A 240,193-nucleotide genomic window follows, 5' to 3' on the forward strand; every position below is an offset into this window, starting at 1 on the left:
GATTTGGTCCGGCCTTGACTTGTGGAGTCTGCACATTCTCCCTGTGTCTGCACGGGTTTCCTCCTGGTGCTCCAGTTTCCTCCCAAAGTTCAAAGATGTGCCGGTTAGGTGGATTGGCTATGTTAAATTGCCCCTTAGTGTCCCAAGGATAGGGGGATTAGTGAGGTAAATGCTTAGTGTTACAGGGAGATGGTACAGGCGAGTTACTTCGTCAGGGAGTTAGTGCAGACTCGATAGGCCGAATGGCCTCCTTCTGCACTGTAAGGGTTCTAGGATTCCTTGTTCACCTTACCAAATTTGCATAATGGTAATTAGATCTAAACCATTTATCTGTAATTGCTCCGAGTTCATCTGTCTTATTGCAGAAAAAAGATCCTTTAATTTCATTTTTTAAAATTGAATTGCCTGCAATGTCCTTGTTTACTGGTGCACAACTTTTGTTAAACTGTCTCCTCCTGACCCACTGTTCTGATGCGCCGATCTCTCTTTAGATCTTCCTTGCTCCCCCGATTAGTTTAAAGCCCTGTCTACAAAGCTTGTTATCCAATTGGTCAGGACATTGATCCCAGTCCAGTTCAATGCAATAGCCCACTCTGCCGAGTTTTAATGCCAAAACTTCATGAATTGAAATGCCTTTTTCCCAGCCCACGCTGAACCAAAATGTAATAGAGGTTGAAGGAAGAGAGAGATCTGGAAAAAAGAATAAAAGGAAAATCAGGGAGGGTGGAAGGTGGGAGAAACTAAATTGACAAAAGAATTGATGATGTATCTTGGCAATATGTGAACAGGATGGTGAACAGAGGGATAGAAACCGTGCGTCAGTGCAGACTTGATGGGCTGAAGGGCCTATTCTTTATGTAGGGCCAAAGGGACGAAGAAACAAGAAATTGTCTCAAGGTGTGCATGGCTGATATTGAGCTGTCCGAAAGCAAAAATGAATAAGTGGAAGGGATTGAGCATTGCTCCTTGCAAGTTCCCTCCAGGTACAATGTGAAAGATAACCAAGTACAACTCTATTAAGAAAACCACATGGTACAATAGAGACAGAGATAACAACAGGAAATGCTGGATGTTCAGCAGGTCAGGCAGCACCTATGCAGAAAGAAGCAGAGTTAGAATCATAGAACCCTACAGTGCAGAAAGAGGCCCTTCAGCCCATCGAGTCTGCACCGTTAATTGTTCAGGATAGTGATAAGTTCGAGTATTTTCAACATTTTCTGTTTTTGTTTCAGATTTCCAGCATTTACAGTAGTTGGCTTTTGATCTGTAAATGAATTAGGAGAAATGCTGAACTCATCACCGTAATTAATAAATTTAATTCAAAGATTGACAAAGGTTATGGTTGGGCAAAGGGAGAAGGCAGCAATTAGATTAATAAATAAAAGCAAATTACTGCGGATGCTGAAATCTGGAACAAAAACAGAAAATGCTGGAAAATCTCAGCAGGTCTGACAGTATCTGTGGAGTTTCAAGTCAGGATGAAACATTAGGTTAAGAGAAATGAAGGTGTTGCAACACTGGAAGGGGTAAGAGATGAAGATAAATGAATTTAAAAAGGCACAAACCCAAGAATGAGATTTTTAAAGATATTGGAGGAGCAGGAATAAAATATGGTCAGCACGGTGTCCGAACGGACTCTGCGCAGGATAAATTCTGTGGTAACCTAAAGTTTAGGAGGACAAAGAAACAGAGATTGCCCAAGAGAGCTCTGGAAAAAGCAAGTCAGCCTGTGACAGGGAAGACAGGAATGATAGTTCCACAAATTTGTGCAAGGCTGAAGGCAATGTTAAAGATGTGAAAGTACACTAGTCTTTGACATAACGGAATTGTCACTGGGTGAGTAAATCCAGAGACCCAGGATAATGTTCTGGGGATCTGGGTTCAAATTCCCACCACGGAAGATGTAGAAATTTAAATCAATTAAAAAATCCTGGAAGTAAAAGCCTAATGATGACTGTGAATTGATTGTTATAAAAATCCATCTGGTTCACTAATATCCTTCAGAGAAGGAAATCTGCCGTCTTTACCAGGTCTGGCCTACATAGAATCATAGAACCCTACAGTGCAGAAAGAGGCCCTTCAGCCCATCAAGTCTGCACCGTTAATTGTTCAGGATAATGATAAGTTCGAGTATTTTCAACATTTTCTGTTTTTGTTTCAGATTTCCAGCATTTACAGTAGTTGGCTTTTGATCTGTAAATGAGTTAGGAGAAATGCTGAACTCATCACCGTAATTAATAAATTTAATTCAAAGATTGACAAAGGTTGTGGTTGGGCAAAGGGAGAGGTCCGTGGATAGGTTTATGGATGGAAAAGGTTTGGTTTAGGTTAGAGGGTCATTGCTTTTTAACTGGTTGGCGCAACATCGTGGGCCGAAGGGCCTGTTCTGCGCTGTAATGTTCTATGTTCTACATGTGACTCCTGACCCACAGCAATTTGGTTGACTTTTAACTGTCCCTCAGTTCAAGGGCGACTAGAGATGGACAATAAATGTTGGCCAGCCAACAACACCCTCGTCCCACAAATGAAAACAAAACATTGTATAAAGGCAGATGGTCTAATTAATGAAATGAACATTGCCCACCCCATCCAATTTCTAAACTTCTGACAAAACATCAAGGAGACTTGAGATAAAAGTAAGAGAAATTAAGACATGTCTCTCATATATGACATCAGCACACATGGAAGCACAGTGGTTAGCATTACTGTCTCAGCGCCAGGGGCCCAGGTTTGATTCCCAGCTTGGGACAATGTCTGTGGAGGCTGCACATTCTCCCCATGTCTCTGTGGGTTTCCTCCAGGTGCTGCGGTTTCCTCTCTCAGTCTGAAAGATGTGGTTGGGTGCTTTGGCAGAAGTTATAGCTGGGGGAAAGGTAATTATGAGGCGAGATTTAGGATACATAGGTTGGAGTAGGAAACTGCAGGGACTGGGAACATCTGAAATGTGGAGCTTATTCAAGGAGCAGCAACTGCGAGTCCTTGATAAATATGTACCGGTCAGGAAGACTTGGTTAAGATACACACTTGCTTGCCCTGCCCATAAAGGTCCCAGATCACCTGTACAGGATTGCCAAAGATCACCAGCCTGAGGACAAGAAAGGCAAATAACTGGCGCTGAATATTCATCGCTGACCACAAAATCCAGGTCAATATTTTTCAAAAGGTTCCCTTAAAAATTTCTCAAGGCTCATTGACCCAACTCACCTCACATCCCTGTTCTTTCCCCTTAACCGGCCTCTCCCCTTCAAGTTTCAACTAGTTCTCTTTTGAAAGTTCTTATAGAACTGTATTCATGCATACCAGATCATAACTTGCTGCATGCAAAATTCTCATCATCATCTGAAATCTGTGCCATCTGTGTATGAATTCTCTTTATCCTATCAAAAGGAATAAGATTGACTATCTCAATTTAATCACTACCCTTGTTATTTTGAGAAAAAGAAAACATTCCCAGATTATAAACACTTTTAAAATCAAGAAAATGGGAAATCATTCAAGAAATACAACATTTTAGAATATCTACAAGCTAACCCTATCCCATAAGTTTTATTTTATACAGATCTTTTCTGCATTCTAGCTATGACTGTAATACTACATTCTGCACTCTTTCCTTTCCTTCTCCCTGGTATATTTTATGAACAGTATGCTTTGTATAGCACACAAGAAACAACACTTTTTACTGTACCCCAGTACACGCAACAACAATCAAATCAAATCCTTCTCCCCTATGTACTCTATGAACAGTATGCTCTATCTGTATAATGCACAAGAAACAATACTTTTCACTGTGTCCCAATACACGTGACAATAATCAATCAAATAAAATGTGTATACGGTTTGCTTATCTTCATCTCGATATCTTTTGTTTTCTTTTCATTTCCTCCTGAGAATATCTCAGCCCTCTCCAAACACCAAGATGCTTTCCAGCAATCCTGTTTCTGGATCAGCCAACCTTTCATTTCTGATGATGCAATTTTATCTGCAGTGCACACAACTGTTCCATTCTTAAAGACCACAGTAACGCTTATGTCTGAAAAGTTTTTATTTTGTTTTCATTACTCCTGAACATTCCTTCAAGCCGTAACGCTCCAGGTGATGCACGTGTCGAGTGCTCAGGTCAGATTAACAAAATTTTAGGTTCTAAATTACAATTTTGTCGAGCCTTCAGAGACAGAATTGGAAAAATACTAAAGAAGTCAGAGTAACATCCACACATATAATGGAGATACCATTTCCATGCAATGGCAGGCAAGATGTAAAAAGCCACCCAAAAATCGTCACACATTTATACACCAAATTAATTTGTTATCAGAAAAAGTACTATGTAATAAATCTGTACATCCAAATAAATTTGGGTTCTACGCCTAAAGTTACATTATAAGGTTATATACATTTATTACCCCCTTTCATATTATCTTAAGTAAAGCCTTCATTCCCACCGCAACAGAAAACAAGACTAAGCTGCAAGACTAACTCTTGGAGAGAAGGAAAAGAAAAACAAGAAAATCAGTTTATACGCCCAATTAAAATATTTCACTTAGAGCTTTCTAATAAAAACCATCAACAGATCACCAGCCTTTCAAACTGTACACTCGGGTTTTTTTTTGTATGCTAACTACCGTGAAGTTCAGTGCAGACAATCATCTCTGTCCCTAAGTCTTCACTCTTTGGATGGACTAAAGCCGAGAACTAATTTATAACTTGTATCTCAGACTTGATGTACAGAAATTGAATTGGTCCAATTATAATCACAACTGATGCTCCTCCTATTACTGAAGATAATATATAAACTGTGTCAGATTTACAAATTAAAATAAATGCAATAAGCTCCCATTGATAAAGTACAAAAAAACATAGCAGGTTTGTGAGCAACAGTCCCAGAAACTCAAATGCTCAGCTAGTCTACAGTTACCTTCCTGATCTGTTTGGAAAGGTAACCGTCTCAGAATGGAGGCTCAATTAACTTTTATCTAGTCAGGTTTTCCCCTCCTCAATGGAACAAATGATATTAAATAAACTGTTTGTCCTCTTCATTGAAGAGAGCTAGTCTATTCTTCATTAATAAGCTATGTTTTATGTGGGAAGATTAGCACTGTATTGTAGTAATGCTTACTGCATATAATCCAAGCTTTTGCTGAACAGTTGGTTAAAGCAGTCAATATGAGCTCAGGATCAAGGGAAACAGATGTTGCTTTAAGCTTCCATGAATGGAACCCACACTTTACCCAGTGTTAACCCAATGTCTTCTTGCAGTTTAAACTGTGCAAGTTCCAGCCTAATGAACAAAAAGCAGTAAGTGATCCTCAGCTCCCTGGGTCTCTGGCCTTCGTTAGTCAATTTTCACATTGGTGTAGATCTTTCGGACAAAGGCACTTGTTCCCATATAACCAACAGCACCTGGAAGAAAAGAACATGCTGTTACAGGGTGAGTATCTACTTATCTGTAGGATCTGTATAATAGTGAAGAATCTGCCTGTTCTTTCATATTTACTATAAATCAGAACTGACGCAAATTAAAGTAAAAACTGGAACCTTGTTGATAATTTATTCATTTTGGGGTCACTGAGTACATTGCTTATTTTGGTTTGGATACTGATATTCAATTACTGGCAATGTAAAATGGTTTTGCATCACTAACAATGTACGGTGCCACACAAGAGGTTATACTGCGACTCAGTTTGGGGGTAATATATGAGGGCCAGGAAAAAAAATCATTTAATCCTATGAGTCTGTTCTACGATTCCCATACTATACCATCTCTGGTGAACAAAAATCTATTAATCTTAATGGCCCTGCATCAATTGCTGTTTGCAGAAGAGAGATGTAAAATTCTAATGCCCTTGTGTGTAGAAATGTTTGCTATTTTCCTAACTCTAATTTTCACTGTCTGCCCCCTCATCCTAAACTCCCCACAGGGAGGGATAGTTCCTATCGACTCTATCCATCTCCAATATATGTGTGGTGCCCAAAGCTGATCTCAGTACTCCAGATGTTATCCAAGGAATCTTGAAGTATGACTTCCACCCCCATGTATTCCATTCATCTAGATATAAAGGCCAGCAGGCCATTTTTTAAAATTATTCTTGTTACCGGTTTGTGACATTTTAATGATCTACTTGGACTCCCAATCTCTTTGATATTCACCAAGCCAGGCAATTTCCACAGTAACTAAATGGAACTACCTGAGCTCTCCACTGAATTGTATCAGGGGCCAGTCTTCAATGATGTAAGTCACTAATTAGGGTGCACCACAGCCGCAGCACAGGTTCCTGGCAAGGACCCAGTTGTGCCAATTTGCCGCACAAAGGCCTTGATCACTGTGGAAGCGATTGAGTGCTCAATGGTGGCAGGTTGAAGCTGGGAGGGTGGGCTGTGGGACCTGTGATGAGAAAGTGTTTTTAAATGATGGTATGTTGGTTCCATTCCATAAGACTATACGAAATAGAAACATGAGGCCATTTAGCCCCTTGAATTTTTTGAAGATGTGACTAAACACATTGATGAAGGAAGAGCTGTAGATGTGGTTTATATGGACTTCAGCAAGGCATTTGATAAGGTGCTCCATGCAAGGCTTATTGAGAAAGTGAGGGGGCATGGGATCCAAGGGGACATTGCTTTGTGGACCCTGAACTGGCCTGCCCACAGAAGAGTCATATTTTGCACAGAGGTTGGTCACCAGTGGAGTGCCCCAGGGATCTGTTCTGGGGCCCTTACTCTTTGTGATTTTTATAAATGACCTGGATGAGGAAGTGGAGGGATGGGTTGGTAAGTTTGTTGATGACACAAAGGGTGGACGTGTTGTGGATTGTGTGGAGGGATGTCAGAAGTTGCAGCGAGACATTGATAGGATGCAAGACTGGGCGGAGAAGTGGCAGATGGAGTTCAACCCAGATAAGTGTGAAGTGGTTCATTCTGGCAGGTCAAATAGGATGGCAGAATATAATATTCATGGTTGGACTCTTGGCAGTGTGGAAGACTAGAAGGATCTTGGGGTCCGAATTCATAGGATGCTCAAAGCATCTGCGCAGGTTGAAGCTGTGGTTAAGGCGGCGTGTGGTGTACTGGCCTTCATCAATCGAGGAATTGAGTTTAGGAGTCGAGAGATAATGTTGCAGCTATATAGGACCCTGGTCAGACCCCATTTGGAGTACTGTGCTCAGTTCTGGTCGCCTCATTACAGGAAGGATGTGGAAGCCATTGCAGAGGAGATTTACAAGGATGTTGCCTGGATTGGGGAGCATGCCTTATAAGGATAGTTGAGGGAGCGCAGCCTTTTCTCCTTGGAGAGACGAAGGATGAGAGGTGACCTGTTAGAGGTGTATAACATGTTGAGAGTATTGATCGAGTGGATAGTCAGAGGCTTTTTCCCAGGACTGATATGGTCGCCACAAGAGGACACTGGTTTAAGGTGCTGGGGCGTAGGTACAGAGGAAATGTCAGGAGTAAGTTTTTCACTCAGAGCGGTGGGTGAGTGGAGTGGGCTGCCGGCAACGATGGTGGAGGCGGATTCAATAGGGTCTTTTAAGAGACTTTTAGATAAGTACGTGGAACTTAAGAAAGAGGGTTTATAGGGAAGCCTAGTAATCTCTAAGATAGGGACATGTTCGGCACAACTTTGTGGGCCGAAGGGCCTGTATTGTGCTGTAATTTTTCTATGTTCTAGAATTCCCAGCTTTTGACCTGCTCTTGCAGTCACAATGTGTGTGTGGCTGGTCTGGCTCAGTTTCTCATTGGTAATCCATAAGATGTCGATCACGGGGGAATCAGCAATGACAATGCCATTGAATGTCAGGGGACGAGTAGATTCTCACTGGACATAGTCATTGCTGGCATTTGGAGAAGCAAAGCTTGATTAGGGATAGTCAGCATCGCTGATTCAGAGGCAGGTAATGTCGAACAAATCAGATCGAATTCTTTTTGTGATGACCAGGTACGTAGACAAGGATAGTGCAGTTGATGTAGTTTATATATCTATATGGATTTCAGCAAAGCTTTTGATGAAATCCCACATGGGAGACTTATAAAGACGGCAAACGCAAATGGGACACAGGGTAATTTGTTAAAGTGGATTCAAAATTGGCTCAGTTTTAGGAGCTTTCGAGGTTAAGCTCTTCTTCAGGTGAATGGAGAGTTCTGGCCTCAGACAGAGCATATAAAGCACAGACAATCTTTACACCTAACCCGCTGTTCAAGTCCGACAGTGGCCGTAAAGATTCGCATTCTAATCAGTGTTCTGTAAACTGTCTGTGCTTTATATGCTCTGTCTGAGGCCAGAACTCTCCATTCACCTGAAGAAGAGCTTAACCTTGAAAGCTTGTGAGTTTACCATCTAATAAATCGGTTGGACTTAAACCTGGTGTTGTCAGACTTTTTACTGTATTTACCCCATTCCAACGCCGGCATATCCAGGTCAGTTTTAGGAGACAGAAGTTAATAACAGAAGGCTGTTTTAGTGACTGGCTTCCTGTCACTAGTGGTGTACCACAGGGATCTGTATTGGGTCCTTATTTTTCATCATTTATAGAAATAACACAAATGACGACGTGCAGGTAGGACTAGTAAGTTTGGGGATGACACAAAGATTAGATGGTGATTAACAGTGAGGCGTAGTGAGAAGATATAACAGAATGGTCAAATGGGCAGGTAAGTGGCAGGTGGAATTTAACCCAAAAAACTGTGAGGTGATACACTTTGGAAAGAGTAATTTGACAAGGAAATACTCAATGAATGGTGGGTCACCAGGAAGTTCTATGGAACAAAGGGGCCTTTGCATGTTTGTCCACAGACTGCTGAAGGGGTAGGACATGTTCGTAGGCTGGTGAAAAACGCATACGGTACACTTGCCATTATCAATCGAGGCATACATTACAAAAGCAGGGAATTCATGTTGGAGTTGTGTAGAACTTTGGTGGGGTCACGGCTGGAGTACTGTGTGCAGTTCTGGTTGCCACATTATCAGAACGATGTGATTGCATTAGAGGGGGTGCAGAGGAGATTCACCGGGATGCTGCCTGAGATGGAACATTTAAATTATGAAGAGACGGCGGATAGGCTTGGGCTGTTTTTGTTGGAGCAGAGAATGAGCGGCGACCTGATCGAGGTGTACAAGATTATAAGTGGCATGGACAGAGTGGATAAGGAACAGCTGTTCCCCTAAGTTGTAGGGGAGATACAGGCTCCAAGTGAGGGGCAGGAGGTTTAGGGAGGTTGTAAAGAAAAACTTTTCTTTTACCCAGAGAGTAGTGACTGTCAGAAATATGCTGTCTGGGAGGGCGGTAGAAGCGGGATGCCTCACATCCTTTAAAAAGGACCTGGATGAGCACTTGCCATTAGGTGGGAGTTCAGGCACTTCTAATGTGTCCGTGCAGTCAATGGGCCAAAGAGCCTCTTCTGTGGTGTACGATTCTATGATTGTGTGGTGTGAATGTTACTTGCAACTTAGCAGCCGAAGCCTGAACGTTACCCAGTTCGGCTCAGCCAAGCTCTTCGTGAATGGCGAATAGTGTTTGAATGGTCCTATAATCTACTCCTGCTCCTATTTCTCTGAACAGAAGGATCTAGGGATTGAATGACATTATCCCCACATTACAGGAAGGATGTGGAGGCTTTGGAGAGGGTGCAGAGGAGGTTTACCAGGATGTTGCCTGGTATGGAGGGGAGGTCCTATGAGGAGAGGCTGAGGGATTTGGGGTTGTTTTCGCTGGAAAGAAGGCGGCTAAGAGGGGATCTTATTGAAACATATAAGATGATTAGAGGTTTAGATAGGGTGGATAGTGATAGCCTTTTTCCTCTGATGGAGAAATCTAGCACGAGGGGGCATGGCTTTAAATTAAGGGGGGGTAGTTATAGGACGGATGTCAGGGGTAGGTTCTTTACCCAGAGGGTGGTGAGGGATTGGAATGCCCTGCCTGCTGCAGTTGTAAATGCGCCTAGTTTGGGGGCGTTTAAGAGATCCATGGATAGGTTTATGGACGAAAAGGGATTGGTTTAGGTTAGTGGGTCATTGTTTTGTAACTGGTCGGCGCAACATCGTGGGCCGAAGGGCCTGTTCTGCGCTGTAATGTTCTATGTTCTATCCACAGAATTAAGTGCACTCCCAGGGAATTAAGTCATAATAAAAATTAATAGCATTTTGGTATAATAAATGGAGACAAAAAAGGTAAGGAAGGACAGCAGTCTGGGAACAGTGGTCACAATTCAGTAAGCTTTAAGGTACTGATGGATAAGGATAAGTGCAGTCCTTCCTCGGGTGAAGGTGCTAAATTGGGGGAAGGCTAATTACAACAATATTAGGCAAGAACTGAATAATGTAGACTGGGGGCAGATGTTTGAGGGCAAATCAACATCTAGCACGTGGGAGGCTTTCAAAACTACGTTGATAGGAATTCAGAATCAGCATATTCCTGTAAGGATGAAGGATAAGTATAACAAGTTTCGGGAACCTTTGATAACGAGAGATGTTGTGAGCCTACTCAAAAAGAAAAGGGAAGCATTTGCCAAGGCTAGGAACTCACGAAGCAAGTGTGGAATACAAGAAAAGTGGAAAGAAACTTAAGCAAGGAGTAAGGAAAGCTAATAAGGGTCACAAAAAGTCATTGGCCAACAGCATTAGGGAAAAGGAGGGAATCTACATGTGGAGCCAGAAAAAATGGGTGAGATATTAAATGAGTACTTTCTGTCAAGATTCACCAAAGGGAAGGACTTGGTGGATGATGAATCTGGGAAATGTGTGGATAGTTTGAGTCATGTTGAGATCAAAAAGGAGATGGTATTGGGAGTCTTGAGAAACATTAAGGTAGGCAAATCCCCAGGGCCTGGTAGGATGTACCCCAGAATACTGAGGTGCAAGCAGTAAGTTGGTGGGGCCTTGGGAGAAATCTTTGTATCCTCACTGGCTATAGGGGAGGTTCCAGAGGATTGGAGAACAGCCAATGTTGTTCCTTTGTTTAAGGAAGGTAGCAAGAACAATCCAGGTAATTACAGGCCAGTAAGCCTTACATCACTGGTAGGAAATTATTGGATTCTTCAAAACAGGCCTTACTCCCACTTGGAAACAAGTATTATCAAGAGACAACATGGTTTGTGAAGGGGAAGTTGTGTCTGACTAACTTGATCAAATTTTTCGAGGAAGTGGCAAAGATGATTTATGAGAGTAGGGCAGTGGATGTTGTCTACATGGATTTCAGTAAGGCCACTGACAAGGTCCCTTATGGCAGACTGGTACAGAAGGTGAAGTCGCACGGCATCAGAGGTGAGCTGGCAAGGTGGATACAGAACTGGCTCAGTCAGAGCTAGAAGACAGAGGGTAGCAGTGGAAGGCTGTGACTAGTGACATTCCTCAGCAATCAGTGCTGGAATCTTTGCTGTTTGTAATATATATACATATATACACATATTTTATTTATAAATGTATATAAAAATGATTTGGAGGAAAATGTAACTGGTTTGATTAGTAAGTTTGTGGATGACAAAGGTTGGCAGGATTGCAGATGGTGATGAGGACTGTTGGAGGATACAGCAGGATATAGATCGGTTGGAGACTTGGGCTGAGAGATGGCGTTTAATCTGAACAAATATGAGGTAATGCATTTTGGAAGGTCTAACACAGATGGTAAATATATAATTAATGGCAGAATCCTTAAGAGTATTGATAGGCAAAGGGATCTGCGTTTACAGGTATATAGGTCATTGAGAGTGGCACCACAGGGGAGAAGGTAGTTAAGAAGGCATATGGCATGCTTGCCTTCATCGGCTGGGGCATTGAGTTTAAAAATTGGCAAGTCATGTTGTAGCTTTATAGAACCTTAGTTAGGCCGTACTTGGAATATAATGTTCGATTCTAGTCGCCACACTACCAGAAGGATGTAGAAGCTTTGGAGAGGGTACAGAAAAATTTATCAGGATTTTGCTTAGCTTGGAAGGCATGAGCTACGAGGAGAGGTTGGAGAAACTTGGTTTGTTCTCACTGGAACGACGGAGGTTGAGGGGCGATCTGATAGAAGTCGACAAGCTTATGAGGGGCGTGGACAGAGTAGATAGTCAGAAGCTTTTTCCCCAGGGTGGAAGAGTCAATTACTAGGCAGCGTAGGTTTAGGGTCCGAGGGACAAGGGATAAAGGAGATGTACAAGGCAAGTATTTTACACAGAGGGTGGTGGATGCCTAGAACTTGCTGTGAGAGAGTAGGGGAAGCAGATACGATAGTGACTTTTAAGGGACACTGGGCAAATACATGAAAAGATGGGAATTGAGGGACATGGTACTCAAAGGTAGAAGGTTTTAGTTCACATGGGCAGTATGGTTGGTGCAGGCTTGGAGGGCCGAAGGGCCTTTCCTGTGCTATAATTTTCTTTGTTTTTTTATAGTTGAGGCTTGATGCAAGATAGTGGCACTGTTTCCAGAGGAGCTGAAACAGCCAGAAGATTTAATGTCACTTCAATAAAAACCATCCAAAATTTTCAGAAGTAATACAGAATGACTATTTCCTCTGATTGATGAGAGGGCTTAGGAAAAGTTTCTTTACACAGAAGTTTTATTGGAACATGGGATACATTGCTGTGTAGAATGTTTGAGGCTGAGATAACTGATTGAAGGACAGGTAGTTATGGAGCTATAGGAGAAGTGGGAGAATGGCAATACTCTTGCAAACAGTCAACACTAACACAATAGATTGAAAGGCTTTTCGTCAGTGCTGTAAACACCTTTGTACAGATTACAGCCCTCCCCAAGCCTTTTGGGTGAACAGTTTCCACTGATCCTACAGAAAACTTTCACATAGGTTCCAATACTTTGAAATGCTAATTGCCCAATAAAAAACTGAACTATATAGCTCCTTTCATTACTTCAGAACGTCCCAAAATAGAGCCAATTAAGAACTTTTTTTGAAGTGTAATTGCTGTTGTAATATAGGAAAATGCAGTTAATTTGTGTACAATGGGTTCCCAGAAACAGCAATCGCCAAGTAACACATTTTGTGTGTTATTTGAAGGATAGATACTGGCCAGATCACTGGGGAGAACATAAGAACATAAGAAATAAGAGCCATCTAGCCCTTCGAGCCTGCCCCGCCATTCAATAAGATCATGGCTGATCTGAAGTGGATCAGTTCCACTTTCCTGCTTTCTCCCCATACGCCTCTGCTCTTCCTTCAAACTGTGCCACCTGCAGACAGGGCCTCAAACCTGGTTTAATATTCATCTGAAAGATGGCACCTCTTAACAATGCTGCACTCTCTCAGTACTGCAGTGGAATGTCAGCCTTGGCTAAGTACTCTGGAGTGAGACTTGAACTCATAACACTGACACAGACACAGACACAGAATTTCCACCTCTTTCACTGAAGGTGCTAGCTTTTTGCTTTGGTGATGACAGGCCCACTTCACCATGTATGAGACAGGGCATTTGCTGTCAGTGTGTAAATTTAACCTGCTGTCACTGATATGCCCACTTCCCGATGTGAATTGTTGCCTAAATGCCTTACTTCAAAGATGGAAGCTAATACCACGCTAAGGGAGAGGGTAGAGAACACATTAACTAATGACACCTACAATAAAGATAGCAGAGAAACTGGGACATGTTTCATCGGAAAAAGAGGCAGAGACCTTTACAGCCTTTAAAATGTCTAATAAATATCTGCAGCAGATAAGTATGGGTATGGGACATAATGACACTAGTTTTCTATTTTTCCAACAGATATAACAGTCCGGGCAATCTAATGGACCCGTAACAAATTATGGCAAGTAAAAGTTATATTGATTTTGCAGCTCCTGACTTAATAGGAATGTGAATGAAGTACAGTTTTACATTTAGAGAAAGTGTTTTTAAACTCTATCTATCCCATCACATAAATAAAGTAATGTTTATTGCTAAATCTGGGACATTCACTGAAAGCAAACCCTGGATGATAATTCTAGAAAGCTTCACGTTTTAATTCTAAACTAAAGCCGTTTTGCCAATAAACAAATTCAAGTGCCGAGTTTAAACTGAATTTAAACTGGTAGCTCTGGATTTATCATCTATCTGCCTTCTGGCACTTTGACGAACCTTGATCCGTGCATTTCCATTTCACTTACCACACATGATCCCAAGTGCAGTGCTGAATACTGCCATGTATCCAAAGTAGAACGCTGTTTGAAACAGTCCATACATTCTGTTGTGGCAAGAAAGTAAGAGAGGTAAGTAGCACACAAATACATCATTTCAAGCACGTCATTTATTTTGATCAATGTAATGGAGTTGGGTTCTATTTTTCATCCTGGCCACAGTGCTAGCAAGTGATCAGTCTCTATCATAAATTGCAGAGCAAGTCCTGTCTGCAGAATTCCTTTCTGCAAAAGCCTGAGTTTACCATCTCCCACACAACTCATCCTGTGCAGTGAAGGAAAACTCACATTTCAGAAACAAATTAGGAGCAATGGTGTCCATTAATCCCCAAGAGGAAAGTGAAAAATCGCCAATCCTATTTTCAGACAGGACCCTTAAAGCCAGTATACAGAGGTATTGGCTGGATTTAACCTCAGGTCCCACAGGTTCAAAGGTCTGTGACACCTTCACCCTGCCTCAGCTCATTTGTTACCATAAAACATTCAACTGTGGCTTTGCTAGACTTGACTATAGTCCTGGCCAGCCTCCCACGTTGTGTCCTCTGTAAATTTGACACGATCCAGAACTCTATGCAAGTTAAGGCAAAGGCAACAAAGTCCCATTCACTCATCACCCTTGTCTTCACTGGCCTACAGCAGTTCCACACCATAATTTTAAAACTCTTATCCTTGTTCTCAACCTCCTGCATGTCCTCTCCCTTTCTATTTGCCTCTTTTTTTCTTAGCCCCTTAATAATCCTCAGGTATCTATGCTTCTCTAATTATGGGGCCAGATTTTACTAATTGGAGGCTCAGGGCTGGATCCTGATGTAAAACGGATCTGAGCCCGGAAGCCCCGTTCCAGCACGCCCATATGCTTTTTGTCAGCTCCGGTCCGGTCTGCGCTGTGGGCGGGGCTTAGTGCTGCCAGAACGATCGGAGCTCTGAACTGCGCAAAAATCTGAAATAGCGTGCCTGGGCATGAAAAACAAAAACAGCGAAAGAGACGGCGGGGGGGGGGGGGGTTGTGTTTTTGGAAGGATGAGCTGCAATCAGACCCCCCTGGGAGGCAGGGTCCCCCCCACCCCCAGGGAGGCAGGCTCCCCCTTTGGCAGAGCACAGCCCCGACCTACCTGGAAGCTGCTCTTTCTCCATCAACCTTCTGACCTGTACTTGACGTGGAGATGCTGGTGTTGGACTGGGATAAGCACAGTAAGAAGTCTCTCAACAGCAGATTAAAGTCCTGTTGGAGTTTAACCTGGTGTTGTGAGACTTCTTACTGCACACGTTGGACAACTTGCAACACCTTCCTGGCCTTCCACTGCCGTCTGCCGGAGGAGGGGGGGGGCGGGCTCAGATGGATCTTAGGTTGTGTGTGTGTGCGTGCGTGTGTGTGTGGGGGGTGGAGGAGAGTGGAGATTCTCTGACAGACGCCAGTGGAAGGCCAGGAAGGTGTTGCAAGTTGTCCAACGTGTGCAGTAAGAAGTCTCACAACACCAGGTTAAACTCCAACAGGACTTTAATCTGGTGTTGTGAGACTTCTTACTGTGCTTATCCCAGTCCAACGTCGGCATCTCCACATCGAGTGCAGGTCAGAAGGATGGTGGAGGGACAGCAGCAATCCAGGTAGGTTGGGGGGTGTGCGCCGCCAAGGTGAGGCCTGCCTCCTGGGGGGGGGGGGGGGGGGGGGGTCCTGACCGTTGGAGGGGTGCTCTGACAAGGGGGGGGTCTGCCTCCCAGGGGGTTCAGATTGCACGGGGTGGTTAGCAGAGGATCTGCGGAGGATGTTCGAGGAAGATAGGCTTCGGAGGTTCCCCTGCAGCATAGGAATCCGCCTTCGGAATTTTATTCTGCAGGTTGGTAACAGTGAGGATCCAGAATGGATCCAAAGATAGTAATAGAACATATAGAACATAGAACACTACAGCACAAACAGGCCCTTCGGCCCATGAGTTGCGCCGATCACATCAACACCTACCAACCTACAGACCTATCTATAACCCTCAATCTCATTAAACCCCATATACTCATCCAGAAGTCTTTTAAAAGACCCCAGCGAGTTTGCCTCCACCACCACTGACGGCAGCCGATTCCATTCACTCACCACCCTCTGAGTGAAAAACTTACCCCTAACATCACTTCTGAACTTCCCTCCCTGCACCTTAAATCTGTGTCCTCTCGTAGCAACCATTTCAACCCGGGGAAATAGCCTCTGAGAGTCCACCCTATCTATTCCTCTCAACATTTTGTAAACTTCTATCAGGTCGCCTCTCAACCTTCGTCTCTCCAGGGAAAAGAGTCCCAGCTCCCTCAACCTAACTTCATAAGGCATGCCTCCCAGTCCAGGCAACATCCTTGTAAATCTCCTCTGTACCCTCTCAATAGCTTCTACATCTTTCCTATAGTGAGGCGACCAGAACTGCGCACAATACTCCAAATGAGGCCTGACAAGGGTCTTATAAAGTTGCAGCATTACCTCCCGACTCCTAAACTCAATGTGGGGTTTGGCAGCAGAGTTGGGCACGTGGTTCATTAAGTCGATTTAAATGCATGCTAATTTATCTGGATCCATGCCAAAATCGGGTGCCTGTAAAGGCGCGATCAGCTCGGTTTCAGGTGCAGATCACGTTGCAGGCCCAACGCCTGAAGTTATCGCGATTTTGCACCCAGAAATGGGCACGAATTTTTGGTAAAATCGGGCCCCGATCTCTAGCACATCCCTATTTTCAATCACACCATCACTGGTGACAAACTCTGGAACTACTTTTCTAGCCCTCCTTGGGCTCTCCTCCCTCCTTTAAGATGCTCATTAGGTCGCCTGTCCTAATATCTCCTTGCGACTCAGCGTCAAATTTTGCTTTATAAAGCTCCTTGGTAAATTTAATTATGTTAAAGGCTCTAGAAGTTCCCGTTCTTCCACTGTACGTGCCACTTACTTAGAAAAAACAGCGGCGTACTTTAGAGGAGTTGAATAATAGGATATACAGAGCCTAGGTTAACTTAATAAAACTGCTCATTCAATTATTTACTCAAACTTTGTATTAAATACTTCAAAATATGAGAGAACGTGGGCGACCTTTTTGACATAGCGGTTAAATAGAAAATATAATTGCTTACTTTGTTTTGAAGAAATAGTAGTAGAACGAATACATGTAAACATAGACTGCAGTGGATGCAGCAGAAAGGAAGCTTGTCCATTGCCTGCAAAACAGCAAAATATTTGTTTAAAAATGACTCATTAAGAAAGAATTGATGGCTAACATGCTTTCGAGAATGAAAATGTCAAGCACAATACAAGTTTTAAAGTGAAAATGTGCTCATCTCAGAGCTTATTTTGAGAAAACAGTGCCACAATTGTATTAAGCCAGCCGTTATTTAATAATGTAAAATGGTGTCCAAATTCTGATAGCCGTGCCTGTCTTGTCTTAGAAACAGATCTTTGTGCATTAGGTTTTTGTTCTGAATGAAAAGCTCCAACTAATTCAAAAGCAGAGTCACATGGCAAAGGTCTGACCCCACTCTGTACGGGGCTCTTTACTGCAATTGGCTGTGGGAAGGAGGTGAATGGTTCAAGGTTGATGCTGTTGCAATGAAAGTCAAAGAACGTTTATCATACAAAATGCCAGCTTTTAATCAAAGCTACCACAATGTCAGCTCCTCTGGCCATCAGGTTGTTCTAATCTAAGCTCTGAGCAGGGCACTTGACACAAATAAGAGTGAAACTAAACCCATATTATTACAGGTTGAGGTAACTGCGTCAGGAAATGGGCATTTCATGTATAAGACCAGGGTTCCCAATCTACAGCAGTAACGAACCTGCGATGCAGCACGAGGGGTGAGCACGGGACAAGGCTGCACTATAAAGCCTTCACAGTTTGAAAGCCTGATGAAATGCACTATTCATCTGGACAACCTTTGGCTGTGAAACTGCATCCTTCAGAGGGTGAGCAAGGGGAGACAGGCTCTGTTTCTTTTTCCAGCATGGCTTATTCTCATGGTAGGATTCACTTGTGTGGGGAGCAGGTTGCAGGCTTGAGCAGAATAAACTTTTGCCAAAGTTTAAACAGATGGACAAGAGCTCTTAAACTTACCACCTGTAGTCTTCAGCATTGAGCAGGAAATAAGTGCAGACGATGGTCACACAGACTGTCACGATGCAGAGAATAACCAGGACAAGCATCATAAAGCCATATACATAATAAATCTTGTAAGCCCAAAAAGAAGTGAAGATGAAGTACCTAAAGACAGAAAACTCAACATGAATGTTCCCTCTCAATTAATCTGGCCAAGTGCAGGGGCAATACTTGTAATTACTGTTCACAAATCTGTTCTCCCACGCCATAATAATATTAAATGACACACCAGGTTTTCTACTTGTTTTCCACAGTGGAACTCATCAAGTTGATTCATGCACTGCGGTGATCAATTTTGTAATTGGTATCAAATATGGTACAATTTTACAAGTAAATCTTTAATATTGAGACATCTGTCAGCTCACAGCAATTGCCCCTGATGGGTCTGTGTCCTTCAGTATTCCTGGCTGTGGGACGGTAACACAGTAGTTATGTTACTTGGCCAATTCTGGTTCTGACTAAAGGTTAACTGTCAACCTGAAAGGGTAACTGTTTCCCGCTTCGCAGATGCTGCCAGATCTGTCAAGTATTCCAGCATTTTCTGTTTTAATGATAAAAATCCAGAAGTTTGGATTGATGATTTGAACATAAAGTTAATTGACACCTTGATTTTAAAACTCTCATCCTTGTTCCTCCTTACTTTTACTCTTCTCCAGCCCCACAGCTCTCAGATATATCTGCGCTCATCCAATGCTGGCCTCTTGCATATCCCTGATTTTAATCGCTCCATCACTGGTGGCTGTGCCTTCAGCTGCCTTGGCACTAGGTTCTCAAATTCTCTCAGTCCACCTTTGATTCTCTCTCCCTCTTTTCTCCTTTAAGAGGCTCTATAAAACCTCTCTCCTTGACCAAACTTTTGACAGTACATCTGAATCTTGCCTAATGTGGCTTGGCGTCTAATTTATATCACCGTGAAGTGCCTCAGGACATTTTATTAATGTAAAGGTGCCTTAGAAACATAAGCAGTAATTGTCACATCCCACCAAAGCAGTTGGCCGCAAGTTCAGTCGTTTAAATAAATCTGGGGTAAAAACCTAACATCAGCAACAGTGACCATGAAACAACTGGAAAGTCATAAAATACCCACCTGGTTCACTGAGTGTTCTCTGAAATGACCTCGAAAGTCACTCCATTGTATTAAACTGCAGTGAAAAAGCCTCATAAAATTGGACAGATCATCTGGTTTCGACACAAGTGTTGGACACTACAAAAGAACACTTGGTCCAACTGTGACTTCAGTGTACCTTTAAAAAGGTGTTTTTTAAAAATCATGCACTCTGCAGTTGTAAGCAAACCTTTTCAGTTTGTTTTTCTCATTGTTGCCTGGCTGTCTACAAGAGTCTTTTTATTGCTGCTCAAACAGCGGATTGTTTATATTTACTGGGACGTTTATGCCTCTGCATTGTTAGGAGACAAAATGGTTGGTATGTCAAACGGAAGTTCTGTTTTTATTTTCAGTTTGGATCTGCAGGTGAGTTTTAGTTTTAGAAGAGGCATCAAGCTGAAAAGGAGTCTCTCTCTCTCCCTGGTTTTGGAAATTCTGCTCGTTAGCTGAAAGCAAGGACTTGCCTTTCTGAAGGGGGGAATTGACTGTTGGTGGCTCGCCTAGAGTTTCTGGTGTTTTGGGAAGCTGTTCTGACTAACCTGTTCTGAGACTATCCAGAGAACTGCAAACTTCATCCAAAGGTCTCTATTTCAGTATCACACGAGCATTGGTCTTTGCTGTGTTAAACCTGTGGAAAGGGTCCTTTGTCTACAGGATTGGTTTGAATGGAACACATTAGATATGTTTGTTGAGGTACATTATTGTGGTTTTGTTTGTAATTACTAACAGTGATTGTTAATTTTCTTACTACACATGTTAACTATATTTTTAAATAAACTCTGTTTGATAAAGGCACCCTAGTGGATCATTTGAACCATACCTGAGGTGAAACATATTATGCTTATCCTAGCCAAATTCAAAATGCAAAACTTATAATCCAGGCAGGCTCCATAAAACACTGGAGTTTCTGAACCGAACCATAACACTGACTCTGCAGAGTTCTCTCAGATTCATAGAGTGGTTGCAGAACAGAAAAAGGCCGTTCAGCCTGCTGCTTCTGTACTGACACTTGAGGAAGTAACTCACCTTGAGCCACTCCCTTGCCTGTTCCCCATAGCCCTGGAGTAATTTTGCATTGCATATAGTAACCCAATTCGTTTTTGCAAGCCTCGACTGGCCCTGCCTCCACCATGCACGCGCACACGCAGGTGGTGGATCCAGATTTTTCTCATGTCACCATTGCTTCTTTTACCAATTACCTCAAAGCTGTGCTCTCTGGTTGGCAATCCTTCCACCAGTGGGAATAGTTTCTTCTTATCTACTCTCCAGACTCCCCAGTGATTTTGAATACCTTTGTCAAATTTCCTCACAATCCCCATTTCTTCAAGGAGAACAGCTCCAACTTTTTCAATCTTTCTAGGTGTCAACCCTTCCTGAATCCATTCTCATGAATCTCTTCCATGCCTCGATCACACCTTCACATCCTTCCTAAAGTGTGATCCCCAGAACTGGACACAATTGCAAGTATGCAAGTATAACAGCTTTCTGGCTTTTGGGAATGCTTCTACTGATACGGCCTAGGATGCCTCATTAATATCTGGGGATCTGTGCCAAAACTGAAACATCTGTCATACAGACTGGTCAAGCATCAGCTTAACAGTCATACCCACAGAAAGAAACTCTTCAGCTAACATTTCAGATGTCATCAACATCCTTGGGTATATATTATTATCCTGTCTCACTAGCAGGACAGATCTACCAGAAGTCGCAGCATAGTGGTGTAGAGTCAGGGGGCAGTGGCACTTGGAAATCCTCAGCATTCCCATGAAGTCTCATGTTGTCAAGTCAAACACCGACAAGTAACCTCCTGATTGCTACTACAACTCTGTCCTCAATTGATGACTCAGTACTCTATCTTGCTGAATACCAATGGCAAGAGCACAGATTGGTGAGTTCAATGTTTGTCACTAAGTATGGCTCGGAGCAGCTGAAAGACATATTTGCCAGGCTGGGACCAGAAAGGGGGAAGAAATCTACTTAACTGTATGCAGTTCTGGTCATCATATTATACATCCTTTACAAAGAAACTAGATGAGCACTTGGCACATCATAACATTCAGGGCTATGGGGCAAATGCTGGCAGATGGCAGTTCAAGTGTTTCTCATGTGTCATGCAAACTCAATGGGCTGATGACCTCTTCTGCACTAATTCTATGAACAACTGCATCCTTACCAATCTACCTGTCACAGATGTGCCGCCAAGATAGCAATGATAGGAGTGACTACTGCAGTGCTTGTGGAAACGACGTCCACCATTACGTTGTGTGGCATTACCACTGTGTTAACTTGATAGTTTCAGAACAGATCTTATTGTTCAAAACTGGGCATCCATGTGCCATCAGCATCAGAATTATATTCCATCACAACCTGTAACCTTCATCCTTCCTTCATCTGACGAAGGAGTAATGCTCCAAAAGCTTGTGATTTCAAATAAACCTATAATCTGATGTTGTGTGACCTCTCATCCTACCCACTCCAATCCAACACTGACATCTTCACATCATATTCCATCATCCTAAGTGGACATATCCACAGATGACTGTAGTGTATTCGCAATTCCTCAGAAAATGAAGCAATCTGTGCCCCAATGCAGCAAGACATTGGACAATATTCAGGTAAGTAACATTTGTGCCACATGCAGGTGGGACAATGATCAGTCCAATGAGAAAAGTATCTAACCAACTCCCTTGACATTCAATGGCATGACCATCGCTAAATTCCTATCCTTGGCAAGCACCACTAAACAGAAACAAAGCCAGTCACACAAATTCTGCAGTCCCTTGGTTCCAACTGCATCCATTCCATAGCCAGGGACATGCCACCGCCCCCACCCACCCAAAGGCTGAATCTACACTGCACATGTTTAAACAAAATTGGTACAAAACAAGTTTTTATTTGACAACAAGACAGGCTCTGTGGAGTGGGGGACTTAATGTATTGAGTCCAATATGACACTTCTTCAGAACGCATCAAAAAAAGTTTTAGAATTTTCCCAAATGCTCCAATGCATTGCAATTTAGAACTCATTACATTACTGCAGCCAACATTAAATTATTTCAATGACAGCATGAAAATTTTACTTGAATTATAACAAATACACTTAAACCTGGGTTATTTCTACACAAGAACTTTAAACTGTAGAACACTGATTTGTTAAACTGCTGGCAGAGGTTTAGGTGCGGCAATGAATGGAGATAATTATCACACTGCTACAGTGAATGCACAGATTGTATTCCCTATATCTGTCGCAATGCATTGAATCCCAACAACACTACAAGTACTTCAGATAAACAGTCTTAGTAAGACACCTCACGACTTTCAGATCGCAACGAAATATACTTAAGACAGGGTGGATGTGGAAAATGCTGAAAATACTCAGTGCAGGCAGCATTTTCCCAAAGAAACAGAATTAATCTTTCAGCTTGATGACCCTTTGTCAGAACCAGTGCCGTCAGACCGACTGAACATTTGCAACACCTGCAGTATTTTGCTTTGCTGAACAGATATTTTCTTCTCTCCAAAAAATTAGATTTAAGCAGCTGAAAGTGAAGTACCCACCTTTCTTTTTGAGGCCATTTCATGAATGTCACTTGTGTTTATGATCGATAGAAGGATTAGATGGGAAATGAGGAAGACCATTTTCACACAGAGGAGTGGTAGCGGGTGGGGGTCTAGAACACTCTGCCTGAAGGGGCAGCAGAGGCACAAACCCTTAACTCATTTTAAAAATATCTGGATTAGCGCCTCAGGTGTTGTAACCTGCAGGGTTACAAACCAACGCTGGAAAGAAAGATTAGGCTGTATGGGGAAGGAATCGTCTTTTGGAAGGGCAGAATGATCTCCTTCTGTGCTCTAGCTTTTGCTGCATTTTCTAAAATGTTGAAGTATCTGACGAGAGGATAAGGGAGTGATGGTGTGCAGGTTGCTCCTTAGGACAGCCAGCACTGACACAATGGGCTGAATAACCTTCGTCGGCGCTGTAAAATTCTATTCTATGATACATTATGGAGCATCAATGTAAGTTATGAATTCAGCCTTGAACCACACAATACAATGTGAACCTGTGTTGAGGCAGAATGAAGAGCGCACAGCACGAAGAAACTTACATTTCAATAAAAATAGATCCAAAAGGCAGGATTCCACCCAAGCATACAATAACAGCAGGCTCCATGAACCTGCAACACAAGATCAAAATTAGAAATAGTCAGCTTAATACAACAAGTCAAAAGCATCATCTGTGGATGCAGCATTGTCCAAAAGAGATTCTAACTGTGAAGAGGCCTTTTAATTTGGTTTTGTGAGCTAGCTTCCTCTGCACAGCAAGGTCAAAAGGTTAACAACTTCTACCCTTCCAACAACAGAGGAAAGAGCCTGTTTTCATCCCGCTGAAGGAAATTGTGAATTGCCTTTTTACCCCCCCGGAGAGCACTCAAATAGAGCTGGATAAACACGGTATTCCACAGACCACTAAGCATTTATACAAGGCGCATTAAAAATGTTAAATTACTAGCTTAAGCACCTTGTTGAATGCTAGTGAGGATTGCAGGCAAAATGGACACTAAGTACTTCCCAGTGATGTGATAGCGGCAACTACATGAGCAAGCCTTCTAAAGAATGAAGATTAAAGTCAGGCGGTGAAGTGGGAGGAGGTAGGGGGTGGGGAAGAGAAGAGGGGACCATAATGTCTGAAATTATTAAATGTCTTGAACTTCCTACCCAATTCTGAAACCACTTTTCTCATTGCCTTTCTTTTTGGAGCTACTTTAATCTTCTCATTTTCCCTGCCTGAGATAACCTTTGAATCATTTTGCAATTCTTAACCTTGCAAACTTCATTTAAAAAAAAATCGAAACTGTTAACCTCCAACTGTATTGTGACAGTTCGTGTTCTGGACTCTCGGTTTCTTGCAGTTCCCTATCCTTCCTTGTTCTCAAGGGTATGCTAGTTTAGTGATTATGGTTTCTGAACCAGCAAGAGTGGGGTCATGAGTTCAAGTCATGGCAAATTGTGAATCTGAATTTGATAAATTGCCTCTCAGCACCCTGTGAAGTGGCCTGGCAAGCTACTCTGCAGTAAAGACACAACAACAATAAATGCAGTCCTGACTGCATCACAAGGATAAAGTAAAATTATTCAGTCTTAGCACGCCAGTGTTTGAGAAGGATCTAAATTCAAACATTAACCAATCTTTTCGAGATAAAGGACCAACATTTAAATAGTGTCCTTCACAATTTCAGGACATTCCAAAGTACTTCACGTAAAGCAGTTTTAAACAGTCACAGAGATAAACAATTTGCCCACACAGCAAGCTCCCACAAACAACCAATATTAACCCATCACCTGTGATTGTAATGACTTAGACCTTGGTGCATAGGACACAATTTCAAAGTTTGCCGACAAAATGAAACTTTGAAGCATTATGAATAATGGAGAGGATACGTAGAACTTTGAAAGGGCATAGACAAGTTGATGGAATAGATGGAACATGGTAGATAAAATTCAATGCAGGGAAGTAAGAAGTGGTTCATTTTGGTGGGAACATCATGGAGACGTAATATAAAATAAAAGGTACAACTCTAAAGGAGCAGAGAAATCTGGGTATATATGTACATAAGTCATTGAGGGTGGCTGGACAGGTTGAGAGAGCAGTTAATAAAGCAAGCAGAATCCCTGGACTTTATTAAGAGGACCATAGAGTACAAGAGTAAGGAGGAGATGCTGAGACAAGGCAGAGGTTTAGCTTCAACTGAAGTTTCCAGGCTGGGTGCCGTACTTTGGATGTGAAGGCGTTGGAGAGAGTGAAGGAAAGGTTCACAAGAATTGTTCTAGGGATAAGGGGTTTCAGTTATGTAGATAGACTGGAGAGGTTGACACTGACTTCCCTGGAGAAGGCTGAGAGAATTTTTGACAGAGGTAGTCAAAATCACAAGGTGCCTGGACAGAGTAGATAGGGGAGTGACTACTCCTACTGGTGAATCAAGAACGAGGGGGCACAGATTGAAGGTAATCGGCAAAAAAAGCAATGCAGACACGGGGAAAAACTTTTTAACACAGCAAGTGGTTAGGGTCTGGAATGTGTCGCTCTGACAGTGCGGAGACAGTGAGTGGTTAGGGTCTGGAATGTGTCACTCTGACAGTGCGGAGACAGTGAGTGGTTAGGGTCTGGAATGTGTCACTCTGACAGTGCGGAGACAGTGAGTGGTTAGGGTCTGGAATGTGTCACTCTGACAGTGCGGAGACAGTGAGTGGTTAGGGTCTGGAATGTGTCACTCTGACAGTGCGGAGACAGTGAGTGGTTAGGGTCTGGAATGTGTCACTCTGACAGTGCAGAGACAGTGAGTGGTTAGGGTCTGGAATGTGTCACTCTGACAGTGCGGAGACAGTGAGTGGTTAGGGTCTGGAATGTGTCACTCTGACAGTGCGGAGACAGTGAGTGGTTAGAGTCTGGAATGTGTCACTCTGACAGTGCGGAGACAGTGAGTGGTTAGGATCTGGAATGTGTCACTCTGACAGTGCGGAGACAGTGAGTGGTTAGAGTCTGGAATGTGTCACTCTGACAGTGCGGAGACAGTGAGTGATTAGGATCTGGAATGTGTCACTCTGACAGTGCGGAGACAGTGAGTGGTTAGGGTCTGGAATGTGTCACTCTGACAGTGCAGAGACAGTGAGTGGTTAGGGTCTGGAATGTGCGCTATGACAGTGTGGAGACAGTGAGTGGTTAGGGTCTGGAATGTGTCACTCTGACAGTGCGGAGACAGTGAGTGGTTAGTGTCTGGAATGTGTCACTCTGACAGTGCGGAGACAGTGAGTGGTTAGAGTCTGGAATGTGTCACTCTGACAGTGCGGAGACAGTGAGTGGTTAGGGTCTGGAATGTGTCACTCTGACAGTGCGGAGACAGTGAGTGGTTAGTGTCTGGAATGTGTCACTCTGACAGTGTGGAGACAGTGAGTGGTTACGGTCTGGAATGTGTCACTGACAGTGCGGAGACAGTGAGTGGTTAGGGTCTGGAATGTGTCACTCTGACAGTGCGGAGACAGTGAGTGGTTAGAGTCTGGAATGTGTCACTCTGACAGTGCGGAGACAGTGAGTGGTTAGGGTCTGGAATGTGTCACTCTGACAGTGCGGAGACAGTGAGTGGTTAGGGTCTGGAATGTGTCACTGACAGTGCGGAGACAGTGAGTGGTTAGGGTCTGGAATGTGTCACTCTGACAGTGCGGAGACAGTGAGTGGTTAGAGTCTGGAATGTGTCACTCTGACAGTGCGGAGACAGTGAGTGGTTAGGGTCTGGAATGTGCACTATGACAGTGTGGAGACAGTGAGTGGTTAGAGTCTGGAATGTGTCACTCTGACAGTGCGGAGACAGTGAGTGGTTAGAGTCTGGAATGTGTCACTCTGACAGTGCGGAGACAGTGAGTGGTTAGGGTCTGGAATGTGTCACTCTGACAGTGCGGAGACAGCGAGTGGTTAGGGTCTGGAATGTGTGCTATGACAGTGTGGAGACAGTGAGTGGTTAGGTTCTGGAATGTGTGCTCTGAAAGTGCAGTGGAGACAGGCTCAAATGAGCCATTAAAGAGGAAATAGGATTACTTGAAAAAAATGTATGTATAGAGTTACGAGGAGAAGACAGGAGAATGGCACTTGGTGAATTGTGCCTTCAGAAAGTCGGTGCAAACAGATGGGCTGATTAGCCTCCTTGTGTCGCAACTGTTTCGTGATTCTGTGAATCGTGCTGATTGATGGATAAACATTGGAGAGAATAGCGGGAGAGCCTCTCTGCATTTCAAATGGCATTATGGGACCTTCTGCATCGACATGACAGGAGAGATTAAACTGGGTTTAACATCTGATCTGAAATGTGTCACTTCAGAAAGCTGCAGCATTCCCACAGTACGACACTGGGACTTCACTTGGTTTATGTGCACAAGCTTTGGGAGTGGAACTTGAAACCATAACCTTTGGTTGACACTTTCCAGGCACACAGTGACAGATGATAGGAAAAGACAAATCTACTTCCTTCGGACAACACTACAAGCTCCGTTCCCAAGCCACTGATTTCATTCCTTTCACTGGCATAAGGATGAATCAAATCATTTATAACCTTGGAGTGATACTGAACTTTCTGCCCTGTGTCCTCTCCATCATTAGGACCAGCTACTTAAACCTTCATAACACCCCATGTCCCCGCCTCTGCCAATCTGCTGCATAAATGCTCAATCTCACTGTTACCTCTGGACTGTTTTAACCACTTCCCATTTGTCCATCATTCCTGGACTCTGTGCCCTGCAGCAGCTGCCGATTAAATTATGCCTCATTTCAAAATCCTCATCTTTGTTTTCAAATCTCTCCTTGTTCCTGTATACCACACACAGGCAGCTGGAAAAATCACCACCTGGAAGCTCCAATTCAAGCTAAATCATAGAAATGCTGGAGTGCAGGGGTAGGCCAATCGGCCCATTGAGTTGGCACTGACTCTTTGGCAGAGTGCCATACCCAGACTCTCTGCCCACCCATTTACTACAGCTAAACTTCCTAGCCTACACATCTTGGAACACTTAAGCAGCCAATTCACCTAACCTACACATCTTTGGGCCATTTGCAACGAAGTTTAAAGTTTATTTATTAGTGTTCCAAGTAGGCTTACATTAACACTGCAATTAAGTCACTGTGAAATCCTCCAGCTGCCACACTCCAGCACCTTTTCATGCACACAGAGAATTTAGCATGGCCAAAGCACCTAACCTGCATGTCTTTTGAACTGTGGGAGAAAACCCACAGACAGTGACCCAAGCTGGGAATTGAACCTGGGTCCCTGGTGCAGTGCCAACCACTGTGCCAACCTGGATGAATTAACGGCACAAAAAAAGTAAAAAGGTATGAACTAACTGTCATTACAGGGACGTGGCTGAAGGGTGACCAAGGCTCGGAACTGAAAGTTCAAGGGCATTTAGGAAGAATAGGCAAAAAGGAAATCAGTACTCTAATAAGATGGAATCTTAGATTGGAAAATAATGAATCAGTTTGGATGGAGCTGGGGAACAGCAAAGAGCAGCAAATGTTTAGTAGGTAACCTTTGTATACATGGGCTTCAGTAAAGCCTTTGACAAGATACCTCATGGTAGACTGATAGAAAAGGTGAAATCACATGGGATCTGGCAAGATGGATGCAGAACAGGCTTGGTCATAGAAGACAGAAGGTAGCAGTAGAGGGGTGCTTTTCTGAATGGAAGGCAGTATTCCACAGGAATCAGTTCTGGCCCCTTTGTGTTCGTAGTATATGTAAAGGATTTGGAGGAAAATACAGCTGGTCTGATTAGTAAGTTCACAGATGACACAAAAATTTGGTGGAGTTGCGGATAGTGAGAAGGATTGTCAGAGGACACAGCAAGATATAGATCATTTGGAGACTTGGGTGCAGAAATGGCAGATGGAGTTTAATGCAGAAAAGAGAGAGATATTGTATTTTGGAAGGTCCAATGCATGTAGGAATTATACAGTAAATGGTAGAACCCTTAGGAGTATTGACATGCAGAGAGACCTGGGTGTACATTGCCACTTTCAGTGATTGGTAGACATGCATAAGATAGTCAAGAAGGCATATGGCATGTTTGCCTTCATCGGTCAGGGCACTGAGCATAAAAATCGGCAGGTCATGCTGCAACTGTACAGAACCTTAGTTAGGCCTCATTTAGAATATTGTATACAATTCTGGTCACCTCACAACTAGAAGGATGTGGATACTTTGGAGAGGTACAGAAGAGATTTACCAGGATGCTGCCTGGTCTTGGAGGGTATTGGTTACGAGAAGAGGTTGGATAAGCTTGATTTGTTCTCGCTGGAACAACAGAGGTTGAAGGGTGACCTGATAAGGTCTAGAAGATTATGAGTGGCATGGACAGAGTGGATAGTCAGATGCTCTTTCCTAGTGTAGAAAAATCAAGTACTAGGGGACATAGGTTTAAGGTACATGGGGAAAAATTAAGAGATGTGCGAGGCAAGTTTTTTTTTTATAAACTTAGAGAGGGTGAATGTCTAGAACACGTTGCCTCGCGAGGTGGTGGGAGCAGATATGATAGCAGCATTTAAGGGTATCTAGACAAATACGTGAATAGGACGTGAATGGAAGGATACGGACTCCGTAAATGCATACGGCTTTAGTTTAGGCAGGCATCATGATCAGCACAGACTTGGAGGGCCGAAGAGACTGTTCCTGTGCTTTACTGTTTTTTGTTTTGGTACACAAAGTTTGAAAGTGTAGTAGTGCAATCTGAAACTAGTGTTTTAATCTAAACATGGGAAATTATGAAGGCATGAGGGGCAAGTTGGCTGAGATGGATTGGGGAGTTACATTAATAAGTATGACATCAGACAGGCAATGGCTAGCATTTAAAGAGTACATGGTTTGCAACAAATTTACACGCCTGTAAGATACAAAAAGCCAGCAGGAAAGGTAATCCAACTAAGATTAACAAGTTAAAGATTCAATTAGATCTAAGGAAGAGGCATCTAAAGTTGCCAAAAAAGGTAGTAAGCCTGAGGACTGGGAGCATTTTAATATTCAGCAAACAAGATATTGATGGAGAAAATAGATTATGAAATTAAATTAGCGAACTTAAAACAGGCTGTATAAGCTCTTGTAGGTATGTAAAAAGGAAAAGGTTAATAAATTTGGGCCCACTACAGGCAGGGAATTTATAGTGGGGAATAAGGAAATGGAGGAGAGAATAAACAAACACTTATGTCTTCACAGAGGAAGATACAAAAATGCTCCCTGAATTATTGGGAGGCGCCAGGCTAAGGATCTTAAAAAATTAGTATGAGTGAAAAAGTAGTGCTGGGAAAATTAATGGGGCTGGAAGTTCGTAACATGTACGTGCAGAAGTAGGCCATTTGGCCCATCGAGTTTGCTCTGTCATTCAATGAGATCATGACTGATCTAATATGATAATCCTCAATTCCACTTGCCCACCATCTCCAAAACCCTCGATTTTGTTACTGATTAAAGATGTCTATCTCAGCCTTGAACATACTTAATGACTCAGCTGCCATAACCTGATGACCTACATCTAGAGTGTTTAAAGAGGTGGCTGTGGAGATGATAGACACATTGGTGAACATCTTTCAAAATAATATAGATTCTGGAACAGTGCCTTCAGATTGGAAATGTCAGCAATTAGATTCAGGGTAGCCTGACATCAGTGGTAGGGAAAATGAGTTTTGCTGAAAAGAAAGCCATTTTGTTGAAGCTTTTCATCTTGCACTCATCAGAACAACTTGCACTGTATTGACTTTAATGAGGCCCACAAAGTGGGCCTGTTAGAATATGAGCTCCCTGATTGAGGCAGTTATTGTTGTCCCTATCCAGGAGCCCTGCAATGATATGGAATATGGAGTGTCCAGGTAACCAGCACTCAATGGGTACACACTGTACTGGGAAGTACCTGCCTGAGTATCACTTACTATGGTGAATAAATCAGGATTTGGTGAATGGCCTTTTGAGAAGTATTTCACATGCCAATGAATTGTCCAGGTAAGTGTAAAATGAAAAGCTACGGAAAAAAAAGTCTAGTTTCCAAACGAGGGAAAACACTAGAATCTATTGTAACAGATGTGAAAACTAGACGTGTACAAGACAATTGTGAGATTGAACAGAGTCAATATGGATTTATGAAAGGGAAATCATGTTTGACAAACCTGTTGGGAGTTTTTTGGAGGATGTTACTAGCAGAATGCGTAAAGGAGAACCAGTGATTGTAATGCATTTGAATTTTCAGAGGATTTATGTATAGGTCTGATACAGGTTAGTAGTTAAACAAAATTAAAGCTTACAGGATTGGGGAAACATACAGGCATAGATTGAGGGTTGGTTAATGGCCAGAAAAGAGATAAAAGAGTCATCTTCAGATTGGCATGTTGTGCTACTGGGGTACCATAGGAACCAGTACAGGGGCCCCAACGATTCATGTTTGGATGTGGGGAGCAAACGTAGTATTTCCAAGTTTGCTGATCACACAAAACCTGTGAGGAGGATGGAAGGAGCCATCAAAGAGATTTGGACAGATAAGTGAGTGGGCAAGAACAGAATATAATGTGGATAAATACAAAGCTATTGATTTTGGAGGGAAAAACCAAATGGAAAGAGATTGGGAAGCATTGATGTCCAAACAACATTGGGTGCGCTGAATCAAAAAATGGGTGATGTGCTAGAGCCATTGGACATGGTTTCCCAGAATAAGAGGTAGGGCCATTTAGGAATGAGATCAGGAACTATTCCTTCAGTCACAGGGTGGTGAATCTTTGGAATTCTCTTCCCGACTGCTGTTGTGGTGGCTCCATCATTGAGTATGTTCAAAACACAGGGCAGTAAGTTTCTAGAGGCCAATGACATCAACAGATATGGCAATAGTGTGGGAAGATGGTGGTGAGATAGACAATCAGCCATCATTCAGTATCCTGGCACAGTAGGCTTGAATTAGCTTACTTCAGCTCAGTGATCCTGCAGTCCGATAGCTCTCAGATGTTTGCGCTCCTCCAACTCTTTTCACACCCCCATCTCCCCAATAAAATCCCCACGTTTCCAACTATCTCACCATTACAGAGTGTGCCTTCAGCTACCTGGGTCAGTGAGCTCTGTGGAATTCCCACCCTGAACCTCTCCCACCTCCTGAAAAATGCTTAGAATTATAGAATCCCTACAGTGCAGGTGGTGGTGATTGGGCCCATCGAGACTGCACCAGCTGTCCGACTGAACATCTGCAAATCCCCATAACCCACACATTTTGGAAACTAAGAGGCAATTTATCATGGCCAATCCACCTGACCTGCGCATCTTTTGACCATAGGAGGAAACCGGAGCACCCGTGGGAAACGCATGCAGACCCCCAAAGCCCGGTCCCTGATGCTTTAAGGCAGCAGTGTTAACCACTGTGCCATTGTGCCACTTCTCAAAATCTGCCTTTTTGACAAGGCTTTTGGTCAAGTCTCCTATCTTTTTTTGTGACTCTGTCAGTGTTTGATATCATTCTTTCAGTTAATTCAGTCAGTCAGTTAGGTCTAAGAAACTGGGAACGGAGAGAGCGTTGGAGGAATACAGAGAGAGTAGGAGGGATCTCAAAGGGGGAGTTAGGAGGGCAAAAAGGGGGCATGAAATGGCTTTGCAGGTAGGATTAAGGAAAATCCAAATGCGTTTTACTCCTATGTTAGGAACAAAAGGGTGGCTAGGGGAAAAATCAGTCCCCTCAGGGACAGAGTCCGAGGGAATGGGGGAGATCCTGAATGAATACTTTGCGTTGGTATTCATGAAGGAGAGAGGCTTGGTGTCTGGTACAGTCTTCGAGGGAGCTTTAGACCAATTGAAGGAACTACCAATTACGAGGGAGGAAGTGTTAGGGCTTTTAGGTAGCATTAAAACTGATAAATCTCCGGGGCCCGATGGCATTTATCCTAGGCTGCTTAGGAAGGCGAGAGATGAAATTGCTGGGCCTCTGACGCAAATCTTTGTCTCTTCTTTGGACACAGGTGAGGTCCCAGAGGACTGGAGGATAGTGAACGTGGTACCGTTGTTTAAAAAGGGTAGGAGGGATAACCCTAGTAACTACAGGCCGGTGAGTTTGACGTCAGTGGTAGGCAAGTTGATGCAGAGGATTCTTAGGGATAGGATGTATGAGCACTTAAAGCATTGCGATCTGATTAAGGATACGCAGCATGGCTTTGTCAAGGGGAAGTCTTGCCTTACGAATCTGGTAGAATTTTTTGAGGAGGTGACAAAAATGGTCGATGAAGGACGAGCCATTGATATCGTCTATATGGATTTCAGTAAGGCGTTTGACAAAGTCCCTCATGGTAGGTTGGCAGAAAAGATTAAGGCTCATGGGATACAAGGCCAGGTATCTAGATGGGTTGAGAACTGGCTTGCTAAGAGGAGACAGAGAGTAGTAGTGGAGGGGTCCTTTTCTAGCTGGAAGTCTGTCACTAGTGGTGTGCCACAGAGCTCAGTACTGGGACCTCTTCTTTATATATATATATATAGATATATAAATGACTTGGAAGAGGGAGTAAGTGGTGTGATCAGCAATTTGCAGATGACACTAAGATGGCTGGATTGGCAGGCAGTGAGGAGCAGTGTCTGGCAATACAACGGGATATTGATAGGCTGGTATATTGGGCAGATATATGGCAAATGGAGTTTAATCCGGATAAATGTGAGGTGATGCATTTTGTCCGGAATAATGTAGGGGGGGGGGAGTTATATGATAAAGGGTAAGCCTATAAAGAGTATCGAAACGCAGCGGGACCTGGGGGTGCAAGTGCATAAGTCTTTGAAGGTGGCAGTACAAGTGGAGAAGGCTGTGAAGAAAGCTTATGGTATGTTAGCCTTTATAGGAAGGGGTATAGGATATAAGAGCTGGAGTCTAATGTTGCAGTTGTATAGAACGTTGGTTAGGCCGCATTTGGAGTACTGCGTCCAGTTCTGGTCGCCTTACTACCGGAAGGACGTGGAGACTCTGGAGAGAGTGCAGAGGAGGTTTACCAGGATGTTGCCTGGTATGGAAGGACTGGGTTATGAGGAAAGATTGAGCAAATTGGGGCTCTTTTCCTTTGAAAGACGGCGACTGAGGGGGGATCTAATAGAGGTATATAAGATTATGAAGGGTATAGAATAAACAGAGGTAAGCTATTTCCTACGTCAGAGACACGCAGTATGAGGGGCCATAGGCTTAGGGTGAGGGGGTAGAGGTATAACACAGATATTAGAGGGAGGTTTTTCCACACAGAGGGTAGTGGGGATATGGAATGCTCTGCCAAGTAAGGTGGTGGAGGCAGGCATGCTGGAGTTGTTTAAGAGTAACTTAGACAGGCACATGAGTGGGTTGGAGATGGGAGGATATAGGAGATTGTTTTAAATAAGGTTCATTAGCATTGGGACGTCCCTGGTAATGTATAAGGATATGGAATGATACTAATGTTTTTCTCTTTTAATTCACAGGTTTTAAGTCGGTCCGTCTTGTTGTCCAACAAGGGGCATACACGCGATGGGTCGTACTTGGGTTGAATGTTCGAGAGTAGCCTAGTGCTTCATGTCGTTAGTGTGTGCTTAAACTGGACCAGATGCTGGGCAACACGACAGCTCAGTGACTATCACTGTTTGCTGTGCAGATACATGGATCTGGGCCAGTGTCTGTGGGAGTTTGCGCATCCTCCCTGTGCTTGCGTGGGTTTTCTCTGGGTGCTCCGGTTTCCTCCCACACCCCAAAGATGTGCTATTAGGCTGACTGGAGGTAATAAATTGTCCCTAAATTAGTTTCCCTCAATGTGGAATGCCATAAACAATACATAAGGGTCATGGGTGGAGGGGGGGGACTGGTAATGTTAAAATGGTGGCACGGGCTCGTTGGGCCAAAGGGCCTGTTTCCCGGGCTGTTTTTGTTCTTTGTTAATTCTCAGTCTAAATGTCGTAACATGAACACATTCTCATTGCTGTCTGCACTGACTACATTCTACTGGAATGCATGAGATTGACTCTAAACAGTTCAGCTGGTGCCACCAAGAAGCAGATCTCAATGATTCCCAAACTCATTTCAACAATACCAGGGATACTGCAACCTGCACAATTATTCAACTTGGAGCTTTCACATTCTACTTTTAAAAACTAAACTATACATAACACCAAAATATTTAATAGAATCTATGTACTCACCATTTCTTCTCTGGAATTGGACGCGGTACTGCATTAACACGACAAGGAAAGTTGGGCTGTCCTGACATATTTCTACCAAGAATAGTTCCCACCAGGTTCAGTGGAAGGATGACAAAAAAACAAATGCAGCACACAGCAACCTTTGAGAAGAAAAAAAGCACATTTTAAAAGTCAATTCAACTTCACTATGTATTTTGTTTATATTGTGTCGTTGAGATATTTTTGATAAATTGATGTGAATAGGATTGAAAATGATTGCATGCAGATAACGAGTGACTGATAAATACTATGCAGCACTTGCAAAGTCAGGACAGTACATAAAGATGGGATTGTTGGCTGAGAGTTTCCACCAACCAAGGTTATTCTGAACTTCCTTGTACACCGTTTAAATCATTAATGATCATCGTGGATTTGGTAAGATGGAAAAATGCAAATGTCAGAACACATAACATTAAAATATGAACAACCATAGCATCACAATGTCCACAGTGGATCCAGGAAAAGTACTTAGATTTAACTTTGAAGATGTAATATTAAATGGTATGCTTGGATTACTTTGGGTTGTCAAACGGTAAGCCAAAGTGAATATGAGTTAAGAAACATTTGACCTGAATGAAAGCTACTTAACTCTTTGTTATCAGCAATAAAAAACAAATGTCAAAAACCTCTAGTGCAACTGGGGGCGGCACGGTGGCACAATGGTTAGCACTGCTGCTTCACAGCGCCAGAGACCTGGGTTCGATTCCCAGCTTGGATCACTGTCTGTGTGGAGTTTGCGCGTTCTGTGTCTGCGTGGGTTTCCTCCGGGTGCTCCAGTTTCCTCCCACATTCTGAAAGACGTGCTGGTTAGATGCATTGACCTGAACAGGCACCGGACTGTGGCGACTAGGGGAATTACACAGTAACTTCACTGCAGTGTTAATGTAAGCCTACTTGTGACTAATAAATAAACTTTTACTTTTTACTTTACTTTTCAGTCCCCTTACTCGCAGTTGCGACTGAGATTAGAATGCATCCATGGCTCATCAAATTGTACGAGTTTGAGGCTAAGTGAAGCAATCTGACTCAAGGTCAGTTTGGCTTAATGAACAATGCAAGTCAGAACGACAACCTTACAGGCTTCCCTGCAATTCTGCTAAGCATGAGTTTAGCATTACAGCTTTGAGGATTATGCTATCACTAAGTTCTTTGTTTAGTAATGAAAGCAATTATATGCTTTATGATATTAGTAGGTTGTGTAAAATTAATCAGCTATGGCAGCAATCAGAGACAATTCCTCCTCTCGAGTGCTCTGGTTCCTTCTGCGTGATGTGCTTGGTTGCTTAACAATTTATGTAATGGCTTACACGGGGAGGACTGGTTATAAAATTTCTTCATCTTTCTTACTGCCTTAGTCTTATAATTTCTTCTTTTTCTAAATTCTCATTCTAAATCCAATTACTGCTTGGTTGGCATCGTAATTTTTATTCTGCCATCTGTACGACATAACTGCTGTTATCCCCAATCACTGCAGTCCTACGGAATGCAGCTTATCCTGAGTCCTCGGCCAAAATATTCCAACTTCGGTAAACACTAACAACACATCAATGTTCCTGACAGACTGTATAGTACTAAACATTTAAACTGTCAGCTCAATGATAAAACTGCAGATTGGAACCAAATCTTGAGCACCGAAATATTTATGCCTGACGCGGGGGCACCTTTAAGGCAGAAGTGATCTCCTGCTATGGATAGTTTTAGGCAGGGACAGATTGAGCCATTTGCTTGCCAGCACAGTGTCTCAGCCATTCTTGCATCTTCAGGCAGTTTTAAACACAGGAAAGAGGCACTATTTAGCCTTTTTCTTTACAACCCTGGCCTCTCAGGTTTTTATCCTCTCTTCTTCCTCTCCTCTCCCCACCCACCCCATTAAATGAAATAAGCCTGATTCCCAACTCCTTAAATAGAAACTTTGAGTTTTATTTTGATTAATGAAACCATTTAAAATAATGCTAGCCCTGGCAAAATAGAAAATTGGTCATTGATTAAAGTCAGCGTACAGGCGCCATCCAGAGGTAGTTTAGAGGAGTGGTGATGCAGAAGCGGCACGTAGTCTGTGCAGCTCTCTCACATTTGCCTTTATTGATGGTGGTCTAAATATTCAGCTGGAGGGGAGTTGGAGAGGCCACCTTGCTAAGTTTTATAGCTCTCCAGACAAGCCACCTGGGTGCTGCATTCAGTTTTAGAAACATCTCAACATTTTAGCTTTTCAACTGTTTCAATGCTGAAAGACTTCAGAGTTACACAAACTACAAGGACATGGGGGTTAAGCCACTAAAAGACAGACTCAGCCTAATTTCAAAGAGGAAGTGTGCGTACAAAGATCATTTAATACTTGGTGCAGAGGGGAAAATATTTCTATGGGAGGACGAACTGAATACCTTCCTGCACTAAGACTCACTAAGAGGCTAAAATTGCCCCTCAGTGCCCTCAGATGCGTAAATTAGAGGGATTAGTGGGTAAAATATGTAGGGATATGGGGGTGGGGCCGAGATGGGATTATGGGCAGTGCAGACTCAATGAGCCAAATGGCCTCTTTCTGTACTGTGGGGTTTCTATGAATTTTGTGAAGATTGTGTTCAATTCTGACATGCTTACCATTGTTCCAAAAGGAATAGCTCGTGATGCATGGTAATACATTGCAATGAAGTTTATGAAGAATGCAGTTCCGCACACCATGGCTGGGATCAGGAATGCCCCAATAAACATCTGCTTGATCCATCTTCGGCCTGTATATATATACATATATATGTACAAAAAGCAGAATGTAGTTACATGATCACTGCTTTCATGGATTTATACCTTGTTGCATATGATAGCAGCACAGGAAAATTATTTAATAACTTGAACAAGAATGAGTTGCAGACAACATGGGCCAATCACGTAACACTTAACTTTGGCAATACAACGGGATATTGATAGGCTGGTTGATTGGGCAGAACATGGCAAATGGAGTTTAATCCGGATAAATGTGAGGTGATGCATTTTGGCCGGAATAACGTAGGGGGAAGTTATATGATAAAGGGTAAGCCCATAAGGAGTATAGAATCTCAGTGAGACCTGGGGGTGCAAGTGCACAAGTCTTTGAAGGTGGCAGTACAAGTGGAGAGTGTGGTGAAGAAAGCCTATGGTATGTTAGCCTTTATAGGAAGGGGTATAGAATATAAGAGCTGGAGTCTAATGTTGCAGTTGTACAGAACGTTGGTTAGGCTGCATTTGGAGTACTGCGTCCAGTTCTGGTCGCCTTACTACCAGAAGGACGTGGAGACTCTGGAGAGAGTGCAGAGGAGGTTTACCAGGATGTTGCCTGTATAGAAGGACTGGGGTATGAGGAAAGATTGAAGAAATTGGGGCTCTTTTCCTTTGAAAGATGGCGACTGAGGGGGGATCTAATAGAGGTATATAAGATTATGAAGGGTATAGGTAAACAGAGGTAAGCTATTTCCTATGGTAGAGACACATAGGACAAGGGGCCATGGACTTAAGGTGAGGGGGGAGAGGTATAACACAGATATTAGAGGGAGGTTTTTCACACAGAGGGTAGTGGGGGTATGGAAAGCTCTGCCAAGTAAGGTGGTGGAGGCAAACACACTGGAGTCATTTAAGAGTAACTTAGACAGGCACATGAGTGGGTTGGAGATGGGTGGCTATAGGAGATTGTTTTAAATAAGGGTCATTAACACTGGGGCGTCCCTGGTAAGGTAAATGGATATGGTACAATAATAATGTTTTTTTTTCCTTTTCATTCACAGGTTTTAAGTCGGTCCGCCTTGTGTCCAACGAGGGGCATACACGCGATGGGTCGTACTTGGGCTGCTCTTGGTTGTTCGAGATTGGCCTAGTGCTTCATGTCGTTAGTGTGTGCCTAAACTGGACAAGATACTGGGCAAGACGACAGCTCAGTGACTATCGCTGATTGCTGTGCAGACACATGGATTTGGGCCGGTGTCTGTGGGAGTTTGTGCATTCTCCCCGTGCTTGCATGGGTTTTCTCTGGGTGCTCCGGTTTCCTCCCACACCCCAAAGATGTGCTGTTAGGCTGATTGGCAGTAATAAATTGTCCCTAAATCAGTTTCCCTCAATCTGGATGGCCATAAAACATTAGACAAGGGTCGTGGGTGGAGAGGGGGACTGGTGGTGTTGAGATGACGGCGCGGGCTCGTTGGGCCGAAGGGCCCGTTTCCTGGGCTGTTTTTGTTCTTTGTTTTTGTTTTATCAAGCCAAGATTGTCACCGACCTTGCCTCTTTTCTGAAGAGTTTCTTTCCAGGACTTGCAATCTCAGCCCCTATACCAGTCACTCCTACCTCCCTCACAGGGGTGTTAAACAGGACTGGCCTGCTAGTCCAGTGCTTCAACCTGTTCTTATCTCAAACTTCTTTCTCTCCTTGCCCAGTCTCTTCCCGTTCACACGTGGTTCTATCAATATCCTTTATCACTAAACCATTCTTTGGTTCTAACTGCTCCTTTTCATTTGGGAATATCCAGGCCCTCTATATTTCAACTCCTCAGGAAAGCTCAAGGGTTGTTACTGCTCCCTTGAACAGCGACCCAGCCAGTCCCTAGCCACATCACCAGCTTCGACCTGGCCTGAACTTGTTCTCACACTGAACAATTTCTCCTTTGCCTCTACTCATTCTTCCCAGAGTGTTAGAACATAGAACATAGAACATTACAGCGCAGAACAGGCCCTTCGGCCCACGATGTTGCGCCGACCAGTTTTTAAAAAAAAACACTGACCCACTAATCTAAACCAATCCCTTTTCGTCCATAAACCTATCCACGGATCTCTTAAACGCCCCCAAACTAGGCGCATTTACAACTGCAGCAGGCAGGGCATTCCAATCCCTCACCACCCTCTGGGTAAAGAACCAACCCCTGACATCCGTCCTATAACTACCCCCCCTTAATTTAAAGCCATGCCCCCTCGTGCTAGCTTTCTCCATCCGAGGAAAAAGGCTATCACTATCCACCCTATCTAAACCTCTAATCATCTTATACGTTTCAATAAGATCCCCTCTTAGCCTCCTTCTTTCCAGCGAAAACAACCCCAAATCCCTCAGTCTCTCCTCATAGGACCTCCCCTCCATACCAGGCAACATCCTGGTAAACCTCCTCTGCATCCTCTCCAAAGCCTCCACGTCCTTCCTGTAATGTGGGGACCAGAACTGCACACAATACTCCAAGTGCGGCCGCACCAGAGTTGTGTACACTTGCAACATGACGCTGCAACATGACGTTGCTTTGGGAAGCCACACAGGTCCCAGCTTTGTTTTTGTGGAACATTTTGTTCCGGTCCACACATTCACCTATTTTCCTTCTACGCAGATCACTGCAGCAATGCCATTTTCTGCTCTTGCCCTTACCAATCTGCCCTTTCACTTCCTCCTTTCTAACCATCCAGGGACCTACACATTCCTTCCAGTGAAAGAATTCACCTGTACTTCTTTCAACACAATATTCTGTATTCACTGCTCACCATGCAATCTGCTCTTGCAGGAAACTACAGGCTAGTCAGCCTAACATTGGTGATAAGGATGTTAGTGAAACCCATTGTCTGAGAGAAATTAAACTTTCTGGAAAGGCATGGGTTAATGAGGGAGAGTTAGCATGGGCTGGTTAAATCGTGTTTGGCCAACCTGACAGAATTCTTTGGTGAGCTGATAGAGAGATTGATCAATATGATGAGGTGATGTTATATCTATGAGCTTTCAGAAGGCATTCAGCAAAGTAACACACAGGGTTATTAAGACTGTAGGCCACGGAACTGAGAAAGTGGCAGCGTGGATGCAAAGTTAGTTCTCTGATAGGAAGCACAAGGATGATGGTGGATGGACATTTTTTTAAACTGGAAGGTGGTTTGGCATTCCCAAAATTCAGTTTTGGATTTAAGACTTCTATTAATTTTTAGAAATTACCAAGGTGTAAGCATTATGTTTGGAGTTGGTGAAAAATTCAGCATTACAGGCCAAATAGGAGCCAAGCCTAATCAACAAAACCAAAACTGCTTGCAATCTCCATCATACAAATATACCAGCATCCAGTTATTGCCAGAGGTTACATAAACAGTTTGAAGTATTAGAATAGAAGCAAGGGACAGTTTTGATGCCTCCATTTTCCAGCAGAGAGAGAAGCACCTTATTACAGGAAGGATGTCGTGGCCATGGAGCAAACGTGATTCAATTTTCTTAAAGATACAGAAAGGTTCTACATATTAGCCAAGACCACAGCCGAGGTGCAATTTAACTCAACACCTCCAAGATAAGGAAAAGGGAGAAGCAGCTTTTGGTAAGTTAGCCGGCTCACTTGCTGCAAATGTGAATGTTTTGCGAGGACAGTGAGCTTCAAAGTAGTTGAATGGACCATCATTTATAGTCTAGGCTCATGTACATAATTCTAAGCAAAATCAAAGATTTAGATTATGAAGCTTACGTCAAAGCATCCTAAATCTGGAACTGCACTCAAAACTGACATTTTAGTCTCCAGTACCCTGCCTGGCAAGTTATATGAAATGCTTTCACTGAGTAAGAGGCCTTCCTGATATCTATTTAACACTTACACTTTATCCATTTCCTTTCTTAACTTTGTGGTTCATCTTCCAGTTCCTAGGGGGCATTAAATTGCCATGAAAGCACTAACCACCATCTCAAAACAATGAGTACATTATTGTGGATGAGCAGACCAAGAGATAATATGCAGAGACTCCAAATTTTCCTGTTTTTACCCCACCCCAAATTTGAGGTTGGGAGAAAGATTAGTGCCTATACACCATGTAGCAGAATGAGTAAGTGCTGATGAAGCTTTACAGGCTTCTCTTGTCACACTTAGCGAGTGCAAAACACTGTCAAGTGGATTCAAAAATATGGTAGCAGATGCTTCAGCATCATTAGAAAATTGGTGCAATATGCAGATCACTCACATCCTTGTGTACAACTGAGTTTATCAACTCGGGTTACTGCCCATGACAATATGGGATACAGGCAGTCAGGGGTTTTCCTGGATAAATCAAACAGCATGGGAGGGAGCACAACATTCAAATTTCCACAGCAGCCCCATAATGTTAAGCTATAATATAAGCCACGAGAAACTAATGGAACAATATACTTCCAGTAAGTTAAACATACAAACTGAATGGATTCACACTTCAGAGATGAGGAGTCATCCCCCATCTTCATTTTTTAAATTCCCAGAATTCTTCCCAGTTCAAGTATCAGCACAAATAGCCGGACAGCTGCTGTACATAGTAAAATATAAGCAGATCCCACACTACCAAGATCCAGCTGTCCACAGATTTCCTTACTAGAGTCATCATCACCCTTTAAAGGGATACCATATGGCGCTAACACAAATTTAGTAACAAGAAAAAGCCATTTGGGCCAACAGAACCAATTGTTCTAAAGTGAACAATTCTCACCTTCTCACTATATCCCTCTCTCCACTAATTCACTCTAACTGCTTGTGGTGTCTGCTTCAACTGCTTTCCCTTGTAACTTATTCCAATAACATTTTCCCTTTCCGTGAGAAATTTTAGGCTTATTCCCACTTGCCACTGATCTGAATCCTTTGTCATAATAAATTTGGCCAGATTAATTTTGTGAATTCTTGTCAACTCAGTTGTACACAAGGATGTGGGTGATTTGCATATTGTACCAGTTTTCTAATATACATCAATTCTAAAAATGTCCTTCAACCACCTCAAAGTTCTCCTCTTTTCCAAAGATCTATGGAATGATTGATTTCAAGAATCTACTCAATAATTGGAGTCTAAAGTTGAAGGAGCAACAGAGACAGTCATTAGCTTCACTCTCAACAGAAACAAAAAAATGCTGGAAAATCTCAGCAGGTTTTCAATATAGTTAGTTAGTTTCTCGTGGACTTCAGCAAGGCGTTTGATAAGGTCCCCCATGCACGACTTCTCGAGAAGGTGAGAGGGCATGGGATCCAAGGGGCTTTGGCTTTGTGGATCTAGAACTGGCTTGCCTGCAGAAGGCAGTGAGTGGTTGTGGATGGGTCTTTTTCTTCATGGAGGTCGGTCACCAGTGGAGTGCCCAGGGATCTGTTCTTGGACCCTTGCTGTTTGTCATTTTCATAAATGACCTGGATGAAGAAGTGGAGGGATGGGTTAGTAAGTTCGCCGACGACACGAAGGTTTGGTGGTGTTGTGGATAGTCTGGAGAGATGTCAGAAGTTGCAGCGAGTCATAGATAGGATGCAAGACTGGGCGGAGAAGTGGCAGGTGGACTTCAACGCAGATAAACATGTAGTGGTCCATTTTGGCAGGTCCAATGGGATGAAGGAGTGCAATATCAAGGGTAGGACGCTTAGCATTGTTGAGCAGCAGAAGGACCTTGGGGTCAGGTCCATAGGACTCTTAAGTCAGCCTTGCAGGTGGAGGACGTGGTCAAGAAGGCATATGGTGTGCTAGCCTTCATTAATTGAGGGAGTGTGTTTAGGAGTTGGGAGGTAATGCTGCAACTTTATAAGACCCTTGTCAGACCCCACTTGGAGTACTGTGCGCAGTTCTGATCGCCTCACTACAGAAAGGATGTAGAAGCTATTGAGAGGGTGCAGAGGAGATTTACAAGGATGTTGCCTGGATTGGGAGGCATGACTTATGAGGATAAGTTCTCCCTGGAGAGACGAAGATTGAGAGGCGACCTGATAGAGGTTTATAAAATGTTGAAAGGTATAGATAGGGTGGATTCTCGGAGGCTATTTCCCAGGGCTGAAATGGTCGCTACGAGAGGACACAGGTTTAAGGTGCTGGGGAGCAGGTACAGAGGAGATGTCAGGGGTAAGTTTTTCACTCAGGGGGTGGCGAGTGAGTGGAATCGGCTGCCATCGGTGGTGATAGAGGCGAACTCGCTGGGGTCTTTTAAGAGGCTTCTGGATGAGTATATGGGATTTAATGGGATTAAGAGTTATAGATAGGCTTGGTAAACTTGGATATGATCGGCACAACTTGTGGGCCGAAGGGTCTGTTTGTGCTGTAGTATTTTACATTCTGTCTGACAGCATCTGCGGAGAGAGAATAGAGCCAACGTTTTGAGTCTGGATAACCTTTCATTGGAGCCAAGAGCAAAGAAAACCATGCGAGATTTATACCATGAGAGTGGAGGGATAGGGGTGACTATAATTGGACACAGGAAATGTAAATGATGATGAAGGCAGTTGAAGAAGGTGCTAAATGTGGGGTGGTGGCAAGACGAAGAGCAAGATTGAAGAAGTGGAAAAATGGAAGTGAGCATGAAGGGTGATAAAAATGGATGAACGAAAAGAAAAGAAGAAATGAAATAATAAATGGAATGGAGTGAAGGTGGAGGGGAGAGTTCATGCTCTGAAGTGGTCGATCTCAGGCGTTCAGTCCGAAGGCTATAAAGTGCCAACTGGAAGATGAGATGCCGTTCCTCCAGTTTGCGTTGGAGTTCACTAGAACGTTGCAAAAGGCCAAAGATGGACATGTGGACAGGAGAGCAGGGTTGTGTGGGCTAACATTGAGTCTGGATGACTCTCCACAGATGCTGTCAGACTTGCTTTTCTGTTTCAGGTTCCAGCATCCGCAGTATTTTGCTTTTAACTTAGCCTCACTAATCCTACAGCTCCAAAAACTAAAATTGTACAAAGCTACCCTCAATAGTGAAAATCGACAAGACACCAACAGAAAGCTGTGGCCATTTGAACCACCAAAGTGCATATGCAAGCAGAAAGACCTTACAATCCCAGTATAGCAGTCAACTGTTTCTTGGATGATTTCAAGAGCTTTCACCTCCAATACCCAACAATCTTTCCACATATAAACACTTTATGAAGCTCTTTCTGATACCAGTCTTTTTTATAAGGGTCTATCGTCTGACAAAATTAGTCAAATCTATTTTCTGAATTAATTTCTACATCGTCTTCAATTTCATGAGGCAACCTCTTGGGTGTTTCCTATTAATGATTCTCCTTAAGCCATCCTCTAATGTTAGCAGACAGCTTGTGAAATATAAAGTGAATTGAACAAATGACTGGTGTCATAGAGTTTTAGAGGTTTACAGCATGGAAACAGGCCCTTCGTCCCAACTTGTCCATGACGCCCTTTTGTTTTTAAAAGATCCTAAGCTAGTCCCAATTGCTGGCGTTTGGCCCATATTCCTCTATACCCATCTCACCCACGTAACTGTCTAAATGCTTTTTAAAAGACAAAATTGTATCCTCCTCTATCATCATCTCTGGCAGCTTGTTCCAGACGCTCACCACCCTGTGTGTGAAAAAATAGCCCCTCTGGACCCTTTTGTATCTCTCCCCTCAAAGCTATGCCCTCTAGTTTTAGACTCCCTACCTTTGGGAAAAGATATTGACTATCTAGCTAATCTACGGCCCTCATTATTTTAGAGACCTCTAGGATCACCTCTGACCCTCTGATGTTCCAGAGAAAAAAGTCCCAGTCTATCCAGCCTCTCTTTATAACTCAAACCATCAAGTTCCAGTAGCATTCAAGTATCTTTTCTGCGCTCTTTCTAGTTTAATAATATCCTTTCTATAATAGGTTGACCAGAACCATACACAGTATTCCAAATGTGGTCTTGTACAACTTCAACAAGACGTCCCAACTCCTGTATTCAATGTTCTAACCAATGAAACCAAGTATGTCGAATGCCTTCTTCACCACTCTGTCCACCTGTGACTCCACTTTCAAGAAGCTATGAACCTGTACCTCTCGATCTCTTTGTTCTATCACTCTCCCCTATGCTCTACCATTAACTGAATAAGTCCTGCTGTGATGTAATGGCTGATGGAAAAATATCTGGGTGTGTAAACACTTCCAAAGCTTGCTGAATAAGCATGAACGAAGTTGAGAGATTTGACTTTTAGTAGACTTAGCACTCCCTTCCCAAATACTGTAAATAAACAATGCTTAACAAATTTGAGAACAAAAGATTAGAGTATGAGTTAGCAAAGTATATATAGTTGTGACAGCCACATTCACACTTTGGAAGCATAAGAGCCATTCTCTTCACCGTGCTAATACCAGGCACTCAGCACTAGCTGAGTTGATGTACACATTTGAGTCTAATTAACTTGGCAACACCCATCACCTGTTCCCCTTATTAAACTGCTAAGTATTTAACAGCCATCAAGAGAATGAGTGTGGCCAAATTCTCCTCCAACTTGACTTTCAAGTTTGCTGACACCACCACCATCGTGGGTTGGATCTCAAACGATGCTGAGATGGAGTACAGGAATTAGATAATCTATCTGCTGAGGGAACAATAATCTCTACCTCAATGTCAACAAACTAAAGGAGATCGTCATTGACTTTAGGAAGCATAGAGAACATGCCGCTGTCTACATCAAAGGGACAAAGTAGAAATGATTAGGAGCTTCAAGTTTTAAGCTGTCCAGGTCATCAACAACTATAGTGTCCACTGTTGGGGTGGGTTCTCTCACCAAGTTTTACACACGCACCATAGAAAGCATTCTTTCTGCTTGTATCACAGCTTGGTGTGGCTCTGCCCAAGACCACAAAAAAACTACAAAACTTCAAGAGTATAGTCCAATCCATCACACTAACCAGCCTCGGGAAAGCAGCCAGCATAACTAAGGACCCCATGCACCCCAGACATTCGCTCTTCCACCTTCTTCCATGGGGAAAAAGTTACAAAAGTCTGAAGTCACATACCAACCGACTCAAGAACAGCTTCTTCCCTGCTGCCATCAGGCTTTTTGAGTGGACCTACCTTGCATTAAGTTGATTTCTCTGTACACCCTAGCTATGCCTTTAACACTACGTTCTGCATGCTCTCTTTCCTTCTCTATGAAATGTATAGGTTTGTCTTATAGCACACAAGAAACAATATTTTTCACTGTATAATACGTGACAATAATAAATCAAATTTTATTTGTCAGCCCACGGGGCTGATGGGGTTTAATTTACAGAAATGTGAGGTGATGCATTTTGGTAGCTTGAACCAGGGCAGGATTATTCAGTTAATGGTAGGACACCAGGGAGAGTTACAGAACAACGAGATCGCAGGGTACATGTTCATAGCTCTTTGAAAGTGGAGTCACAGGTGGAGAGTGGTGAAGGCGGCAATTTGGCATGCTTGGTTTCATTGGTAAGAACATTGAATATAGGAGTTGGGATGTCTTGAAGTTGTACAAGACATTGGTAAGGCCGCACTTGGAATACTGTGTGCAGTTCTGGTCACCCTATTATAGTAACGATATTATTAAACTAGAAAGAGTGCAGAAAAGATTTACGAGGATGCTACTGGGACTTGATGTTACTGAGGATACTACTGGGACTTGGGTTATAAGGAGAGGCTGGACAGACTGGGACTTCTTTCTCTGGAGGCTGAGGGGTGATCTTATAGAGGTCTATAAAATAACAGGGGCACAGATCAGCTAGATAGTCAATATCTTTCCCAAAGGGAGGAGAGTCTAAAACTAGAGGGCACAGGTTTAAGGTGAGGGGAGAGATACAAAAGTATCCAGAAAGGCAATTTTTTCACACAGACGCTAAGTGTCTGGAACAAACTGCCTGAGGTAGTGGTAGAGATGGGTACAATTTTGTCTTTTAAAAAGCATTTAGATAGTTACATGAATAAGATGGGTATAGGGGGATATGGATCAAATGCAGGCAATTGGGATCAGTTTAGGGGTTTAAAAAAGGCAGCATGGACAAGTTGGGCTGAAGGGCCTGTTTCCATGCTGTAAACCTCTATGACTCTATGAAATCAAATCTATCAGATATTAACAGATGCACAGTGGTTAGCACTACTGCCGCACAACATCAGGGACCTGGGTTTGATTCCACCCTTGGGCGACTGCATGGAGCTTGCATGTTTTCCATGTCTGTGTAGGTTTCCTTTGGCCGCTCCAGTTTCCTCCCACAGTTCAAAGATGTGTAAGTTATGTGGATTGGCCGAGCTAAATTGCCCCTTAGTGTCCCAAGATGTGTAGGTTAGAGGGAGTAATGGGGTAAATATATGGGTTATAGGGATAGGGCCTGGGTAAGGTGCTTTGTCAGAGAGTCAGTGCAGACTTAATGGGCCCAACAGCCTCCTCCTGGAGGGATTCTATTATTTTCTTCTTTTTGTTAAAATAAATTGATATACAAACAAAAACCATTCATAAAGAAAAAATAGAAAATGATAAGATGCTATCTTATACAATCAATCTTTAATATTCTCCATATCTTGAAAGAAAAAATGAGAATTACAACTTGAAAAATGTGACTTGATTATGACACAAGATGACTCCCCCTTTGAGGATAGCCAACAATCTCTCTGGACAAGTAACTCTTCTTCCAAAATAACCTGACAATTTGTGACTTGCGTGAACACATTTTGTTTTTAAAATCTCCTTACTTTCCAGGCACTTCTTTTATACTCGCGGGATCAATCCTCAATCTCTTTTCCGAGACATGTTGTTGAATGAACATGGTCACAGAGTGAATGGTTATCTATAAAGCATTTTCTCAGCACATGTTTCTCCGGTTACTTTGGCTCCCATGCTAGCAGACATTTGTCATTTCGTCCAACTAAAAATATTATGAATCTTGTTGTACTGAAATAACCATCAGGAGGTTTAGTGTGTGAGACGTCACAAAAACTGATTTCATCCTTTGAGTCACCCAGGACTGGAAATCTGTGAGTTTATTCTTTTAAACTTAATTTCTTCAAGATTTGCTTTCAGGCCTTCCCGAACAGCTGCATACTTCAGCATGGTGCTCGATTTTAATACATCACGGCATCCATCTGCCCTGGTTTTTGTGCGTACCCAGTTTAAATTCCCCAATTAAGCTTCTCAGTCTAGTTTTTTTAGTTGTCGATTTTCGAGAACCTGGCCCAATTTATTCTATTAACATTCTCTAGGTGCGACTGTTAAGTCAGGATTATTCCCAATTTAAGTCAGCCTGATGTCCAACTTCTAAGTTTCAGAAGCCCGACTTCCAATTTTGAATTCCTTTAGAATTTTATCTCTCTCAAATGTTACAGATCGCGCTCCACAGGAAATCATTTACATGCATTAAGAAAATGCCCACTTGTTTTTCTTCAGAGTTCCAACAAAACATTGCTCTATCTGCTTTTAGCTGAAGGTAACCTGCTTTTTATAGGGCAGACTGAAAAATACCAGACCCTGCATACATTGTTTAGCCCATAAACACTTTGTTCAGCCCTCATTATTTCCCCTCTGTATCTCCAGCTTTTTCTCAAGTCTTTAAGAATACTTCTCTTTGAAATCTGTCCCCTTGTAAAAATGCTGCTTTGACATCAATGGATTTATAGTCCCCTGGGAATGTCACTAATGGTGTGAGGAAAATCTTCAAACTTACTTTCCTGCTGTTGAGGAGTCTGCTGTAACTTCCTAGGCACAGGTCTCAGTCAAACCCACGAACGACAAGCCTAGCCTTAGCTTTATATCAGAAAGAACTTCTTCCATACAACTATGAGATAAGGAACATCCTCTATGCAAACATCAAACTCTCTCCAGCCATCAAATTCTTTTCATTTTGCCTTGTTTATCAATTTATCATCTAATGTTATTCTCCATTGTATGGATTCCTACTAGTGGCACTCTTCACCTGTTTTTTTGGTCCTTGGTCTTGTTAAACTATGACCCTACTAGCCCTCCTGCCCCTATCAGGTCTATCACTGATAAATGGCCCTACTCTGATTTTGAGTATAACTTTGTCTAATCTCAGTCCATTACCTAACACAATCTGCTGTTTGCACAGGTCCAGCATATAGGTGTATGAGTGAATGGTGAATCTTCAAATCATTCATTCAGATTTGACCTGTGCCCATAGCCACGTTGGAATATACTCTCAGTTTGGGTACCATGTTGCAAGATTATCATTTTGCCATCAGCACTAAACTTTTCCAGGGCTTCTCCGTTCATTCTGCCCTTCCCATGTTTCACGGATTGAATCTGATTTCTGACAGTCTGACTTGATACCTCGAAGCTCTCCTGATTTTTTTTTTCTGAAATCTGTGCCATGATAAACATTCTCCCATATGCACAAATGGTATTCAAACGTTCTGCAAAAACTGAACAACTGGTAGTTCCCTCCAAAGCCAGAGATGGTCCTACATTAATGGAGGTATCTTCGGATTCCTGCCAGAAACTAATTGGTAGGGGCTGGGGGCCCCGAAGCTGTTTTTCATGTACTGTCCGCACTAACGCGGTTGTCAATTTTTTCGGGGCATTTTGTCAATTAGTGTGATTTCTCTCAGATATCCCATTGCTAAAAGGCCTTTCTGCTGCTGTGTACACAGCCACAATATTCAAATGTTCACACACATTCCAAAATCATCATTGGCAAATTCTCTTTGGTTGTCTGTTACGAATTTCACTGGTGCTCCTAGCCCCATACCTATCTGACTGATTGTTACTACATTGTCTTTATTATAAACTGCCATTGCCTGACTAAATCTAGTCACCATGTCTATAAATGAAGAAGCAAAATATGTTTTTCTTCATCCTGTATTTTGAGTTCCATTGTTATGGGTTCATTGATGTCTTGCTGCTTTTTTTAAAAATCGACCAGCTTTTTTACAAATATGCTCGAGAAGCCTACTATATTCTTCATCCAGTAACCCCTGGATCCTTTAGCCTTCAACCTATGGCCAGAGGGATATGCAAATTGTTTACATAGTTTTGTAATAATTTGATTCTTCTCCTTTCAATCCCCATCTCCAGCCACCAGACAAATTTTAGGTGAACTGGCCCAGAGTTTCCTGCCTTCTATCTCCCTCTTTTGTTGAACAGGGGCATTACATTTGCGATTTCCAATCTGTTGGAAAAGGGTAGACACAGTAAATAGTTTCACAACACCAGGTTGAAGTCCAACAGGTTTATTTGGTAGCATGAGCTTTCAGAACATTGCCCCTTTATCAGGTGAGTGCACATTATGGCTATCACCGCAAACTGCCAGCTCAAAGTGGAGAGGATTTCCAAGCTGATCATGTGTATTGACACAGACATCAAGTTTCTATTACCTGTAAAGACTCACATTCCAACCATTATCTTGTAATTGAGTTTGTGTCTATATATGCCCTGTTTGTGAAAGAAATCTTCCACTTACCTAATGAAGGAGTGGCACTCTGAAAGTTCATGCTACCAAATAAACCTGTTGGACTTTAACCTGGTGTTGAGACTACAATCTGCAGCCACAGGTGCAGGGGGCTCGTTGCTTTTAGTCTGCAGAGTACTTTTTCTCTAGTGATAGTGGTTGCTTTAAGTTCCTAGACACCCCCTCTCCTTTTGCGCCTTGTTTTCCTACATTCTTGGAATAGTTCTACTATCTTCTGCTGTGAAGGCTGGTACAAAGGGTGAGATTTTCAGTGTCTCCTGCTGTGTGTTTCATGGTAGGGGAGGCAACTCGCCATTGCTCCCACTTCAGTCAACAAGTTTCCCATTTACTGCACACCCCTCCACTTCTGGGAAAATCATCGGATGGGTTCACCGTCAGTGGGACCAGAAGATCTTGCCAATGGGATCAGCTGGAAAATTCCGGCCAAAACACTTGTTCAAGATCTGTGCTATTTTGTGGATTCCCATTATTAATTCCCCATTTTGATCCGTTCAGAGACCGTCATTTGACTTCAGCTATTCGTTTTTATAGATTTGTAGAACCTCTCAATGTCTAGTTTATGTTTCTTGCTAGTTTATTCTCAATTTATTTTCATTTCTTTTCAGTTGCCTTTATTGTTTTCTGAGAATGTTCCCAGTATACTGACCTACCATTGATCTTGATAACACTTCATGCTTACCACAGTTCTGGTCACCATACAATTGAAAGAACAGAGGCATTGAAGAAGGTAGAAGATTTACAAGGATAATATGAGAACTGAGCAGATATAGTTATTGGAAAAAGCTGAAGAGGCTGGGCTGTTTTCACCAGAATCATTCAGTGCACAAGAGGCCCTTCAGGTCTAATACTGACACGTGAAACACCTGACCTCCAGCCTAATCCCATTTACCAGCACTTGGCCCATAAGCCTCAAATGTTATGATGTGCTAAGTCTTCATCCAGGTACTTTTTAAAAGTATGTGAAGCAGTCTCCTCGACCACCCTCCCAGGCAGCACAGTCGTACTGTCATTGCTCTGAGTAAAAAAAAATTTTCCTCAGATGCCCCCCAAACTTCCTGCCCCTCACACTGAACCTGCGCCTCCTCGTGACTGATCCTTCCAAGCCTCTCACAATCTAGTACATCTCGGTCAGGTCACCTCTCAGTCTCAACTGCTCCAATGAAAATAACCCAAGCCTCTCCAACGTCTCTTCATAACTTAAAATGTTCCATTCCAGGAAGCATCCTGGTAAATTTCCTCTGCACCTACTCCAATGTAATCACATCCTTCCTATAGGGAATATTTCACTGAATATTTATAAAAGTCTGGTTAGACCACAATTGCATTTAGAACATAGAACATTACAGCGCAGTACAGGCCCTTCGGCTCTCCATGTTGCGCCGACCAGTGGAACCAATCTAATGACCCTCTAACCTAAACTATTCCAAAGTTATCCATATGCCTATCCACTGACCATTCGAACGCCCTTAAAGTTGGCGAGTCCACAACTGCTGCAGGCAGGGCATTCCACGCCCTTACTACCCTCTGAGTAAAGAACCCACCTCTGACATCCGTCCTATAATTACCACCCCTCAATTTAAAGCTATGTCCCCTCGTGTTAGCCATAACCATCCGAGGAAAAAGGCTCTCACTGTCCATCCTATCTAACCCCCTGATCATCTTGTATGCCTCAATTAGGTCACCTCTTAACCATCTTCTAACGAAAATAACCTCAAGTCCCTCAGCTTTTCCTCATAAGACCTTATGACTCTTATCACTCTTTAGGAAGGATGTGAAGGGTTCTTGAAAGCGTGCAGAGGCAATTTACCAAAATGGTTCCATGGATTTTAGCTGTAGGTCAGAGTGGAGAAATTGGGGCTGTTCTCCTTGCAGCAAAGGGAATTGAGGGGAGGTTAGATAAAACAATGTGACAAATTTAGGTAGTCAAGAGAAAGCAGACAATAGAAAACTGTTTCTGTTGCCTGGGAGAGTCTAGAGTTGTCCAGCTTTGACTACTGTACTTTCTTTCAATGCTGGTAACATGGGCGGCATGGTGACACAGTGGCTAGCACTACTACCTCACAGCTCCAGGGACCCAGGTTCAACTCCTGGCTTGGGCCACTGTATGTGTGGTGTTGCCCATGTCATATGATATTTGGCATGTTTACAAATGGAAGATTACATGAACGTTACATAGCTTGGCACATCATTGAAGACCTAAGGGCCTGTACTGTTCTTTGTTCTATTCCTTCCCCCACACCCACCAGGCCACTCAGCTCCCCAAAGGCAAGGGAACCTGTGGTATTCACTGTTTCATTTCATATATTAAGATTGGTCACAGGATTTGGCAATTAGTTGCCGAACCAGACCAGAGTTCATGCAAAAGATCGCGAAAACAGAATACATATCAAGATGCACAAAGTACCTCCTTGACGAGCATACAGGCTCCCTCCAAAGTAACCATTCAGTGGTGATGTTGCAGCAAACACAAATATGGCCGTACTTAGCATAGACCCTCTCCTGGAAAAGGAGGAAAAGAGAAAATAACCTATAACTAAAAATTCAATCGCATTTTCTCAGTTACAGAATCAAAGATCTTTCAGACGATCCTGAATTAGCCTTCACCTGAATCTCTATTGAATCCATTAGAAAAAAATCTTCCCATTGATATGTATAAAACCACCTGAAATTAGGAATTTAGTCAACAGTAAAGAAAAATACATTTGCTACTGAGTGATTAACAGAAGAATGAAGTTCTTAAATATGTGTTAATGACATTTGATAAGAAACAGTCAATATCGAAGGAAGATATGAGTCTTCTGGAACACAGAAACTGAGGATTTCCGTCAGACAATTCTGTTTTAGTCTCTGCAGCAACAAATAGTCCTACTTAGCTGAACAAGTGTATCAAAATACAATTAATTCTGTAAATCCACAAACAAAGATTTAGTTTGTGTAAAGTAGATGACATAAACAATATAAGTTATGGGGTCTGCAGAAAATTGAAAGATCCCTAAATGGCCTGGATCACTAAGATCACTAAGCCAGCCCACAGCTCATCTAAATGTCTGCTGATCTTTTGACTTGAGTTGAGAATGCCACTACTGAGTCATGCTACTGGGTAGGGAACACTGTGCATCACTGCTGAATCTGAACAACTGCAGATTATTTAAAAACTCTGACTCTTCACAGAATAAATCCTTTATTTTATACAGAATAAATGGGCAATCAATGGGATCAAAGGTGAAAGATAAAGCACGATGCTTGCAGGTTTTGGTTAAGCTTTCAACCCCAGTCATCCTTGTCATAGTAGGATAAGACCATAAGACTTAGGAGCAGAATTAGGCCGCTCAGCTCATCGAGTCTGCTCCATCATTCAATGACGGCTGATATTTTTCTCATCTCCATTTTCCTGCCTTTTCCCCATAACCCCCGATTCCCTTATTAATCAAGAACCTCTCTATCTCTGTCTTAAAGACACTCAATGACCTGGCCTGCACAGCCTTCTGCAGCAAAGAGTTCCACAGATTCACCTTTGGCTAAGGATTCATCTTTTGCTCTTCCTTCAGATATCACTCCTCAGAGGGTTTTGGCAACTGTGAGCTTTCACTGGGTAGGCCATGATTATACTTGGTAAAGTACAGCAGTGGTTTGCCATTGCCTTCTGCAGTGTGGCTGAATAGGAAACTCTCCTGCTCTTACTGCCTAACATCAGGCATGTTGAAAGGCTGAGAATCAGTCTGCTTGGTCATTTTATAAACACTCCTTCCCTACCCATCAATCCTGAAGAAGGACTTGAACCCTCCAGAACAAGAACACTACATAATCAGCTCTTACTAAATGACATAAGTGACATTAATTCTGTTAAGTGGAATCTGAATCACTAACTGCTGCCAAGTTGATTATTTGGTCATTTATCTCATTGTTGTTTATGGGATCTTGATGTGTGAAATTTCACCTCCTCCCCCCAACTACATTAAATTGTTGCCTTTGAATATTTCAGAACATCCAAAAGATGAGAAATTTGTCTTATGAATAAATATTCTTGCTTCCAATACATCCCCAAGTACAATGCAAGGAACAAGCAGAACAGAAGATCAATGATAATATAAGGCTACCTCCCCCAAGTGGCCAGTCTTCACATTAGTCTCAACGGCAAAAATCATGCTACTCAACATGCAAAGATATCCAATCCTGTCGATTTGAGTAAATTTACAGGATAAATGACTGAGTGGAAATCAGATTGAAAATTACTGATAATCTGTTAACTTGAGTCACCAAAGCCATTCACAGCAATTTCACAGCTTAGCACAGTTGAGGCTTGAACTTTGGACCTGCCTGCCTTAGAGTCATAGAGATTTATAGCATGGAAACAGGCCCTTTGGCCCAACTTGTCTATACTGCCCTTTTTTTAATCCCCTAAACTAATCCCAATTGCCCACATTTCGCTCATATCTCTCCATGCTCATTTTACCCATGTAACTGTCTAAATGCTTTTTAAAAGACAAAATTGTACCCATGTCTACTACTACCTCGGCAGCTTGTTCCAGACACACACAGCCTTCTGTGAAAAAATTGCCCTTCTGGACCTTTTTGTATTTTTCCCCTCAAACCTATGCCCTCTAGTTTTAGACTCTTCTACCTTTGGAAAAAGATATTGACTGTCTAGCTGATCTACGCCCCTCATTATTTTATAGGCCTCTACAAGATCACCCCTCAGCCTTCTACGCTCCAAAAGAAAATAGTCCCAGTCTATCCAACCTCTCCAGCCTCTCCTTATAACTCAAACCAACAAGTCTCGATAACATCTTAGTACATTTTTTCTGCACTCTTTCTAGTTTAATAAAATCCTTTCTATAATAGGGTGACCAAAACTGTGCACAGTATTCCAAGTGTGGCCTTACCAATGTCTTGTGCAACTTTAACAAGACGGCCCAACTCCTAAATTCAACGCTCTGACCAATGAAACCAAGGATGCCGAATGCCTTCTTCACCACTCCGTCCACCTGTGACTCCACTTTCAAGAAGCTATGAAAACGTACCCCTAGATCTCTTTGTTCTGTAACTCTCCCCAGTGCCCTACCATTAACTGAGTGAGTCCTGCCCAGGTTCAATCTATTAAAATGCATCAGCTTGCATTTGACCAGCTCAACTACTCACCAGAAAAAAACTGCTGAACCATCAAACTATATTCTAGAAAAGTGGTTTAAACTTTCCAATCCTTTGAACTTAAGCATGACGGTAACTCCACGGACATTAATGTCAGCAGCTCAACGAAGGGCTATTAGAATAAACATCCTGTGGGGTTTAACCTTTAAAGTGGATTTAGAGCAGCTTCTTATTTGGTATTAGAAAAGGCATGCAAGATTTAACAACAGGAAAAATGCAACTTTTTAAGTGCTTCAAATCTTAAACGTTAAGCGACTGGTCTTAAACACAATCTCAGAAGTACATAGAACATTACAGCGCAGAACAGGCCCTTCAGCCGACGATGTTGCGCTGACCAATTAAGAGAAAAGCAATGACCCTCTAACCTAAACCAATCCCTTTCCATCCATAAACCTATCCACGGACCTCTTAAACGCCCCCAAACTAGGCGCATCTACAACTAAGTAGTCTGAAAACCGAGTCAGTCACTGGAACTTGGAAGAAGTCTTTTTTTCATTCATTTCCCTACATCTTTCTGATTGTGCTGGCAGCATTTCACCCAAGAACACATCCTTTACTTGGAAGCCTTAGACCGGAGTATTGGCAGCCCCTTCTGGTACAGATGCTAATACAGCCAAGCCTGATCAAGTTCTCACCAAACATGCACACACATGCACACAAATTCACTTTCCAGCAGAGTAGATCATGGTCAAGAATGGAAACCCTGGCTAATGTTTTAGTATCCTAAAAGCCAAAGGAACTGATGCCAATTGTAGCTACTCAATAGTTTGACACAGCCTCAAGGCTGGTACTTAGTACAGAAGTTAAAATTTATTTATTAGTCACAAGTTGGTTTACACTGCAGTAAAGTTACTGTGAAAATCCCCTAGTCGCCACACGTTGGTGCCTGTTCGGTTACACTGAGGGAGAGTTTAGCATGGCTAATGCAATTAATCTGCCCATCTTTGGACTGTAGGAGGAAACTACAGCACCTGAAGAAAACCCACACAGACACAGGAAGACTGTGCAAACTCCACAAAAGACAGTGTCCCAAGCCAGGAATTGAACTCGGGTTCCTGGCGCTGTAGGGCAGCACATTGCTGCCCTAAGGTTCAAGCTGACCTCTCATATGCTAATGCTGCCCTCTGTTGGAGGATAGAAGAAGCAATTTCTCAAACAATCCCTTCACAATTTCTGAGAAACTTGGAGAAAAAAAGCAGATTTGTACCAGAACAGCATTGCAGACACAACTCAGTCTTCATGCCCCAGGGCATAGAAAAGAAGGGGGTGAGGTAGGAGGCAGGGTATGAAGGACCAGGCTTCCTCACATCAGTCCTAAATCCTTCTTTCAAAAATTTGAATCTGTGTTCCCCAGCCTGCTGCCAAGGTTTATTGAAAAGGTGTAATCTGGATTTACCCTTTATCAGATCATTTACTATCTTATTGAAGTTGTACAAGGCATTGGTAAGCAACACTTATAATACCATGTAGTATTCTGGTCACCCTATTATGTGAAGGATATTAAACTACCTCTAGGTGGCAGAGGTAGCTAGTTTGGAAGATTCTGTCTAAGGAGCGTTTTGTAGATGGCACACATTGTTGCCACTCTGTACTGCTGACAAGGTAGTGAATGAGGTACTGTTCAAGTGGGCTGCTTTATCGAGGAGGGTGTCTCAGGTCTGAGTATTGTTGGAGTTGTACTTATCCAGCCAGGTGGAGAATATTCCATCACTCCCCTGATCTGTGCCTTGTGCCATAATTCCTAACTTTTTACCTGTTCTGTAGTTACATGGCTGGCAAGGGTCAGTTTTTGGTTAATGTTAACTCCCAGGAGTTAATGGTAACTCCATGGTGGTGGATTTGGTGAACGTAATGCTCAAGAGATGGCTGGATTTTCTTGTTGGAGAGGTTGTGTGGCAGGAATGTTACTTGCCACTTACAAAGTGAGAGACAAGAATCTCTTCAATCCGAAGACAACTGGATGAAGTACCAGTGTTCTGTCTGTATTCAGGGAAAATGAATCAGGTGTTGCTTAGAGGGGTGACTGTAAAAATCTGCTTCAGCGAAATAGTGTAAAAGTAAGATCAGCAAGGTGTGGCAGGAAGTTACACACACAACACAGAGCGTAACTACTGTCTTCCTTCTTCCCTACAAACTGACTTTTGCTTGGATATTTCTACAGGTTCCAACTTTTTTACCCGCCATTGCTCAATCACAACTGCTGCTCTGTCCATTTCTGCACGGTCTACTGCACTCTCCAGCAGATAAGTGAGCAAAGCTCACTTTTTCCACTCTAGTTCCAAATAGCTTCTGAACCCGGCAGCTCCAGAAACAATCTGCCACATTCCCTAGTAATGCCCAGGCAGAGATCGACAAGCTCAATCCTGGATAAAAGCAAATTACTGCGGATGCTGGAATCTGAAACCAAAAGAGAAAATTAAGGAAAAACTCAACAGGCTGGTAGCACTTGGAGGGAAAGAAAAGAGCTGATGTTTCAAAAGCTTTGACAAAAGGTCATCTGGACTTGAAACATCAGCTCTTTTCTCTCCTTACAGATGCTGCCAGACCTGCTGAGATTTTCCAACATTTTCTCTTTTGGCTCAATCCTGGAATTTTGCCTGTGTGGTTAAATGCCTTATGAGACAATCACACACTGTGCCACAAGAAAGTTATTAAAGCACTCTCAAAGACTATATCTTTCCCCTCAATTACAACTGCACATTTTTCATAATCTTGTGCAGAAGCACAAACTAGTATTTAACCAATAAATGACTACCACATGGAGATACATATGTATGTACTTACTCTGTGTATAAGTCTTCTACCATTGCCACAACAATGACAATGAAGGATACGAAGAATATTTGGCAACCAGATCCTATCAGTGACGAAAATATTAGTGGGTGACTGGACGGTCTGAACACATCACCATGAACTTGTTTCCACCCATACTCATCTCCCAGGTCTCTGTCCTGTTGAAATATAATTTCACTATGGGTTAGACTCATGTGCCTTCAATCCAGTTAAGAAACAGCTAACACATTCTGTAAACTGATGTCAAACGAAACCTCTATAAGCTGGGCAAAAGTCCAAGTATGTTACATTACAAACAGTAAAATCTAAATGTTATTTCTAGAGGCTTGTTTGTGACATTTTAACACCTGCATTCAAATATTTTACTTATTTTAAGTACTGAAAGTAGACATTTTAACATTGCAGAAGGTACCCACAACTGAAGGAGTAAATTATGAAGCATCAATGAAGGTTCAGATATGCCAGCTACAATCAGCCCTTGATCTGTGGAAATTTTGCACATACGGGGCTGGCACAGACAACCTGATGCCAGTTTCAGAAAGCTCATGAACCAGGCCTTTCACCACAAACTCACCAAGATTAATGTTTAGTTACTTCCCAGGTCAGATTTCCAGCAAATTCATAGTTCACTCTGATGCTTTGGCTCAATGCTATGTCTAGAAGGAGCAGGCTGTTTTAGATGGTGGACTACTGTTCTGCGCCTGCTCCTCCAGGAGTGAGGAAGGGCTTAAGTGACCTTTGATACAAATCATAAAAACTTTTGTTTGATGCAGATTAAATGGATTTGATCTTTAAGAATTCCAATTCAAAAAGTAAAAAATTACAACAATAGCTGAAATGCTGCGATTCTGCAAATCACAGGATTGTTATAATGCAGGAGGAGACAATTCTGTCTGCACTGGCTCCAAGTGAACAATTCACTTTGCGCCCTTCCCCCACATCCCTGCACATTCTTCCTTTTCAAACACATCTAATTCCCTTTTGAATGCTTCAGTTCTACCTGCCTCCATTCACCACATCTCATGCAGAGCATTCCAGACCCAACCACCCATTGTTGAAAAAGCTCCTCATCCCTAGAGCCATTCTCCTGAATCTTTTTCACTCCCTCCAATGCCTTCACATCTTTCCAAAGTGCAGAACCCATAACTGGACGCAATGCTGCAGCTGAGACTGATCATAAGACCAGAAGATAGCGGAGCGGAATCAGGCCATTCGGCCCATTGAGTCTCCTCCACCACTCAACCATGGCTGATGTGATTCTCATCCCCATTCTCCTGCCTTCTCCCTGTAACCCTTTATCCCCTTATTGATCAAGGACCTATTTTTCTCTGTCTTCAAGGCACTCAATGACCTGGCCTCCCAGCTCTCTGTGACAAAGAATTTCACGGAATCACCACCCTCTGGCTGAAGAAATTCCTCCTCATCTCAGTTTTAAAGGAGCGTCCCTTTACTCTGAGGTTGTGTCTTCGAGTTCTAGTCTCTCCCACTATTGGAAACATCATCGCCATGTGCACTCTATCTCGGCCTCTCAGTATTCTGTAAGTTTCATTTAGATGCCCCCCTCAGCCTTCCAAGCTCCACTGAGTATAGACCCAGATTCCTCAACCGCTCCTCATAGGACAAGCACTTCATTCCAGGGATCATTCTTGTGAACTTTTTCTGGATCCTTTCCAATGCCAGCACATCCTTCCTTTGGTGTGGGGCCCAAAACTGCTCACAAAAATCCAAATGGGGTCTGACCAGAACCTTATACAGCTTCAGCAGTACATCCCTACTCTTGTATTCTAGCCCCCTAGAAATGAATGTGAACATTGAATTTGCCTTCTTAACTGAACTAGCATGTTAACCTTGAGAGTTCTGAACCAAGACTCCCAAGTCCTTTTGTGCTTCAGAATCCAGTTCAATAAAAGCTTTTGCTCTTTACTCTATACACCAATTAATAAAACTCAGGATATTTGATTTATTAACTGCTCTCTCAGTCTATCCTGTCTCCTTCAATGACTTATATACACAATATACACATATACATCTAATATAATACATCTTATATACACATATACACAGTGAGTTTGAACTTCCACCCCCTTGTCCTCATTGCTGAACCTGGGAAATGAGTAAGGGTTGGTCAAAACAGGATGAAGTATGGTAGGATTCCTCATGTCTTGAACTGCTTCTGTTACCATGAAGACCAGTTCAGACCCCTAGAAACACTCATTAGTCAGGGCTTTGGAAAACAAGTCCACAATGGCAGAACGACGAAGGGCAATTCGTCACCCAGAATATCTTAACAACTGTTCTGACAGAAAGTCTGCAGCAGGACAAAACCTCCAATCATCTTGGTTTTCTTGTCATGGTATCAAGGTTTCGTTCTGTCTAGACACATGTAGAAGTTGATGTGGGAACGGTTTCTCCCAAGCACAGGCATCTTTCTTTCCAAGCACATCTCCCAAATCCTTCAGCGATCAGCAAATGGTGACTGGAGCAGGCTTTTGTTGCCTGGAAGATTCTAGTCATGATCTGGCACAGTGGTGCCTTTATAAGATGGTTGCCTAGCACTCAGACAAGGTAGAGATGCTGTTTGGCAGCTACAACTGTGACTGAACAGCCCTTTTTAGGATCCACTTTGCTCACATCTCAAAGATGTTCGCATTTCCAGGAAATGTCAGGGGTTGATGGACCAATCACTGGCTTATTCAATTCATTCCATCGTACTGATTCCCAATTGACAGGCACAACAGAAGAGACGTCCCCAAAACATCAACGGTGAAGCTCTGAATGATACAGTCAACAGAGATGGATTCCAACAATGCCAGAGAGAAAAACTTCCAAGCTTCAATCAAGAACAGAAGAGTATCCACAGTGCTTGGGATGTCCTGAAGGCCAGTATCATCAATACCTCCAAAGAGACACTTGGGTTTTCTGTTAGGAAATATCAGGGTTGGTTCAATGAAAATGATCATAAATGACCTGGATGAGGAAGTGGAGGGCTGGGTTGGTAAGTCTGCCGACGACACAAAGGTTGGTGGTGTTGAGAATACTCTGGTGGGATGTCAAAAGTTGCAGCAAGACATAGATAGGATGGAGGACTGGGCAGAAGTGGCAGACGGACTTCAACCTGGATAAATGTGTAGTGGTCCATTTTGGCAGGGCCAATGGGATGAAGGAGTATAATATCAAGGGTAAGAATCTTAGCAGCGTAGAGGATCAGAAGGGCCTTGGAGTCTGGGTCCATAGGACTCTTAAATCAGCCTCGCAGGTGGAGGATGTGGTCAAGAAGGCATATGGCGTATTAGCCTTCATCAATCGAGGGACTGAGTTTAGGAGTCAGGAGATAATGCTGCAGCTTTGTAAGACCCTAGTCAGACCCCACTTGGAGTACTGTGCGCAGTTCTGGTCGCCTCATTACAAGAAAGATGTGGAAGCTATTAGAAGGGTGCAGAGGAGATTTACAAGGATGTTGCCTGGATTGGGTGGCATGCCTTATGAGGGTAGGTTGAGGGAGCTCAGTCTTTTCTCCCTGGAGAGACGAAGGATGAGAGGTGATGAAGGATGAGAGGTTTATAAGATGTTGAGAGGAAAAGATCGGGTGGATTCTCAGAGGCTATTTCCCAGGGCTGAAATGGTCGCTACGAGAGGACACAGGTTTCAGGTGCTGGGGAGCAGGTACAGAGGAGATGTCAGGGTAAGTTTTTCACTCAGAGGTTGGTGAGTGAGTGGAATCGACTGCCGTCGGTGGTGGTGGTGGTGGCGGCGAACTCGTTGGGGTCTTTTAAGAGACTTCTGGATGAGTACATGGGATTTAATGGGATTGAGGGTTATAGATAGGCCTAGTAGGTAGGGATATGATCAGCGCAACGTATGGGCCGAAGGGCCTGTTTGTGCTGTAGTGTTCTATGATCAGGGTATCAATGAACTGATTGATCACGAGCACAAGACTTTCTGCACCCAGCTGACTGATCCAAACTCAAAGCAAAGAAACTGGTTGAGCAATAAGTGAAGGCACATATGCAAAGGTGCACCCATGACACGAAGAACAGGTGATGGGCAGACAGGATGAAGGGAATTCAACATCTCACTGACATGAATGAATCAGATCCATGGTCTCTTCACTCCATCCAAAGATGGAGAACGACGACTTTATTTCTGGAGTGCAGTCTATTATGTGAATAGATGGTAAACTATTTAATCTCAGACGATTCCAATCGTAAACTAAGGCCACCTCAACCCTCAGTCACTGAGCTCCAGCTGGCACTGTAGTAAAAGCTGTGTTGGAAACAGGTCTCCAGAGAATTGTTGACCTATTTACTGAGGCTCAAGAGGTGAGGTTTACTCTCAAAGCACTGCAGTGACAGCATCAACACTGCCTACAGAAGATCTTCATATTAAGGATAGCAGTTGCAGTATCACTGCAAGCAGGCACCACAAACATCGAGATGATGATCACAAACAAAGAAAATTACAACACAGGAATAGGCCCTTCAGCCCTCCAAGCCCGCACTGACCATACTGCCTGCCTGCACTAAATTCCTCTACCCTTCCAGGGTCCCTCTATTCCCAACCTAGTCATGTATTTGTCAAAACGCCCCTTAAAAGTCATTATCGTATCCCATTTTCACTACCTACTCTAGCTGCGAGTCCCAGGCACCAACCAATCTGTGTAAAAAAACGTGCCTTGTACATCTCCTTTAAACCTTGCTCCTCACACCTTAAACCTATAGCTCTGTGTAACTGACTCCTCCACCCTGGGAAAAAGACTTCTGGCTATCCACTCTGTCTATGCCCATCACAATCTTGTAGACTTCTATCAGGTCTCCCCTCAATCTCTGTCATTTCAGTGAGAACAAACCAAGTTTCTCCAACCTCATCTCATAGCTAATGTCCTCCGTGCGAGGCAACATCCTGGTGAATCTTCTTTGTACCTTCTCCAAAGCTTCTGCACCCTTCTGGTAGTGTGGCGAACAGAACTGAACACTATATTCCAAGTGCTGCCCAATTATGATTCTATAAAGCTGCAACATGATTTGCCAATTTTTAAACTCAATGCCCTGGCCGATGAAGGCAAGTATGCCGTATGCCTTCTTGACTATCTTCTCCACCTGCATTGCACTTTCAGTGACCTGTGCACCTATACATGCAGATCCTTCTGCCTAGCAATCCTCTTAAGGATTCTGCCATTTACTGTATATTTCTCCATCTGTATTAGTCCTGAATTCTTGTCAACTTACACTTGAAAACCTCCCACTTGCCAGATGTTGACTTGCCCTCAAACATCTGCCCCCAATCAACATCCTTCAGTTCCTGCCTAATATTGTCGTAATTAATCTTCCCCCAGTTTAGCACTTTCACCTGAGGACTTCACTTATCTTTATCCATCAGTACCTTAAAGCTTACTGAATTGTGGTCACTGTTCATGAACTGCTCCCCTATAGAAATGTCGACCTGGCCTGGCTCATTCCCCAATACCAGGTCCAGTATAGTCCCTTCCCGAGTTGGATTATCCACATGTTGTTTCAAGTAGCCCTCCTGGATACTTCTGACAACCTCTGCCCCAAGCATTAAGTGAGTCCCAGTCAATATAGGGGAAGTTAAAATCACCCACGACATCAACACTGTTATTTTTACGCCTTGCCAAAATCTGCCTGCACAGATGTTCCTCCATCTCCCGCTGGCTATTGGGAGGCCTACAGTAAATGCCAACATTGACTACACCCTTCCTATTCTTGAACTCTACACATATTAATAAAAGCAAATTGCGGCAAATGCAGGGATCGGAAACCAGAAGAGAAAATGTTGGAAAATCTCATCAAGCCTGGCAGCATCTGTAAGGAGAGGAAACAGCTGACCTTTCAAGTCCTTTGTCAAAGCAGTCTACCCTTTGTCTACCCATATTGCCTCCTGTATGAACTCTGAGGCGTCCTCCCGCCGTACAATTGTATATTCTCTTAACCAACTTCCCTATCCCTTTCACATCCCCCTTTATCCCACCTGAAACATCTGCATCCTAGAACCTTCCCTTAACCGAGTCCCTGCAATAGCAACAACTTCACAGTTGCATAGATTCCTAGATCTTTTATGGAAAGGTCCAAGTACTAATTCAAGCTCCAAGTTCGTGTGCCTTACCTGTTACACTTCTTGCATCGAAACCACACCTTGCCTGCTCTTCCTCTGAGTCTTACTGGTCCTACTATGTAGTTCCCCTTCAGTTAGTGCACCTTTGCTTTGGTTCCCAACGCCTGCTAAACTAATTTAAATCCTCCCGTGAGATACTAGCACACCTCCCAGCTAAAATATTTATGCCCCTCTGGTTTAGATGCAACCCATCCTTCTTGTACCCATCCCACCTGACCTGGAAGAGATCCCAATGGTCCAGATATCTTAAACTCTCCCTCCTACACCAGCTGTTTAGGCACTATCTTCCTATTTCTAGCCTCACTGGCACATGGTACCGGGGGTAATCCTGAGATTACAACCCTAGAGATCATGCTTTTTAAATTTCTACCTAACTCCCTAAACTGCTGCTGCAGGGCTTCATCACTCTCCCTACCTATGTTGTTAGTACCAATATGTACCATGGCCTTTGGCTGTTCACCCTCTTCAGAATGCTTTCTGCCCATCTGGAGTCATCCTGGACCCTAGCACATCTCAAGTGCAGCAATTAACCCCACTGACTGACATTTTTATCACCAACTAAATTATTTAAGAAAATTTATTGAACTCTTGCTTTCACATAACGAAGGAGGTGAAGGAAAGTGTTAAATTAAAAGCGGAGGAATTTAGAGTAGCTAAGAGCAGTGGGCGAGAAGAGGATTGGGAAAGGTTTAAATGTCAACAAAGATTGACAAAGAAGTTGATAAAGGAGGGTAGGAGAAGCTATGAGGCTGGGCTAGCACTTAATATAAAAAAGGATAGCAAGAGTTTTTATAAATATATAAAAAGGAAGAGGCTGGCTAGGGTGAACGTTGGTCCTTTAGAGGATGAGAAAGGGGAGCTAGTGGTAGGGGATGGGGATATGGCTAAGGTCTTGAATAACTTTTTTGTTTCTGTCTTCACGGAGGAGGACGTGAATAATTTGCCGGGTGTTAGAGATGGAAAGGTGGTAGGAATGGAGGGTCTTAATGACATTACTGTTACTAGAGAGGTGGTGCTCGACAGACTGGAGGGGCTGATTGTGGACAAGTCCCCAGGACCGGATGGAATGCATCCGAGGGTTCTGAAAGAAATGGCGGAGGTGATAGTGGATGCCTTGGTGGTTATTTTCCAGACGTCGCTGGATTCCGGGGAAGTGCCGGAAGATTGGAAAACGGCTAATGTTACGCCGTTGTTTAAGAAGGGTGCCAGGCAAAAGGCGGGGAATTATAGGCCGGTTAGTTTAACGTCTGTGGTAGGTAAAATGTTAGAATCCGTCATTAAGGAGGAAATTGCGAGGCATCTTGAAGGGAATTGCTTGATAGGGCGGACGCAACACGGTTTCATTAAAGGGAAGTCGTGTCTGACAAATTTACTGGAGTTCTATGAGGATGTGTCTAGGGCAGTGGATAGAGGAGAGCCGGTGGATGTGGTCTTTCTGGATTTTCAGAAGGCGTTTGACAAGGTACCTCACAAGAGGTTATTGCAGAAGGTCAGGGGACATGGAGTTGGGGGTAGGGTGTTAGCGTGGATAGAGGATTGGTTGTCAAATAGGAGGCAGAGAGTGGGGGTCAATGGGTGCTATTCGGATTGGCGGTTGGTGACTAGTGGGGTGCCCCAGGGGTCGGTGCTGGGGCCTCAGCTATTTACCATTTATATAGATGATCTGGAGGAGGGAACCGAGTGCAGGGTGTCGAAATTTGCTGATGACACCAAGATTGGGGGAAAGGCAAATTGTGCGGAGGGTGTGGAGAGTCTGCAGAAGGATCTAGATAGGCTGGGCGAATGGGCCAGGAAATGGCAAATGGAATTTAATGTTGGCAAGTGTGAGGTGGTCCACTTTGGTAGGAAGAATGGTAGGAAGGACTATTACTTACGGGGCGAAAAACTGCAGCAGGCGACGGTGCAGAGGGACCTCGGGGTCCTTGTGCATGAGTCGCAAAAACCCAGCTTGCAGGTGCAGCAGGTGGTCAGGAAGGCGAATGGGATGCTGGCCTTCATAGCGAGGGGGATTGAATATAAAAGTAGGGAGGTCTTGCTGCAGCTGTATAGGGCATTGGTGAGGCCGCAGCTGGAGTACTGTGTGCAGTTTTGGGCGCCACACCTGCGCAAGGATATTTTGGCCCTGGAGGGAGTGCAGAGGAGGTTTACTAGGCTGATACTGGAGTTGAGGGGATTGAGCTATGAGGAGAGGCTGAATAAACTAGGCTTGTACTCGTTAGAGTTTAGAAGAATGAGGGGAGATCTCATTGAGACGTATAAGATGATGAATGGGATGGATAGGATAGAGGTGGAGAGACTCTTCCCGCTCAAAAAAGACAGTAGGACTAGGGGGCACAGCCTCAAGATAAAGGGGAGGCGGTTTAGAACGGAGTTGAGGAGGAACTTCTTCACTCAAAGGGTGGTGAATCTCTGGAATTCTCTGCCCGTTGAAGTGGTGGAGGCTGCCTCGCTAAATATTTTTAAGAAGCGGGTTGATGGGTTCTTGATAAGAGAGGGGATTAAGGGTTATGGGGAGAGGGCGGGAAAGTGGAACTGAGCCACAACAGATCAGCCATGATCTTATTGAATGGCGGGGCAGGCTCGAAGGGCTAGATGGCCTACTCCTGCTCCTATTTCTTATGTTCTTATGTTCTTATCGCTGCAGATACCCAAGGTAGGTCTTTATATCACCTATCTTCCCAGGTACTCTCTGTATCTCTCCCTGCAGATTAACAGTTAACAAGCAAAAAGAAAACAAAACAAAAAAGGAAAAAGCACCTCTCCCATTCTGCACTGAATTATCAAGTTTCAATCCCAACCTGGCTGCCTCATTTTGACAGAATACAATTAACACCTTTTGCCTCTAATCTAGAATCATAGAAATCCTACACCTCAGAAAGAGGCCATTCGGCCCATCGAGTCTGCACCAACCACAAACCCACCCACAGCCTATTCTCATATCCCTACATATTCTACCCATTAATCCCTCTAACCTACCTACCTCAGGATACTAAGGGGCAATTTTAGCCTGGTCAATCAACCTATCAACCCGCACATCTTTGGACTGTGGGAGGAAACCAGAACACCCGGAGGAAACCCACGCAGACACGAGGAGAATGTGCAAACTCCACACAACAGTGACCCAAGCCAGGAATTGAACCCAGGTCCCTGGAGCTGTGAAGCAGCAGTGCTAACCACTATGCTACCATGCCGCCCAATTGGAAGCTTGCCGTACCAAGCTTCAGGTGATTGACAGATAACTGCCACTCAGCTATTTTGGTGGGGCAGCTCCTTTTTACCAACTAACTAGACCACTAAATTTATGACTTAAAAAAAAAATAGATTTACCATTCTAATTACCTCATTACTCCAAATTTCAATCCCACTCTGGCTGCCTCCCACTCAAGAGCGTAAAGCTTACTGAGAGTGCGCGTATGCACCTCTCTCACATAGAGCAAAGTGGGCTAAGATGACTCACACACTAGTCAGGCTTCAAACAGAAGAATGCAATGTACACCTGCTAACCCAGTTAGGTTTCTGGTGAACGGTGAGCACAGGATGTTGATAGGGGAACACTGAAAGTCAAAGGTAGATGCCTAGAGATTCTCTTATTGGAAATGATCATTGCCTGGCACTGGTGTGGAATGAATACAACTTGCCAATTATCAGCCCAAACCTGAATGTTATCTAGGTCTTATGGAGTGCAGGCTCAGACTGCTTAGTTATCCAATTTGTAAATGGTATTGACCACTGTAGTATTTGTCAGCAAGTAGTTCCACATATGACCTTTTAATGGAGAGGAGGACATTGGCTGAGAGATATGATTCTGTGAGAATAATACATCAGATTGTCGGTCAACTAGCCCCGGGGATAACTCTCCCAATTTTGGCCCAAGTCCTCAAGATGCCAATGAAGGCAGCTTTTCAGGGTTGTCTGTCTTGGTGTGCGTAAATTAATGCCAGATGGTCCTTGCAATGTTATTTTTATTTGGCTTCCATGCAGTGGTTTGATGAAACTAGGAAGTTTGCTCGGATATTCCAGAAAGCATTTATGAGGCATCACATTGATGTGGGCCTGGATTAAAAGATAGGTCAGATCAGGTAAGACCACAGATTTCCCTCTCTAAAGAGCGTTACTGAATCAGTTAGGTTCGACAAAAATCCAGGAATTTCAGACCTTCATCAATATTAGCTTTTAATTCTGGACCTGTGTAATTAACTAAAATTAAATTTCTCTGCTGTTATGATGGTATTTGAACTTGTGTCTTTGATCATTATTCTAATACACGAAGCTGGCATGCCCACCCAATCATAAAATCAGAACAGCACAGAAGGCCATTTGGCTCAGTGTGTCCCTGCTGGCTCTCCCAAGTAGCAATTCACCATGCCATTCCCCCACCCTCCCTGTACATTCCCCCTTCCTAGATATTTAGAGAGTTTTGAAAATACAAAAATTGCAAAAACATTTATGGCACACAAGAATACCACATGGCCCATAAAATGTCTGCCTGCCTAAAAACTATTCCCCAGCCTAATCACATCTTCCTGCCCTTGCTCTGTAGCCTGGAAGGGACTTTTGGTAGACATCCAGACACCTTCCAGAAGAGTGGGATATCCCATGTCTCCAAAACCCTTTCAGGCAGTTAGTTTCAAACTCCTACCATTCTCTGAAGAAAATACTTTTCTTCATCTATTCACTAATCCATCTACCAATCACTAAATCTTCGCCCCCGAGTCACTGACCTCTTTGCTGAGAGAAATAAATACATCCCATTCTTTTATCCAGGCCCCTCAACATTCTTGGACACCTCAATCTCCTCTCAGCCTCCTCTCTTCTGAGCAGAACCACCCCAGGCTATCCAATCTTTCCTCATAGCTGCAATTTTCCAGTCCTGACATCATCCTCACCTATTCTGGTCGCCACACTACCAGAAGGATGTGGAGGCTTCGGAGAGAGTGCAGAGGAGGTTTACCAGGATGTTGCCTGGTACGAAGGGTCTTATCTATGAAAACAGATTGGGTAAACTGGGGTTGTTCTCCCTGGAAAGACAGAGAATGAGGCGAGACCTAATAGAAGTGCACAAAATTATGAAGGGTATGGATAGGGTGAATAGTGGGAAGCTTTTTCCCAGGTCGGAGGTGACGATCACGAGGGGTCAATTGTGCGGAGGGTGTGGAGAGTCTGCAGAAGGATCTAGATAGGCTGGGCGAATGGGCCAGGAAATGGCAAATGGAATTTAATGTTGGCAAGTGTGAGGTGGTCCACTTTGGTAGGAAGAATGGTAGGAAGGACTATTACTTACGTGGCGAAAAACTGCAGCAGGCGACGGTGCAGAGGGACCTCGGGGTCCTTGTGCATGAGTCGCAAAAACCCAGCTTGCAGGTGCAGCAGGTGGCCAGGAAGGCGAATGGGATGCTGGCCTTCATAGCGAGGGGGATTGAATATAAAAGTAGGGAGGTCTTGCTGCAGCTGTATAGGGCATTGGTGAGGCCGCAGCTGGAGTACTGTGTGCAGTTTTGGGCGCCGCACCTGCGCAAGGATATTTTGGCCCTGGAGGGAGTGCAGAGGAGGTTTACTAGGCTGATACCGGAGTTGAGGGGATTGAGCTATGAGGAGAGGCTGAATAAACTAGGCTTGTACTCGTTAGAGTTTAGAAGAATGAGGGGAGATCTCATTGAGACGTATAAGATGATGAATGGGATGGATAGGATAGAGGTGGAGAGACTCTTCCCGCTCAAAAAAGACAGTAGGACTAGGGGGCACAGCCTCAAGATAAAGGGGAGGCAGTTTAGAACGGAGTTGAGGAGGAACTTCTTCACTCAAAGGGTGGTGAATCTCTGGAATTCTCTGCCCGTTGAAGTGGTGGAGGCTGCCTCGCTAAATATTTTTAAGAAGCCGGTTGATGGGTTCTTGATAAGAGAGGGGATTAAGGGTTATGGGGAGAGGGCGGGAAAGTGGAACTGAGCCACAACAGATCAGCCATGATCTTATTGAATGGCGGGGCAGGCTCGAAGGGCTGGATGGCCTACTCCTGCTCCTATTTCTTATGTTCTTATGTTCTCAAGGTGAGAGGGGCGAGGTTTAACTCAGATATCAAAGAGACTTCTTTTTACACAGAGGCTGGTGGGGGCCTGGAATGCACTGCCAGAGGGTGGTGGAGGCAGACACGCTGGGATCATTTAACACTTACCTGGATAGTCACATGAGCAGACTTGGGAATGAAGGGATACAAATGAATGGTCTAGTTGGACCAACAAGCGGCAGAGGCTTGGAGGGCTGAAGGGCCTGTTTTCTGTGTTGTACTGTTCTTTGTTCTTGTTTATAAACCTTAAAGCCGCTTGGAACAATGTAAGACGCGATAAGGGATTTACTGTCGGTGGTTACCTGTGGAGTTTGAGCTATTTGACAAGCATGGTAACTGACTGATTTGAAGGCTGCTCCTTATTGTAAGGAGAGGAAGAAGCACAGGCAGTGTACAAGAATCTGTTGATCCATTGTCAGTGAATTGTGGCAAAGTTGCTAAAGAAGCAAAATTATAAATGGCAGATGACTATGAATGTAAATGCCCCACAGCTCCCTCTTGTGGGACATTTTGACTTCCTATATCTGTTACTATCCGATATGCAAAAGGTTGTATGGTTAAAGAACAAAGAACAGTGTAGCAGAAAAACAGGCTCTCTGGCCCACCAAACCTGTGCCAACACATGATGCCTTTCTAAACTAAAAGGCCTTTTTGCCTCTATGCAGTCTGTACCCCTCTATTCCCTGCCTATTCATGTATCTGTCAAGGTGCTTCAAATGTTGGTATTGTATCTGCTTCTACCTCCTCTTCTGCACAGTACATTTGTGACAGCATATTTCAGACACTTAACATCTTTTGTGTAAAAAATCTGCCTCCCACATCTCCTTTAAACTTTCCTCCTTTAACCTTAAACCTACCTCCCCTAGTGACTGACATTTCTACACTGCGAAGAGTCCCGACTATCCACTCCAACAATGCCTCTCATAATTTTGTAAATTTTTATCAGATCACCCTCAGCTTCCGATGATCAAGTGAAAACAAGCCAAGTCTGTGCAATCTCTCCTGATAGCTAATACCCTCCAAACCAGGCAGCATCCTGGTAAACCTTTTCTTGCACTCTCTCCAAAGCCTTCACATTGCAGTGCTGAGGAGCAGAAGGATCTTGGGGTCCAGGTCCATAGGAAGCTCAAATCGGCCTCGCAGGTGGAGGATGTGGTCAAGAAAGCGTATGGTGTACTGGCCTTCATCAATCGAGGGATTGAGTTTAGGAGTCAGGAGGTAATGCTGCAACTTTATAAGACCCTTGTCAGACCCCAGTTGGAGTACTGTGCGCAGTTCTGGTCACCTCACTACAGGAAGGATGTGGAAGCTATAGAAAGGGTGCCGAGGAGATTTACAAGGATGTTGCCTGGATTCGGAGGCATGCCTTATGAAGATAGGTTGAGGGAGCTCGGTCTCTTCTCCCTGGAGAGACAAAGGTTGAGAGGTGACCTGATAGAGGTTTATAAAATGTTGAAAGGAATAGATTGGGTGGATTCTTGGAGGCTATTTCCCAGGGCTGACATGGTCGCTATGACAGGACAGCAGTTTAAGGTGCTGGGAAGTACAGAGGAGGTGTTTTTCACTCGGAGGGTGGTGAGTGAGTGGAATTGGCAAACTCACTGGGGTATTTTAAAAGACTTCTGGATGAGTATATGGGATTTAATGGGATTGGGAGTTACAGATAGTTCTATGGCTTGGTAGGTATGGATGTGATCGGCATAACTTGTGGGCCGAAGGGCCTGTTTGTGCTGTAGTGTTCTATGTTCTATCCTTCTGATAGTGTAGCAACCAGAACTGTACGCAATATTCCAAATGTGGCCTAACTAAAGTTCTATGCAGTTTTAACATGACTTGCCAATTTTTATACTAAATGCCCTGACCGATGTTGGCAAACATGCCATATGCCTTCTTGACCATCTTATTCACTTACGTTGCCACTTTCAGGTAACCATGGACTTGTAAGCCTAGATCCCTTTTGTATGTTAATACTTCTAAGGGTTCTGCCTTTTGCTGTATACTTTGCTTCCAAATGCATCACCTTGCATTTGTCCATCTGCCATTTCTCCACCAATTTTCCAACCTACCTATATCCTGCTGTATCCTCTGGCAATCCTCCTCCCTATCTGCAGCTCCCCCAATCTTTGGGTCATCTGCAAACTTACTCATCAGACCACCTAGATTTTCCTCCAAATCACTGATATATATTACAAACTGTAGGGGTCCCAGCGCTGATCCCTGCAGAGTACCACTGGTTCACAGGTCTTCAGTCAGAAAAACACCCTTCCACTGCTGCTGTCTTCTAGGTTCTGTATACATCTTATCAGCTCACTGCGGATCCCGAGTGACATCACCTCCTATATCAGCCTGCCATGAGGATATTTGTCAAAGGGCTTTGCAAAAGTCCATGTAGACAAAACATCCTCCTCCCTGCCCTTAATCACCTTTGTCACTTCCTCAAAATACTCAATCAAGTTTGAGATACACAATCTCCCCTGCACAAAGCCGTGCTGTCGATTGCTGGTCAGCCCATATTTTTTCAAATGCGAGTAAATCCTGTCCCTAAGAATAGTCTTCAATAATTTCCCTACCGCTGACATAAGGCTTACTGGTCTATAATTTCCCAGATTACCCTTCTTCAACAAAGGAATAATATTATCTATTTTACAGTCCTTTGGGACCTCTCCTGAGACTAAATAAATAGATAGGCAGAACAGTATAGCACAGTACAGGGCCTTTGGCCCTCGATGTTGTGCCGAGCTATGTCCAAACCCAAGATCAAGCTATCCCACTCTCTATCATTTTGGTGAATGAATAAAGAGAATACAAAGATATTGTACAAGGCCCAACAATCTCAGTATTCTAGAACAGATCCCATCAGTCCTGCGGACTTGAGCTACGTTTGCATTCAGTCCCTGGATCCCATGGGCTTTGATTTCTGAAACAGCCTGCTACGCGAGATCTTGTCAAAAACCCTGTAAAAGTCCACATGAACTACATCTACTGCACTACTCTCATCAATCCTCCAGTTACCTCTTCAAAAAATTCTATCAAATTAATCATAGACATGATCCTCCCTCAACATATCCATGCCGAATGTCCTCAATTAATCCATGCCTAAGTGACATTTTATCCTGTGTCTCAGAACCGATTGCAATAATCTGCCTATTACCAAGTTCAGACTGATTGGCCTATCATTATTTGTTCTATCTCTTCCACCACTTTTAAACAAAAGGTACAACATTAGCAGTCCTCTAATTCCACGACACACCTATGTCCAACGAGGATTGGAAAATGATGGTCAAGCCGATCACTATTTCCTCCCTGGCTTCTTTTGATATCCTGGGGTACATTTCATCTGGCCCTGTGATTTACCCACTTTCAAGGATGCTAATCCTCTTAATACTTTTATGTCTCCCTATGGTTTATATCCAATGTTTCAGGCTTCTCCTTGAATCTGCACTAAAGATGCTTACATCTTCCATCTCTACCCATAGATTATCTTTTTGGTCTTTTATGCTGTCTACTCTTTCCAATCATGCTCTCTCTTTACTTTCCTAATTTACTTTTTGATTTCACCCTTCCCCTCAGTCCATACTCTTGGCTTTCTGTAGTATTGGGTTTTCAGTGTCTGACATAAGCTTCTTTTTTCTGCAAGCTCTTCGACATTCAGGGGCTCTAGATTTGCCCGTCCCACCTATTTCTTTGTGGGAACACCTCAAAGCCCTTCTAACCCCTTGAATCTCCCCTTTTAACACCTCGCAGTGCTCGGACAGTGATTTACCTTCCCTGTTTCCAATCCACTTTGGCTAAATCTGCGTGTAAAATAGGCCCTGCCTCAATTTAAAACTTTAATTTCTGTTTTAGCTTTGTTCTTTTCTGTAATCATGTTATATCTAGCTAAATCATAAATATGATGAATATTCTTTATTAGCTATCTCATCAAACTGCCATGTTTCTATCTTTGCCCTCAAATTATCTGCTTTACTCCTTGCACTGAAGTATATACCCTTGAGCCACAACCAGACTCCCTGTTTTTGATCTTTTGTTTCCTCTGGTTTTCAGACTCAGTCATTAATTTTCTGCCTCCCATTTTAGTTTTTGATTTTGTCCCATCTGAATTCACCTCAGGCTCCTATCCCCGTGCCAAATAGCTTAAATCCTGTCCAGCAGCACTGGCAGATCTCTCTCTCTCTCTGCAAGGATATTTGTCTCAGCCACGTTGAAGTGTAAACTATCCTGCTTGTACCAAGCTGAGGGAGACTAGTATCTTGGCCAAACATTTAACTTAAGCCGTGGACATGCTCTGAACTGGGGTTGGGTCAGGATGGAAGGGAGGGCTTGTCGTATGAGCAACAGTTGAAGAGTTTGGGTCTGTACATGTTGAGTTTAAAAGGATTTGGCGGTGGGGGGGCGGAAATCTTACTGAAGTTTACAGGATACTGCGAGACCTGGATAGAGTGGATGTGGAGAGGACGTTTCCACTAGTAGGAAAAACTAGAAGCAGAAGGTACAACCTCAGGCTAAAGGGACGGTCCTTTAAAACAGAGATGAGGAGGAATTTTTTCAGCCAGAGAGTGGTGAATCTGTGGAACTCTTTGCTTCAGAAGGCTGTGGAGGCCAAGTCATTAAGTGTCTTTAAGACAGAGATAGATAGGTTTTTGATTAATTAGGGGATCAGAGGTTATGGGGAAAAGGAGGAGAATGGGGATGAGAAAAACATCAGCCATGATTGAACGGCAGAGCAAACTCAATGGGCCGAGTGGCCTAATTCTGCTCCTATGTCTTATCGTAAAATCACAGAATCCCTACAGTGCAGAAGGAGGCCATTCGGCCCATCAAGTCTACAACAACCACAACCCCACCCCGACCTTATCCTCCTAACTCTATTTACTCCACTAACCCCCTGACACGAAGGGGCAATTTAGCGTGGTCAATCAACCCAACCCACACATCTTTAGACTGTGGGAGAAAACTGGAGCACCCAGAGGAAACCCACGCAAATTACAAGGTAATCAAGGTTTGGAAATAAGCAAACATTGTAAGAACGTGTATCACAATGTTAAAAAAGCAAATAACTCAAGCTGATTCCTTAGAGGCAAACAGGAGAAATCATGGAAAAGAAGAGAATGGCAGAGGCATTGCACAAATATTGTGTGTACATATTCACAACAGAAGACACATTTTGAACCAGCGATAGATATTAACCTAAGGGATAAAAAGTGAGGAAATTAAGATATCAACAGTGATAACATATGGAAGAAATTCAAGGGATGTGAATCTGGTAATCCCTGGAGCCTGGTGGTCTAGGTTCCAAAAGATATGGTTGTAGGTGATGGAGATAGTGGATATAGATATAGTGGAGATGCTAGCTATGATTATTCCAAAGCTCCTTCGACTTGGGAATGGTTCCATTGGATTAGAAATTGGCAAATGTTACAATGCTTTTCAAGAAAGTAGAGAGTGATGAAACGATATTTTTAAAATTTGTTCATGGGACATGGGTGCCGCTGGTTGGCCAGCATTTATTGCCTATTCCTAGTTGCCCTTGCAGGGTAATTGAGAGTCAACCACAATGTTATGGGTCTGGAGTCACACGTAGGCCAGGTCAGGTAAGGATGGCAGATTTCCTTCCCTAAAAGACATTAATGAACCAAATGGGTTTTTCTGAAAATCGATCATGGTTTCATGGTCATCAGTAGATTGTTAATTCTTTACTGAATTCAAATTTCGCCATGTGCCATGGCGGGATTCGAACCCTGGTCTCCAGAACACTTGCTGAGTTTCTGGATTAACAGTCCAGCGATAATGCCACTAGGCTATTGCTCCTCAGACCAGTACAGACCAGTTAGCCTGACATCAACCATGGGAAAATGCTAGTCTTGACAATGCACTTAGAAAAACATAGTATGATTAGGACAAGTTTGCTGATCATACTAAGCTAGGTAGAAAGATAAACCATGGGAAGGACACAGAGGCTGCAAGGGATAGGGGCAGGTTAGTGAGTGGGCAATACGGTGACTGAATGCAGGATAACCTAAGGAAGTGCGAAGATACTTACTTTGGTCACAGATAGAAAAGAATTTTTAAAAAGAAGTGAAACCTGCAATTGTCGATGTTCAATGAGACTTGGGTGCGCTTGGAAAAGGAACACAGGAAGTTAGCATGCAGGTTAGCAGCAAACATTAAGAAGGCAAATAACAAAGTTGCCTTTATTTTAAGGGGATTGGAGTATATGAATAAAGATTTTTTGCTCCAGTTGCGTAGGATTTTGGCAAGACATTGGAAATACTGTGCATTTTGATCTCCACATTTAAGGATGCTAAGACTCACTAAATTGGTCCCTGGGATGAGGAGGTTGCCCTATGATGACTAGCTGAGTAAATTAGATTGATATTCACTGGAGTTTAGAAGAATGAGATGTGATCCTATTAAAACCAACAAAATTCTGAAGAAATTTGATAGGATGGATGCTGAGAGATCGTTTCCTGTTGGCTGGGAAATCTAAAACACGGGGTACAGACTCAGGATAAGGGTCTGATCATTTAGGATTGAGTAATAAAGAAATTTTTTCACTCCAAAGGATTAGAATCTTTGGAATACTCTTCCTCAGAAGGTTTTGGATGCTCCATCACCGAATATATTTGAGGCTGGGGTAGACAGTTTTTTGGTGTCAGAGGAAATTAAGGACGAAGGGCGTAACCTCGAAAGCCAGTGAGTTTACTATCAAATAAATCGGTTGGACTTAAACCTGGTGTTGTCAGACTTTTTACTGTGTTTACCCCAGTCCAACGCTGGCATATCCACATCGAAATTAAGGAACACAGGGAGTGGGCACCTCATCTTCTGATTAGGCACGCAACAGTGTTCCAGACTTAACACTGAGCTCAATCGCTTCAGACTGTGCACTTTCTCCTCCACTCTTTTTATTTCTATAAATTTATTTTCATTTCTTCAATTGATTCATTTTTCCACCCAGTTTTGTCACTTTCCATCTTTTGTTGCTCCTCGCCACCATCTCCCTCCCTGCACCGGACCAGGGCCATCCTGTTCCAGGTTATCATTTGTCTTTTCTCTGCTAATAACACATTCTGATCTCTGAATGTTCCGCTATCAACACCCTTCTTGGTCATGATTGTCACCATTTATGCTCCCTTTGTCCTTTTGTCCATAACGTTTTTGTCAATCCCTCCCTAGCCTCCAGCATTCGCTAGTCCTACAGCTCCAACATCCCCCACCACCCCCTTGCAACAATATAAATCTCATCCTATTTCCAGTTCTGGCGAAGAATTATCCAGACTTTAAACATTAGTTATTTTCTCTCTCCACAGATGCTGTCAGAACTGCTGAGATTTTCCAGCAATTTCTGATTTTGCTTTTCATTGACCTTAATGAGAAAATATTGTGACATAGCAATGCCACTGAAACCCTAGTCAATTAATCCGGAATTTTCCCAATGTCTCCTGTGTATCATTCTCCAGTTGAAATGGGGGCTGGTTTAGCTCAATGACTGGATAGCTGGTTTGCGATGCAGAGCCACATCAACAGACAGGCTCAATTCCTGTATCGGCTGAGGTTATCCACTAAGGCTCGGCCTTCTCAGCCTTGCCCCTTGCCTGAGGTATGGCAAATCTTTTTCACTTAACGAAAGAGGCCATAGTCCTATGGCGACTTTCATTAAGTGAAAGATCGTGACATCAGAAGTCTAGTTTTAAACTATTAAGCATTAAAAAAAAGTTATTACATCAAATATATACGCAACAAAATGTTTTCTTAAAAGAAAAAAGAAAGGTCATGGACTTCGGGCAACTTGTTTCTCTATCAACTGCTTTAGTAATCAGCTTTTTGTTTGTTGTCTAATGAACTTTGGGAGTGTGTAAAATCTCTTGCCGAAATTGCAGTTAATTTTAACAATGGGCACTCTGCCCCACCCTTGCTTTTAAAAAGAAATTCCTCAATTTACTGCCAGGTTGCTGTAAAAATGAGACATGTCAGTCAGTTCAAAAAGCAACCGGTTTGCCAAATCCATTGCTCAAAGTGTAATGTTGCAAATTAAGTGGTTACGATCATCTCAAACCAATTGCCAGTGACACAATTATGCCAAATTTCAGAACCCATGAAACAATATATGCAGAGGCCATGCAGATTCACTGATTGGCCCAGTAGCTTTAATTAGTGCACAAAGCAAGGCAGGTCTACTTCAGACTTCTCACAAGCCTTAAGTTTGTCCCAAGAGAGGCCAAGCATCCTCTCTTGGGACAGTGACTGTCAAAATGGCAATCAAAGGACATCTCCTTACCATGTCATCCATTTCTTCTTCCTTACTATACCGAGCATAATCCTTTCGTAACGTACGCATTAAAATCATGGAAACCAATCCAACCAGGAAAATCACCATCATGAAGGAGTTGAAGATAGAAAACCAGTGAATCTGTCAGCACAAAAAAAGTTGCATCTTAAGAATTTGCACATTAATTTCACTTTACAGAATTGGCATGCAAAGTTGTATCTTACAATTAATTCTGAGACAAATCAATATTCATTAAGATGAGCTTTAACATCTACAGAAGCAATCTGTCATTGTAGTTAGAGTCATCAGGAAACTCAACCACACTGATCAAAGGTCCTGCTTTTAATTCTTAACCTGCCTGAAATTGATTTCAGCAAGGTGTAACTGCCTGCTCCATCTCTCTATTAAGGTGAGGAAGAAAATTATTTTCAGTGGCTTCTGCTGGGAAACTGGTATATGCACACTGGGCAAGGGCAGGGCAGCATCAGCAATAATACCCATTATGATTAAAGAGCATGCCATTACCCAATCACTGGACTCAAAAAGTTTTGTACAGGAGGGCAACTAGTCCCCATACAGTCATACCTCACTAGAAGACAACACCTTTAGGGGGACAGTGGACAATATTGGGGAAAAGAATACAATTAGAAGGCTAAAAGAAATGATAACACAGCATTTTTTTTTATACGAGAACTACCCCTAATTTTTAAAAAAAGTCATTTACTTTATTTGCATTAACATGAACTACTGACATGACTATGACACAGTGAGGCAGTGGTTAACGCTGCTGCCTCACAGTGGCAGGGACCTGGGTTCAATTCCCAGCTTGGGTCACTGTCTGTGTGGAGTTTGCAAATTCTCCGTGTCTACGTGGGTTTCCTCCCACAATCCAAAGATGTGCAGGTTAGGCGGATTGGCCATGATAAATTCTCACTCAGTGTACCCAGACAGGCGCCGGAGTGTGGCAGCTATGGGACGGTAACTTCATCGCAGTGTGAATGTACATCTCCTTGTGACTACTAACTAAACTTTAACTTTGATAAGCTGTGGCTATATTGGACAACTAACAAATTGGAAAAGCAAGATTCATTAATCTAGAACAATAACACTTATTGTCCAGCATGAACATTAGTCAACTGAAAATTACTGCATCAACTTTATCTTGCAATGAAAGATTTTCCAATCAGGCACTGCTTTAATCTCCTGGCCATTATTTAGAAAAGGTGGGTCCCAATGTGTTATCAGGACTTCTGGCTGCTGATTTTACAATACTTAAGTTACACTTTAACTACGAGAATACCCACAGGAGAAGAGCGAACATATGTTCCAATGTGTATATAATATTTATTCTATATAATACTGTATCCGCAGACTAAATTCTGTGAACCCTCAATTATCCTTCACAGTCAGAATGTCGCGTGAGACAACAGCATAAAAACTGATGCTCTATTGCAACGGAGGGCGGCTGCATTGTCAGAGATCTACTGAATCCCTCCAGTGGAGGAGGCAGAAATTCGGCCCATCAAGTCTGCACTGACTCTTCAAAAGGCCCCCCCCCCCCCCCATCCCCATAACCCCGTGTATTTAAAATGACCAATCCCCTAACCTGCACATTTTTGGACTGTGGGAGGAAACCCACACAGACAGTGCAAAATCCACACAGGCAGTCACCCAAAGGCAGGAAGTTAATCCTGGTCCTTGGTGCTATGAGCTTTGGTGCTGTGAGGCAGCAGCGCCACCAAAATGTCACCTTTCAGATAAGACATTAATCTGCATTCTCAGCTGAACATAAAAGATGCCATGGCACTATCTTGAAGAATAGATGAGTTATCAAACTGAATGTTGTATTTTCAACACTACACTTGAAGTAGTACTTATTTGGCTATACAATTCTATAAATTATATTAATGAAGCTGAACTGCAGAACCTTAAAGACCAGCCCATTAGTCTAGTCTCTCTACTAGTTAGAAGTGTGACCCAACACAGCACTCAACCATACAGAAGCAGCAGCATCAAATTCAAACCCTAATTTGTAGCAAGTTGGGATATCACAACTGAAGTGATAATTGGAGAGATACCATGTGCTACAGTTGGGATAGGGAATTAGAGGGCTCTGGGTCAGGGAGAGCAACCTAGGGCTCCAAACTGTCAATTACCCAGCAGGTAAGGAAGCATCAATGGAGACAGGAACAGAATTAAAGTTTTGAGTCCAATATAACTAATTGGTCTTGAAATATTAACTTGGTTTCACTCTCCTCCAAAACCATCCTCAACACTAGTACCCCTCAAGGCTGTGTTCTCAGCCCCTTACTATACTCCTAACACACCTATGACTGTGCAGCCAAATTCCCCTCCAGCTCGATTTTCAAGTTTGCTGATGAAGCCACCATAGTGGGTTGGATCTCAAACAATGACGAGAGTGTACAGGAATGAGATAGAGAATCTGGTGAACTGGTGTGATGGCAATAATCTCTCCCTCAAGGTCAACAAAATGAAGGATATAGTCATAGACTTCAGGAAGCTTAAAGGAGAACATGCCCCTGTCTCCATCAATGGGGACAAATTAGAAATGGCCGACAGCTTCAGGTTTTTAGCTGTCCAGATCAACGGCCTGTCCTAGTTACCCCCATGCCAACACCATAATTAAGAAAGCTCACCAATGCCTCTACTTTCTCAGAAGATCAAGGAAATTTATGTCCACTACGACTCTCACCAACCTTCACTGATGCACATAGGAAGTATTTTTTCTGGTTATATCACAGCTTGGTGTGGCTCCTGTTCTATCCAAGACCGCAAGAAACTACATAGGTCGAGGTCAAAGCCCATCACTCAAACTAACCTCCCATCCACTGACACTGTCTACACTCCCGCTGCCTCAGAAAAGCAGCCAGCATAATTAAGGACCCCACACATCCTGAACATACTCCCTTCCACCTTCTCTCATTGGGAAAAGGAAGCAAAAGTCTGAGGACATATCAACCTACTCAAGAACAGCTTCTTCTCTCCTGCCATCAGACTTTTGAATTGGCCTACCTCGCATTAAGTTGATCTTTCTCTACACCCTAGCTATGACTGTAACACTACATTCTGCACCCTCTCCTTTTCTTCTTTAATGAATGGTATGCTTTGTCTGTATAGTGCATAAGAAATAATACTTTTCACTGTATACCAATACATGTGACAATAAATCAGATCAAATCACATCATATCAAATGCTGCCACACCTGCTGAGTTTTTTCAGCACTTACTGCTTTTATTTCCAATCTCAAGCATCCACATACTTTGCTTTTATTCCAGTACTCCAATGGATTACTAAACAATAACATAAAGGATTGGCTGAGGGCACTATCAGAATTGGTTTGATGTTTCATGTTTGAAAAGCGTGCACAGTATATACTGTCCAAGTTCACACACTGAGTGAAATAATGCGGTACTACTACTGGTACAAGTGCATTCTAGCTTAAATCCAGGCAAAAAGTGTGCCATGAAAATGGTAATTCTTAAAATGCAACATACTCGGTGTTGGAAGAAGGATGGGTCAAGGTATTTATCAAATCGGTCCTCAAACTTCACATCAGATTTCTTCCATTTCATCTAAAAAAAACAGAAAAGACCAATTGAGTTAGAACAATACACGGTAGCACACAGGATGAAGTTGGCAGAAATATTATCAACTTTGTTGGAGCATGACCGCACAATTTGATTTACGTGGTCATGAGGGTTTATAATGCAGATTGCTCAAAACATCAATGCGTAAAAGTCTATCCCACTTAAGATTTACGTAACATTTCAAATGCTGCTGCATTGTCATAAGGTCAAGTCATGTAACCTCATGACATGCTGCTCCATTGAACGATCATTCTTTCCTTGGTTAAGTGATTTGGCAACTTAGACTAACTGCGGATGGAGATTCTGGCCAAAGAAAACAATATTCAAACTGTAAGGACATTCAGGCAAAATACGTGACCTTTTCCTCTCTGCACCTTTCCATCCAACTCTCAAAACCCAATCTCTCAAAACAGAGCTCTGACAGCAAAACCAAACCAGATAGTGGATAAACCAGCAGTGTTTTACTACGGGATCCTGAATCTCAATAAAGGTAACGATGATGATATGAGGCATATGGTGGCTATGATGGACTGGGAAACATTACTGAAAGGAAGGACAGTAGACAGGCAATGGCAGCCATTTAAAGGAATGAATAGGTGAACTCCAGAAGTCATTTATTCCTATTTGGTGCAAAAATAGAAAAGGAACTGTGGTCAAACCATGGCTTACAAGGGAAATTTGAGATCATATTAGTTTCAAAGAAGCAGCATAAAAATTGGCAAGAGAAAAACAATAAACCTAAGGATTGGGAGCAGTTTAAAATTCAGCAAAGGAGAACCAAGGAAATGATTAAGAAGGGGAAAATAGAGTGTGAAAGCAAACTAGCAGGGAACATCACAACTGAGTAGAAGTTCCTATAGGCATGTAAAAAGAAAGATTGACAAAAATGAACGTAGGCCTCTTACAGGGAAATTTATAACAGGGAACAAGGAAATGGTTGAGGAGTGAAATTCGTACTTTGTTTCTGTCTTCACAAAGGAAGACAAGAATAACTTACTAGAAGTTCTGAGAAACACAAGTTTTAGTGAGCAGCTGAAGGACATTAAGATTAGTAGAAAAATGGTTTTGGGGAAATTAATGGAATTGAAGGTGGATAAATCGCCAGGGCATGATTTCATTTAAAGAAATGGCTCTGGAAATAGTAGATCCATTAGTGGTCATTTTCCAAAATTCTTGGGACTCTGGAATAGTTCTACAGATTGGAGGGTAGCTAATGTAAGCCTGCTGTTCAAAAAGGGAGGAAGGGAGAAAGCAGAGAGCTATAGACCAGCGAGCCTCACGTTGGTAGTCGGGAAGTCCATTATCAAGGATTTCACAACTCAGCACGTGGAAAGAAGTGGTATAATCGGACAAAAATTCAGCATGGATTTACAAAAGAGAAATCATCCTTAAAGAATCTACAGGAATTCTTTGAGGGAAATTCTTTTGAGGGTGTTACTAGCAGAATTGACCAGAGAGAATCAGCGAATGTGGTTTATTTAGACTTTCAGAAAGCTTCTGACAAGATCTTACATAACAGATGACAATGTAAAGTTAAAGCTCATGGGATTGTGGGTAATATCGTGAGATGGCAAGAACTCTGGTTAGCAGACAAAAAAGCTAAGAGTTGGTAATAAATGGGCGTTTTTCTGATTGGCAGGCAGGGCTTAGTGGGGTATTGCAGTTTTCTGTGTCTGAACCCCAACTGTTCACATTATATATTAATGATTTGGATGAGTCAACTAAGTGTATTATTTCCAAATTTTCAGAGGATACAAAGTTGGGTGGGAGGGCGAGCTGTGAGGAGGATGCAGAGATGCTTCAGCATGATTTGGACAAGCTGTGCATGTAGGTATTTGCATGGCAGATGCAGTGCAATATGGATAAAGGTGAAGTTATCCACTTCAGTCGCATAAATAAGGCGATTATTTGAATGGGTATAAATTCAGAGATGGATATTCAGTGAGACTTTGGTGTCCTCATACATCAGTTGCTGCAAGCAAGCACGCACGCAGGAGCAGCAGATAGTAAAGAAGACAAAGTGTTGGCCTTCATAGCAAAAGGATTTGTGCATAGGAATAGGGATGTTTTGCTCCAATTGTATAGGTGTTGGTGAGGCCACACCTGGAGTATTGTGTGGTATTCTGGTATCCTTATCTAAAGAAGGATGCTTTTGATAGAGAGGGAGTACAGCAAAGGTTTACCAGGCTGATTCATGGGATAGTAGGAGTGTCATATAAGGAAAGATTAAATTGGTTAGGATTATATTCACTGGAGTTTAGAAGAGAGAGAGGGTATCTGATAAAAACTATTCTAGCAGGATTAGACAGGGTAGATTTAGAAAGAACGTTCCCAACGGTGGGAGAATCTGGAGGTAGGAGTCACTGTTTGAGGATAAGGAGTAAACCTTTTAGGAGGGGCGTGGAGAAATTTCTTCACTCTCAGAGGTAAATCTGTGGAATTCACTACGATAGAAAATGTTGCCTGGTTTCAAGACAAAATTAGATATAGCTCTTGGGGTTAAAGGGATCAAGAGATTTTCCGGGGGGGGGGGGGGGGGGGGGGGGGGGGGGGAAGGAGGGGGAGGAGGTGAAATCAGGGTATTGAATTGAATTATCAGCCATGATCATAATGAATGGTGCAGCAGACTCAAAGGGCCTACACCTACTTCTATTTTCTATGTGTTTCTTTGTACTGGGTGCTCCTGTTGAGCTGGTATTGAGACTGCATGTGTAACACACCACTACCAAAAACAATCTGATTGATTCACAACGCTGCCACTTAAACTACAATTGTTTTAGGATGGGATTACAGTTCCTCTGAAGAAAGTCATTATTCAGTGACCTAACACAGTAAAGTATCGAGTCAATAAACAGAGATTCAGAGGAATTGGTGCCATTGAAGTTGTTGAGCTTTCATAACATCTTGTTCAGATTATTACTTAGTGACAATGTGCTAGGAAATTTTTCAGTCAAGTTCCTGTACTCTCATTACACACATCCTGGTCACTCCTCTATTAAGAAATGTACTAACACCTGTTTGGTACCAAGACAAAGCTAAGGAACATATTGGTTTAAAATACAGATAAGGAGAATTTCACCACATACAGCAGCCTTACTATGAAAAGGAAATGCTCTGAAAAGCAACAACTTATCCCTTAGAGGCTAATTTGCAGTTTTAGTATCAGGAGCCAGGAAAACAGAACTTATGTTGGCGGCACGGTGGCATAGTTAGCACTGCTGCCTCACAGCACCAGGGACCTGGGTTCGATTCAGTTTCAGTGCTCCAGTTTCTTCGCACAGTCTGAAAGATGTGCTGGTTAGGTGCATTGGCAACACTAAACTCTCCCTCAGTGTACCCGAATAGACACCTGAGTGTGGCCACTAGGGGATTTTCACAGAAACTTCATTGCAGTGTTAATGTAAGCCTACTTGTGACATTAATAAATTGAAAACTGCACAGTGGCACAGTAGTTAGCACTCAAGCCTCAGTACCAGGGACTTGGGTTCGATTCCTGGCTTGGATCACTGTGCAAAGTCTGCACAGGTTTCCTCCGGGTGCTCCAGTTTCTTCCCATAGTCCGAAAGACGTGGTTAGGTGCACTGGCCATGCTAAATTCTCCCTCAGTGTACCCGAACAGGCATCAGAATGTGGCCACTAGGAAACTTTCACAGTAATTTCATTGTAGTGTTAATGTAAAGCTACTTGTGACATTAATAAACTAAAAACGGTGGAATCTGAACACTTCACCCTATGATTTGCTAGCTTAGTATCATAACCAACAGACTACTGAATTTGTTGATTATACGTACAGATCTCAGCGTGACCTGAAACACAGCAAGATGTTGGAAAACAGCAATTGCACTTCAGTATGGCTGCGCCAAAATCCTGGAATTCCCTCCCTAATAGCACTGTAGGTGTATCTACACCAAGTGGACTACAGTGGTTCAAAAAGGCAGCTCACTGCCAGCTTCTCAAGGGCAACCAGGGGCAGGCAATAAATGCTGACCTAGCCAGTGACACACTCATCCCTTGAATGAGTGAATGAAAGAAATTAGAATGTGTTGCAATCAGTTAGGCTAGATCTTCACAAAAAGGTGCTGACTTTTCAAGAAGACAGCAACTGCAAAGTCCAATTGGGCAACTAATGCCTGGGTGTTTAGACGTGGCTGTACGTGAGTTCTGACGTTCTTGAACTAAGTACGAAAATAAAACATCCCAAGATCCAGGATATCTTGCAGGCAAGCAATACATTAAAAAAAGTTAAAGGTGGAGAATGTATACTCAAGTTTCCATTTTTGGGTGATCCTCTGAATACGAGTTGTGTTCAGGAATGCCTTTTTTGGTTAAAGTGCAGCAGGTTTTAAAATATTTATTGTAGGTGAAAATGAGAAGAACTGTCCCTTGGCTTGAGGAAGCCAAGAAAATAAGGTGAGCATTAAAAAGCATCATGGCTGCAGAAACTCGCACATTAATACGGGCTGTTGATATGATAATATTTTAATTCAAAATATTAGGACAAGTATCAAATCTGGGAAATAATGAAGGAAATATCCCAGAAGAGAGTTATGTTGAAAGTTGATCCTTTTGAGATTATGCACACTGCACAAAGATTACAAATAGATATCACAAGTCTAAAACAAATAGTGGAGAGAAAGGAAACACCTACTCTCCAGTGTGTTGGTACAGGTTCTAAGTTATCAGCATTTTACCAAAAAGATTGCTTATAGTGAAAAACTGTTTGAGCTATTAGAACAACACAACAATGTGCTTCTCTCTTTGGAAATGGGCGATCTGTTTCTCTATCTTCAGTTTTTTAGTTCTCTGCTTTTTGCTTTCAGAAATCTATTATAGTTGAATTTATGTTGCAACAAAGTGTATGTTTTAAACAGCTGTCCCCAATTGGGGAGGGATTAGAGAATCATTACAAGAATATATAAAGCAGTCCACTGAGTGTCTTGGAAGAACTAGGAGACGCTGTGACTTTGCTTTGTTTTGGAACAAAATGTACAGGCTAGTTTCAGATTCATTTTTCCTCAAGGCACAATTATTAGAGTTACTGGTGAGTGGCTTGGAGGGGAGGTTGTAGGTGGCAGCGGTCCCAGGTATGTGCTTACCCTTCTCAATGCTATTGGTTGTGGGTTTGTTGCCTTGGTGAATTCCTGCAGCTTGTAGATGGTACATACTGCTGCCAGTATTGGTGATGGAGGAAGTGAATGTTTGTGGATGGGGTGCCAATCAAGCATGTTGCTTTGTCCTGGACGGTGTCAGGTTTCTTGAGTGTTGTTGGAACGGTACTCATCCAGGCAAGTGGAGAATATCCCATCCCTTTCCTGATTTGTGCCTTATGGATTGTGGGCAGGATTTGAGCGTCAGGAGGTGAATCACTCACCACAGGATTCCGAGCCTCTGACCTGTTCTTGTAGCCACATTTATAAGGCTAGTCCAGCCATGTGACTGCTGATGCAAGTAACCTCAGGCCTACATTCACATCTAATACACTTAAAGGCCCCATTAGCTTGACTCCCAACCTTAAAGTTTGCCCTAACCTCGTCAATAATATTGTTTTAAAACTGTGCCATCTGAGAGGAAGTCATCAACATGAGTGAAGATGATGTCTGCCAGTTCCCACCCTGGTACCAGTAAGACATGATAGGATCTACGTTCAGTTGGTGACAACTCAAGTTTAATAACAATGATCAGGCTGAACAATGCGGCACTGAAACATCAGTTAAACCATATTCACCCTTTTCAATTTCCAAAGTTTCCCCTCAACTTCTGGTGCCCCTTAGGAGGCTTGAGAAACATTTCCCTCTGGAGGTGATCCCCTGCAGACATGCAGCTTCTATATCCACTGACTGACACTCGCATGAAAACCTCAATGTAACGGCTAGAAAACGTTGCAAAATGACCTCCCTGCTGGGTGAGTTCATGCTGAGATTTTTAATCTACCAAGTACTCTTCAAATCCTCGGGTCACTAACCTGGCCTTGCAAATGCCATCTGATAGGAACTTTTCCATGCAGGCCTTTTCCATGCAGGCCTTTCCCCCAGTGATAATGCTGACTGACCCCCATTTGGGAATACATATCAAACTCCTGCCAGCTGTCCAACCCTACCTGTTTAGCCACACATGTCTCTTTATCCCAACAATCACAAAAACCTCTTGGGGACTCCTGTCTCTGCTACTTTGTCACAATGATTCAGCATTCTTCACTCTATGTTGCATACATTTCCACCCCATATTAAATTCCCTGGTCAGTGGCAGACTTGATAGGACGTGGTTGTGCACTTCAATATTTAATAGAAATGGCACAGTGAGCTGTGATTTGCTCAATAAAGATACTGTATTCTTTAAGAACCATACTGGCATCCTGCAGTAGTTTGTGGTAATGTGTGTGCAAAGTGTATTTACAACTTCCAAATAATCATCGTTTTATCCATCAAGCTTTTATCCTCACAAGTTAAGACTGCTTGAACCCGGGTTCCTTAATGGCAGGCAGCAATAGCCTGACCAGCAAAAATGTAGATCCAGTTTTCCCAAACACAGTGGCTCTGTTGCTCTCCATGTGTACCTTCAAAGAACAAAGAAAAGTACAGCACAGCCTTTGGCCCTTCAAGTCTGCAACAATCTAAGATTCTAAGAATCACAATGCCTGCCTAAACTAAAACCATATGCACTTAGAGTCCATATCCTTCCAAACCCATCCTATTCCTGTATTTGTCTTAGTTGCTCCTTAAATGTCGCTATCGTACCTGCTCCCACCACTTCCCCAGGCAGTGCGTTCCAGAACTCACCACCCTCTGTGTAAAAAAAACTTGCCTTGCACATCTCCTCTAAACTTTTCCCATGTACCTTAAATTTATGTCCCCAGGACTTGATTTTTCTATCCTAGAAAACAGCGTCTGACCATCCACTCTGTCCATGCCATTCATAATCTTGTAAACCTCTATTAGGTCTCCTTCGTTCCAGCGAGAACAAACTGAGTTTATCCAACATCTCCTCATAGTTAATACCCTCCAGACCAGGCAACATCCTGGTAAACCTCTTCTGTACCCTCTCCAAAACAACCACATCCTTCTGGTAGTGTGGTGACCAGAATTGTACACAATATTCTAAATGAGGCTTAAGGTTCTGTACAGCTGCAGCATGACCTGCCAATTTTTATACTTGATGCCCCAGCCGATGAAGGCAAGCATGCCATATACTTTCTTGACTACCTTAAAAGAAAGAAGGCGGCTAAGAGGGGACCTTATTGAAACATATAAGATGATTAGAGGTTTAGATAGGGTGGACAGTGATAGCCTTTTTCCTCAGATGAAGAAAGCTAGCACGAGGGGGCATAGCTTTAAATTAAGGGGTGGTAGATATAGGACGGATGTCAGAGGTAGGTTCTTTACCCAGAGGGTGGTGAGGGATTGGAATGTGCTGCCTGCTGCGGTTGTAGATACGCCTAGTTTGAGGGCGTTTAAGAGATCTGTGGATAGGTTTATGGATGGAAAGGGATTGGTTTAAGGTTAGAGGGTCATTGCTATGTTCTATGTTATCTACCTGCGTTGCCATTTTCAGCGATCAGTGGACACGTACGCCCAGATCTTTCTACCTGTCAATACTCCTAAGGGTTCTATCATTTACTGTCTAATTTCTACATGCATTGGACTTTCTGGAATGCATCATCTCACACTTGTCCGGATTGAACTCCATTTGCCATTTCTCTGCCCAAGCCTCCAGTTGGTCTATGTCTTGCTGTATCCTGACAATCCTCTTCACTATCCGCAACTCCACCAATTTTTGTATCGTCCGTGAACTTAGTAATCAGACAAGCTACATTTCCTCCAAATCACTTATATATACTACGAACAAAGGGGCCAGAGCTGATCCCTGTGGAACACCACTAGTCACATCCTTCCATTCAGAAAAGCATCCCTCTACTGCTACCCTCTAATTCTATGGCCAAGCCAGTTCTGTATGCATCTTGCCAGCTTTCATTGAAGACCTGCTTAACAATAGAGCTTTCTCACTAGAAACCACAGTGGTAGTGCTGAAGAGGCTGATCCCAGTTATCCTGCAAGGGGAGTACCCCTTTGGAAAACTAGAGCACCTGATCACTTCCCAAACCTGAAGCTTCAGTACTCTTTAACCTTCCACTGGTTTGCCTCATTGAGATTCCAGTTAACAGTCAAGCTGGTCCACCACACACAATGTGGAAATGCAATGCCATCTAAAACTGCACAGTTTTTGAATACATCAGCTATCAAAATACTCATCAGTGGGTTCAAACTGCCAGTGATGAACACAACACTTCACCATAGTCACCAATATCACTTTCAGCCGTGGAATTCAGTTTCACACATTATTTCAAAAACACGATTCTTTCACTGCGGAAAATTCATTGCGCAACTAGCAATTACACGACTAACCATTCCCAGTGTATTTCTCAGATTCAAGCATCTACAGTCAGTGTCCCACATCTGGTTTTTGACTCGATTCTCAGACTGGCTAGAAGTATGACCATCATTTTGCCTGCTGCAGTTGTGCCTAGTTTGGGGGTGTTTAAGAGACCCGTGGATAGGTTTATGGATGAAAAGGGATTGGTTTAGGTTAGAGGGTCATTGTTTTTAAACTGGTTGGCGCAACATCGTGGGCCGAAGGGCCTGTTCTGCGCTGTAATGTTCTATGTTCTATCAGCAACCTGGTCTTTGTACTGGAATCTGTGTTTAATATTTTGTTGATCTCGAAATTCACCCACCATGTTTTACCACAGAGCTGCCTGTTCTGGATAGGAAAGTAGCTGGAAATTACGCCTTTCCCAAGGGTAGCAGCCAATTTGATCCAGGAGGGTCTTCCCCGAGTAACTGAACCCCTGTCAATACAATAAATCTATCTACATGAGAGAAACAATCGAGTAACTTAAATGCCAATACGTATTCTGGGATTTAAAGGTTAAACTTTGTCAGTCTCTTATATTACTTGCATCAAAGTCCATAAAATCTCCATCTATGGGCTGATCACCTGCTTTCTTAAAGGTCTATTAAAAAGGTCGACCATGCTTCATGTACTTCCAACAGATTATTCTGCTGGAAAACATATCCAAAAACTGTAATTAAAGGGCCAATCTCTCTTTGGTGTTTAGCTCATCCACATCCAATTCTGAAAATACTTTACTCCGAATCTCATTTTTGCTGGTTATGATAAAGCTGAAGGTATACCTTCCTTCTTTGGAAGTAACTAAGTAACCAATGTCCACATCTCAACCTAATCTTTCCATTGCTAATATGGTTCCACTTCCAAACCGGAGATTCCTTCTGCCATTCTGTAACTGAGATGGTCAGCAGCAACGTGCTTCTTTTATTTCTCAAAGAATAGAGAGAAAAACATCTCATTCAGCAACCAACTACAAGAGCTGAAAGTTCATCCTCTTCATGGAATACAGGGCTTTGTTTCATTCATTCAAGGGCTAGCTGGCCAGTATTTATTGTCCATCCCTAGTTGCCCGAAAGCAGTTGAGAGTTGTTGTGGCTTTGGACTCACACATAGGCAGACCAAGTAAGGACAGCAGATTTCCTTCCCTAAAGGACATTAGTGAACCAGATGGGTTTTCGTATCTACGGTCATCAGTAGATTCATAATTCCAGATTTTTAAAATTCAATTCAAATTCTACCAGAATTCGAACCCATGATTCCAGAACATTAGCCGAGTTTCTGGATTAATAATGCCGTCAAGCCATTGCCTCCCCATTAAAGAATATGAACTGCGTGGAGGTAAATGTATTTAAGTTAGAAAGGTGCCATGGAAACTATGTGTTGGGTGAAAGTTGGACAAAAATTTCAAAATGAGAGAGAAACTGAGTCCGTTGCCGTGCGGCAAATGTTTTACTGAGAAAAGTTAAAGTTTTGAAATAACATTTTAAATAGACCAATTCCACAATTGACACCAAAGCTCTCAAATCGGTAGTGGGAGTCCGGAAATTTCTTGGCTCACTGCACCAGCCTGGGGATAAGGTGTTTCAAATGGCGGGATCTTCATTTCAGGAGTTCGGTCGAGAATGGAGTCAGGCCCACTGCCTCTGGATGCTGATCGGACGCAGCCACATGGGCTGCTGAGTGCAGAGATGGGATGTTTAAAAGGGTCATCTTACTTCTCTGTCCCAGTTGTTACTTAAACATTAGGCCCTCCAACCCTCACCTCTCAGAGTCATAGGGCCATAGAGGTTTACAAGCATGAAAACAGGCCCTTTGGCCAACTTGTCCACGCTGCCCTTTTGTTTTTAAGACCCTAAGCTAATGTCGTCGGCTCAGTGGGCCGAAGGGCCTGTTCCAATGTTGTATTGTCCTCTGGACCATGTTAACTCCAATAATTGTGTGTTAAAGAGGAGGGTTGTTTCCGAGACAACAAAGCAAAGTCACAGTGTCTCCCAGTTCTTCCCAGACACTCAATGAGCTGCTTTATATATTTTTTGTGATTTCTTAATCCTTACCCAATTAAGGAGGCCACACTTCATTCCCAATTTAAAGCATGCATTTCATTACAACACAACTTCAACAAAAATACCATCCTAACTTGGAAACATATCGCTGTTCCTTCACAGTCGCTGGGTCAAAATCTTGCCCTAACAGCACTGTGGGTGTACCTGCACCACATGGACTTTATAGTACAGTACAGCACAGTACAGGCCCTTGGCCCTCAAAGTTGTGCCGAGCTTTGTCCGAAACCAAGATCAAGCTATCCTACTCCCTTTCATTCTGGAGTGCTCCATGCGCCTATCCAATACCCGCCTGAAAGTTCCTGAAGTGTCCAACTCCACTATCACAGCAGGCAGTGTATTCCACACCCCAACCACTCGCTAAGTAAAGAACCTACCTCAGACATCCCTCCTATATCTCCCACCATGAACCTTATAGTTATGCCCCTGGTAATAGCTACATCCACACGAGGAAATAGTCTCTGCACGTCCACTCTATCTATCCCCCTCATCATCTTATAAACCTCTATTAAGTCCCTCTCATCCTTCTCCGCTCTGAAGAGAAAAGCCCACCTCCCTCAATCTTTCCTCATAAGACCTACCCTCAAACCAGACAGCATCCTTGTAAAGCTCCTCTGCACTCTGTCCAATGCTTCCACATCCTTCTTATACTGAGGTGACTAGAACTGCACACAATATTCCAAATGACTAGCGATTCAAAAAGGCAGCTCATCGCCTTCTCCAGGATAATTAGGTGTGGACATCTCACATCCCAAGAAAGAACAAAGTTTAAAAAAACTGAAAAGATAGCAGACATCCTTTGCTTTTTAAGATAACTGGAAAAATAATAATAAGTCAGAAAGAAATTTTATACAAGGGCCTTGAGAATGTATACTTCTGACATCACCATTATTGAACCAAGATCCACAAAGTTTAAAAAAATGTAAATGTTGATTTCAAAAAGAGGAACATTAAAAGGACTGGGAAGAGCAACAAGAAAATAGGGTGGCAGTTCATGCACAGGAAAATACTGGCTTAGTATGTGAGTGGTTAAATAACTTGTTCTTGTGCTGGAACACTAACACACGATTTATGTTATGAAAGTCATAGCCTGTAAAATACAATGTTTTATTTGTAGGCTTGTTACTGAATTTAAGCTCTGAAAATCCATACAGATAATGGGAAATAACATTCTGGAAATATAGACAACAAAGAAAGTTGACAAAGGATTTCTACCCAAAATATTAACTTGTCTTCTGGGCCTGTTGTATTTGCAGCATTTTCCAACTTTCACTGTAAAAAGTATTTCCTTTTGGCAGACTATACTTACAGAATATGACATCGCAATTTTTGTGTTTGGCACTAACTTGACCTTTCCCTCACTGGTCAAATTCACATCCACAATTCGATTGCCATTGTAGCCTATCTCAAGTTTTTTGTAAGTCCATAGAAAATGATCCTCTCCATTTTCATCTGCTTCCCCGACAATCCCTGCACAGGACAAGAAAAACATTGCATCATGTAGTTTAGAAAGGGAAGGCCTTTCTTCTCTGTAGAACTTGAACATCTAACAGAACATCCAGCCATTTCTGCACTCAAGTGTTAACATTATGTATTCATTATGTATTCACATCAACATATTTCTTTATCTAATAAAGCTGATACCAGCAATATACAGCAATTTTGTGAATACACATGCCACTTTTCCGATAGTGTGCAAAATAACTCAAGAATTGCTTACTCAAGACATAGCATTTGAAATGTTGAGATGAGATGTTCAATGTAAGGATGAGATTTTTTACACCTTATGATGCACCGGAAGGCAATACATGAAATTACCACACAACTGCAACATCACTCACCACAGACCCAATACAGGCCATGGAGACTAAGCACAATTTATGCCCTGGGTTTCCCAAACATCAGGACTCAATTTGACATCCCCGATGGAGCACAAAGGAATGCAAAGCATGATGTTTGGCAGGGGCTTGGTTGCAGAAGTTGCCTCTGGGCTCCCTCCAGATTTTGTTTCCAGGGTTTGGTCCCTGAGTCTTCAACTCGTCCGCAGTATCCTTAAGTCAATGAAGCTATTTGCCTATAGCTAAGAGTTTGGTGTGTCCACACGTCAGTGTATGTCCACACACAATGTCTGGCATGGGAGGTGGTCACACAACTTCTGAGTTCCTCTCAAGTCTTAGCCAAGGGCTACCAGGGACCCAGTTTCTATGAGCTGCCACAAGGAGAAAAGGCAACTAGATTTTTCAGCTAGTGAGGATGTGCAATAACTTTGCATGATGCGATGGAGATCAAACTGAGGATCTGTACAGAGTGTGTGGGTAGCATGCTTTCCACTATGATATTTTGCTTATTTTCAGTCCACATTGCTGGCTAACAATAATGTGCAACCCTCTCCCAGTCTCTACAGTGCCTCTATCGATAAATTCCAACGTCCTCAGCTGTGGGCATCTTACTCATACCTAAATATTTGAATCTTGCCAGTGAGGTTTCTGTTTCTGCACAGGACTGAAGTGACCTAAATAAGACACAGATAACATCTCCTGCGACTGTGATAAATGAGCTCTCTCTGCAGGTTTTGACAACGTTGACCACACCATCATAAGCCGTGAAGAAGGCTTACAGTGTGTTAGCATTTATTAACAAGGTGTTTGAGTTTAAGAGCCGTGGGGTTATGCTGTAACTATACTGGACCTTGGTGAGACCACATGTGGAATATTGTGTTCAGTTCTGGTCACCTCATTATAAGAAGGATGTGGAAGCATTGGAGAGAGTGCAGAGGAGATTTACCAGGATGCTGCCTGGTTTGGAGGGTAGGTCTTATGAGGAAAAGTTGAGGGAGCTGGGGCTTTTCTCTTTGGAGCAGAGGAGGATGAGGGGCGACTTAATAGAGGTTTATAAGATGATGAGGGGGATAGAGTGGACATGCAGAGACTATTTCCTCGGGTGGATGTAGCTGTTACTAGAGGGCATAACTATAACGTTCATGGTGGGTGATACAGGAGCGATGTCCGAGTTAGATTCTTTACTCAGAGTGGTTGGGGTGTGGAATAGACTGCCTGCTGTGATAGTGGAGTCGGACACTTTAGGAACTTTCAAGCTGTTATTGGATAGGCACATGGAGCACTCTAGAATTGTAGGTAGAGGATAGCTTGATCTTGGGATTGGAAATAGCTTGGCACAACATTGAGGGCCAAAGGTCCTGTACTGTGCTGTAATGTTCTATGTTCTATCTTCCTTCAATGTCTTTCTTCTGTTGTCCACCTCAATGGAATGGGCTCCAATCTTACTCAGAGCATCACCAGTAATGGCTTGTCTGCTTGCCCAAGGACAAGTTACCTCAGTATCCTCCCTCTCCTCATCTATTATCTCTTGGTGATATCATCTGAAGACATGGACCCAGGTTCTATCCACACGTTGACAATGACCCTCTCCCATCATCTCTTCTCTACTGCCCATTTGTCAGACTGCTTCTCAGCTATCCAGTCATGGATGAAGCACCAGTTCTTTCATTTAAACACTGGAAAAGCTGAAGCCACAATGGTATCACCACAAACTCTGGCTCCTCATCACCAAATAGATCCTATGACAGCTAATGTCCATGCTCAACACAAGCTGAGTTCTGACCCCATATGCTCACCAGCACAAAGATGATCTACGTGCATGCCATAGCATGGTCTGATTTCACCCTTGCCTTTGCTCATATGCTCAGATTAAACCCTCATCAATGGCTTTATCACCCAGACTCGTCTACTCCAACATCTACCCAGTTAGTGCTTCATCCACCAGCACAAGCAAACTGCTGAAGCCCATGGCCCATTCACACTTACCTACCACCTATCCTTATTGACCTACTTTGGCTCCTAGTTCAACAGTGCCTCGAGTTTATAGTTATTTTCTGTTTTTAAAAATTGCTTCATGACCCTGTCCATGTCCTCTGCAAACTTCTGACAATTCTACAACTCCCCAACAATCCCCAAACTCTCTTCTGCTCCGATATGAAACTGCACCACTGAAATAAAAATCAGGCCAAAACTAGGAATCTTATGCTTCAACGTAATTCCAGAAGAAGTAGCTGAAATTACTATGCTACATTGAATTTGCTGTTCTCAGCTAGATCAACTCAATAGCTGCAATAAATAATCTCATGCCTCTGGGCAAAGGAAAAGGGAAAGACTCTGTGGTGCTTTGGTTTCTGAATTATGTTCTGTAACCACTGTTTGGAAGCACATGTATGAAGTCAGTACAGTATGAGAATTGGCTGTAATTCAGATTCCTTGTTCAGCTTCAGTGGTGAAGCCACAAAGTACCGGAGGGCAGACAGCTGACATCTGGTGAACCAGATCACAAAGAAAGACTGAGACAAAATTCAGCAGCAGCACAGAAACTAACACCAGCAGGACACTGTAAATGGATACTGACAATCTAATTGTGTGGCAAAACCATAGAAGACAGAGTTCAATGTAGGACCCCATCTGCCACAGTTTTGCCTATTCCCTTTTACTGTGTACAGTTCTGATCACCCTATTATAGAAAGAATATTATTAAACTAGAAGAATGCAGAAAAGATTTATTAGGATGTACCGGGAATTGATGGTTTGAGCTATAAGGAGAGGCTGGATAGGCTGGGACTTTTTCCCCTGGAGTGTAGGTGGTTTAGGGGTGATCTTATAAAGGTCTACAAAATAATGAGGGGCACTGATAAGGTGGATGGTCAACATCTTTTCCTAAAGTTAGGGGAGTCTAAAACTGGAGGGCATAGGTTTAAGATGAGAGGGAAGAGATACAAAAGTGTCCAGAGGGACAATTTCTTTTTAAAACAGAGGGTGGTAAGTGTCTAGAATGAGCTGCCAGATGCAGCAGAGGTGGGTATAATTTTGTCTTTTAAAAAGCATTCAGACAATTACATGGGTAAGATGGGTATAGAGGGATATGGGCCAAAGGTTGCCAATTGAGAATAGCAAGGTAGAAACTGTGAAGTTGCAGAGATTTAAGAGCCCAATTACAGGTGGAGAAGGTTGTGAAGAAAGCTTATGGTATGTTAGCCTTTATAGGAAGGGGTATAGAGTACAAGAGCTGGAGTCTAATGTTGCAGTTGTATAGAACGTTGGTTAGGCTGCATTTGGAGTACTGCGTTCAGTTCTGGTCGCCTTACTACCGGAAAGACGTGAAGACCCTGGAGAGAGTGCAGAGGCGGTTTACCAGGATGCTGCCTGGTATGGAAGGACTGGGCTATGAGGAAAGATTGGGCAAATTGGGGCAGTTTTCCCTAGAAAGACAGAGACTGAGGGGAGATCTAATATAAGATTATGAAGGGTATAGATAGAGTAAACAGTGGTAAGCTTTTTCCTAGATTGGAAACGCACATTACGAGGGGCCACGGGCTTCGGGTGAGGGGGGGAAAACGAGGTATAATTCGGATGTTAGAGGGAGGTTTTTCATACAGAGGGTAGTGGGGCTATAGAATGCTCTGCCAAGCAAGGTGGTGTAGGCAGGCACGCTGGAGTTGTTTGAGTTACTTAGATAGGCACATGAGCGGGATGGGGATGGAGGGATATAGGAGACTGTTTTAAATAAGGTTCAGGAGCCTTGGGATGTCCCTGGGAATCAACTGATTCCTATGGACCTTCCAACATATTTTCTGGCTCACTTGTTTTACTTTTGAGCTTCTGGGGATTCCCTTGAATGTTTGTATAAGGACGTGCATGGTATTGATGTTTCTCTCTTTTAATCCACAGGTGCTTCGGTCCGCCTTGTTGTCCAAGGAGGGGCATACACGCGATGGGTCGTATGAGGGTTGCTCTTGGATGTTTCGAGAATAGCCTAGTACTTCATGTCGTTAGTGTACGTTTAAACTGGACCAGATACTGGGCAACACAACAGCTCAGTGACTATCACTGTTTGCTGTGCAGATACATGGATTTGGGCCGGTGTCTGTGGGAGTTTGCGCATTCTCCCCGTGCTTGCGTGGGTTTTCTCTGGGTGCTCCGGTTTCCTCCCACACCCCAAAGATGTGCTCTTAGGCTGATTGGTGTAACAAATTGTCCCTAAATTAGTCTTCCCTCAATGTAGAATGCCATAAGCATAGACATGGGTCATGGGTGGAGAGGGGACTCGATGTTAAAATGGCGGCGCGGGCTCGTTGCGCCAAAGGGCCTCTTTCCCGGGCTGTGTTGTTCTTTTTTCTTTGTAAATCAAAGTTAGCAGACAGATACAAGAAATAATTTCAAACTAATTGAATTAACATGTGAAGTGCAGATTCACTAGAATGATAAGAGCTAAAAGGGTCATTATGAAGATATATTGCATAAACTAGTTTGTACTTGTCCGTCAAGCACAGAAGATCTAATTCAGATGTTCAAGATGTGTGAAGGATTTATTAGGATAGAATACAGAAACTATTTCCTCCGGCAGGGAAGACCGGAATGAAAATTAGACTTAGGCTGATCAAGGGTGATGTCCAAAAATACTACTTCACATGGAGAGTGAGTGCCCTTGATATCAGTGCCACATTTAACTAAGTATGGCATCAAAGAACCCTAGCAAAACTGAAGTCAATAAGAATCAGGTGGGAAACTCTCCACTGGTTGAAGGAAGATGGTTGTGGGTTGGAAGTCAATCACCTCAGCTCCAGGATATCACTGCAGGAGTTCCTCAGAGTAGTGTCCTAGGCCCAACTAACTTCAGCTGCTTCAAAAATGACTTGCCTTCCATCATAAGGTCAGTAGTGGGGACGGTTGCCGTTGACTGCATAATGTTCAGTATCATTCGCAACTCCTCAGATACTGAAGCAGTCCATGCCTAAATATGGCAAGACTCGAACAATGTCCAGACTTGGGCTGACAAGTGGCAAATAATATCTTTCCTAACAGCACACCACCTCATCCCTGGAGCCAGTTCAGTGACCCTGTTACACTCTACATCCACACACTCTATAACCTTCTTTGAGAGGAGACAAACTTGTTTATAGTGCTCCAGGTATGGCTTTACCAAAGTCCTGTAGAATAAGATTTACACTCCCATCCTTTAGTGATAAACACAAACAAAGTTTTGGAAAGAATTATAAGGGATAGAATTTATAATCATCAAGAGAAATAAATTGATGAGGGATAGCCAACATGGTTCTGTGAAGGGTAGGTTGTGCCTCACAAACCTTATCGAGTTTTTTGAAAAGGTGACCGAAGAGGTGGATACGGGTAAGGCAGTTGACGTGGTGAATATGGATTTTAGCAAAGTGTTTGATAAGGATCCCCATGGTAGGCTACTGCAGAAAATGCAGATGCATGGGATTGAGGGTGATTTAGCAATTTGGATCAGGAATTGGCGAGCTGATAGAAGACAGAGGGTGGTGGTTGATGGGAAATATTCAACCTGGAGTTCAGTTACAAGAGGTGTACCTCAGGGATCTGTTTTGGGGCCACTGCTGTTTGTCATTTTTATAAATGACCTAGATGAGGGTGTAGAAGGATGGGTTAGTAAATTTGCTGACGACACCAAAGTCGGGGGAGTCGTAGACAGTGAGGATGGATGTTACAGTTTGCAGAGGGACATAGATAAGCTGCAGAGCTGGGCTGAGAGGTAGCAAATGGAGTTTAATGCAGAAAAGTGTGAGCTGATTCACTTTGGTAAGAGTAACAGGAGTACAGAGTATAGGGCTAATGGAAGGACTCTTGGTGGTGTCGACGAGCAGAGAGATCTCGGTGTACGTGTGAATAGATCCCTGAAAGTTGGCACCCAGGTTGATAAGGTTGTTAAGAAGGCGTACAGTGTGTTAGCTTTTATTGGTAGAGGAATTGAATTTCGGAGCCATGCGGTCATGTTACAACTGTACAAAACTCTGGTGTGGCCGCACTTGGAATATTGCGTACAGTTCTGGTCGCCGCATTATAAGAAAGATGTGGAGGCATTGGAAAGGGTGCAGAGGAGGTTTACCAGTATGTCGCCTGGTATGGTGGGAAGGTCTTATGAGGAAAGGCTGAGGGGCTTGAGGTTAAAAGAAGGTTAAGAGGTGACCTAATTGAGGCATACAAGATGATCAGAGGGTTAGATAGGGTGGACAGTGAGAGCCTTTTTCCTCGGATGGTGATGGCTAACACGAGGGGACATAGCTTCAAATTAAGGGGTGGTAATTATAGGACGGATGTCAGAGGTAGGTTCTTTACTCAGAGGGTAGTAAGGGCGTGGAATGCCCTGCCTGCAGTTGTGGACTCACCAACTTTAAGGGCGTTCAAATGGTCAGTGGATAGACATATGGATAACATTGGAATAGTTTAGGTTAGAGGGTAATTAGATTGGTTCCACTGGTCGGCACAACATCAAGGGCCGAAGGGCCTGTACTGCACTGTATCATTCTATGTTCTAAAAACAGAAACTGCTGGAAAATCTCAGCAGGTTGACAGCCTCTATGGAGAAAGAATAGAGTAAGAAGTTTCACAACACCAGGTTAAAGTCTAACAGGTTTATTCGGTAGCAAAAGCCACTCGCTTTCGGAGCCCTGCTCCTTTGTCAGCTAAGTGGGAGTTCTGTCCACAAACAGGGCATACAAAGACACAAACTCAATTTACAAAATAATGGTTGGAATGCAAGTCTTTACAGGCAATCAAGTCTTAAAGGTGCAGACAATGTGAGTGGAGAGAGCCTTAAGCACAGGTTAAAGAGATGTGTATTGTCTCCAGACAGGACAGTACGTGAGATGTTGCAAGCCCAGGCAAGTCGTGGGAGTTACAGATAATGTGACATGAACTCAAGATCCCAGTTGAGGCTGTCCTCATGTGTGCGGAACTTGGCTATAACCTGTGCTGAGCAGAGACTGATCGCCAAGTTCCGCACGCACGAGGACAGCCTCAACTGGGATCTTGAGTTCATGTCACATTATCTGTAACTCCCACGACTTGCCTGGGCTTGCAACATCTCACTTACTGTCCTGTCTGGAGACAATATATATCTCTTTGACCTGTGCTGAGCAGAGACTGAAAGAGATGTGTATTGTCTCCAGATAGGACAGTTAATGAGATTTTGCAAGCCTAGGCAAGTCATGGGTTGGATTAGAGATAATGTGACATGAACCCAAGATCCCAGCTGAGGCCTTCCTCATATGTGTTATCAGTTTCTGCTCAGCGATTCTGCACTGTTGTGTGTCGTGAAGGCTGCCTTGCAGAACGCTTACCTTAAGATCAGAGGCTGAATGCCCATGACTGCTGAAGCGCTCCCCCACAGGAAGTGATTAGTTCTCTTCCTGTGGGGGAGGACCTTCAAAACCATGACTGATACCATTTAGAAAGACAGGGGCAGCAGACACCTGGGAACACCACCATCTGGAATTCCCTTCCAAACCACTCACCATCCTGACTTCAACATATACTGTCGTTCCTTCTTTGTCGCTGGGTCAAAATCTTGAAAACTCTCTTCCTAACAGTGGTGTCGTTGTGCTAATACCAAATGGACTGCAGTGGTTCAAGGTGGCAGCTCTCCACAATCTGATCAAGGGCAATTAGGGATGGGCCCAGCTAGCAAAGCCCACACATTAAATGAATAAAACATTAATTTGCTTTCCTAATTGCTCACTGTACTTGCATGCCGATTTTGCGGTGTGTGTACAAGGACAGCCAAATTCCAACATTTCCCAGTCTCATCAATTTAAAAAAATCTATGTCTCTATTTTATTCATCCAAAGTGGAAATGTGTGAAGTTATTCCATGCATGCTTTTGTTCACTCAGCTGACCTGTCTATATCTCTTTACAATCTGCTCACATCTATCTGTGTCAACTAATTTGGTCTCATTTCAATTAGGGCCCTGCACTAGAACTCCAAGGTATATTATGAAGCCAACTGGACCCCAACAATTTTTTATATTTCAGCATAAATATGAGGAAAGGATGTTCAGTCCAAGAATAATTCCGCAGACAAATTAGGGATCATTTATTAAAACGAGCTTTATTCGTAATTAACTCCAACTCTAACAAAATAGAACATAGAACACTACAGCACAAACAGGCCCTTCGGCCCACTAGTTGCGCCGATCACTTGTATACCTACTAAGCCATAGACCTATCTATAACCCCCAATCCCATTAGATCCCATATACTCATCCAGAAGTCTTTTAAAAGACCCCAGCGAGTTCGCCTCCACCACCACCAATGGCAGCCGATTCCATTCACTCACCACCCTCTGAGTGAAAAACTTACGCCTAACATCTCCTCTGTATTTGCTTCCCTGCACCTTAAATCTGTGTCCTCTCGTAGTGACCATTTCAGCCCTGGGAAATAGCCTCCGAGAATCCACCCTATCTATCCCTCTCAACATCTTATAAACCTCTATCAGGTCGCCTCTCAACCTGCGTCTCTCCAGGGAGAAGAGTCCCAGCTCCCTCAACCTATCTTCATAAGGCATGCCTCCCAATCCAGGCAACATCCTTGTAAATCTCCTCTGCACCCTTTCAATAGCTTCCACGTCCTTCCTATAGTGAGGCAACCAGAGCTGCACACAGTACTCCAAGTGGGGTCTGACAAGGGTCCTATAAAGTTGCAGCATTACCTCCCGACTCCTAAACTCAATCCCTCGATTAATGAAAGCCAGTACACCATACACCTTCTTGACTACATCCTCCACCTGCGAGGCCGATTTAAGAGTCTTATGGACCCGGACCCCAAGATCCCTCTGCTCTTCAACACAGCTAAGACTCCTACCCTTGATATTGTATTCCTTCATCCCATTGGTCCTGCCAAAATGGACCACTACACATTTATCTGTGTTGAAGTCCATCTGCCACTTCTCCGTCCAGTCTTGCATCCTATCTATGTCCCGCTGCAACTTCTGACATCCCTCCAGACCATCCACAACAGCACCAACCTTCGTATCATCTGCGAACTTGCTAACCCATCCCTCCACTTCCTCATCCAGGTCATTTATGAAAATGACAAACAGCAAGGGTCCTAGAACAGATCCCTGGGGCACTCCACTGGTGTCTGACCTCCATGCAGAAAAAGACCCATCCACAACTACTCTCTGCCTTCTGCAGGCAAGCCAGTTCTGGATCCACAAGGCCAAAGCCCCCTGGATCCCATGCCCTCTCACCTTCTCAAGAAGTCTTGCATGGGAGACCTTATCAAACACCTTGCTGAACTCCATGTAAACCACTTCTACCGCTCTTCCTTCATCAATGTGCTCAGTCACATTCTCAAAGAACTCAACTAGGCTCGTAAGGCACGATCTGCCCTTGACAAAACCATGTTGACTATTTCTGATCATTCTAAACTTCTCCAAATGCTCATAAATCTTGTCCCTCAGAAGCCTCTCCATCAACTTACCAACCACTGAGGTCAGACTCACCGGTCGGTAATTTCCCGGGCTATCCCTGTTCCCTTTCTTGATAATAGGAACCACATCTGTAATCTTCCAATCCTCCAGAACCTCTCCCGTCTCCATCGACAATGCAAAGATCATCGCCAGGGGCTCTGCAATCACTTCCTAGAGAGGCTAGAGAGGTGATTGCAGAGCCTCTGGCTCTGATCTTCAGGTCGTCATTGGTCTCTGGTGTAGTCCCGGAGGATTGGAGGATAGCGAATGTCGTCCCATTGTTTAAGAAGGGGAACAGAGACTTTGCCGGGAATTATAGACTGGTGAGTCTTACTTCTGTTGTGGGCAAGGTTTTAGAAAAAATTATTAGGGATAGGATTTATAGTTATTTGGAGTGTAATGAATTGATTAGAAATAGTCAGCATGGTTTTGTAGCGGGTAGGTCGTGCCTTACTAACCTTATTGAGTTTTTTCAGAAGGTGACCAAAGAGGTGGATGGGGGCAAGGCAGTTGACGTGGTATATATGGATTTTAGTAAGGCGTTCGATAAGGTTCACCATGGTAGGCTTCTGCAGAAAATGCAGATGTATGGGATTGTGGGTAATCTAAGAAGCTGGATCAGGAATTGGCTATCAGATAGGAGACAGAGGGTGGTGGTTGATGGTAAATATTCATCATGGAGTTCGGTTACGAGTGGTGTGCCTCAGGGATCTGTTTTGGGGCCACTGTTGTTTATAATCTTTATTAATGATCTGGATGAGGGTATAGTTGGGTGGATTAGTAAATTTGCTGATGACACCAAAGTCGGAGGTGTGGTAGATTGTGAGGAAGGGTGTCATAGTCTGCAGGGAGACTTAGATAGGTTGCAGAGCTGGGCCGAGAGGTGGCGGATGGAATTTAATGCGGAGAAGTGTGAGGTAATTCACTTTGGTAGGAGCAACAGATGTGTCGAGTATAGGGCTAACGGGAGGACTTTGAATAGTGTGGATGAACAGAGGGATCTAGGTGTATGTGTATATAGATCCCTGAAAGTTGGGAATCAAGTAGATAAGGTTGTTAAGAAGGCGTACGGTGTCTTGGCGTTTATTGGTAGGGGGATTGAATTTAGGAGTCGCAGCGTCATGTTGCAACTGTACACTACTCTGGTGCGGCCGCACTTGGAGTACTGTGTGCAGTTCTGGTCCCCACATTACAAGAAGGATGTGGAGGCTTTGGAGAGGGTGCAGAGGAGGTTTACTAGGATGTTGCCTGGTATGGTGGGGAGGTCCTATGAGGAGAGACTGAGGGATTTAGGGTTGTTTTCGTTGGAAAGAAGGCGGCTAAGAGGGGATCTTATTGAAACATATAAGATGATTAGAGGTTTAGATAGGGTGGATAGTGATAGCCTTTTTCCTCGGATGGAGAAAGCTAGCACGAGGGGGCATGGCTTTAAATTAAGGGGGGGTAGCTACAGGACGGATGTCAGGGGTAGGTTCTTTACCCAGCGGGTGGTGAGGGATTGGAACGCCCTGCCTGCTGCAGTTGTAAATGCGCCTAGTTTGGGGGCGTTTAAGAGATCTATGGATAGGTTTATGGACGAAAAGGGATTGGTATAGGCTAGTGGGTCATTGTTTTTGTAACTGGTCGGCGCAACATCGTGGGCCGAAGGGCCTGTTCTGCGCTGTAATGTTCTATGTTCCCTCACCTCCCACAGTAACCTGGGGTACATCCCATCCGGTCCCGGCGACTTATCTATCTTGATAGAATTTAAAAGTTCTAACACATCCTCTTCTTTAACATCCACATACTCAATCTTTTCAGACTGCCGCAAACCTGTAGTACAATCTCCCAGATCACTTTCCACCGTGAATACCGAGGCAAAGTACTCATTAAGCGCCTCTGCCATTTCTTCCGGTTCCACACAGACTTTTCCCCCTTCACCTTTTATAGGTCCTATCCCTTCTCTTCTCATCCTTTTACTTTTTACATATTTGTAGAAGGCCTTGGGATTCTCCTTAACTTACCTGCCAAGGCCTTCTCATGACCCCTTCTGGCTCTCCTAATTTCCTTAATTTTAAGGAATTAAAATAGAACATAGAACATAGAACACTACAGCACAAACAAGGCCCTTCGGCCCACGAGTTGTGCCAATCACATCAACACCTACCAACCTACAGACCTGTCTATAACCCTCAATCTCATTAAACCCCATATACTCATCCAGAAGTCTTTTAAAAGACCCCAGCGAGTTCGCCTCCACCACCACTGATGGCAGCCGATTCCATTCACTCACCACCCTCTGAGTGAAAAACTTACCCCTAACATCACTTCTGAACTTCCCTCCTTGCACCTTAAATCTGTGTCCTCTCGTAGCAACCATTTCAACCCGGGGAAATAGCCTCTGAGAGTCCACCCTATCTATTCCTCTCAACATTTTGAAAATGAAGTAGCTTAATTCTTAACAGTTCAACAATCTTTAAACATGAAACGAAAGAACTCTAATTTCCAGCTTATCACTATTTCAGTTCCAAATAAACACTGTTCTTCTTACAGGCTTAAAACACACTTTAGTTAGCAATCACAAATCTATTTGCTATAATGTGTATAAGAGTCTTGGCGTTTTCAAAGAGATAGAACTTTCAGGAGCCTGCAAAGCTCTGCTAATTTCAACCAGAACAACTAAACCCACCTATGAGCGGCACAGTGACAGTGTTTAGCACTGGTACCTCACAGAGGGAGGCACAGAATCAGCTTCTTCCCTGCTGCCATCAGACTTTTGAATGGACTTACCTTGCATTAGGTTGATCTTTCTCTACACCCTAACCACGACTGTAACACTACATTCAACACTCTCTTATTTACGAACGGTACGCTTTGTCTGTATGTAGCGTGCAAGAAACAATACTTGTCATTGTACACTAATACATGTGGCAATAATCAAATCAAATCAAAATCTAGGTGATAATGAATACAAAGTTCGAAACTAAGGTCTTTAAAATCCAAATGAAGGAAATTACAGTTACAAGGGACAGGTTAGAACATAGAAAAACTACAGCATAAACAGGCCCTTCGGCCCACAAGTTGCACCAAACATGTCTCTACCTACTAGGCAGACCTATAAGTATGAATATATGGTTAGCCAAGGTCGATTGGAAAACGAAATTTAAATAGAGGATTGTAGATACCCACCGCAAGCATTTTAAGAAATCATCCCAAACATTTAATATACTTTGCCTTAAAGAACAAAACCCCATGGAAAAAGTCATCTTGCCTTTGATAACAGAAGTTAAAAATAATGTCAGATTAAGGGAAGAGGCTTATAATATTGCATAAAGAGTAGTAAGCCTGAGGATTGGGAGGGTTTTAGTATTCAAAGGATGAACAAGAAATTGATAAGGACAAACGTAAATAACAAAATCTAACATTAAAACAGATTAGGAAAGCAATTATAGATATGCAAATAGGAAGAGGTTCTTGAATGCAAACATGGTTCTCGGGCAGAATAGAGGATAAAATTGGGAATAAAAAATGGCAGAGATATTAAATTAACACTGTCTTCACGGTGAAAATAACATGACAGAAATGGTGATCCGGGGTCCAGTAAAAATGAGGAACTTGAGATATTAATGGAGAAACAGCGCTGGAGTAGCAAATATGACATGAAATTAATAATTCCTCAGGACTTTGAAACAGAAAAATTACAGCACAGAAAGAAGCTGTTTTGTCCAACTTTTCCACTCCAGCTAAAAAAATGAGTGTCCGTTTCTCTCGATATATATAGTGTTTTAGTTCAGCTTTTTTCTACAGCTGGTCAGTATGTCTGGCAGGAATATAGCTCAGATGCTGGGGAAGCTGGATAATTATTCATTTCAACTGTGCAAGTTGTTAAGTAGGGTTATTGGACTGTTGTTTACTTAAATTCCCCTGGGATTTCAGATTTACAAGGTCATGTGATGTTATGGTTTATGTGCAGTCCTGGATTTATAGCAAACAAAGAAATGAGTGAGATAGATAGAGTGGACGTGCAGAGACTTAATTCCTCGGGTGGATGTAGCTGTTACTAGGGGGCATAACTTCAAGGTTCATGGTGGGAGATATAGGAGGGATGTCTGAGATAGATTCTTTACTCAGAGAATGGTTGGGGTGTGGAATGCACTGCCTGCTGTGATAGTGGAGTTGGACACTTTAGGAACTTTCAAGCAGTCATTGGACAGGCACATGGAGCACACCAGAATGATAGGGAGTGGGATAGCTTGATCTTGGGTTTGGACATAGCTCATCACAACATTGAGGGCCGAAGGGCCTGTACTGTGCTGCAATGTTCTACGTTAACAGGCTTTTGTAGAAAAAGAGTTGGAATTTCAAGTTTGTGTTTTAGTGTCACAACTAGGCTTACATTAACACTGCAAGGAAGTTACTGCGAAAATCTCCTATTGTTCAGGTACACTGAGGGAGAATTTAGCATGGCCAATACATCTAACCAGCACCCCTTTCAGATTGTGGGAGGAAACCAGAGCATGCAGAGGAAACCCATGCAGACATGGGGAAAATGTGCAGACTCTGCATGGACAGTGACCAGGCATAGGAGGCCATTTAGTCCAAAGGGTATGTGCCTGCTCTCTGCGGAACCTGCAAATTATAGCTTGGAATGATTCAGCTGCCTTTTGAAAGCTGCGGTTGAATCTGCCTCTACCACACACAAAGGCAGAGCACTGCACATTCCAACCATTCTGGAAAAAGGTTTTTCCTCTTGTTACTCTTCAGTCTCTTCAAATTTTGTTCAGAGACAATACTTTCATTGAGGCCAAACCAGTGTTTTATCTTCAATGTTTATCATATTTCCTTTGCTTTTTCACTCCATTCTCTTATGAATATAGCTTACCAAATGCTGTTTAACTGCTTTCTCAACTTGTCCTACTACCTTCAACTATTTGTTCACAGACTCCCAAGTTTCTCTGATCCTTATTTTATTCATTCAAGGGATGCGAACTTTGTTGGCTCCTCCAGTGTTTATTGCCCATCCCTAATCGCCCTTGAGAAGGTGGTGGTCAGCTGCCTTCATGAACTGTTGGCGCCCAAGTCGTGTAGGTACACTCAATGCTATTAGGGAGGAATTCCAGGATTTTAATCATGCAACAATGCAGGAACAGCGATGCATTTCCAAGTTAGGAGGGGAATCTCCAGATGTTGGTGTTTCCAGGTCAAGGGTTATCAAAAGAGTGAATTGTTGCAATGCATCTTGTAGATGATACATGTGGCTGCTGCTGTGTGGAAGGCATTCATACTTGTGAAATAACTTCACTGCAGTGGTAATGTAAGCCTATTTATAACACTAATAAATAAACTTAAACTTAGCAATCAAGTGGGGCTGCTTTGTCCTGGATGGGTTTGAGCTTCCTGAGTGTTGTTGGTGCTGCATGCATCCAGGTAAGTGGGGAGCATTCCATCACATTTGTGACTTGTAGATAGTGGACATGTTTGGGGAGTCAGGTGGTGAATTACTTGCCACAGGATTCCTAACCTTGGATCTGCTCTTGTAGCCACGGTATTTATATGGATAGTCCAGTTGCATTTCAGTTAATGGTAACCCCCAGGATATTGATAGTGAGAGATTCAGCGATGATGGTGCCATTGAATGCTATGGGGTGATGATTAGATTTTCTTTTGTTGGAGATGGTCATTGCCTGGCACTTGTGTGTGCCTTACTGCAATTGTGCAGGGATTTGGTGAGGCTACACAACGAGCACTGTGTACAGTTTTGATCTCCTTACCTAAAGAACTATATAAGGAGTGGAATAAGGGATTCATTAGATGCGTTCGTAGGACCGGGAGATTGCCCTAACGGGAGAGATTTCATTAACTAGGTCTGCATTCGCTTGAAAATATTTCCCTCATTGAAACATAACATTCTAAAGGAGGATGATTTTCCCAACTATAGAATTTAGAAAGAGGGATCACAGTCTCAGAATAAAGGGTCACCATTTAGAATTGGGATGAGGAGACATTTCTTCACTCAAAAGGTTAGGAGTGTTTGGTATCCTATATTCAAAAAGGTTGCAGATGCTCAAACCCTGAGTATATTCAACACAGATTATACGCTATTTAAATATGAAGGGAAATGAGATATAAGGAGAGTGTAGGAAGGTACAGTTGATCAACCGTGATTCTTCTGAAGAGCGAAGCAGGCTTGAAGGCCAAAGATGTCTATCCTGCCCCTATTTACGTTTTGAATGTTGGAAAAGGCTCAAAGCTCAATGGTCTATCCCAATACGTTCAGGCGAGGCATTCAACATGCGTGGTTTCATTGGTCAGAACATTGAACACAGGAGTTGGGACATCTTGTTTAAGTTGTACAAGCCATTGGTAAGGTCACACTAACACACCCGCCCACTTACTTTTACTGTGTACATTTCTGGTCACCCTATTATAGAAAGGATATTATTAAAATAGAAACAGTGCAGAAAATATTTACTAGGCTGCTATAGGGACTTGATGGTTTGAATTATAAGGAGAGGCTCGATAGACTGGAATTTCTTTCCCCTGAAGCACAGGAGGCTCAGGGGTAATCTTAGAGGTCTATAAAATACTGAGGGGCATAGATGAGATAGATAGTCAACATCTTTTCCCGAAGGTAGAGGACAAAGTAGAGGACATAGGTTAAGGTGAGAGGGGAGAGATACAGAAGGGTCCAGAAGGGCACTTTTTTAACTCAGAGGGTGCTGAGTGCCTATAACAAGCTGCCAAAAATATTCGTAGAGGTGGGTACAAATTGTCTTTCATAAAGCATGTAGACAGTTACACAGATAGGATGGATATAGAGTAATATGTGCCAAGTGTGGCAATTGGGACTAGCTTAGTGATAAAAAAATGGGCAACATAGACAGGTTGGGCCAAATGGCCTGTTTCCATGCTGTAAACTTCTTTGACTATGAGAATGGGAAGGGGAATTGGAAAAGAAAACAAGTAAATGGAATTCAGATTACTTTCTTGTAGACATCTTCCATTAACCTCAATCCAAAATGTCACTTACCCCAAATTGGCAAATCATCAATGTACATCTGGTACCAGTAGTGGTTCTTGATAGCATAAACAAAGGCATCCCGTTTTGGTTTATCCAGCTCAATTTCACAGTAAGTACTTTGCATGACGTCCTCTAGATAAAAGAAATGCATTGAAGTATATTAATCATTGTCACAAATGGACCGGAATATAAATATCAAACTGGATATCCTTAAATTATACATTTCACACTACTATTGCGCCTTTACCTTCTGATATGCTGGGATCTCAAGTCAATAAACCTTAGACCTTACTAGGCTTCCCCATGGTTCCAAATGCAAGTTGTATAGAGCATGAAATAAAAACAAGTGCTGGAAATGGTTAGCAGATCAGGCAGCATCAGTGGGGAGAGAAAAATGATCGATATTTCAGGTCCACAAACTTTCATCAGAAATGAAAATTCAGAGCTGGAATGTTGACTTTTTTTTTCCCTCCACTGATGCTGGCAGGCCTGCTGAGTGATCCCAGCATTTCTGTTTTTACTCACAGATTTCCAGCATCCGCAGTATTTTGTAATTTTATTTTGTGGATCATGAAGGAACTGCAGTTGAATAGTATGACTGCCATTTCACTTTTGGGATCTGGATTCACATTCAGTTAGACTAAAATTTCTATGTAACACTATGTAAATAAAGTTTTACAGCAGCATAAAAGTACAAAAACATGTCGTTAAATGTAATCGTCAGTGAAAAACATCCCAAGCTGTTTAACAAAAGGGGTTGATTAGGCGTGGGAATAAATAGGGATATCTAAGGAAGGTGACAAAATGGTATATTTTAATGATACTCTTCAAAGTTAAGCTAATATAGGGCGCCATGGTAGCACAGTGGGTTAGCACTGCTGCTTCACAGCTCCAGGGACCTGGGTTCAATTCCTGGCTTGGGTCACTGTCCGTGTGGAGTTTGCATATTCTCCTCGTGCCTTCGTGGGTTTCCTCCGGGTGCTCCGGTTTCCTCCCACAGTACAAAGATGTGCGGGTTAGGTTGATTGTCATGCTAAAATTGCCTCTTAGTGTACTGAGATGCTTAGGTTAGAGGGATTAGTGGGTAAAATATGTAGGGATATGGGGGTAGGGCCTGAGTGGGATTGTGGGCGGTGCAGACTCAATGGGCCGGAAGGCCTCTTTCTGCACTGTAGGGTTCTATGAGCTATTCTATGATCTAATATAGAGAGAGGCTAGTAGATTTAGAAAGGAACCGCAAAGTACAAAGGTCACAGGGTTGAAGTACCTGCCACTCATTGAGTGCACAAATTCACTGCAGCTATAAAGAGTTTTCGCATGGCATAATAAAGTGCTCAAGAGGCCACTTCGGACATGGCGTGATTAAGCTCTGATCAGCAAACAGCAAAAAAATTGTGGCTATATATTGCTGGATTCAGTCTGAGCAACCAGCATCTAAGGGGAATGAGTAGAATTTCTGATAACAACTAAACATGACAGCTTTGGTATTCCCAACTGAACTGACAAGTGTTCTGGCTCATCCATGGTTCTATGCAGTCAGATGACAGAGCTTTCGGGTGGCATGTTACTCAGACAACGGTTGGCGACCTAGAGGTCACAATGAATGTTATCAACATGCATCAAGGCTCCTGAAGAATAGGAGGTGCTAAGGGTAGAGCCTTGGTTATGCTGGAGTCACTGATCATGGTGTAGGAGAAAGCACTACTAGAGATTTTCTGATTACCTAGGGATCGGGAGGAATTGAAACATGAAAGGCCATGCCCCAGCAATGAATGACACAGGAAATGTCATGGAGGAGGATGCAGTGACTTGGGACTTCTGAGAAGGGATAACAATGCTATTGCAACCATGCAGTGTGAACGGCTTGCATTGATGTGGATTCATTTCCAAGGAACCCCTGTGCTAATTTCAAATGGATGCAGCTTTCGTAAACTCGAGATAATTTCATGCAAGTTAAGTGATACAAGAATAGTGACGTTACACAAAACAGTCCTTTTGGGTTTTATTCATCATCCTTGCATTTTTTGGCTGCTGTGTTAAGAGTTGGATCCAGGTTGAAGTTAAATTTCATGAAGTATTGATGAAAAATCTTCAAATGTTTTGAATCAAAGGTGTGCTTAAAGGAAGGAGTTGATGATGGCGAGTCACTGAGCAAAGACAGCTACTGAATATGAAAGAAACGCAAAATTCTCTGGATGCTGGAATCGAACAAAAACAGAAAAATGCTGGAAAATCTCAGCAGGTCTGACAGCATCTGTGGAGAGTAGAGCCAACACTGAGTCTAGACGACCCTTCGTCAACAAGACCATGGTTGATCAATTCTGGGCTAGCCTTCATTTTCCTATCCCAATAGCCTGTTTCCCTTGTAGATCAAATTCCATCTCACTTAGCTTTGAATATATTCAATGACATAGCCTCCTTAGGCAAAGAATTCCAAAGACCAATGACCCTCAGAAATTCCTCTTCTGTCTTAAACAGGAGACCTCTTTGCTTTGAAACTGTGATGTCTAGTTACAGATTCCACCCACATCTCCATCAAGATGAAACATCCTTTCAGCATCTACCCTATCACGCCCCTTTAGAATTGTAGATGTTTTAAAAGGTTCATTTCTCAATTTTCTAAACTCCAATGAATATAGGCCCGACCTTTTCTCATAAAACAATCCGGACATCAGGCGAGTCTGTCTTCTCTGATCAGCTTCCAATGCAAGTAAATCCCTCCTTAAGGAGACTAAAATTTTACATTGCACTCTAACTGCAATCTCACTGATGCCTGTGCAGTTATAACAAGGCTATTCTATTACAATACTCTAGCCCTTTTGCAGTGAAGGCCAATATTCAATTTGCCTTAAATAAAAGATGCGGGAAATCTAATATTAAAACAAAAAATGGTGGATAAACTTAGCATGTCTGGCAGCATCTGTGGAGATAAAAACAGAACAAGTCCATGCAACTTTTCACAGAACTGAAGAATAGAAAAGTAATGAATTATATAGTTGGTGGGGTAGGGGAAGGGGGATTGGGGACAGAATGATGATTAAGGATAGGCTGGAGTGACAGTCCTGCTGGGGACAGAGTAAAAGCAACAAACCAAGGGAATAAAACAAAGGATCAAGATGGAGGGGAAGTTCACAATATAAAGTTGTTGAACCCGACATCGAGTCCAAAAGATTGTTAATGTGCTTAGTCGGAAAATGAAGTGTTGCCTCTCCAGTGTGTGCTGGACTTCACTGGAGCTTTGCAGCAGGCCAAGCATGGACATGTGGGCATGAGAGCAAGATACTGAGTTAAAATGGCAAGCAGCAGGAAGGTTGGAGTCATGGTTGCGAATGGAGTGAAGGTGATCCACAAAGTGGTCACCCAGTCTGTGCTTAGTCTCTGAACGTAGGGGAGAGCACATTGGGAGCAGTGACCAAATTGAAGGAGGTGCAAGTGAAACACTGCTCCCCCACCTATTTGGGCCTGACAATGAGGGGAGAGGGGGCTGGGTAGCGGGACAGGTGTTACACTTTCTGCAACTGCATGGGAAGGCGTCATAGCAAGAGGATGAATGGCTGGGAAGCAATGGAGTAGACCAGGGTGTCATGTAGGGAGTGATTCCTGCAGAATGCTAATGGGGATGGGGGAGGAGGAGGAGATTCGTTTAACAGTGGCATCATGCTGGAGTTGGCACAAATGAAGGATAAGGTTGTTCTTCCAGTTTGTGTTGGGCATACAATTTCCCTTCCCAAATACCTGATAAACCTGTACTAACTCTGCAAACAATGAACAAGGACAGCATCCGGCAGTCTCTCACCATTTGAAACATTCAGTTTTTCTATCCTTCCTGTCAAAGTAGAGACTTCACATTTTTCCATGTGATACATGTTCTGCCAAATTTTTGCCCACTCATTTAACTTATTCCTTGTAGATTCTTTATATTTTCCTCAACTTTCTCTTTCACAACCTCCTCTACTACCTTTGTATCATCCACAAATTTGGCTACATTGGTGTTTTTACCCAAGTCATTAATATCATAAATAGTTGAGCCCCAGCACAGACAGTGACCCGAGTCAGGAATCGAATTTGGGCCTCTAGCTCTGAGAGGCAGCAATGCTAACTACTGTGCAACCTTAACCAGTAATTCAGGTATAAGCTTGACAAAATGAATACTGGAGCCATTAAATTTGAGGATACTCAAGAGGCCAGAATTAGATGAGCATAGATATCTCAAAGAAAATTGTGGGACCAGAGGAGATCACAGAGATAGGGAAGCATGGCCCTGAAGGGATTTGAAAACAAAGATGTGAACTTCAAAATCAGGTCATTGCTAGAACAGGTCAACAGCATGGGAGCAATAATTGAAAAAGGTTTGATGCAGGTTAAGACACAGCAGAATTTGGGATGACCTCAAGTTGTGCACAAACCAATGGTCATTCCATGCTGACCAAGGACTGTGTAAATAGAGACTTCTGCAGTACCTGAAGGACAGTTTCTACAGTACCAGAATGCAAATTCTTCTGCAAATTCAACCTGGGTTTAGGGATATTGTCAATAAATGCTGCATGAAAACAATATTAAACTGACAGCTTGCTTCGAGAAAATATTAAGAACTGTATGTATTCAATTTAATATACTAAGATAAAGTTCCTGATATCTATACTCTAGATTTGCCATCTACTAGCTTCAATCTGGGATTCTTGTCCTCTCTTAGTTTTATAAATTAGGTTTCCAGATGTATCTTTGCCATAATTGTTTGTTTGATACCTTTCTTCACACTGAATGTTTCTTCAGGCTTTCGTCATAAATCAGACCGCTAAGGTGAAATCCATACACCATCCCAGCTTAACACTCATATCCCAAGAATGAACTTTGTCTTCCATTTTATACTGATTAGCAACTTATTTGCCCGACACATTTCACAGCTTTGCACACTTGCTTCTTAAAATAGTCTGTTTCTGATTAATCTGAAGGTTTTGTATTCAGGTCCCACAACAGAGAGTTAACCCTACAGGTTTACGCTTACACCCAGAGGAAGCACTGTATTACTTTGGGTGAATGTTAAACTGAAATCTCACCTGCTCTCTCAGCTGCATGCAAATGATTTCAGGACACTATTTTGAATCTGAGCAGGAGAATCATCTCCAATGTCCTGCCAAGTATTTATTCCACAATCAACATGATTAAAAACAAGTGATTTGATCATCATCACACTGCTGTTCAATTATCATGTTTCCTATGTAACCATCATGAATACATTTCAGAACTATTTCATCAACCTAAAAGCATCTTGCATCAGGGAGCTCTACCCTGAATCCAACCACGTGCTGTCTGTACAAATGCTCTTTCTCCAGGGTACTTGGCACATGCACGGGGTTATTCAGAATCGATAAGGAATCAACAAATATCTGGTGGGAAAACTGTTACTAAGTAAATTCACAGGCCAACAGTGGACTCGAACAACAAATCAAGCACATGGTACTGCAAGTGAGGGAGGTAATTCTGGGGTGATGTAATGATGGTGCTAAAGAATGGTTTGAACCAGTATTAAACACAGAGCAACAACAGATACAAGGTCAAAGAACACGAACAAGAATGACAGCTGCAACAAAAAGATACAAAAAGGCACATATGAAAATATATTTATGAATTCATGGGTTCTGGTGAAGGAAATATGAAATTTAAATTAAGAAGGTAGCTCAGGCAACTTTTTTGTTATTTGTTTCTGGGACATGGACGTTGCTGGCTGGCCAGCATTTATTGCCCATCCCTAGCTGCCCTTGTTCAGAGGGCAGTTGAGAATCAACCACATTGTCGTGGCTCTGGAGTCACATGTAGGCCAGACCAAGTAAGGACAGCAGACTTCCTTCCCGAAAGGACATTAGCGAACCAGATGGGTTTTCCCGATAAACAAGAGGTTTCATGGTCATCAGTAGATACTTAATTCCAGATTTGTTTTACTGAATTCAAATTCCACCATCTGCCATGGTGGGATCTGAACCATAGTTGATTTTTCCGGATTAACAATCTAGCAGTAATACCACTAGGCCATCGCCTCCCTTAACCCTTTACACATGTTTGAGAGAATGGTCAAATCTCCACTCTAGAAACATTAGATAGTGAGTAAGGTTAAGGGATATGGAAAAAAGTAGGAATTAATAATAAAAAGACTTAACTAACATGGGCTGGATGACATCCTACAGCTAAAACTGTCACATGTCTAGAGGAGTTGGTGGAGTGGGCGGTAAAGTGGCAGATGAATTTTAACACAAGTGTGAGATAATGCATTTAGCGAGGTCAAACAGTTATAGGGAGTGCACAATAAATGGGAACATACTAAGAGGTGTAGATTAAGTGAGAGATCTTGGCATACAAGTACACAGACCCCCTAAAGGCAGCAGTTCAAGTAGACCTGGTTGTTAGGGTGGTAGGGTAGCACAGTGGTTAGCACTGTTGCTTCACAGCTCCAGGGACCTGGGTTCAATTCCCGACACGGGTCACTGTTTCTGTGGAGTCTGCACGTTCGCCTCATGTCTGCGTGGGTTTCCTCCGGATGCTCTGGTTTCCTCCCACAGTCCAAAGATGTGCACATTAGATTGATTGATAATGCTAAAATTGCCCCTTAGTGTCCTGAGATGCGTAGGTTAGAGGGATATGGGGGTACGCCTGGGTGGGATTGGTCAGTGCAGATTCAATGGGCCGAATGGCCTCTTTCTGCACTGTAGGGTTCTATGATTCTAAAGAAGGCATATGGAATGCTCTCCTTCATTAGCAGAGGTATAGAATACAAAAGCAAGGATATAATGTTGGAATTGTATAAAACATTGGTGAAACCACAATCGCAGTATTGTATGCAGCTCTGGTCACCATATACCAGGAAGGACATAACTGAGAGAGAGAGTGCAAGAATGTTGCTAGGGCAAGAAAAGTGTAGCTGTGAGAGACTGGATAGGTTGGTGTCATTTTCCTTGGAACAAAGACTGAGGGGTGACGTGATAGGGGTGTACAAAATTATGAGGCCAAGAAAGAGAGTGGGCAGAATAAAATCGTTTCCCTTGGTGGAAAATTCTAGAACCTGGGGTCCCAGATTCAAGGTAAGTGGCAGAGGTGTAGAGAGGATACGGGGAAGAGCTTTATTACGTAGAGGGTAGTGGGTGTCTGGAATATGCTGCCTGAGTTGGGATGGAGACAGTGACCCTAAACTCTTTAAAGAAGTACTTGGATCTGCACCTTAAGTGCTGTAAGCTACTGGGCTGTGGGCTGTGTGCAGGAAGGTGGGATTAGAAAGGGCACTGGGGGTGTACTTAGGCCGGCATGGACAGGACAGGCAAAATGGCCTCCTTCTTGTCTGTAACCTTTCTATGGTTTGAAAGACTTACTTTAGCAGTGCATTTTTGCATAGCACATTTGTAAAACGAAGGTCCCAACGTTCCCATAAATATGGCTCCCACTATCGTGTGCTGACTGGGAAATTTATAAAAATATCCCAGTGGTCCAACTAATACCCAAAGTTGATAGAGATTCAAAGCCACCATTCTATGTTAGATTTGAAACGATTGTATTTTTGACTGTCCCTTGATTGTTTGGACCAGACCAGGGTTCCCTCTGTCTAGTTCCTCCTACCAGTCAGGCTGTCCATTTGGCCATCTTTCGGGCAAGGGATGGAGCTTAAAGATGTTAGAGTTCTCCACATCCCTGGCTTCCTTGGCCTTTTTCAGCCTCACTCGTATCCTCCTTGCTTCCCCATAAATATCAGGGCCTGTATATATGTACCCAACCTTCTTGTTTAACATGTATTGCAACAAGCACAGTGAGTCTACTACCTTCCTAATGTTTTATAAAAGGGAGTAAATCAATATTCTTACCTTTAAATTTAATATCAAGACCACTGAACTCCAGCTCTACTCCTTGAAGAGCTTCTCCTAATGTTTCATGGTAATGGTTGATAGTCTTTTTTTTCCCAGCACAAAAAGGTAGGGAAAAGTACTTATATGTTTCTTGCCGATTATGGTAGGGTCCAACAGTGTTCATCCATAGAACCACTTCCTCTTTGTCTGCATACTGGAAAAATAAAATCAGAAGATTGAAATGAATTGCATGTCAGCTATACTATAGACAATATAACAAATAACTTATCTAATTCAACTAACACAAAGTTACATTTTGAGTAGTGCATTGCATGATATTTTGGAAAATTAAATTTCTAATAGAAAGTACCATGCAGAGGTCAAATAAATCTACTCACTTCACAGCAATCTCTAAAGAAGCTGTCGACGAGGCTATCAACACTACTGATGGGAGGAGAAAGAATCAAAGGGGATGTTCCTTTAGTTAATGTAACTAGCTTTATAATTGAAGTGTCATGCAATGTTTGACAGCAAACCACTGGGGATTCATATTCCATACAATGTTCATCCCACAATGCACAGGTTTCTATTATTTACATTGAAATGTTTCAAATTGTCTGCTCCCAAAATATACCAATAAGCAAGCAGTACTGACTTGTAGGTTCAAGGCTCAATGCCAAGCCTGAATATAATTCACATACCTACTCGTAGTCCATCCTTTGCAACCATATCCAGATACAATCCCGGTGTCAACACCATATTAGACTATTCACACAATCTAGGTAGGGTTGAACTTTCCTGGTTCAATTCGTACCTAATCATAGCCAGGTATAATGACAATGGCTTCCCTTCCTGCTTCTGCACCATTACCTCCAGAATCCCACAAGAATCGACCCTGGGCTCCATCCAATTGCACATGCTGCCTGAGTGACATCATCCAAAAATCATATACGCTGATGCCACCCAACTCAGGGCCAGGTTTCTCTACTCCTCTGATGCTAAATTATCAGATCAATTTTCCCACACCCAGTACTGGAGGAGCAGAAATTTCCTCCAATTAAACATCGCGAAAATCATTTGCTTCATAGATCATAAAATTACGACATGCAGAAGGCAGTCAACCAGACAGCAATCCCACTAGGCCCTACTCTCATAACCCCATGCTAGTCCCCCGAAACTACAGGGCATTTTGCATGGCTAATGAACCCAATCTGCATATTTTTGGAGTGCATCTTTTTAGTTTATAAGAAACTCCGTAGTCCATTCCCCCCTCCCGGCAACAGTCTGACATGAAGTCAGTCTGTTTGCAACCTTGGTGTAACATATGACCCAGAGAGGAGCATTGTACTAAGATCACTTTTTATTCCAACAGAACATTGCTAAACTCCACCTCTCCCTCAGCTTACCTGCTGCTGAAACCCTCATCCCTGTATTTGTACGTTTAGGCAAGATTATTTTCACACACTCCAAGTTAGTCTCCCACATTCTACCTTCCACAAATTTGGCCATTCAATGCTCTGCCACTCATGTCCTTCCACCCACCAAGTCCTGTTTACCCATCACAGCACGTGTTGACGTACACTGACTTCTGATTAAGCAATGACCCAATTTTAAAATTTCCATCCTTACTTTCAAAGCCCTCCATAGCCTTGTCCCTCACTATCTCTAATCTCTTCCAGTCCCAAAACCCTCTGAAATATCTAAGCTCCTCCAACAGCATTCACAATTTTAATTACTATACCACTGGTGCCTTCAGCTTCTCAGCCAAGTTTTGGAACTGTCTCCCTATACCTCTTTGCCTTTCTTGCCTCCTTTAAATCATTCCTCTTTATCAGGCTTTCTGCCATTCATTGTAATATTGCACTATGTGACTTGCTGTCAAATATTGTTTAATAACACTCCCGTGATGTGTGGGGAATATTTCAATATGCTGAATAAAACAAAGAAAAGTACAGCACAGGAACAGACCCTTCGGCCCTCGAAGCCTGCACTGACCATGCTACCCAACTGAACCAAAACCCTCTACCCTTCCGGGGACCATATCCTTCCATTCCCATCCTATTCGTGTATTTGTCAAGACACCCCTTAAAAGTCACATCTTATCTGCTTCTAATTCCTTCCCCGGGCAGCGAGTTCCAGGCACTTAACAACCTCTATAAAATACCTGCCTCATACATCTCCTTTAAACCTTGCCCCTCACACCTTAAACTTATTCCTCCCAGTAACTGACTCTTCCACCCTGGAAAAAAGCTTCTAACTATCCACTCTGTCCACGCCCCTCATAATCTTGTAGACTTCAATCAGGTCACCCCTCAACCTCCAACGCTCCTGTGAGAACAAACCAAGTTTCTCCAACCTTGCCCCATAGCTAAAGCCCTCCACACCAGCCAACATCCTGGTAAATTTTTTCTGTACCCTCTCCAAAGCTTCCACGTCCTTCTGTTAGTGTGGCGACCAGGATTGAACACAATATTCCATGTGCGGCCTTATGTTCAATAAAGCTGCAACATGACTTGCCAATTTTTAAACTCAGTGTCCCGGCCAATGAAGGCAAGCATGCCATATGCCTTTTTGACTACCTTCTTCACCTGCGGTGCCATTTTCAGTGGCCTGTGTACCTGTACACCCAGGTCCCTCTGCCTATCAATACTTTTAAGAGCTCTGCCATTTACTATATATTTCCTATCTGTATTAGACCTTACAAAATGCATTACCTCACATTTGTCTGGATTAAACACCATCTGCCATCTCTCTGCTCAAATCATCAACCGATCTATATTCTGCTGTAGCTTCTGATGGTCCTCATCACTATCCACAAATCCACCAACCTTTGTGTTGTCTGCAAACTTACTAATCAAACCAGTTACATTTTTCTCCAAATCATTTATATATATATTACAAACAGTAAAGGTCCTAGCACTGATCCCTGAGGAATTCCACTTGTCACAGCCCTCCATTCAGAAACACACCCTTCCACTGTTACCCTGTCTTCTATGACCAAGCCAGTTTTGTATCCACCTTGCCAGCTCACCTCTGCACCAGTGCGCCATGAGGGGTCTCATTAAAGCTTTTACTGAAGTCGATGCAGACAACATCCACTGCCCTACCCTCATCAATCACCTCTGTCACTTCCTTAAAAAAGCTCGATCAAGTTAGCGAGACACAACCTTCCTCTTCACAAAACCATGTTGCCTCTCGCTCTCACATCCACTTATTTCCAAGCGGCAATAAATCCTGTCTCGAAGAATCCTCTCTGTACAAATACAACTCTATGATTGTTTAAATACGTGTTACACTCACAGTTTGTACTAACCACAACCTAGGACACTGACCAATTCTAACAACCAAACTTTGTTAGGTTCAGATTCACCATCTTAGGACAGGTATGGGATTGAATTTGGAATAACGTTGAGGCTTGGGCTTATAAGTTGAAAATCAGGATGGAATCTGAACAGAGTAGTGATAAAATTGGGAGGGAGTAGGAGAACCCGAGGGCACAAATTAAAGGTGAATGATAAAAAAAAACAGGGAAAACACAAGAAAACAATTTTTAAATGCAGCAAATGGTGAGGATCTCGAGCAAATGGAGGCATTTTATCGTGGTTTTTAAAAGCAAATTTGATAAGCCCTGAAAATAACAAAAGTCAGCAAGATAAATGGGGAAATGCAGGGAGTTGGACCAGCTGAACTGTTCTTGCAGAGGTCCTGTATGCACTCAATGGGCCAAATGGCCTCCTCCTGTTTTGTTACCATGACTTACAACTGGCCCTTTGTTTCAACCCTTTATGTGACTCGATGCCCCCTGCCAGTGAGTACTCATTTGAATGTACTGAACCACTAAAGGCCCTCAATGTATGCTTTACAAATGCAGTTAGCTTCAGGCAGATCTTGTACTCTATTAGAACAGGTGCTGGGAAGTCTCAAGTTCAGATAGGGAAGCAAGCAAATTTTACAGATTGCAATGTGACTTCAACATTTACCGAATTATCTTGCTCAGTCATCAACTTGAGGATTCCGGACCATAGTTGGGCCAATTCTTTGAGTATTCAAATAACTTACTGTTTTTAAAATTTCTTTATTTTGGCTGCCAGTTTTTTGATAATCCTCTTTGAGCCATCCTAATGCTTTTTGCAATCTTACCATATGAGCTAGCAAGATAGTAGATCAACATCGCTGCCCTCAGTGAGGCACACTTTCCTGGGGACAGCAGGCAGGTGAAGGAGCAAGTAAGAGCTACACCTTCCACTGCAAAGACTGAAAGTGATCCTCTTGTCCACAGAGTTTTGTCATCCAGGCTGGGATCTAGGATGCACTGTGAGAACTCCCCAACTACATCAATGAAAGGCTCATGACACCACCTAAAGCTTAGCTGTAACCAGTATGCCACTATCATTAGTGCTTTGTTCTGATCCTTGATTGCAATGAAGACATGAATGGAAAATTCTATTTTGCTGAACTTCTTATTGCCAACCCAAGAGAAAAAAAATCATCCTTCTTGGAGACCTCAATGCCAGGAGTGGTTGTGATTCAATGTCTTGAGAGGAACCATTGAAAAAAACTGCATGGGGAAAAGCTAATGAAAATGGTGCCCTCCTGCTGACTAAGTGCACTCAGCATGGTTTCATTACAACAAACATCCTCTTCCACCAGAAGGACAAAACTACATTGTGGCCACCTACATCAAAACCGTGGCACATCCTGGATAATGTCAAAGATCTAAGTGATGCCTGTGTCACACTCAATCCATGTGGGAAGACTGATGGCTGCTGTGCAAACCAAGCCTTGCCCAATCAGTGATGAACATCCACCGAGGACCAAATGTTCAAGAGGAAAATCACTAATGTGCTACCGTGAAAGCAGTCAAACAAAGACAGGAATTCCAAGTACAGCCTATAACCATTCCAAAAAATCTTTGCACATCCAAGTCATATACTGAGCGTAGGACAAAATAAACTCCTTTGTCCAGACAACTGGGTTTGAGCATCATTGTCAGCAGGTTCAATGAAAACGATTCTCCAATATGTGAATTTTTGTGGCATAAAGTTGCCTGGCATATCAACTCAAGATTAAGCAGGAAGCATTCCAATGTTCCAGGATGATGTCCAAAGACAATTCTAGAAGCTAAAGGATAAAGGTGGCAAGAAAAAGCCCAAGAGATCCAACAGTTTATGAAATCATGGCATGAAGATTTTTTGAAGCCACCAGGGCCATCTACAGATTAAGATCAAATGGACAAAATCTCCTTCCCTCACAGGATAGTGTTTCTCTTCTTAAGGATGATAATGCTGACCATCAATGCTGGAAAGAACATTCAGAACAACTCAGCTGTCGATATTCTCCAGGTGATCCTTCAGTACCCCAGGTTGGAATCCATGGGTGAATCACCATCAATGGGTGAGCTGCAAGAAGCAATCCAATGGATGAGAAACAAAGCCTGAGGCCCTAATGGGATTCCAGCTGAAGTCTTCAAAGCTGATCTTCAACACTTCTGCTCACATCAGAACTCCATGCACTCATTCTATGGACATGAAGGAAGAAGAATTCCCTACTCCACCTCAACTTTAGGAATGGGGCAATCATAACCATTTTTCAAGGAGGAAGATAAGTCATACTGTGGAAACTATTGTGGTATTTCCCTCTTGCCCAAAATGGACATAATCCTGACACATTCTTCTGAATCACCTACCCTGGCTGAGGGAATCCTCCAGACAGTGTGGCTTTCAACTGGGTTTGTCCATCCCAAAGCCGAGAAAGCCCCTCTAGGTGACCCCCAAGTTGGTTGATGAAACTGCCAGTAAGACGGATTAATAAGTTAGAAGATTTCTGTAGGGGACTCCTACTCCAAATCACATACTGATTCTCTCCTACATTTGGCTAAAAGGCTGTTAGGGTCCTGGACCAGAAACCCAAGTTACATTAGGATATCAGACTGGACCCCAACAATTTTTCTATTTTGGCATAAACATGACAATAGGATGCTTCACTCCAGGAGTAATTTCACTGACAAATCAGGGACCTTTTATATTAAAACAAACTTTACTTAATAACAGTTTAAAAATATCTCTATCAAATGAACCAACTTAACTATTAACAGTTGGGCAATATTTGAAAATGAAAGGAAACAACTTTAATTTCTAACTTGTCTGTTTCAGTTCCAAATAAGCAACTTATTACAGACTTAAGGGCCACTTTATGTATAGTTAGCAACAGCTCTAAGTGTAGACAGTCTTGAAGCTTTCAGAGAAAAAAAACATGGTTCAAAATAACTTGTAACTTGTCTTCAAACAAACTTCAGCCAGAACTCAAATCTGTTTCTCTATCATGGACCTAGCCCTCCCATTAACCACATCTTCACATGATCCTGCCGATCTAAACCCACATTCCGTTCCCTGAATCAAAAAACCCCAGACAGTCCTTTTAAACATAAATATATGTCACAAGGCTCATTACACAAGTGAGCACCGAGCACGGGTGTGCGCTGGACACATTCACCCTTTCAGATGCTAATGGTCGCTTATATTTATTTACACATTTTCAAATGTATCAATTTATTGTTGAGACTTTTATTTGCTCAGCAATTAGTTTAATTTTCTAGAACAGTTTTCTTAAATTCATCTTTGGTGTTCGGCCAAATTCCGTCTTTCCAAAAATTGCTTGCTGCCACCTGAAAAATTGAAATGTGAACCCCTTGTGTGAAAAAGTTAAACATGCCAACCTTTGGCATAGAACCATTGAAATATTACAGTGCAAAGAGGGCATTCAGCCCATCATGTCTGCATCAGGCAAAAAAAACTAGCCATTCATTTTAATCCCACTTTGCAGTACCTGGTCTGTAGATTACAGCAGCACTTCAGATGCAGCTCCAGGTACCTTTCAAATAAGCTGAGTGTTTCAGCCTCAATCACCAATTTGGTCAGTGAATTCCAAGCTGCCACCATCCTCTGGATGATAATTTTTTTTTTCACACGTTCCCTCTAATTTCTTTCCCAATCTCTCAGCTGGAGAAACAAGTCTTTCCTGTCGAGCCTGTCTGGGCCCCTCAAATCCGTGCACCTCAATTAGGTCACCCTTCTTCCTCGTCTATTCTAGCCCATCCAATCTTTCCTCATTGCTGCAATTTTCAAGGTCTGGCAACATCTCCTCTGTACTCTCTCCAGGGCAAGTTTTGACCTAAGTTTCAGTTGCAGCCTAACCAGTGGCTCATACGGTTCTATCATTACATCTTTGCTTTGTATTCAATATCTCTTCCAATAACGGGAAGCATTCCATAAGCTTTACTTATCACCTTACCCATTTGGGGCAGCAGGGTAGCATGGTGGTTAGCACTGCTGCTTCACAGCTCCGGGGACCTGGGTTCGATTCTCGCTTTGGGTCACTGACTGTGTGGAGTTTGCACATTCTGCTAGTGTCTGCGTGGGGTTTCCTTCAGGTTCTCTGGTTTCCTCCCACAGTCCAAAGATGTGCAGGTTAGGTTAATTGGCCATGCTAAAATTACCCCTTAGTGAGCTGAGATGTGTAGACTAGAGGGTAAAATATATAAAGATATGGGGGTAGGACCCGGGTGAGATTGTGGCCAAAGCAAACTCAATGGGGCAAATGGCCTCTTTCTGCACTGTAGGGTTTCTATGATTCTGTGATCTGTCCTGTCACTGTCAGGGTCCTGAGGACCACCAAGAATACTTAATTGCATTTATCAACCTGACCAAAGCATTTGACTCAGTAGATCATGAGGGTCTGTGGATTGTACTGAAGGATTTTAACATCCAAAAAACATTATCACAATCCTGCAATTGCTTCATGATGATATGGCTGCATCTGTCGACTGAGATCGGAAGCAAACATCTTCAAAATCCAGACCAGGGGCAAGCAAGCATGTGTGAAACCTCTCATATGATTTACAAACTATCTGACAGCGACTATTCATCTCAAAAGTTTAACTGCCCTCTCATATCAAAATCAAATACTGTCTAGATGTAAAGCTTGTTAACCTCTATGCCAAAACTAAACTGATTACCAGAATTTATGATGTGCAGTTAACGGATGATGCTGTGTTGTTGCCCACTCTGCTCTAGATTTGCAAGTCACTCCTAAATTCTCCAAATCAGCAAACAAGAAATTGGGCTTTTCCTTGAATAATGATAAAAACAAACTCAGGTCAACTCACTGTTGGTCAGCCAAATATTTTACCCCCCATACATGTTGAAGAGACTGAATGTATTGAGTATTTCCCATACCTTGGCAACCACCACTCTCAAAAAAAGCGCTACTGACGAGGGCAACACTGGGTAGCTGTGGCAGCTTAACCTTCGACAAACTACAGGAACAAATGCTCTGACAACAAATTTCTCATTGCACAGAACAATTGTGGTCAATATTCCCTTTCTCTCTATGACCAAATTGTTGTAATTCTTGGTTCCTTTAAGACTGCCATGTAGCCATACACTCACACACAGCACATTTGATTGCTGTGAGGCCACCAACCCTTGCAGTTTCTGTCCTGCATTGGGACCTGTTCTGCGCATCATGGACACACAGCAGTAGAGAAATTCCACCAGTAATGCTCCTGCCTCTGTAAATGGGAGGACAGGCAAACAAATGCTAATGTCCTTCTTAAAAGCAGCTCCCCGAGCATTCAGGTAAAACTCCTGGATTGGAAACTGTGTCCAGATGGCTGGAGAATGTCTACCTTGCTAGATCCTGTTTCCCCAAAACTCAAATTGCCAAGATTCTAGGATAGGATGAGGAAAACACTTCAAAGTCATTCAGGAACTCAGCATTGATGTTAATGACTGGAAAGAGTTTACAACCAATTGTTTAAAATGGTGAAAATGTGTCCATCAAGCTACAAAATGTTGAGGAATAATGAGACAGAGCGAAGGCAGAAAAAGGTCTTAAAAGAATTGGCTTGAGATAGTTAATGCAATGGTTTTAATTTTCCAAAATTACTTAGAATCCGGGAAGATTTAATTAGATTGAAAAACATCAAATATAACTCATGTTCAAAAAGGCAGACTGAAAACAGGAAACTACAGTTAGCTTAAAATTTGTCATAGGGAAAATGTTAGACGCTATTATTAAACATATTTTGGCAGGGTATTTTGATAAATTCAAGGTAAAACGGTAGAGTCAACATGGTTTTTTAAAAAAGTTTATTAATCATAAGCAGTCTTACATTAACACTGAGATGAAGTTACTGTGAAAATCTCCTAGTTGTCACATTCCGGCGCTATCCAGGAACACTGAGGGAGAACTTAGCATAAGAAATAGGAGCAGGAGTAGGCCATCCAGCACATCCTTTGGACTGTGGGAGGAAACTGGGGCACCCAGAGGAAACCAAGCAGACACAGGGAAAACGTGCAACAGACAGTGACCCAAGCTAGGAATTGAACCTGGGACTCTGACACTGTGAGGCAGCAGCGCTAATCACTATGCCACCACACCACCCCAGGTGTGAAAGGGGAATCACGTTTAATAAATTTATTGGAGATTTTTGAAGAAGTAACAGGTGTGGATAAAATGAATCTAGATTTTCAGAAGGCATTTGATAAAGTGCCTATCAAAGGTTATTGTGAAAAATAAAAGCTCATGATACAGGGGATAACATATCGGCACAAATAGAAGATTGGCTAGCTAATAGGAAACAGAGAGTAGGCATAAATGGGTCCTTTTCTGGTTGTCAAGATGTACCGACAGGTTTGCCACAAGGATCAGTTCTGGGACTTCAATGTTTTACAATTCATATGAATGATTTAGATGATGGGTCTGATGGTATGGTTGCTAAATTTTCTGATGACAAAGATAGTATCCAGAACTAGGAGCCACTGTTTAAAAGTAAAGGGTAGCCCAATTAAGATAGATGTGGAAAATTTTCTGAGTTGAGACATTTTGGAATTCTCTTCCTCAAAAGGTAGTGGAAGCAGAGTCTTTTAATATTTTTAAGGCTGAGCGAAATAGATTATTGATTAGCAAGTGTGTGAAAGGTTATTGGAGGGTGCGGCAGGAGTGTGGGGTTGACGTTACACCAGGTCAGTCACGATTTTTTGATTTGAAAATTCCTTTAATATATTTCTGGTCCAATTTTGTAAGCTTGTAAACTTCAAGAAGGTTTTTGATGTCTCATTGCTGGTCCAAACAACTTGACTGTTCAAATAACAAGCAGTTAGATGGGAATCTTATATTCTGAAGAATTGACGTGATAACATAGCACATTTGTGCTGAAACATTCAAGATTACAGACACTACACAATATGAATTTAGCCAATAGCTCACTGTTCAGTGGTTGGCCAAGCGGTCTAAGGCACTGAATAAAGCTCTAGTCTCTGTGGAGGCATGGTTTTGAATGTGTGGAGTCAGCACTTTCTCCCAGTGTGTGCGTGGATTTCCTCTGGGTGCTCCCGTTTCCTCCCACAGTCTACAGATGCGCAGGTGTGGTGCACTGGCCACGCTAAATTTTCTCTCAGTGTACCTGAACAGGGGATTGTTCTAGAGAACTAGGGGATTTTCACAGTAACTTCACTACAGTGTGAATGTAAGCATACTTGTCTCAAATAAATTTTTGATTTTAAGAGATTTCCAGTTTAAAACTAGCAAGATTTACCAGTTTATTAAATTCCCAAATACACAACATTTATGTGCAAATCTAGTTTTTTCTTCCCTATTGGATGTTTCTTATGTTCAAGAAATGAAGGCAGCAGGATAGTTGGATAAGGTGGTTAAGATGGCATATGCCTTTATTAGCTGAGGGATAAAATGTAATCTCTACTTTCTCAGGAGGCTAAGGGAATTTGGCATGTCAGCTACAACTCTAACCAACTTTTACAGGTGCACCATAGAAAACATTCATGCTAGTTGTATCACAGCTTGGTATGGCTCCTGCTCTGTCCAAGACCGCAAGAAATTACAAAAGGTTGAGAACGTAGCCCAATCCATCACACAAACCAGCCTTCCATCCACTGACTCTGTCTACACTTCCCGCTGCCTCAGCTGAGCAGCCAGCATAAGGACCACACACACCTGACAGTCTCTCTTCCATCAGGAAGATAGATAAATAAGTCTGAGGTCACATACCAACTGACTCAAGAACAGCTTCTTCTCTGCTGCCATCAGACTTTTGAATGAACTGCATTAAGTTGACCTTTCTCTACACCCTAGCTATGACTGTAATACTACATTCTGCATTCTCTCTCTTCCTTCTCTATGAATGGTATGCTTTGTCTGTACAGTGTGTAAGAAACAATTCTTTTCACTATGTTAATACATGTGACAATAATAAATCAAAAAATATAAGAGAAGGGAGGTTATGAGCGCTGTATAAAATGCTGGTTAGGCCATAAGTGCAGTTCTGGTTGCCACACCATAGGATGTGATTGCTCCAGAAAGGGTGCAGAGGAGATTTGCCAGGATGTTGCCTGGGCTGGAGAGTTTCAGCTATGAAGCGGCTGGTTGGGCTGGGGCTGTTTTCCTTAGAGCAGAGAAGACTGAGGTTTACAGAATTATGTGGAAAGATAGATAGAGAGATTCTTCCTGCTCAGAAAGGACAGCAGGACTAGAGGGCACAGCCTCAAGATAAGGCGGGGGGCGGGGGTGGGGGGCAGTTTAGAACAGAGTTGAGGAGGAACTTCTTCACTCAAAGGATGGTGAATCTCTGGAATTCTCTGCCCGTTGAAGTGGTGGAGGCTACCTCGCTAAATATATTTAAGACACGGGTAGATAGGTTTTTGGTAGGCAAGGGAATTAAGGGTTATGGGTAGAAAGCAGGAAAGTGGAACTGAGCCACTTCAGAGCAGCCATGATCTTACTGAATGGCGGGGCAGGCTCGAAGGGCTAGATGCTCCTGCTCCTACTTCTTATGTTGGGGGGGGGTGGTGGTGGGCAGTTCTGAAAGGTGCAGAAGTAGAGATGAATACAGAGCTGCAGTAATCTCCCTGTTTCTGTGGAACTCTGATATCCACAATGAGGTGAAAAAGGAAACATTTGAGGAGGAATCAAGTATCTTCATTTGAAAGAAACAATGCCAAGTCTATTGTGATGACAAAAAATAAGAAGTCAGGGATAAAGGCTTTAGAGAAGAAGTTAATGTGAAGTTCAAAGTGTTCCAACAATGGTTTCAGTGATCCTGCATCGTTCAGTATCAGTGAAGATAACATCTTTATCATCTTTAGGATGAAGCAATCATTTTTCAGTAAATTTACCAGCTTGAAGCAATAGGTAAACCCTGCCCACAATTTGATTTTGTTTGGATACTTGTTAGAGCCAAAGTTCCTCTAAATAATCACTAAGCTACTAAGCAGAGCTCAATTCATTCATATAAAAGCAAATTATTGCAGACGCTGGAATCTGAAACCAGAAGAGAAAATGCTGGAAAATCTTAGCAGGCCTGGCAGCATCTATAAGGAGAGAAAAGAGTTGATGTTTCAAGTCCAGATGACCCTTTGTCAAAGCTAAAAGGCACAGACACTGAGAGATGTGGTGGTGGTGGTGGCGGGCAGGCGGGGAGAGAGAGAGGGAGAGAGAGAGAGAAAAAAGGGTAAAATGGAGAAAACTGGAACAGTGATAAAATAGGAGGGAGAAGAAAAAAGCAATAAAATAAAAGGTAGAGAACAAGAAAACAGAACGAAAACAAAGGGTGGGGTACAGCAAATCATCTGAAGTTGTCGAATTCAATATTGAGCCTAGAAGGCTGTAAAGTGCCGAGCTGGAAGATGAGATACTGTTCCTCCAGTTTGCGTTGAGCTTCACTGGAACACTGCAGCAGGCCAAGGACAGACATGTGGGCAAGGGAGCAGGATTGTATGTAAAATGGCAAGCAACTGGAAGGTCAGGGTCCTGATTGCACACAGACTGAAGGTGCTCAGCAAAGTGATCACTTAGTCTACGCTTGGTCTCTCCGATATAGAGGAGACCACACTGGGAGCAGCAAATGCCATACATCAAATTGAAAAGAGGTGCAAGTGAAAGGCTGCTTAACCTGAATGTATGTTTTGGACCTTGGATGGTAAGCATAGAAGGGGTAAAGGGACAGGTGTTACACCTTCTGGGATTGCATAGGAAGGTGCCATGAGTAACAGGAGAGACGGTGGGTATAATGGGAGAGTGGACTAGGTTATCCCCAAGGGAACGGTCTCTGCAGAATGCTGACAGAGGCAGTGAAGGGAAGATGTGTTTGGTGGTGGCATTTCGCTGGAATTGGCAAAAGATTATGCTTTGCGTACAAAGGCTGCTGGGGTGAAATGTGACAATGGGGGGGGGGGGGGGGGGGGGGGGGGGGGAGGGAGTACTCTATCCTTGTTTCTGGAGGCGGGGGCGGGGGGGGGAGGTGAGGGTCGTGGCCAGGGAGATGGACCGCGTGCTGTTGAGGGCCCCATCGATAACTGTAGATGGGAATCCATGATAGAGGTAAAAGAAGCACATGTTGGAAGCACCACTTTGGAAAGTGGCATCATTGGAACAAATGTGGTGGAGTTGAAGGAGCTGAGAGAGAGAGGGGGATGGAGTTCTTATAGGATGTAGGGTGTGAAGTGCTGTAGTTCAGATAGCTGTGGGAATCAGTGGCTTGTAATGGATATTGGTAGTTTATTGCTTGAAATAGAGACAAAGGTCAAGGAAAGGAAGTGTCTGAGATGGACCAGGTAAAGGCGATGGAGGGGCGGAAACTGGAAGCAAAGTTGATAAATTTGTCAACGTCTGGACGAGAGCATGAAGTGGCACCAAAATAGTCATTGATGTATAGGTAAAGGAGTTGTGGGAAGGGAGCTGGGTAGGCCTGGAACAAGGCATGTTCCACGTACCCCATAAAAGGACAAGCGTAGCTAGGACCCATGTGGGTACCCACTGCTACGCCTTTGATTTGGAGAAAGTTGGAGAACTTGCTGAGAGAATAAGTTCAGCCAGGCAGAGGACAGCGATGGTGGATGGGAATTGTTTAGGCCTCTTTTCAAGAAAGAAGTGAAGAGCTCTCAGGCCATCCTTGTGTGGGACGGAGGTGTTGAGAGATTGCACATGGTGAACAGGAAGCAGTTAGGTCTGCAAACTGGAAGCTGTCAATAAGACAGGACATCACAGGAATCCTGGATGTAGGTGGGGAGGGAATGGATCAGGGAGGTGAGGATGGAGTCAAAATAAGTGGAAATAAATTCAGTGGGACAGGAGCATGCTGACACAATGGGTCTACCAGGACAGTCCTTTTTGTGGATTGTGGGAAGTAGGTAGAAGCAGGATTACAGATAGAACCATAGAACACTACAGCACAGAAACAGGCCTTTTGGCCCTTCTTGGCTGTGCCAAACCGTTTTTCTGCCTAGCCCCACTGACCTGCACCTGGACCATATCCCTCCACACCCCTCTCATCCATGTGCCTGTCCAAGTTTTTCTTAAATGTTAAAAGTGAGCCCACATTTTCCACTTCATCTGGCAGCTCATTCCACACTCCCACCACTCTGTGTGAAGAACCCCCCCCCTTAATATTCCCTTCAAACTTTTCCCCCTTCACCCTTAACCCATGTCCTCTAGTTTTTTTCTCCTCTAGCCTCAGTGGAAAAAGCCTGCTTGCATTCACTCTATCTATACCCATCATAATTTTATACATCTCCATCAAATCTCCCCTCATTCTTCTACACTCCAGGGAATAAAGTCCTAACCTATTCAAAACGTTCTCTGTAACTCAGTTTCTCAAGTCCCAGCAATGTCCTTGTAAACCTTCTCTGCACTCTTTCAACCTTATTAATATCATTCCTATAATTAGGTGACCAAAACAGTGAACAATACTCTAAATTCGGCCTCACCAATATCGTATACAACTTCACCATAACATTCCAACTCTTATAAATCAAAGTATTGAGTGTAAAGGCCAATGTTCCAAAAGCACTCTTTATGACCCTATCTACCTGTGATGCCACTTTTAGGGATTTACGTATCTGTATTCCCAGGTCCCTCTTCAGTGTCCTACCATTTACCTTGTATGTTCTACCCTGGTTTGTCCTTCCAAAGTGTAATATCTCATAACTGTCTGCATTAAACTCCAAGATGCTGTCAGACCTGAGTTTTTCCAGCATTTTCTATTTTGGTTTCAACTCATTTGTACATTTTTAAAGATAAGATCACAAGCAACAGGAGGAATGGGCCACTTGGTCCATCAAATTGCTATGCCATTCAATAAGACCAGAATCAGCTCAGCTTAACGACTGACAGCCCACCCCTCCGTAATTTTTGCATCAATCAAAAATTTGTTTAACTTGGCCTTGAACATAGTTAATGACTCAGCCTCCACTGCACTCTGGGAAAGGGAATTCCAAAGACTAACGGCCCCCAGAGAAGAAATTCCTCATTTTGATCTTAAATAAGAGACCCCTTACTTTGAAACTGTGCCCCTAGTTATAGAATACCCACCATCACACAAGGGAAAACATCCTCTCAGCAACTACCTTGTCAAAACCTCAATCAGAGCAGGATACAGATCAGCTGGAGACTTGGGCAGAGAGATGGCAGATGGAGTTTAATCTGGACAAGTGAAGTAATGCATTTTGGAAGGTCTGATAAAGATATATAATAAATATATAGTATATATACAGTAAATATACAGTAAATGACAGAACCCTTAACATTATTGATAGCCAAAGGGGTCTGGGTATACAGGTCACTGAAAGTGGCAATGCAGGTGGAGAAGATAGTCAAGAAAGCAGATGGCATGCTTGCCTTCATCGGCTGGGATACTGAGTTTAAAAATTGGCAAGTCACGTTGATGTTTTATAGAACTTTAGAGAGGCCGCACTTGGAATATAGTGTTCAATTCTGGTTGCCACACTACCAGAAGGACGTGGAAGCTTTGGAGAGGGTACAGAAAAGATGGGAAGGTCTTATGAGGAAAGGCTGAGGGACTTGAGGTTATTTTCATTAGAGAGAAGGTGGTTATGAAGTGACCTAATTGAGGCATACAAGATGATCAGAGGTTTAGATAGGGTGGACAGTGAGAGCCTTTTTCCTTGGATGGTGATGGCTAACACAAAGAGACATAGCTTTAAATTAAGGGGCGGCAGTTATAGGACGGATGTCAGACGTAGGTTCTTTACTCAGAGGGTAGTAAGGGCATGGAATGCCCTGCCTGTAGCAGTTGTGGAGTCGCCAACTTTAAGGGCGTTCAAATGGTCAGTGGATAGGCATATGGATAACATGGGAATAGTTTAGGTTCGAGGGTCATTAGATTGGTTCCACTGGTCGGCACAACATCGAGGGCCAAAGGGCCTGTACTGTTCTATGTTCTAAGATTTACCAGGGTGTTGCCTAATATGGAGGGCATTAGCTATGAGGGGAGGTTGAAGAAACTTGGTTTGTTCTCTTTGGAGCGACGGAGGTTGAGGGGAGACCTAATAGAAGTCTACAAGACTATGAGAGGCATGGATAGAGTGGATAGTCAGAAGCTTTATCCCAGGGTAGAAGAGTCAATTACTTGGGTGCATAGGTTTAAGGTGCAAGGGGCAAGTTTTACAAAATATACGAGACAGATTTTTTACACAGAGTGGTGGGTGCCTGGAACCCGTTGCCAGGGGAGGTAGTGGAAGTGGTTACGGTCAAGGGCGCCTTGACAAGTACATGAATGAGATGGGAATAGAGGGATATGGTCCCTGGAAGCGTAGGGGATTTTAGTTAAGTCAGGCACCATGGTCGGTTCAGGCCTGGAGGGCCAAAGGGCCTGTTCCTGTGCTTTAATTTTCTTTGTTCTTTGTGTATGCTTCAATAAGATAATCTCTGTATCTTAGCTCCAATGAGATAGGCATAACCTTTTCTCACAAGGCACCCCTACAATCCAGGTGAATGAATCTTCTCTGATTTGCTTCCAATCCAAGTATGTCACTCCTTAGGGAGACCAAAGTTTTACAGTACTCCAGATGCAGTCTCACCAATATCTTGTGCAGTTGTAGCATGGCTATCCCATATTAAACTTCAACCTCTTTACAACAAAGGCAAACACTTAAGTTGCCTTCTTGATCACTTGACGAACCTGCATTAACTTCGTGATTCATGTACAAGGACACACAGATCCCCCTGTGCCACAGCATTCCACAGCTCCTTTCCATTTAATACTTTGCTTTTCTTTCTTTCCTCCAGTGGAGAACCTCATGCTTTCCACACTATACTCCCACCTGCCAAATGTTTGCCCATTCATTTAAACTATGTCTGTATCCTTCTCACAACACACTCTGCTTCCTATCTTTGCATCATCAGCAAATTTTGCAAATGGTCGGTCCTTTCGTTAATATAGATCATAAATGGCTGAGGACCCAGCACTAATCCCTGCAGCATTCCACTAGTTCCATTATTTAGAAAATAATCCATTTATTCCAACTATGCTTCCTGGTAGTTAGCTAATCCTCTATCTATTTTAATATATTATCGCCAACACCATAAGCTGTGTGACACCTTATCTATGATGCCTTTTCGAAATCCAAATACATTACATCTACTGGTACCCCTCAAATCAAACCACTTGTTACAACCTCAAGGATTAGAATACAATGTGATATAACAATTCATTTAGTTACCAATCTGACTTCAATATAACTTGTTTCAAGAGTATTTGCACAAATACATGCAAGCTTGGAATCCTCAAGTTCAAATATCCTACCAAGTATCCAGTAACAAGAAAATGCAGTTACAAGTTAGAACAGTTTGGATCTGGAAGATTTCAGACAGGTCAACCATCACCAGCTGACTAGACAGCCTTGACCTGGTCAGCTGTGAGCAGAAGTCCAGGCTGTCAGTTGTTACTGAGCAAACTGACTGACAGTAGTACATTTATTATCTAGGTGTGTGAAAAGGACATATTTACATAAAGAAACAAGCTTGCTCTAAGTAAACAAGCTGCATATTAGGTTCTCTATTAATATCAAACATGAATAAAATGTAAGTCAGAACTGAACACTGCAAAGTGTTACAGAACAATTGCTGACTGATGTGATTAATCTTTCCTATTTGTCGAGTTTAACAATACTGTTATTCAATGTTTCAGTCAGTCTCAGTCTTGCATGAACACTGGGTCCAGATGAAGATTTGATGTATTCAGCTCAAACTCCTACACTCTTAGGACCTTAAAACTATGGAATTCCTCAACTTGTCTCGTACCCAGACACACACACACACACACACACACACACTACATTTTCAGCCTTTTAAAATACAAACTTGCCTGATTGCTGCATTTTCTTAAATGACCAACTCTATGCTTTTCAATCTTTGACATCTGCACTGTGAGCATGGCAAATAAAAACGGCACAATTTCCTTAACTTCAGAACAAAGAACTGCCATCAAGTCAGGCGATGCCAATGATGGGGATCCTCACTGCCAGCATCAAGCAGTTCCACGTCACAAACTGAAAAGGTTACATGCTGGTTTAACCTCCGCTATACTAATTAACTAACATCCTGAATTAATACTTTCCCACACAGTTCTAATTTGATCTCATATTTCCTGTGTACTTTATAGAATATTTTGAAAGGATTCCCATGACAAGGTTAATAACACCCCGATTATTTATCTTCAGTTCTAGCTGTAGATGTTAACTCTGGATTAAATATTTCCACTTTCCATGTCAAAATTTGCATTGGAAAGGTCTATGGAAAAAAATAATTTTTGAAAGGGGCATTTTATCCTTAATGCTACTGTTTCGTACTTTTGCATTTGTGTCATTTGGTTTCTGTTTTCCATCAGTAAATTTTATTAGTCAAACCAGTGGGCTGAATGGCTTTGTAAGCCCCTCTTCTGACAAGAGTAACAAGAATATGCTGGGAATTCCCACATACTTATGACAGCAGCAGGAAAATGGGAATTGAGACCATAACCATATCAGTTGTGATGTTACTGAATGGTGAAGCAGGTTTCAAGGGCTGAATGGCTTGCTGCCTGGCATATTTCCACCCCAAGTATGATATTCCCGTAGTTTCCAGCAATTGATATCACAAATAGGTAACAGGTAGTCACACTTCATGTTTCTACACATACATAAAGGGTAAAAGAGTAACAAGGGAGAGTAGGGCCTCTTAAGGATCAACAAGTGCGGATCCAGAAGAGATGGGTGAGATCCTAAGTGAATATTTCTCGTCACTATTATTGAGAAAAGCATGGCTGTTAGGGAATTTGGGGAAATAAATAGTGATGTCTTGAGGAGTGTACATATTACAGAGGTGGTGATGCTGGAAGTCTTAAAGCACATCAAAGTAGATAAATCCCCAGGACCCAACGAAGTGTATCCCAGGACATTGTGGGAGGTTAGGGAGGAAATTACGGGTCCCCTAGCTGAGATATTTGAATCATCGATAGTCACGGGTGAGGTGCCTGAAGACTGGAAAGTGGCAAATGATGTACCTTTGTTTAAAAAGGGCTGCAGGAGAAAGCCAGGGAATTACAGGCCAGTGAGCCTCACATCTGTGATGGGTAAGTTGTGGAAAGTATTTTGAGACAGGATCTAAAGGCATTTAGAGACGCAAGGACTGATTAAGATCAGTCAGCAAAACTTTGAGTAGAAAATCATGTTTCAAATTTGATTGAGTTTTTTTGAAGGAGTAACCAAAAAGGTAGATGAGGGCAGTGCAGTTGATGTTGTCTACATGGACTTTAGCAAGGCCTTTGACAAGGTTACCACATGCTAGGTTGTTACGTAAGGTTAAATCTCTCGGGATCCATGGTGAGGGTATCTAAATGGATACTAAATTAGCATCTTGACAGAAGCCAGAGAGTTGTTTTTCGAACTGGAGGCATGTGACCAGCGGTGTGCCTCAGGGATCAGTGCTGGGTCTACTATTATTTGTCATTTCTATTAATAATTTGGAAGACAATATAGAAGGCATGGTTATTAAGTTTGCAAGTGACACCAAGATTGATGGCATAGTGGACAGTGAAGAAAGTTATCTCCAATTGCAGCAGGATCTTGATCAATTGGGCCGGTGGGCTGACGAATGGCAGATGGAGTTTAATTTAGACAAATGCGAGGTGATGCATTTTGGTAGATGCAGGACAGGACTTACTCAGTTAATGGTAGGGTATTGCGGAGAGTTACAAAACAAAGAGATCTAGGAGTACATGTTCATAGCTCCTTGAAAGTGGAGTCACAGGTGGACAGAATGGTGAAGGCGGCATTCGGCATGCTTGGTTTCATCGGTCAGAACATTGAATACAGGAGTTGGGACATCTTGTTGAAGTTGTGCAAGACATTGGTATGGCCACACTTGGAATACTGTGTGCAGATCTGAGCACCCTATTATAGGAAGGATATTAAACTAGAAAGAGTGCAGAAGATTTACAAGGATGCTACCAGGGCTTGATGGTTTGAGTTATAAGGAGAGGCTGGATAGACTGGGACTTTTTCCTCTGGATCATAGCAGGCTTCAGGTTGATCTTATAGAAGTCTACAAAATAATGAGGGGCACAAATCAGCTAGATAGTCAACACCTTTTCCCAAAGATAGGGAAGTCTAAAACTAGAGGGCATAGGTTTAAGGTGAGAGGAGAGAGATGCAGAAGTGTCTAGAGGAGCAACTTTTTCACACAGAAGGTGGTGCATCTGAAACAAGCTGCCAGAATAGTAGAAGGGGCGAGTATAATTTTGTCTTTTAAAAAGCATTTAGATAGTTACATGGATGAGTATAGAGGGACATGGGCCAAATGCAGGCAACTGGGATTAGCTTAGGGGTTTAAACAAAGTTGGTACGAAGGGCCTGTTTCCATGCTGTAAGCCTCTATGACTCTGGTCACAGAAGTGTAAAGGTGCAGCTTTCGATTCATAGTAGGAGTCTGCTGATTAACACCATATTTTCTTGGAGAACAACAGAAAGACATCAGGAAGAACTATAACAATGGAGCAGAATTTCTTCTGGTGGCTCCAATTATGCTGTACTTCACTGTATCAAGTTCCAGCAGTTTCCCTCTTCTTGGAATCACAGAATCATAGACTGCCTACATTGCAGAAGGAGGCCAATCAGCCATCGAGCCTGTACAGATAACAATCCCACCCTATTTCTGTAACCCCACATATTTACCCTGCTAACCCCCCCCAACACCAAGGGTCAATTTAGCATGGCCAATCAACCTAACCCACACATCCTTTTTCCTTGAAACAAAATGGTATGATTTTAAATGGAGTGTTTGAACAGAGAGAGCTGGGGATATGCACGGATGTGTTTGACAGTGGCAGACTAAGTTGGTAACACCATTTTAAAAGAAACTTGTGGGATCCTTGGCTTTAGAGGCTGAGAATACAAAAAGCACAAGTACTGCACCACCCTATTTTTCACTCAGTCTGAATGTTGTAAGCTTTTAGAAATCACTGGTTCCGCCTTAGGTGGCGGATTTGTACAATTCTGGACACCAAACTTCTGGAAAGATGCTGTGTATCTGACAGGGTGCCGAGCAGGTTTGCTGCAACAGTACCAGAGATGAGGGACTTCAGCTATGTAAAGGGATAAAGAAGTAGGGATTGCTATTGTTTTACCAGAGACAGTTAAGGCATTCAAAATTATGAAGAATTGCAGTAAAGAATGGGGAACTAGTAAAAGGTTTGAGAAGAGGACACAGGTTTAAGGTCTGTGGTAAAAAGAACTGGGGGTATTTTTTTGGTCATTTATGGGCTGCTGGCATCGATGGCATTTACTGCCCAAGTCCTGAGGGCGGAGGTGAGCTGCCTTCATGAACCACTGCGGTCATGTTATATACGTACTGTCAAAGTGCCATTAAGTGAGCAAGTTCCAGGATTTTAACCCAGCGACAGTGAAGGGACAGTGATATTGTTTCAAGTTAGGATGGTGAGTAGCTTGGAGAGGAACTTCCAGCTTATGGTGTTGCCACGTATCTGCTGGCCTTGTCCTAAATGGTAGTGGTCGTAGGTTTGGAAGGAGATTTGGTGAGTTCCTGCAGAGAACCATGTACATGGTACACATGACTGCCACTGTATGTCAGTGTTGGAGGGAATGAACGTTTGTGGAAGGAATGCCAATCAAGGAGGGGGGCCACTTTGTCCTGAATGGTGTCAAGCAGTTTGAAGTTGCACGCATCCAGGCAACTGAAGAGTATTCCATCACACTCCTGACTTGTGTCTTGTGAATTATATACGGGTTTTGAAGAGTTAGGAAGCCCGTTACTTGCTGCTGGATTCCTAGCATCTGAGAGGAAAAGGCATATACATAGTGAGTTGTGATATGAAGTGCACTGCCCGAAAGGATGCTAGAAGCAGATTCAATAGTAACTTTAATAAAAGAAATTGAAGACTAACTGAAAAGGAAAACAATGCAAGGCTAGAGGGGAGGGGCAGGGGGAGACAGAGAATGAGAGAACACGTAATGGGCACAGTTGGTAGCAGTGCTGCCTGACAGTGCCAGGGACTGGGTTCAATTACCTGCTTGCGTCACTGTCTGTGTCAAGCTTGCACGTTCTCCCCATGTCTGTGGGTTTCCTCCAGGTGCTCTGGTTTCCTCCCACAGTCCAAAAATGTGCAAGTTAGGTGAATTGGCCACACTAAATTGCCCCTAGTGTCAGGGGGATTACCAGGGTAATATGGGGTTACAGGCATACGGTTTGGGTAGGATCATTGTCAATGCAAGCTCAATGGGCTGAATAGCCTCATGCACTGTTGGAATTCTATAACATGATGGCCTGAATGGCCCACTTATGTGCTTGTATGATTCCAATGAAGCAACATATCAATTGAGCAGGCAGGGACACACAAGTACCGGACCAGAATAAGAGGCACAAGATCGGCCACTGGGAAATCTAGCTTCAAACTGCCAGGATCTTGGAAGATCCAAGATGGACAGGCCTCAAAAGACGAGAACAACAGGAAAAAATATTTTCTGCACTTACGAAAGCTAACTCTCATAGTTCAGTTTAATAACAGTGCTAAACCAGAAGTGTTGTGTTCACAGCTTAATTTGTAATTGAGTTTCCCCACATCGTTGTGGAAACAAGATGGTAGCCAAAGGAATTTCAAACTAATTTTTCCTGCCTCTACTATGAAAGAATTATTTGCTTGCCGCAAGCCTTGGTGGATAGTTTTCATACCTCCTACAATTTTCTGATTAACCTCAAGTGCACAGCTGGGGCTGGCTGACCAAACTTCCAGTTGGGAAATAAGGAAGGCTTGAATACCACTGACAAGACCACTCTATAAACTGAACGCCGCCAGCACAGATTTCTGTCCAGAATCAGGAGATCAAGGTGCAATGGCAGTGATAAAAGTTACTTTCGCAACCCAAGTAAGCAGACCTATCAACGTGGGACAGCAGAATTATTATTTTAAATCCCGCAAAAACAAGTTGTACTCAGTACATTAAGTGAAATTTGTAATAACTGTTGATCTGTACATTGTGTAGCACAGAATGCTTGTTCTGGCCTAGCTGCTCAGGCCATGAAATGTAAATTGCCCAGAAGTGCAAAGTCTATGTGCACATCAAGAGGGGCACATTGTTATGTCATTACACCACTATATAAGGAAATATTGGATACTGAGTCAATATTAATCCGAAAGTACAAAAATTACTGGCATGACAGCCCCCACTGAACTAGGTAAGGAACGTGTGGCAAACCTGCATTTAAAATATTGGATAAACAGGAAATCAATTTCTTCAGATATCCTGTACATTTTCGTAGGGCAATAATGCCAAAGCTTTTTAACTTTCAAGGGTCATACTAGTAAGCTCCAGGAGTCATGCAAACTTGAACTCAGTGCCCCATTAATTTGCACCTTGATCCAGCTACCAACAGATCTTGGACTGACTCTTTACCCACCAGTGTCACACCACTGTCAAACAATGCCTTCTAAATTTCTAGGTCTATGACATTTAGAGCAGAATAAAACAGTGAATATAAACAGAAGGGCAAATTATTGTGTCACTGAGCCTTGTCAGGGGTTGAGAATGTTTATGGACTAGTTTCAATATTCTGTATCAAGACTGTTTTAAAAATGTACATTTTTAAATGCTTTATTTCATCCACAGCCATTTGTCAAATGTCTTTTCTCTCTCCTCAAAGTTTCATTCCAGAGTCTCATTGTGCTCAGATTCTGTTTTTCTCAATCTTCCCAAACCCAAAAATATCCATTGACGAATTCTTCAGATTACATTAAACTGCCATGCTAAACTGATAGAAATATTGGATCATTTGGAAATAAAGCACACTTTCTCTCATTTTTTTCCTTTGTACCAGACTTGAATACAATCTCAGTTGAGAGCCCCAGTGCAATACTTAGGGAATTATTAAAAGTAGCTTACTGGAGGTGGTGTTGAAGCATGTCCTATCAGTTTGTCCAGTGGTTCGGGTGGGTTTTAAGAGATTTCACAGCACTAATTACAGCAGGCTATTCTCCTAGAAACAATTCTTTCCTGAATCATTATCCCAAAATTGCAGATACTAGAAATCTGAAAAAGCAGAAAATGTCTTATACTATAACTTGTCATTTAACCATTTCCTGTTTTCCATCTCATCACTTTACATATCATTCTTTCATTACATACTGTATGTGGCTGTCACAATCATTTTCCCTTGCTCTATTCCATCATAGAAACGCTTCATCTGTAATTCCATCCAGTTGTAACAAAGCAATATATCCAAAATGTTTACTCTTTGCTTTCTCCGATCTGCTGTATGTTACCATAAAAATCATTGCCTATCTGCAGAACCGTATTACATTCAAAATGGTTGCTATATTTACCTGTATATCAACAATGGCAAAATATGGGGCATTTGGAGCACAATAAGCTGTTTTCTCAGGCTGTATTTCATTTTCTTTTTGTCTGCCTTTCCTGCTTCTTGCAACTTCTAAAATTAATATTTGTGCATTGTGGTTGATTTCACTCCAGTACTTCATCTTGAAACTACCCCTCCCCAACCTTCCCATATTTTAAGATGCAATTGTTTAAAAATAAGCTCAACATCATCTAAGGGCAGTTCCTGCTCTACCTTGCCTTTTCCACTCATTGCTTCAGTTACCTATGTCCCACACAATGAGCTGTCAGTTCACCTGCCTCAATAAATTCCTATTTCACATTTAATCCATTTATTTTGTTCTGTGCTTGACTCAATCTACCTTGATTACAAGCTAATGTCCTGTGGTACAAGCATTTAACTACTATTGTAAAGATTCCTGTTCTGCTTCTCAGGCACAAAGCTATTGTATATGATCACCAGCACTGCATTGCTACTAAACAGTGCCTAGCCCGTCAAAATAGCTTGCTTGTAAACATTTCATATGCAAGATGAAATATTACATTTTAGTGAATATCTCCAAAGTAAATCGAACAGGAATGATGAGTAAATAGACATTCCAAGGTTTTGAAAGCATTATCAATAGTCATGTCTGCACCTTTTGATAGTGTAATTCCACCCACTCATACTGAGTGTAAACCGCTAGTTCAGAAGCACCAGCTCTGTTTTAACACCTGATCTATCACTCCATATTCATTTCTGATTCTCTTTTAATTCAGTGTAAAAACCAAGGGATGAATAAATAAAATCTGTATACTAAACTGGTATACCATCTGTATTATATACTGGGATTGCAGCACATAGAATAAAAACATGAGCAGCACAGTGGTTAGCACTGCTGCTTCAGAGCACCAGACACCCGGGTTTGATTCCTGGCTTGGATCACTGTCTGTGTGGAGTTTGCACGTTTTCCGTGTCTGCGTGGGTTTCCTCCGGGGTGTTCCGGTTTCCCCCCCACAGTCTGAAAGACGTGCTTAGGTGCACTGGCCGTGCTAAATTCTCCCTCAGTGTACCTGAACAAGCACCGGAGTGTGGCAACTCAGGGAATTTCAAGTAACTTCATTGCAGTGTTAACGTAAGCCTACTTGTGACTAATAAACTAAGTTTAAAAACAATACTACTCCTTTAGGACTGAACAATTATCATTAGTTTCCTAAATTATCCTTCTGAGAACGTCCAGTGGGATTCTTCGGCCATGCTCGCCCCAAAACCGACGGTCCTTTGCATGGTGCCCCCCGCCCCACCCCAATGTTTCCTGTGGCAGACGATACAGGCGAATTCCCCCTCTAATCTTTGTTATAAGTGTTGGTGAGGCGTATCGATAAAAAAAGAATAACTTCTGAATAAAACCATACATTAGCTAATGAAGGCTGGACTGCACAGTCATGAAATCCACTTGACCCCTTCCACCAACCAAAGGCATATTAAACTTCTAATACCCATTACATGTTCAAGTCACAACTACTGACCTACTGCAGACACTGGCTTACAGAATGATATGGAAACAATGGAAAAAATAAGAGTCCAATGACTCTAATTTGGTTCCAATTACCGGTCGGTTATGGACAGTGTGTTGGGACACGATAGACCTCCCTGGTTTAAGTACTGGATGATCAAATCTGCCACAGGGGATCAATGGCTCCAATTTCCCATCTTCAGATGTATCACCCAGTTTGGCCTAAATGAACAGAAGGCAAGGTTCCTATTTTCTGGGTATAAGATTTCCAATTCAGATAAGTTTGGGGAAATCACTTCCAGTTTCTGGTGGGTGTTAGCCTAAGGACAAACTCAGCACTCTGAATTGGGATTTAGATACGTGAGAAATTCATAAGAGATGGAAGAGGTGTGGCACAGAGTTTGGGACAGAAAGAAGGGGAGCTTTACTCTGCAATAACCTTACCTGGCAGAGTTTGATGGCAATGGCAAGTGCCAAATAAATGTTCCATTCTCTTCTGTTAGCATCCCTTAGCTCGAGGACAAAGTATGCAAATTGTTTACGCAGTTTTCCACATTGAGATTAAAAGAACTGAATAACCAAAGCTACTGGAAAAGCAGAGATTTAGCTGGTATTTGCACACCTGATTTTCTAGGCAATTGGTTAATTAGTTAATACTGGATAACGGTTAATTTTGAGTAGTAATTTATAAAGAGACCATAAATAGCAACTTGGTATGACTCTTGCTCTGTCCACGACTGCAGGAAACTGCAAAAGGTGGTGAATGTAGCCCAGTCCATCATGAAAACCAGCCTCCCATCCATTGACTCTGTCTACACTTCCTAACGTAATTAAGAAACCCACACACCCCGGACATTCTCTCTTCCATCGGGAAAAAGATACAAATATCTGAGGTCACGTACCAACCAACTCAAGAACAGCTTCTTCCCCGCTGCTGGCAGACTTTTGAATGGACCTACCTCATTAAGTTGATCTTCCTCTCCACCCTAGTTATGACTGTAACACTACAGTCTGCAATCTCTCCTTTCCTTCTCTATGAATGGTATGCTTTGTTTGTATAGCACATGAGAAACAATACTTTTCACTGTATACTAATATGGTGACAATATTAAATCAAATCAAAAAATCACATATGTCTATAGGGACCCATAGCTTCTGTGCATTATTTCTTCATTTTCCATCAGGGTGACCATTCACTGCTCCATCAACCCATCTCTCATTCAGGCCCTGTGCTAACTCCAGATTTTATTTTGCTCCAAGCCACGATTATGCAATGGCACTCACTGCCTTTCTTCAAACCAAGTCAAATGACGAGTAACAAGCTATCAACCAAGATAAACACCAACGTTAGCATAACGCTGCACCCAACAAACATCTGAACACAAATCAAATCACAACTTTCATCTCCAGAGCAACGCTCGCTCACATCTGTGGACCTGTCAAAGCTGGTCGTAACGTTTAGTCGGGCAGCACAGTAGTGCAGGGATTAGCCTCACAGCACCACAGACCAAGAGTCAATTCCCAGCTTGGGCCACTGTGGAAGCTGTATGTTCTCACCATGTCTGCATGGGTTTCCTCCAGGTGCTCCGGGTTCCTCCCACAATCCGAAAGATGTACTGGTTACGTGCCTGACCACGCTAAATTATCCCTCGGTACACCCCAACAGGCGCCGGAGTGTGGCAACTAGGGGATTTTCACAGTAACTTTGTTCCGGTGTTAATGTAAGCCTACTTGTGACACTAATGAATAAACTTTAGATTGTATGTATTTGTGGGGAGGGAGCAAGTTTCACTGAGTTACTCCCAACTGTTACATGCAGCAGAGTAAATTATCGTTCTAACAAATGTTTGGTTAGCTGTAATGCACTTTGTGCAGCTATGAGAGCAATGTGAATGTGATGAAGTGTTTTCTGGATATATAATCCACTCTGGATCAGTGATGGACAATCTCTATCAGAGGCAGGGTGGTGACAGCCAGCCACTCAAACACACACCCAGATCCACATCCCACACACTTGATAACCTGAATAACTGCAGCAGCCAGGAGGAAGTACAAGGCCTTTCCCCCAGTAACGCTGCTGCTGTCAGAGAGAGAGGCTGCAATCCCAGTGCCAACCTCCAGGCCCCGGCTGTGCCCGGCCCAGATTCACCCCCACCCCCAGGGCCGTGTGCCCGGCCCAGCTTCACCCCCACCCCCAGGGCCGTGTGCCCGGCCCAGGCCCGCACACACCCCGGCTCTGTGTTTCCCCAGGCCCCGGCTCTGTCTGCCCGGCCCAGCCTCCCTACACACTCCCCAGGCCGGGGGCTGTCAGCGGGCAGCACCCCCGCCTCTCTGCCTCGACAACAGGCCCCGGGCACCAACTCGAGCCCGGGGACCGAGCGGGCCCGGCGGGGGCCTGGCGGGTCCCTCACACACACCCTCCTCCCTCCGCCCCGGATTGCCCTCAGCGCTTACCGTGTGATCGTGTTCATCGGCGCGGGCCCTCAGTGCAGCGAGGCTGAGGCAGGCGAGTAGGGAGGGCAGTGCGGTGGGGAGCATGTCGGCGGGCTGCTTGTGAGGAGGGGGGTAGGGGAGCTCTCACTCTCGGTGTGAGGGTCTGGGTGTCCCGGGCGGGCTGGCTCGCTCTCTGTCTCCGGCTCGGTGTCTCCGCCTCGCGCCGCTCGGCCTCAGCAGCGCTCGCGCCACAAGCCCGCCCGCTCCGCCAGCGCCACGTCACCGAGCACTCCGCGGAGCACGCCGGCGCAGGGGGCGGGGCACGGCACGGAAGCTGGGGGCGGGGGCCTGGGATGTGGAGGCGGGGCCGGGGGGACGGGGCGGGGGCTAGGAGACAGGGGGCGAGGCTAGGGTGATGGGGGCGGGGTTAGGGAAATGGCTGCACACGCGGCGCGGGGGGGGCGGGGCTAGGCGTCGGGGGGCGGGGTTACGGAGTTTGGGACGGAGTTAGGGAGATAAGGGCGGGGCTAGGGAGCTGGGTGAGGGGTTAGGGAGATGGAGGCGGGGCTAGGGAGATGGAGGCGGGGCCGGGGGGAGAGGCGGGGATGGGGGCGGGGTTAGTGAACTAAGGGCGGGACTAGGGAGCTGGGGGCGGGGTTAGGGAGATAGAGGCGGGGTTAGAAAGCTGGGCGGGGTTAGGGAGTTAGGGCGGGGCTAGGGAGCTGGGGGCGGGGTTAGGGAGCTGGGGGCGGGGTTAGGGAACTGGGGCGGGGTTATTGAGCTGCGGTCGGGGTTAGGGCGATGGAGGCGGGGTTAGAAAGCTGGGCGGGGCTAGGCGCGGGGTGATGGAGCGGAAGCCCCGCCCATAGACCACAAACCCCGCCCCTTTATTGATATTAAACCCGAGTCTCCGTTAGCATAAAACACGCCCCATTATTAACATGTCTCCACCCCTTCATTAACATAAACTCCACCCCGTTACTGTTGAGGAAGAATGGGGTTAGTGTAGACTGATATTTGATGGTCAACAGAGACATGGTCGGCCGAATGGCCTGTTTCTTGTGCTGTGTAACTCTATGACTCTATAAACATCCACCTCCCCATTATTAACATCAACTCTATTCCTAAAATCACAATGTTGGACCTCCTGTACATTGGGCAGGGTTAAATGTGTTTGGGTGGTGAGGTGCCTGCTGCCCTTCATGGTAACTCACAGCACCATGTCCCCCCAACTCTGCCATTGCTTTCCTTCAAGGAATCCCACAGAGACATAGCTGCAAGCAGCCTAATGCTGTAATGCCGTTCAGGGAACCTCTTCAAACTGTGCAGACTGTGTTCCCCCAAGGTCACGGAGGCAGTGTTCAGAGAGCTTCTGTAGGCAGGGAGACTGTGCCCAGCTGCCCACAGAAGGAAAAAGCCTCACAGCACCAGGTTAAAGTCCAACATAAATTTCCACTCACCTGACGATGGAACAGCGTTCCAAAAGCTTGTGGATTTACTACTAAATAAACCTGTTGGACTTTAACCTGGTGTTGTGAGACTTCTTACTGTGTTTACCCCAGTCCAACGCCGGGATCTCCACATCACAGAAGGAAGAGTCAGAGCTAAGGCAAACAAATTGCGGAGTGTTGGCAAAACGTTGAACTCCAAATCAGTGTCTCCAAGACCAAGTTACATTTCAGCCATTACCAGTACACACCATGAAGCACAGCTATGCCCATCGAGAGCTCCAATTTCAATGTTGTAGAAAAATTTGCATATCTGGGTAGTGCGCACTCTGGGGACTAAAATCATATGGTACTAGGACAATACTGTTATATGATAGTGTAACATAAACAGGGCCTAGTTTAATGGCTGATAAAATTGGATATCCTAAATTAAAGAATTGGGCATATTAAAAATCAAACACAGTCAAACCTCAGGCAGGCCAGTTGTACAATACACAAACCTGTCTGGGCCTGACTCATCAACCTCCTATCAAAGGTCATTGTACCCTACTGATACTTAGCAGGAGATCATTGCACCCCATTGAAAAGCCCCAGCCTATTGTTAGAAGCCCAGATCGGGCCAGACTTTCTGTCACCACAAGTTCCTGCAGTTGGCTTAATCTGATAACCGGTTACATGTAAGCAACAGCATGGAGATGGACACCTGGGGGCGGACCCTGGTGTCCTGTCAGGCAGACATCAAGAAACCCACTGGGTATTGGAACCCCCTCCTAGGACCTCATTGGCTGGAAGCCAGAGAAGTTTCTGGAAAGGCAGGGGATAAAGGAACACACTTTCAGACACCAGCAGTGAAGACTGGAGAAGACTCGATGAAGGAGGCGACCCTTGACCATTCGGAAGACTGACCAGAGAAGGAAGGAAGAAGCTGCCATCGAGACTCACCTTCGCGACGCTGGACCAGAGGGACTCAGAGAATCGGGCCTGCAGTTTTAGCCAAACCATCTTTGCGGGTAGTATATCTGATTTTGGGGTATCCTCTTGTTTTATGTGGGTAATTTAAGGGTTAGTAGTGTTATTGTTAATAAACTTGTTGAACCTTTACTTGTGTTTGTCCTTTGTCCATCTTGCAAATAAGGACACCGAGATAAAACGTTGGAATAAGCAAACTGGTTGAAAGCATGAGAGATTTTAAAATTACAACAATAGTGTTTATGCCTGCATGTCTTTGTAGTGTAAAGATGCTCAGCAGAGCAAGAGTGGTACTGCACAATAGTACTGTCCATGGTATGATGCTTAGAGTCACACGGTAATAGGCTTGTAGAACATTCTGGAAGGAGGCTACTTGGAGGAACAGCACAATGTGTGGCAGTAACTGGAATTTGTACATAATTGAAGATTCACAATAAACAGTCATTGTTTAAATTTACAAGAGTCAGGGGCTAATCATTGAGAAACCAAACAGACTCATAACACAATACCTTTCACCCTACGATAGGGCACAGAGTCCTGAGTCTGTTATAGACGCTAGATCAAAACTCTGTAACTCTTCCACCAAAGTCATCTGAGCTCCTTCATCACATTTCAACGGCAGGTCAAAATCACAAGAGGCCCTCTTTCAAGAACGGCAACAGAATGGAGACCATACTGCAGGAAATTCAACTTAGATCAGCAAAACATGAGTAATCACAAAATCCCCAAAGAGATTTTCTATGGGGAACTGAAAGCCATTTAATACAATACCATGCACAGACTCATGAACAATGTGAGCTCATGGGATAAAAGGACCAGTAGCAATGTGGGCAGCATGGTGACACCGTGGTAAGCATGGCTGCCTCACAGCGCCTGGGACTCGGGTTCAATTCTGATCTTGGGTGACAATGCAGAATTTACACATTCTCCCCGTTCCATGTGGATTTCCTCCGGGTGCTCCGGTTTCCTCTCACAGGCGAAAGATCTGCGGGTTAGGTGGATTAGTCATGCTAAATTGCCCCTTAGTGCTCCAAGTGTGTAAGTTAGGAGGATTAGCCATGGAGAATGTTTGGGGAAGAGGGCCTGGGTAAGATACGCTGTCAGGGAGTCGGTGCAGACCCAATGGGTCAAATGGCCTCTTCCGTGCTGTAGGAATTGTATGATTCTAATGTGGCTGAGTAACAGGAAACAGAGAGTAGCGATGAATGGATGTTTGTCAGCTGGAGGAGAGTTTGTAGTGGGAATTCCTCTGGAGTCAGTTCTGGGACATTTGCTTTTCCTAGACCTTGGGGTATAGGGCATCTTTTCAATGTTTGTGGATGGTATGAAACTTGGAAGCATTGTGAACTGTGGTGTAGAAATATGAATTGATTTAATTTACTAAGAAGGACATAAAGAGAGAGAGAGAGAGACAATAGAAAATAAAGATCACAATTCTAAAGTGTGCGCAGGAGCAAAGGGACCTGGACATATGTGTGTAAATCATTGAATTGCGGAGGAAACTAATGGGAGTGAAGGCTGAGTAATTCCTGACGGCCTAGATCCTAGGCTATTACAGGAAATGGCCATGGAAATAACAGGTCCATTGGTTATAATATTCCAAAATATGGGAAGAGGTTTCAGTGGATTGGAAAAATGGATTGGATAACCAACAGAAAGCAGAGAGTTGGGATAAATGAGTCTTTCTCAGATTGGTAAGATGTAACTAGTCGGGCACCACAGGGTTCTGTCCTCAGGCTCCAACTATTTACAATCGATATTGATGACTTAGATATAGGGAACAGGAGGTATTATAGCTAAACTTGCAGATTATACCAAAATAGGTGGGATAGTAAGTTGCAATAAAGAAATGACCAATTTATAAATGGATATGGATAGGTTAGGTGGGTAGGCCCAAATTTGTCAGATAGAGTTTAACTCGGAGGTTATTCATTTTGGTCAGAAAAATATAAATATAACTTATTATTTGAATGGAGAGAAACTTTGGAATGCATCATTGCAGTGGGATCCAAGTGTCCTCGTTCACGAATCACAGAAAACTGGTATTCAAAGAACAAAGAAAATTACAGCTCAGGATCAGGCACTTTGGTCCTCCAAGCCTGCACTGACCACACTGCCCAACTTAACTAAAACTCCCTACCCTTCCGGGACCATACCCCTCTATTCCCATCCTATCTATGTAGTTGTCAAGACGGCCCTTAAAAGTCACTACCATATCTGCTTCCACTACCTCCCCTGACAACGAGTTCCAGGCACCCACTACTCTCTGCGTAAAAAATCTGCCTCGTACATTTCATTTAAACCTTGGCCCTCACATCTTAAACCTGTGCCCTCGAGTAATTGACTCTTCTACCCTGGGAAAAAGCTTCTGACTATCCACTCTGTCCATGCCTCTCATGATTTTGTAGACTTCTATCAGGTTGCCCCTCAATCTCCATCACTCCAGTGAGAACAAACCAAGTTTCCCCAACCTCTCCTCATAGCTAATGCCCTCCATACCAGGTAACATCCTGGTAAATTTTTTTCTGTACCCTCTCAAAAGCCTCTACATCCTTCTGGTAGTGTGGCGACCAGAATTGAACATTATATTCCAAGTGCAGCCTAACTAAGGTTCGAGAAAGCTGCAACAATATTCAGGTGTTGCAGGTAAAAAGGAAGACAAATGGGAATTTGGCATTTATTACTAAAGGAATAGAATAAAAAGTAGTGAAGTGTTGCTGCTACTGTACAAAGCATTAGCTAGACTGCATTTAGAATATTATGTACAGTTTTGGTCCCCTTACTTGAGGTTGCATTGGGGGCTATTCAGAGAAGCTTCGTTAGATTGATTCCAGAGATGAGGGATTTGACTTATGAAGAGAGATTGTGTAGTGTAGACCTAACATAAGAACATAAGAAATAGGAGCAGGAGTCGGCCATCTAGCCCTTCGAGCCTGCCCCGCCATTCAATAAGATCATGGCTGATCTGAAGTGGATCAGTTCCACTTTCACTATATTCCACTATACTCTCTCTAGAGTTTAGAAGAATGAGGGGAGATCTAATTGAGGTATACAAGATGTCAAAGCAGATCGACAGGGTAGGTAGATGTAGAGAGGATGTTTTCTCCAAACAATAGATCATAGTTTTAGGATAAGGGACAGCAGACTGAAAACCAAGATAAGGGACTTCTCTTAAAAGGTGTTGAATCTGTGGAATTCACTACCCCAGAGTGCGGTGGATGCTGGGACACTGAGTACATTTAAGGAGGAGATACAGACTTTTAGGTAGTAATGGATTGAAGGGTTACGGAGAACGGGCAGGAAAGTGGAGACGGGGCCGAGATGAAATCAGCCATGATTGTATGGAATGGTGGGGCAGCCTTGAGGGATTGGATAACCTTCTCTGCTCCTCGTTCTTATGTTCTTCTGAAGACAGCAGGATAGGCTGAGAGTACAGTTAACAAAACGTACAGTATCCTGGGCTTTATTAGTCAGGGCTTAGAGTAGGAGCAAGGAAGTCAGATTGAACTTGTATAAGGCATTAGTTTGGCTTCAATTGGAGTATTGTGTCCAGTTCCAGAGGAAAGATGTGAAGGGTTTTGAGGGAGTGCAGAAAAGATTGATGAGAATGGTCTCAGGGATGAGGAACTTGAGTTATCAAGGTAGATTGGAGGATTTGGAACTGTGTTCCTTGGAGGAAAGAATGTTGAGAGAAAATTTGATAGAGGTGTTTAAAATCATGAGAGGTCTGGACAGGGTAGACAGAGAGAAACTCTTACCATTCATAAACAGATTGAAAACAAGAGAGAAAACAAGGGTTCTGAAAGAAATGGCGGAGTTGATAGTGGATGCCTTGGTGGTTATTTTCCAGACATCGCTGGATTCCGGGGAAGTGCCGGATGATTGGAAAACGGCTAATGTTACGCCATTGTTTAAGAAGGGTGCCAGGCAAAAGGCGGGGAATTATAGGCCGGTTAGTTTAACGTCTGTGGTAGGTAAAATGTTAGAATCTGCCATTAAGGAGGAAATTGCGAGGCATCTTGAAGGGAATTGCTTGATAGAGCAGACGCAGCACGGTTTCATTAAAGGGAAGTCGTGTCTGACAAATTTATTGGAGTTCTATGAGGATGTGTCTAGGGCGGTGGATAGAGGAGAGCCGGTGGATGTGGTCTTTCTAGATTTTCAGAAGCCGTTTGACAAAGTACCTCACAAGAGGTTATTGCAGAAGGTCGAGGGGCATGGAGTTGGGGGTAGGGTGTTAGCGTGGATAGAGGATTGGTTGTCAAATAGGAGGCAGAGAGTGGGGGTCAATGGGTGCTATTCGGATTGGCGATTGGTGACTAGTGGAGTGCCCCAGGGGTCGGTGCTGGGGCCTCAGCTTTTTACCATTTATATAGATGATCTGGAGGAGGGAACCGAGTGTAGGGTGTCGAAATTTGCTGATGACACCAAGATTGGGGGAACGGCAAATTGTGCAGAGGGTGTGGAGAGTCTACAGAAGGATCTAGATAGGCTGGGCGAATGGGCCAGGAAATGGCAAATGGAGTTTAATGTTGGCAAGTGTGAGGTGGTCCACTTTGGTAGGAAGAATGGTAGGAAGGACTATTACTTACGTGGCGAAAAACTGCAGCAGGCGACGGTGCAGAGGGACCTCGGGGTCCTTGTGCATGAGTCGCAAAAACCCAGCTTGCAGGTGCAGCAGGTGGTCAGGAAGGCGAATGGGATGCTGGCCTTCATAGCGAGGGAGATTGAATATAAAAGTAGGGAGGTCTTGCTGCAGCTGTATAGGGCATTGGTGAGGCCGCAGCTGGAGTACTGTGTGCAGTTTTGGGCGCCGCACCTGCGCAAAGATATTTTGGCCTTGGAGGGAGTGCAGAGGAGGTTTACTAGGCTGATACCGGAGTTGAGGGGATTGAGCTATGAGGAGACGCTGAATAAACTAGGCTTGTACTCGTTAGAGTTTAGAAGAATGAGGGGAGATCTCATTGAGACGTATAAGATGATGAATGGGATGGATAGGATAGAGGTGGAGAGACTTTTCCCGCTCAAAAAAGACAGTAGGACTAGGGGGCACAGCCTCAAGATAAAGGGGAGGCGGTTTAGAACGGAGTTGATGAGGAACTTCTTCACTCAAAGGGTGGTGAATCTCAGGAGTTCTCTGCCCGTTGAAGTGGTGGAGGCTGCCTCGCTAAATATTTTTAAGACGCAGGTTGATGGGTTTTTGATAAGAGAGGGGATTAAAGGTTATGGGGAGAGGGCGGGAATGTGGAACTGAGCAGCGACAGATCAGCCATGATCTTATTGAATGGCGGGGCAGGCTCGAAGGGCTAGATGGCCTACTCCTGCTCCTATTTCTTATGTTCTTATGTTCTTATGTAGAACAAATTTAAAGTAATTGGCAAAAAATGAATGTGAAATGGGAAAATACATTTCACCCACTAAGTGGTTTGGATCTGGATTCTCTGCCTGAGAGATTGGTAGAGGAGCGTTTAATCGAGGCATTCAAAAAGGAATTAGGCTGGTACCTAGGGAGGAAGAATGTGCAGGGTTATGTGGAAAAGGGGAAAATGGCCCTAGGTAAATTGCTTATTCAGAGAGCTGCTGTAGATATGATGGGCTGAATGACCTCTTTCTGCCCTGTAACAGTTCTGTGATTTTGTGAACTGTCCCAGGACAGACAACATCAATGTGGTCAGTACAAATGATACAAAAACACTCGAAGAAAGGGCCTTATAAACTTTTGCGTTGTGGATCTTATGAAAACACTGGAGCTGGCCAGCCCACGCGGGAGTAGACACTGACATTTAGTTCAAGGAACAGCAAAGCCACAATGTCCAACATGTTCAGAGCAAGACCTGCGGTGGCCCAGCTGCAGATGCTCCCCCCCAAGCACCAACAATGGCAACATGAACTGTCGGTTAGTGAACATCCATGTCAGCCTCACATCAGAAGCTTCAGTCATTAAAAGGCCCACAAAAGACAATGAAGTCAATACTGTCCCCATTCTTAGCATCAACTTCACCCAAATCATTAACATAAACTGCGACAGCATTAACCTTAGCAGCAGCCCTGTCATCAGAATCACACAGGACTTCATTATTAGAACAGTCCCTGTCATTAACACAAACACCAATCCCATCATTAACATTTATTACTAAATTCCGTTAATACTTGTCTAACACTGATGAAAGACATTAGGTTTTGTTTAGGGGATACAACAAGATCCTAACTGCGTAAATTGCAATCCACTGACTTTCTGCTTTTTTCATCTAAAGGTTATTCAGTAGTTAGCATTTCTCATTAGAAATTACATCAGTACTTATAAACTGGCTTATTCCAACAATTATAAATTGAATTTTAACTCCCTTTAGTGACCTCAACCTGTTGTCGCTATCATATCTTCAGCAGCTAGTAGTTTAGACTCAACATTGTATCGATCTTCAATACATTTGATTTTGATTGGATTTATTATTGTCACATGTATTAGTATACAGTAAAAAGTATTGTTTCTTGTGCGCTATACAGACAAAACACACCATACATAGAGAAGGAAAGGAGACCGTGCAGAGTGTAGTGTTACAGTCATAGCTAGGGTGTAGAGAAAGACCAACTTAATGCGAGGTAGGTCCATTCAAAAGCAGCAAGGAAGAAGCTGTTCTTGAGTCAGTTGGTACGTGATCTCAGACTTTTGTATCTTTTTCCCGCTGGGAGGAAGTGAAAAAGGGAATGTCCGAGATGCATGGGGTCCTTAAATATGCTGGCTGCTTTGGCAAGGCAACAGGAAGTGTAGACAGAGTCAATGGATGGGAGGCTGGTTTGTGTGATGGATTGGGCTACGTTCACGAACTTTTGTAGTTTCTTGGTGTAATGGTGCACTGAGCTAATTTGATACAATCTGTTCTACATACTGTTGAAGTGCAAGCACTATCTAATACAGCACAGTTAAATGAGTTTGTTTTCAGGATGCCAACATGCCCAACATCAGCTCTGTAGTGCTGCTAGTTTACCCGCTCTGGTAAAGAAGAAAACAGCGGGGAGCTAGTCTGTTCCCAGTGCCATCCTGTGTGGCCTGTACCAATCATCATGCTGTGGAATGTCACAATAGGAGCAGCCACGCGTGCAATGGAAGCTGAAAGAAATCCCACAACACCAGTGCAATGAAAGCTAGCAGAGTAACCAAGCGGTGGCTAACTCTGATTTGGCACTTGGCCTGCCAACTTGGAGCTGACCATTCCTGTCCATTCTCTGCCTTAAACGCACATGTAGTAATATGCATTCAAAAGTAGATGACCGCTATATCCACTCCCCATCTCACACCATCCAGGACATTTTAATCATGTCATCATTCAGTCAGCAGGTCAGGTGCTTTTGAGTCATACCTTGCTCTTGCAGAGTTTATTGACCTCAACGAGGCCCATATAGTTGGCCTCTTGGAATGTGAGCTCCCTGATTGAGGTAATGATTGCCTTTACACCTTGGCGGCAGAGGTCCCCAGTGGAGGACCCTTTAGGGAGGGATCCTCTCCCACTGGGAATCTGGGTTGGAGGGTGGTGCATATGGCAGTTCTGTACAATATAGGTTAAAATGGTTCACGGACTCCCAAACAACCTGCCCTTTTTGTAACCTTGTGGTGTCCATGGACCATGTCTATGTTCAATTGTTGATGTTTTGTTTGCACTTCAACCCCTCGCTCCTGATCGATGGACACCCAGTGCGGACGGGTTGCGGGGGGGGGGGGGTGGGGGTGGGGGTTGGGGTGGGGGGGAGGACCTCCTTGTGAACCTGCTCCTGGGTTTGGCAAAATTCGCCATAAACAGATCCAGGCAGCAGGCGACCAAAGGGATCATCTGACCCAACTGTCCACCCATCTGCCGTGACTACATTCATGGCGAGGTGTCCCTGGAGAGGGAGCATGTGTCTGATGGGCACCGTTAAAGTGTTCTGTGCCCACTGGGAACCACAGGGATTGGGGTGCATTATTGACCCCTCTAACCACATTTTGATTTGATCTTTTAGGTTTGCTTTCCCGCTTTTGTTCTGGGCAATTCCCCTCCTTTTGGGAGCTGCCCATTTTAATTTGTCGCCTTGCTAATTTAATTTAGTTTTATTTGGTCGGCCAAAAAGGGTGGTGATGATTGCATGCCCAACCAGGGAGCCTAACCTGTGTATAAACATTACTGACACTCTGGATTCTGACCTGAAACACTCTGAGGAGTGGGGAGAAGTTTGTAAATGAACGGGAATCTGGTGAGGCCTCTGGGGAGTTATTCCACGGAGTAAGTGGAAGTAATGGATTGTTAGCGGAGTTGTGAGGAGTGGTTTCAGTCGGCCAGGATTGATCCTCTTGGTTGGAAGGAGTTTTGTATTTTGTCAGGTCTCTCAGCGTCCCACTCACCCCGTCAGCCGGGAGGAGATGCGGAGAAATACATTTTCAGTCTTCCTTGGCTGACAGAGTCAGAGGGAGATGGAGGAGAGGCAGTGAATGAGATGTTACTCACAGCGCAGGAGGGTTGAATTATAAATATAGATGTGAATATTTCATTTAAAGGAAGAAATCAAATTGTGTGCATTGTTACAAACAGCTCCTAAGCAGTTTCATAAATGCACTATATGATATTTACTTCCTGGTTGATCAAATATCGTCTTCCTGCAGAGTGTATATGTGTCCTGTTGGATGTTATACTTAACAACACTCCTTGTCATGTTGTGCAAACCACAACTGTGAGTTAGAGGCTCATTCCATGGCAGGTAAACAGGATGTCACTCCCTTATCAGCTTCCTGGAAGAATTGCTCAACCATTAGTGCTAATGTGGCTTGACTTTAAGTCAACAGTTGTTTCTTGTACAATATTTTCAATCAGTAACCAGCTCTTAGTTAGCACTTTCGGTGCAACTCCATTCGCAGGAACAACCTACTCCAACATTCTCCCAGATTCCTGCAATTTGATTCCAGCTTCCCAAATGCCAACCATTACTCATTCCGTAGCTTGGTTTTCCCACAAAAACTAGAGGCCTCTCAGGTCACTAACACCTGCAGGTGAAACACACCAACAGGTAGATTTCCCACTCTCTGCACAGCCCACAGGATAATGGGCTTTTCAAATTGTAGAGTTAGCGCTGGAAGTGAAGGAAAGGTCTGGGAGACTGGGGTAATCAGGATTATAGATGGGAGCTGCTTCACTTCATTCAAGATTGTAAAGAATTCAGCTGATAAAGACGATAATCGCAGCAACAGAGGAACATCAAAACAAGATTCGGACGTTAGGAATTTCGGGATTAGGAGGAGAAGTTGGCAAGGTCAGTCCTTCAAACCTGCTCCGCCAAACAATCAGATCATTCCTGACCTATGACCTAACTCCATTTATCTGCATTTGTCCTGCACCCTTTGATCTCTGTGTATAACAATAACCTTTCAATCTCAGTTTCAGAATTTACAATTGATCCAACATTAATTGATTTAATTCATTATTGTCACATGCACTGGGCAGTGAAAAGTATTGTTTCTTATACGTTATACAGACAAAACATACTGTTCATAGAGTATATTACGAGGGGCCATGGGCTTAGGGCGGGGGGGGTGCGAGGTATAATTCGGATGTTAGAGGGAGGTTTTTCATACAGAGGGTAGTGGGGGTATAGAATGCTCTGCCAAGCAAGGTGGTGTAGGCAGACACGCTGGAGTTGTTTGAGTTACTTAGATAGGCACATGAGCGGGATGGGGATGGAGGGATATAGGAGACTGTTTTAAATAAGGTTCAGGAGCCTTGGGATGTCCCTGGGAATCAACTGATTCCTATGGACCTTCCAACATATTTTCTGGCTCACTTGTTTTACTTTTGATCTTCTGGGGATTCCCTTGAATGTTTGTATAAGGACGTGCATGGTATTGATGTTTCTCTCTTTTAATCCACAGGTGCTTCGGTCCACCTTGTTGTCCAACGAGGGGCATACACGCGATGGGTCGTATGAGGGCTGCTCTTGGATGTTTCGAGAATAGCCTAGTACTTCATGTCGTTAGTGTACGTTTAAACTGGACCAGATACTGGGCAACCCGACAGCTCAGTGACTATCACTGTTTGCTGTGCAGATACATGGATTTGGGCCGGTGTCTGTGGGAGTTTGCACATTCTCCCCGTGCTTGCGTGGGTTTTCTCCGGGTGCTCCGGTTTCCTCCCACACCCCAAAGATGTGCTCTTAGGCTGATTGGTGTAACAAATTGTCCCTAAATTAGTCTTCCCTCAATGTGGAATGCTTACCAATCAGCCTAAGAGCACATCTTTGGGGTGTGGGAGGAAACCGGAGCACCCGGAGAAAACCCACGCAAGCACGGGGAGAATGTGCAAACTCCCACAGACACCGGCCCAAATCCATGTATCTGCACAGCAAACAGTGATAGTCACTGAGCTGTCGGGTTGCCCAGTATCTGGTCCAGTTTAAACGTACACTAACGACATGAAGTACTAGGCTATTCTCGAAACATCCAAGAGCAGCCCTCATACGACCCATCGCGTGTATGCCCCTCGTTGGACAACAAGGTGGACCGAAGCACCTGTGGATTAAAAGAGAGAAACATCAATACCATGCACGTCCTTATACAAACATTCAAGGGAATCCCCAGAAGATCAAAAGTAAAACAAGTGAGCCAGAAAATATGTTGGAAGGTCCATAGGAATCAGTTGATTCCCAGGGACATCCCAAGGCTCCTGAACCTTATTTAAAACAGTCTCCTATATCCCTCCATCCCCATCCCGCTCATGTGCCTATCTAAGTAACTCAAACAACTCCAGCGTGTCTGCCTACACCACCTTGCTTGGCAGAGCATTCTATACCCCCACTACCCTCTGTATGAAAAACCTCCCTCTAACATCCGAATTATACCTCGCACCCCCCCCGCCCTAAGCCCATGGCCCCTCGTAATATACTCTATGAACAGTATGTTTTGTCTGTATAACGTATAAGAAACAATACTTTTCACTGCCCAGTGCATGTGACAATAATGAATTAAATCAATTAATGTTGGATCAATTGTAAATTCTGAAACTGAGATTGAAAGGTTATTGTTATACACAGAGATCAAAGGGTGCAGGACAAATGCAGATAAATGGAGTTAGGTCATAGGTCAGGAATGATCTGATTGTTTGGCGGAGCAGGTTTGAAGGACTGACCTTGCCAACTTCTCCTCCTAATCCCGAAATTCCTAACGTCCGAATCTTGTTTTGATGTTCCTCTGTTGCTGCGATTATCGTCTTTATCAGCTGAATTCTTTACAATCTTGAATGAAGTGAACCAGCTCCCATCTATAATCCTGATTACCCCAGTCTCCCAGACCTTTCCTTCACTTCCAGCGCTAACTCTACAATTTGGAAATCCCATTATCCTGTGGGCTGTGCAGAGAGTGGGAAATCCACCTGTTGGTGTGTTTCACCTGCAGGTGTTAGTGACCTGAGAGGCCTCTAGTTTTTGTGGGAAAACCAAGCTACGGAATGAGTAATGGTTGGCATTTGGGAAGCTGGAATCATATTGCAGGAATCTGGGACAATGTTGGAGTAGGGTCATGGGTGGAGAGGGGACTCACAATGTTAAAATGGCGGCGCGGGCTCGTTGGGCCAAAGGGCCTGTTTCCTGGGCTGTGTTGTTCTTTGTTCTTTGTATGTAAGGGAGAAGGAAAGAAACATAGATGATAGGAGCAGGAGGAGGCCATTCAGCCCTTCGAGTCTGCTCCACCATTCATCATGATCATGACTGATATTCCAACTCAATAACCTAATCCTGCTTTCTCCCCATAATCTTTGATCCCATTCACCCCAAGTGCTCTATCCAGCCACCTCTTGAATGTATTCAATGTTTTGGCATCAACTACTTCCTGTGGGAATGAATTCCACAGGCTCACCACTCTCTGGGTGAAGAAATGCCTCCTCACCTCCGTCCTAAATGGTCTACCCTGAATCCTCAGACTGTGACCCCTGGTTCTGGACTCCCCCACCATCGGGAACATGTTTCCTATGTGTACCCTATCTAGTCCTGTTAGAATTTTATAAGCCTCTATGAGATCTCCCCCTCATTCATCTGAACTCCAGTGAAAACAATCCTAACCTAGTCAATCTCTCCTCATACATCAGTCCCACCATCAGCCTGGTAAACCTTCGCTGCACTCCCTTGAGGGCAAGAACATCCTTCCTCAGAAAAGGAGACCCAAACTGTACACAATACTCTAGGTGTGGCCTCACCAAGGCCCTGTACTATTGCAACAACATATCCCTGCTCCTGTACTCGAAACCTCTCGCAATGAAGGCCAACATACCATTTACCTTCTTTACCGCCTGCTGTACCTGCATGCTTGCCTTCAGTGACTGGTGCACAAGGACACCCAGATCCCTCTGCACACTCCCCTCTCCCAATTTACAGCCATTCAGGTAGGAATCTGCTGCCTTGTTTTTGTTTCCAAAGTGAATAACCTCACATTTATCCAATTTGTACTGCATCTACCATTGATTTGCCCACTCACCCAACCTGTCCAGATCATTGTGAAGGATCTGCATCCTCGTCACAGTTCACCCTCCCACCCAACTTGGTATCATCTGCAAACTTTGAGATGTTACATTTTGTTCCCTCATCCAAATCATTAATATATGTTGGAAAGGAGAAGTTGCAGAATGTAGTGTTACAGTCATAGCTAGGGTATAGAGAAAGATCAACTTAATGTAAGGTAGGTCCATTCAAAACTCTGCTGACAGCAGGGTAGAAGCTGTTCTTGAGTCGGTTGGTACGTGACCTCAGTCTTTTGTATCTTTTACCCGATGGAAGAAGGTAGAAGGGAGAATGTCCAGGATACGCAAGGTCCTTAATTATGCTGGCTGCTTTTCCAAGGCAGCAGAAAGTGTAGACAAGGTCAATGGATAGGAGGCTGATTTGCGTGACGGACTGGGCTTCCTTCGTGGTCCTTTGTAGTTTCTTGCAGTCTTGGGCAGAGCAGGAGCTATACCAAGCTGTGATACAACCAAAAAGAATGCTTTCTATGGTGTATCTGTAAAAGTTGGTGAGAGTTCGATCTGACTTGCCAAATTTCCTTAGCCTCCTGAGAAAGTAGAGACATTGGTGGGGCTTTCTTAACTATAGTGTCAGCATGGGGGGAACCTGGACAGGCTGTCGGTGATCTGGATACCTAGAAACTTAAAGCACTTGATCACTTCCTCTTCATCCCCGTTGGTGTAGATATGGGCATGCTTTCTGAAGTCCTCAGATAAGGACTCAGACATGTTGTGATGTGGAATTGTCAGCATTGCACTGGGGTGGGCACAGTAAGTAGTCTCACAGCATCAGGTTAAAGTCCAACGGGTTTATTCGGTAGCACGAGCTTTTGGAGTGCCGCTCCTTCATCAGGTGAGTGCAGGATTTGTTTCACGAACAGGGCATATATAGACATAAACTCAGCTACAAGATAATGATTGGAATGTGAGTCTTTACAGGTAATCTAATCTCTACAGGCACAGACAATATGAGTGGAGAGAGGGTTAAGCACAGGTTAAAGAGATGTGTATTGTCTCCAGACAGGACAGTGAGTGAGGTTTTGCAAACCCAGGCAAGTCATGGGGGTTACAGATAGTGTGACATGAACCCAAGATCCCGGTTGAGACGGTCCTCATGTGTGCAGAACTTGGTTATCAGTCTCTGCTCAGTGACTCTGCGCTGTCGTGTGTCGTGAAGGCCGCTTTGGAGAATGCTTACCCAAAGGTCAGAGGCCAAATGGCCTTGACTGTTGAAGTGTTCCCCAACAGGAAGAGAACACTCCTGTCTGGTGATTGTCGAGCGATGTTCATTCATCCGTTGTCGTAGCGTCTGCACAGTCTCCCCAATGTACCACGCTTCGGGACATCCTTTCCTGCAGTGTATCAGGTAGACAACGTTGGCTGAATCACAAGAGTATATACTGTGTACCTGGTGGATGGTATTCTCACGTGAGATGGTGGCATCCGTGTCAATGGTCCGGCATGTCTGCTATGGCAGGGTTGTGTGGTGTTGTGGTCACTGTTCTCCTGAAGGCTGGGTAGTTTGCTGTGGACAATGGTCTGTTTGAGGTTGTGCGGTTGTCTGAAGGCAAGAAGTGGGGGTGTGGGGATGGGCCTGGCGAGATGTTCGTCTTCATCAATGATATGTTGAAGGCTCTGGAGAAGGTGTCGTAGCTTCTCCACTCCGGGGAAGTACTGGATAATGAAGGAGGTCGGTGTGGTTTTTCACTGTGGCGCTTCCGAACTATCCATCGATACGTCGAGCGCCATATCCTGTTCCTCCGAAGGCGTCTTTCAGCGTCTGGAGGTGTCTGTTGCGATCCTCCTCATCTGAGCAGATCCTGTGTATACGGAGGGCTTGTCCGTAGGGAATGGCTTCTTTAACATGTTTAGGGTGGAAGCTGGAGAAGTGGAGCATTGTGAGATTGTCTGTGGGCTTGCGGTACAGTGAGGTGCTGAGGTGACCATCCTTGATGGAGATGTGTGTGTCCAAGAATGCAACTGATTCTGGGGAATAGTCTGATGGTGGGGTGGAATTTGTTGATGTCATCATATAGTTGTTTCAGTGATTGTTCACCATGAGTCCAAAGGAAGAAAATGTCATCGATGTATCTAGTGTATAGCATCGGTTGAAGGTCCTGTGCGGTGAAGAGGTCTTGTTTGAACCTGTGCATCAAGATGTTGGCATATTGAGGTGTGAATTTAGCCCCCATGGCTGTTCCATGTGTCTGGATGAAAAACTGATTGTTGAAGGTGAAGACATTGTGGTCCAGGATGAAGATAATGAGTTGTAGAAATTGCGCCTGGAGATTGACAGTTGTCAGCATTGAGTACTGAGGCAGTCGCAGCAATGCCGTCACTGTGGGGGATGTTGGTGTAGAGCACCAAGACATCCATTGTGATGAGAAGTGTTCCTAGTTCAACTGCTGCATGGGTGCCAAGTTTCTGTGAGAAGTTTGTAGTGTTGTGACAAAAGCTGGGGATTCTTTATACAATGGGTTTCAGGATGCCCTCGACGTAGCCGGAGAGGTTCTCACACAGAGTTCCATTGCCCGATACGATGGGACGGCCAGGTGTGTTTGCCTTGTGTATCTTTGGGAGGCAGTAGAGATCTCCAACACGGGGAGTACGTGGGATGAGAGCACGGAGGGTGCTCTGAAGGTCCGGATCAAAGGTCTTGATCAGATTGTTGAGTTGACGAGTGTGTTCTTTGGTCGGATCTGTGGGTAACTGTCTGTAGTGTTCCTCATTGTTTAGTTGTCGGTACACTTCTTTACAGTAATCCGTTCTGTTCAGTATGATGATGGCCCCTCCTTTGTCTGCTGGCTTGATGACAATGTTGTGGTTGGTCTTGAGCGCGTTGTGTTGTGCTTGGGTGATGTTCAGGGCTATTGCATGAGTGCGGCTGATGAATGTGGCATTGATTCACCTCCTGGTGGCTTGGGCATACATGTCGAGGGCAGCGGCCTTCCGGAAGAGTCCAATTTGACTCTTTCTTCTTCGATTGCCGTACCGCCAATCCCTCTGTTGGCTGTTCTGTTTCATTGGCTGTCTCATCGGGTTCGCTGTTGGCCTCCTGGGTTTGTGGAAAATCTCCCGCAGCCTCATTCTCCTGATGAATTCCTCTGTTTCTCTGTGGGGTCCATTCTGGTGCTGGGGCAGAAACTGAGCCCTCGGTTGAGAACTTTGATTTTGCCTGGTTGAAGTGTGTAGTCCAACAAGTTGACAATGGACCTCCCTGCGGTGGTTCTGTTTTCTACTGTGGTACTGGGGGAGGCTTGGTTGTTGCTGGTGGTGATGCCGAGTTTCTCAAGTTTCCTGTTCCAGGTGTGCGTGTAGATGGTGTAGTTTCTTTGTCTCATCTGCTTGGCAGAGTTTCACAGCTGCTCTGTGTCCTGAGTGCAAGTTGAGAATATGGACTCAATCTTGGTTTCCAGGGTGCGGTGTTTGCTGTAGAGCTGGTGTATGAGGTGGGTGAGGAGTGTGAGAGAGATGCGACAGCAAAGTCTCTCAGCGTAGTCTGTGTTGTAGGTTGACCTGAGTGGGTTCATGATCTGTGGTCCTTTTAGGATCTTGTCTGCTTTCTTGCATCTTTGTAGAAACTTGGTGTCTGTGTCAATATGCGTGGTCTTCTTGGAGATCTTCTCCACTTGGAACCGGCAGTTTGCAGTGTCTGTGGTAGCCATAATGGGGAGGTGCCGGGGTTGGACTGGGGTAAGCACAGTCAGAAGTCTCACAACACCAGGTTAAAGTTCAAAAGGTTTATTTGATAGCACGAGCTTTCGGAGCATTGCTTCTTCACCAGCTGAGTGCAAAATTTGTTTCAGAAACAGGGCATATAAAGACACAAACTCAATGACAAGATAATGGTTGGAATGTGAGTCTTTACAGGTAATCAAGTCTTAAAGGTACAGACAATATGAGTGAAGAGAGGGTTAAGCACAGGTTAAAGAGATGTGTATTGTCTCCAGACAGGACAGTTAGTGAGATTTTGCAAACCCAGGCAAGTCACGGGGGTTACAGATAGTGTGACATGAACCCAAGATCCTGTTGAGACCATCCTCATGTGTGTGGAACTTGGCTATCAGTCTCTGCTCAGCGACTCTGCGCTGCCATGTGTTGTGGAGGCCTCAGAGAGTGATTAAATTCACAATTCTGTATGAGAGACAGTGGTGACAGAGACAGCTGTGGAGAGTCTGTGGGCAGAATTTTATAAGATTTTTTCGAAGTGTCCGGCCTCCGTGAAAACAGGAAAGCTTTTGATCGGGACACTTAGAAAAAAATCTCATAAAATTCTGCCCACAGACTCTCCACAGCTGTCTCTGTCACCACTGTCTCTCATACAGAATTGTGAACTTAATCGTTCTCTGAGGCCTCCACAACACACGACAGCGCAGAGTCGCTGAGCAGAGACTGATAGCCAAGTTCCACACACATGAGGATGGCCTCAACCGGGATCTTGGGTTCATGTCACGCTATCTGTAACCCCCGTGACTTGCCTGGACTTGCAACATCTCACTAACTGTCCTGTCTGGGTTCAAATCCCAGCTTGGGTTACTGTCAGTGTGGAGGCTGAATGTTCTCCCTGTGTCTGTGTGGGTTTCCTCCGGGCGCTCCGGTTTCCTCCCTCAGTCTGAAAGACGTGCTGGTTAGGTACATTGACCATGCTAAATTCTCCCTCAGTGTACCTGAACAGGTGCCGGAGTGCGGCGACAAGGGGATTTTCACAGTAACTTTGTTCCTGTGTTAATGTAAGCCTACCTGTGACTCTAATGTGCCAGGCTGCGATGCCAGGTGGAGAGTATCAGGATGCCTGGTGGACAGTGCCAGGGTGCCAGGTGGGTAGTATCAGGTGGTCAGTGCCAAGTTGGAATTTGGACTGTGCCAGTGTGTCAGGCAGGTAGTGCCAGGGTGCCAGACTGGCACTGCCTCATGGGCATAGGCTGGGTCTGCCCCCGACCACTCGGGGATTTCAATAGCCTCCAGTCCCCACTGCTCCCCGTTGGTGGGGACCATCTGTGATTCTCGCTGATGAGGATCTCAGCTGGTGAGGGGATAAGTAAACGCGACCCTGGACAAAAGCTTCTGGGACTCGTTAATGAGATGTAAATCATTTCATTAATATTGAAATCAGCCTTGTGCCTTTTCTGGGCGTGAGGCTGATCTCACCGATAACACAGTGCTGGTATGATTGGGAGAGGTAAGGAAGTAAGTGCAAACCCAACTTTCCACTTCTTGCCATATTTTCCCAGCTCACCACCCCGATTGACTGGTGTGGCGAGAGGTGAAATCACGCCCCGAACTCTGTTTCTCTCTCCACAGACGCTGCCAGACCTACTGAGGTTATTCAGCACTTCCTGTTTTATTTCCGATTTCCACCCGCTGCAGTATTTTGATGTTCTCTCCAGGTGGGGCTTAGGTAACAGGTTATCTTGTTAAATTTCCTTTCTTCAAATCAAAACCACATCTCATTTCTGATTTTGCCCCATTTTCCCATTCCCATCGTTTCAACTCTTTGTTGGTAAATGGGAAGATTTGAGTTAAGGAGCGACCAATATCGGTGACACAAACATGTGTGCTGGGATAAATAGTGAGGAAGAAATAGCAAGAGGATTTGTAAATTAGCATCAGAGTCCCTGCAGTCTCCTGCCCTAGATTACAGGGGGATATAGATACAGTCAGCCAGGTTTGAATCAAAGTGCTCAGATTGACATGTGTATGGATTTGATAGCACCCTGTGTGTGTGGGAATCAGGCAGAGATGCAGAGTTCTGTGTGCCCACTCATTCTGGCAGTCTCCATCATTGGGGGTGGGTGAGTGGGAGTGCATGGAAGTTCTGGGAGGAGTGGGAAGAAGTTACTTAACTCTGAGCCCTGACAAATAATCCACTGCATTAATCATCAATGTAAAAAGTCTGACAACACCAGGTTTTAGTCCAACCGATTTATTTGATAGTAAACGCACAAGCTTTCGAGGTTTCCCTCTTCACCTGACGAAGAGGGAAACCTCGAAAGCTTGTGCATTTACTATCAAATAAATCGGATGGACTAAAACCTGGTGTTGTCAGACTTTTTACTGTGTTTACCCCAGTCCAACGCCGGCACATCCACATCTTAATCATCAATGTGCAGTGCTCTGTGAGACCCTTGCTGTATTTTGTTTTATTCATTTGAGGGATATGGGTGTCGCTGTCTGGGCCAGCATTTATTGCCCATCCCTAGTTGCCCTTGGAGTTAAGAGTCAACCACATTGCTGTGACTCTAGAGTCACATGTAGGCCAGACCGGGTAAGGACGGCAGATTTCCTTCCCTAAAGGATATTAGTGAACCAGATGGGTTTTCCTGACAATGGTTTCATGGTCATCAGCAGATTCTTAATTCAAATTCCACCATCTGCTGTGGCGGGATTCGAACCCGGGTCCCCAGAACATTAGCTGAGTTTCTGACTTAAGAGTCTAGCAATAATACCACCAGGCTATTGCCTGGGGTGCTGTATTTCGAGTAGGAAAGGTACCAGGAGGAGGTGATCACTTTCACAGCTGCTGGTAACATGGAGCTGCCGGTTCTGGCAGTGACTAAGGTGTTCTTCTAGGAAGTTGCAGATTTCTGTGACCACCTGAGGTGACAGTCGCAGCCTACGGAGGTTCTGCTCTCTTTGATATCAAAGCTGAGTCAGTATCTGAAAGTACCCCCAGCGGTCTCACCCCCTCTGCTGCTGCCTTCTCTGCTGCTCCCCATTTCAACTTATAAAAGAAAACTGTGCTTCCACTTTTATCTTGACCTTTCTCTCTCTCCCAATTGATGCTTGTTCAAAGCTCAGGAGTTTCTCCTACATTGAAGACATGAAATGGAATTGTACCAAGAGGCAGGGGAAAGTATCATCAATACTAAATACCAAAATACTAAAAATACTACAGTTAGAGACATCACTGATAGCAAAGAATGTCATCAGAAGTTACAGGAGGGTGTTAATCAGTTAGGGAAGTGGGGCGAGGATTGGCAAATAGATTTCAATACAGATAAGTGTGAGGTGTTGTATTTCGGAAAGTCGAACCAGGGTAGGGTTTATACAGTGAAAGGTAGAGCCCTGGTGTCCGGGCCAACATTCGCCCCTCAGCCAATGGCAGTGAATAGATTATCTGGCGGTTTTCACATTCTGGGAGCACGCTGTTCACAAACTGACTACCGCATTTCTCTACATTGCAATAATGGGCACAATTCACCCAAATTGGCACTAGCCAGTGTCCGTGCCAAACGGAAAGTTCACGGAGGTTTACAGCATGGAAACAGGCCCTTCGGCCCAGCTTGTCCCTGCTGTCCTTTTTTTTAAACCCTAAACTAGTCCCAACTGCCTGCATCCCTCTATACCCATCTAACACATGTAACTGTTTCTTTAAAAGACAAAATTGTCCCCGCCTCTACTACTACCTCTGGAAGCTTGTTCCAACCACTCACCACTCTCTGTGTGAAAAAATTGCCCCTCTGGACACTTTTATATCTCTCCCTCTCACTTTAAACCTATGCCCTCTGGTTTCAGACTCCCCTACCTTTGGAAAAAAACTATCTAGCTGATCTGCGCCCCTCATTATTTTATAGACCTCTATAAGATCACCCCTCAGCCTCCTACACTCCAGAGAGAGAAGTCCCAGTCTATCCAGTCTCTCCTTATAACTCAATCCATCAAGTCCCGGTAGCATCCTAGTAAATCTCTTCTGCACTCTTTCTAGTTCAATAATATCCTTTCTATAATAAGGTGACCAGAACTATACACGGTATTCCAAGTGTGGCCTTAGCAATGTCCTGTTCAACAAGACGTCCCAACTCCTGTATTCAATGTTCTGACCGATGAAACCAAGCATGCCGAATGCCGCCTTCACCACTCTGTCCACCTGTGACTCCACTTTCAAGGAGCTATGAACCTGTACCCCTAGATCTCTTTGTTTTATAACTCTCCCCAATACCCTACCATTAACTGAGTAAGTCCTGCCCTGGTTTAATCTACCAAAATGCATCACCTCACATTTATCTAAATTAAACTCCATCTGCCATTCGTCAGCCCACTGGCCCAATTGATCAAGATCCTGTTGCAATTGGAGATAACTTTCTTCACTGTCCACTATGCCACCAATCTTAGTGTCATCTGCAAACTTACTAACCATGCCTCCTATATTCTCATCGAAATCACTGATATTAATGACAAATAACAGTGGGCCCAGCACTGATCCCTGAGGCACACCGCTGGTCACAGGCCTCCAGTTTGAAAAACAACTCTCTACAACCACCCTCTGGCTTCTTGCAAGAAGCCAATTTTGTATCCATTTAGATACCCTCACCCTGGATCCCATGAGATTTAACCTTATGCAACAACCTACCATGCGATACCTTGTCAAAGGCCTTGCTAAAGTCCATGTAGACAACACCAACTGCACTGCCCTCATCTACCTTCTTGGTTACATAAGAACATAAGAACATAAGAAATAGGAGCAGGAGTAGGCCATCTAGCCCTTCGAGCCTGCCCCGCCATTCAATAAGATCATGGCTGATCTGTCGTGTCTCAGTTCCACATTCCCGCCCTCTCCACATAACCCTTAATCCCCTCTCTTATCAAAAACCCATCAACCCGCTTCTTAAAAATATTTAGCGAGGCAGCCTCTACCACTTCAATGGGCAGAGAATTCCAGCCTTTAAGTGAAGAAATTCTTCCTCAACTCCGTTCTAAACCGCCCCCCCTTTATCTTGAGGCTGTGCCCCCTAGTCCTACTATCCTTTCTGAGCGGGAAGAGTCTCTCCACCTCTATCCTATCCATTCCATTCATCATCTTATACGTCTCAATGAGATCTCCCCTCAGTCTTCTAAACTCTAACGAGTACAAGCCTAGTTTATTCAGCCTCTCCTCATTGCTCAACCCCCTCAACTCCGGTATCAGCCTAGTAAACCTCCTCTGCACTCCCTCCAAGGCCAAAATATCCTTGCGTAAGTACAGCGCCCAAAACTGCACACAGTACTCCACCCTTCAAAAAACTCAAATCAAATTTGTGAGACATGATTTTCCACTCACAAAGGCATGCTGACTGTCCCTAATCAGTCCTTGTGTCTCTAAATGCCTGTAGATCCTGTCTCTCATAATACCTTCCAACAATTTACCCACCACAGATGTGAGGCTCACTGGTCTGTAGTTCCCAGGCTTTTCTCTGCAGCTCTTTTTAAACAAAGGCACAACATTTGTCACTCTCCAATCTTCAGGCACCTCACCTGCAACTATCAATGATTCAAATATCTCAGCTAGGGGACCTGCAATTTCCTCCCTGTCCTCCCACACTGTCCTGGGAGACACTTCATCAGGTCCCGGGGATTTATCTACCTTGATGCGATTTAAGACTTCGAGCATCTCCTTCTCTGATATGTTCCCCATTGGCGTTCAGGTGGGATTTCGCCACCTGAAAACTGCAAATCCACGCCACACGACAATAAACATCCGTGTAAAACACCACACAAGCCCAGCTTTCCTCAGTCGGTGTCGGGAGAGCTCTCTGAGGTTCTCTGACTCACAGGAAAGGTATTTTGCACTAACTGTGGGGGCGGGTTTGAATGGGGCTTCAGACAAAGAATGAAGAACAACACAGCACGGGAAACAGGCCCTTCGGCCCAACGAGCCCACACCACCAATCAGCAGGCCTGCTAATTACATTTAAAGAATGTGCTTGGGTAATTATCAGGTTCCCACCCCGTCTCTGTGGGAATCTGACTGTGGCAGCAGGCTGGATGGACAAAGAGGGGTTCGCTGCCCAGTGGAAATTCCGATTTCAGTGGGGGCCACTGGGCTTCCTGGCAGTGGTGAACAGGCCCAGTGAGTACCCGCACACCCCCCCAAAGACCACACTTCAAAATTTCAATTTAAAATTCTGTTTGTTTTCAAACCCTGTTGATTTGATTTATTATTGTCACACGTTTTTGTATACAGTGAAAAGTATTGTTTCTCGTGCACTATACAGACAAAGCATACCGTTCATAGAGAAGGGAAGGAGGGGATGCAGAACGTAGTTTTACAGTCATAGCTAGGGTGTAAAAGAGTTAGAGTAGAGTTTTAAACAGATAGAGCAAGAGTAAAGATAGAATGAGAGGGTCTGCTGGGGACAGCTCACAAGAGGTCGCCTCCCTCCAGCACCATCTTGGCTTATCAGATTTCTTCCATTGCCTCAATCAGTGGTTTTCTCTGGTTCCTCAGCCCTCTGAGATATCTCAGCTCATCTCATTCTCACCCTCCTGAGCACCATTATTTCAATCGCTCCATCCTTCAGCTACCTGGGCTCGAATCTCTGGCAGGACTTACAAGGATGTTGCCTGGATTGGGAGGCATGCCTTATGAGGATAGGTTGAGGGAGCTGGGTCTCTTCTCCCTGGAGAGACGAAGGTTGAGATGCGACCTGATAGAGGTTTATAAAATGTTGAGAGGTATAGATAGGGTGGATTCTCAGAGGCTATTTCCCAGGGCTGAAATGGTCACTACGAGGGGAAACAGGTTTAAGGTGCTGGGGAGCAGGTACAGAGGAGATGTCAGGGGGTGGTGAGTGAGTGGAATCGGCTGCTGTCGGTGGTGGTGGAGGCAAATTTGTTAGGGTCTTTTAAGAGATTTCTGGATGAGTACATGGGACTTAATAGGATTGAGGGTTATAGGTAAGCCTAGTAGGTAGGGATAAGATCGGCGCAACTTGCGGGCCGAAGGGCCTGTTTGTGCTGTTTCTATGATTCCTGACAGCGAGCAGCTGATTGGGAGTAAATCAGTCTTCACTAAGGTTTTCAGACGTCGATTATGTATCATTGGCTGCTGTAGGATATGGCGAGGACTTTCGAATTCCATTGGGAGATTTTCTGGGGGGATTTCAGTAAGTCTTCACTCTTTGGGGAAGAGGAGAATGTGCACTGCATCCACATAGTGCACAGTAAGAAGTCTCACAACACCAGGTTTATTTGGAATCACGAGCTTTCAGAGCACTGCTCCTTTACCAGCTGAGTCAGAGTGCAATCCTTGCATCAATGAAATTCCCTCTACCCTTGCAGACGGACACTCCTTCCTCCATTCGGATCCAAACTCTCCCATATCCCAGAAACTTTATTAATCGGCTGCAGGGACATTGCAGGGACAGATCGCTCCTGATCTGAATCCGCTCGGTCATTAATAGTTAGGGTATAGTTATTTAGAGAGTAATGAATTGATTGGAGATAGTCAGCATGGTTTTGTAGCGGGTAGGTCGTGCCTTACTAACCTTATTGAGTTTTTTGAGAAAGTGACCAAAGAGGTGGATAGGGGTAAGGCAGTTGACGTGGTATATATGGACTTTAGTAAGGCGTTTGATAAGGTTCACCATGGAAGGCTTCTGCAGAAAATGCAGATGTATGGGATTGAGGGTCATTTAGGTAATTGGATCAGGAATTGGCTGGCGGATAGGAGACAGAGGGTGGTGGTTGATAGTAAGTATTCGTCATGGAGTTCGGTTAGAAGTGGTGTGCCTCAGGGATCTGTTTTGGGGCCACTGCTGTTTGTAATTTTTATAAATGATCTGGATGAGGGTATAGCTGGGTGGATTAGTAAATTTGCTGATGACACCAAAGTCAGAGGTGTGGTAGATAGTGAGGAGGGGGTGTCTTAGTTTACAGGGAGACTTGGACAGGTTGCAGAGCTGGGCCGAGAGGTGGCGGATGGAGTTTAATGCGGAAAAGTGTGAGGTAATTCACTTTGGCAGGAATAACAGATGTGTAGAGTATAGGGCTAACGGTAGGACTCTGAATAGTGTGGATGAACAGAGGGATCTAGGTGTATGTGTACATAGATCCCTGAAAGTTGGGAATCAAGTAGATAGGGTTGTTAGGAAGGCATACGGTGTCTTGGCATTTATTGGTAGAGGGATTGAATTTAGGAGCCGCAGCGTCATGTTGCAACTGTACAAGACTCTGGTGCGGCCGCACTTGGAGTATTGTGTGCAGTTCTGGTCCCCACATTATAGGAAGGCTTTGGAGAGGGTGCAGAGGAGGTTTACCAGGATGTTGCCTGGTATGGAGGGGAGGTCCTATGAGGAGAGACTGAGGGATTTGAGGTTGTTTTCGTTAGAAAGAAGGCAGCTAAGAGGGGACCTTATTGAAACATATAAGGTGAGTAGAGGTTTAGATAGGGTGGACAGTGATAGCCTTTTTCCTCAGATGGAGAAAGCTAGCACGAGGGGGCGTAGCTTTAAATTTAGGGGTGGTAGTTATAGGACGGATGTCAGAGGTAGGTTCTTTACCCAGAGGGTGGTGAGGGATTGGAATGCCCTGCCTGCTGCAGTTGTAAATGCGCCTAGTTTGGGGGCATTTAAGAGATCCGTGGATAGGTTTATGGATGGAAGGGGTTTGGTTTAGGTTAGAGGGTCATTGCTTTTTAACTGGTCGGCGCAACATCGTGGGCCGAAGGGCCTGTTCTGCGCTGTAATGTTCTATGTTCTATGTTCTATGTATTCGATTGAGGATGAGTTTTGTCAATCTGAGCCCTTCCAGAGACATTGTTTGTCACACACTTTTCCCAGAGAGTGATCCTAGGAAACAGGGGCGTACGGGAGATCTAGTCTCATTTGTACAGTCTGTGTGGTTATTCAGATTCAGCTCTCCAGTCACGTTTGAACCATGCAATTGCTGAATTAGGCTGAGAGCTGTGTGTTATACCCAGACTGTCTTACTAATGATGTATCTGATTGCAACCATTGGCCAGAGGTACACCATTAAACCTGATCAAGGGTTAACAAGGCAGAAATATGGACAAGTGCCCATTCACTAAGTATTGCTACACTGGATGGAGTAAAACACAGCATCATCGGTCTGTGAAGGAAACCGTCAGATTCCTTCTCTGTTGTAAGTTTTGACATAGAGACACGTTGGGGATTACTGATTGAGACAATTTCAGGATGCTGGGCTGGACCACGAGATCGAGAAAACTAGATTAAAAAGAAGCTGGCACCGGATTGAGCTGTCCCCGGTATATCCTGTAAATCCATCCTTTACTTCCAGTCTGTGCTTCTTAAAGTTAATTTTAAATAACATTACATTCTGCACCCAATCCTTTTCCTTTTCCCCAAGTACATCTTAAACATTCTCCCATCGCGATGTGCTAGTTTTTTTGGGGTGTTGGGTTGGGAGATCCGCGTGTCGACCATTTCGTGGGATCTTCACGAGTGTTTACAACCAACACACATCTCCCAACTGGGGAAAAAAGGTTGAAAACCACTGAACCCTAATTTGTATCACTTACCGTACTTTAGCATGTCATTACCGAGATCGACACAGCAATTCTCCACCACATTAGCCTCTCCCACCTCTTTGGCAGGATATCACTTTGGTCTGAATCAGGGGGAGGGTTACAAGAGTCTGCCCTGGGCCCCCCTGGTGGGTTTCCTCCTGCTGTCTTCAGGTGCTGGCCCGTGGACCAGTGATATCTGGGGTAGGGGTGTGGGAGGGGGGGGGTGGAGGGGAGGGCTTCTGTTTCCTCAGAACTCTCTGGGTGAGGGTAGGTGAAGGGGTCCTGCTCCCCCTCCCCCTCCAGATCACTCAGCAGTGACATTCTCTTGCTGCTAGGGTGTGCTCAGGGACTCGACTGAGTGCTGGTGTTCTGGGGTGGGGGGCGGAGTGCACCATCACAGTTACCTCGAGGAGGACCTGGGTTGAGGCTACGTTGATGCTCACTTCCATGCTGGACACTGACCTGTCTGCCTGTCACCATTCTGGATGTGCCATCACCTCCTGCCAGCTCCATGGCACGTTCCTGGAGGCAGGTCAGCTGCTGCAGGTCAGGCACACCACCACCAGTCTGTGCAGTTTCCCACTTGTAATGTAGGCTTTTCTCCTGTGGAACATAAGGTGTTATGATGTGGGTATGCCGGCGTTGGACTGGGGTAAACACAGTAAAAAGTCTGACAACACCAGGTTTTAGTCCAACCGATTTATTTGATAGTAAACGCACAAGCTTTCGAGGTCACCTGACGAAGAGGGAAATCTCGAAAGCTTGTGCGTTTACTATCAAATAAATCGGTTGGACTAAAACCTGGTGTTGTCAGACTTTTTACTGAACATAAGGTGGACAGCGAGCATTGATATACTGAAGCGCGAGGTGTGCGATGTGTGTCTCGGACATTGTGTTGGCAGTTTCACCGCTGAAGGATGCTGGTTGAGGGGGAGGGGGTTAGATTCTGTTCCTGGGGGAAGGGTAACTTGTTGCCTGCCTTTCAGCAAGCTTGGAGATCTGTGCTAAACACGTGTGTGGTTCCAAAAGGGATGCTCACTCAGCCTTGCCGCCCAAAGAAGGTCGTACAGTTTCTGTTGGCACTGCTGACCCAGTATCAGGCTCCTGGCATTCACCGCTTCTGCCATCCCCTCCCACAATGCCTTGGCAGCTGACCCTCTGGGTGAGGGCTGTGGTTGTGGAAGGTCCGCTGGCAACCACCCTCCACAGCGTCTGGCAGGCCGGACCTGGTCAGCCTCGGAGAACCTTGGGGCCAGTTTCTCGGACGGCATCTTTGTGGTGTGACTGGCTGTGCGCATGTGCGGGTTCCCGCTTATCCTGCCGATTTCAGCCTCTTTGGCGTGAATAAGCCCCAGCCCCTCAGCGTTTAACAATATTCCCGATTGTGATCCCTGCAGTGCAGATTGGGAGATTCGAGCCTGAACTCCAGTGAAAAAACAATCATGAATTACACTCTTTCCTGCCAACTCGAATTGTTTGGGGGGGAATTGCCCCAATTTGTTTTTTGGGGGGAGAATTGCCCCAATTTGTTTTTTGGGGGGGGAATTGCCCCAATTTGTTTTTGGGGGGGAATTGCCCCAATTTGTTTTGCCTGTTTAGCCCTCAATCAGTACCTTCACTGAATCCCAGTACAGTCACAATAAATCAAATCAGATTTGAACCAACATTTGGCTCCTTCCATTTCACTGAGTCAACGTGTGATTGTCAGCCTCTCCGACTTGCTGTTTTTCCCACTGCTCCTCTCGGAAGAACGGGTTTGCCTGAAATCCCACGGAGATTCTCTCGACTTCCTTCCTGAAACACCCAGGGAAATGTTACAAAAGCTCAGGTGAGTTCCTTGGGCTCTGCCGGTCAGATTGAGGGAGTGGGGGATTCCTGTAGGTGACTGTCTGAGTGAGATCAGAGGGGACAGTTTGGTCTTTGTTAAAAGGACAGAATGGGTTACTGTCTGTGTGGAGTTTACATGTTGTCCCCGTGTCCATGTGGGGGTGCTCCTCATTCCTCCCACAGTCTGAAAGATGTGCTGGTTAGCTGCGCTGGCCATGCTAAAGTCTCCCTCACTGCGGTGGCTGGGGGGTTTTCACAGTAACTTCATTACAATGTTAGTGTCAGCCTACTTAGAATCATAGAACCCCACAGTGCAGAACGAGGCCCTTCGGCCCATCGAGTCTGCACCGAATACAATCCCACCCAGGCCCCATATATTATACCCACTAATCCCTCTAACTTACGCATCCCTGGACACTAAGGGGCAATCAACCTAACCCGCACATCTTTGGACGGTGGGAGGAAACCAGAGCACCCGGAGGAAACCCACGCAGACACGAGGAGAATGTGCAAACTCCACACAGACAGTGACCCGAGCCGGGAATCGAACCCAGGACCCTGGAGCTGTGAAGCAGCAGTGCTAACCCACTGTGCTACTGTGCCACCCCAAGCATGGTAGCACAGTGACATTGTGCTACTTGTGACATTAATAAATAAACTTAAACAATAATCTTCTTTTTCTACACCCACATGATATTTTTTTCTTTAAATAGCATTGTTTTCTTGACAATTCACGTCCCAGAACTCTTCCATAACAGGCCCCTACAGATTTAATGTATGGGGGTAGGGCCTGGGTGGGATCGTGTTCAGTGCAGACTCGATGGGCCGAAGGGTCTCTTTCTGCACCGTAGGGTTTCTGTGATTCTATGGTCTCAGACTCTGCCCCAGGCACACCCACCTGTTTCATTACTAACTCATTGAGCTCAGTGAAAGCCATGCTGCAGAATAGTTTGAATCCTGCCCACTTGGTTAGGGTGCTGCTGTGGATAGTGTTATTACTTTGATCTCTGCTCTCGATTGTGGGGGTGAGATCTTAAACGCTCTTGTTACAGAAACAAGCAGTGTGTTTACTGCTGCAGGTTAGGCTGCTCTCTGCAATCACATGCCTTTTATCAGCCGTGGTATAGAGTGTCGGAGCAGGGAGGTAATATTGGAGCTGTACAGAGTGTTGGTTAGAGCTGGAGCACTGTGTGCAGTTCTGGTCACCTCACTACAGGAAGGATGTGACTGCACCAGAGGGGGTTACAGAGGAGATTCAGCAGGATATTACCCTGGGACGGAGCGTTTAAGGGGAGATTGGATAGGCTTGGATTGTTTTCTCTAGAGCAGAGAAGGCTGAGGGGGGGGGATCTGATTGAGGTGGATAAGATTCTGAGGGGTCTGGACAGAGTGAATGGGGAGGGGGGCAGCTGTTCCCCTTTGTTGAGGGGGCATAGGGTGAGGGGGCAGGAGATTCAGAGGGGATTTGAGGTTTGTTTTCACTCAGAGAGTGAGGAGATTCTGGGATGCGCTGCCTGGGAGGGTAGTGGAGGCTGGAAACCTCACAGCCTTCAAAAAATATTTAAATGAGCACTTGAAATATCAAAACATTCATGGATACGGGATGAGTGTGGTGTTAGTGGTAGTTTTTACTGAAGGGACTTTCCTGCAGTGAATTTTCCATCCTGCCCACCACGGGAATCGTATCAGTCGGGACACGGACCGTGCAAAGCCCCATTGGCCAAGGGCAGGATTTTCCAGCCTTAAGGTCTGCACAGCTGGAAAAATCCCACTTGGGTACGCTTTTCCCAAAGAAGTTCCAAGTGCTGAATTTGCGGGCGAGCTGATGTAAATCAGGATTGTTTATTCAGTGGGACTTCCAACCCCTATCTCCCACACTCTGTGCAGTGCAGAGTTCACAATCGTGAATATCACTAAAAGCTCGGGGGAGGCGGGGCCTATTCACGCTGGAGTTCTGCACACGCGCTGTCAGCCTCTGGTGTGCTGGCCAGCTCGATCGCTGCCAACCTGGGACCCCCCAATACCTCTGACCATTCCCGGGCCAGCCCCGAACCCCTCCCTGTCCTGAAGTGCCCCACTCTCTCACCTCACCCAGGCTGCCCTGATCACTAGCGTCCCTCCAGCTCCCACCGATCCCAATGCAGAATGGCAGCAAGACCTCCTACCCCCCACCGATCGCCCCCTAGGCCTCTCCCACAGCAGGCTCCACCCCCTAGGCCATACCCCCTTGGCACTGCCCGATGTCTAGTGCCAAGGTGCCCCTTGGTCATGTGTGCTTTGCCCCTTGGGCAGTGTCGGGGGCCCAGGCTGGCACAGCCGGGGTGCCCATTCCTGGGGGGCACCACCCCCCGCACTGCTGGCCCCTTGAGGGTCCCTGATTTTCCACCCCTTCACTCCAGTGGGATCGTCCCGCTAGTTCACCCCGCCAGAGTGAAGTTGTACTGGCAGAATGGACGAAGTCCCGGACCCACCAATCACATTTAAATAACATTAAAATAAGATTTAAATTACTTCCCGGCTATTCCTGCCGGTTTCCAGCACGGTCCCGAACACACTGGATATCCGGCGCTTGGAGGCGCGCACACAACTGGAAGGCACGTACAAATCCCCACGGATCAGCCCAACCGCGATTGCTCTGGGCCAGTGTGGTGGGATAGGAGGATCATCCCATCTATCTCAATATAAAGCGAGACCTGATCCAGTTTTGAGGTTACTTCCTTCGTCTTGGGCACCCACATCAGCAGCTACCCCCTCCCCTCCCCCCTCCCCCCCACCCCCTCCCCCCACCCCCCCCACCCCCTCTCCCCCCCCTCCCCCACCCCCCTCCCCACCCTCCCTCTCTTCCACATGACTGGGGTCTGGGCTGCCTCAGAACCATCTTCAGTCCTTGGTCTGATTGGTTAGATTGGGTTTGAGAAATGCTGCATTGCTCCAATAGAACGGCACCCTTCCTGTCCGAGGTCACAGGAAGCAGAGGGTGTCCCAGAATGCATTGAACTGCCGAACGGATCGGGCCTGTTGCATTGTGGGTCGGTTTGAAATTCCCAAGGTTCGGAGTGTTGCCTGAGCACAACACCAACCTGCATTTGTATAGCACCCTTTGACACACCTACACGTCCCAATTCACAGGAGTAATGATCAAATTTAACACCACAGCCCTCACGGTGACTTGGACATTCGAACAGGGGATCAAAGGCCTGGTGAAAATGGAAGTTTCAAAGTGCAGCTTAGAGGAGGAGAGGTTCAGGGAGGCAAACACCAATCAGTAATGAACTATAATGGCATATTTACAAACAGGTAAATATACAGAGTACTTTCACGACGTTAACACTTCCAGCTCTAGAATCTACTCTGGCTGCTAAAACCCACAGATGTGTCGAGTATAGGGCTAACGGTAGGACCCTGAATAGTGTGGATGAACAGAGGGATCTAGGTGTATGTGTACATAGATCCCTGAAAGTTGGGAATCAAGTAGATAAGGTTGTTAAGAAGGCGTACGGTGTCTTGGTGTTTATTGGTAGGGGGATTGAATTTAGGAGCCGCAGCGTCATGTTGCAACTGTACAAAACTCTGGTGCGGCCGCACTTGGAGTATTGTGTGCAGTTCTGGTCCCCACATTATAGGAAGGATGTGGAGGCTTTGGAGAGGGTGCAGAGGAGGTTTACCAGGATGTTGCCTGGTATGGAGGGGAGGTCCTATGAGGAGAGACTGAGGGATTTGGGGTTGTTTTCGTTAGAAAGAAGGCGGCTAAGAGGGGATCTTATTGAAACATATAAGATGATTAGAGGTTTAGACAGGGTGGATAGTGATAGCCTTTTTCCTCGGATGGAGAATGCTAGCACGAGGGGGCATGGCTTTAAATTAAGGGGTGGTAGTTATAGGACGGGTGTCAGGGGTAGGTTCTTTACCCAGAGGGTGGTGAGGGATTGGAACGCCCTGCCTGCTGCAGTTGTAAATGCGCCTAGTTTGGGGGCGTTTAAGAGATCCGTGGATAGGTTTATGGATGAAAAGGGATTGGTTTAGGTTAGAGGGTCATTGTTTTTTAATTGGTCAGCGCAACATCGTGGGCCGAAGGGCCTGTTCTGCGCTGTAATGTTCTATGTTCTATGTTCTGTCCTTCTGTACCAAGACCCCCTTGGTAAAGGGGGAGTGGTGGGGGAATGTGGTGCAGGGGGGTGGGTGGGGTGGGGGTGATGGGCGGTGGGGTGGAGGGTCTCAGGGGACTGCCTGACGTTGGTGAGATGGGCTCTGTATGACTGACTGTTTATACCAGAGACATAAACATACAACATGTACTCTCTAACCAGGAGAACACATCCCATAATACCAGGGAGAAACACCTGGGACAGGGTGTCCAACGTCAACATTCGGAGGCAAGCTGACCCAGTGGAACTTTCTCCCCGTCCCTCTCCCAATATCCAGTTCTTTCCATCTATTTCTCATCTATCCCCGACCCTCGACAACAACATCTGCTGACATGTGGTTAGCCTCCAGATGTAAGCGTACAACACCCAGCTCCAGCTCACTACCCTGGTGCCTCTGTGCTGCCAAGTGGCTAATGCAATGGCCACTCTTGTAATATCCCCCAGCTCCACACTGACCGATTGATCTCTGCCATGGACTGTAGAAAGAGTCAGGTTTGGGCCTGTATCAGACAGGTCCATCCATCCTGCATATCAACAAGCTCTTTTTTATTCTATTGATTCGTGAGACACGACCTTCACTGGCTGGCCAGCATCTATTGCCCATCCCTAGTTGTCCTTGTTCAGAGGGCAGTTAAGAGTGAACTATATTGCTGTGGTTTCAGAGTCTCATGTAGGCCAGACCAGGTAGGGACGGCAGATTTCCTTCCCTAAAGGACATTAGTGACCCAGATGGGTTTTTCCAACTATCGACAATGGTTTCATAGAACATAGAAACATAGAACATAGAAAAACTACAGCACAAACAGGCCCTTTGGCCCACAAGTTGCACCGAACATACCTCTACCTACTAGGCCTACCTATAACCTTCAATCCTATTATATCCCACGTACTCATCCAGAAGTCTCTTAAAAGACCCTATCGAATCCACCTCCACCACCGACGGCAGCCGATTCCACTCACTCGCCACCCTCTGAGTGAAAAACTTACCCCTAACATCTCCTCTGTACCTGCTCCCCAGCACCTTAAACCTCTGTCCTCTTCTGGCAGCCATTTCAGCCCTGGGAAATAGCCTCTGAGAATCCACTCGATCAATACCTCTCAACATCTTATACACCTCTATCAGGTCACTCCTCATCCTTCATCTCTCCAAGAAGGAAAGATCGAGCTCTCTCAACCTATCCTCATAAGTCATGCCTCCCAATCCAGGCAACATCCTTGTAAATCTCCTCTGCACCCTTTCAATAGCTTCCACGTCCTTCCTGTAGTGAGGCGACCAGAACTGCGCACAGTACTCCAAGTGGAGTCTGACAAGGGTCTTATAAAGTTGCAGCATTACCTCCCAACTCCTAAACTCAATCCCTCAATTGGTGAAGGCCAGTACACCATACACCTTCTTGACCACATCCTCGCAGGTGTGAGGCCGATTTAAGAGTCCTATGAACTTGGACCCCAAGATCCTTCTGATCTTCCACAGTGCTAAGAGTCTTACCCTTAATATTATATTCCTTCATCCCATTGGCCCTGCTAAAATGGACCACTACACATTTATCCGCGTTGAAGTCCATCTGCCACTTCTCCGCCCAGTCTTGCATCCTATCTATGTCCCGCTGCAAATTCTGACGTCCCTCCAGACTATCCACAACACCTCCAGCCTTCGTGTCGTCTGCGAACTTGCTAACATATCCCTCCACTTCCTCATCTGGGTCATTTATAAACATCACAAACAGCAAGGGTCCTAGAACAGATCCCTGGGGCACTCCACTGGTGACCGACCTCCATTCAGAAAAAGACCCATCCACAACCACTCTCTGCCTTCTGCAGGCAAGCCAGTTCTGGATCCACAAGGCCAAAGGCCCTTGGATCCCATGCCCTCTCTCCTTCTCAAGAAGCCTTGCATGGGGGTCCTTATCAAACGCCTTGCTGAAGTCCATATAAATCACATCCACCGCTCTTCCTTCGTCAATGTGTTTAGTCGCATCTTCAAAAAAAACCAGAAGTAGGCCCCAGAGACACCTGGGAAGGTTTCTTTTCCCCCAGTAAATTTGAACAGAGAGGGAACCCGAGACTCTAGACTTCTAGAGTCTCCCCCCCACCCAACCTAAAAACAAGGCTTGGAGTGAGACCAGGTAGGCTTTTTTTCTTTTTTTCACTTATTCCTCGAATCTAAGGGGGAGGTAAATCAGGCAAGATCTTTCTTTCAATTTATCTGGAGGGAACGGCAGTGAAAGGCAGTGCAATTTTCCTCCTGCGGGATGTTTGAGGTGAGGGATGCTGTCAGTGTCCCTGTGATTTCACCTGTGGGAAGTGCACCCATCTCCAGCTCCTTAAAAACCACGTTAGGGAACTGGAGCCGGATGAACTTCGGATCATTCGGGAGGCAGAGGTGATCATCGATAAAAGCTCCAGGGATGTAGTTACTCCAAAAAATGTAGATGGTGAGAGGGGCTGGGAGGAAGCAGCCAGTGTGGGAATCTCCTGTGGTCGTTCCCCTCAGCAACAAGTATTCCGCATTGGATTCTGTTGAGGGGGACGACCTACCAGTGGTAAACATTGGAGAGAGTGCAGAGGAGATTTACCAGGATGCTGCCTGGTTTGGAGGGTAGGTCTTATGAGGAAAGGTTGAGGGAGCTGGGGCTTTTCTCTTGGGAGCGGAGGAGGATGAGAGGCGACTTAATAGAGGTTTATAAGATGATGAGGGGGATAGATAGAGTGGATGTGCAGAGACTATTTCCTCGGGTGGATGTAGCTGTTACTAGGGGGTATAACTATAAGGTTGATGGTGGGAGATATAGGAGGGATGTCCGAGGTAGATTCTTTACTCAGAGAGTGGTTGGGGTGTGGAATAGACTGCCTGCTGTGATAGTGGAGTCGGACACTGTAGGAACTTTCAAGCAGTTATTGGATAGGCACATGGAGCACTCCAGAATGATAGGGAATGGGATAGCTTGATCTTGGGTTTGGACATAGATCTGCACAACATCGAGGGCCGAAGGGTCTGTACTGTGCTAAAAAACTCAACCAGGCTCGTAAGGCACGATCTGCCTTTGACAAAGCCGTGCTGACTATTTTTAATCACACTATACTTCTCTAAATGTTCATAAATCCTGTCTCTCATGGTCATCAATAGATTCTTGTCCCCTGGGCCGGACGGGATTTACCCTAGGATTCTCTGGGAGGCAAGGGAGGTGATTGCAGAGCCTCTGGCTCTGATCTTCAGGTCGTCGTTGGTCACCGGTATAGTGCCAGAAGATTGGAGGTTAGCGAATGTTGTCCCGTTGTTTAAGAAGGGGAACAGAGACTTCCCCGGGAATTATAGACCGGTGAGTCTTACTTCTGTTGTGGGCAAGGTTTTAGAAAAAATTATTAGGGATAGGATTTATAGTTATTTGGAGAGTAATGAATTGATTGGAGATAGTCAGCATGGTTTTGTAGCGGGTAGGTCGTGCCTTACTAACCTTATTGAGTTTTTTGAGAAAGTGACCAAAGAGGTGGATGGGGGTAAGGCAGTTGACGTGGTATATATGGATTTTAGTAAGGCGTTTGATAAGGTTCACCATGGTAGGCTTCTGCAGAAAATGCAGATGTATGGGATTGGGGGTGATCTAGGTAATTGGATCAGGAATTGGCTAGCAGATAGGAGACAGAGGGTGGTGGTTGATGGTAAGTATTCGACATGGAGTTCGGTTACGAGTGGTGTGCCTCAGGGATCTGTTTTGGGGCCACTGCTGTTTGTAATTTTTATTAATGATCTGGATGAGGGTATAGTTGGGTGGATTAGTAAATTTGCTGATGACACCAAAGTCGGAGGTGTGGTAGATAGTGAGGAAGGGTGTCTTAGTCTACAGGGAGACTTGGTCAAGTTGCAGAGCTGGGCCGAGAGGTGGAGGATGGAGTTTAATGTGGAAAAGTGTGAGGTAATTCACTTTGGCAGGAATAACAGATGTGTTGAGTATAGGGCTAACGGTAGGACTCTGAATAGTGTGGATGAGCAGAGGGATCTAGGTGTATGTGTACATAGACCCCTGAAAGTTGGGAATCAAGTAGATAGGGTTGTTAGGAAGGCATACGGTGTCTTGGTGTTTATTGGTAGGGGAATTGAATTTAGGAGTCGCAGCGTCATGTTGCAACTGTACAAAACTCTGGTGTGTACGCACTTGGAGTATTTTGTGCAGTTCTGGTCTCCACATTACAAGAAGGATGTGGAGGCTTTGGAGAGGGTGCAGAGGAGGTTTACCAGGATGTTGCCTGGTATGGAGGGGAGGTCCTATGAGGAGAGACTGAGGGATTTGAGGTTGTTTTCGTTAGAAAGAAGGCGGCTAAGAGGGGACCTTATTGAAACATATAAGATGATTAGAGGTTTAGATAGGGTGGACAGTGATAGCCTTTTTCCTCGGATGGAGAAAGCTAGCACGAGGGGGCATAGCTTTAAATTAAGGGATGGTAGATATAGGACGGATGTCAGAGGTAGGTTCTTTACCCAGAGGGTGGTGAGGGATTGGAATGCCCTGCCTGCTGCAGTTGTAAATGCGCCTAGTTTGGGGGCGTTTAAGAGATCTGTGGATAGGTTTATGGATGGAAAGGGATTGGTTTAGATTAGTGGGTCATTGTTTTTTAACTGGTCGGCGCAACATTGTGGGCCGAAGGGCCTGTTCTGCGCTGTAATGTTCTATGTTCTTAATTCCAGATTTTTTTATTGAATTCAAATTCCACCATCTGCTGTGGTGGGATTCGAACCCAAGTCCCCAGAACATTAGCTGAGTTTCTGGATTAATAGACTGGCAATAATATCATTAGGCTATCGCCTCCTCAGGAGTTGCCAATCCTGCTTGTCGTATTCCCTGATGATAATCCAGGAAAACATTAACAATAATTTGGACAAATGTGGATGAATTTAGGGAAACTCCCACAGATTTGTTAAAGACAAATTATATTTAATTTGATTGAGTTTTTCAGGCAGTAATGGGGAGGGTTAATGAGGGTGCGATGATTGATGTGATGTATAGGGACTTGTGAAAGGTATTTGAGAAAGTGTTACATTGTGGGTTTCTCAGCAATGTTAAAACTCGTGGAATCAAAGGAAAAGTGGAGCCATGGCTGTGAAATAGAACAGATTCCCCAGCCCAGTGCTCACTGACTCCAATGGAGGGATGGTTGGAGAACCGCACAAGAGGGGCAATAACATCATCTGTGCCGGGGAGAACTCAGTTTGAGATTCTCCCTGCCTTTGAGCGGTGACCTAACCTGGTCCAGGGTAGCAGGGATTAGTGGGTGGGATATATAGGGATATGGGGGTAGGGCCTGGGTGGGATTGTGTTCGGTGCAGACTCGACGGGCCGAAGGGCCTCTTTCTGCACTGTAGGGTTCTATGATTCTATGGTTCACGCCCAGCCTGGACATGAAGCTGATTAGCATATTTAAATCATGCTTAATCTATTCAGAATTGTCTCTGGGACAACTTGATCTTTGAAAGGGGCACCCCAATCTCTCCTGGGGCCTCTCCTTCCCATTCCTCTCTTTCATGGCATGAATTATCACAGCCCGATAACACCAAGGTCGTGGGTTCAATCCCTGTACAGGCCAAACACGTTTACATGTGCATGTACATACAGGACTCTGCCCTGGAACCTGGATTGTACACGCATGTGTGCAGACGCTGCACAGACAGTGACCCAGGCCGGGAATCGAACCCACGTCCCTGGAGCTGTGAGGCAGCAATGCTAACCATGATAATGATCAGTCTCTGTTTCCAATCTCTAATCAATTTAAAACAAATAAAGCAAAGTTTGAAGAAAGGGAAGTGAGTGTTGGTGACGACAGGATTAACCTTTAATTCCGGAACGTTGCAGAATAATCCTGGAGAGTCAGCAACACCGGCGGTGGGGGAGATTAACAATGTTGGATTTTGATAACATTTACTCCATGTCACAGGAACAGATGGGCAGATTGAGATCCACAGACTCCTAAATGAGGCCCTACCTCATTAACATTGAAGTGCCTTAGATATGTATACAATGGGATTTCAGCAATATTGATGAATTATTTGGCAATGAATCAGCGGTATGAGTAAACACAGTGTGAAGGGAACAGGATGTGGCAGCCCGGATATTGCAGTTAGGGTGAGGATTGAAGTTGGATTGCTGGATTGATGGGAAAAACGTAGCTTAATGTGTGGAGTTTTGGGTGAATTCGCGAGTGTGAGTGGCACGTGGCACAGTGATTAGCACTGCCACCTCACAGTGCCAGGGACCCGGGTTTGATTCCCAGCTTGGGTCACTGTACGTGTAGAGTTTGCACGTTCCCCCCCCGTGGGGTTTCCTCCCACACTTCAAAGATGCGCAGATTCGATCGATTGGTCATGCTAAATTGGCCCCAGTGTCAGGGTGGGATGAGCAGTGAATAGAGCCTGGGTGGGATTGTGGTCGGTGCAGACTCGATGGGCTGTAGAGATTCTGTGAGAGATAAAAGGTGAACACCGTTAGCCAGTGAGAGCTGGATCAGGATTCTAAAGGTAAAGTCAGGAATGAGACCAAAATGTTGAAAAGGGAGTTCAGGTGAGAAGGAGCAGTCAACGATCATTCAAACCACAGGAGTGCTGGGGGAAGGGATGTGGGTGTCGTTGGCTAGACCAGCAGTTAGTACCCAACCCAATTTACCCCTCGACAAGGGGATGGTGAGCTGCCTTCTTGAACTGCTGCAGTCCCTGTGCTGTCGGTACGCCCACAGTAGTCACGATAGTCGTCAAACTACCGGATCCAGGTGGAGAGGATCTCCAAGAAGATTGCACATATCGACACAGACATCAAGTTTTTACAGAGATGCAAGAAAGCAGACCAGTAATCTGTAAACTGTCTGTGCTGTTATATGCTCTGTCTGAGGCCAGAACTCTCCATTCACCTGATAAGAGGGGAACCCCGAAAGCTAGTGAGTTTACTATCAAATAAATCGGTTGGACTTTAACCTGGTGTTGTCAGACTCCTTACTGTAGGTACACCCACAGGGCTGAGCAAGAAGGAGTTCCAGGATTCTGATCCAACGACAGTGAATATTTCCGAGTCAGTGTGACGGGTGACTGGGAGGGTGCAGTAATTCCACCAGATGCCAGTTTCCTGTCACCAAAGCCCCTCATTGTGTACCAGAGGTGGGGGGCTGAACCAGTGGTTTACAGCTAATCATTCAGAAGAATAGAAACAGGAGCAGGCTATTTGGCCCCTCCACCCTGGCCCACCATTCAATACAACCCTCTACACTGGCTTCAATTCCTTTCCTATTTCCCACAGCCCTCTCTTCCTCGATCTATCAAATATTTATCCATCTCCACTTCAAATACTTCCCATGATCCAGCCTCCACCACCCTTCGGGACAGAGAATTCCAGAGATTCACCACCTTCTCCGAGAAGATATTTCTCACACCTCAGTTTGAAATGACCGGCTCTTTATCGTGTAGCGATGTCTCCTTGTTTAAGACTCTCCCACTAGTGAGAACATCTCTCCATCCACCCTGTCAAGCCCCTCAGGATCTGATATGTTTGAATAAGGTCACCCCTCACTCTTCTAAACAGGAATACAGTCCCAGCACTGATCCCTGAGGAACGCCGCTTGTCACAGCCCTCCATTCAGAAACACACCCTTCCCCTGCTACCTACTGTTTCCATGGCCAAGCCAGTTCTCTATCCACCTTGCCAGCTCACCTCTGATCCCATGTGACTTCACCAGTTTGCCATGAAGGACCTTGTCAAAGGCCTTACTGAAGTCCATGTAGACGACATCCACCGCCCCACACTCATCAATCATCTCTATCACTTCCTTGAAAACTCGATCAAGTTAGTGAGGCACGACCTCCCCTTCACAAGGCATGTTACACACGGGTTTACAGGTAATGTTTTGAGATGGATAGAAAGCTGGTCAGCAGATAAGAAGAGAAGAGTTGGCATAAATGGGTCTTTCTGATTGGCAGCTGGTTCCACAGAGATCTGTGCTCGGACCCCAACCATTCAAATTATATTTTAATGATTTGGAGGAGGGAACTGAATGTATTATCTGCAAGTTTGCAGATGATACCATGCTGGGTTGGGGGGGGTGAGCTGTGAGGAGGATACAGGGATGCTTCAGTGTGATTTGGACAGGCTGAGTGTGTGGGTATCTGCATGGGAGATGCAGCATAATGTGGATAAATGTGAGGTTATCCACTTTGATAGCAATAATAGGCAGACAGATTATTACCTGGATGGGTGTAAATTGAGAGAGGTGGGTGAGACCTTGGAGTCCTCATGCATCAATCACTGAAAGTAAGCGCGCAGGTGCAGCAGGCAGTAAAGAGGGCAAGTGGTATATTGGCCTTCATACCAAGAGGATTTGAGTATAGAGATAGAAATGTTTTATTGCAATTGTATAGGGAATTGGTGAGGTCACACCTGGAGTATTGTGTGCAGTTTTGGTCTCCTTATCTGAGGAAGGATGTCCTTGCTATAGAGAGAGCACAGCGAAGGTTTCCCAGGCTGATTCCTGGGATGGCAGGTCTGTCATAACAGGAGAGGATTATATTCACTGGAGTTTAGACGGGGATCTCATAGAAACATAAAATTCTAACAGGGTTAGACAGGGTAGATTCAGAAAGAATGTTTCCAATGGTGGAGGAGTCCAGAACTAGGGGTCAGAGTTTGAAGATAAAGGATAAACCTTTTTGAACTGAGGTGGTTCTAAAAGGTGAGTGGGTGGAATTCACTCCCACAGAATGTAATTGGTGCCAAAACATTGTGTGATTTCGGGATGAAATTGGGTATAGCATTTGGGGATAAAGGGATCAATGGATATGGGAGGAAGGGGGGATCAGGATATTGAATCTGATGATCAGCCATGATCAAAATGAATGATGGAGCAGGCTGGAAGGGCTGAATGGCCTCTCCCTGTTTCTAGTTTCTATGTTTCTATGTAACCGATCAGATTAGGGCAGGATTTTACCTGCCTCTTGCCCCCCCAGATGTGGTTTCCAGCTATCAGGATGAGTTCAACTTGAGGCCTTAATGTTTGCAATGGCTGCTTGATGACTATTTTTTGAGTGGCTGGCATTTTAATTAATGACTGACTTATTGATCAATATAAGGACTGTACAGGACTCCAGAGATACACACAGCTGCAGGACTGTGCAGGACTCCAGAGATACATTGGGCTACATAAGGCTGTACAGGACTCCAGGAAATCGCACATGGCTGCATTTACCTTGATCCTGGTCAGCTTCTGGCTACTTGGGAAATATAATGGATCAGATGATAGGGAATTGTTGGTGGAATGGTTCTTCAATACTGTCCATTTTTCCATTCAAAAACAATGAGGTTGGAACAAATGGAGACCCAGGAATGCTCAATGGGTGAAAGAGCACCAAACATTATTTAATATTGGTGATTATCCCCTGATGGTTCCCACAGGATTGGTGGAAATGTACAGCACTGGGTGGAAAAGCTCAATGAAGATGAGATTGAGTCTTGCTGACCGTTTTATGACGCTAAAATTGATGAATTTAACAGAGTGGCAACCCTTGTCTGAGCTGTCAAGGACACGGCTTCATCGATATTGAAATGAAGGCACTCCACCTCTCTCAAGGAAATTTGGTTCTACCTTTTGGACCTTGTGCTGCACAAGTTTGCCAGGCACTGCAGCAGCCAGGCTGGGGTCCTTAATTGGTTGTCAACCCTCACACATGCAGTGTGTTAGTGTAGGAATCATAGTGTAGCTAACACTCCATTCTACACTCTCTCATTGCCTTAATAAGAACATAGAACATAGAACATTACAGCGCAGAACAGGCCCTTCGGCCCACGATGTTGCGCCGACCAGTTAAAAAACAATGAATGGTATGTTTTGTCTGTATAACGCACAATAAACAATACTTTTCACTGTGTGTTAATATTTGTGACAATAATAAATCAAATCAAATCAATGTCATGTTAACATGGGAATGGGATCATTGGAGATGCAGTGTCTCCATTTTGAGATATCCTTCTCCCTTTCAGTTCCCATTCAGTTCACATTGACAGATCTCGCTCACCTCTATTGCCAGGGATGCTAATCTATGTTTGTTGGACAGTCTCCTATCGGCCTCTGTCACTGGAGGACGTGTACACATCCCGGACACTAAGCAGCCAGCTTATTCACTTTTTATTCATTTGTGAGACACGGGCATCGCTGGCTGGCCAGCGTTTATTGTCCATCCCTGATTGCCCGAGGGCAGTTGAGAGTCAACCACATTGCTGTGGGTCTGGAGTCACATGTAGGCCAGACCGGGGTAAGGACAGCAGATTTCCTTCCCTAAAGGGAACCAGATGGGTTTTTCCAACAATGGTTTCATGGTCATCAGTAGATTCTTAATTCCTGATTTTTTTTATTGAACTCAAGTTCCACCACCCGTCATGGCGGGATTGGAACTCGGGTTCCCGGAACGTTAGCTGAGTTTCTGGATTAATAACCCAATGAGAACACCACGAGGCCATCGCCTTCCTGAAATTATATCAGGCGCTAACACAATGTAGGGTTGGGCCCATTGATACACCCAATGTCAGGGCCCTGACCTCAGAACCAAATCTGGGGAAGATTGTGAGCTCACCAGAACAAAATGCTGCCATGAGCCATAACACTGAGACACTTTATAAAAGAATATAGAAATGACACTGATCTTTATTGCTGTAAGTATTTATTGCCTCAGTGGGAGGTCCATCCAGCCTATTTAGACTCAGGAACTTTGGATGGATCAGACATTCTGAAACTTGTATGTTACAGAGGAAACTCCCTCAGTAAATATTATTTATAAACAGCACTCATGTCAAGTAATACTTCCATATAACAGCTCGAATCGAGATCTATCAATTAGAACTCGAGATGAAATCTGCCTGGATCTTTGCCCTCGTCCCCAGTCAGCTGGGTTTATTGTTTCTTAAAGAATCTTTTGGTGTCTTGTCCATCGATCTTAATAGTCTAAATTCAGAAAAAGGATATTCAGTTAGAGAACAGAGACAGTTTTATAAAAGTGTGGATAGCGTCCTGCAGCCTGCTTACCCACAAAAAAGGTTAATGGAGAAATTTGATCAGCAACCGGTCAGAGTAAAGGGAGTGAGAGTTAAGGGGCAGGAGGGCACTGTGTGTGTGTGTGTGTGTGTGTGTGTGTGGTGTGTGTGTGTAAGTGTGTGTGTGTGTGTGTGTCTGTGTAAGTGTGTGTGTGTGCAAGTGTGTGTGTATGTATAAGTGTGTGTGTGTGTGTAAGTGTGTGTGTGTGTGTGTGTGTAAGTGTGTGTGTGTGTCTGTCTGTGTGTGTGTGTCTGTGTAAGTGTGTGTGTGCGTGTGTAAGTGTGTGTGTGTGTGTTGTGTGTGTGTCTGTTTGTGTGTGTGTGTGTGTGTGTGTGTCTGTGTAAGTGTGTGTCTGTGTGTGTGTCTGTGTGTGTGTCTGTGTAAGTGTGTGTGTGTGCATGTGTGTGTGTGTGTATAAGTGTGTGTGTGTGTGTGTAAGTGTGTAAGTGTGTGTGTGTGTGTGTAAGTGTGTAAGTGTGTGTGTGTGTGTCTGTGTGTGTGTGTCTGTGTGTGTGTCTGTGTAAGTGTGTGTGTTTCTGTGTAAGTGTGTGTGTGTGCATGTGTGTGTGTGTGTATAAGTGTGTGTGTGTGTGTAAGTGTGTAAGTGTGTGTGTGTGTGTGTGTGTGTAAGTGTGTAAGTGTGTGTGTGTGTCTGTCTGTGTGTGTATGTCTGTGTAAGTGTCTGTGTGCGTGTGTAAGTGTGTGTGTGAGTGTGTGTGTGTGTGTGTCTGTGTGTGTGTAAGTGTGTGTGTGTGTGTGTGTCTGTTTGTGTGTGAGTGTGTGTGTCTGTGTGTGTGTCTGTGTGTGTGTGTGTGTGTGTCTGTGTGTGTGTAAGTGTGTGTGTGTGTGTATGTCTGTGTGCGTGTAAGTGTGTGTGTGTGTGTCTGTGTCTGTTTGTGTGTGAGTGTGTGTGTGTGTGTGTGTCTGTGTGTGTGTCTGTGTGTGTGTGTGTGTGTGTCTGTGTGTGTGTGTGTCTGTGTGTGTGGGGCGGGGGTGGGGAGTTAGATGGAATGTATTTCTCCGGAATGAGCTGTCGGATGGGATTCAGTGGGATATGGAATTTGTTTGGGGGTTTCCTGCTATAGTGTGTATCCCAGAACCCTCAGCCTCCCTCGCACCTCAGCTCCAATCTCCACACTGAGCCCTCATTCATCCTCTGATCCTGCTACCTGGCACTTGTCCCCAACACTAAAAGCCTCTCCCCTAACTTTCTAAACCGGAATTCCGTCGAGCTTTTTCAAAGTTCCCGGGATCACATCATTCCCCGGATGTTGCTCCTGTGTAGTTCCTGGGGGTTACGATCCCACAGTGTGAGCGTATCCCTCTCTATCCCCCTTTCCCAGTCTGTGCCTATCCCTCTCTATCCCCCTATCCCAGTCTGTGTCTATCCCTCTCTATTCCCCTATCCCAGTCTGTGTCTATCCCTCTCTATCCCCCTATCCCAGTCTGTGTCTATCCCTCTCTATCTCTCTATCCCAGTCTGTGTCTATCCCTCTCTATCCCCCTATCCCAGTCTGTGTCTATCCCTCTCTATCCCCCTATCCCAGTCTGTGTCTATCCCTCTCTATCCCCCTATCCCAGTCTGTGTCTATCCCTCTCTATCCCCCTATCCCAGTCTGTGTCTATCCCTCTCTATCCCCCTATCCCAGTCTGTGTCTATCCCTCTCTATCCCCCTATCCCAGTCTGTGTCTATCCCTCTCTATCCCCCTATCCCAGTCTGTGTCTATCCCTCTCTATCCCCCTATCCCAGTCTGTGTCTATCCCTCTCTATCCCCCTATCCCAGTCTGTGTCTATCCCTCTCTATCCCCCTATCCCAGTCTGTGTCTATCCCTCTCTATCTCTCTATCCCAGTCTGTGTCTGTCCCTCTCTATTCCCCTATCCCAGTCTGTGTCTATCCCTCTCTATCCCTCTATCCCAGTCTGTGTCTATCCCTCTCTATCCCTCTATCCCAGTCTGTGTCTATCCCTCTCTATCCCCCTATCCCAGTCTGTGTCTATCCCTCTCTATCTCTCTATCCCAGTCTGTGTCTATCCCTCTCTATCCCCCTATCCCAGTCTGTGTCTATCCCTCTCTATCCCCCTATCCCAGTCTGTGTCTGTCCCTCTCTATCTCTCTATCCCAGTCTGTGTCTGTCCCTCTCTATCCCTCTATCCCAGTGTGTGTCTATCCCTCTCTATCCCCCTATCCCAGTCTGTGTCTGTCCCTCTCTATCTCTCTATCCCAGTCTGTGTCTGTCCCTCTCTATCCCTCTATCCCAGTCTGTGTCTATCCCTCTCTATCCCCCTATCCCAGTCTGTGTCTATCCCTCTCTATCCCCCTATCCCAGTCTGTGTCTGTCCCTCTCTATCTCTCTATCCCAGTCTGTGTCTATCCCTCTCTATTCCTCTATCCCAGTCTGTGTCTATCCCTCTCTATCCCCCTATCCCAGTCTGTGTCTATCCCTCTCTATTCCCCTATCCCAGTCTGTGTCTATCCCTCTCTATCTCTCTATCCCAGTCTGTGTCTATCCCTCTCTATTCCCCTATCCCAGTCTGTGTCTATCCCTCTCTATCTCCCTATCCCAGTCTGTGTCTGTCCCTCTCTATCCCCCTATCCCAGTCTGTGTCTATCCCTCTCTATTCCTCTATCCCAGTCTGTGTCTATCCCTCTCTACCCCCCTATCCCAGTCTGTGTCTATCCCTCTCTATCCCCCTATCCCAGTCTGTGTCTGTCCCTCTCTATCTCCCTATCCCAGTCTGTGTCTATCCCTCTCTATCTCTCTATCCCAGTCTGTGTCTATCCCTCTCTATCCCCCTATCCCAGTCTGTGTCTATCCCTCTCTATCCCCCTATCCCAGTCTGTGTCTGTCCCTCTCTATCTCCCTATCCCAGTCTGTGTCTGTCCCTCTCTATCTCCCTATCCCAGTCTGTGTCTATCCCTCTCTATCCCCCTATCCCAGTCTGTGTCTATCCCTCTCTATCTCTCTATCCCAGTCTGTGTCTATCCCTCTCTATTCCCCTATCCCAGTCTGTGTCTATCCCTCTCTATTCCCCTATCCCAGTCTGTGTCTATCCCTCTCTATCTCCCTATCCCAGTCTGTGTCTGTCCCTCTCTATCCCCCTATCCCAGTCTGTGTCTATCCCTCTCTATTCCTCTATCCCAGTCTGTGTCTATCCCTCTCTATCTCCCTATCCCAGTCTGTGTCTGTCCCTCTCTATCTCTCTATCCCAGTCTGTGTCTATCCCTCTCTATCCCCCTATCCCAGTCTGTGTCTATCCCTCTCTATCCCTCTATCCCAGTCTGTGTCTATCCCTCTCTATCCCCCTATCCCAGTCTGTGTCTATCCCTCTCTATCCCTCTATCCCAGTCTGTGTCTATCCCTCTCTATCCCCCTATCCCAGTCTGTGTCTATCCCTCTCTATCCCTCTATCCCAGTCTGTGTCTATCCCTCTCTATCCCCCTATCCCAGTCTGTGTCTATCCCTCTCTATCTCCCTATCCCAGTCTGTGTCTATCCCTCTCTATCCCCCTATCCCAGTCTGTGTCTGTCCCTCTCTATTCCCCTATCCCAGTCTGTGTCTATCCCTCTCTATCCCCCTATCCCAGTGTGTGTCTGTCCCTCTCTATCCCTCTATCCCAGTCTGTGTCTATCCCTCTCTATCTCTCTATCCCAGTCTGTGTCTATCCCTCTCTATCTCTCTATCCCAGACTGTGTCTATCCCTCTCTATCCCTCTATCCCAGTCTGTGTCTATCCCTCTCTATTCCCCTATCCCAGTCTGTGTCTATCCCTCTCTATCTCTCTATCCCAGTCTGTGTCTATCCCTCTCTATCTCTCTATCCCAGACTGTGTCTATCCCTCTCTATCCCTCTATCCCAGTCTGTGTCTATCCCTCTCTATCCCTCTATCCCAGTCTGTGTCTATCCCTCTCTATTCCCCTATCCCAGTCTGTGTCTATCCCTCTCTATCTCTCTATCCCAGTCTGTGTCTATCCCTCTCTATCTCTCTATCCCAGACTGTGTCTATCCCTCTCTATCCCTCTATCCCAGTCTGTGTCTATCCCTCTCTATCCCTCTATCCCAGTCTGTGTCTATCCCTCTCTATTCCCCTATCCCAGTCTGTGTCTATCCCTCTCTATCTCTCTATCCCAGTCTGTGTCTATCCCTCTCTATCTCTCTATCCCAGACTGTGTCTATCCCTCTCTATCCCTCTATCCCAGTCTGTGTCTATCCCTCTCTATCCCCCTATCCCAGTGTGTGTCTGTCCCTCTCTATCCCTCTATCCCAGTCTGTGTCTATCCCTCTCTATCTCTCTATCCCAGTCTGTGTCTATCCCTCTCTATCCCTCTATCCCAGTCTGTGTCTGTCCCTCTCTATCCCTCTATCCCAGTCTGTGTCTATCCCTCTCTATCTCTCTATCCCAGTCTGTGTCTATCCCTCTCTATCCCCCTATCCCAGTCTGTGTCTATCCCTCTCTATCTCTCTATCCCAGTCTGTGTCTATCCCTCTCTATTCCTCTATCCCAGTCTGTGTCTATCCCTCTCTATCTCTCTATCCCAGTCTGTGTCTATCCCTCTCTATTCCTCTATCCCAGTCTGTGTCTATCCCTCTCTATCTCTCTATCCCAGTCTGTGTCTATCCCTCTCTATCCCCCTATCCCAGTCTGTGTCTATCCCTCTCTATCCCTCTATCCCAGTCTGTGTCTATCCCTCTCTATCCCCCTATCCCAGTCTGTGTCTATCCCTCTCTATCTCCCTATCCCAGTCTGTGTCTATCCCTCTCTATCCCCCTATCCCAGTCTGTGTCTGTCCCTCTCTATCCCCCTATCCCAGTCTGTGTCTATCCCTCTCTATCCCCCTATCCCAGTCTGTGTCTATCCCTCTCTATCCCTCTATCCCAGTCTGTGTCTATCCCTCTCTATTCCTCTATCCCAGTCTGTGCCTATCCCTCTCTATCCCTCTATCCCAGTCTGTGTCTATCCCTCTCTATCTCTCTATCCCAGTCTGTGTCTATCCCTCTCTATCCCCCTATCCCAGTCTGTGTCTATCCCTCTCTATCCCTCTATCCCAGTCTGTGTCTATCCCTCTCTATCCCTCTATCCCAGTCTGTGTCTATCCCTCTCTATTCCTCTATCCCAGTCTGTGTCTATCCCTCTCTATCCCCCTATCCCAGTCTGTGCCTATCCCTCTCTATCCCTCTATCCCAGTCTGTGTCTATCCCTCTCTATTCCTCTATCCCAGTCTGTGTCTGTCCCTCTCTATCCCCCTATCCCAGTCTGTGTCTATCCCTCTCTATCCCTCTATCCCAGTCTGTGTCTATCCCTCTCTATTCCTCTATCCCAGTCTGTGTCTATCCCTCTCTATCCCCCTATCCCAGTCTGTGTCTATCCCTCTCTATCCCTCTATCCCAGTCTGTGTCTGTCCCTCTCTATCCCTCTATCCCAGTCTGTGACTGTCCCTCTCTATTCCTCTATCCCAGTCTGTGTCTATCCCTCTCTATCCCCCTATCCCAGTCTGTGCCTATCCCTCTCTATCCCTCTATCCCAGTCTGTGTCTATCCCTCTCTATCCCCCTATCCCAGTCTGTGTCTATCCCTCTCTATCCCTCTATCCCAGTCTGTGTCTGTCCCTCTCTATCCCTCTATCCCAGTCTGTGTCTATCCCTCTCTATCCCCCTATCCCAGTCTGTGTCTATCCCTCTCTATCCCTCTATCCCAGTCTGTGTCTGTCCCTCTCTATCCCTCTATCCCAGTCTGTGTCTATCCCTCTCTATCCCTCTATCCCAGTCTGTGTCTGTCCCTCTCTATCCCTCTATCCCAGTCTGTGTCTGTCCCTCTCTATCCCCCTATCCCAGTCTGTGTCTATCCCTCTCTATTCCCCTATCCCAGTCTGTGTCTGTCCCTCTCTATCTCCCTATCCCAGTCTGTGTCTATCCCTCTCTATCCCTCTATCCCAGTCTGTGTCTATCCCTCTCTATTCCTCTATCCCAGTCTGTGCCTATCCCTCTCTATCCCTCTATCCCAGTCTGTGTCTATCCCTCTCTATCTCTCTATCCCAGTCTGTGTCTATCCCTCTCTATCCCTCTATCCCAGTCTGTGTCTGTCCCTCTCTATCCCCCTATCCCAGTCTGTGTCTGTCCCTCTCTATCCCCCTATCCCAGTCTGTGTCTATCCCTCTCTATCCCCCTATCCCAGTCTGTGTCTGTCCCTCTCTATCTCTCTATCCCAGTCTGTGTCTGTCCCTCTCTATCCCCCTATCCCAGTCTGTGTCTGTCCCTCTCTATCTCTCTATCCCAGTCTGTGTCTGTCCCTCTCTATCTCCCTATCCCAGTCTGTGTCTGTCCCTCTCTATCTCTCTATCCCAGTCTGTGTCTGTCCCTCTCTATCCCCCTATCCCAGTCTGTGTCTGTCCCTCTCTATCCCCCTATCCCAGTCTGTGTCTATCCCTCTCTATTCCCCTATCCCAGTCTGTGTCTATCCCTCTCTATCCCCCTATCCCAGTCTGTGTCTATCCCTCTCTATCTCTCTATCCCAGTCTGTGTCTATCCCTCTCTATCCCCCTATCCCAGTCTGTGTCTATCCCTCTCTATCCCCCTATCCCAGTCTGTGTCTATCCCTCTCTATCTCTCTATCCCAGTCTGTGTCTATCCCTCTCTATCTCTCTATCCCAGTCTGTGTCTATCCCTCTCTATCTCTCTATCCCAGTCTGTGTCTATCCCTCTCTATCCCCCTATCCCAGTCTGTGTCTATCCCTCTCTATTCCCCTATCCCAGTCTGTGTCTATCCCTCTCTATCCCCCTATCCCAGTCTGTGTCTATCCCTCTCTATCCCCCTATCCCAGTCTGTGTCTGTCCCTCTCTATCTCTCTATCCCAGTCTGTGTCTATCCCTCTCTATTCCTCTATCCCAGTCTGTGTCTATCCCTCTCTATCCCTCTATCCCAGTCTGTGTCTATCCCTCTCTATCCCCCTATCCCAGTCTGTGTCTATCCCTCTCTATTCCCCTATCCCAGTCTGTGTCTATCCCTCTCTATTCCTCTATCCCAGTCTGTGTCTATCCCTCTCTATCCCCCTATCCCAGTCTGTGTCTATCCCTCTCTATTCCTCTATCCCAGTCTGTGTCTGTCCCTCTCTATTCCTCTATCCCAGTGTGTGTCTATCCCTCTCTATCCCCCTATCCCAGTCTGTGTCTATCCCTCTCTATCCCCCTATCCCAGTCTGTGTCTATCCCTCTCTATTCCCCTATCCCAGTCTGTGTCTATCCCTCTCTATTCCTCTATCCCAGTCTGTGTCTGTCCCTCTCTATTCCTCTATCCCAGTGTGTGTCTATCCCTCTCTATCCCCCTATCCCAGTCTGTGTCTATCCCTCTCTATCCCCCTATCCCAGTCTGTGTCTATCCCTCTCTATTCCCCTATCCCAGTCTGTGTCTATCCCTCTCTATTCCTCTATCCCAGTCTGTGTCTATCCCTCTCTATCCCTCTATCCCAGTCTGTGTCTGTCCCTCTCTATCTCTCTATCCCAGTCTGTGTCTATCCCTCTCTATCCCCCTATCCCAGTCTGTGTCTATCCCTCTCTATCCCCCTATCCCAGTCTGTGTCTATCCCTCTCTATCTCCCTATCCCAGTCTGTGTCTATCCCTCTCTATTCCCCTATCCCAGTCTGTGTCTATCCCTCTCTATCCCCCTATCCCAGTCTGTGTCTATCCCTCTCTATTCCCCTATCCCAGTCTGTGTCTATCCCTCTCTATCCCCCTATCCCAGTCTGTGTCTATCCCTCTCTATCCCCCTATCCCAGTCTGTGTCTATCCCTCTCTATCTCTCTATCCCAGTCTGTGTCTATCCCTCTCTATCCCCCTATCCCAGTCTGTGTCTATCCCTCTCTATTCCCCTATCCCAGTCTGTGTCTGTCCCTCTCTATTCCTCTATCCCAGTCTGTGTCTATCCCTCTCTATCCCCCTATTCCAGTCTGTGTCTATCCCTCTCTATTCCCCTATCCCAGTCTGTGTCTATCCCTCTCTATTCCCCTATCCCAGTCTGTGTCTATCCCTCTCTATTCCTCTATCCCAGTCTGTGTCTATCCCTCTCTATCCCTCTATCCCAGTCTGTGTCTATCCCTCTCTATTCCCCTATCCCAGTCTGTGTCTGTCCCTCTCTATCTCTCTATCCCAGTCTGTGTCTGTCCCTCTCTATCTCTCTATCCCAGTCTGTGTCTGTCCCTCTCTATTCCTCTATCCCAGTCTGTGTCTGTCCCTCTCTATCCCTCTATCCCAGTCTGTGTCTATCCCTCTCTATCCCCCTATCCCAGTCTGTGTCTATCCCTCTCTATCTCTCTATCCCAGTATGTGTCTGTCCCTCTCTATCTCTCTATCCCAGTCTGTGTCTATCCCTCTCTATCCCCCTATCCCAGTCTGTGTCTATCCCTCTCTATTCCTCTATCCCAGTCTGTGTCTGTCCCTCTCTATCCCCCTATCCCAGTGTGTGTCTGTCCATCTCTATCTCCCTATCCCAGTCTGTGTCTATCCCTCTCTATCTCCCTATCCCAGTCTGTGCCTGTCCTGGTCCTGACGGACTCTGTGCCTCTTTCTCTCTGTCTGTTTCTCACCTGCACCAAGGTATCACCTTGAATTTCTCGGATTGTGATGAATTCTTTTCCATCGGACAGTATTTTAAAATGTCCCTCTAAGCGATTCATTGCAGTCAAACTAAACTTTCCCTGAAAAGGAAAAAGAAGGAATTATTCTAAAGTGCCTAGGAGCCTTGGATACAGATCTTGGTAGCTCCCACGGTGCCCTTTTACCAAATTGTTTCGCTTCAGACAAGCTCAGTATCCACTCTGTCACGCTCCTTCAGAATCTTATATAGAATATTCAGTCCTCCCAAGCCATGGACCAGTCTATTGAACTATAATTGCCTCCAATGCAATTACATCCTTCCCCCCGCACCAAAATAAATAATCTCTCTTCCCCACACATAGAACATAGAACATAGAACACTACAGCACAAACAGGCCCTTCGGCCCACAAGTTGCGCCAATCACTTCTATACCTACTAAGCCATAGACCTATCTATAACCCCCAATCCCATTAAATCCCATATACTCATCCAGAAGTCTTTTAAAAGACCCCAGCGAGTTCGCCTCCACCACCACTGACGGCAGCCGATTCCATTCACTCACCACCCTCTGAGTGAAAAACTTACCCCTGACATCTCCTCTGTACCTGCTCCCCAGCACCTTAAACCTGTGTCCTCTCGTAGCGACCATTTCAGCCCTGGGAAATAGCCTCTGAGAATCCACCCTATCTATTCCTCTCAACATTTTATAACCCTCTAACAGGTCGCCTCTCAACCTTCGTCTCTCCAGGGAGAAGAGACCGAGCTCCCTCAACCTATCTTCATAAGGCATGCCTCCCAATCCAGGCAACATCCTTGTAAATCTCCTCTGCACCCTCTCAATAGCTTCCACATCCTTCCTGTAGTGAGGCGACCAGAACTGCGCACAGTACTCCAAGAGGGGTCTGACAAGGGTCTTATCCCTCCCTCAGTGCCTAGTCACTTCATCTGCCTTTATTTCTTCACAGCCTCTCGGTATCCTCCTCATAGCTGGCATTCCCACCCAGCTTTGTATTAATAAAAGCCTAGATACACTACTCTCTGACTCTTTATCTAAGTCATTAATATAGATGGTAAATAGCCGAGGCCTCAGTAAAGATCATTGTGCCAGTCCACTGCTCTCACTTTACTGATAACTACTCTCTGCTTCCTGTCCACTGACATTTAGAGGCTTTTTCCCAGTGTAGAAACATCAATTACTAGGAGATATAAGTTTAAGGTAAAAGGGGGGAAGTTTAAAGGAGACGTGAGAGGCAAGTTTTTACACAGAGGGTGGTAAGTGTCTGCAATGCGCTGTCGGAGGAGGTGGGAGAAACAGATACAATAGCAACGTCTAAGAGGCATCTTGACGGATATATGAATAGGCAGGGGATAGGGGGGTACGGACTGGGTAGAGGCAAAAGGGCATTAGTTTAGAAAGAGGTCATGTGTCAGCACAGACTTGGTGAGCTGAAGTGCCTGTTCCTGTGCTGTTCTTTGTTCAATCCTTTATATAGACTAATACATTACCCCCACTCCATGAGCCCTTATCTTACGTATCCACATTTTATGTGGCACCTTATTGAATGCCTCTGCAAAATCCAAATATACAATATCTGCCAGTTACCCTTCACCACCCTACGAGCTACATTCTCAAAAAAACTCAAATACATTTGCCAAACAGAATTTCAGTTTGTCTTGTTGTAATCATACTGAGATTTGTGCAGAATAGAATTCAGTCCTAATGACTGATGCCAGGCTAATGGGCCTGACATTTCCTCTTTCACTCTTTCTCCAATAACATTTATTTATTGGTAGGGGGATTGAATTTAGGAGTCGCAGCGTCATGTTGCAACTGTACACAACTCTGGTGCGTCCGCACTTGGAGTACTGTGTGCAGTTCTGGTCCCCACATTACAGGAAGGATGTGGAGGCTTTGGAGAGGGTGCAGAGGAGGTTTACCAGGATGTTGCCTGGTATGCAGGGGAGGTCCTATGAGGAGAGACTGAGGGATTTGGGGTTGTTTTCACTGGAAAGAAGGCGGCTAAGAGGGGATCTAATAGAAACATATAAGATGATTAGAGGTTTAGTTTTTTTTTAAAAATAAGACTGGTCGGCGCAACATTGTGGGCCGAAGGGCCTGTTCCGCGCTGTAATGTTCTATGTTCTATGTTCTATAACATTTATTATCTTTCAATCTGCTGGAACTATTCCACAATCCGGCTGATTTTGGAAAACGTTGACTGTACACCCACTATTTTTGCTGCTTTCTCGTTTATGTTCTGCGGACGGAGGAGATCAGGACCTGGGGATTTGTCAGATTTTAGTCCATTTAGTTTTGCCATTAAGTTTATTTACTCATGTCACAAGTAGACTTACATTAACACAGCAATGAAGTTACTGTGAAAATCCCCTAGTAGCCACACTCCAGCACCTGTTCGGGTACACTGAGGGAGAATTTAGCACGGCCAATGCACCCTAACCAGCACATCTTTTGGACTATGGGAGTAAATTGGAACACCCAGAGGAAACCCATGAAGACATGGGGAGAATGTGCAAACTCCACACAGACAGTGTGGAGTTGAATCTGGGTTCCTCACACTGTGAGGCAGCAGTGCTAACCACTGTGCCACCGTGCCACCCCTCACTGCTGATATTAATTACTTTAATTGCCTCACTCTTATTCACTCCTAGCTTACTCTGTTTCTGGTCTGGAACTTGTGTTTTCTGCTGTGATGACAAGACAAAAAACATTTGTTGGATGATGATGATGCCATTTCCTCATTCCCCGTTATGCGGGAGTTTGCGCGTTCTCCCCGTGCTTGCGTGGGTTTTCTCCGGGTGCTCCGGTTTCCTCCCACACCCCAAAGATGTGCTGTTAGGCTGATTGGCAGGAATAAATTGTCCCTAAATCAGATTCCCTCAATCTGGATGGCCATAAAACATTAGACAGGGGTCGTGGGTGGAGAGGGGGACTGGTGGTGTTGAGATGGCGGCGCGGGCTCGTTGGGCCAAAGGGCCTGTTTCCCGGTCTGTTTTTGTTCTTTGTTCTTTGTTATCATTTCTCCTGTCTCAGCATGAACTCCAGCTACTCTCCTCCTTTTTATACACTATAAAAGCTCGTACAATCTGTTTTAATATACTGACTAGTTTATTCTCAAATGTCAGGGGTAATTCTCACAGCTGTTCTAGCAGACCAAGGGGCCTGGGAAAGATCAGTGGAGGCCGTTTTGCTGGGTGCTACTCCAGGGAACGGAATCAGCGTGGAGCTGGTTCATATCTTGAAATCTGTACTTAATTTTCATTAGAGAGCCTGGGACTGAGGTCTCCGAGGCCGCTAGCCTCTCCCCCACTGCCAGGAGTGGCTCACTCCAGTGGGGTTTACGGCAGGGAGCTGGCAGCCTGACATCGCTGGAGTGAAGGGGGGGGGGGCCATGGAGGTCCCCAGGAGATCAAGCGTAAGGGCGGGGGGGGGGGGGGGGTTCCTCCTGGCCATTGCCAGCCTGGCAGTGCCAGCCTGGTCCCCTGGCACTGCCCAAGGGGCAAAGTGGCAATGCCCCACTGAGTGCCAGGCAGTGCCAAGGGGTGGGCCTTTTGGGGGGTGGGGCCTATTGGGGGTGGGGCCTATTGGGGGTGGGGCCTATTGAGGGCAGGACCTATTGGTGGGGGTGGGAGTGTCTAGCTGCCCCTCTGCAATTGGGATCACACGGCGGGGGGGGGGGAAGGAGCTGATTGGGGTTTGCCACTGGGGTGGGGTGAGGGGGGTGCTGGGGGTGGGTCATCGGGGCTAGCCCAGAGATATCCAGAAGGCCAGTGATCGGGGCGTGGGAGGGGTCAGAGGGGCAGTGATATTGGGGGGTTGTGGACTTGGTCAGCGATCGAGCTGGACGGTGATCGGGAGGTTGCCTGTGCAGGGCTATTGCTCATGAACCAGCCTCAGTGCTGAGAGATCAGCGCGTGCGCAATGGCTCACTCAGCGCTATGCTGCTGGCCTCTCCAGTGGGAATAGGCTCCACTCCCTGATTACCAGTATGAATCTCCGAGGCACTGATTACCAGAATGAATTACCAGTATGATTACCTGATTACCAGTATGAATCTCCGAGGCACTCTGCAGCTTTCCAAGTGTGGGAGATTCATTCTGAAAATCTCACTAAAACAACCGGTGGAGTTACTCCTGTTTTTATTCGCACTCAGCACTTTTCTGGGAGAATCCCAGCCTTCACTCCTTTCTCTTTTTAACACCATTCAGGTGGCTTTCTGATGGTTTTGAAAACATTTGCTTAGCTTCAGAGTTACTGGGTTTTTTTTTAATCCAGTACTGTCCTCTGCTGGAGGGCTTGCTCCAAACATGTTATTTTCCCTGTGAGAATTCTGTTTGTCAAACTTCCCAGGCTTTGAGAGTACACTGCACAATCCGAACTTTACCTCGACTCAGCAGGTCTCCTGCATCGCCCTGGATCACATCCAGCTCTTTCCCGAGACTATTTGCTGTATATTTGTAAATAGCTACAAATATTTATAGAGATTTGCTGTTAACGTTCAGAATATTACAATAGCTGCTTCTCCTGAGAGTGACGCCCTCCTGTCTCTGACCACAGACAAAATTCTAAGTACCTAGCCTCGGGGATGTGACTATTTCCTGGAACAAAGTGTCTAGATAACTCCGCCCTCCCCCCACCCCCCACAACTGTTAGCTGTGGTTATATTAAGCAGTTTAACTGGTTAAATGATATATTTAATGCAATACTAATATCCACCCAGTGCCGATTTAAATTACAATAAAACGTAGAACAGTGCAGCACCAGGACAGGTCCCACGATGCTGTGCTGAACATGATGCCAAGTTAAACTAATCCCTTCCCCTCTGCCCTTGGGCCATATCCCCCTCTTCCTTACATATTCATCTGCTGAGCTAAAAACCCCTCAAATGCCCCTATTGTATCTGCCTGCAGCACCACCCTGGCATCGCGTTCCAGATACTGACCACTCTCTGTATAAGACATTTGCCCCTCACACCTCCTTTCAACTTTCCCCCTTACAACTCACCCAATTAGTGTTTCTGGGCACTGACTAGTTACACGAGAATTAAAAAAAATATAAAAATCAGCACCTCCTCCCTCTTTACACCAAATCCCATGTTAGCATTCATTCCTCATCCCTCTATTCCCTCCCTATTTATGTATCCATTCCGATGCCTCTGAAATGTTGCTGATGTGTCCTTCTTTCACCACCTCCTCTGGCAGCGCGTTCCAGGCACCCACCACTCTCTGCGTGAAAAACTACCGCCCCCCCCACCGTACATCTCCCTTAACCTTTCCCCCTCTCACCCTGAATCTGTGCCCCCTTGTAGTTGGCACTTTCACCCTGGGGAAAAGCCTCTGACTATCCATCCCCTCTCTGCCCTTCATCATTTTGTAGACCTCTACCAGGTCTCCCCTCAGTCTCTGTTTTTCCAGTGAAAACAATCCTAGTTTATTCATCCTCGCCTCATTGTCAACACCCTTGAGACCAGGCAACATAAGAACATAAGAACATAAGAAATAGGAGCAGGATTAGGCCATCCAGCCCTTCGAGCCTGCCCCGCCATTCAATAAGATCATGGCTGATCTGTCGTGGCTCAGTTCCACATTCCTGCCCTCTCCCCATAACCCTTAATCCCCTCTCTCATCAAAAACCCATCAACCCGCGTCTTAAATATATTTAGCGAGGCAGCCTCCACCACTTCAACGGGCAGAGAATTCCAGAGATTCACCACCCTTTGAGTGAAGAAGTTCTTCCTCAACTCCGATCTAAACCGCCCCCCCTTTACCTTGAGGCTGTGCCCCCTGGACCTCCTTTGCACTCTCTCCAAAACTCCCACATCTTTCTGATAATGTGCTGAACTGCGCTGGGTCAGTGCTGAACTGCACTGGGTCAGTGCTGAACTGCGCTGGGTCAGTGCTGAACTGCACTGGATCTGTGCTGAACTGCACTGGGTCAGTGCTGAACTGCGCTGGGTCTGTGCTGAACTGCGCTGGGTCTGTGCTGAACTGCACTGGGCCAGTGCTGAACTGCACTGGGTCAGTGCTGAACTGCGCTGGGTCAGTGCTGAACTGCGCTGGGTCTGTACTGCACTGGGTCAGTGCTGAACTGCGCTGGGTCAGTGCTGAACTGCGCTGGGTCTGTACTGCACTGGGTCAGTGCTGAACTGCACTGGGTCTGTGCTGAACTGCACTGGGTCAGTGCTGAACTGCGCTGGGTCTGTGCTGAACTGCGCTGGGTCAGTGCTGAACTGCACTGGGTCTGTGCTGAACTGCGCTGGGTCAGTGCTGAACTGCGCTGGGTCAGTGCTGAACTGCACTGGGTCTGTGCTGAACCGCACTGGGCCTGTGCTGAACCGCACTGGGTCAGTGCTGAACCGCACTGGGTCAGTGCTGAACTGCGCTGGGTCAGTGCTGAACCGCACTGGGTCAGTGCTGAACAGCGCTGGGTCTGTGCTGAACTGCGCTGGGTCTGTGCTGAACCGCACTGGGTCAGTGCTGAACCGCACTGGGTCTGTGCTGAACTGCGCTGGGTCTGTGCTGAACCGCACTGGGTCTGTGCTGAACTGCACTGGGTCTGTGCTGAACTGCACTGGGTCAGTGCTGAACTGCGCTGGGTCTGTGCTGAACTGCACTGGGTCTGTGCTGAACTGCACTGGGTCTGTGCTGAACTGCACTGGGTCAGTGCTGAACTGCGCTGGGTCTGTGCTGAACTGCACTGGGTCAGTGCTGAACTGCACTGGGTCTGTGCTGAACTGCACTGGGTCTGTGCTGAACTGCACTGGGTCAGTGCTGAACCGCACTGGGTCTGTGCTGAATTGACTAATCTCTGCTGGGTACCTGCCAGGCTGCAAAAACAGCCTCGATACATTGGGTTTGAGAAGGGGAGGAATCAGCCAGGAATCCAGACTGGAAGGTGGAGGTGGCATGTGGGCGGCACTAGGGTCCTGGGTTCAATTCCTGCCCCGAGTCCCTGCCTGTGCGGAGTTTGCACGTTCTCCCCGTGTCTACGTGGGTTTCCTCCGGGTGCTCCGGTTTCCTCCTGCACTCCAAAGATGTGTGGGTTAGGTGGATTGGCCATGCTAAAATTTCCCATTAGTGTCAGGGGGTTAATTCACAGGTTTTAAGTCAGTCCACCTCGTGTCCACCGAGGGGCATACACGCGATGGGTCGTACTGGGGCTGCTCTTGGTTGTTCGAGATTGGCCTAGTGCTTCATGTCGTTAGTGTGTGCCTAAACTGGACCAGATACTGGGCCAGACGACAGCTCAGTGACTATCACTGATTGCTGTGCAGACACATGGATTTGGGCCGGTGTCTGTGGGAGTTTGCACATTCTCCCCGTGCTTGTGTGGGTTTTCTCCGGGTGCTCCGGTTTCCTCCCACACCCCAAAGATGTGCTGTTAGGCTGATTGGCAGTAATAAATTGTCCCTAAATCAGTTTCCCTCAATCTGGATGGCCATAAAACATTAGACAGGGGTCGTGGGTGGAGAGGGGGACTGGTGGTGTTGAGATGGCGGCGCAGGCTCGTTGGGCCGAAGGGCCTGTTTCCCGGACTGTTTTTGTTCTTTGTTCTTAGTAAATAAGTAGAGTTATGAATATTGGGCCTGGGTGGTGCAAAGGCTGAATGGCCTCTTTCTGCACTGTAGGAGTTCTATGGTAAGTACATGTGAGAACCAAGGTGTACTTGACCGTGATGCCACGCCAGATACCAACCTGCCAATACTCACAGTACAGAGAGGAGCGTAGAATAATGGAATAGAACAGCACACACGGAGGCCATTCAGCCCAGGCAGTAAGTCTATGCTGACACTTTCAAAGAGCGATCCCATTAATCCCACCCCCCTACTCTTTTCCCATAACCCTGCTTTGCATTCGAACATAATACACTAGGGGCAAGGGTGGACCACTCAGCCCCCAGAACCTGCTCCAACGTTCACCGGCTGATCTGATTGTAACCTCAACCCCACATTCCCACTGACCCCCAATAAACCTTTTGTTTATGAAGAATCTATCCAGCTCTGCCTTAAAAATATTCCGTCTCAGCTTCCATTGCCTTTCGAGGAAGAGAGTTACAGAGACTCACCACCCTCCCAGAGAAAATAATTCTCCTCAAATCTGTCTTAAATAGTGACCCTTTATTTTTGTACAGTGACCCCTAGTTCTAGATTCTCCCATAAGAGGAAACAGCCTCTCCACATCCACCTCGTCAACATCCCTCAGGATTGTGCATGTTTCAATCAAGTCGCTTCTTAGTCTTCTAAACTCTAGTGAATACCAGCCGGTCCAACATTTCCTCACCAGATAACCCACCCATTCTTTCTCAATCTTTCTCCATCTAATTCCCCACTGAAGGCTTTGGTTGATTCTGTATCCATTCTGTATCGGGCTGTGAGTGAGAATATTTTTCCCCTTACTTTCTCTGGCCCTTTTGCCATTTGTCTTCAGTCTGTTTGATCTCACTATTGACTTCTCAGCCCCTGGAAACAGTTTCTCTTTATTTCCTCTGTCTGAACCCTTCATCGATGTGAATACCTCAGTCAAATCTACTCTGCTCCTTGTCTGCTTGAAGGTGAACAGTCCCAGATTGTCCAGTCTCCCCACATTCCTCACCCCTGGAACTGATACGGTAAATGTCCTCAACATCCTCTTCAACATCTTCACATCCTTTCACTGGAGTTTCGAAGTGAATGATACTATGAATTGGAAAGTGAGAGGGGACCTCACAGAAACGTATAAAATTCAAGGTTAGACAGGGTGGATTTAGAAAGAATGTTCCCAGTTGTGGGGGAGTCCGGAACTAGGGCGGATAGTTTGAGGGTAAGGGGTAAATCTCTTAGAACTGAGGTGAGGAGAAATTTCTTCACCCAGAGGGTGGGGAATGTGTGGAATTCACTCCCACAGAAAGTAGCTGAGGCCAAAATGTTGTGTGAAATTAGATATCGCTCTTGGGGCTAAAGGGGTCAGAGATATGGGGGGGAAAGGGGGGATCTGGGTATTGAATCTGATGATCAGCCATGATCAGAGTGAATGGCGGAGCAGGTGCTCGAGGGGCCGATTGGTCTACTCCTGCTTCTAGACTCTATGTTTCTGTGTCTATGTGGTTTTCAGAACCAGACACCACCACGCACTTGGAGCCGAGCTGAAGTTTTAGTAGGGTCAGCAGAACCAGTTGGCTTTTATATTCTATGTTTCTGAAGCCCAGGATTACAGATACTTTCTAATCTTTGTCCACCTGTCCTGGTACCTTTAGTAATTCATGCACAAAACCCCCAGGTTCCTCTCTTCTTGTGACCTTTGTAAAATTGCATCATTTGTATTGTCTCTTATTTGTCCGACTCGAATGTATCCCCACTCACTGATCTATATTGAGTTTTATCGACCATCAATGTAGCGTTCCACCAGCCAATCCTTAGTAGAATAGTTTAGGTTAGAGGGTCATTAGATTGTTCTATGTTCTAGAGGGTTATAAGTAAGCCTAGTAGGTAGGGACATGTTTGGCGCTACTTGTGGGCTGAAGGGCCTGTTTGTACTGTAGTTTTTCTATGTTACTATGAAACCCTGCAAAGTGGGCCATTGTTAAAGCTGTCTAAGTGAGAGTGACTTTTGGGGACAATTCCACGGATCTTTAAAGGGGAAGCTGGAAATCCCTCATGAGACAGAGTTTCAATCAGGCTGTTTGACTTGGTGTTGAGTGGGTGCTCGAAAAATCCATGGACTCTGTTTTGGTTGCAGAGTCATTTACTCTGCAGTGTGGGCTGTTCAATGACAGTTCATCTGTAATTCATGTGTACCTTGTACTTACCCTGAATATTAGAGTGCAAGATATATTTGTAAATTGTTTTCTCTTTCTGAACTTGTATAATAATGTCCCAATAATAGAGGGAGTAGGGGGCATGAGTATGGTTGGTTGCGTTACGGCAAATAGGGTCCAGGTGAAGGCTGGGATGAAGGCGCTTTATCTGAATGCACGAAGCATTCGGAATAAAGTGGATGAGCTGGTGGCGCAGATCAGCACAAATGGATACGATCTGGTGGCCATTACAGAGACGTGGCTGCAGGGTGACAGGGACTGGGAGATGAATGTACAGGGCTATCAAGTGTTTAGGAAGGATAGGCGGGAGGGAAAAGGGGGGGGCGTAGCTCTGCTGATTAAGGATAGCATCACGGTGGTAGCAAGGGATGATATTGGAGCCAAGGAGCAGAGGGTGGAATCGTTGTGGGTGGAGATTAGGAACAGCAAAGGGGGGAAGACGCTGGTGGGTGTCGTCTATAGGCCCCCGAATAATGATCTGGAGGTGGGGCGGGCTGTTAACGCGCAAATAAGTGCGGCGTGCAGGAATGGGACGGCCGTAGTTATGGGGGATTTCAATCTACATATAGATTGGTCGACCCATGTTGGACGCGGGGGGCTCGAGGAAGAGTTCTTGGAATGCTGCCGGGATAGTTTCCTCGAACAGTGTGTGTTGGAGCCGACGAGGGAGCGAGCTATCTTGGATCTGGTGCTATGTAATGAGGCGGGTAGAATTAGGGACCTTGTGGTGAAGGATCCTCTTGGGGAGAGTGACCATTGTATGGTGGAGTTTCTGGTGCAGATGGAGGAGGAGAAAGTGGGTTCCCGGACACGCGTCCTCTGTTTGAATAGAGGGGAGTACGGTAGGATGAGAGAAGAATTGGCGAATGTGGACTGGGGGAGCGCGTTGGAGGGAGGGTCTGTTGAGGAGCAGTGGAGGATCTTTAAGGAGATCTTTCTTGGTGCTCAGCGGAAATTTATTCCGATGGTCAAAAAGGATAGTAGGAAGAGAGGTAATAAGCCGTGGATAACGAAGGAGGTGAAGGAAAGTGTTAAATTAAAAGCGGAGGAATTTAGAGTAGCTAAGAGTAGTGGGCGAGAAGAGGATTGGGAGAGGTTTAAATGTCAACAAAGATTGACAAAGAAGTTGATAAAGAAGGGTAGGAGAAACTATGAAGCTGGGCTAGCACTTAATATAAAAAAGGATAGCAAGAGTTTTTACAAATATATAAAAAGGAAGAGGCTGGCTAGGGTGAACGTTGGTCCTTTAGAGGATGAGAAAGGGGACCTAGTGGTAGGGGATGAGGATATGGCTAAGGTATTGAATAACTTTTTTGTTTCTGTCTTCACGGAGGAGGACGTGAATAATTTGCCGGGTGTTAGCGATGGAAAGGTGGTAGGACTGGAGGGTCTTAACGACATTACTGTTACTAGAGAGGTGGTGCTCGACAGACTGGAGGGGCTGGTTTTGGACAAGTCCCCAGGACCGGATGGAATGCACCCGAGGGTTCTGAAAGAAATGGCGGAGGTGATAGTGGATGCCTTGGTGGCTATTTTCCAGACGTCGCTGGATTCCGGGGAAGTGCCGGATGATTGGAAAACGGCTAATGTTACGCCGTTGTTTAAGAAGGGTGCCAGGCAAAAGGCGGGGAATTATAGGCCGGTTAGTTTAACGTCTGTGGTAGGTAAAATGTTAGAATCTGTCATTAAGGAGGAAATTGCGAGGCATCTTGAGGGGAATTGTTTGGTAGAGCAGACGCAGCACGGTTTCATTAAAGGGAAGTCGTGTCTGACAAATTTACTGGAGTTCTATGAGGATGTGTCTAGGGTGGTGGATAGAGGAGAGCCGGTGGATGTGGTCTTTCTAGATTTTCAGAAGACGTTTGACAAAGTGCCTCACAAAAGGTTATTGCAGAAGTTCGAGGGACATGGAGTTGGGGGTAGGGTGTTAGTGTGGATAGAGGATTGGTTGTCAAATAGGAGGCAAAGAGTGGGGGTCAACGGGTGCTATTCGGATTGGCGGATGGTGACTAGTGGAGTGCCCCAGGGGTCGGTGCTGGGGCCTCAGCTTTTTACCATTTATATAGATGATCTGGAGGAGGGAACCGAGTGTAGGGTGTCGAAATTTGCTGATGACACCAAGATTTGGGGAACGGCAAATTGTGCGGAGGGTGTGGAGAGTCTGCAGAAGGATCTAGATAGGCTGGGCAAATGGGCCAGGAAATGGCAAATGGAATTTAATGTTGGCAAGTGTGACGTGGTCCACTTTGGTAGGAAGAATGGTAGGAAGGACTATAACTTACGGGGCGAAAAACTGCAGCAGGCGACGGTGCAGAGGGACCTCGGGGTCCTTGTGCATGAGTCGCAAAAACCCAGCTTGCAGGTGCAGCAGGTGGTCAGGAAGGCGAATGGGATGCTGGCCTTCATAGCGAGGGGGATTGAATATAAAAGTAGGGAGGTCTTGCTGCAGCTGTATAGGGCATTGGTGAGGCCGCAGCTGGAGTACTGTGTGCAGTTTTGGGCGCCGCACCTGCGCAAAGATATTTTGGCCTTGGAGGGAGTGCAGAGGAGGTTTACTAGGCTGATACCGGAGTTGAGGAGGTTGAGCTATGAGGAGAGGCTGAATAAACTAGGCTTGTACTCGTTAGAGTTTAGAAGAATGAGGGGAGATCTCATTGAGACATATAAGATGATGAATGGGATGGATAGGATAGAGGTGGAGAGACTCTTCCCGCTCAAAAAAGACAGTAGGACTAGGGGGCACAGCCTCAAGATAAAAGGGGGGCGGTTTAGAACGGAGTTGAGGAGGAACTTCTTCACTCAAAGGGTGGTGAATCTCTGGAATTCTCTGCCCGTTGAAGTGGTGGAGGCTACCTCGCTAAATATTTTTAAGACGCGGGTTGATGGGTTTTTGATAAGAGAGGGGATTAAGGGTGATGGGGAGAGGGCGGGAATGTGGAACTGAGCTACGACAGATCAGCCATGATCTTATTGAATGGCGGGGCAGGCTCGAAGGGCTGGATGGCCGACTCCTGCTCCTATTTCTTATGTTCTTATGTTCTTATAATAAAGTTTATTTTTGTTTGTTGAAAAGCCATGGAATTTTGTGGCTTTATTCTAAAAGCTGGAATCTCAATCTTTATTTACTTTAAAGGAAGTGTTATTGCTCTCGAACCGCATTACCTCCTGTTACATCCTGGAGTCTCACCAAGATTTATAACAAAGTCCATTATTACAATGTTAATAATTATTATGAAGCGTGGACGGGTGGCCATCAATGGATCAAAGGTGACCAATCAGGGCAGCGTAAGGGAAGGGACTGGAGAAGCAGGTAAGAAATAATGTAATACCTTCACCCGACTCCCATTGGCTAAAGTATTTTCAAATTCCTCGTCCAAAAACCATTCGGACGTCTTGGTACCAAAGCAACTTGTCTCAAGAATGGTGAATTTGTTTCCTTCCTGCTTTATGTCCATTTCCAGGTTGTCTTCCATTACCATCTTCCTTTGTGTCTCAGGTACACCTGGAAAAGGTGAACACAAACTATGAATGACAGAGGAAGGTTATCCACATGCGGCAGTTGCGTCTGGACTCAGATCACAGCTCATTCCACTCAGTATTTTGGATAAAACCCGCGCCTGGATTGCCAACGTTGGACCTAATCAAACAGAAGCTGTTCCCATCGATTCGAGCAGTGGTTCCTGACCAGTTCAGTAATACGGCGCACTGCAATGAGAAAAACATTTCCACGGTGGCACCACTGATTTTTCAGCTGAATTAATTGTTTATGAAGATTACATTTAACAAGGATTGAATCTGAAGCTCCAAGTTTAGCAATGTATTCCTTGAATATTTAATTTTGAATATTTGGATCTTGTATCGTAGAGTTTTGTCAGTGCTTGATCTGCTGTTCACATTTTAGAAGCTTTATTTGTCCAAAATGAGGATTTTAGTTTGAAATTTGTTCTGTCTTCAGAAGCTTTAAGCTTAAATGTAGCACAGATTGCCCAAACCTGGAAATCAGGTTGATTTCCGATTCATAGTATCGTAGAATCCTGACAATGCAGAAGGAAGCTATTCAACCCATTGTGTCTGCACTGATTCTCCAACAGAGCATCCCACCCAGGCCCTATCATCAAAACCCCATGTATTTACCCCCAGTCTACACATCTCAGGATGCTAAGGGACAATTTAGCTTGGCTAATCCACCTAACCTCTATATCTCTGGACTGTGGGAGGAACACAGTAAAAAGTCTGACAACACCAGGTTTTAGTCCAACCTATTTATTTGATAATATACTCACTAGCTTTCGGGGTTACCCCCTTCGTCAGGTGAATGGAGAGTTCTGGCCTCAGACAGAGCATATAAAGCACAGACAGTTTAGAGATTACTGATTAAAATGCGAATCCTTACACCTAACCTGCTGTTCAAGACCTGAAGTGGCTGATAATGTGAGTGGAAGGAGCACTGATCACAGTTTAAACTCCCACATCTGTGGGAGTTTAAATCTCTTTAAACTGTGATCAGTGCTCCTTCCACTCACATTATCAGCCACTTCAGGTCTTGAACAGCAGGTTAGGTGTAAGGATTCGCATTTTAATCAGTAATCTCTAAACTGTCTGTGCTTTATATGCTCTGTCTGAGGCCAGAACTCTCCATTCACCTGACGAAGGGGGTAACCCCGAAAGCTAGTGAGTATATTATCAAATAAATAGGTTGGACTAAAACCTGGTGTTGTCAGACTTTTTACTGTGTTTACGCCAGTCCAACGCCGGCATACCCACATCTGTGGGAGGAAACCAGAGCACCCAGAGGAAACCCACACAGACACAGGGAGAACATGCAGACTCTACACAGTCACCTAATTGAACCTGGGTCCCTGGTGCTATGAGGCAGTGGTGCTAACCACTGTGCCACAATGCCACGTCAACAATTGTACAGTGGATTCAACAACAGAACAATAAAACTCCTCAAGTTTTATGGGAGCAGCGATATTTGCAATTGATTATTTGAGGTTTTGGATTTGAGGTTCAGAAATTGACTGGTCTCTTACCCACTTAACTTTTGTGTACAGTTCTCACCCACACTGCTCATAACATTCAGAATCAAACAAAGCAAGCAGCTCTCTCCAGAGCTGTGCCAACATCTCCGACTGAGATAAATCCACTCAAAACAATGCTGCCTTTGCAGTTGCCTGGCTGGGTGTCTCACCTGTTGTTCCTTTTATTTCCCAAGGCGTCAATGGAGCTTCAGTCAAAGAATTCTGGCGTTTGTTTAGTTTCAAGTCTCAAAGGATCTCTGGACTTTATATCAACGTGCAACTCAAACCACAATGTCCAGATGACCCTTTTAAAGCATGTTCCCAGCACTTCTGAATGCAGAAGGGAAATTTATTCAATGGATAAAGTACTGTTATGCATGTGAACACTCACAAAATGCAGGTCAATCTAATAATCATGTAAATTTTAAGGACTGAGTTCTATGACAAATGGCTGCATTGGAATCATCATATAGTTAATGGATAATTGTTGTAGGCATTAAAATCAAAGCCCCAATCTCATGAGCATTATTCATTATCACCATCTTTTCAGCCCAGGGCAAAATAATTCTGCTGGGAATTGCTTTGTAAGATTGCCTTTACGACCTCACATGCCTCAAATTGAGACCTGCCAATGTGGGTTTGCCTGGAACTGGGAGTGGAAATTCCCATGCAGCAATGCTTATGGAGATGGGGACACTCTGTAACTACCCATCAATTAACCTCAGATTAACACATCAGATTGAGCTCTCTGTAAGGTCAGCAAAAATCGGCTTACCCAAGGCGATGAGTAAAGCTTCAAAATTGTCATTTTTAAACACCTTCCAGACTCCTTGGAAAGCCATGGCTGAAGGGTTGGTGAAGCGATGACCTTCCAATGCTCGCCCTGGTGAAAAAAAATTCAAGGTGTGTTTGAGAAGAAACTCAAATCCAACTCGCAGAGATAAAACTATCAACATTCATATCACAGAAGGAGGACATTTGGCCTGCCATGTCTAGACTAGCCCTTTCAAAAAGCACTTGTATTTAGTCCTACGTCGATGCTTCTTGTTTGCCACCCAGCAAATTCCTCACCACAGCACAGCTGACCAACTGCCCTGAAAATCACTCGCAGAATCTGATTCACCATCCATTCAGGCAGAACGTTCCAGATGCCCAACATCTCTGAATGAAAAAACACCTCTTATCATCTCCAGGTAGCACAGTGGGTTAGCACTGCTGCTTCACAGCTCCAGGGACCTGGGTTCGATTCCCAGCTTGTGTCTGTGTGGAGTTTGCACATTCTCCTCGTGTCTGCGTGGGTTTCCTCCGCGTGATCACTAGCACGAGGGGGCATGGCTTTAAATTAAGGGGGGGTAGTTATAGGACGGATGTCAGGGGCAGGTTCTTTACCCAGAGGGTGGTGAGGGACTGGAATGCCCTGCCTGCTGCAGTTGTAAATGCACCTAGTTTGGGGGCGTTTAAGAGATTGGTGGATAGGTTTATGGACGAAAAGGGATTGGTTTAGATTAGTGGGTCAATTTTTTTTTTAAAAATAAGACTGGTCGGCGCAACATTGTGGGCCGAAGGGCCTGTTCCGCGCTGTAATGTTCTATGTTCTATGTTCTATGATCCCGTTTCCTCCCACACTCCAAAGATGTGCGGGTTAGGTTGATTGGCCATGCTAAAAAAATTGCCCCTTAGTGTCCTGAGATGCGTAGGTTAGTGGGATTAGCGAGTAAAATATAGGGGTAGGGCCTTGGTGGGCGGCGCAGGCTCAATGGGCCGAATGGCCTCTTCCTGCACTGTAGGATTTCTATGATCTCCCCTTTGTAACTCGATCATAACCCTCTTATCTTCCTGAAAGCCTCCTTGATGTCACCTCTTAAGTTTTCTCTGTTCCAAGAAAGGTTCTACCTGATCCAGTCTCTCCTCATCACTTCACTTAGCATCAGGAAGGTCCAGGGAAACTTTAACCGGGATATTTCCTGACAGAGGAGATAGTACCAGCCTCACTGATGTCTGACTATTGTTGACTGCTCCGTCTTTTAAACATTTTCCCAGTGTTGTACTCAGGGAAGGTCCTGGATCTGACACCATCTCATTTCTCTCTGTACAGATACTTCCAAACCTGCTGAGTGCCTCCTGCTTTGTAAAAACATTCAGAATTGCAGCATCAATTTTGAAATGTGCGTTTCTTAAGGTGTTGGACTTCTTATTTATTTATTTGTGGGACATGGGCGTCGCTGGTTGGCCAGAATTTATTGTTCTGAAAGCTAGTCGCGTTTTCTACAAATAAACCTGTTGGACTTTAACCTGGTGTTGTGAGACTTCTCACTGTGTTTACCCCAGTCCAACACCGGCATCTCCACATCAGTATTTATTGCCCATTCCTCGTTGCCCTTGGAGGGCAGATGAGAGTCAACCACATTGCTGTGGCTCTGGAGCTACATGTAGGCCAGACCGAGTAACGATGGCAGATTTCCTTCCATAAAGGGTATTAGTGACCCAGGTGGGTTTTTCCCATAATCTACAATGGTTTCATGGTCATCAGTAGATTCTTAATTCCAGGTTTTTTTTATCTGCAGTTAATAAGTAGCGGGGATAGACTTTAATTCCACGTGGGGTGGTACAGTGGCACAGTGGTTACTGCCACACAGTGCCAGGGACCCAGGTTCCATTCTGGCTATGGGGGACTATCACCACTGCTCTGCCTACCACAGAATTGGAACAGGCGAGGGGTGGACGACAGAAATGTCCATTGAACTCAGGCAGGAATTTCTGGGATCGCTCCAGCGAAGCATAAAATCCCACCCTATGTGGAGATTACACGTTCTCCCCATGTCTGCTTCCTCCAGTTTTTCCACAGTCCAAAGATGTGCAGGTTAGGGTGGATTGGCCGTGCTAAATGCAAGGGGTTACAGGGAGGGGAGGGGGGTGTGCCTTATAAACCATCCCCCAGCCAGCACTAAGTGAACATTTTGGTAATCCATGTTTTTAATAGGTTTGAATTAAAGAATGTAATAGTTGCAGTGTGACATTTTGACAATGCTACAAATTAATGAATCAAATGACCCTAAGGTTTGAAATAAAATGCCCTTCTGAGCTCATATTGTTCAGTTAAAAAGCACAGTCTCACTGACTGGGGGACTGAAATGATTGATACAATGAGAAAACATTTTCTGTACCTCAAACTTTCCCACCGCACCCCTGCTGGAAACAGCCTCCCAGTCACAAAGACACCCAACAACAATGACCCTTAGCGGCCACGAGGTGATGTTGTATCCAGTTTGCTACATTCCCCTGGATCCCATGGCCTTTTGCTTTGTGTCCAGTCAGTCATAGAGTCATCGAGGTTTACAGGAAACAGGACCTTCAGCCCAACTTGTCCACGCTGCCCAGTTTCTACCACTAAGATAGGCCCAATCGCCCGCATTGTGGGAACCTCAGCAAAAGCCTTGCTAAAGTCTGTGTAAACCACATCAACTGCACCACCCTCATCAATCCTCCTTCTACTTAAAGTAATCCAATCAGTTTAAACAGATATATCCTTCTCCTAACTGACTGTCTTTGATTAATCCATTGATGTGACTGACAGATCATCATCGATCATTGTTTGAAATTTAAACCAGGCAGCTTGAGTCTGATTGGTCAATGCATTGTCCTGTGGTATGAACCAGCAAATGGCTGTCACTTATTTAGTTTAGCTGAAACAATGTATACATGTGTGTACACGCCAATCTTGTCCAATCATGCAGTCACATCTAATGTTGGACAGTGCTTTGCGTGTTGCAAGCACAGACTGGTTGGGTATAACATGTACTTTGTCCATTGTGAACAGTGAAAGCTGTTTGATACTACCCAGCAGTCTTTGGGATGTATTGCCAACAAACGCAAAACATTTAATGGGATTGAGAGCTATAGATAGGCCTGATAGATATGGATATGATCAGCGCAACTTGTGGGCCGAAGGGCCTGTTTGCACTGTAGTGTTCTATGTTCTATTACGATGTCCAACATTGAATGTGATTCCAAGATTGGCTGAAATTCCAAACAATGCTTGGCAGTTAACTGTCAGTCACCAACAGCTGGTGCATTCTCCATGACAACTCCTCTACCAATCAGAGTCAACTTTCTTACCAATCAGCACTTTCTTTCATAATATAAAATTGCTTCTCCTGACTTTGCTATTTTGGCGATTATTCTGTTGAGTGCAAGACAAAAAACTTTGACAAAATATCTTTTTTCAGCATCACTCAAAACCTTGCAGAATCTTTGTTATTTACACAAAAGAGACAAAGTGAAGAATTGAAGCAGAGTGGGGATCTACAGGTCGCCTGTCCTCAGACACAAGCAATCTATTGTAAGATTTTAAAGGTTAATTTAACACGCAGCAGTTAGCGAAGGGTTAATGGCTCAGAAATCCCAAAACAACTTTATAATAAATCACTAACTGCTCAGGAAACAAGGAACAATATTCAGCAATTTATTCAATCGCTATTGAGCCACGGGGCTCCAAGTTCCGGTTTTCCACATTCTGCCCATCGGGTTCCTGAATTTAATCCATTTCCCTTTCATTCACACCAGGCTTCGATACAGCTTTCACCCAATCACAGCGGCCGAGGGGAGGTGCCTGGCTTCTTTTGATAATACCGGGTGTCACGGTAGCACAGTGGGTTAGCACTGCTGCTTCACAGCTCCAGGGTCCTGGGTTCGATTCCCGGCTCGGGTCACTGTCTGTGTGGAGTTTGCACATTCTCCTCGTGTCTGTGTGGGTTTCCTCCGGGTGCTCTGGTTTCCTCCCACAGTCCAAAGATGTGTGGGTTAGGTTGATTGGCCGTGGTAAAATTGTCCCTTAGTGTCCTAAAATGCTTAGGTTAGAGGGATTAGCGGGTAATAATATGTGGGGATAGGGCCTGGGTGGGATTGTGGGCAGTGCAGACTCAATGGGCCGAAGGGCCTCTTTCAGCACTGTAGGGTTTCTATGATTTATCAGTGTCACCAAGAGATCATTTCATACTCAGTGGGGGTGGCACAGTGGTTTGCACTGCTGCCCCACAGGGCCAGGGACCCAGGTTTGATTTCCAGCTGGGTCGCTGTGCAGAGTCTGCATGTTCTCCCCATGTCAGTGTGGGCTTCTGGTTTCCTCACACACTCCAAAGATGCTGGGGGTGGTTCTCCCAGCTCGCTGCGCTGTTTTAGTGGGCTGGGACACTCAAGTGGAGGTTATTCAGTAGGGTCCCCACTGGGCACTACAGTCGCTGGATTTCTGATGCCAGATATCAGCACAGAGCTGTACAATTGATTCAAATTCGAATTTTAAAATGTTTTACATATCATCAGCGGGTCTGGGACTGAGGTCGCCAAGTCTGCTGGCCTCTCCTCCCAATCCACCTTGTCAGGAGTGTTTCACTCCAGCGGGATTTACAAGAGCTCCCCACTAACGGAGAGCTGTCAGTCCATCCCCGCCGGAGTGAAGGGGTTGGGGGTTGGGGGAGGGGGTCGGGGCTGCGGGGAGGGGGTCGGGGCTGCGGGGAGGGGGTCGGGGCTGCAGGGAGGGGGTCGGGACTGCGGGGAGGGGGTCGGGGCTGCGGGGAGGGGGTCGGGGCTGCGGGGAGGGGGTCGGGGCTGCAGGGAGGGGGTCGGGACTGCGGGGAGGGGGTCGGGACTGCGGGGAGGGGGTCGGGGCTGCAGGGAGGGGGTCGGGGCTGCGGGGAGGGGGTCGGGACTGCGGGGAGGGGGTCGGGACTGCGGGGAGGGGGTCGGGGCTGCAGGGAGGGGGTCGGGACTGCGGGGAGGGGGTCGGGACTGCGGGGAGGGGGTCGGGGCTGCGGGGAGGGGGTCGGGGCTGCGGGGAGGGGGTCGGGACTGTGGGAACGGGGTCGGGACTGCGGGGAAGGGGTCGGGGCTGCGGGGAGGGGGTCGGGACTGCGGGGACGGGGTCGGGACTGCGGGGAGGGGGTCGGGACTGCGGGGAGGGGGTCGGGGCTGCGGGGAGGGGGTCGGGGCTGCGGGGAGGGGGTCGGGACTGTGGGAACGGGGTCGGGACTGCGGGGAAGGGGTCGGGGCTGCGGGGAGGGGGTCGGGACTGCGGGGACGGGGTCGGGACTGCGGGGAGGGGGTCGGGGCTGCGGGGAGGGGGTCGGGACTGCCAGTGTAGAGAGAGGTGGAACTGGAGGTCGGAGCTGCCGGGGAGGTGGTGATGGTGGTGATGGTGGTGGTGGTGGTGGTGGGTGTTGGTGGTCGACTAGTCCAGGGGGGCTAGTGATCGGACCCCATGGGTGTTAGAGGGGCAGTGATGCAGGGGTTGTGGGGCTGGCCAGCGATCAGACAGGCCGGCAGTGCTGAGAGGTCCCACACCATGCTATCGGCCTCTCCAGCAGGAATAAGCCCGGCCCCCTGATATTTAGTGAGATTCCCACTGGGGCATTCTGCAGTGCGCAGAGTGTGGGAGATTCAGCCTGAAACTCCAGCTGGAGAAACCAACAGGAGCTTTATTCCAGTTTTTACACAACGTTGACACTTAGAATTTTGTTGGGAGAATCGCCTCCCGCTCCCCCCCCCCCCGGGACGCCGCGATGGATTAGTCATGGTCAATGTGTGGGGTTAGATACTCTGTCATTGAGTTGATGCTGACTCAATGGGCCAAATGGCCTCTTCTGCACTGTAGGGATTCTATGATTCCCTCTGCGTATTTATCCCAAAGTGGCCCTTTTAATTCAGAGCTCAATAGTTTGGAAGATTTCCAGCTTTACTTGTGAATTAATGATCTGTGAGTAACAGCAATCCGACCATGGGGCTGAGCTCCGATAGCCTTTGATTTGGACCCTCATTTCACCCTGTCCCTGAACTGCCCTGCGCCAGGCCATGAAGGGGTTAACTCGGCACATCATCTCCCTGCTAAGGAAAGGGGGAACTGATAACTAAACCACAACTTCATTCTCCTAGTAACTGACCATGTCCCTGGCCTGGTAGGGTGGGAATATCAAACCCCTCCTGACACAGTCTGAGCAAAAACTTGAGATGAACTTAGCAGCAAAAATCACCAATTAATGACAACACAATCTTATTAAAACATAGAACACTACAGCACAAACAGGCCCTTCGGCCCACAAGTTGCGCCAATCATATCCCTACCTACCAGGCCTATCTGTAACCCTCAATCCCATTAAATCCCATGTACTCATCCAGAAGTCTTTTAAAAGACCCAGCGAGTTCGCCTCCACCACCACCGACGGCAGCCGATTCCACTCACCCACCACCCTCTGAGTGAAAAACTTACCCCTGACATCTCCTCTGTACCTGCTCCCCCGCACCTTAAACCTGTGCCCTCTCGTAGTGACCATTTCAGCCCTGGGAAATAGCCTCCGAGAATCCACCCTATCTATTCCTCTCAACATTTTATAAACCTCTATCAGGTCGCCTCTCAACCTGCGTCTCTCCAGGGAGAAGAGACCGAGCTCCCTCAACCTATCCTCATAAGGCATGCCTCCCAATCCAGGCAACATCCTTGTAAATCTCCTCTGTACCCTTTCAATAGCTTCCACATCCTTCTTGATCAGTCATTGCCTCAAGTCACATTTGCATCACACGAGTGCCAGGCAATGACCCATGTCCAACAAGAAAGAATCTAACTCCTTGACATTCAGTGACTTTACCATCCTAGGGTTGCCCCCATTAAGCAGAAACTGAACTGGACTAGTCACATAAACACTGTGGCTACCAGAGAAGGTCAGAGGCTGGGAATCCTGCAGAGAGTAACTCACCTCCTGACTTCCCAAAACCTGTCCATCATCTACCAGACACAAGTCAGGAGTGTGATGGAATACTCCCCACTCGCCTCAATGAGTGCAACTCCAACAACACTCAGGCCCGACACCATCCGGGACAAAGCGGCCCACTTGATTGGCGCCACATCCATGAACATCCACTCCCTCCAGCACCGATACACTGTGTGTACCATCTAAAAGATGCACAACAGGAACTCACCAAGGCTAATTAGACAGCACCTTCCAAACCTACGAACACTATCGTCTAGAAGGACAGCAATATCTGGGAACACCATCACCTGGAGGTTCCCCTCCAAATCACTCACTATCCTGACTTGAAAATGTATTGCTGTTCTTTCACTGTCAAGGTACTGGGACTCCCTCCCTAACAGCAGTGTGGGTGTACCTACACCTCAGGGATTGCAGCGTTTGAAGACGGCAACTCACCTTCTCAAGGGCAATTAGGGATGGGCAATAAATCCTGGCCTGGCCAACACAGCCCATGTCCGTTGAATGAATGATTAAAACCTGAGTCAGCCAGCCATCTTTATATTGTCACGTTTCAAAGGGGAGTGACCTTGCATTTATATAGCACCTTTCACAACCTCTGGATATCCCAGAACTCCTTACATCAATTACAGTCTCTGTCGGGAGCAATCACTGTTGTAATGGAGGAAATGCAATAGTCAAAGTATGAACAGCAAGATCCCACAAACAGTAAAATGTCAATCAGCTGTTTTTAAAATATCCAAGAAGGAATGGGAAATTGGCCGGAACTCTGGGAGAATCCGTTTCACCCTCTCTGAAATCGCACCACTGGATCTTTAATACTGACTTGAGAGGGTAAGGAACATCTCAGAGTAACATCCGATTTGAATTAACCTCCTAGGGTAGAAAAGTCAAGTACTCGGGGACGTAGGTTTAAGGTGCGTAGGGGAAAGTTTCGAGGAGATGTGAGAGGCAAGTTTTTTTACACGAGGGTGGTGAACGTCCGGAACTCGCTGCCCGGGGAGGGGTGGGAGCAGATACGGTAGCGGCATTTAAGGGACAGCTAGCCAGATACTTGAATAGGATGGGAATGGAAGGGTATGGACTCTGTGAGTGTGTACGGCTTTAGTTCAGGCAGGATCATGGTCAGCACAGGTTCGAAGGGCCGAAGGGCCTGTCCCTACACCGTACTGTTCTTCGTTCTTTGGGTGGGACATGAACCCACACCTTTGGGTTCAAAAACCAGCGTGCCCACACCCTGGGCCACAGCTGAACCCTCACTCACCTCTGCACGCACTATCGAGCAGGGAGGGGGCACTGGACACTGGCTGACGGCAGGAAAATAGGCAAACGTTCCCATCAGGAGCTCACCAACTCAACACATACAGGGAATCAAAAACCCAGCCCTTTTCCGCAGTGTGACTCAGTTAATCCCAGACGTTAGAATCGTATCCTTGGAGTAATTCAATGCTGACATAGCAAATAAAACCAGCTGCCAGGACAGTGTCGGTGTAGCAGCAACGTGGAACTGTTACACTTCACCCCCACCCCCCCTCGTCAATCTCGGGTGTTCAGTTAACAGCTAATCAGACAGTGAAAGATTCTGGGATTCCTATACCGTGGAAAACCAATCTCTGATTGAATACTTTGGAACACTGAAAGGGTGGGGCACGGTGGCACAGTGGGTTAGTGCTGCTGCCCCACAGCTCCAGGGTCCTGGGTTCGATTCCTGGCCCGGGTCACTGCCTGTGTGGAGTTTGCACATTCTCCCCGTGTCTGCGTGGGTTCCTCCGGGTGCTCCGGTTTCCTCCCACAGTCTGAAGGTGTGCGGGTTAGGTGGATTGGCCGTGCCCTGTTTGTGAGCAGAACTCTCCACTCACCTGACGAAGGAACAGCGTTCCGAAAGCTAGTGGCTTTTACTACCAAATAAACCTGTTGGACGTTAACCTGGTGTAGTGAGGCTTCTTACAATGCTAAATTGCCCATTCGTGCCCCAGGATGTCTCGGTTAGAGGGATTAGCGGGGCAAACATGTGGGGTTGGGAATAGGGCTTGGGTGGGATTGCTGTTGGTGCAGACTCAATGGGCTGAATGGCCTCATTCTGTATTGAAGGGTTTCTATGATTATTCTCTCTATGGCTCTGGGACTGATATTGGGAACTGCACAGTGGGCTCAGAGAGTCAGCGGGATTTCTGCTGACACGTGGTGTTTTGTAGTGTTTTAATTATCAGGTATTTCCAGCTCCCTAAAGACTGCACTGACAGACTGTGCGAATCGCTGCTCTTACAAACATACCACAGCTCCACACTTTGGGGAGACTTTGTCCCAAAATACGAAAACACCCACCTCGTATCAGTTGCTGCTGCTAACACTCCGAGTCTGCAGGGAGGTATGAGGTGATGTGAGTTTTCTTGCTACGCCAGCTGTCACATCCGATACCTGATTTTGGGCAGAAATCAAAGGATTGCACACTGCGGTAACTCACTCTGAGAACACGGCTGTGCCGGTTCAGGCTTGTCCCTGACTGTGAAACAACATCTCACACACGTCAAAGGCATGACGGACTGATCAGTGATGGAGCCAGCTCACTGGGTACACTGAGGGAGAATTTAGCACAGCCAATGCACCCTGACCAGCACCCTGACCAGCACCCTGACCAGCACCCTAACCAGCACCCTAACCAGCACCCTGACCAACACCCTGACCAACACCCTGACCAGCACCCTAACCAGCACCCTAACCAACACCCTGACCAGCACCCTAACCAGCACCCTAACCAACACCCTGACCAGCACCCTAACCAGCACCCTAACCAGCACCCTAACCAGCACCCTAACCAGCACCCTAACCAACACCCTGACCAGCACCCTAACCAGCACCCTAACCAACACCCTGACCAGCACACTAACTAGCACCCTAACCAACACCCTGACCAACACCCTAACCAGCACCCTAACCAGCACCCTAACCAGCACCCTGACCAGCACCCTAACCAGCACCCTGACCAGCACCCTAACCAGCACCCTAACCAGCACACTAACTAGCACCCTGACCAACACCCTGACCAACACCCTAACCAGCACCCTAACCAGCACCCTGACCAGCACCCTAACCAGCACACTAACTAGCACCCTAACCAACACCCTAACCAGTACCCTAACCAGCACCCTCACCCACACCCTAACCAACACCCTGACCAGCACCCTAACCAGCACCCTAACCAGCACCCTAACCAGCACCCTGACCAGCACCCTAACCAGCACCCTAACCAGCACCCTAACCAACACCCTGACCAGTACCCTAACCAGCACCCTAACCAGCACCCTAACCAGCACCCTAACCAGCACCCTGACCAGCACCCTAACCAGCACCCTAACCAGCACCCTAACCAGCACCCTGACCAGCACCCTAACCAGCACCCTAACCAACACCCTGACCAGTACCCTAACCAGCACCCTCACCCACACCCTAACCAACACCCTGACCAGCACCCTAACCAGCACCCTAACCAACACCCTGACCAGTACCCTAACCAGCACCCTAACCAGCACCCTAACCAGCACCCTAACCAGCACCCTAACCAGCACCCTGACCAGCACCCTAACCAGCACCCTAACCAGCACCCTAACCAGCACCCTAACCAGCACCCTAACCAACACCCTGACCAGTACCCTAACCAGCACCCTAACCAGCACCCTAACCAGCACCCTGACCAGCACCCTAACCAGCACCCTAACCAGCACCCTAACCAACACCCTGACCAGTACCCTAACCAGCACCCTCACCCACACCCTAACCAACACCCTGACCAGCACCCTAACCAGCACCCTAACCAGCACCCTAACCAGCACCCTGACCAGCACCCTAACCAGCACCCTGACCAGCACCCTAACCAGCACCCTAACCAGCACCCTAACCAGCACCCTAACCAGCACACTAACTAGCACCCTAACCAACACCCTGACCAACACCCTAACCAGCACCCTAACCAGCACCCTAACCAGCACCCTGACCAGCACCCTAACCAGCACCCTGACCAGCACCCTAACCAGCACCCTAACCAGCACACTAACTAGCACCCTAACCAACACCCTGACCAACACCCTAACCAGCACCCTAACCAGCACCCTAACCAGCACCCTGACCAGCACCCTAACCAGCACACTAACTAGCACCCTAACCAACACCCTAACCAGTACCCTAACCAGCACCCTCACCCACACCCTAACCAACACCCTAACCAGCACCCTAACCAGCACCCTAACCAGCACCCTAACCAGCACCCTGACCAGCACCCTAACCAGCACCCTAACCAGCACCCTAACCAACACCCTGACCAGTACCCTAACCAGCACCCTAACCAGCACCCTAACCAGCACCCTAACCAGCACCCTGACCAGCACCCTAACCAGCACCCTAACCAGCACCCTAACCAACACCCTGACCAGTACCCTAACCAGCACCCTAACCAGCACCCTAACCAGCACCCTGACCAGCACCCTAACCAGCACCCTAACCAGCACCCTAACCAACACCCTGACCAGTACCCTAACCAGCACCCTCACCCACACCCTAACCAGCACCCTAACCAGCACCCTAACCAGCACCCTGACCAGCACCCTGACCAGCACCCTGACCAGCACCCTAACCAGCACCCTGACCAGCACCCTAACCAGCACCCTGACCAGCACCCTAACTAGCACCCTAACCAGCACCCTAACCAGCACCCTGACCAGCACCCTAACTAGCACCCTAACCAGCACCCTGACCAGCACCCTAACCAGCACCCTAACCAGCACCCTGACCAGCACCCTGACCAGCACCCTAACCAGCACCCTAACCAGCACCCTGACCAGCACCCTGACCAGCACCCTGACCAGCACCCTAACTAGCACCCTAACCAGCACCCTAACCAGCACCCTCACCCACACCCTAACCAGCACCCTCACCCACACCCTAACCAGCACCCTGACCAGCACCCTAACCAGCACCCTAACCAGCACCCTCACCCACACCCTAACCAGCACCCTCACCCACACCCTAACCAACACCCTGACCAACACCCTAACCAGCACCCTAACCAGCACCCTAACCAACACCCTGACCAGTACCCTAACCAGCACCCTAACCAGTACCCTAACCAGCACCCTGACCAACACCCTGACCAGCACCCTAACCAGCACCCTAACCAACACCCTAACCAGTACCCTAACCAGCACCCTCACCCACACCCAAACCAACACCCTGACCAGTACCCTAACCAGCACCCTAACCAGCACCCTGACCAGCACCCTAACCAGCACCCTAACCAACACCCTAACCAGTACCCTAACCAGCACCCTCACCCACACCCTAACCAACACCCTGACCAGTACCCTAACCAGCACCCTAACCAGCACCCTAACCAGCACCCTCACCAGCACCCTGACCAGCACCCTGACCAGCACCCTAACCAACACTCTAACTAGCACCCTGACCAGCACCCTGACCAGCACCCTAACCAGCACCCTAACCAGCACCCTCACCCACACCCTCACCAGCACCCTCACCAGCATCCTCACCCACACCCTCACCCACACCCTAACCAGCACCCTGACCAGCACCCTGACCAGCATCCTCACCCACACCCTCACCAGCACCCTAACCAGCACCCTAACCAGCACCCTAACCAGCACCCTCACCCACACCCTCACCAGCACCCTAACCAGCACCCTAACCAGCACCCTCACCAGCACCCTCACCAGCACCCTCACCCACACCCTAACCAGCACCCTAACCAGCACCCTGACCAGCACCCTGACCAGCACCCTAACCAGCACCCTAACCAGCACCCTCACCCACACCCTCACCAGCACCCTGACCAGCACCCTAACCAGCACCCTCACCCACACCCTCACCAGCACCCTAACCAGCACCCTAACCAGCACCCTCACCAGCACCCTAACCAACACCCTAACCAGCACCCTAACCAACACCCTAACCAGCACCCTGACCAGCACCCTAACTAGCACCCTAACCAGCACCCTGACCAGCACCCTCACCAGCACCCTGACCAGCACATCTTTCAGACTGGAGGAAACAGGAGCACCTGGAGGAAACCCACGCAGACATGGGGAGAATGTGCAGACTCTGCACACAGACACCCAAGATTGGAATTGAACCCAGGCCCCTGGCACCGTGAGGCAGCAGTGTTAAGCACTGTGCCACCGTGTCACCCCACATATCAGTATCTGTTATGTCCACTCCAGCTGCAGACAGACACAATCTTCCAGTCTGCGTGGAGTTTGCATGTTTTCACTGTGTCTGCGTGGGTTTACTTTGGGTGCTCTGATTTCCTCCTGCAGTCTGAAAGATGTGCAGGTTAAGTGGATTAGGGGCATAAATGTGTGGTGTTAAGGGGGTAGGGCTTGGGTACGATGCTCTGTCAGAGTCAGTGCAGATTAAACAGGGAAGAGCTGGAGACTGAGGGGGAGCGTTAAGAGTTTCGACACTAATTGCTGATCTGTTTAACTTTATCCTAAGGTGAACATAGTGTAGCGATTACCATTGGTCAGAACAGTGCAATTTATGAAAAGGTTAAGTACATGCCACCCATTCCCCTCTCTTCATTTAGACACCATTACTTCAAACTGTTTCTCCGTTGTTTCAGAGCTGTTAGCCTCAGGGACAGGTCCGTCTGCACCCAATGGTTTCTCATTAGATTTGAACAGTGGAAATTGGGGAGGCGAGCAAAGTAGAGGGAGTTCAGAGTTCAGAGTTCACTCCTAAAGGCCGTGCCTCACGTAGACAAAACCACCAAACAGCCAATGGGATATTCTTGTGACAAGACGTACTGAATGGAAGAGGTGAGATCTGTGCCGGAATTTTACTGCCTCGCCTGCCCAAGGAGAATGTTATTCCGCGAGGCTCACCTGTCCCGACCCTGGGGTAGGTGTGCCGGGAAAACTCCGGCACTGATCTCAAATCCAGACAATATGAAAGGTGTGTGCGAGTTTTGGGCTCTGCAATAGAGGGAAGATTCTCATGGAATCCCTACTGTGCAGAAGGAGGCCATTCAGCCCATCGACTCTGTACCGACCACAATCCCTCCCGGGCCCCATCCCCATAACTGCACATATTTCCATTGCTAATCCCCCTGACACGAGGGTCTATTTAGCACAGCCAATCAACCTAACCCACACATCTTTGAACTGTAAGAGGAAACTGGAGCCCCCAGAGGAAGCCCATGCAGACACGGGGAGAATGTGCAAGCAGCCAAAAAAAGGAGGTTTACCAGGATATTACCTAGTCTGGAGAGTATTAGCTCGCAGGAGAGGTTGGATAAACTCGGTTTGTTCTCACTGGAATGATGGAGGTTGAGGGGAGACCTGATAGAAATCTATAAGATTATGAGTGACATGGACAGAGTGGATAGTCAGATGCTCTTTCCTAGTGTAGAAAAGTCAAGTACTGGGGACATCGGTTTAACATGTGTGGGGAAAAGTTTAGAGGAGATGTGCGAGGCAAGTTTTTTTTACACAGAGGGTGGTAAATGTCTGGAACATGCTGCCTGGGGAGGGGATGGGAGCAGATACGATAGCGGCATTTAAGGGGCATCTAGACAAATACAGGAATAGGATGGGAATGGGAGGGTACGGACTCTGTAAGTGCGTATGGTTTTAGTTTAGACGGGCATCGTGATCAGTGCAGGCTTGGAGGGCCAAAGGGCCTGCTCCTGTGCTGTACTTTTCTTTGTTCTTTGTTCCACGCAGACCATCACTCAATCCAACCGGGTCCCTGGCGCTTTAAGAGTTTTAAGTCAAAGAGCAGGAGGAAGACTTTTCTATGGATGTTGTGAGGCTTTGGTTTGCACGGCCTGTGTTAACGAGAGACCAAAGCAACGTTATATAGATTAGATAGGTGGCTGAAGGAAAATGTTTATTTATTAGTCACAAGTAGGCTTCCAATAACATTGCAATAAAGTTACAGCGAAAATCCCTGAGTTGCCACACTCCAGTGTCTGTTCAGGTACACTGAGGGAGAATTTAGCACGGCCAATACACCCTAACCTGCAGGTCTTTTGCAGTGTGGGAGGACCTCGGGGTCCTTGTGCATGAGTCGCAAAAACCCAGCCTGCAGGTGCAGCAGGTGGTCAGGAAGGCGAATGGGATGCTGGCCTTCATTGCGAGGGGGATTGAATATAAAAGTAGGGAGGTCTTGCTGCAGCTGTATAGGGCACTGGTGAGGCCGCAGCTGGAGTACTGTGTGCAGTTTTGGGCGCCGTACTTACGCAAGGATATTTTGGCCTTGGAGGGAGTGCAGAGGAGGTTTACTAGGCTGATACCGGAGTTGAGGGGGTTGAGCTATGAGGAGAGGCTGAATAAACTAGGCTTGTACTCGTTAGAGTTTAGAAAAATGAGGGGAGATCTCACTGAGACGTATAAGATGATGAATGGGATGGATAGGATAGAGGTGGAGAGGCTCTTCCTGCTCAGAAAGGACAGTAGGACTAGGGGGCACAGCCTCAAGATAAAGGGGGGGGCGGTTTAGAACAGAGTTGAGGAGGAACTGCTTCACTCAAAGGGTGGTGAATCTCTGGAATTCTCTGCCCGTTGAAGTGGTGGAGGCTGCCTCGCTAAATATTTTTAAGACGCGGGTTGATGGGTTCTTGATAAGAGAGGGGATTAAGGGTTATGGGGAGAGGGCGGGAAAGTGGAACTGAGCCACGACAGATCAGCCATGATCTTATTGAATGGCGGGGCAGGCTCAAAGGGCTAGATGGCCTACTCCTGCTCCTATTTCTATGTTCTTATGTTCTAAACCAGAGGAAACCCACACAGACATGGGGAGAACATGCAGATCTGTACAGACAGCCACTGAAGCCAGGAATTGAACCCAAGGGGAGGGAGGGGGGTGGGGGGAGTAGGAGGGCGAGGAGGAGAGAGAGAGAGAGAAGGAGGGGGAAGGGGAGGGGAGGAGGGGGAAGGGGAGAAAGGGGGAGCAGAGAGGAGTGGGGGGAGGGGAGGGGAGGAGGGGGAGGGGAGGGGAAGAGCGGAGGAGGGGAAGAGGAGGGGAGGAAGGGGCAGGAAGAGGTGAGGGGGAAGAGGAAAGAGGAGCAGGGGAAAGAGGGGAAGGCAGAAGAGGGAGGGGGAGGGGGAAGGGGAGGAAGGAAGGGAGGGGGAAGAGAAGGGGGAGGAGGGGGAAAGGACGGGGAGAGGAAGGGGCTGTGGGTAGGGGAGGGGAAGGGGAGGAGGGGGAGGGGGATGGGGAGGAGAAGGATGGGGAGAGGAGAAGGGGAAGGGAAGAAGGGGACGAGGAGGACAGGGAAGGGAAGGAGGTGGAGGGGGGAGGGGGAGGGGGATAGTGGGGAGGGGAGCGATGACTCAGTGACAAGTCGACTCAGCCCAATGTTAACCTCATTCTAATCCACCACTCCCATTGGGTCCAGGGGTTGAGCATACGTTTGGTGATGTTAGTGGTAATCACTGTGGGGAAATCAGTAGTGGTGATATCTTTATTGGCTGGCGGAGCTGGGGGTTTGCTTTAATTTAATCATAATGCTTCAGCCAATCCCAGTCACCGATTAATTTGGGAGAGCTGATTGATGGTTGGCCTCCAGCTCGGACTGGCTGCAATGGGTAGGAACTCCCACTATAAACACAACACTGTGATACCTGGCAAAGGGCAAATGGTCCATTTACAATGGAACCCTAACCCTTCAGTCTGATTGGATGGCCGCGATTGAAGTTTATTTTGGTCTTGATTTATTTTTTGGAAAAATATACTTCATTCCAAAAATATCTAAAGGAACATCAAAACACATTTCACAACGGCCATCACAGAGAATGCTAAGGTATTGAAACTGTCCACAGAGGTATCTTCTCTTCTTGAACATGGGGACTTAATATCTTATAAATCTTTGACTCTGAGTCATGTGAGGTACAACCCTGTCTCTGCCCATCCAATTGGTCAATCATTAGCTATCTGTCCTTTCAGGCTGGTACCCTGGTTCAGGTTATCGTCAGTCTTGCTGTTAATTCACTAACAGTGAGCACTTATTGAGATTAATATTGCATTTATCCTATTTCACAGCGTTTGGCCATATGGGTCTATAATGACTCAGGAAACCTGAGTGTGAAGTAAATCCATTACCATGATGTACCTGTCTGGGACTCCTGTTCAGTAGGCCCAGTTCTGGGCCACTGCCTGTTATGTGTAGCTTTTGTGTAGAATGGCTGCGGGTTTACTGTCAAATAAATCGGTTGGACTTAAACCTGGTGTTGTCAGACCTGCCACTGCCTGTTACCAGGGAACTTGCACTCACTGAGCCCCACAGGGAGATTAATCAGTGATTCCCCATTGGCTGGCGTTAGCACTGTGTGTACAATTGTTACTGCTCCCTGCGCTTAACCACATTCTAACCACTTTTAAACAGAGGATTTTTACATTTGAGTTAATCCTTTCACCAATTCCTGACACGTCAGGACTTGTCGAGGATTGTAGCTTACATTCAACTCAGCTTATTCACCGTGCTCTGCAGCTGTAACACACAGAATATAATTTACACCAACACAAGGAAATGGCAGTAAAGTTCTAACAGTAAATAATAAAAGAAACTCAATCCCACAGTATGTCTGCAGTGGAGACAGAAACTGTGCCTTGTCACAGCTCTCTGAGCTGTGTGGAGGTGTCAGGAGTAACATTTGCAATCTTCTCCTCCAGCCACTCAATAAAACATTTTCATTTTAATTCAAGAGAAGTTTGAGCAACTTTACCCAGCTTATAATGAATATAAACATTAAGTGTAATATCTGGACCAATCACATTCCCCCCACTCCATTCTATGTCCTTTAGTTTATTGATATCTTTAAGTGACAAAAGCAAAGAGTGGAAGCATTAAGATTCAGCTGGATTCAAGTCCTCCTGTTCATGAAATCTAGACATAGAGACATAGAGAATAGGGGCAGGAGGCCATTCCACCCTTCAAACCTGCTCTGCCATTCATTTTGAACATGGCTGATCATTCAACCCAACTGATCCCACCTTCCACCCTTCTCACACCAACAGCGATATCCAGCTCCTTCGAAACATACAGGGTGAAATTTTCTCAAACAAATTCTAAGTTTAAAACAGGTGAGAAAACGAGAGGTTTTCTGGCTGTTTTTTTCAGCAAGCTAATAATGGGAATTAATAGCACTCTGCGAAACAGAAGCTGCCATACCAATCTTGCCTGTGACAGGAGGTCAGGGAGTGGGTGGGGGTGGGGGGGAAATATCAGCTCGCCCGTGAGGCCGGCTGCTGAACTCGAGGAGCGCCATCGCGCAGGTGCTTATCTCCCAGTATATGGTGAGTGTGGGCACTGCCAGGCTTTGCCTCCCGACCGACATCCAGTAGAGAAATGTTCACCCCTTAATGAGAGGATTTCAGTCAATGAATCAGTGTTATTATTGATTGCTAATCAGTGACTGCACTTTAACAATCATTGGTAGGGTATGAGGTGCTTGATAAATCAAAGTGGCTTCTTCGTGTCAGGATTAAGATTTACATTCTTGCACTCCCTCAAGTCACTGTCTGTGTGGAGTCTGCACGCCCTCCCTGTGGTTTCCTCCGGGTGCTCTCGTTTCCTCCCACAATCTGAAAGATGTGCTGGTTAGGTGGTTTGGCTGTGCCAAATTGCCCCCTAGTGTCAGGGGATTAGCAGGGTAAATATATGGATTTACAGGGATAGGTTGGTGCAGACTCAATGGGCCGAATGGCCTTTCTCTGCACTGTAGGGATTCTATGATTATAAATATTACTTATACAAATTTAAAACAAATGAAACATATGTTTATTTATACATATTAAATAACCATCACGTTTGATTGTTAAAATAAATTAAGAATTACAGTTTGAGCGAGCCACTTAACGACTTAAAAGAAACAGCAAAATAAACCACAATACAACTTCAACATACTGTTTATAAGAACAGTTTTTCACTGCAAAACTGCCTTTTGGAACTGGGACCTCAATGCTGGGGTAAGATACTGTGTCAGAGAGAAAGTACGAACTTGACGAGCCAAGTATCCTCCTTTCTGCACTGTGCGGATGCTATGTAAACATTCTATCCAATCTCTCCTCATAGTTATAATTTTCATTACCCTTTGTTTCCTGTTACCAAGCAAACATTTTATCCAGTTTGCTACATTATCCTGTATTCCACGATCTTTTACTTTTTTGAATAGTCTACCATGTGGGATCTTGTCAAGCGCCTTGCTAAAATCTATATACACAACATCCACTGCATTACCTTCATCAACCCTACGCATCACTCCCTGGAGCATGAATTGGCCAGGATGGTCTGGGAAACACGACCGAAAGGAAATTCGGTGGACAGGCAACGACAGGTATTTAAAGAATGAATAGGTGAACTCCTGTTTATTCCTGTTTGGTGCAAGATTGTTAAGGAAATTGTGGCCAAACCATGGCTCACAAGGGAAATTAGAGATCGTATCTGATTCAAGGAAGAAGCAAATAAATTGGCAAGAGAAAGCAATAGGCCCGAGGATTGGAACAGTTTAAAATTCAACAAAAGAGGACCAAGGGATTGATTAGGAAGGAAAAAATGGAGTATGAACTTAAAAAGTGACTGTGAAAGCTTGTATGGATATGTAAAGAGAAAAAGATTGAAACAAATGTAGGTCCCTTACTGTGAGAAACAGGGGGAATTCATAACAGGGAATAAAGAAATGGCCGAGGAATTAAATTAATTTTGTTTCAGTCTTCACAAAGGAAGACATGAATAATGTACTAGAAACAAGTTTCAGTGAGGAGCTGAAGGAAATCAGCATGAGTAGAGAAATAGTTCTGGGGAAGTTGATGGGTTTGAAGGTGGATAAATCTCCCTGAATCTATCCTGCCTAACTCTGTTAGAACTTTATAAGTTTCTATGAGATCTAAAGTCCAGTGAGTTCTAATCCTAACTGACTTCATCTCTCCTCATATGACAGACCTGCCATCCCAGGAATCAGCCTGGTAATCTTCATCCCAGGGTATCTAAGGAAGTGGATCTGGAAATAGTAGATCCGTTGGTGGCTATTTTCCACAATTATTTGGGCTCTGGAATAGTTTCTACTATTGGGGGAGGTGGGGGGGGTATTAAATGTAAGCCCGCTATTCAAAAAGGGAGGTAGAGAGAAAACAGGGAACTACAGCCCAGGGAGCCTAACGTCAGCACTGGGGAAGTTGCTGGTGTCCATTATCAAGGATTTCATAACTCAGTATTTGGAAGGCAGTGGGATAATCAGACGCGGTCAGCACGGATTTACAGAAGGGAAATCACGCTTCAGGAATGTATTGGAATTTTTTGAGGATGTAACTAGTGGAGTTGACCGAGGAGAACCAGTGGATGTGGTTTATTTAGACTTTCAGAAAGCTTTTGGCAAGGTCTCGCATAACAGACTACTATGTAAAGTTAAAGTACCTGGGATTGCAGGGAATGTCTCGAGGTGGATAGAAAACTGGTTAGCCAATAGGAAGCAAAGAGTCGGCATAAATGGGTCTTTCTGATTGGCAGTCAGTGATTAATGGGATTTCACAGGGATTTCTGTGCTAGGATTCAAGTGTTCACATTATATATCAATGATTTGGAAGAGGGAACTGAATGTATTATCTCCAAAGTTACAGATGATACAAAGTTGGGTGGGAGGGTGAGCTGTGAGGAGGATGCAGAGATGATTCAGTGTGATTTGGACAGGCTGAGTGTGTGGGTATCTACATGGCAGATGCAGTATAATGTGGATAAATGTGAGGTTATCCACTTTGGGAGCAATAATAGGCAGACAGATTATTACTGGAATGGGTGTAAATTGAGAGAGGCGGATACTCAACAAGACCTTGGAGTCCTCGTGCATCATTTGTTGAAAGAAAGTGCACAGGTACAGCAGGCAGTAAAGAAGACAAATGGTATATTGGCCTTCACAGCGAGAGGATTTGAGAATAGCGATAGGGATGTTTTGCTGCAATTGTTTAGGGTGTTGGTGAGGTCACACCTGGAGTATCATGTTCAGTTTTGGTCTCCTTATCTGAGGAAGGATGTCCTTGCTATAGAGGGAGCACAGCGAAGGTTTACCAGGCTGATTCCTGGGATGGCAGGTCTGTCATATGCGAAGAGATGAAATTGGTTAGGATTAGAACTCACTGGGGTTTAGAAGAGTGAGAGGGAATCTCATAGAAACTTATAAAATTTTAACAGGGTAGATTCAGAAAAAATGTTCCCAATTGTTGGGAAGTCCAGAAGTAAGGGTCATAGTTTGAGGATAAGGGGTAAATATTTTAGAACTGAGGTGAGGAGAAATGTTTTCACTGAGAGGGTGGTGAATGTACAGAACTCACTACCACAGAATGTAGATGAGGCCAAAACATTGTCTGATTTCAAGAAGAAATTAGATATCGTTTTTGGGGCTGGAGGGATCCAGGGATATGGGAGGAAAGGGGGGAATCAGGATATTGAATTAGCTGATAAGCTATGATCAAGATGAATGGGAAAGCAAACTCAAAGGGCCAAATGGCCTCCTCCTGCTTCTAGTTTCTATGTTTCCTCAAAGAATTCGTTCAGATTTGTGAAACTAGATCTTCCTTCAACAAATCCATGCTGACCATCTCTGACTAGTCCATGCCTCTCTACACGACAGTTAATCCTATCTCTCAGAATTGATTCTACTGATTTGCCCACCACCGATATAAGATTAATTGGTCAATAATTTCCTTTGATCCATTTTTAAACAATGGAACAACATTAGCATTTCTCCAGTCCTCCGGTAGCTCCCCTATAATCTCGTGAAGATTGGGAAATCATCCTCAGAGCCTCTGTTGTCTCCTCCCTGACCTCCTCTAGCAGCCTGGGAAACAGTCCATCTAGCTCTGGCGACTTATCAATTTTCAGGGCTTCCAACGCTTTGAGCACTTCTCTCTCTTTATGATTCTCCCATCCAATATCTCACAGTGTTTCTGCTGTATTATCCCTTTGCTTTGGAAGGACATAGACAAAATATTCATTTTAAACCCTCACCACAGCCTCTGCATCTACACACAAATTCCTTTCTTTCCCTAATAGGTCCCACATTTTCATTAACTAATCTTTTACCATTAACATATTGGTAAAACTTCCTTGAGTTTTCTTTAATTTTACTTGCTAATCATTTTTCATGCCCTCTCTTGAATTCCTTATCTGCTATCTGCAGTGCTCAGTTCCTTGTGCCTGCCATACATTTTCTTTTTCTGTTTGATATTTCCCTGGATTCCTCTCGACATGATGTGGAAATGCCGGCGTTGGACTGGGGTGAGTCATCTGACGAAGGAACAGCAAGTGCTCTGAAAGTTAGTGGCTTTTGCTACCAAATAAACCTGTTGGACTTTAACCTGTGCTGTGAGACTTCTTACTGTGTTTCCTCTAGACAACCAGGGGGTCTAGAATTGGCAGTACCATTACTATTTTTGGAGGGGACATGTCTACTTCATATATTTAATATCTTGTATTTTAGTGCT

At 45.0% G+C, this 240,193-nt stretch overlaps 2 protein-coding genes across 2 annotated transcripts; both read right to left on the reverse strand.

Annotated features, from left to right (window-relative positions):
- Positions 1–4,024: 4,024 nt before the first annotated feature.
- On the reverse strand, positions 4,025–148,621 carry tm9sf3 (transmembrane 9 superfamily member 3). Its single transcript, XM_080215749.1, has 15 exons — positions 148,366–148,621; positions 119,736–119,931; positions 111,901–112,023; positions 94,911–95,071; positions 83,046–83,123; positions 79,539–79,670; positions 59,062–59,228; positions 53,534–53,628; positions 37,649–37,779; positions 35,012–35,151; positions 23,423–23,491; positions 18,170–18,316; positions 17,196–17,279; positions 14,070–14,146; positions 4,025–5,397 (listed from the first exon to the last, which is right to left on the reverse strand). Exons 1-15 carry the CDS (start codon positions 148,447–148,449, stop codon positions 5,330–5,332), a joined length of 1,752 nt encoding a protein of 583 aa, XP_080071875.1. The 5' UTR covers positions 148,450–148,621; the 3' UTR covers positions 4,025–5,329.
- Positions 148,622–193,134: 44,513 nt separating this feature from the next.
- Positions 193,135–217,838, reverse strand: LOC145360530 (fatty acid-binding protein, intestinal-like). Its single transcript, XM_080215798.1, has 4 exons — positions 217,732–217,838; positions 215,265–215,437; positions 202,114–202,224; positions 193,135–193,447 (listed from the first exon to the last, which is right to left on the reverse strand). Exons 1-4 carry the CDS (start codon positions 217,796–217,798, stop codon positions 193,397–193,399), a joined length of 402 nt encoding a protein of 133 aa, XP_080071924.1. The 5' UTR covers positions 217,799–217,838; the 3' UTR covers positions 193,135–193,396.
- Positions 217,839–240,193: the final 22,355 nt, after the last annotated feature.

This window comes from Carcharhinus amblyrhynchos, chromosome 31 (assembly GCF_965287045.1).
Source record: "Carcharhinus amblyrhynchos chromosome 31, sCarAmb.v2.hapA, whole genome shotgun sequence".
In the NCBI taxonomy this organism is placed as follows: Eukaryota; Metazoa; Chordata; class Chondrichthyes; order Carcharhiniformes; family Carcharhinidae; genus Carcharhinus; species Carcharhinus amblyrhynchos.

What these genes read in the sequence shown, in the direction of transcription:
- LOC145360530 (XM_080215798.1), bottom strand. Translation starts at nt 217,798, where the DNA reads ATGGCTTTCCAAGGAGTCTGGAAGGTGTTTAAAAATGACAATTTTGAA. An exon ending in AGCTTTACTCATCGCCTTGG is followed by an intron (nt 215,438 to 217,731) that starts GTAAGCCGATTT and finishes CACCTTTTCCAG; the next exon opens with GTGTACCTGAGACACAAAGG. An exon ending in AAGGTGATACCTTGGTGCAG is followed by an intron (nt 193,448 to 202,113) that starts GTGAGAAACAGA and finishes TTCTGAATTTAG; the next exon opens with ACTATTAAGATCGATGGACA.
- tm9sf3 (XM_080215749.1), bottom strand. Translation starts at nt 148,449, where the DNA reads ATGCTCCCCACCGCACTGCCCTCCCTACTCGCCTGCCTCAGCCTCGCT. An exon ending in AAGAAGAAATGGATGACATG is followed by an intron (nt 59,229 to 79,538) that starts GTAAGGAGATGT and finishes ATATTTCAACAG; the next exon opens with GACAGAGACCTGGGAGATGA. An exon ending in AATGCTGAAGACTACAGGTG is followed by an intron (nt 17,280 to 18,169) that starts GTAAGTTTAAGA and finishes GCTGTTTTGCAG; the next exon opens with GCAATGGACAAGCTTCCTTT.